This window comes from Anoplopoma fimbria, chromosome 12, assembly GCF_027596085.1.
Source record: "Anoplopoma fimbria isolate UVic2021 breed Golden Eagle Sablefish chromosome 12, Afim_UVic_2022, whole genome shotgun sequence".
Classification (NCBI taxonomy): domain Eukaryota; kingdom Metazoa; phylum Chordata; class Actinopteri; order Perciformes; family Anoplopomatidae; genus Anoplopoma; species Anoplopoma fimbria.
The window spans coordinates 20,671,517-20,959,874 of record NC_072460.1 but is presented as its reverse complement, the minus strand read 5'-3'; the positions used below and the strand labels follow the sequence as shown (position 1 = coordinate 20,959,874).

General features: G+C 39.5%; 5 protein-coding genes across 6 annotated transcripts in view; 4 read left to right on the top strand and 1 right to left on the bottom strand.

Moving 5' to 3' along the window:
* The first annotated feature begins 68,180 nt into the window (after positions 1-68,180).
* On the top strand, positions 68,181-188,514 carry LOC129099500 (metabotropic glutamate receptor 4-like). Its single transcript, XM_054608754.1, has 10 exons — positions 68,181-68,714; positions 131,934-132,150; positions 153,640-153,775; positions 157,053-157,207; positions 158,403-158,543; positions 172,263-172,463; positions 178,379-178,515; positions 180,150-181,085; positions 184,912-185,158; positions 188,465-188,514. The coding sequence occupies exons 1-10, from the start codon at positions 68,181-68,183 to the stop codon at positions 188,512-188,514; spliced, it is 2,754 nt and encodes a 917-aa protein (XP_054464729.1).
* Positions 188,515-232,312: 43,798 nt separating this feature from the next.
* LOC129099499 (immunoglobulin-like and fibronectin type III domain-containing protein 1) lies at positions 232,313-251,413 on the top strand. Its single transcript, XM_054608753.1, has 26 exons — positions 232,313-232,358; positions 234,206-234,265; positions 235,842-235,964; positions 236,057-236,196; positions 237,287-237,386; positions 237,588-237,630; positions 237,754-237,928; positions 238,923-239,121; positions 239,535-239,807; positions 239,953-240,393; positions 241,784-241,912; positions 242,205-242,333; positions 242,615-242,743; positions 243,162-243,257; positions 243,995-244,119; positions 244,748-244,889; positions 245,035-245,328; positions 245,970-246,266; positions 248,899-249,078; positions 249,187-249,315; positions 249,449-249,757; positions 250,094-250,179; positions 250,310-250,502; positions 250,596-250,892; positions 250,970-251,296; positions 251,380-251,413. Exons 1-26 carry the CDS (start codon positions 232,313-232,315, stop codon positions 251,382-251,384), a joined length of 4,467 nt encoding a protein of 1,488 aa, XP_054464728.1. The 3' UTR covers positions 251,385-251,413.
* A 1,065-nt stretch (positions 251,414-252,478) lies between these two features.
* On the top strand, positions 252,479-256,548 carry zgc:66479 (uncharacterized protein LOC327541 homolog; the record flags this gene model as incomplete). The annotated part of the gene is made up of 4 exons (XM_054608752.1): positions 252,479-253,030; positions 254,363-254,850; positions 255,290-255,356; positions 256,162-256,548. Coding segments are annotated over exons 1-4 (1,224 nt in total), but the record flags the coding sequence as incomplete, so codon positions are not given.
* An 8,061-nt stretch (positions 256,549-264,609) lies between these two features.
* On the top strand, positions 264,610-278,851 carry LOC129100042 (protein phosphatase 1 regulatory subunit 12B-like). 2 transcript variants are annotated; one of them, XM_054609544.1, is made up of 8 exons: positions 264,616-265,193; positions 269,960-269,976; positions 270,103-270,232; positions 272,118-272,222; positions 272,387-272,437; positions 272,583-272,633; positions 273,423-273,494; positions 276,569-276,639. In XM_054609544.1, the coding sequence occupies exons 1-7, from the start codon at positions 265,092-265,094 to the stop codon at positions 273,462-273,464; spliced, it is 498 nt and encodes a 165-aa protein (XP_054465519.1). In that variant the 5' UTR covers positions 264,616-265,091; the 3' UTR covers positions 273,465-273,494; positions 276,569-276,639. The 2 variants fall into 2 exon arrangements, with proteins under 2 accessions (XP_054465518.1, XP_054465519.1); XM_054609543.1 differs by lacking the exon at positions 273,423-273,494 and having other exon boundaries at positions 264,610-265,193; positions 276,569-278,851.
* Positions 278,852-284,883: 6,032 nt separating this feature from the next.
* Positions 284,884-288,358, bottom strand: part of LOC129099621 (synaptotagmin-2-like) — a 21,678-nt gene continuing 18,203 nt past the window's right edge. Inside the window, exons 7-9 of the mRNA XM_054608929.1 lie at positions 287,187-287,304; positions 286,677-286,810; positions 284,884-285,195 (exon numbers count right to left, since the gene is read on the bottom strand). Coding sequence (XP_054464904.1) covers positions 284,980-285,195; positions 286,677-286,810; positions 287,187-287,304 — 468 coding nt within the window. The 3' untranslated portion in view covers positions 284,884-284,979. The remainder of the gene's footprint in view (positions 285,196-286,676; positions 286,811-287,186; positions 287,305-288,358) is intronic.

The window sequence follows — 288,358 nt, the reverse complement described above, 5'->3', positions numbered from 1 at the left end:
GTATTGTCTCTGTTCATACCTCTTCACATGTCTCACCTCAGCTCTGGTTGTCAAGTAAACCTCCTGGCAGAGAAGCACAAGGTGATCACGTCCAGCAGAGGGCAGTCTTACTCTTTGAAAATCTGCTTCAGCACTGATTCCTCACCTGAGTCTGAGATGTTGCAGGTTTGCTGTCACTGAGAAATGAAGACAATGCGGTAAGCATGAGTCAATGACGCAGACATCTAGGAATCATTGTGGCAATGTGGTTCCAAAATCCTTTCACTCAAAACAATCACTTGACACACCTAAAAGGTTGAGGAAGAAGCCTTGTAAAGTGTGTTAAAATACAATTAAGGCTGTTCAAAGGAACACAATTTTGCAAGTAGCCCCCCCATTTCCTCATTAGTCGACATTCTGCAGTGTGATTTAAAGCCTGTCCTCCAGTAATGACAATCAGAGTAAGCTGAATTAAGTTCCCTAATCCAACTGACCCTCATAAAGTCCAAATCCAAGAAAAAGTAAAGAAAGAAAAGGAGCTCTGTCTCCCTGATAGATGAGTGTGTATCCAGAGCGGCTTGGAGGGGTAACATATGAGAGTCACCTTGGTGACGGCGCATCTGGAGTTTTAGAATTCACTCTCTCCCTTCTCTGTCTTAGCTGATTGATCAAAAGTGAAGGGGGTCCGCCTGCCCATTTCGGGGCCTGTCAAATCCCAGCGTGGCAGCTGCAGTCCCCGGAGAACTGGGCTCGCCCGGGCTGCATCTGTGCCTGTTACTTATAGAGGCGATCTGGGCTCAGTTTTATCACTGTTTTTTTATTTCCATTGGGAATGGAGAGCAGATTGTTGTGATGGCCACAACAAATAAGAGCCAGGCTTTACAGTTGGGGATAAAAGGTTTACAAACTTCTCTACCAAACAGGATCCTGGTTCAGCTGGAGAGTTGAGTCTCACCAACATTTGTTTTATCAATTTCAGTTTGACTGGCATCCACCGGTCAGGCAATTTGGATGGAGGGCAATCTTGCCACTGAACCGGTGCAAACAGAATTTGTATGAACAAAGAGGGTCTAGAGAGTGACATCACCAAAAACTTAGAGGAAAGGAATATGTTACCTTGTTTTTCTACACAACCTACGCATTATAATCATGCGTAACACCATCGATGCAGTGTTTCACTTCCATCACGTTTGGGGACTCACAGGAGACGGTTTTAAAAATGAATGATCAAAGTTGAAGCATCAGAAAAACCACCTGATTGACTTATCCAGACCCACAGAAGACACCATGCAACATTTTTTTTGACAGACTGAGCAGTGGGAGTAAAATCATTGTCATGATAAATCGGCTCTTTAACCATCTATCTAAAAAAAAGTTTGGATTTAGCATTCATTTTTAATTTAGCACCTACATCCCCCACAAAGCAACTTGAACGCCGACCTCAGTTAAAGTTTTGGGTGTTATGCTAGTAGCGGCTATCGCCTCGAGCCGTTAGCCTCAAGCAGAGAATGAGGAGCGGGCCCAGAGGTCCTGTTCACTCTTTCACTTCTTTCTAACTACACACTTCCAGATTATTTTCATTTTCAGACTTTTAATCCCCAATTGAAGTTGACTCAAGTGGTAATTTATAATACTTTCTGCAGCTCCCTCTGAGGCCACAAATACAAATATATACAACTTTTTTCACATAAAAGAGTCCCAAAGACCTGTTAACAGACTTTGATATGTAAAATCTATAGGTGCCGATTTAAATAATACGATGCATTCATCTGGTTAACAACACATCCTTTTCTTTGTTCTTTTTCAGAGTCTAGACAGGTTAGAAAAGAAAAGGGGAATGTTTTAGATAAGCAGAATGTTCTTGGAGCCTGCAATCCAGCTGTTGTACCTGTGAGGTCGCATAGTGGTGTCTGGAGTGATATCGGTTGACAGGTCTCGTCTCTGACACCAGGATGTCCGTCTCTGGCCTTGACCACGTCGCAGTGTTCGGTATCCTGTGGAAGCGGGTGTCAGATTGCTGCCTATTGATGAATGATTAGAGTTGCTGAAGATGGACTGTGGCACTGCCACCCACGGGGGTCTAGCTGAGACGGATGGGCCCATTTGTAATGCAGAGGGGGCCCCACAGCCGCATTAACTATTTAAGTGTGGTTATCTCAGGGTAATGGTACGCCAGCAGCCCTGAAACAAGCTACAGCAAGAGAAGGTGTAATCCTGATGTTGATATATGGGCCCTGATTAGAGGGTCTATGCTCCAATCTGTCCGATTATCTGTGAAATGTCACGCATGATTGAACAGGGACGTATACTCAAGCAATACAATGTAATCTGGTATTAAACTATTGTATGGTACATACAGTACAGTAGTTCTCATCTGTTTCATTTATGATAGATTCCTCGAACTATATATCAATAATTATATATATATATTTTTTTATATAAAAGGGAAATCTACACCTTTAAGAGGAAAAAAAATTTTTAAATTTTGAGATTTTAGGCTATTTTGCTTCCATAATGTGTCTTCTTTCAGAGAAGTTGGTGTAAACATGTATCAGCATTCTTTGGGGCAGCTCAGTCTGTGTGGACTTGGCGTGGGAACTGGAGGGTTGCTGGTTAAAGTACCCACAATGAGCAAGACACTGGACCCTCAAACTCCTGCCCAGGCAGCTGTATAGTAGCTGCCCACTGCTCTTAGTACTAGGATGGGGTAAATGCAGGCTACATTTCATTGTGTGCCGTGCTGTGTACACATGTGACAAATCCCCTTTAAATCAAATCAGCCTTGATTTGATTTAAAGGCTGTTTTTCTCAAAATGTCTCATTTTCTCAGACCCTGAGACAGAAATCTCCACCCAGCAGCCCTTGCACCAAGCTCTCCTCTCTATATTCAGAACGTTTTTACAGAGGGGTTTCATTCATAGCCTGATTCATAACCTGATTTATAGAACATTTTTATTCCTTAAAACATGGCGAAAATGTTTTGTGCAATGTCTTTTTTATGTCGGTTGACTGAATTCTCTGATTTATGCAGTGATACAAAATATCCAAAGTTCCCCATGTAAAACCTTTCACTCTAACAGGTCAACAAAATGAAACAATGATTGTGAACCTGTCTTAATCCAATGCACAGATTTCTGCAAATCAGCACATATTTAATAACCTTCATTGCATCGTTAAACATAATTTTCAAGTAAAATAAAGGTTTAAGTAATCAACAGGGGAGGTTTCATGGTGATTTCTATCAGTTAAATCTTTTACCATATTCAGCCACACTATCTCTCCCTAAACACTTCCAGGATTTAAAGTGAGTTTGAGCGTTTAAACCTTAATGTCATGTACGATTGGCTATTGCTTTCAGTTTACTTAACGATTCAATTAAGACTCTTCACAACTGGTTACTCCGACTGTGAACTACTTCTTTGTCTTCACACACACTTTTCTCTAAACTCCGTGGGACCAAATAATCCTGACCTCTGATAAAACAGAGTAATGAAGCTTGGAACTGAGGCTCGGCTTGCCAACAAGCCTGAAATGTTATAGTTACCGCCGGCCTGCCTCTCAGCATGCCCATTAAATGAAACAAAAGACCCATGAAGTGGGGAGGGCAGCCAGTGTCTGAGGGGTTTCACCTTTGGTTGGTGTTTGTTTTCACTTCCCAACAGACACTGTGAGGAAGTGCTCTTATTAAACTTTCTACAGATGGTCAATATCTTTGTCTGTTCTCCTTCTCTTAGCAGTATAAGTCTTGAATACGGAGAAACGGCTGGAAATTGATTCCACTGTACCTTACCTTCTCTAAATTTGTTACTCTGAAGCCCGTCTTGTAAATGTGCCCTAAGTGTCGATTGGGCCTGAGGAATGGAGGAGCACAGGGAGTAGCTGGGTGCAGGAGTGAGCCATCCATCCTTGGTACCTGGGAGGAGGAGGAGGAAGAGGAGGAGGAGGAGGAGGAGGAGGAGGGGGGGTGCATGGCAGTTTTCCACCTGCTGAATAAATCATCGCTTAGTCCATTCTACAGCTGCAGTCCAATTAACCAAAGGGGACCCTGTGAATACAGTTAGGTGGTATGATTAATTACACAGTACTGACAATACACACATGAAGCTCACAATATCCCAAAGGGCAAATATCAAGCATAGCTTTACTTTGCGGATTTTAGCTTCCTTTTGAAGTGTTGTTCGCTTTGAATGTACAATGTTATTATTGAAAGTTTCTGCCATTTTGCTGACACACGGCAACTTATTCAGTCTATATCTGTGAAAGCTGTAGGATCTCTAACACACCCACACACAAGCAAACACATACATGCACATATCTCAGACTAGTGTGCAAAAGATCACACTTTCACTTGATGCGAAGCTAAACACTAAGCAACTAAATACAATTATCAGCACAGAAGATTATATACCGCTCAGATGCATTAGAATGCAGTAGTGAGGGGGAGTGTGAAAGTAGCTACTGACTTTTTTTTGCCCACTAACTTTATTGTCCTGTTGATGATATATTTGAATGTGACTTTGATAAAACAAGTGGAGCAAACTAAGATAGCTAATTGCTTAGTGTTACATTAACATAGGTCATTTGTACCAATTAGATCTTAACAAAGCTAGCTAGCTTCTACCATTGATGCTAATAATGTGGTAACAAAATATTTAGTGGAGCATTGAACCATGTAAAATGAATCTACTTTTTTAGCTACATTGCATGGAGACAAATATTGGTTATAGCTGCCCTTGTTGGCATCTATCACAATATCCAAATATCCGAGTTTGAACTATCGCCATGATCACCCATATGTCCAACAACAACTACTGATAATGTCATAACATATGAATAAAGCTCATTTTAGGTTTACTGTTGTTTGCTGTCATTTTTTGAGTTTCTTTACGGTGAAGTCTGTAGGGTAATAATTGCCAGAACCAGCGGTGCATTGCAGTGGGCGTTTCTGTATCTTAGCTGCCAATCAAATCAGGGGGCGTTCTTGTCGGCTGCAATCAGACCCGCCCCTGAAGTGAGCCTGATGCAGTTATTTAGGGTGCAATTATTTCCTTTTACACGGCCCGTGATGAAGCCCTTACTCGTACTACTCCAGCTCATTTAAATAGTGTGTTTAATTGAACATAAAAAGGCAGAGGAGAAGGTGGTAGGGAAAGGTTAATGGGACTGACACAAAGGGCAGACGGCAGAGGAAGTCTAGCTTTAAGTGTCACATCCTGCTTTCTTCAAAGCCCATACAAGGAGCCAATTAAGCCCGGTCAGTAATTAAGCCAACTCCGGCGACCGGGCTTTGGCCTTCTCTTTCTGGGGGATTAAAGCCCTCTACAAGAGCACTGCTGGTAATGACCTCTATCCTTCTATCAACGATACGCTCACACATTGACGTTTGACTGCTGCCACATCCAATAGAAAGGTCACAGGGGATGTACCAAATGAGAATAGAGGAAAGGAGAGACAAGGAAGTAATTGGAGGAGGGTTTGTTCAATGGCAGGAAGACTGCCCATGCAGCCATTGTGTACTCTCTACCGATCTCCATTCAAGATGTGGCAGCTCAGAATATAAACTAATCTATTTCTATTCCCAGCATGTGTGGCTTGTTTCACTACAGAATCGGAGAAATGGTAAACATGGAGATTGGTGATTTCCCAACAAGTTCAGTTCAATGGTTTCGTTCAGTTTCAAAGTAAAGACGTCTCTGTTTAAGGTATTTATCAGAGAAATGTTTGTGTGCCTTCCAGATGTTTTTTAATAAGTTGGACTTTGTAATGTCTTTCATTAGAACAACAGAACAAAAAAAGTCTGTTTTTCTTAGCAGCAGAACATACGGCAAGTAAGTTACCACAAACAATTAACATAGAAATTGTAACCAATGAGGTTGAAAATAGAGCATGTTTATTTTATTTAAACTGCAAATTCCTCTATTGTAACCTTTGACCTACAGGATTTACCATTAGATTACATTACTGGTGTTATTATTTTCATTTATGATGACATTCTGTACGTCAGTAGGAATAGATTGTGAGTTTGATGAGAATAATGATACCACTCTCCTTTTAGCAGCCACCTGGCTTAGCTTCAGTATAAAGACTGGAAACAACAAAGGTAAAGAAATCCACTTTCCAACAGAGACTCATAAATTATTACATTACATTTTTAAACCCTAAGTGTAAAAACAAGTTCTGTTCTTTTAGAGAGTGGTTTGTGCTAGACCTTTATGTAACTAAATGCTACCTTAATACAGGGCCAAGCTCGCTGTTTCCAGTCTTTATTTCGAACTATTCCTACACATGGACACCACGCTGCTGGAGGACCAGGCCATACTGCTATGCCCGATGGAGGGAAGGGAGCATCGGAGAACCAGAACCAGGACTATGCAGAGTACACTGTCTGACCCAACTGCAGTAAAATAAGAGGGGGAAAGAAATTAAGGGAATCTGGTGAAACAAAAACACTAAGTCCAGTCCACAGGGATCAACAAAGTCAACACAAAATAAAAGTTTCTTGTCGAAGCTGTAACGAATATCTAGAAGAATTTCTCTGGGTGATTTTAATTAATAGATATATGACATTTAATCTAAGAGTATATATTACAGATATATGTATTAGTCTTTAGATAGTTGCGCACAAAGAGGAGTGAGGATATTGGACTTGTCTTGTCTAAAGCTTAGCTGGATCACAGTGGTGAAAACGTTTCATGAATGCATGTTTAGAATATGTCCTGGATGCATAATAACTTGATGTTACACAATGAATAGTGCCTTTCAGCACATCCGTTAATGAAGCTGGTATCGAAGCTGGAAATCTTTTTTTTTTAACCATTAATGCTTATTGCCGAACACAAGCTGGTGTACATAGAAATGTATCCCAGCTTCTATTTATCACAGACAAAGAAACAGCTGGGCTAATCAGAGTCTGAAAAGACACACCCTAGCCTAAAAGAAAACACACACACATAATAAATGTATCAATATATCAAGGCATATGGTGATCTGAAAGAGTCTTAATAAGCAAATGACTGATATTTTATCAGAATTACATACAATTTGACTGATTCATATGTTAATGTGACAGTACAACTTGACAACTTTCACCTTTCCATCACAGTATGATTTAAACTTTTTTAGATTTATTATTTTCATGTTCACTTGAGATGGACATAGATATTACAATATCTCATGATAAATCACTTGACAAAATACTAGCAGATGCCAGGATGAAGTTTTTAAGGTTTCCATAATTTCATATATTTTTCAGTTGTGTCTTCTTACAACTTTCAAGGACACACATGTAATAGCCAGTTAAAACTCTCTGTAAGTCCTTTAGGGGATCAGCAAAAGCCACAGATGAGAGGGGTCTTTTTCAGTTGCTTTTGGCTTTTATGAATATAAGATTAATAAATATTTTCATGTGTAAATATCTGTGAGGTTTACCTCTTCTGTCTCACACAGTTTGCAGGTTTATCTGGTTTAAACCAAACATATTTGAGCTGTTTTAAATCCTCAAAGAAGCAAGAACACAAACTGAGTTATCCTCAACACTGCAACTGTAAATGCAGTTTAGTTTTGATGGACTGGTGAGGAATATTACAAGCAAAAGCAATTAAGATAAGCTGGAATGCTCAATGTACTTTTTATTTTTTTGCATATTCAGACCAAGCCTTAACTCTATTTAAATGTTTCTTTGTGACCATAAGGGGAAAATCCACAACAGGATCCTGCATGCAAATTCTACAGCGCATACATTTGCATTCTGACAGTAGCTAAATCTGTGTATTTGCTAATATAACCTCAATGCTTTTTTTGTAGCTGGCCATTGATAATCCTGTTGAATAAACACCATTTTCATGTGTAAATATATCATGGGTTCATCTTAGGCAGCCTTCTCTCGCACACGACACAGGTTCATCTGCTTTAAAAAAAAAAAATCATTGTAGTTGTGTTCCGACTGCAGCTGCTTCTGAAGATTAAAACCAAACACGACTTATCCTGCACGCTGTGTTTGTAAAGGCGGTTTGGTGGCTTTTTCCAGATAGGGTGTCTCAATGTATAACAATGACTCTTGGCTGCCGCCGCAAACATTTCTCTGAATTGGATTACAGTCACACAATGTACGGGTAGGCAAAATTCTGATCCAAGATAAACTGTGGCAATGGATAAAGGAGAGGAAGGAGAAAAGCACATCTCTGAGGGCAGAAGTGACAATTCATTTTAAAAATAAAACTGAAAGTCTGCAAGCTCACTGTTTTCAAGAGTTCAATGTGTACTGACTGAATTGGAGTTTATTTATTAAATATTTTGGGAAATGTGCTTTTTTATTTTTGCCTTCTTGCTACTGTCTTGCTACGGTTTAATGTTAAGCTAGAGCAAGAAGACGGCTATCTTAGCTTAGCATAGAGACCGGAAACAGGGATCCCTTATCCCAAATACCTCATACTTTCATATGGATTAAACAAATTAGATTAAAACGTTTTAATCATGAGCTTTAGATGTGCTGGTAGGTGGATTTGCTACCTTTAGACAGTGTAGTTTCCCCCTATTTCCAGTCTTTATGCTAAGCTAAGCTAAGTTAACTCTCTGTCGCTTCGCATTAAACAGACACATGAGTTTGGTATCAATCTTCTCATCGCACTCTCAGAGAGATAGCTATTCAGCTTATTTCCCAAAATGTTGAGTTATTCTTTAAGCAGAATTTTTTTTAAGATATACCAAAATAATCATTTTGATTCTAAATCAGCAGTTACCTCCTTAAATAAAACCTTTACACTGCGACTGTATTTGTATTTGGGTGCCAGGCTTCTTATCAATGTTTTACCAGGATCCTTGTTTAGTTTTTGGCTGACTCACAGGCCAGACCTCAATTTAGGAAGTTAATCATTTCAGCCAAGGTATTTTTTTTTCACTACTTATTTTCTTGAGGCAAAGTAGCTTTAATAATACATTAAAATTCATTAGAACAGTTGGAAACAGCCTCTCTGGATAAGTGAAGAGGTTGATGTGTGAGAAAGGAGCAAAGCAAATTTTGAAGCTCCACCACTCAGATCCCCAAGTGACCCAGTGTATAATTTAAAGGGAGACAGCTTCTCCCATGTTAATGCTTATTATGCTTTGCACTTTAACCCCACAGCTATTTGCTCAAAAAAAAAAGATAATCCATTTAGTTTGGCCGTTGCAGCTCATCCAAATGCATGAGGTCTACACAACATTAGAGTTAAGTATTCTGCTAATGCTGCTACGCTCCCAGACCACAAGGTGACAAATTCAGTTTGCTATCTTTGTCTGGGCAACAGTACAAAACTCAATGATAATAAAATCCCAATTATATAAAACAAACAGCATATAATTACATTTAAGAAGTTGGAACAAGCAAAATGTTTGGAATTTTTGCTTGAAAAATAGACTAAAAGACCAATCAATTATCAAAAAGGGTTGATTAATTTTCTGTCAATCGACTAATCAATTCACTCAGTAATGGTTTAAGGTCCAGTTTAACGTCATAAATGTCTCCTAAATGTCACACAGTGAAAACCCATCACATAAATCAGATGAACCCAAACAGCTCCCACAAGAATGCAGCAGTCCCTAATGGAAACTTACCCAACAAGAAGCCATTTTTTAACAAAACAAAGCCATGAATCACCAAAATACCAAATATACTGTGTTATATTTTGGCCATTTGTCCAAACTGAAATATGTTCCGCTGTCGAAAACTCTGCCAGCATGCAGTTCAACAGATTTAGCACGTAAATAGTTTGCATTTGTCTTACACTGTGCATTTTAAACCTTTAATACATTGAACATGGTCCACCTAAGGAAATATTCCTACTTTCATTTCTTGTCATGTCTTTTTCAAGCGTTTTGGGTTTGTGTGTGTCCTTGTGTGTGTGTGTGCATAGTGAACTTTGTACTAGTTGTGTTTCATTATGCTGCATTATTGTTTTCCACAATGCTGTTGTGTGATTAATTGGTGGGCTCGATCCCTGTGAAGTCCTTTGAGGCATACTGTACTCGTGATGAATGGCAACGCAGAGATTAACATTCTTTATTGCAAACTGGGTGAGAAATGTGAATTACAAATGAAACATCATATGCTTTGATAAATTAACCATGCGTAAACCTGTGTTGAATCACAAACACTGGGACTTGTATTGATGATGACATGACATTTTAAATAATACTGTTTCTAAAGGCAAAAAAAAAGCAGCAATGTGAAATTATGTTATATGTTTTAGCTAGGAACTCCATGAAGGGGGACACATTTGTAGCGCAAATTAAATAAAGGTGCCTATAGAGTGTTTTCATTGCATGTTAAACTACCTTAGGTGGGTCTAATGAAGTCTTTGAAGTCAAACTGTGATACCAATATTGAGGCATTTCAGTTGGTGTGATGAATGCAATGAATCTCTATTATATCATGTCATATTCTGACTGGTTAGTGTGTAAATGTGGGTAACTTGTAGCAACAATCCCACTGAGGGACTTCGGTCCATAATTTCTGACACTGTCAGGATTTGATGCAGCCTGTTTTTGTTCACTGAAGCTCTAAATTGGCCATTTGTAGTCTCAAAATTAGATCTGAGATTGATTTGGCAACCTGTGTTTTTAATTACCTCATACATTTATTTTAATTCAGGGTTACACATCTATTGCTCCCACCAGTAGGTTGCAGCAAAGCAGTGTGGTACATGACTAAAGACACATAAAGAAGAAGAGTAGTAATAAGTTCTGCTGAGTCTTGCTGGTGAAATACCAACAGTGAAAGCTCTTCTTCTTCTAATAACATTACAGTCTGAATGAAGTGACACTGACGACCAAAGATTTCACCACGTTCATGTCACGATTGTCAACTTTCATCTGCAACAGCCCAAAGTCGCACAGCGTAATCAGTGTGATCAATTGTGATGGTGAGACTATGCATTATTTGTAAAGGTTGAATGGCTTTTGCAATTTATTATTCTGTAGGATTTTTCAAAGAATAATAATGAAAGAAAATGTTGATTCTTCATGCTGAAACAATAAACATTTAAAAAGGTCTGTGGTAGAATAATCACTCACATCAACACTCTTAAAAGTCCACATCTATGAGACCGGAGAGGTTCCTATACTGTTAATCAATGCTTAATGCTGTGAAGGCCACCTGCAGTTACATTTACATCTTTAGAGAGCTGCAGTGTTGCCAGGCAGGACAGTAGGCCAGACAGATCCATGGCCCGACGCCCAGAACTCTGCTGATGGGTCCCGGGGCTCAACCTGCCTGTCCCAACCTGCTCCTGATGTAACCTCTACCAACACATCCCAGAGAACGGACCACTCTGTGCGTGTGTGTGTGTGTGTGTGTGTGTGTGTGTGTGTGTGTGTGTGTGTGTGTGTGTGTGTGTGGGTGTGTGTGTGTGAAGGCGTACAAAATGCATGCCACTTTTAAAGACTCAATTCTTCACATATAGACATGCAGAAGTAGATTTTAACACGTGGATGTGAATTCTAACAAACCTACTTTGTTAGGTTTTTAAGTAAAGATCATGGTTTTGGTTAAAATAAGGATGTCTGGTACTTAATATGGCAAAGGTTGACTTTTGGTTTCACACAGGACATGAACATAGGTCTCCTGGGTGAAAGTCATGTGTTTGTTTGACCCGTCCATCCACCCCGGCGGCCTTCTTATGCAGACTTTCTCGTTCTTAATGCTACATCTCCTGACTTCTCGAGCACTTGCTCTGAGCGTCTATGGCTTCGGTGTGAAAGGACACATGCCAAGCAAAGAAAATACTTAGCATCTTTAAAAAATGCTGTGTTATTTCCACGCCATTTGGTGAGACCAGGCTGCGCTGTGGCATCTCATTAATTTCTTGTTGATGTTTGGGTTATGTAACTTGTAGCACATTTCTGATCCATCTTTGATTACAGTAAAGTGCAATCGCAGATGGATACTTTGGTCTGCTGTTTGCACAGTGTTGCCTCACTGCCAGCTTTGTTTACAGAGTGATTTGAGGTGTTTTTTCTGTCCTAAATGTGTCTCTTTTAACCTCTCTATGCAAGGACGGTTTATATGTGTGAACACACGTCTAAAGATGGTATAGAGAAGATACATGTACAGCTATAAGTTAATGTAGGAAGTGTTAGAGAAAGATGCAAGACATTTCTCACCTTCTTCAGCGACACAAAATATGCTCTTATTTGAATTTAAACAACATTTTTATTTAGGACAACTAGATCAAAATCTGTCTATGATGATGTGGTTTGACTCACATTAGCATAAACATATGAGGAGCAGCTCCTGTTGATTTATTAAATCATTGTGTCCAGGTTTCCATCTTTTTGTAAACATCCAAATCTTTGACTCGTCCTTGGAACGGATGATTTAGTGAACAACCTTGCAAAATCTCTTGTTCTGAGCACCATGAAACGTCATCATAATTACTGAAAAGCTGGATATTGTTGAAAATCCTCTGGAAAAAAAGTGTTTGCTGGGTTATTCTGAGTCGCAGCCTTGTTAGCCTGCACTGCATCACCACCCAGCAGGAGACAGACGACCATAAATATGAGCAGAATATCCCAACAACAGCATCTCATCTGATCCGTAAAGAGTTTGAGCACGGTGAGCAACATCCCACCTCACAGAGTAAATTACCTGTTTTATTCCAAAGACGTATCAGAGCACAACTCACCTTGCTTTATTTTGTTATTTTGGCTTTTAAACAAGAGCGTGACTCCGCATTTACTGAGCCTGAATCACTCTCCGGATCCTGAGTCTGTCACTGCAGCACCAAATCCTGCTGCCCACCCTAATTTAGGTGGATCATGGTTTCTGGTAGAGCAGAATAATAATTGATGGACCCCCAAGCTCATGTGACTGTCCATGGTGAAAATACGTAAGCTTTTATTATTTATTAATTCTGAGTTGGCCCTCATTAATTAAATAATTATGTCTGTGGACCAGTAAGGTTACATTTTGTGCTTTGAAATTCATTAAAACTTTGTTCTAATAAACACTGTTAAACCTTCCAGTCTCAATAAGCCTTTATTTGTTCCAGTCAAGAGGTGAGGAAAAAGATTATACACTGAAACTAAGATATAACACATTATATACTTAGGAATCTAAGAGTTTATTCTCTCAGTATTTCGTATTTAAGCTGTGGCTTTGTAAGTTTAAATCACATCTGTAGTCCGGCCGAACAAAATTGAAATGAAATAATAATATTCTAGCATGAGATAATCATATCATAGTTGTGTTACTATGGGAGCAGCACGATACAAACTGTTTCAAGGATTTAGAAAAAATAACTGCTGAAAAACTTTTTTGTATTTGACAGTGTCTCATGAATTTTGCACTGATGAGCAAAGAAAAGAAAAACAAGAGTCTATCCAAAGTTTATCACATCAGCATTTTTCCTTCACATGAAGACGAGCAAACTGTCTTGTCTTTCATTATCTAAGGCTCTTTTTCAAAGTTGTACACAGGATATTTTATTCAGCATTGCTTGGAAAGGAAGTAAAAATGTAATTCTCCATTAGAACCAATCTTTATTCACCTCTTACATTAGGCACAAATAGTCCATAAAGACCTGCAGTTTGGGGACAGATTGGGACACAAATGAGAACAGGGTGTGTAAGCAGTGTTTTTTCAGAAGTAGTAGATTCTGAGTCCTGTATACATGCACTGCACGTAAGAATACTGCTGTCAGACTGATCTCTAATACCTGCTGATTGGTACAAATTGCTACGCTTCTGCACCACACAGATTCTGAGCACCCCTGAGAGTTGTTTAAAAGAATGTGAAGAGGAACATAATGCACCATAATAACGACTTTCTAATAAGGCGCCCCTGTAAGAAGTAATTTACTAATGCTTTAAATATCAGATATGAGCCATTAATAAAAAACAACATCTGTGATGCCAGGTTGGGGAAAATCCTCCATCTGCAGAGTTGATGGATTATGAAAAACTCTGAGCAAACATAGTTTCTGTTGGAAGGAAGAAAGGCATTGTGGGGCTCAGGAGTGGAGCACTTTCTAAACATGATGAGGGCAAACCTGCAGTCATGCCCAAATAATGGAATAATGAGCTCAATATAGACATTGATGAAGTAACCTGGTTACAAATATGGAAATCCGAAAATAACATTTCAGTCTGTAACAGGACGAAGAAAAACTCAATTTAGAGTACCACACCGCCGGTAGATTACAAACCAGCTTAGAAATAAAATGGATCACAATAAATCTGAACTGTGTATGAAATGTAATGCTGAGTCTGGGAGTTGTATTTATTGTGTTTGGACTTTAACATATAAAGATGAATGTTGGTAAATTGTAGCGAATAGGCTATTCCTAAATCTTGATATATATTCAACAAGGAGCCTTTGTGTCTATTGACCAAAAACAGTAAAAACATAAAAGACGGGTTTGTATTATTATTTATAACAGCATAATTATTAAATGAAAACACACTGCTGTGGTAATATTTGAGTAAAACAGGATAGACTGAAGCGAACTGAGCCTTCATTCAAACAACAGAAGGAGAACGTTCCACCTTGAAAATGCAATTAAACCGTCTCTTATAAACATTTCACCTTCACAGTACTGTTCACTCTGCAGTGTGGAACGCAGATCAACAGCTTGTCAGACTCTGTGCATTAGTCATGAAATGAGTGGAGACAATAAGCCACTGAGTCTGCAGTTAGTCACTAATACATGTTAATTGCTCTTAAATCATTAACTCTGCTTTTACAAATGATAATATCTCACTTTCATTAATTTTCAACTATTAATGAATAAGAATGATTAGGCTGTAGGGCTACGCATAGATAGGTATTACAATAAAACTGGTAGTTATAATAAATAATAATAACAATAAATAATAAAATAAATAAAAAAATAATAAAAAATAATAATAATAAATAATAATAAATAATAATAAATAATAATAAATAATAATAAATAATAAAATAAATAAATAATAATAATAATAATAATAAAGTCCATATTATTTGATCAAATCTGCAGATTTTGCTCCAGATGTCCTGCAATAGTCCATTGGAGGGGTCTTCCTGATGAATTTGTGCCATGATTTTCAACAACCTGGCAACCTGAAAGTTACTCTTAATGATATCATAATTGATACATAAAGCACTGGTATATTATACAAAGCCATTAAAGCAGATTATAAACATTCACTGGTGCAGATATGTTTGAAAAAGTACAACTTCATGTCAAAAATCCAGACAAAGTGCTTCGCCCCGAGACAGCCCCAGACTAAAGAGCAGCTGGCCCGGGTCAGCTCATTCATTACTGGAGAGACGACTGATTAGACTGATGAATCAACGGCCGCAATCAGCGCCGTAATGATAAACATATAAAGAAAAGCGGCTCCAATGAACAAAACGGAATTACCCGAGAGATGATCCGAGGTAATCACTGGACGGGAACAGTTCATAAAACACCGAGTGAGAGATGTGCGCCTGTGTGTGATTGACCTGTGTGTGTGTGTGTGTGTGTGTGTGTGTGTGTGTGTGTGTGTGTGTGTGTAGATGTGTGTGGTGTGTGTGCTCTGCAGAACCTTAAAGGTGTGTGTAGTGTGTGTGTGTGTGTGTGTGTGTGTAGCCCCGCAGCAGTGAGCCCACAGATGCGCTAGTCGGCGCCTTCAGAGTGGAGTTAGAAACGCGTGTGTTGCACAATGAGCGTGGACCACACCGCACTGTGGAGGACCGAGACCTGGAGAGAAGCCCCCCCCCTCCCCCCCTCCCCATGCACACTGTGTTTAACTCGGTGAATCCTTAAACCCTCACTCCTCCCCCCCCCCACAGTGACAACCATCTCCACTGGCTGACAGCTAAGAAAACAACAACAAAAAAAAACCCTCTTGGAATGACTTGTCAGCTGCTTCAAAAACCCGGCTTTCAAACCAATCCACGTTTTCCAAACCATAATGAAGGCTGTCTGTTACAATGGAAACCTCCATCTTTTTTTTTTATGTGGGTCTAATTCCAATTAATGCTGCATTAGCCTCCATTGATCTGTTTAAGGTTCAGATGATGATTTTCAAGCATCAATTTTATGCGCAGTCAGTTCCTGTCACCCCTCTTTTTGTTGTTGTTATTGTTGTTGTTGTTGTTGGTGTTATTGTTGTTGTTGTTGTTATTGTTATTGTTGTTGTTGTTATTGTTGTTGTGGAATGCGTTGCCAGCATTGTCAGTGCGAGACAAAGCTCTTTGCCTTTGGTCATTTGTAACGTTCACACACACACACACACACACACACACACACACACACACACACACACACACACACACACACACACACACACCTACACACACACACACACACACACACACACACACACACACACACACACACACACCTTTAGATACACACACACACACACACACACACACACACACACACACACACACACACACACACACACATTTGTAACACACACACACACACACACACACACACACACACACACACACACACACACACACACACACACACACACACACACACACACACACAAGAAAAGAGAGATAGTTTCCAATTTAACGAGGTGGGAGGGAAGATCTGTGCAGAAGCAGCGGAAGAGGAAGAGGAAGAGGAAGAAGAAAAAGAAAAAGAAGAGGAAGAAGAAGAAGAAGAAGAAGAAGAAGAAGGAGGAGGAGGAGGAGGAGGAGGAGGAGGAGGAGGAGGAAAAAGTAGGAAATCTCTGCAACCCCTGGAGTCTCATTCAGCACCACTCGCTCGTGGACAGCGTCTGAGCAGCACGAGCTGATGGAGGAACGGGAGATGTGTTCGAACCTCGAGTAACACCGCATCTGCAAAGGGCTCCTTTTTATTTTTGCCACCACAACTACCAACACCTCCGACCCACACACACACACACACACACACACACACACACCTGTCTTCTTCTTTTTCTTCTTCTCTCTTTTTTTTTTTACTGTTTATTCCATCCGTGCGTCGGGTTTGGCAAAGCGGCGTTGTAACAGGAGGCGAGTGCTGACTGGAGAAAAAAAAAAAAAAAAAAAAAAAAAAAAAGACCGAGGAAGAGCAAAATAAACTGGACGGCATTAGAGATTGCAGAAGTTCTTTTACTCTACTTTTGGGGCTGCAGTTATCTGAGGAGCACTTACAGGTAAGAGAGTCTGCCGTCCTTCTACAGTGTGTCTTCATGCAGTGGTGCTGGATGACAGAGAGTTACGCAGCTGTGTTGTGTCTTCCTCTGTGAGAGTATGCTGCACACATCTGACTGTCTATTCACATACTTGGAGGCTTGTTGGTGTGATTTAAAAGATGAGGAGGGGGGGGAGAAAAAGAAAAAGAAACCAATGGAGGTTATCTTTGTGATCTCGTGTGGTGGCATTTGTGATGGACTTTACAGAACCCGTCTCCTCTGCATCTGTGGTCCCTCTCTGATCACACACTCAACAGATGAATCGCCTTTTTTTTCTTTCTGAGAGCCATTTATAGGGAGCAGGAATGAGACTGGGGTTTGCTGTGGAGCTGATGGGTGGGTGTGAGAAGGGGTGGTGGTGGTGGTGGTGGTGGTGGGGGGGGACCTGGCAATACAATGACCCCCTTCATCAGCTGTGTCTCCCCCCTTCTGCAAAGCCCCCCTCGCTCCTTTCCGCTCCACTTGGCTCGGCTGTTGTTCCTCACAGTCAGACAGCCAATGCGAGGAGTCCGTAGATCTAATCACCAATGCACTGATGAAGACGGACGGCCGTTTTAAAACTCATGTGACTCAGTGGGGACGGTGGACATGCGGGCTGGGTTCTCAGGACGCACTGAAATCTGGGTGCTTTTTTTTTTTCACGGGGGCTTGTTTGTACGAAATCGGTGGCAATCCATCTTTGCATTTCATCTTTCTTAAGTGAGACATGACGCCCCGGCGGGTCATATGGTTCGGTGACGCCTCACTTGATTATGCATCACTGTCAGAGAGTAATTGCTGCTCATATTTCTGCAGCTTGTAGGCTGTTGAATACAGCTGTTTTGAATGCGTTTCTTGAGGAATGTTTCTATTGATGTGATGGGAATGCAGCAGTTTTCTTCCAGATTTAAAAAGATCTGTTTGCATAGACACCTTCGAGTGATTTGAAGCATCATATTTTAAGGTTCGTGCACCAAGTGGCCTCCATTTACACTGGTCATTGAATTTTGTTATGCCAGTCTGTGTTTTGCTGAAGGTTTGTTAAGCTCCACTCTATAACCCTCTGGATCCCCTCGGTATCCAACATCCACATCTTCTTCAAAATGCTCTTCCAATTAAAAAGATGTGCATTAATTGAAGTGATACTCTTCAAATTCAAAACATGACTGGATGTCAGAACACAAAATGTGAAATCAGAGTAGTAGCAAATGACAAAAACACACTATGGAAATATTTTTAAATCTATGAAGACCACTTAGATTCTCCCCAAAGAACACTTGTTAAAAACAGCTGCACTCACACAGAAATGTTTCACTGAGTGACTAAAAATTTAATTTAAACCATTTAATTTTGTTTTTTGGAAAACGAACAAGCAAATAGATCCTTCCAAGCTCTCAAACAAAGTGCTTTGGGACACCCATCAGAAGCCTTTCGCTGGGAAAACATTTCCTTTTCTTTGGCCAGTCGAACATTAATTCTCACAGTAAGAGAAGAGATTCAACAAATCTGTGCAGCCAAAATTCTCCACCCAGTCTGGATCCTTTGAGCAATATCACACAGTCTGGATAGTAATTCTCCATCAGCAGTCACAGTACGTGTGCATTAGTGATTATCAAGGAGGAAAAAGAAATGCTTGTCTCAACCTTCACAGTAGCTTTTAATGTGGCACTGAGACAAATCAATTCTAGTACGATGTCAGGTGAATATTTGAAGTTTTATCCTACAAGCAACGCTGAAAATCATCAGTTTATTGGAAGCACACATGTACAGGCTTGCAGGTGTTTCAGAGAAATTGAAGGGCGTATAAATCATATTCGTCAAACAGTCCTTTTTTTCAGCTGCTTATCCAAAATCCTGATGAGTTGCAGTTCACTCACTCTGGTTTTCATGTTTCGGCTCGCTGGCCTTTATCAGAGCCTATTTACACTTTATTGTCCTGCTTTTACTGCTTTTTTTCCTCCTTTATTTATGCACAGCTCGATCCTCCCTGCAGTCACTACTTGGCTGTGAATGCTTTTAAACAGTATTTCAAGGTGTTCAAAGTGCACTCTCTTAAAGAGGAGATAAAAAAACGTCCCAAAATATCCTGAAAGGCACAATGTGCAAAATTACCTTTTGCTTTTGCCCTGAACTTAGTCTGAAGCTGTGCAGCCCCCCCACCCAACAAGATCCATCAATTAAATGTCTGTGTTTGCTTTAGGCTATTGAGGTGAAGGTTTGGGCCATAGCTCCACTTTGGGTCTGCCAATCAGAGGTGGGATTTGTATGCAGCCTGGGAGGTGGTGCCGAGACGGAGGCCCAGTTCAGGGAAAGAAACAATTACTGCAAAACATATCGTTGAGCCCAAAAATAAGCTTGCATAATAAAAGAAAAAGAAAACTATCTTCTTTTTGAAGGGATTTCTTGAACACCTACAGTATTTTCTAAGTTTGTAATGGCACAAGACATTATTCCGTCTTTTTTCTCCTCATTAACAACTTTCTCCCAGAAAGAAAAGAAACCCATCTCATTAAGATGCAAAGCTTGGAGGAGCCCCAATAAACAGAGTAAGAGATGGACTGTCAGCACCGAGCCTGTTACTTTTAACCTTTACTTCCAAATGAGTTTCCTTGTACTATCATCGGTTCCAGACCTGATAATGTTCCCCCTTATACCCAGAAAATCATCCAGGATATGTTTACTGTCATTTCCCCCATCTTTGGTAATTCATTTTCCATGCCGCTGCGAGTTAGTGTGACATTATAGGAACAGGGGCGGGATAAATCATTCTCAATCTGTCGGCTTCTCTTCCTTTTTCCTTTCGGAGCGAGCTGAAAAGCGGAAAGCATACGTCAGCGTTGAAATTCACGGGTGTACAGTAGAGGAAAGAGACAGACAGACAGGCACGCAGGCAGACAGACAGACAGACAGACAGACAGACAGACAGACAGACAGACAGACAGATGGACAGACAGACAGACAGACAGGCGGAGAGTCTTTTCTCAGTGCGTTGGAGGAGTTTTAGATATCAATTCCTCTGTTGTTCCTTATCAGTGCCTCTTGATCATGGAGTGTCCACATTCTGGATCACCTCCTCCACTTTCTCCGGCTGGCTGTCCGTCTGTTCATCAGGGTGTGTGGTCTTGCTGTTCTGACCACAGTCTGATGATCTCCAAAACAACAGCAGATCCATTCCTCACACTCTCAACACAATCCTATTTTCCAAACTGCTGATTCGGCCTCTCAGTGATCCTTTAACAAGCTTTCCATTTCATAAGGGCTTAGTCATTTCTGCCATATGTGTCTTTCTGTAAAATAGTTTTATTGCTGGACTTTTGTTTTATGATAAAGTTTTAAAGTCCAGATGTTCTTGTAAGAAAACTCTCTTATCACCAGTGGTGGATTGTAACTACCTACATTTACTCAAGTACAAATATGAGGTACTTGTACTTTACTTATTAATATCCTCTCATGCCACTTTAAAGTTCCATTCTAGATAAATATCAAAGTTTGAGTCAACTTGTTAACAATTTCAACCAACCTGCGTAATTATCAAACAGTCAGAGAAACTGTATGGTATAAAGATTGTAGCAGTCCATACAGGGCAGGTGGGTAAAACGAACACAGGACTTTCATCCAGGAGACAGCTGTTCATGTCCTCAGCAAAACTGATAGCAAACATTGACATTTTATCACATGACTCGTTTGTCACTCGGTCAGTTTTAAGTCAGTCAAGTTAACGTCAATCACGTTTTGTTGCCTAAACCTAAATCTTCCCGGGAAGACGAAAGTTTATTTTAAAAAGATACTATGCATGTCACTTCATCCCAAGCCATCCAAGACTCTTCCAACACTGACTCTAGAGGGAAACCTAGAGCGTCATACTATTTGAGTTTGGAGTGAGAATGTGTGGATTTTTCCATTACAGTTATTTGATAGATTGAGTTGCTTGATTGAGTTTTCTTTGCACACAATATACAAGTGCAGCACGGCTTAAATGATTAGTCAATGAATTAATTGACAAGAAATCAAATAGCAAGTTTTTTTTAAAAACTGTTAAGTCCTTTTTCTTTGTGAGGAATTGCTGATTATCTTTTTAATTGTTTTAATAGTTTTAATTCATTTTAAACAATTTTTGATGTTGGCTTTTGTGGTTGGACAAAACAAGCACTATTTTGAGGAAAGAAAATCAGCATATTATTCCATAGTGAAAATAATCATTATCAACAGTAAAATCCTACTTTTACATTAATGTATGAGTAATACAAATCTAATGCTATTATATAAAGGCCATTTTGCTGAGAACCTTTAATAATTGAAGTCCATTTTCCTGAGTACACTTGCATACTTTTACTGAAGAAACATTTTCAATGCAGGACTATTTCTACCTAAATAAAGGATCAGAGTGCTTCCTCCACCGCTGCTCGTCACAGAGTGGGTGCAGAGCTTCAACACGCCTACAGGTTGAACGTCTTCATTAGAGGCCTGTTGACACTAATCAGAGATGACATCCACTAGCACTCTGGTTAATTTACAAGATTTACAACACAAACAACGAGGCAAATAATCTCTCCATAGCAGCCAGAGAGTTCCTCATAACGGAGACACATTTGACAATGTGTCGAATTAGTCTTTATTCTTGGCGGAGGTAATCATGGGACTTGCTGTCCTCAGCAAAACTGGCTATGACTCACATTTTGAATAATTGGTCCCTCTTGACAGGCGGAGTCCATTCAAATGAGTCAAGAGCATAATGGCTCCATATCACTAATACATCTGTTATAACTCAGGCCGTGTAATGTTTTGGTCCAACCTACAGAGTCATGTCAGTGAGTCATGAATATTAAAATGAAGCATTGAATAAGCACCTTAGTGACACTGACACATGGCGGTGATGTTAGCTAGTTCCTCTTTGTGTTTCCTTCAGTTGACAAGGCATTTTCTTTACTAAACAGGATGATTATATTCAATCACCCAATATGTTTTAATCCCCTTGGTGGGATAATATATGTTAATTCTGCTGGTGGTTTTTGTCATCAGCAGCTACGAATTACATCAACAAATGCTTCCCTTTACATTAATGTCTTCATCTTAATTTTCTGGTTAAGTGGCTCTATTTTTTGTCATTGATGAAAGTTTCTAAATATAATACTCCCTTGGGCGTGGGTTTAGTTGGGTAATTGACATATTTGTTGATTAGTGTTTGATTGGAGGACAATTTTACAAATAAATTCACTATAAAAAACCCAATTTATTCCAAATGACAACAATGCCGGACAATATAACTGTTTTTTGATCTGGTCTATTGGACTGTATATTTATAGGAAACTTGATATGTTTGTCAGTACTTCTATTTATTTAATAATAATGACAGAATAATACTAATAATAGTCAAATTAAACTATCATAACTATCAGATTAATGATCTGACTATGCTTTGGCTAAGGTTTGGTCTGGTTTAGTGAAGGATCATCATTTGGGTTAAAATTACTTTTTTCGCTGAGGTTAGGGGACATTTGTTGCCATGGTTACAGGATAGGGGAAGTTATAAGAAACCCCTGTTGACCTTCGGTAGGAAATGGGAAATTGACCGTGTTAAAGCCAGATGTTTGTTGTCCCATACATCCACCTTGACCTCTTCTCTGATTGGACTTTGTGGCTCTATGAAAACATCACACTACTTCCTCCTTTGCTGCTGACAGACGAGAGTCATAACAACTACGGCCTCTAGGGGGCTCTGTCACGTGAACGTAATGTCGTTTGAGAGGGTCTGCTGAAACGTAGGTTTTTCTTGGAGGGACAGTCTCAGTAATGGCTTGTTGTTAGGTGCAGGTAACATGCAGGTAACATCAGGTAACATCAGGTAACATCAGGTAACCTCTCTAAATCAAGTGCTTTTTCAGGTGTGGAAGAATTCCTTCCGGCGCAGACTGGCCCTCATATTAAATAATCGTGATCTCAATATTATTAATAATTACAAGTTTCCTATACATTTAAAGGCTTCTGTTGCTTCTGGTCATAAATCGTAGGGTCATATATATATAATAATACTCTAGCGTCATACATTCCTTGCATTTTTATGTTCTAAATATAAATACAAGGGTTTGACAACAGGGCAACCTCTGAGGCTTTTTCACGCTTTCTTTGTCAACGTAAAGGTCTTCCCTCTACACATGAATATGTATGAGCAAATCTTTAGACAAAAGAAATGGAGCAAAAGAACTCAAAGCCAAGCGCCTTAAAGACAGAAAAGTTGGCCCCTCATTCGACACCATAAGCAAATCCCATGACCACGAAATGAGAAGAAAAATTGAAAATACAGGCTGAGGAAAGGATCTTTGTGGATGCAGACACTTCTAGTGGGTCATTATGATTGAGAGGGATTATTAATGTATAAGTTTATATGTTGTTGTTTTTTTGTTTTTTTTAAGGAAAATCCTGCATAGTAGAGCTTTAGCTATAGAGTCCAAAAGAAACAACATAGCAATTCTAGTGGTGTTACGTGTATTTGGGAACTTATACACAAAATGAATTGTATTCACAAAATACACACAGTTTCACAACTTGCCTGTAATGATAATATGAGGTAATGGCTTTGCAATGAAGGAAATATTAGCTCATAAAATTTAGATCAAACGTGTTCCAATAGATTGAATAGTCTGTGTGGTATTCAACATTAAAGTTCTACATATAGGTCTACAACAGAAAATTAGCCTCACTTTCCCCATAATGCATGCAGTTCTGATTGGCTGTAACAGACCTCCACAGATTAGCTCTTGTTCTGCACACCAGTGCCTGGCAGAAATCTCTTGCCATCAGCAGTGGGAAGTCATAGCCGAGTTCCTACATCCTGGAGTCGACAGCCACCAAACTCTCTGTGCTCTACTCCTGGCCTTGATTACAATTTATGGGCCACAGTGGCTGGCTCCACAGGAAAAGGCCACACTGAGATGTTAAAATGTATGTGCAGTTGGATTGGATGACTGGATTTATTGCAGAGATTTAGAAAATTGTGATTAAACATAAAGCTTACACAGTTTAAAAATAATTGAACATTTGGTCAGACGTGACAGGTTGTAAAAGCAAAGCAAATCCAGTACAAACATGGTAAATCCAGACGGTAATCTTATATTGCTCCTGTTCTTCTCTGCAGTGAATGCTTATAGATCCGCCATTCAGATCTGATTTACTCATTAGCCTCCCAGTGTCTTGAAGAAAGATTGATGCAAAAAAGCTGTTCACCCTATAACCTACACTGGTTCAAAGACCAATATAGGAATCACTGTCTGCAGACACTGGACGTGATTAATCGCAATCCCATTCCCTCCTTGTTTCTCCCAAGTTCACAACCTCCACAATCGAATATGAACGTAGCATGAGAGGAAGCTGAGGACGTATGTGAGGAAGCACAATGTCATTGTTTCTCAGCAAAATGCATTAACATATTGACTTTGCAGGAGTGCCTCCAAGTTACGTCAGGTCAATGTTGATTGGCTGGCACAAATGAGCTGAGACATGCAATCAATTGAGAAATGCAAAAAAGAAAAGAAAGAAAAACATGCACGATGATGTTTTATTCAACATCTCCTGGACTCTTTGTTAATAGTTCAGCATAGCAATCATATTGGCCTCATCAACAACATCCAGGGAGTCGTGTTTAACAACATTAAATTATAAAGGGAGACTACCATTAGAGGCTTCAGTTGTTCACTGGGTTGTGTTTCAGCTTCATAATGGGCCTGTAGGACTTCTATGTGCACCGCAGGTCCACTTAATGGTCTGCTGATCTGTGAGAACCCATTACTCAGAGAATCCTTGTCATTGCCCTTGGCCTCCCGCTGTAGCACACTTCAGCTCACCATTAATGAGATGTCTGTATTTACACCAAGTCCTGATTACTAATGCAGAGGCAGCGATGGGGGATACCGTGTCTACCACTCCCAGCTTTCATGTCTGACACCTGTAAGCGGGGAATTGAAAACGGTTAATCATATTGCAAACATGCAGACACACAGGGCCAGATCTCGTGGGCAGACCAAGCAACAAAAATTGTACCTGAAGGTGGGAGTAAATAAAGCAAACATGAATATAAATATACAACCTGTAGTTAGAATTACTTCAAAAATATAATTTCAACGCTGTCTGCTAGAGATTATGTTTATGAATGGTATTCGGGAGGTGGTCGGGATCAATGATGGGTGGACCTCAGAGACCGTCCCACATGTGGTTAGTTTTGGTCACGAATTAATTGTTGGATTGAGGACGAGGAAAGATGGTAGCTTTGATTAAATGTTGGTAAAGTAAACACATTCTTTCTCATGTAGACTTGGAAAATATTTAACAAGACCTCAATTGTCCCCTGACTTTAAAGGAAAAGTTTTGGGAAATGTGCTTATTGGCTTGCTTACCAATAGATGCCTGATAGATGTCTGTATGCTACGTGTGAAGCTAGCAGCCAGCTAACTTAGTTTAGCTGGAAAAAAATACTATAAACAGCTGGTCTGGCTCTGTCCAAAGTTGACTAAATCAGCCCACCAGCACGGAAGCGAAGCATGCCAGCTGCTGGCAAACATAAGAGTGGTATCCATCTTCTCAATTAACTGTTGGTAAAAAAAGCAAATAAGATTATTTCCCAGAATGTCAACCTTTTCCTTTAACCAAGTATTTTAAAAACATTAATCATGCTTTAATTTGCACAGTGAACGTTTTGCAGACACATTCAGGCTCAGTGTGAACACTTTGCAACTCTTGGAGATCCTTTCATTAAAACTGTTTCCTATCATGTTGATAAAAATACATAATCCAAGTTGCAGTATGTTTCCTTGACAATGTTTGCTGATGCGAATGAACATATTTTCTAGGTGACAGGATGGATTATTTGCATGTATTACATCCTTTTATTACAAAGAACGTCCTTGAATACATTTAAATGAGTGTTGGCTCTTAGATATTCTTTTATAAAGTGCAATGGAAAGTAAAGTAGTAAAATAGTGCGATGGGTTGAGCAGTAGTCTCATTATATGACGACGGGCCGTGCAATACGTTGCTTGTTCTCATCCCGGATTGTGTGGTATGTGCATTATGTGTAAAGGAAAGAGGGAAGGGAATTGTCACGTGTCATATCATGTGTGCAGCATTTGAGTTGAAGATATATTTCCACATGGGGAGGATACAACGTATAATTTGTGTTAAATGTAAAGAAAAAATATTTGTACTCAGTTATATTAATAACTAAACTAACTAAATAATTAAAGCAGTACAACATTTGCCTTGTGATGCTATTATTGTCTTACTACTAATTCCAACACGTTTGCCAGGTGCTGACAGCATCTTCAATGAGCTGTTGTGAACCGTGTTTGTTTCAGGTTTCAAGGAACCTCGGACTCCCCGTCTGACTTACATACTGTGTTGTGTGTTTGTTTACAATGTGTCTGTAATGGGGACTTTCTTCAGTCAATACAAACGCTATTCTAGACCCCTGGCTTGGCAGTGGGAAGCACATGCACACACAAACACATTCACACACACACACACACACACACACACACACACACACACACACACACACACACACACACACTTGCATGCACAGCAGCACTGCTAGAACGCCTTGGGCTGTTCTTCTCTGGATGTCTTATCCATGTAGAGAAATATTAGTACATGGCATGGAGTGCATTTGATATATTGCGGCGTTCCACTAGATTTATCTCTACTTGTGCCACCAACATACTCTAGGCTGTAAAGACAAGAATATATGACCTCTTTATTTAAAACGCAAGATAAAAGGCAAATATCTGAATTTGTATCGCTTGGTAGCGTTCCATCCCTCAGCTGCTGCAGTCTTGTTTTAAGGGCAATATGTGTCTAGGGCTGCAGCTATGGATAATTTTAGGAATCAATTATTCTACTGATTGTTCTATCAATTAATCAAGTAATTGGATAAACAAATAATATTAGTTTTGCTTTATTATTAAGCAATTGTAAATATACAAAAGAGAAAATGTTTTTTTTTAAAGAAAATCTGCTTGAATGGCATACAATGATTTTATCTGTCAAAACAACACATTTTGTGCATTTAAGGGCCTTAATACATTCTGGGTTTCAAAGTCTTCCATTTTTTATTAAAGTTAGCTTTGATTAAAAACATCTGACCATTAGTTGTTTTAATTATGTAAAAAGCTGCTTCGAGACTGTGTTAGGAAGTTAAACAGATCATATCTCCCTCATGTCTCTAATATCTATTTTATATTGCTGGGAAAACATTTCCTTCAACTGTATTTTAAGTTTCTTGCCAAAAACTACAATTTACAAGATTACATTTGAACACAACATGATAACGTTATAATTAACCTTCGTCCAACACTCAATTATACTGAACAGAGCTTAAGCGCACCATAATGTAACTTAATGCAACCTCTGTACGTTAGCGGTCTGCTCCGTTACTTAGCTAAGCAGGACTATGCTGCCCAACAGCTGCGAGCAGCTAACAGCTAACGTTAACTAGCTCTCTTCCTGTTGATGTCTCTACATATTAATTTTAATATTCAATCTGTGCACCGTTGACTAGCGGCACTTTAAAACCACACCGTGCAGTGTGGGCTGGGGGATTAAACAAAGCCTCGATAAAAAATAATTTGGAGTTGGGCCCTAAACTTGACCGCGCTCCTCCCTGCACCACTGTCTTTACTATACAGGTTGCCAGTGTTGCTTCCTAGCCGCCATGGTGGTCCAGCTGTCATTGCCTGTTCCTCTTCCTCTTTCTGCCTGCGTAGTCTTGCTCTCTGGCTCTCTGTAAATCTGTGGCTCAATTTCCAATGTCCCCACTTACGCATTCACAATACTTTGGCATGCGCTCCCGCCAAGTCTGAGAGGACTCATGGCTGTCTGACTGTGAAATCAGCCAAGTGTTTGAGGGCTCTGCTATGGTGTCTTTTTGTCAGATCATCTACAAGTCTGCAACACCCAAACCCACAATGACCAAAACGATAAATAAATTAAATTAAAACATTACGATAGTCAGGAACGATATTTTACTTCTGCTATTCTTCTGCTGTAATCTACGATGAAACTCTGACACAAGAATTTCCTTTGCGATTAAAAAAGTTCTATCTTATCTTATCTTATCTTATCTCCCTGTTTTACTTAAACGACAAACATGTACCACACGTGATTTCGCTCTCCAACTTTACCATCCACACACAGTTTGGAGCCATCAACGCACTCAGACACGATGATGTCACAGGTAGCGTTATATAAAGCCTGTGAGGGTTATGCTTTGGTCTTAGGGGGACATCCAGAACTGGTCTAGTCTGTTTTACTGCTAACTGTGTTTTAAAACTGCAAGGTCTGTCTCTGTCTGTAAGATCTGTTTGCCTGCTCCTTTTATTGCCAACTATGAGCCCTTTGTGGTCCTTTTGAGGTCCTCTCCCAGGTGCCCATCCCTGAAACTGTGACAATAAGCTATGTGGTTGAATGGCCCCTTTAATGATGAATACATCTCACCATACTAATTAAATACAAGATTCAGATACAGATATCTCAGACTGGGAGCTTTCAAGTGCTGGAATTTTACCAAGCAAAAACTGGATCCAAAATAGCGGCGGCTCTCGGAACCTCTGATTAAGGGTATGGTGTGAACAAAAGGCCATCCTTCCAGGTGTACTGTGTGTGGGCACTCTAACAGCCGGTCTTTCATCACAGTGCAACAGCAGCCACCCGTACAGGCTTTCTAATGAAATGCTCCATCTCTGTCATCAGTCTGCCATTTTCACGATCTATTAAACCTCATACATTCATTGCACTGTTATGCATAATGTGCCATAGACTTCTGCTATGCTGCAGCATTGTTTCAATTATGAAGAGGACGGGTGCCTTCGCTGACGCTTCATCAAGAAGTCATATCATGATTTTCCACTTTATGGATTTTTTTTTTCTTTCCCAGAGGAGTTCAAGATTGCTTCCTGTGTGTGATTTTCGGCCTTGTGTGGTGGCCTTCCCTCTGAGGATGAGTGGCTGGCTTTAATGTATGCATTTTGCTTAGTTTACTTTGATGTTAATGTGTTTGCAGGGTTTAGCATCCACCAAGTCCAACACACACAACACACTTCCTCTAAAGTTGCACTCCACATAAATGACCACAGGGTTGAATTATGGAATAATCTCCACCAACAGAGTGGTGGGTCTGCATGTAATGGCAGAGCTTAGATGTTTATTGGGATTTAGACCACTGTATTTGCCCGCAGGGTACAAAATAAATGCCAGCTACATGCTTCATCGAGTGTGACAACTTGGGGAACCAAAAATAGGAGTTTGCAAGCCCCAACATTGGATTTAATAAACATGACGTTGTTTTAATGAGGCTGAATCTCCACATGTGAAAGCAAGGACAACAACCTCATCTGATGTAATCATTTTGAGGTACTAATACTTTACTTGAGGATTTCCACTTATATGCTACTTTATACTTTTACTACGCTACATTTAAGAGGGAAATATTGTACTTTTTATTCCACTACATTTATTTGACTGCTGCATTGTTGAAGTTCAATGCAGTGTTTTCCAACCTTTTCGGCGTGCAACCCAGAGGGGTTGGACGAAATGGCCATAATCTTCATTGTAATTTCATGTCACGGTAACAGTACATATCACTTTAAAGCAATTGTTCTGTAAATTCAGTTAATAAATGGTTTAAAATAACCATACAGTATTTCATCACATTAAGATATATTCTCGTTTTATGTTGAATTTTGATAGAAACAAAAACAACTGCCTCAAATGAGACAAAACAAAAGACGAAACACAGTAAATCTAACATTCTTTCAAAATGGAAGATTTAAGGTTCCTGAGAACAATTGTGTTACAGATTTTAAAGTTTTAAATTTCACAGCCTATAAGTACACCCAAATGTTGTTGTAATATTATCATAATCACCCTGAATTTCGACAGCAAGTAAACAGAATGTGTTAAGCTGCCAAAGCCGACAACGAAGCACAGGACCTGAACATGTGAGCAATCCAAGAGTGATGTGGTCTGGGAATTTTTATTTCTGACATCTTTTAATCTGTAGGTTTACATATTGAAGAAGTTGAAGAATGAGCTCTATTACCGATGGTTAAATACAGTCGTACATATCGCTGTGAGTTAAGATATGGGAAGTAGATTGTACTCATGAGACAATGAGACAGCAAATTGTTAACATCACAATACTTCAGTATTTAAGGATAATAAGGCCAACATACAGGTACCGTATGCTGAGTTAAATAAATTAAAAGATTATCTTCAGTAACGGCTGAATGAGGTCAAATACTTTCCATATCCCCGCTAATCATATATCATCAAACATTCATGTCAAAGAGCTGGAGGCTTTCCTTTTTAAAGAACAGTCCAATCTCCCACTGCACAAAGTTCAGCACTCTTTTTGACAGCGGTCCACAGAGGATTAAAGCACTCCTGAGAGCCGATAGTGGCCTTATGTTTTATTAAGTATTCAACATTAATTTACACTTTAGACGGTAAAACGGCTTGAAAAAATGTCACGCTCTCAAATTTGAGGAATTTCTACTTTTCACTGTATAATGTCATTATTCTTTTGAACATCTTTGAGGTTGGTCTTGCAAAACAAGCAACTTGAAGATATCCCTTGAAGCCCTGACAAATGTGATGATCATTTCAGTAATTGTTTGACAATTTCATAGCAATAAAATTAATAAATCATCAATTATTGGTAGAATTATTTATAATGAAAAGTAACTGTTATCTGCAGCCCTTATGAAAGCCATTTAAAATATATAAAACTATAATTTAAAATGTCCTCTAGTCACAATCACTTTAATCTTTTGGAGAAGAATAGCCACAAGCATCATTAACATCATGTGATCCAGTTTCTTGCATAAGAGCACACTACAGGTCTGCATGAGGCATTCACGAACATAATGGCATCACAGGAACAACAAATCAAAGACATGCTGCAATCATAATACCCAAATATTTACCTATTACAGAGTAGAGCTGCATTATTAATGATAGTATTAGTTAACAAACCCCATAAACCGGAGGCTCTGCCAGAGAGAGTCGTCTGTTCCCTCAAGCTTTATTGAGTGGGATGCTTGGGATCATTAGAGGCTAATGTTCGAGGTCAGACGCTGCAGTAATGAAAACATACAACCTCAAAGGACGACACGGCAAGGTTAGAGTCAACTCGTGTAGGATTATCTCTTTGAATTTTGTCGGATACATTGTTACATCAAACACCTACACTGTATGGTCCCGTTGAACTGCTATTAGATGTTTCATTTCCCATCATGCTTTTTTTTATCAGTTTATGCAGCACACCAGGTCTCAGAGGGAATTAAAAGCACAGAAAAAAGGTCATTTTAGCATTTAGTTGGATTGGGAATGATAGTTTATATCTGAATTTAAATAGCCTCCTACTCATACATTCACTAGAGCTGAAAATAGATACACAATATTCATTGACAGCTATTTAAATCATCGTTCATTTGAGTGATTTTTAAAGCAAAAACAACAAACAATTGCTGGCTCCCACACATAAACCTCATGTAAGAAGTGGAACTAGTCGTTGTGACATCATTCGCCGTTTTTAATCCTCAAGTTGGGCATTTGGGACCTCGCCATCTTCAGTTTTGTGTTTTTCTGCAACCAGTGAACGAAAGTGACCATATTTGGACTCAAATGAGTGACGTGTGGTAGAGTCGCTGTATAAGGCTATCGTAGCAATCTGTCAATCACAACGTAGCCTGACGTAAAGCATACCCATCTTCATTATCTATTTTACCCCAAATGGGACCATAATTTACAAAATCAACATCATGCCGTATTGGTGAAGACTTGACACTATAGATTGAGACCATGAACTCATTTTTTAAATGTTTACTTAGGTAATAAATCAAGTTACAAGTACGGTCAGTTTCTTATAGACTTTTATACAATCAGACTTCTTTTTGCTACCAGAGGAGTCGCCCCCTGATGGCCATTAAAAAGAATGCAGCTTTAAGGCACTTCTGCATTAGCTTCACTTTTCAGAACCTGAGTTGGCGCCAGCTCCAGCCTCTAAATCATTAGAATTAAGATAAATGAAGCACGAAACAGATTAATTGATCGTGAAAATACTCGTTAGTTGCAGCACTACCATCCACTAAACTATCCAGCAACCAGCTAGACAAAATCCTCAGTGAACATCTACAACAATCTGATCACATCTTCATCACTGACAGCTCGCTCATCTCTTCATTCTCTAGAGATCAAGCATACCTCCAGCTGTGCTATGACATGGCTTCAACAACAATAACGCTCTGTAAAATCCCTTTATAAATTATATTTATACATTTGTGTCGTCCCCCCCTCCTGCGTTTGCTTGTCGCACGGCACATGCTTAATCTACTTAAAACAAGTTGATAGACTGGTAATATAAATGAGACTGCCTGGCCATCAGAGGATCTGTCTTCATTAGGAAGCGGATCTAGAGAGAGTTTCTATTAGCTCACTATCAAGATGGGGAGACTGTGAGGAGGAAATTACGCATGTCACAAGACAAAGTGTTGTGCGGCCCACAGCAAAGCCCAATGGAGGATGAAAAGCCTTAATCAACGACAAGGACCACCGGTGACAGGGCACCATGATCGGCCAATGTGTCTCAATGTAGACAATTACACCCAACCTCTGACGGATCGACATTTCCTCCGTACGTTCCTGACTCGTGAGAGGAAAGAACGGCTTCTGCTCTCCTCGTTACCATCAAAGGTCTTTCCCACATTTGGGTCATTATATTTTTTTTGTCTCATCTGCGAGGATAATAACGCTTACTGTTCTCTGACAGATAACAGCAGCAGAGTGAGCCCCGGGAGGACCATAAACATAACTCGCCAACACTGTTAGACAGTAAATTAAACTCACAACGGAATGGACGGGTTCAAAATATCTGAGGATGTTTTTATGTAAGATGCTTAAACTCACTTTTAAGGTCATTATCTATCTGAATGAGAACCCTCACTGTTATGTTTGTTTCACATCCGCTTCCTGTCCTTGTCACATTGTTATTATGAATAAGCTACGTCAACAGTGTAGGTCAAAATTCTGTCTTCTGTTCATATCTGTGCTTTATTATTGCCTGACTTTCCTAGGGAGACTTTGTTTATTCAAGATATGGCTCCAAGCCAAAATGGAGCTTTCCACTGTGCAGATGGGAGGATGAGTTCAGGGCTATGTTACATGACTAAGAAGAAAACAAACAAACTAACAAACAACACCAACAACAAAACAATGTATGTGGGCCTTTGTCTACCACTCCATGGTGTTGTGGTTCTACCAAAACAGTTTACCTGTCTGTTGAGCCTCATGGGCTGTAGCTTCATCCATTGCCAAGGTTACTGGCCATGTGTCCTTCTCCTTTTGTCATTCTTCTCCTTCACGGGGCACTGGCTGATAATTAACTTGATATAATAGCCCTGGTCCTCCGAGGCAACTGTGCTAATTAACACACAAGCACAACCAATATATTTTCATCTTGCTCTCAAATGAAAGGGCTGCTAATTGTTCAAATCAATGCTCAGACTGTTGGTCTTTATGCTGCATCTGCAACAGTGGTGAAACCCATTCTTTGTAGACGATGTTACGTAAAAGAGCAATTCATCTTTCTAGCATTGAATTCCTATAAAAGGGGCAGTCGATGTGTAAAATTGATATACAATTGCAATGTATTTATAAAAGGACAGCACCCATGTTTTCACCCTGATATAGTTATCTCAGTTTCAGTGGAAGCATTGACAGAGGGGATTGGCACTTGGGTCATTTGAGTGACTTGATGCACAGACTCTGGGGTCAATTTTTTATTTTAAATTCAAAATATCTTACAGTGAAAACATCACTATTCCTATGTTGATTTTCTTGCAACAACATGTTGAAGAGATTTGGTTTTTGAAAATACTGCTTTTGAGGACTACGTTTTTAATTACCTGCAGCAGCATTATCTCTAGAGCCACTAATGACTATGATTATAATGAGGAAAAGGTTGGAGCACGTAAAGTGGATATACAGTATAGCTGTAGGTATAAAGGTGGTAGTTAGTGAATAAAAATGATAAGATTTGCTTTACTGGACAAACCTCTTTCATGTGTACATGCAAAACTAGATATTGTCATTGGACAAAATGCTCAGAAATGCTTCACTGCCAACAGGATATTGAATTAGCTTGCAGTGTTTCCACTATTCATGGCCACACAAACTGTTTGATTACAATGGTACTTATGTTTTAAAGTTCCTCAGTATAGTATCAGCATATTAAATATAATGTAAAGCTGTCTATTATTGTCTACTACTTGGATAGTTCTCTACTGTGTTGTTTTATTGGGAGTAATTGTCATTTGTTAGATGTTTGCTATTACTTTTACTTATTTACAGGCTGAAATAAATTTCAATTTCATCCACTTATTTATGAATCTTTATTGAAAATAATCATGATTTGGGATTATTTAGACTCTAATGATCTGTATAATAACACTGTCTAAACCTTTTTCTTTATTTACGTCATTGTGATGTAGCCAAGGGCTAATTTTCATTTGCATTTCAAAAAGCATGAAAAACATTATCAGCGCAAATAGGATTCATCATCTAAAGAAGGCAACATGTCAGTTAAATCACACAGTATCCAGCAGCTTTAAACCATATCTCACTGAATGTTGTAATTTCTAAATATCATACGTCATGCCTGGCATATCAAAGGCTATCTTTCATCCCGGCGGCATCTGCGTCTTTGCTATTGTAGATGTGTATGTAGATGCCGTATATTTCGGTTTCTGCCAGTGGTTATGTAACCAGGTCTGTCGCCAGGGGTTGAGCTAACACCAGGGACCCCCCTCTCCTCCCTGAGTCAGTGCCAAGAACGAGAACCCAGGGTTATAAGGAGAAGGGAAAGAGAGAGAGTAAACGCCGGCTCTCTAAATCCCAAAAGCTTTGCATGAGATTGAATGATCAAGAGTGAATACAGCATCCTAACAAGAGCGAGAGAGAGATGCTGTAGTTGGAGGACATTTATCTGGATAAAGAGCTACAGTTGGGGGCGTAAATATTGACAGTGCTGACAGTGAGGTTGCATTGGGGCCCCTGGGGTTCAATGCGTTGGGCAAAGAACAGGCTCTTGCAAGCAACTCAGATTGGCATATTGGAAATATGTCTTTGTTCAAATAACAACAGCTATAGAAACTATAAAGAAACTATAAAAACTATTAATTTAAATTATTGTCTTTGGTTTTTTTGTCATACAGATTTCTGGGTAATATGCATGCTGATATTGTCCAATGCCAAGTTTCTATGGAATCATGTGACGAGATGATACGATGGTTTGCCCGTTCTTCGCTAGGACTCGCCATAATAGCGTGCACTGGGGCCCCACATGACTCCCCTACACCATTGGCTACACCACACCACACCACAGGTGTAAGAAGTACTTCAGGGTTGATATGAAATACTTGTCTACTCTGTGTCTCTACTGACCTTTACAAAAAAAAGAGCCTGCAGATATGACAGAGGTCCAGTAAACTCCTGTAGGTGGTCAGGCTGTGGTTTTTTTTCTGCGAAACATATCAGCATGACACAGTGACACTTGTCATGGTGAGCGGTTGGCTGCGAGCGGTGACAGGGCAATGTGAGCCGGAGCTAGTCTGTCGCTTGTCTCCACCCGGCCGCCTACAGTGATTAAAAATGGCAGGGCAGTTAAACCCTCAACCGCAAGCGCTCTTCAGGGTATCATGTCATGTTTAGTTTTGGGCAGACTCCTGATGCTGCATTTAAAAAAAAAAAAAAAAGAAAACTTTCAAAAAACATGATGTTGCTTTCTCCTGATCTCACATTTTCTACACCAATCTGTGCTGGAGATGACACCCACAAAGTGATTTTGCCTGTCAAGGGGACTGACACTATCATGTAGTAGCAGAGTTTCTACGTAGAGCGGAGCTTTGTTAAGACTCCATTGTTTTACATTGTAATCTTGTTATCCCCTTCATTTCCTAATTGGGAGGTCTTGTGTTATTTGTGTTTGGGACATCCAGCATTACAAGCTTTCTCAAAGTCTTGTTGGATAAGCAGCAGCTCTTCACTTCAGAGGTCGAAATCAGACCCTGGAGGGAGTATCAGGATATATCTTTTGCTTTGAAGCTCTGGGGGCTGGACAGAATTCACCCGACTGCCAGTTTAATGGATTGAGTCTGGCTTTTCAGGGTTGCAGCTATTTGCCGTGTTGGTTAAAAGTCACAAGACAGAGGAAGCAGATCTGTAACGTGCCTGCCTCGCTCTCTCTCCTCTCACTTATTCCCCTCCGTTTATAGCCGGGCTGATACATTCATTTATTCACTGTGTAACTGTGAAGCAGGTAAGCAGAAGACAGTTTAAAAATACTGACGCAGGCACACATTTTAACATTTAGTCAGTCCCATGAGTGCAAAGTCAATACCGCATAGATTAGCACATCTTAACTTTCTGAGTTTTCATCAAACTTCAAAGTCAGAAATGTAGGTATGTCTTTTCAAATAAAGCTCCAAACTAATGCAATAATACTAACAGAGGGTTATGGCTCAGGATATCCACAACGTGTCCTTAGTAAATGTCATATAGTATATTTCACACTACAGGAACTGTAACTCATAGTCTCTGAAATTTCAGAGTCATCAATCATAACATTTCTAAACTGTATTCAAATTGTTTTGGGAATAAACCATTTTTAATTGCACTGTGCTTTCACTGTAATTGAAAGCGAGGATTTAAAAAATAAACTCCAGATGAAAAATGTCCTTATCTTAAGAAATAAAGAAAAAGAACTTCAAGGACAGCCTCATATATGAGTCAAATTAAGCTGAATATCAAACACTGCATGTGTCAGTTTAAAAAAAATAAAAAAAAGTCTGGCAGCCACTGCTTTAATACAAATGATGAAAGCAACAGGAAAAACAAACTTGCACATCCTGATAGCTAATGCTAAACAATGTTGTGGAAAGTTGCTTTGTTCATTTGCTCGTACCTCTGCTGCTTCACATGAGTGACAAGCTAACGATACTGAGAGGAACAGCTTTACCTTTTTTCCATAATCTTGCTTCCTCATATCACTTCTCAGACTGTTTGGTTTCTTTTTTATCAGTTGGCATTATGGAATATAACAAATATAGCCTTTACTGACAGAGCATAGGTCAGACCACTATGATTACTGATAAAATATTACATTTAATCCATGTTCAAATGAATTGAATTTCAAATAAAAGAGTGACCGATTACATTGAGCAATATGGAAAAACTGTACCATCACAGAGGAGCCTTCAGATAAACTTCACTGAGTCAACTGGAAAGTTTATGAAGCCTATAAATATGCGGTGTAAATAACACAGCATTTAAAAAGCACCTCTCTGGTACAGTAAAAAAATAAATTGTGTATATTATGAGTTACACAAATCTGACATTTACCGACTGTCAGCCATTTGGAAACTGCTTTTATCTACAACCAATGTGAGTGTGGGAGGATTAGATATATAAAGTACAAAATTGGGATAATTTAACAGTGGGTAAAAACACTATACACAATGGGAGTACATTTACAAAAAGCAAAACAATGATTTTACAGAATGGGATGGGATTTTTTAAAATGACTCTCATCCCTCATAATGTCCAATAATCTCAGATAATAATGTTACCATACCAACCACGATGCCAGATATAAAACAATTTAGATGGGCCTATGGAATATAATGTGTGCAAGAACCAAAGTGAGGGGGTTCCAGGGTAAAAGCCCAAAACTGGTGACCTGTAGCAAATGCTAATGCCACCATTCCATCATATACATTGATCTTAATGATTGCATTTTTTTTAATGAGTTTGTCCACCCGGTTTTAAACATGTAGTGAATTATTGTAACTCAAAATTAGGCTTCTTGTGTGTTTTAGCCCACACAGTTGGTAAAATTTGAATAAAAAAACAAAACAGGATTATTCCTGACTGGTCAGAACTTTTGTAATTAAGAGTTGTTAAACCTTATTTATTATATTTTATTTATGTATATCATTGAGGATGTTCCCTGTGAATTTCTTACTCCTAGACCTCAATAAATAGTCGGTGGTTTTGCCGGCAGTCCACACTTGTAAAAAGTTCTGCTACTCATAGGCAACATTTTTTTTCGATGATTATCCTGGATGTGCCAGCTTGACGGTACGGGCACATCTGGGCACATCTGGGCGCACCCGTGGCTATGTGGCTGAACCAAACACACTGCGAAACAAATTCAGCAGTTCCTCCACCAACACCAGGATGAAGTCAAACTGCTTCCATGAACTCCATCAACACATGAAACCTTTATGAGATGTTCTAGAGTGCAAAGCAGAAACCCTCCTTCACCCGCAAACAGCTGGAGGCTTACACAAAGTTCTGCAGCGGCATTGAAGCTTTCAGAGGACTAAAGCTGCTCCTAGCAGAATGTCCGTCCGACTCCTCGCTTTGTACCTGATATACTGTACATTTTTATTCCTGTTCTATTTTTTATTTTGTTGTATAGTATGTGTATGTATTGTCTGTGTCTGTGTAGTTGAGCTGCTGCAACACTTGAATTCCCCCCCATGGGGATCAATAAAGGAATATAATAATAATTCATATATATCTGAGATCAGAATACGATTTTAACTATGACGAAAACCTCTGTTTGACATGCATCTCTTATGTAAATGTATCTGAATAGGCCACTTCTACGTAAAACCCACAATGGCAATCCGTCTAGCAACACCATCGTCACACTTCCACCACTAAATCTGAACTGAATGCCGTCAGATTAATGTGAAAGCTGCAGCAGCGCAACGTTAAATACATTAAATGCATGTCTTGATCGCCTGATTAAGATCACTGTCATACATATCTCCCTTTAGTATCATCTAATATGATGGAAGAAAATAAAATCTGTTTAATCAACTGAAAAAACACTCAGAATAAGCTGCTTATACGCAGTTATGTGGATTCTTCTCATGTCAGATCCTTCTATAAGAATGATTTCCCCCCCTTGTTGTGTGACCGTGGCAAATGAGGTGACAAAAAACCCCTCATACAGCTTCAGTGCTACTCAGCCAGCAGCATATGTTCAATCTTCATTCATGCCAACTACATGGATGAATAAATTAACATTCAGCATAACGGTTAACATGCGGCATGTGAGTAAATCCAGACCGCGAGCAGGTTAGTGTAAAAGGGTTGAAAAGAAAATAGTTCCTACATGAAACTGCTCACAACAAGGTCTGCTGGACTGTTTCCATCAATGTTACAATCCTCTTCCTGTGTGCAGAGCTACTGCATATACTGTATATGCGTACTCTCATGCCATTAAGTGACATTTATATTTTTTGGCACTTCTTTTTTGTAGCACGTGTTGCAACAAGATGTATATTTGCTCTGAGCTATAATAGAGTAAAAAAAAACATAAAAACATAGTTCAAATTCTGTTAATGTGTGTTAAATGACCATATTTTAAAAAGGTAAAAGAAACTCAATAAATTGGACTCTTGAGTTAACGGTTCCGGGATGTAAAGCATGTCTGGTAAGTGTGTTTTTGCTTCAATAAGGAAGAACACCACACACAAGCCCTTTAAAGTGGCTCCAAAGAAAACGCAGCATGGCGCCTAAAGCCTCTTATACTGTAAAAGAACTCAAAAGTGATAAATAAAGCTAACAGCTTTAATTAGCTGACAGTATGGGGTCTGAGGTTGTGAATCCTCCTCCCACTCTATAACTCACTCTCTTCCCAACTTCCCTTTCCTTCCTCTTGCTCAATCCTTTTGTGCCCCCATCCATTTCAGCCTACTTTCTCTCATTGATACCCTCTATGTGTAAATTGAAGGAGGCATTTCAAGGTTGTCTCCATCTTTCATCGTCACACAGTGGACCCCATAGGAAATATCAAATATTAAAGCAACAGAGCTCCTCAGTGGTGCACACTTTGAGGCACGCTATGTCATGAGAATGCAATCGTGTGATGTTCAGAATGCAAAGCACTGGTGTAACAGGATTCCCACAGGATCTTCTTTCCACTACTTTGAACAGTTTGGTATTTAAGCACATCCCACTGCTAGAAAACAGGTTAACAGAGAGTCTAATCCCAGTCATGTCGAATCATGGGCCATGAAGGGCAGAGCGCTTTAAGATTATACCTGGTGAATTCAATGAGAGGGGGACGAGGTGAAGAGGGAGCATGTAAATCATTTGGGATTGTATTCACAAACCGACAGAGAGAGAGAGAGCATAACATTTTCCAGTTTAGAGGTGATTTAAAAGTCTCCAAATGACTGACTACTGAAATAATTTTATTTCAGCGACAAGGTTTCTTCATCTGACTCATAAAATACGATGATGGAACTCCAAAAAATATATTAAAATTACAATACTATGACCTCAGTTTACTATTTTACTTCCTCGGCTAAAAATGTGGTTCGCTGAAAATGCCTCTCTCCCAAATCACATCAACGGGTCATGTGAACCCGAGCAACAAGCAAACTTATTCATGTTGGTAGGCGGGTTTGAAATAGAAAAAGAAGAAGAAATATGTGAACGTTATTTTCAAAATCTGTAAAAGCCTAAGAGAAACAGCCAGAGTCTCCAAACAACGGCTGTGTATGTTTGATGAGATGCAGGTTCCAGCTGTTATTCTGATGTGTGACAGCTAGCAGAAGCCCAGAGTGTCTTTCTACTTTTATACAGAAGAAGTCATTCAAACGTTTGTGGGGAAGGGATTAACTCACAATGAACAGTGATATACAATAGACACTTATCATCAGAGACCCCATTTACACTTCACTTCATATGTTTTGGGTCGCTTCGATAGCTTTCCGCGTATCAACAAAATCTGTCCTCTGTGATAGTTGCAGCTGAAGTGACTCTGAAATTAAACTGAAATTAGCCATCGTTCCTCTCCGTCTCTTTAAAGCGACAGGCTCCGGTGATTTCAACACATTTGGTCGAACTGAAAGTGCACCAAGCTGTTCAACCGCTGAGTGGTCTGCTTGGGTGGCGGAGCGGCTCTAATGAGAGCAAAACTTTCGTCTTGCTTGTCGTCCGTAAATGAGATCCACCTGTGTGTTTCTGTTAGTTTATGGCTAGCTATTAGCAAGCTAACTGTTATTGTTGAAACCATTGATGTTCAGGGTGTAAATGCACAAGTTCATCTTCTGGCGGTTACCTAATAGCTTCAGGACCATCTGGACTGAAGTCGGTCTCATTTGCATGTCGCCCTGAAAGACCAAGACAATGATCCGTCTCGCAGAGACTCATCCACTGTGTGTGGCTTAGCGTGAACTAAAGTGAATTAAAAAGCCTCTGCATTTTATCTGGATACAAGACAAATGACATGTAAATTGAAATGAAGTGTAAATGGGGCCAAGTGGATGCAAACACACATCGCACCATGGCATCACATCCCAGTCTGAAATATCTTTTTACTATTTCCATTTGCGTTTATTTGTGTGGATACGATAAATGTGTCATTGCACTTCTATCAGTTTCATGTTAGGAGGTGATAAACATGTAGACAATAGAGAAGTCTCTTATACCGATCAATGCTGCTTGTTTGGCTCACATGGTGCGCACATCCTATGCTAATGAAATGAATTGAAGCCGTGGAACAGTGTAAACAGTGTAATAGCATTGATTTATTGAGTGACGAATAGAAACTCATCCCTAATGAGATGAAAATCCACCACAAATACCTCCTATTGACAATCTGATCAGTAGGACCTTTATAGCTGCCGGTTCCTCTGAGGGGTTTTGAGCCTATTTCAGTTGGTCCTGCAGCCAATTCTGATATCTTTAAGAAGATCAAACGATCAATAAAAAACCCATTTAAAGGCTTTATTATTACCTTTATAATACCTTAATATAAGTCTCATTTCTCCACTGGCACAACTAAAGCTTTGTGAGTGCAGCCTCTGGTGCAGTGACGGTTCAAATGAAACCAGAACACTCTGGAGCACATGATTTGACACCCCTTTTTGGAAACTGTGATGTCACCCAAAGACAGCGACGATGCTTTCACAGGGGTGTGGAGATTTCGTTTTCTGGGTCAACGCTTCCAGCCTCACAGTAACTTGTTAAAGTAAAAAAAAAAATGCTGTCTGTGTTTTCACTTCATTGACACAGAGTAGTTCTTGAAAAAGTAACTTGATCAAATGGTATTTTTTGTTGTTGGTGAGACAGTTGACGTGCATAGAAAGCTTTTCTGTGCCTCTTACATAAGTTTCAAGTCATTTGAAAGTTAAGCAAAACAACACTAAAGAGCCATCGGAACATATTGCAAAATAAACCCCCAAAAACATAGAGAACACTTTTCTTGTTTGCCAATTTCCATCCTTTTGTGTCTCTGTGACAGATAAGGAAGAAGTGATCCGACCCTTCGCTCCGGCGGTACTCTAGAGAGATGAGAAAAGCTAAAGGGGTTGTGAGAGTTCACCTGACAGGTCCACAGGGAAATGTCACTGTGGGCACATTAGCTCTCTGCTCCTCTCACATCTGCTGTCAAATGTCAGTATGCTAATAACCAGAAATCCGTGTCAATAATGTTATAGCACGCCATGCTAGGCTGACGGCGCTTCTGCAGCATTTTAAGCGATCCTTCTGCAGAAACCCCTTTGTGCGTGTGGTTTTTTTTCCAGTACATGCTATGGCAGATACGATCTGATGAAACATTAAAGTTTCAGTGAGCCTTTGTGGTCTCTCTGGAGGGGGAGCAGATCCTGCATGTATGTGCCAAGGTTCAAATCACATTTCCAAACCCTTTGGGCATAACCAAGAGTGGTATTTCTTATATTTATTTTAAAAGAAGAAGCATGGGCAGGATGCAGGTCCCATATGGATGGCTACAATACATGCTCCATAGTGTCGCTTTACCAATATGTATTCAGCACTTTTACTGGATGCACGTATAAATAAGATAGTTGATTATATACAAGCACTTGTCAACTAAAAACCCAAGGTTAATGAATTTTGATGAACTGACTGCATGTCAAGCAACTATTGCCAAAACTGCCAAGGTTGCTTTAGGCATATATTCAACACATTTCCACGCATAAATGAAGGATTTTACTGCTGTCGATGTGAGAACCCTGAAGGTGGAATAAAACATATGCCATTTGGGGCAAACCTTGATCCAAAATGCTCTATGGACCATGAAGGCAATACATTACAGTCAAGCCCCAAGCAAGATGTGTAAAGTCACATGGTCTACCCAATGAGATGTAAATTCACTAGGAAACTCATAGCACTACCCGATACAAGAGCCAGAGAGAAATTCGGCTCCATTATTCAATCTGAATTACACATTAAATTCAGTCGAAAAAAGTGTGCAAAATTGTTTTAACGCTTACTTGAGGTGGTTTTTGGCTTTGTTGAAAAAGAGTTGGTGCCTGGATATGTTATGGATATGTATAAAGTTTGTCGTAGTGTGCATTATACTCACCTGCCTGATCAATTGTTTCTTCTATTGTTGTATTATCGGATATTTCCGTAACGTACGAATGCTTTTCTTTGTCTCCAGACAGCATGAAACCTGGCCAACAATAGCTGACATGAAAGTACAATTAAAAGTTGCCCTATTGAAAGAAATTCCTCATGACTTCTCTCCATTTTCTATCGTACACGGCCATGTTAACTTTTTTGTTTCAATTTCCCAACCTTTACTTTTGTACTCTGTTTACTGCTATAGTACAGGCATGCGTAGGCTATATTGCCAACTCCCAACAAAACAATGTACCCTAGCTTATCCGCTCTAAACCTGTTGATGGAAACACTCTTAATTCACATTCTTTTTTTGTGACATTTCAAAAGTTAGCTTAAAACTTAGCTTCTTTTGGCCGACAATGGAAACTGTGCCATTACTGACAGGAAGTAACCATTTTCAGTTTATCTTTGACAAACTATTGTTTACGCCACAATTTCCCCCCCCTTGACTGTTGGTGCAGCCGCCAACAGCAGAACAACGCCCTGAACTCCGTTACATTTCATCAAATGCTAAGCTAACTTAGTTTGTTACAGCTATCCGAGAATGCTTTTTCCGGTTGTCCTGCTATCTCTGGAGAGCAGAGGGCAGATTTATGATCACATTGTCGAGTCTAAAGTGTGACAGCTTGCGTTTCCACATTATTTATTTTCCAAAAAGCTCTACGAAAAATGGGAAGTCACCCATTGCATACTTTTAGCTGATGGAATAACTGAATAATTCATGCAAGACATAAAGAGGCTTCGATTAATCGTTACAAATGTATCTGTATTGTGTTTGTATTAGATCGTGGACAGCGTGTCTGGATTAATATTGAATTGTCTAAGAGGGAGAGGAACACAGCCCTAACATATGCTCACACACACACACACGCATGCACGCACGCACACACACACACACACACACACACACACACAAACGCACACACACAAAGCTGCCTTTCTATCAGGTGTACTGGTTGACTGTGCAAGCATTTAGTGATGGTGTTTGTTTGTGTCTGCCACAGGATGGCTGATCCATCTGCTGGAGTCACTGAGACGGATGGTGAGATTTTCAGTGTCCAGTGGAAAGTGACAAAAGAGGAAAAAACAACTGCGGCCCATATGCTTAAGGACAAGAGAAACACATTAGGAGCCGAGAATCACTAAGCAACCTCGCTTCAAAGTGATGAACAACGCTGCTTGGAGCGCTTTCTCTTTTGTCATTGAGGCCGTCTTGACTCACTTCTTTCAGCACCATCAGTAGACCATTAATAAAGTGCCAGAGAACAGTGCAGCGAGTGACATTTCTACAATGAACCCACACGTACTGTGTTGTTTAACTACATTTTTAACACGTCTGATTCTGTACTCATCAAGCAGCTTTACTGTACGGTATCGGCCTCATCACCATGTCAATGACAAATAACTGTTTCTTCAACCTTGTTGGACACAAACTAAAGAGAGCTCTGATTATGATGGCAGTGTAAGAAAATTAAAGTGATTACTGTAATGTGGAAACCTTTGTAGCCCTCACAGCATGGACCTTTGATTGGAGCACCGCAGATAGATCAGGTTTATTCTCCGCAGTAATTAGAGCTGTTCAGCGATGAAGCCTTCTTCAAGGAGAACGTTTTCTTAATCGCTACCTTTGTCGCAACGTTGCTGCTGCTTGAAAGGATAATAACAGCTGGTCAACATAATTGTTGCTCTATGAATTCATTTGTTGAATTGTCCTGGAACGTTCGCCCAAGAAACTGCACTCAAAGCTGTTGCATTGTTGCACAGATGCTGCTTATTATGTTGCGTGACCATAAATATAGATATATGCTAATATGCTCCAGCAAGACGTTCAGATAATTTGAAGAAATAAGGGAATGATATTCACATCCAGGGGATTTGAAGGTCGGAAATTACAATTATAACCTGGAAAACAGTATTGGTTGTGGATTGAACACAGAATATGCATTATGTATCCAATAATGTAGGGATATTCATTATTTCATTATTAAACAACTCAAAGTTTCCTTGTGAAAGGCGAGTGCAGACCTACATACTGCCCTTGGAAATTGATATGCTGGCCAATGACAGTGATTAAAATGCCTGTGGTCCTCCCTCCTACACCTTTCCTGTCAGAGCAACGGAGATAATGAGTCAGCACACATTATTTGGCCTTGCAGTGATCATGTTTTTACCAACCAAACAGCTGCAGAGATAACCTAGTCGTTTCAATCGTCAGAGAAAACTGTGATAAACCAACCCACTCTGCTGTAGGCAAAGTGTACGACCACACATACATCATCATAGAAAGACACTGTGACAGCAGTTGACAAAAATCTATCTTGTTTTAATCAGTGGAAAATGGATTGCTGCAGATTTGGCACAGTGTGGGTAAAAGCTATAAAATGCAGGAACATGCACGTACAAATTCTGCACACAGGCATACTCTATTAGGCCTGTAACAAATCATGAAATTTCATATTTTACACACTTCCCTAGACAGTGATCTTCACTTCCCATCGGCCTTTTTACAAAGACTTTACTTTTCTCTAAATTATATTTTTGAAACCTGTTTCCGTATTTGCTGTTAAACTATTAAAAAAATGTATGCATAATATATATATTATGCATAATTTAACATAATAGTTTAACAGCAAATACTATATAAATATATAAAGTTCTTACGTGGCAGGTGAGAACTTAGCCAAGCCATTTTGGAGGAAAGCAAAAAAACTTTCCATCGTGAAAAAGCTTCAGTGCTGATCTTTGATGATCGTTCAGTGATGAAATATTCTCCAGTTCTTATATAACTGAAGCTATTGCAGCATGTACGCTAACATATTGAAGGCCATTGTTGTTTAGAACAAACAGTTGCCTCCCTCTTTTTAGTCTTGCACACACCTAAGCCACGCCCACACCTGCCAGTTGCTCCTAGCAGGACGCTGATTTGTCCGTGCTCTTGCCTACCGGACACAAACGCTTTACTGCAGCCTTATTGAAGACAAGATGGATTATCGTGTGATTTGTGATCCCGTGATTCTTGCGTGATCTTTCAACATTGCCTGAATCCAGCTGCTGTGCAAGGTAATTGGGTAACACCATTGCCCATAATTATCATTTTAATTTGACCTGTTTGCTCTCATTATATTACTTTCCCAGCAAGGAAGGAGTATAATGAATGTCAAAGAATAAATTGGATGTTACTTTAATGAGAGAGGAATTCTCACACCAGATCAAATGTAAGCACAAAACAGTTTTTCTAACAGCTGCATTTCGTGATAAAGCAGTAGTTTGATATTTTGGGAAATCTGCTTATAAGCTTTCTTAGCAGAGAAAAATTGCCAAAAAGAATAAAGCATTGACGTTTTTTTGGAGTCTGATTAACCTGCCAAACAGATGAATTGGTGGTTTAAAAATCAAAGTTAATGAGGCATGCTGCTAGTGGGTTGGACTGACCCTTGACCTTTATCACATGTCACCCCTTGTCTCTCTCCCGAGCTTTCCTGTGTCTCAAACTTTGGTTAACAAATGTGAAAAATATAAACATATCAGCCCCAAAAAAGGAAAAGAATAAAATCTCATCCCTTGAAATGTAGCTACATTCAGTGTTGAGCCTTTACACCCATTGCATGACTAATCAAGATCCACTGAGAGAGTTTTGGCTCATTAAACAGGCCCTTTGTGCCAGCATTAATAATGCAGAGGCAATGTGAGAGCCGTGATGTGCTCAAAGACCTGCCATCTCGTTAATGCACCATTAATCGTGCAGGTTAAGACAACAGCCTTGGGGGCAGCTGACCCCCGTCTCTTTAGGAGGGGAAGTCAGAAAAGTGGGCCACTGTTCTCCTTGTCTCAGACACTCGACGAATCCACCTGGAACGCCCCGGACAGGGTTTCAGGGCTGATACAACACGGAGAGAGATGTATTCACATAATAGAGGCATTAATGTATGACACTTTGTTCGTTGTACAGAATGTGCCCATTACACCCTCAGTCCTTTGTGTTTGTCAGACGCACATTTTCCCCCATTTGTTCCTTGCAGTGGTAAAGTAACGAGGTGAAAATGACCGAATATGGGTAGAAAACTAGCACCTTCAGGATAGAAAAGAACAAGATGTTAATGAAAGTGCAGCTCTGAATTGAACCCTTAATTCCCTCTGAATATGTTTGTGTACAATCCTTATCACGGCACCTGTGTTTGTTTCACTCAGAAACAGCCTGTCGCTCCCATAGGAAAATAAAGACACAAATCCTCTGTAAACATTTCTAAATACTGTACAGAAAGTGTTCTATGCATCTAAAAATGGTTTCACTTTCATTGTGGCTAGGAAATACATTCTACAGAAATACTGTAAATGTATGAAATTAAGGGAAGAAGTTATCACGGAGACCAGAATCATCCGGATTGACTTTCCCCTGCACCCACATGCGCATTGCCTTGCTTAATCTGACTACATTTCCCTCGACTGGGGATGAACTGCTAGTTTGAAGGCTTTTTCTGACTCGCTCCTATTCCCTTTTCCTCCCACCTGCTTCTTGAACTGAAATCAATGTTCTAGCCCTTTCATCCTCTCTGCAGATTGCCGCAACCAGGGCAGAGTCTATCAGGCACCACCAGACTGACATTTCCCTCTAGCTGCAGCACCTACGGGGGGACTCCATAACTGACTCAGCCCCCCCAAGGGACGGATAATCCCGGGCTAAAACCCCTGAGATTCTGTGATTAATGATATGTCTAGTGGTTGTGACCCTTGTTCTATTGCTGTGATGCCTCATGTCGAGCCCAGGGAGCTTTGGTGGGCTGACAAGGGAGACCTGTACAATTATGCACTGGCAAAGCAAAGCAGCCCCCTGGCAAACATAGACGGAGCTTGACAGGACCTTTATTAGCAACAAGACATGCGGCACATATGCAGTATGTTAAGAAACAAAGCGTAGAGTGTAGTTATTTATACACCGTGTGAGCGGGTTGCAGTGTTCACAACGAGTGTCAATTTATTCTCGTGTGGTTAAAGCTCTACTGTTCTACATACATGAAATCTGTTTTTAACCAGTGTTTGCCATCAAATGCTTCTTCGCATTGCATTCTTGAAGCCTAATGCATAAGTTAAATGCATTAACGTCTTCATAAAACATGGCAAAAGATGCAAAGATGCATTTGAATACTTTAAAGCCTGCATTGTTTGCGCCCATGTTAATATCAACTAGCAGTCTTCTTCAGCTCCGCTTTCTGCCACCAAGTATCAATCAGTGTATTAAACCTCATATAGCGTGTATGTTAGTCTGCAATAATATCCTTATGTACTTTAAGAGCACATTAAAAAAAAAAGAAAAAACTGGGACCAGCTCACCATCCCATGCTCCAAAGTTGATAAAACAGGATATATTTCATTAACCTCCCAGTAGACCAGTAGTGTTGGTGATTTCTACAACCTTTGTGTGTCCAGTTTTAAAGACATGCTGGTGGGGTGAACTGGAAACTCAAAGCTGCATGTAGGTTTCAATTTCAGTCCGATGCATTTGTCTATAGAGGACAGGGAGCAACATCTGGTTCTGAAAAGTGAAGTCGGAAATGTCTTTTACTTTTCTTTCTAATAGCCAGCAAGGGGCGACACCTCCGGTTGCAAAAAGACTTCTTCAAAAACAGCATGATGCTCATTCAGTAAATTATGGTCAGATTTAGAGTATAATAAAGGATATCGGGTATGCTTGTGGGGCGTGGCTCCCTTGTGATTGACAGGCCACTGACAGGCATTGACTTAGACCCATCATTTTTCTAAACGGTAGTCCACAAACCAATTGGTGACGTCACGGTTACTTCTTACATACAATCTATGATAGAGGACAGGCAATCGGTCTGCATGTTAGGAAACATTGGGCAATGACACATTTATGCATCAGAGGGCTTGTATATGTCGACATTTTTATATATATTCTAAATACAGATGTGCCACAGTAATAATTAGGAGTATCCAGGCATGTGCAAGCCTCAGTGTTAAGATGTTTTTCAAGGTTTTACTTTCAGACGTAGTAAGGGCAGTAAGTCACAGCCAACAGCTCCAGAGGGGCTGCTCAGTGACCACCAGGTAAAACTGTGAGTGTTCTTAGGAGCCTCCAGCTGTGACTGTGTGCAAATGTGAGAGAATGCAGCAGGGCGTAGCTAAAAAAGACACCTGGTGCCATAAAATATGGGTCTACATATTTGGACCCTCCATTAAAGGCACACAGTAAGTTCTGATGGTATCAGGGTCGGATGTGATCAGACTGAAGGTGAAGTCAGGCCTGTGCACCGGTTCAATTCCCAGAGGCAGTTCTTCTGGCTTTGTTCCACTAAACACAACTGTTTATTCTCCCAAGTGGGAAGTAAATGAGGGAGCATGTCCTGGAAGCTGGTTTAGTCAATAAAAGCCTTCTACCAACACCTTTCCAAAACCAACATTGTGATTTAGCAGTAACAACCACTTTATCCTACAAAGTGAGAACATTGAGAAAATGCAGAACGCTTAGTGTTTACACAATTGTTTTCAGGTACTGTTTTTACTCAGGGTACATAATGTAGTAAGTAAACAAATGACGTTGACCTCGTTGAAAAAAGGACAGCAACGTGTCTCCAACAGATCATATTATCCACAAGAAAACGTTAATTGTTGCTTTGCAAAGTGCTCAGACTAAAAAGTTTCAGACAGGCATACGATTTAGACAAAGAAGGAACAAAATATAAAATGTGTGAGAGAAAAGTCAGGGATTGTGCTTCTGAACTCCGGTATAAATTTGAATATTCATCTCTGCCAAAGAGAAAAAATGTAAGTACTTGTGTCAGGTGTCAACGTTTCACTCTGTAGCAGCTTATATCCTAAATAAGTTGACTTCGGTGCAAATCTAGACTAATGAACTTCAGATGATTGAATCTAATCCAAATGCACTTTAGATTACCATACAGACAGCACCTGATGGGCTTAGTCATCAGCTTTTTTTTTCTTTCTCATCCAGACCCAAAAGATCAGTGCAGCACTAGAAGATGGATTACGCTCCTGTGCTAATCTTCACCACAGCATCACCCAGTATCCCGCTGTAACATTTTTTACAAAGATACTTATACAAATCTTTTACATGATTCTGTTATGGATCAAAGTCTTTCTCGAAGCTTTCTTCTCAGAGAGTCCCAATTGTTCAATCAGACACCTATTTCCTCCGAGGAGCCTCAAGTTAATGACCCCGTTTCTCATCTGGGCTCCTCCTTGTTTTCCTCTGGCGTTGAGGGTGAATGCTTAATCTTCGGGGGGGAAGCTGTCAGAACATGATGAATGCTAGCAGTCGATCGGCTCTCAAAAGCTGCATTAATTTTTAAGCACAATTACTAGAACAAAATTTCTTTATTAAGCTATGGAAGATGACTGCAGAGGCACACGCAAGGCCTGGACACGTGCACAGAGGGTTTGCTGCAACAGTGTTTCAGCATATTTGAGTCAAAATCTGCGAAAGTTTTGTTGTGATGTCAAAAAGAGGGTCGTGAAACAGAGATGGAGTTTTTTCTTTTACTAAAATGTTTTTGCCTTGATCTCCAAGCACAGATGGCAGTGTTGTGGGGCTGTTAACCCGTCCGACGCTCAGCTGCGGTTTGCAATCAATGTTCCATTCATGCTCTGCCTCGTCTTCTTTGATCCAAGAATTAACCAGAGGAAAGATGAAAGGAACAATTTTCAGGTCCCACGCTTCACTTAATGGACTCTCTTACACAAAGTTAGCTTGGTTTACGCTAAGCTTTGCTACAAAGAGAGGTTTGCATTCTCCCACTATCTGCTGCGGAGAATTCAACCGAAGAGACTGAGGCGAGAGATAAAGAGGACTAAGGAGGCCGTGATAGAGCAGGGAGGGGTGAATAATTAATGGGTTGTATTCTATTGTGAAAACCCAAGATGCACGAAGCAAACCTGTAAATATGGATGCTGCAGAAGGGAGAGAGAGAGAGAGAGAGAGAGAGAGAGAGAGAGAGAGAGAGAGAGAATCCTAGCATTTCAGAAATTCAAGCATGTCAAAAGGACCCTGAATTGTAAGGTGTCCTCTTTTATCCCTGCAAAAGGATGTTTGTGAGACAAAGACCTTGATGCTTGACACAAGGATCTAACAGCGGCAGGACTAAACCCTGGAATTGAATGTGTTTCCTGCTGAAAGCCACAAAGGAGCCACAAGGGCGGCTGCACCCAGAGTGTCTACTGTTTCTGTGTATTGACATGGAAGACGTACTTTCTATTTTATCGCAATCGGCAAAGGAGAGCAAAGCAGTGCGTCATTTCAACCTCAAAGTTCTTTATTCTAACAGGTTTTTCTGTGTGGTCATTAATGACTAACGGTATTCAGTGGACAAATATGGGACATGGTATAACATTTAATAATTGTTTTTATTATTATTTATATTCTAATAATGCTTTGTAGTTTGTTCTGTCGTTGGTGCATTCCTATGATCTATGAGTTTAATTCCTGGCGGCGAAACCTAATTTTCTTTGGTATAAAGTTGAAGCAGAGTTGATCTGTCTCACTTAAACCTACTGAAATTAAGCCTTAACAAAATGTTAATACTGTATATCACTCCCTCCAGGAAATACACGACACCTTGGTTCTTCTGTTACTGATGGATTTATTCGTCTTATGTGAATCTCAGTCAACACCGCTGTCATCAATCCACCGTCGAACTGTTTAAATACATTTCAACATACAAAATAAGCCGGCGTTCACATAATACAAAAATAGTTTACGCGCAAATATGCAAAAAGAAAAATGAACATAAATAACATATCTCGCTGGCTGCACACAACCGAGAGGGAAATGAGTTCACTTGTAAACATTAAACTTCAAAAAACGAGCACTTCTTATAAACTTAAAACTTAATTCCTTGAGCGGAGTATAGCAACTTCTGCCGCTCCACATGTCTTCTTTAGGTGTAGCTTGCCACGACTAAATGTGTCCCAGCACAACATAAGACTTGAACAAAGTTCCTACCAGGTGTAAATACAAATACAATCAATACTTATGTAAACAAGTTGTACAAATAATAATAAGTAAACAAAACCTTTAAATAATGACATAAATAATATTTATGGCAGTTAAACTGTATATGTATGAATACAATTTCATTACCAATTAGTCTGCTGATCATATTATCAATCAACTGATCAATAGTCCCGAAAAATGTAAGAAAATACAACTCCTAAGAGGATCTCTTCAAATTTTTTGATTTGTCCAACCAAAAGTCCAAATCCAAATGACTAAAAATCAATTAACCAATTATCAAAATTGTTGCAGAATAAAGAAATCTGTCAGTCGACTTATTGATTAATTGACTAATTGTTTCAGCTCTTAATGTATGACATATGGGAGGAATAGTTGTCTAAAAACAGAATTTTCATAAAGGTTTTGTGTCATGTTAAAGCTCTGTTCTATATATCGTCACGACAAATACAGGACAAGAAGCAGTGTGAGGATGCATTCTAGCATTTAGTCATGTTAATTATAGGGTATACAGTTTATGGAGTCTGTTAATTTACTTGGATTTTCACACTTTCCTCCGGTGGGAAAGTGGGATTGGTGGACAGCTGGACAGGTCGCCATTATCACGTCTCATTTGGCCATTCACACCTTCAATCAACGCAGCTCACTGTCGCCGATTCAACGCTCCTTGGAAGGAGCTTCTATAAAACCTGAGGGCAGTTACTTCTCAGTCGTAAAACAGCCTCTGCAGAAGGTCAGAGGCTTCGGATGGCAGCAAGATCACAGCTGACAGGCCTCGTTGCCAAACTCTGGGCCATTGTCCATGTGCTGGACCCCCTCTGAGAGACGCATGCATGCCTGAATGTATCGTTACTGACCTGAAATCCTGCTGGAATGTCAGATTTTAGACTCTGTGTTCACAGAAGTAGAGTGAGGTGTTCTTTTGCATAGCCATTAATCACAGTTACAACCTTGAAATGCCTCATAATAGCAGGATCATAAAACAGTAAATGAAAAGGACAACCCCTCCACACCAACATGAAACCATCGACTGAGAATAACTCCTATGAAAACATCAATTAAGACAGAAATTGCAAGGAAAAGGCCACATAGAGAAGAATGCAGGCACAGAGAAAAGCATCTTCAACTGTTTTTTTTTACTGCTTCTATCTTATTGACCATTTTGGATGATCCAGTAGCTTTGACACAGTATTTGTGTTACATCATTTCACTGTAACAATCATCATGCACATTTTGCCTGCAGCGCTCTACTGTACCTCTCTAATGGTTTGCGAGGCACAGAAAAAGCTTGAAACATGAAAATAAAAATAAAAAAATAAAATAAAGTGGCAGATTTTAACAAGAGCGCACTGGCAGCCCAATTAACAACGCAATCATACCCCTTGATTCACTGTTTTTATTCCTGTATTTAACACTCAGTTCCACTCCTCTTGGCGTACTCATAACATGCTCTTTAAGCCACACTCCAGCTGCCCAGCATGCACAGTTGACAAGATGAAGAAGGGCAACAAAAAAAAAAAGAAATCACTTTTATAAAATCTTTAGTCTGGGGATTAACTCCATGTCATGAGACCAAATGCTGACTGGGAACCCTTTGAAGCTGGAAAGATCCCTCTAAGAAGAGATGAATGGCAAAATAGAGGAGAGATTTCAGGGTTGGCAGAGAGCTTTAAGCAAGCTGGGATCTGTACACTCTTTAGTAATCATACCAGAAAAAAAGATAAAGATGACAGCGGCGGGAAGGCTACTGGTTGTGATGTTGAGAGAGATCTTTGATGGGAGTGCCAACGAGTGTATGTAGTGATCCTCCAGCATCTCATTATGAGGCTGCTGTTGACCTGTAACACAGCGTAGCATGGGGTTACTGTACCACGACACAATGCTGTCTGTCTCGACCACAGAGCCTGAGCAAAGGCAATTATTTTGGATTTTTTTTTTAATGTTTGACATAGTGGACATAATCACAACTAGTTTACAGTACTTGTATAACCCAGTATCTCCTTAGAATGATATTTAAAGAGCACTTAATGGTTTTGCAGACCACCGTTTGGTTAAGTTTAGGTAACAAAATCACTTAATTAAGGTAAGGGAAAGATTGTGGCTTGTTTAAAGCCATCCGTAACGGAGGTGTGTCCCAGCGCGGATGATTTTGGCTAACATTCCAGTAAAAACGCACTTAAAATACTGATATAAATGATCGTGTAATAGTTTTCAGTTGATTTAATGGTGTTAAACTAAAGCTCAACTTCTTACCTTTCTAACTAAATATCGTTTTAATTATTAAATGTAGCTTACGCCGGTGAATTAGCCCTGCGCTGCCCTTGTCCTGGTCCGGATTTACTTTTCTCGTATTCATGATTTAAAGGCTACATTGTTAAAGCAAAAGACAAATGATTTGTGATAATGATTGAAAAGATTTATTTAAAACACAAACGAGACAAACACAAATTGAAAATTAAATTAAAAGTCAGGACACAAAAAACATTTAAAATCATCTTCTTCATCATCCAGCTCCTCGTCCCAGCCCACACACATGGTGTGATACCATGTGTGGCAGCTGTCACACTGGACCCACGACACCAATCCCTCCGACCACACTCCCAAACTGTCAGCATCATCTCTTCAGGAGTGTGACCTGTTTACAGAATGTTTTACCTTTTAAGTACAATTTCTTTATCAGGTCTTCATGTGTTGGCATACAAGGGGACAGGGGAAAGGGGCCGTTTGGGCGGTGGAAAGGGGATGTTGAGAGGGAAGGGCAACATCAGGCGCAGCCCAGGAAGATGCCAATGGGGTTGGCGGAGGTAGTGAGGAGGTCCCACACCGCGGCCCGGACGGCATGACCCGTGACCAGTCAATGGCCATCGGGTCCAGAGGGTAGAGGCCACACCTCCTGAACCCAGCCACCACCACTCTCCGATCCTTCAGCTTCTGGTAGGAGTCTGTTAGGACCCTTGAAAACTCACTGTAACCCCAGAGAAATCTGCCTTCAAGGGTCTGAAGAAACTCACATCCAGAGGCTGGAGGATGTGGGAAGTATGTGGTGGCAGGCACAAGAGAATGACCCCCTCCCTCTGTGCCACCTGGACCAGCTCTGGATCCAGGTGGGACTGATGTCCATCCATGATGAGCAGCAGCGGGCGCTCCTGCGTGGCGAACTTCAGGAAGTGCCCGACAAACCACTTCCTAAACAGCTCACTGTCAATGTACCCTGCTGGCGACTTCCCGTAAAGGGCATCGGGAACCCCTTCTTTGTTGTAGGGGCCCCCTGGATATCCCCCCTTGTAGATGATAAATGGGGGGACATCCTCCCCAGCCACGTTGAGGCAGGCCAAGACGGTGATGTGGTCCCTGGTTCCCTGGGCCTGCCTATAAGCGTTTGGCCCCCCGGGGCACGATGACCTTTCTTCTCGTAGAGCCCAGCTGAAACCCCGTCTCGTCGCAGTTATATATCTGACGAGGTTTCTCCCTCAACCCGTGCTCCTCCAGGGTGGTGGTGAGGAGCCTAAAGTACTCCTCAATTGGCCCCCTCTTGGCGCAGGATGCCCTCCCACGGTCGATTATGTCTGGGGTCCGGGCGGTAAGGCGATGGTGTTGCCGCTCCCTGAAATTGATCCACCATGTCTGGCCGAGCACGGTTTTTTGGTGCTCTGGATGGCGGTGGTTGTATATGGCCAGAGCGTGGGCCAGGACCTGAGGCTTCGTCAGTGGAAACCCATGACTGGAAGAATACAGAAGGTACTCCACCAGGGAATCTTCATCTGCAGGGGTGAGGAGAGTCCTCTGACCATAAACAAAGTCAGAGGCCACCTTTCCACTGACTCTGTCACTCAGGCTGGACGTCGGGACCCCAAACTGCTGGGCTGCCTGCCGTTGATTAAGCCTGCCTGCTTCCACCTCCTGTAGGGCCTGTGCCATGGCCTCCTGGGTCCACTTCCTCTCCCTCTTCCTAATTTGCCTGATGTTGGGCATCTGCAAATATCCATACATCTTTTGACAGTCATAAATTTAATTCTAAATTTGTTTTAAAGCCACATTTCATGTCTTAATAAGGTTGCTGAATTCTATAAATTGCCCGATGATGAGACACATGCATATTTACCACATACATAGACATAAATATAATTACCTTAAACAATTGCAGCTTTACAATTTATATATCTATATCTTCTTTTTTGATATCTTGATCCTCCTGTAAAGGAAAAAAACTCTCACACAGACACACGTTACCTACCTTTCTTACTTGAATAATTTCTTTCTTTCTGTCTTTCCTAGTTCTTATCTCTTGCTGACTCTCTGGTTCTCTCTCCCTCAGTCTGTTCTTTATCCTTTCAGGAACATAAACCCAACAATATTACATTACATTACATTACATTACAGTCATTTAGCAGACGCTTTTATCCAAAGCGACTTACAGGAAGTGTATTCAACATAGGTATTCAAGAGAACTACTAGTCACCAGAAGTCATAAGTGCATCTCCTTTCTTAAACAAGCATCTAAAAGCATAAACCAGAGCAAAAGTATAGTGCAGAGGCAAATTACTACGAAAACAATAATTGCAACAGACTAATACGAATATAATAAGTGCTACAAACTACTACAAATAGGATAAGTGCAGTATACGAATACAATAAGTGCTACAAACTAATACGAATAGGATAAGTGCAGTATACGAATACAATAAGCGCAGCGAACTGATACGAATACAATACGTGCAACAACTAATACGAATGCAATAAGTGCTACGAGGAAGGCTCAGGGTAGTAAGAGGTGAGTTTTCAGCCTGCGCCTAAAGATGGGCAGCGACTCTGCTTGGGGCGGCTGTGGCATAGTGGAGAGCAAGGTAGTTCTCCAATCAGACGGTCGGTGGTTCGATACCCGGCTTCGGCAGTTGATGTGTCCTTGGGCAAGACACTTAACCCCAAGTTGCTCCCGAAGGCTTGCCATCGGTGTGGACTGGATGTTGAATGAATGTTAGTTAGAGTCTGATGGTGGCACCTTGCATGGTAGCCTGTCATCAGTGTGTGAATGGGTGAATGATATGTAATATACTACTGATTGTAAGTCGCTTTGGATAAAAGCGTCTGCTAAATGACTGTAATGTAATGTAATGTAGTGCTGTCCTGACGTCAGTGGGGAGTTCATTCCACCACTGAGGGGCCAGGACGGAAAAAAGCTGTGATATATATATATATATATATATATAGCCTAGCACTGTATTTTATCTACACACAAAATATTTCTAATCATAAGAGACTTTCATCACTTGTACAGACTTCTTTCACTCTCAAACACACACAAACACACCAACATTATTGCATCATTTATTAAATCATTATGCATGTCTATACTTGATGGCTTATGAAAAACAAGAAAAACATTTTTTATTTTATTAATATCTGCCATCAGAGCTACAATCAAACAATCAAACAAACAAACAAACAAGCTGCTTTCTTTTACGCGCGCTACGATTCAACAACTTTTTCCTGACGTCCAACATTTCTGCCTACCTCCACTAGACAACAGATGACGTCACATCATTCTCCATTTTCATTGGCTAGACAAAGCAGTGTCAAGCTAGCTACAAAATGCACTCATAAGCTACCGGATATTAGCAGTACGGCGGAAATGGAGAGAAACCCTTCAGAGTAAAACATCAAGTCAATTCTTACAGCTTTCTCTCCTCAAACTCACTTTCCTATAGTAATTAGATATGTAAACGTCTGTATTTTTTCATGAAATTTGACACATAGATTCTTTGATATGTATACATTAATATTACTTACATTCCGTTGGCGATCACCGAAGAAAATGTTAGTTGAAAGACCGGAAAGTGCGTCACGATCGTTGCACAAAACAGGCCCGTCCACACGGGCCGTCGGAACGGTAAGAGGTGAAAGAACACTTAATGGGTTTAAAGACCACCGTTTGGTTAAGTTTAGATAAACACAATCACTTAATTAAGGTAAGGGAAAGATTGTGGCTTGTTTAAAGCCACAATTAGTTCCGCATCTCTGTGTGGTTATAATACAACAGCCGGCTAACTTAGCTTAGCTGAAAGACTGGATTCAGGGGGAAACAGCTAGCCTGGCTCTGTCTAAAAGTTAAAAGAATAAAATAAAATAATAAAAAGTGTAAAAACGGCAATTTAATGCCACACAGGGGTTATTCGTTGGGCTATTGCTTGGTTGGGGGCAGTTGAAGGGTTTAGGAAGTTACTGATGGAAGCAAAAGTGAAAAACCACATTTCATGACGTGTAACTTTTTTTCCCCTTTTTTTTAAGTTTACTGGTCTTTTGTCACTGTTTACTTTTTCAACATTTAACCAAAATGATGATGATTGATCCCTAACTTTAACCAAGTGGAAGTACCTTAAGAGTTGAAATGATCAGTCAATTAGTGCAGTGGTTCTCAACCTTTTTTCAGTGAAATATCTTTTCAGCCAAGTACCCCCTAACCAGCGCAAAGCATTTTTGGTTGAAAAAAAGGTGTGGTACACAGCTCTGCCATCAGTGTCTGATTTATTAAACTGTCAACACTGACGATTGCATTGTTGCATTAAATTCAGTTTATGAACTTACACTTGTATTTTATTGAATATTTATTAAATAACAATTTTTAAAGGATTTTTGAATGGATGCTAATTTTAAATATATTTTTTAAAAATCTCACGTACCCCCATTTGAGAACCACTGAATTAGTGGACCAACAGAAAATCTATTGCCAACTATAATGATAATTGATCGATCAGTTCTGTATTTTTTTTTTTACTGCAAAAATGCCAAATATCAATTGGTTTTAGCTTCTTAATTGTGAATATTTATTGTTTATAACTTTGATCAGACTTTAGCTACGATGTTATTTATAGTGTATGTAAAATGTGTAAAAAGAATAGCCTCGTCTCTCTGCTCTTTTTCAGCCACCATTTGCTCCAGTCCACCTGTCCAGTTAGACCTTATTTCATTGTTTGTCTCCGAGCAGCCCTTTGACGATTAGTTTTCGAGCAAAGGTTCCAACAAGCATCTGGGCTGTTGTTCAAGAAACAGTAAAAATAAGAGATGAACAGTACAGGAACATTAAAAATCAATACAATCACTAGAAGCCATGATCTTGGTGAAAAAGGAACCAGTAAAATTGATAAATTTGGCAATAAAGCAAAAACTATAACCAGGTATGACTGCTGTGTTAAAAATTCCTGAGAGTTCAGCTGAGCTCTTACACGGAGGACGAATGAAACGAACGTCAGTGTTTTTCTCTGTGTACTAGGAGAGAAACGTGTTATTAAGGCCCGACTGCTGTGACCTCCTGACACTCATATAAATCCCTCCTTAAAGTACAAGAGTAAAGAGAGCCTGGTAAGGATGTTTTGCACGCTTCCTTGTCTCGAAGTAAATTGCATTATAGACAATAGTTACTAATCTGTATGCAATAGTGAGAAATGCATGTGTTTACAACTCACCAGTGTTTGCCATTGTTCCAGAGGAGGCATGTGCCATATGTAAATGAGGTGGAAACCGTGCCCATTTGGCACAAACCAGCATTGTGCCATGGGGGTTTGGAGCTCACCCTACGTTTCCTGAAAGTACCATACATCAGAATGGGATGTATGATTATCTCAACCAATGACAGTGTCAGTGAAAACAAGGGCCAGGTGTTCAACAGTGAAATCATGGCAGAGAGCTGCGCCTTTTTTGAAATTGATGGAACTCAGCTTGCTTGTTTGTTTTTTTTACCAGAAAGTAACTCTTTAGTCCAGAGGAAGGAGTAGAAATAACAACCGAGTTCTAGCAGCTAAAAAGAGATACAGTCACTGCAAACCGTCTGCCCTCCTGCCCTGATTCCCCTGTTGAACACTTGGACCTAATTTAAAACTGGGACTTTGGCTGGTGGAGACAATCATGCATCACAGTTTTCAGGAAAGTTTTCTCTCTCTCTCTCTATCTCTCTCTCTCTCTCTCCCTCTCTCCTCTCTCTCTCTCTCTCTCTCTCTCTCTCTCTCTCTCTCTCTCTCTCTCTCTCTCTCCCGTTCCTTCGTCAAATATAATGTTGCCTTCAAGCCCCTTCAGTAACAGTCAGCTTCCCTTTGCATCGCACGTCTGTATGTAAAGGAGCACGGAAGTGAAGTGAAACGGTTGTGTTCTCATGCTTAAAAATCCACTTTATCCATTCAAGCATGCCTCGACATTGAAACCCTCTTTGACAGGGTGGCAGCAACCGGAGGGATGCAGTATTCATACAGTCACTTCTGTCTCCAGGAGCGCAGGTAAACCGGGGCTATACTTAGAAGCTCAATGTGAGATTTTGAAATATGTGATTCTTCACAAATAAGTCTTTGCCCCCCTATTGTTACCATCAAGGGAGGTGCACTCGGAGCATTCCCTTTCTCTGACAAAACTATCTCCCTTTGCACACTCTGAAATGTGCTCAACACTGTAAGCCAGCTATTACTTGACTATTTAGGGTGCTGCTCTCGGGGGGAGATTTATTGGATTCAGAGAGTGCTTTACATGGCAGCTGCCCCAGTCTTCCTTCATTTGATTTCTGTGCAGCACAGACAAAAAAAAAAGTCTTATTCTAGCCTGAAAGATATTTGCCTTATAGCTTTGTTGTTTCTTCAGACGTACAGAAATCTAGTTTCCACTTTGTGTAGTAAAGTTCAGACCTGAGATTGGTTGAATACCTCTAAAAAAACTGTCAAATATTCTTATACTCAGCCTTTACTGTAAAAAGATCAATTCTTATTTTAGTCCGTCCTCTTAATTTGACTTCATGCGTCATTCCCGTCTCTCTAATCCCACACTGACACCAGTTCATCGATCTGCAGCAAACAAGCGTCACAGCATCTTCTGGCTCGAGTATCGATCGGTTCGATCGGTTGTATTCACCGGCAAATAAAAAAAGCCACATGTGGAGCAACCGTGAGAACCATGTTCAACATCTCCATTATTGTGGTCCTAATCCTGTTTCGACCGGTAAAATCGACTAGGGTTTCTCTCTGAGTCATGCTTCACCATGAGGCAAACGAGCAGCCATTTATAAGCAACCGAAAATCAGCTGTATTGACGGAATCAAAGAGCGTGGGTTAGTTTCTATTTGAGGCTTGTCTGCAGCCTAGTTTGTAGAATAAAAAGCATTACACTGCAGATGATTCTTCATACTGTCCACTCAAAAGTTTGCCTCGCTTGGCACATTTAGGACAACGTGATTCAAGAGGTAACGGACTACCTGGCTCCTCAACTGCAAAGCTCAAAGGGTGCTTTTTGTGTGTCGATGTTATAAACTGTAGTTGGACATGAAAAATTAGTCCAAGCAAAGTGGGACACACATAAAGCCTCGGCTAGAGCCTCTTGTTCATCGCTTCACTGCCTCTCATACAAACGTTTCATATCTCTCTCAAAAAAAAATCTCAAGTCTTGATTTAAAAATGGAGGAAACACCAGGACAAAGTTCACCCCTACAGTCCTTCTACCATTAATTGTGCATATATGTTGGCAGAGCCTTAAAGGATTTAGCCATGAATAATTCACACCTCACATACATGCAGTAGTATGTGGTTCAAAACCACATATAGTGGAAATTGCGTCACGTAGCTCAGAATCTGTATAAAGAGCCATTTAACCAACAGTTCAATCATTTCTTTCATTTCTATTATCCTGATCTATAAACGCAACAAAAGGCGTCCAGCTGAGGGAAAGATATTTGTTCATAGACGACACTCTTGTACTCTTGCATTCAGTCTGTATCAATAGAATTTGTTAATTTAAACAACAACAACAAAAAAAAGGATCATTTTCACCATATGATTCAGGTATAAACACAAAAGAAACAGTCTTGTGAATCACTATAATCTCATCATTATGTCTCTGTGACCTCTTTAACGAGTTGTCTTGACTCACTCTGCATTTTCACCGTTGGACGTCGTTCTCCACTGAAGTCTTGAATCATCTTCCCTGTTAGCCCTGGGCAGTAACACAGACTGTTTGTTAATGGAGTCTGCATATTGCATGAAGAAAGTGTTAATGAGCGAATATGAATGGACCCTAATATCTCCAGCTCTGGTTGAGCGAGCTAATGGACAGTGTCCTGGAGACGGGGAGAAGAGGGTAATGGAGAAAAGGAGGGATTAGTTTTTAAGGTGGGTGTCTGATGTCTGTAACGGAGATGGGATGAATGCAGAGAGCGTAGTACTATAGAGTCACAATGCATGTAATGAAGCTCTGTGCACACTCCCCTCTGCTTTCCATTTCTTTCAGGCACTTTCTCTGCTCCTGCACCCTCGTATCCTTGTTTTTAGTCTGACTCATCATACAAGGGAAGTTTCACACAGATTAAATGTGACAATGACTCAGAACATAATGCATCCCCGGCCACTCTGTACTCCTAAAAAAAGAAAACTATGTTGCATCTGAGATTATCCCAGTGTCTAGCTAAGGGGTTTTCAAACTGATACACATATTTTGGAAAATTTAGATTGTCCATTCTGAATAAACGTTCATAAATTTGCTTAGTCCAGATCTTGCCTGAGAAAACATCACGTTTTTAAGTTTCCCTCAGTGTCAAAGCGATCCAATGATAGTTTCCTTTACATCCACAGGTAAACTGCTAACAGGAACTCCTCATAATTCGGCTTACTTCTAACGGTGCTTAATACAGGTTAACCAAAGCTCTCCCAATGCATTATTGGATCCGTAGTTCCAAAACATAGAGGATGATTTACCCTCAAAGTGAAACATAGAATAGTAATAGTTTTCATGTAGCTCTTTCAATATTTTTGGGTAATTAGAGTCGACGTTGTGTTGAAACTCCCTCAACATACGCATACACAGCAGCTCCTAATGTAATACAATTCCATCCATTTCATTTACTATTTGCGTGGACAATAAATGCAAAAAATGTAAATTGTCACATATAAACATGGTTACAGGACTGTGTCTAAGATGCTGCTGTAGACTGCATACAATTCTCTCCTCCTACAATAAACTGAAGAGTAAATAAAATGCATTCTTCTCTAACACCATAGCCAGTGAGTCACCGCTTTTACAGGATCTGTCACTACTCTCCTTAGCAATGAGGACAGGCTTTTTTTTTTCCCCAGCGCTGCCTTTATTGTCTTAAAAAACAATACTCACAGTCATCAGTTTGACGTCAATAATAATTAAGCTCCAGATTCTTTTGTATTCCAGCAGAAAATGACACAGAAAACAGTCCTTGTCACAGAAAAAATGATACAGAGGAAACTGAATGTTACAATTTTTTTCCTCTGATGGATTGCTTGGATAAAAAAAAAAAAAAAAAAAAAAAAAAAAAAAAGAGACAATAACGTTAAAATGACAATTACTTGAGAAAAGCTGTGGATTGAGTCACGAGGAGCTACTGCAACAATTTCTACTCTCTTCCACCCTCATTTTTTCATCTTGTCCTGTGCCGGTAGACTTAACTAGTACCTGATCATTTACAATAAGGAAAAAAAAAATCATCTATGTATCAGCGCAGACCAGCGGACAAGCAGGCAGTGTAAGACTCTCTTTACTGAGGACTTTATCTCCATTCTCCACCGTGATCATGTGGTCTTTTGGGCCTAAGTATCTCCTCTGCTGAAGCAGAACGGCCAAAACAGCAGTTCCCTGTCGGATTAGGACATCACTGTCAGACGGTCCCTGCTCCACTGTGACAGACCTATTAGCAGGACGCATGTCATTGTGGGGCTTTGCAGACACGACAGGATGTAAAGTCCAGGGGTGTGTCTGGCTGCATTTCTTTTGTGCTTTTCATAGTTTAGAGGGCATGAATAAAACATTCCAAACAAGACAACATGAAATACTCAGAAAAAAACTACTCCTTCTTAAAGGCCGTAGTAGTAGCAGTGCACTTGTGGCACAAGTATTTTCTGCGCAGATTATTAAGTGCTTCTGAAGATAAAATATTCACACTGGTTTGTTTGGTTGCATAGCGTTACACGGTTGTTAGAGCAGTGTGGATGCAGACACCAGCTCAAAGATGGATTTGATGCTATAGAATACAAACAATAGCTTATAAATGATATTCAGTTGCTAATTATCGGCCCGAGTTGCCTCAGTAGCAGTCTGGCTTTTGCTGAGGGGTTTGCTTGTCTTTCTGCCTTGGTGTTGGCTGGCGAGACGCCAAAGGCTGATTCAAAGTTTAGAATTCCTGTCGGCAATCTTTGATCATCCGGCAGAGAAAAGGTTTGAGCTGTTTCAGAGGCCGTTCTCATGTGTCCCTTCATTTATAGCACTTTATCTTTTTTGCCGCTCTCCGATACTTAGTGAAATCCCTAAGAGAACCTCCCTAGAGGGCATTCAACTTTCCTGTGCTTGTAACAAATTTGAGTAAATTGCACTCAATTAAAATGTCAGAGTGAGTGTGTGTGTGGTGCCGCTGAAAAAAGAGCCTTTATTCAAAAAATCTCCATGCAGCTAATTGCTCTGGAAACAATTACCAAGATAGATTTTAAAATATCAAAAAATGTATAAATTATGAAGTCTCCAAAACTGTCAGTTGATGGCAACCATGACATGACATGACCTGAAGTCACAGCTTATTCCGTGCACACACCCACACGTTTCCTTCAAGCTAATCTAAAGTGCAAATTATTTTACTGCTGAGATGGCTTTATCGACTATTCACTGTTGAAAATTTGCCAACAATGTCAACAAACAGACATTAATAGTGATTTATTAAAGTTGGACTTGAATGCTTCCCACTCAACCGTGTTGGAAGCACACAAAAAATGCCAGCCCTCCCACTCAAGTGAATACTTTATACAAAAGTGTGTTACATGGCAACGTGTCATTTCATTTCAGAGAAACCCTTAGTTGAGTAAACTCTGCAGCTCTGTCAGTCGTCAGGGAGGCAGTGAACACAGCAGCGGGGGACCGTGGTCGAGTGCAGAAGGAAGCCGGAGTTCCTCATCGTCACAGTGTGGGGAGACGGTTGCTGTGTGGATTCTGCAATTTCCCTTTCCTCCTGCTCACTGCAGACAGCTGATGTTTATCTCCTCTGCCCATCTGGGCCTTGTAACTAAACATCTGGTATCGCTGCCACTGTATTTGTCAGAGCGATGACAGCGTAGGGGCACTGCTGTCCACCCCTTCCAAGAAAAGGATCCCGAGAGGCAGGAAAGGTCCTCATCTGAGTTGTCGAAGCTTATTCTTAAAAAAAAAAAACGTGACTCAATTATTACAGTATTGTGCGGCACTTCATTTATCTGTTTTTTTTTTTTTTTTTTTTTTTTTTTTGTCCGGCGCTGCACTGTAATTATCCCGATTGTAGTTTGTAATCACAATGACGAAGGATGAGGTGATTTGAAATGTGAAGCAAATTCCTCGCCCGAGGCTCCTTAATTTGCGAGCTGAGATTACGATCTCCTTGAAAATGATCAAACAACGTAATTATCCAAAATGCCCTGAAAGAGAATTGCAATTGTCAAATTAAAAAGCTATTGTCGGGCCACACATGCACAAGTAAAGCATATTGCTCTGGAGAATCATCATGGTCCATACAGCACTGACCACCTTCATCATGGTGTTTTTATACCGGTGTTTAAAAAGCAGATGTTACTCCGTCATAATTGCCCATGCACAGCTTTGAGCAAGTACAGCAGTGTCGCTTCCTACCTGTCTGTTTTTTTTAACTCTTTTATAAAAGGCCTAGCCTGCGTGGCCGCCCTTGTCTTCGAGGCTTTCCCCTAGATTGAAATGTTTTTGCAGCGACTGGTAGGCCCTCATCCATTATGGATGCTCTGTTTAAGGGGGGGGCGATCTGTGCAGGATGATATAAATATCTCCTTTTGGTTCCCAGCAGGACGCGGAGGAGCGGCACAAGACAGGCAGCCTTGTAGTGTTAAAGCAGGCCCGTCTTTATTATTTGATTTGATGTCAAAAGTTAAAGAAAGCCAAGCTGCACACGTGACGGAGACGCTGTCTTTAATTCATGAGTCGTGGAGAATCTCTGGACTCAACGAGAAAGTTGAAGAGGAAACAATGCTGCCCACTACACCCCCCCGTCTCTAGAAATAATTGTGAAATACCGCTGCTCCACAGTGATGCGTGTGACAGCTGCTGCAAGGTAGCACACCTTTGTGGTCTAGAATGAGCTTTTACCCTCTGCATCCTCTGTTACGGGCCGCACCGCCGCGGGACGCTGTATGTTAGCACACAAAGGCAGCATGAAGTAAAGCCTGACAGATATTTGTGTGAGATGGTCAAATGAGAGGGAGAAAAGAGAGAGAGAGGAGGGAGGGAGGGAGGGAGGGAGGAAGGGAGGAAGGGTGGCAAGACTCTCCCACTGTGTCCAGATCCTCTGCTCTATTAGTCTGGCACTGTGGGGGAGGGCAGGCCTACTGTTGAGAGAACGCACACACACACACACACACACACACACACACACACACACACACACACACACACACACACACACACACACACACACACACACACACACACACACACACACACACACACACACACACGCATAGAGAGAGAACCCATTATCACTCTTGATACAAGGGGTAGAGAGAGAGAGTACGGGGGATCAGTGTGCAAAGAGCAGATGTGTTCACAACCCGAGGAATATCGTTTCTTACATTATCAGAATTCAATGCTCTTAATTTAGCACTATATTTCATAACCTTTTGGTTCAAACACTAGAGAGGCTCTACATGAGCAGAGCAGTGTGCGGTTATGAAGTCTGTGAAACGGTGCCAAGCAGCAGCAAATCAGTTATGCTCAAGGCACATAGAAATAATTCATTGCGGTGCTCTGAAAGCCGGCGAGGCATGGGCGCAACACAGAGCACATTTCCTGTGTGGGGAGCCGGGTTCCAGGTATTATTTCTGCTTGAATTTTAGGAATCTGGAAACTAGTTTGCATCTCTGACTGTCCAATGCAAATGTGCAGCTCTGAGTATGATATCAATTCAAATATGGAGAGCATGACATAACAGCTTTTCTCCCATTCACTTAACTTTTGCAGGACTGTGTTAAAGTCTAATACAAGGCAAACCCACTGCATTCATCTATTGATTCTCCGATCAATGCGATTGTGTTTAATCTATCAAGTCCCCGCTTTGCTGCTTCTGTTGCTTATTTAGTGTCTAAAACCTCTATTCTCTATTTTCAGGAGCTTGCTGTGGAACCCACTGGCTCGTCTCATGACTTTCTGCCTGCTTGAAGGACTAAGAGGAGCGCTAAATGCACCCGAGTGATCCCGGAGAAGCAGAGAAGAGAGGCCGACTTCCCACCTTTGTTCTCTCTGTGGACTCCCTCTCAGCTCACCCCTGTGCTGTTTAGTTACGGCCCGTAGCCCCCGCTCTCAGGTGCGAAACACAACGAAAGGGGAAAGAATAAAGAGATAAAGAGAGCGAGAGTGCATAATTAGAGTTTGTGTTGGAGCCATAAAACCATGAGAAGAGACTTCTGAAGACGACTGTGCTCTGAAAAAAAACACTGCGCCTAACCTTCAGGACATTTGTATGCGCGTGTGTGTGTGTGGGTATATGCGCGCACGCCGCTTTCTTTTTCAAAGGGCTTGAATTTGTGTTTGGATGCAGATTTAGCCTTTCATTATGACTCTGCGAGGAGGCTTCGAGAGAGCGTGGATTGGCTGCAACAGTGGCGTCTGCTGCCGGGTTTTGCTGCTCGCTTGTTATTTCTCCATCGCCTTGGCAGCCAAACCCAAAACGCCGGGCCACACGCACCTCAATTCAATACGCATCGATGGGGACATATCTCTGGGTGGGCTGTTCCCCGTGCACGCGAGGGGGAACGACGGCAAGGCCTGCGGGGAGCTGAAGAAGGAGAAAGGGATCCATAGGCTGGAGGCCATGTTATTCGCCCTGGATCGTATCAATAATGACAATGAGCTGCTGCCTAATATCACCCTGGGGGCGCGCATCCTGGACACCTGCTCCCGGGACACCCATGCTCTGGAGCAGTCGCTGACATTCGTTCAGGCGTTGATTGAGAAAGACTCAACCGATGTCAAGTGTCTCAGCGGAGGGCCGCCCATCATCACTAAGCCGGAGAGAGTGGTGGGAGTGATTGGTGCATCTGCCAGCTCCGTGTCAATCATGGTAGCCAACATCTTGCGTCTCTTCAAGGTCAGTTTCTCCTCCTTCTCACTTTACTTTTTCTTCCAATATCTTTCTCATCACGGTTGCCGTGCACAGAAATATTAAAGTATTCCCTAAAGGATATTCCCTCCAACTTATTTTTGGAGATTGGATTCTCAGTTGAAAACAATATAAACCAAAGGAAAACTTAATGAAACTAATTTGCCAGGGTTTCTATCTTCTAATTAATTCAGGGAACCTGCTCAGTGCTGTCAAACCAAACTGCAGGCCACAACCCAATTAATGGGCATAAGGACGGTGTCAAAACAAGTTGTCTCTTTCTCATAATATCCCAATATTCATGCCAGACTAGCTGTAGTAAGAAGACAGTGGTTATGTATTGTAACTCATGCTCTACAAACACAAGTGAGACATTCTTATGGGCTCTAGGGCTTGGTGTTTTTATGAATCTACTGACTAACATTGTGCATGTATGTGCCCAGTCATGAATCTAATAACCCTATGGGGCTGAGCATTAAGTACATAATTGTCCTACTTTTGCTCTTCCTCATCCATATAGCTTTTGGCGACTAGTGAAGTGGAAGAGAGCACGACATGAGCTTCCATTGGCGTTCAAATAACAAAATGTACAATATGAAGCTGTTGATCTATTTACAAAGGCGTCATCTTTTAAAAAGGCCCTATAGGAGATGAGGCCTGAATGCCCTGCTGTTGCATTGATTGAACAATGTCTCAAATGCAACTCTGGGGCTAACTGACGGCTCAGCCGAGGGCAAGAGGGTGAATAGTAAAATACCCCATGTCACAAGCCTGATTAACAAGTCACTAGTAAGGCAGAATAAATACCACATTTGCTGCTTCTTTATAAAGTGGTGGATGAACTACCTAACACAAGGCTGGCATCAGTTTCTAACCGTCACAAGTCCTGGTCCTGTACATCCATAAACGTCTTTTTTTCTAGTGCCATGTACAAAAACCTGGCCCACAACTTTCCGTATGAGGTGATTACACATTAGTTAATCTTCCAGCTGAGCAGAAAGGAGGTTGGTGACATATCTCACACAGGAATTTTCCCAAAGTTCAGCACAACACACTAGATTGGTGTGTGATTGGTGAGCACACTGCTCCAGCACTCTACGTCACATGCCAACATCTTTTCGGGCTGTACAGGACTGTTTAATAAATGCAAATAAGTCTCTAGGAGATGTTTCCAACAGAGATGCACTGATCCAACTATTTAGGTCCCAGTCCTGATACATGGGCTTTGGGTATCGGCCGATACAGAGTACTGATCCGATACCAGTGTTTAATTAATAACCATTATGCATCACTGTGTGCAAACTACTTGGATTAAATTTTAAAAAACAAAAAACAAAAACCCAAAGGCTTGCTGCCAGACTCCTTGTGGAGGCCTGTCCACTCGCAAGCTTGTGTGACGTCTTCATGCCACAAATTGGCAAGCCTCTGTTTGGGAAGGATTTTGCCAATGAGTTGTTGTGTGTTCCAAATAGTATGCCAAATCCTGCAGTGGAAGGGCATTGAGCCGTTCCATCCAAGACTTTGTGTTCTTGAATGAGTTTTGTGTGTGTATGTTGCTACTCAGATTCTGAAAAGGGTACACAAGGTATTCTCCCTCTGGACGGAGGTCAGAGTGAGCAGGAATCCTGTTTTTGATAGACAATGGCCTTAAAAGTCTGCCCAGTGGGCTTGAACAGCCTGCTTGAGAGGGGCCTTGAGCACGACGGACAAATCCCACTGAGGGACTGAGAGGAGAATGCTACAGGATGAGGCCACTTCACTCCAAGAAGGAAACACTATATTTCAAAAGACAGTTACTAAAAACTACCTCTCTCCAAACCCATCATGGGAAGAGATAGCGGAAACATACACTTTGACACACTGGGCAACTATAGGCATAACCATTAGTCTTCTGCATATCACAGAGCTTCAGCATAATAACCATGAGCTGCACCTGTCCACCTCTTTGCATCAATAGAGGGATCAGACGGGAGGACGGAAAAGCTTAAGAACAGGCTTTTAGGTAATAGATGTTCAAATGCATCCAACTCCAATGGTGGATTTGTCACTGGTTGAGGGGAAAAAAAAATTCCAGGGTGTTCGGTCTCTACACGAACAGTTGACATCATTCCAGCTTTAAAAAGTACGTGGACTTCTTGAGTCAGTGGATGACGAACCATTTCAGACACATTTCAGGTTTATTTTGGAACACCAACATGGGATGGCGGTACACTCAGAATGAAACATGGATGGTAAACAGGCAGGTTGGTAATATTGGTGCTATTTGTATAGCAAACCCTGGAAAACCCTCATTTGTACAGCATTATACAAGGGTTGTCTCCAGTATGAAAGTGTAACACTGTGGTAATGAATTGTTAGATGTGCAGCAGTGAGTTCCCCAATTCCTTTTTATTGGAACACCAACTCCAATCAGCTAAATAAATAGTGAATCTGTTTATTCTGCTAAAATCTGACAGAAAAATGCTTCATCATCCCTATCTGAAAAAAAAAAAGCTGCCTATCAATGTCTCTGGATTGCAAATATTGTATCTAACAGACAAAACAGGTCAGCGTCACTTCCCCTTGGCTTATCGTTTTCTTTATGTCTTTGAAATTCTTACTCTGTTCAGTGTTGGTTTTCATAATGTTACACCAAATGCCAAGTAGATAGCGTTAATTGCGAATAAAAAGCAGAGCCCGTCACAACACTGGTGGCGACCTTTCTTAAAACATCGCTCTAGATATTCATTCCTCTAGTATTTCAAATAAACATTGTGGAGAACTGGGAAGCTTTAAAAGCCTTTAATCGACTTATCTTGTGTTTTGCAGTCGACAGGCGGAACAGTTTTTCATGAATCACACTAATATGGAAACAAGAAGCCGTGGAAATGTGATTTGTATGGGGCCCGGAAGGGGCCCCAGGTGAAAAGGATAGTACAGGCTTTAATATTTTTAATAATGTTAATACTAAACAAGTCACAAGATGATAGTGAATATGCATGAGGTAGACCTGGTACCTGTTTTTCAATTTATTGCAGTGAGCCAGATGCACATCACCTCTTTGTTTTGGTTAATGTGTGCCCTTGTTTCTGTAATTTTCTCTTCAGGGTTTTAATCTTCATGCAAAAAATTTAATAATGCAAACAAGTTGATAAATTGTTCCCACTGTGCTTAATGTAGCTAATTATCAAATAATGAATTCACTTGATTGCAGTATTTCAGTTAATAATGGTATTTAGTTTAGGTGATGAGCCTTTTTTTTGCTGATAGCAAGGCAATCCATTATCGCAAAAACATAAACCCACAACATATTTAGACCTTCTTCCACAAATGGAAACTAGAGTGATGTTTTAGTGTATCGGCCATTAAGTTGGTCGAGTTCTCATTTTCTTTGGTGGAATTGTATAAAATTAGGGGTTGGGAGCAAAATTGTAATGATTCTCTGGCAATTGTCAAGATGCATGGTGGGAAAGGCAGGTAATCACCAACTGGTGCAGAGGAAGATTTGAGGTAGAGAGGGCAAATTCAAAATAAAATAATGGGTGGATTTTTCCTTTAAAATATTTTTTTCGGCCTTTTGGAACAAATGCTATTTGAATTTCAAAATGTAAAAATCCAGCAAGACCCATCAGAAACCACTCTGCTGCAATTACAGCACATGCATCCTCGGTGCTTGCCGTTACCCCTAAGGATATTAACTGATATGTGAAGCTAAGGTTGAACTCCTGCACGGCACGGCTCGGCAGGTTGCGGCTCTTCTCTCAATCATTAAAGTCACATAAAAACCATAAGTAAGACTCCCTTGAGTGGCAAAGTGAGTCTCACTGCTCACCACTTCCCTTTTAATGACTTCAAAAGTCGGGTTCGGCTTCTGTCAACCTTTTCCTCACCTGAACTGCTGAGTTGAAACTAAACCCAAGATGATGATGATGGGGAGTCTTTTTTTTGTGTGTGTGTGTGCATATAACTAGATTGTTTTATAGAAAAGCCAGGACAATAATTAAAAAACTATCAAGGTGTTATGAGGCGTTACAGAAGTGCCATCAGGTTTAAGGGCTGATTTGTTTGTTATCATGCTGTGTGTGTTTTTAGAGTTGCTTCAACAAATACGTAGACAAGTAGAAACGCATGAAAGCATACAATAAACATAATAATATACCACCGATATAATTTTGGAACGAATGCAGTTAACGCCGCTTGTCATCCTCATGAGGCAAATAATTTGTTTCCTGACTGTTGCTGGCTTCATGCTTTGCAGTTGTTTTTCAGCTCCTTCCCTTTGGGCTTTTCCTTATCCTCCTCACAGTGTTTGAGTGCCTGAAGGCGAAGTGTTTGCTCAGCACTTCAGAGCAGGCAGGATTCCATCCCAATGGTGTGTCATGAATATTTTACTATATTGTTACGTAATTTACGCCCAGGGATTGGGGTTGAAAGCTCCCTCTCCGCACGCCCTCATCACTGGGTCCAGCCTTTGGTCTGTTCTCATCATTTGGTTTTCATACTGCTCTATAACGGGAGCAAAGTGCACGAGCACTTGTGGTAATTAGTGGTTGGTTGCTTATGATACTCAAGACAGACTGAGAATAATTAAAGCCCCAGGCTTTTGATTGTGCCTCTCACACATCACTGAAAACTGCTACACTGGCTGGCTTGAGGAATATTGCTGCAGCAGTCAGAAACTGCAGGAGCGTGCACTGTGTTTCAGGTAGCGAGGTTGCCGTGCTGAGACAATCATAAGCTCTCAGACAAAGAGGGTGGTGGTTTGGGCAACTTCCACACAGCAGCTCTCTAAATTAGGTACAAGCAGGCACAGTCAGTCAGCAGGACTGAGTCTTTCCTCTGTGGAGGAGTGAGCCTGGAACTGTGGAGACAGATGGAGTGAGGAGAAGAGAGGTGCTGGCAAGGGAGGCTGAGCAGAAAGAAGAGGTTTAACTATTTGCCCGTGGTGCTGTCTGTGGAGAAGAGACCTTGCATCCTACTTTCTCTTCCCTCATTAGAGACAGAGGCAGAGGCCCTTAGGCACAGTGCCTTTCTCCCCCTCAGCATTTTACTGTTGGATTATCTCACCAGCCCAGAGTGAAGCAGCCTGATCTCACTCCGAGGGTGTGAAATACCAAAGTCTAGGCAGTGGCGTTTGGCGTCTTGGTACTGACGCACGAGGCCCCCTTTAGCGTCTGTATGAGACGCACCAGGCTTTTAACTTACTCCACTGTAAACCCATCCGTGTCATTATAAGACGCTCAGAACAATGGATGTAATATTTAAAACAAAACAGTCTGCAAAGGGCAGGAGGGAGGGTTGGTGGATGGGTCAAGCAACACAGGACTTATCCTCAGGAGACCTGCATTCGTGTCCCCTGTGCAACCAAAAGCTGAGTTATTTCTACGTTATGTCAAGAGATGCTACGTCACTGAGGCCATGAAGTTACGTCCGTAGCTTAAATTACATTTTTTCTCAACCTAACAGCCCATAACTAACCGCCATCATTTCACAACATTAACATCGTGTATCTATGTTAACCGCAACAGTTTCAAAACATCCAAACACAAACGTTCTGCGTCAAGATACTACGCAAAAGGGCTTCTGCCCCAGAACAACAATATGATGAGTGTGGATGAGATCACATTGGGTGAAGACATGCTGAAAAGCTTTTCACTTTCATTCGTTCATGGTCAATCCATTCATGGAGCCATAAAGGTAAATATCCGTCTCAGTTAATGTCAGACATGAGGAAAAATTGTGTCGATATACAAAAGTGTTCGACAGGGTGCAAGTTGAAAAAGCATATAGTGTAGTTAGCCATAAAACAAAAAGTTGTGATGGTTAATGTGTTGAAATAACCCCATTTACAGATCCCGCAGACACAGAACAACATTAACCTCATTTGGAGCCATGTTTACTTGTGAACTGACAAAAGCAAGTCCAATATTCACTCTCCTTGCTGAACACGAGGTTGATGCCAGCAATAAGGCCTAATCAAAACAGTAAAGTCACAGGCTGAGCTGAAAAATGCTAAACTGCTTCATTAAGCTGGGCGATGCTGCATATATTGGTGATATTTCTGTGCGTTTGGCTTGACACCCAACCCCTTGACCTCTGCAAAGTATCAATTTGGGCTGCTTAAAATTCTGTATGATGTCTTCTGACTTAAAGGAAATGTCAACTCCATCAAAAGTCTGATTGCTTTATGATAGCAAAGGTTCAACCTTGACCTTTCGATAAGTTACAGTGTGGCCACTGACTCACAATTATCAAAACATGGGTAGGGCTTATTTAAAGTAATTGTGTTCAATGGGACTTTTGTTCCTCGGAGTGTAGTACAGTTATACGCTACACTCTGGCTTGTTACTGCTCTATCATGCCTGGACGCTGCTCCCAAGGTGTTCCCTGTCACCTTCACAGAGCCTCAACAACCTGGAACTGGGTGGTAATTGAGGAGAAAGAGAAAAAGAGAGAGATAGAGGACTGGATTGGAGAATTGATTCTGACTTAGCTCACTTCCAAGTGTAATTTGGTGCACACTTCGCTACATTAGCTCATTCACTCAGCCCATTCCCTGAAACCCACCCACCCATGCCCCAGCAAAATCCCACGTATTCGCTGAAATTCCTACAGCCTGAGAGTCTAACCGAAACAAACAAACAAACAAACACACAAACAAACAAACAAACAGGGAAGTCAAAGCAATTGTTTTCAGTGTGCTCACAGACCAATGAGCTTCCACGGTTAATCCCCTCAACTTGACTTGATTTTTACAACTGAGCAGCCCAAATCCACAAAGCTGTCTCTCTCTCGACCCCAGATTGCGGACATCCTCCATCTACCATGCTCTGGCTACAAAAGAGGAAGCTCCTTTAGTTCAGGATTAGTTCCGACTCAACTCACTTTGCCCACCCAAGCCCAGGCGGTCAATTCTCAGGACAGTCATGAGTGAAGGCTGCCCAGAGCCTTGCCTTTTATTCTTGGCACTAGTTTATCCCCTTTCTCCTGCCGTCTGCAAATCCCTCTGCAGACAAGCCGCACCACTGCTGGTAATCACCAAGCACAGTGACAAAAAAGCTACTGTGTGGCTGTGTCCTTGTGTGCATTCTCTTTCTTGATATGTTAGGTTTCACTCAAATTAATTTACTGGCATTTAATTAGCGTGCACTAGCAGGCCCACTGAGGGGATGCTGGCAGGATGGTAAAAATGTATTTTCTTTTTTAAATGTCTGATTTAATTCTGTTGAGAATTGCTGTGAAATTCTCAAAGCCACGAGAGACAAGAAAGAGCACGACACAAACACCAACAGGGTTTGCTTATGTTCTCTGTACAGGAGCTGTCACTAAACCACAGTGCTTTAGATGTGCATCTGGTACCCTGCTCTGACTTTTTAAAAAGTTTAAAAGAAGAAAAAAAAAAACCAGCATCTTAAGAACAGAACAAACAGCGCACAGCCATCACCTAGTTTTCCTGAAAAGAGCGTGGGATTAAAAGCTTGGAGCTGTCTCACCTGCATAATCTCACCATCAACCCAACAATCCATCACTGTCCTGCTGTGTCGAGGCTGTGCTTGCTTAAAATTTACTCAGACTTAAACAAAGGGTTGTTTCCACAATGAAGAGAAAACAGAAAAACCTTCAGTAGCTCAAGCAAATTCAAACAAGAAAGCAATCAATGGTGCCGTGACAGCTTCCGTATTGATTGTGGGAAAAGGATTTTCATTTTTCTTTAACTTAAGCAAGCAGAGTGACAGTGTTCGCTGGCGAAAAAATAATTTGTGACGGAGAGCTGAGTTATGTCTTAATTTCAGCACAGCACTTTATGTGTTCTGGTCTTTACTAATAAACATAAAACCTATGAGCAAGAAAAGGTCAACGTAATAAAGATTTCATAGGGGCCACTGTAAAGTTCCTTCAAGGGATGATCTTAAAGGGATCATTCTGTCAGCCTAATGCCAGCCGTTATCTTGAGTTTACCCCGCAGCGGGGACGGAAAAAGAAAGTTGGGCCGCCTTCAGGCTAAGCAGCTTGGACATCATCCAGCCTCCCAGCACATGAGACAACACGGAGGCTCCCATGAGTCACTGCTGTGTCACACAAAGGGACTGGCTTTCTGGTCAGAGGCAGTTGGGAATTACCATGAACACAGAACATTCATGCTCTAATTTAGAAAATAACTGCGGCAAACTGATACTTACTCATTTTACATTTTCTTTTGTAGGGAGCACTGTGATATAAAGGGACAGTCATTGAGTAATAGATGACTATACAATGTATTTTGCAAAACAGGCCTGTAGTAAAAAACAAGATTAAGAGTCTCCAACCATGCTAACACGCTCAATGAAACTGCTGATATCTATAATGCTTGCCATATTCAGCTTCTTAGCTGACTATTTTAGCATGCTAACATATGCTTATTAGCACTGAACACAAAGTAAAGCTGAGGCTGATGGAAATGTCATTAGTTTTCCCAGTGTGTAGTCATAAACTAAAATATTGAACAGAATTAACTACTTGAGGAAAAGTTAAGGGATAGCCAAGGTTATTATAATTTGTCCTGTGGGAACCATGAATATCGGTTAAAAGTTTTGTGCCAATCCATCTAATAGATAATGAGATCATTCACTGGATTAGGGAAGACTTTCAACCTGCGGGTGGGGCTGGAGAAAACGTCAGAGGAGGACCAAAGTCATTAGGGTTCATCCTCTGGAGAACATCAATGTCTGCACACATATTCAAGTCAATCGATCCAATAGTTGTTTAGATGTTTCAGTCTGGTCCAAACACCCACCACAACAGGGTGTTGGTAATACTCATGCACTGAAACGGATACTAGGCTGATAGTCATTCTTGTTATTTGAAAAGATAGAAAATACCAAGCACTAACTACATTTTGCTTTTAAGTGATGTTTAATTAGAATGTCATACATCTTTTGATTAAACAAATATAACCTCTGCCAAAAGCAAGAGACATCAAAACCATAATTTCCCACAGTACCATCAATGCACTAGGAAAATCTAATAAAGATAGAACTGGTGACATGAAATTATAGTAATGAATTTCTACATTAATTCCACTGATTTTCTTGGCAGAAACCACTGGGATTGATTCATCTCACCTAATGCCTTGAAATACATTTAAGACTTGCTCCAGAGACATTATTTAACATTTTATTTAAAGCTGTGGATCCATGCCAGGAGTAGAGCTTTGATTAGCTTGAGAATCATTTCTTAACATTCACTTTAGAGAAATCTCGTTTTTTAGCGATGTACCAAGAAAAACAAGTATGGGGTTTGCTTTCCTATTTCAAATCAGATTGATGTAAAAAGAAGCTGACAAATAAATGAAATGGTTTCAGTGACTGGGATGGTTGATATTTTCTGTTTGTATGCCAACAGGCAAAGATGAGATGAGGTAAAACAACAGCATATGCTATTTGCACCCAGAAGTCAGAACCCAACAATACTATTTGCACCCGATCTGGGCCCAAATTCGACACTGTATTTGAATATATATTTTTTCCTAAATAAAGCAAACAAAAAAGTCTGGAAAAAAAAATAACTGACCAATTATAAAAAGTGTAAAAAGGCCCATCAAAGGACTCAAACCCCAGTCTCCTCATGTAAGCTGTCAGTTTGACCCATTCATCCACCACAACCTAGTCCCTACACATACTTTGGCGCTCTTTTCTCTTCTACTACATTACTATAACTATAACTATTTTTCTAAACTGACCCTCCAGATGGTTTTCACAAAATCAACTAAGGAGCTGTCATTGCAAAATTGTTTCAAAAAAGGGCAGGCACTTCACAAAAAATAATTGGCAGATGATTGAATGAACCATCTGTCAGTTAAACCCTTTGCCGAAGCCAGTCAGGAGATGAGTGAAAACATCTTATATCGAGAAAAAGGCTCCAGTGCCGTTCGTTGCTCTTCTTTCAATGAACAAACACTCTCCAGTTGTGATATAACTGATACTATTGCAGCAAAAATCCATTGTTGTTTAGCACGAACAGTCCCCTCTCCGTATCGTCGCACACATAACTAAGCCACCTCAAAAGCTGCCAGTAGCTCCTCACAGGACTTAGATTGGTCCGTGCTTTGGCTTACAGGGCACAAATGCATTACTTGAAGTCTGACAAGGTATGTTTTTAGCGTGACATGATCCCGTGATTCTCATGTAATCTTGTAGCATAGCGAGAATCCAACTGCTGTGCAAGGTGAAATCTTTCAGCCAGCTAACAATTGCTAAAATAAGAAGCATTTTCAACTTGGCCAGGTGTGAATAGCTGAATAGATTCCTTGTGACTCGTGGTGCAAAAGGACGCCGGCGGTTCATCTACTCAGATCTTTTATGCTGTTTGAAACACATTCAGACCCGTTGCTTCTTGATTGCTTAAGCTCCAGTATACATTTCTAATGATCTAACACCAGATGGTCCCACTTGTCCCATGCATTTGTTTACATTTTCACCAATCTGGATTCCCTTGAGCACTTCCAGTTTTCTGTTACTAGTGCAAAGGTGGAGCGCTGCCATCGAGGAAAGAGACAATTTGCATGGCTTTACAGCAGCTGCCATTTTTATGAAGTCAGTTGGTATTTAAAACCAGTGTCCAATGAGACTTACTGCAAATATGAAGGCATTATACAAAAGCCAATCATGCATACTCTCCAAATATTTGTACACATTCACTCAACCAGCTGGCAGAGGGGAATCAATTCTCATTTACGGGCTAATTATGGTCTCAAAAGCTTCCTCACGCGATGGATCCTTAAGGACTAGCTGTCTGGTTGTCATCAGCTCCATCACCTTGTTTCTTTAACCTGCAATCATTAAGCTCTCAAGATTTGAAGACCTTCCATTACAAACACACACCTGGTTATTGACCCGGCGTCTTCAAGCTGGTGAGACAACATGCCTCATTTCCTGACATGTTTACCTTGTCTGGAAATCAGTGTTTGGACATGTACAGAGCAAAATTGTGACATATTGCTATTGATTTCTCAAGAAGGTGACATGTTGTCATTAAACTTTAGATGGCTGTTTCATAATGGTGGCAAACTGTAAACGTCTCTGCCCTGTGCCCTCTGACTCTGAGGATCATTCCCTTAATTCTTGTCATTAAATGTTAAATGTATCAATAATGGTTAAACCATTGTGGGCAGTTTAAATGCTTTTAATTCAGTAAAAATATTTCTACACATGGCATCAACACAAGTGTAGCTGTGTTTAGCAGTCCGGATAACAGCAATAGAATAGTAATAAAACAGAATAGTAGTCATCTCTTATGAGGCCAGTGAGCCACAGATTCTTTGTGATATTGTCCTCAGGAACCAGCATTTTGTATTTCATGTTGAAGTACTGTTTTGTGTCCTGAGGTCCTTTGTGTTAGTCACCGCTGATCTGTCTCATATAATACCGTTTGTTGCACAGTTAAACATATCTTGTAGGTCATCTTATCTAATCTTAGTTGGGATACATTAAAGATGATTGTTTTGCACTTTAAGGCTAGTATTTAAGTATTAAGAGTTAAGAATTCAATATGGGCCTCAATAATAATAATGATAATAATATTGGATGAGTGTTTGTATAATTGGCGATTGTTCGTGGCTGTAATAATTTGGATGTAGTTTCTTATCCCAAGAAAAAAGTGGCAGCTTAGACACTCAGGTTTCCCCACTGTTAGCTCTGTCAGCACTTTTACCGTAGTTTGCACTGTTAGCGCTAATAGTACCGTTAGCTGCAAGCCGTTGAGAGGCCAAAGAAATGCTCCCAATCTCATATATAGCACCTTTCATTTAACCCACTTTATTGTTTTCCCCTCAAATTATCTTTTTGAAGACACACTGTTTCAGAATTCAGAATTTATATTGCAGAACTTGAGATGTTGGATAAATAGTTGTTGTTGAATAAATTAACCTACAGATATTTAACTCTTAGGTGAAACCACAGTGAAAGAACAATTACACCACACCTTCATTAAGTATATTATAGGCCAGATGTAAAAGGCGCAGAATGTACACCCAAAAAGTTGCGGATAGATTTCGTAGGGGTAGTTTCCAGATTTTAATTGAAGTCTTCAAATTAAAACAAGGTTACTCTCCACTCCTCATCTCACTTCTCCTCCCCGCTCCTCTCCTCTTCTTTTTTTGCCATAACTCCTTGTGACAAACGACTCCCCCTTCCACCACTCAGCACAGTGCACCTCTTCCTCTCTGTGTTTGGTGACGTTTGATTAGGTTTAGGCACATAAACGATTTGGTGAGGGAAAGATTATGATCGTAGTTAATAGAAATCAACATTGATTGTTGGTTGGAAACAGGAGTGTAAAAATCTAACCTCTGCATACTTACTGGCTTTGTAAAGGCATCAAAACATTTCCTCGTTTACTTCCGACGGACAAGCTGGAGGGCTTTGTCAATTATAAAACATATGCCATATTTAGGCAAATACTAGTGATGAAGCCGTTTCCTTGAGAGGAAAGTCTCTAAATATAAGTTAGATTTATAAGAATGTGTGGTGCAGTATACAGAATTATGTTTTTAGGACACATATTCATAGATTATAAATGATTCTACAGTTGAACACAGTTTCAGAGAGTTTTTACTCTCCCTGTTTGTCTGCACACAACTTTTGCAGGTAATACAGATTTGATTCCAGGAGCTCCTGGGTCATTGCCAAGGATGCTGCAGTTTCCCATCTCACGCTACTTGTAGTGCTTTCATGATAACATGATTTCATCTCGGGGCGGGGATCTCTACCCTGCAGGGCTCCTCGATAAGCTCGTGATGTGATCCACAGCCTCAAGAGTCTTACGAGTCCCTGCTGCTCATATGCAGCAAATGAAATGTCGAGCGTCAGTTTAATCACATTAACAATGCCGCATTCTTTATTTTGTAATGCATGACTTTCTAAGTCAGGGAGAGGATGTAATAGTCTTGATATCATAGGCTCTTGTATTTTGTTTGATCCCAGATTTACTGGCTTATTCGTCTCAATGACACTGCAAAGTCGACAGTACGGACGGTAAACCCACAAGATCCTATTGACCCCAGCATGAGTATGACCATTACTTAAAACCCGAGCAGTATCGACACAGGGATGAATACAGTGAGTGGATGGACCTGTTCCAAAGTCATTCAAAGGTGTTGTGCCATTAGATTTAGATGATAGTGTCGGCTGTGTGCGGGAGATCAATATCTGGGAATGAGCATAACAAATTCAACTTTCTATAAATTCTGTCATTGATATGTTCAGCAAACAAATGCAGTTGTTACAAATAGTTGGGTTTCCATCGTGTCAAACAATCTATTATGGGCCTCAGGGGGAAATATGAAATCACTTACAGTTTTTATTCTTTGTGTTTGACTGGAAAACATTGTTGCAGTAGGAGTTTATTCATATTATGTGAGTCATAAGAGCAAAATTCGCAAGGAAAATTATTTTCACAAATTCTGAATAAAAGATCAGATATAGTATATGAAATGCATGTAAGATATGACTATTAGTGCGTGCAAAAGGAGCAAAAACTTTTTAAATAACTTAAATATAGTTATATCTCTATCACGGAAAACATTCCTCTGTATAAGTAATTAGGCAGCCAAGGGGGAAATTCAATTAAGCAAAGCAGGTAATTATGCCCAACGTGAGTGTGAAACTTACTTTTACACAAACGTAAATTAGTTTCAATAGTGCTTGGAGAGTTGCAGATGAACCCTGAGGAAACTTTGGGTTTAATCAGCTTTTCTTTTTTCTTCGTTTCTTACAGTTGGACCAGCAACACAGGATAAAGGTTAGGGGAGGATAAGGAGGATAACACGCTTTACACCAATCAGTGTAGTGATGTATAAAGTTAGCCGCAATTTGAACCAAGGAACAAAATGTTTTGATTAAAAAGAGCCGTCCTTACAGCAGCGAATGCTTCCAGACAGCTGCTTTCCTCCTAATGGCACGTCTCCTCTAGAAACAGATTACCTGTGCAGACAGTGACACGTTTGTGTGAAAGCCATTGCCATCGACTCGGCGAATACATTACCTGCCTGTGTACGGTTCTCACAGTTAATCAGCTAGTCAGTGTTAATGGAGGCCTCACATCCTGACATAGACACCGTCAGCGAGTCAGCAGCTGGAGCAGAGTGCTTTTTTCTCCATCTTTTAACCACACTTTGGTTTCATGTTTTAAAAGCACAATAGACTGCTATGGTCAGCTGAAATAGCGGGAACGTAAAAGGCTCAGTGAAGTTAACCTCTTTTTTTTTTCTAAACAAGATGTGGCGGACTAATTGTTGAGGCAAATGCTTTGCACATTCATCACATGTGCTTCATACATGAATACATTGCCCAGTAGTTTAACGTTGCATAATAAAGAATATGGATCGCATGTGACATGGAGGTGCATTATAAAAATGTCCTATGTTCAACAATATGAGATATGTGGAATTTATTTTGTTGTGTGTACAGAAAAGAAAAATCCTCATTACTCAGGATGTTTGGAAACTATTAAAGGAAGAAAATGCTAAAGACTGTCCACAGTGAGCACTGTGCATTATCCAGATAATGTGAGCACCACAAACACAACATTTTATTTATTGCTATTCTGTAACATACTGTACATCGCTGTTGCTAAAGTGAATTATTTGTATATGGCTCAATATGGGCCGATTGTTGACAAATGATGTAAGGATGAATCAGAGAGTGAGTGCATGTGTCTGCAGCTTTCATGGATATCAGAGTAACATGAGGTACTCAACACCAATACGTTTTTAAATGCTGTGTCACGTCACCAGATACAACCTCAATGTATTTGACAGATTTCAGAAGTCAGCTAAAAAGAATATCTACCAGGTGTAAGAAAAAAAAAAAAAAGATTAATCAGTTTAAACTTTGAAGCAGTGCAACAAACAGTCGGTGGAGTTTTCAGATTTTTCAGCAAATTTACTTATTGTTCTAAATATTTCATGCTGCCGTCAGTCTTTGTAAAAGCCACAACGAGAATATTGCACCTATGTTTCATCTTATTTCTATTTGCAGGTCCTAAACATCAAAGATCTCCCTCAGGTGAAAAGCCTGGTTTGCTTGCACATGGAGAAGTTGGCTGTCTGTTGGCATCAATGTCAAAGCGCACACAGGAATGACTAGATTGAAACACTCAGGCAATCAGCCTGCGCTGCTCACAGACTTTAGCTAGGCGCAGCTTGATTTTGAGCAGGAGAGACTGCAGGCACACTCACTCAACCCACTCTGTTGTCTCATAACTGCTGCACGCTGCATGTGCTATCAATGCTTTTCACCGCCCCGCTTCTCTTTTCTGCAAGTTAAGCTGAAAAAAGAGTGATGAAATATTTAAAATCCAAGTATTGAGGTTTGCGGAGGAGGGCCTTCCTTTCTCTCCGCATCCCAGAGACGAAACACATGTAGGTGTAGTTTGACTTGATTTAATTCAAGTAAATGGAATGCAGCTTAGCAGGAGAAGAGTAAATGATGACCTTAAGATTTAGATGGTGTCTATTGGTTAATGTAAAATGAGGGAAGCCAATGAGAGTGGACCGTTTTCCACTAGTTTACAGTGCATGTTTCTATTTTTGGGACATCGCAGCCAAAATGCTATATTGAATTTGTCGCCGTGGGACGGATTCTAATTTGTTTAAACAATCTATGCAAATTAAATGTGATTTGCATTCACTTTTGTGAAGTTCAGCAGTTAGTTGTCTGCAATTAAAATGCTCTTCAACGGGGGAGAAAAGGCCACCCTAGACACATGGCATTCATAATGCTGTGTCAACCCTCAAAGCTTGTGAACAAGGATTTACTGATTTTTCTTTTTGTGGTAATTTGATAGTGAGAGAGTCTTCTTTTGTATAAACGTTCTTGCTGTGTATAAAATGTTCTTATTTGACCTCAAAGAGCTGATCCAGAAAGTAGGTTGAATTTAAAGAACTCTCTGCTTTAATGTTCTTTTTTATGGTCTGTCACAGAAAAGAAAGAAATAACCCCATTAAATCTTTTTTTATTTAGGAATGGGGTCTTATTAGCTTTGTAATAGATAATGAAGTGGTACTAATCAGTTGCCTTGAAGTACTTAAGGGATATTCAGAGGGGACTCAAATCCCATAATATTAAAAAGGACAGATAAAACCTACCCTAGATTCATTTAGAGTCACAGAATGACAACACATGATCTACATACGTTTGAGTTGAGAAACTTACTGATATATCTCCTATATCAGTTTAAAAGCTTAAAACGTTTTCCATTTTTATTTATTTTTTTACATTCTTGTCCGTTTGATTTTGGTCATTCAATACACATCCGATGGGGCACAGCCAAAGCACACAGATCAATAGTGAAGTCAGAGGCTTTAAAAGCTGGCAGGATGAATGGATGGCAGAGTGCTTTGAATTATTCAATGGCGCTGTCTCTTTTGCGCTGACCGGACTGTTTACGCGGCTACATCCAAAAGAGCTGTGACCAAGATGTTAAATATCAGAAAGGAAACCATTAACTCATTACTTAACAAACCCTTTCTATTCCAGAAATATGTTTTCTTCTGGGAGATGAGCTATTAATTCGTGTTTTGTTACAAGAAAAAGAAAATATATATTAAGAAATAACAAGCGTCAAATAAATTTAGATCGGATGAAATGGCTAGCTGTCCAGATGGAGGAAATGAGACTCCTGCTTCTTATGCAAAACATGCCTGTGGCTAAATTGCATTCAGCATTCAGTTGACAAAATTTGGCACCAGATGATAGCAAGAACTTAAAAAAGAAAAAAAGAAAAAGAAACAACAATCTGTATGCCTGATGCATTCTACTTTAACAAGATGAGGCAGCGAAATAATTGAAGTCACATTTACACATAACGGATGCAGCGGTTGGTCATTTCTCCGGCCATACAGTGTCTGATGTGCTTAACCTTATATAAATACACAGGAACACACATGGTAACTACGTAGAAAGTGGACCTACTCAAATGACTAAACTATTAACTTTAAGAGTGGATTTCTAACCGTTTAACGCGTCCATCAGTAAACCATTCTTCCCTTAATATCATGCAAACTTTGCTCCAGCTATAGAGAATTAGAGCTTAAGGCAAAATATACATTCTGGGAAATACAAGTTATCAATAACTGAAACAGGAGTAAACAGGAAAGTTCAGAGAAAATAAGTAGCCTACCAACAGGAAGCAACCTTTTGTTAGTCATCACAGCTCGCTACATGTTGGGGGGTCTGACTCTGCCAAGGGCTCAACATCGTCTGCATGCAAATCAACAGGATTCCTTCTCAACATGACAGACCTCTGAAAACAACAGGAGGAGCATGCAGGTGCAGATTAATGTTCTGTTATCAGCAGGTTCGGACGGTCAGGAGAACCGGGATAATAATAATAATAATAATAATACATTTTATTGGTATAACGCTTTTTAGAGGTACTCAAAGACTCATTACATGGTAAATACAGAAACATTAAAAATAAATAACAATGTAAACAATGCAGACAAATCGGCTGATTTTCCCAGAGGGTCTAGTCAGAGTTAAAAATGCTAAATGAAATGGGCAAATCAAATCGAAAAACATCTGAGGGCTGCTACTGTCGGTTAGAACTGTAAACCTGCCTGTTTTTAACTAAATGACATGATCTCTGTGTGTTATCACACCAGTGTTCTCTGAGATAACAGAGCTTCATGATGAACGGTGCAGCCAGGGCTCTGAGGAATTAACAGATGCAAAACAAACACTCCAAAAGAGCACAACATCTTTATGAATATTCATTCCTTTAGCCTTCATTGTGGAAGCACAATTGACTACCTCTTGAAACTAGAGACACTTGGCTGCAGAATGTGTTAACATGTTGCATGTGTCTTAATTGTAATCACACTTTAATTAAAAAGTTGTGTATACTACTATACAGCCAGTTTCCTTCCCTAAAGAATGCATTCTCTGCCTACACGTTGCCATTGAGTGGTATTGACAACATTTCTTTTTTGTATTTTCACAATGTGAGCAACTAGAAAAAAAAGGCACACGTTCTTTCATTACCTATTGAGCTGAACAACCAGGGCGACACTTGGAAACTCAAACAGGCTCATACATGGAGCAAACTTACTCCAGCTCAAAATGTTGGACTGATTAGCTGCAAACAGCCAATCACATTTCTGAGCACATTTTGTTCCCACAGCCAATATAGTTAGTGTCAGGAACAGCCATAAGTCTTTTTACACTTCTAAGAAATGGCAGAAATGAAAGTACTCTGTGGCTGAGGAGGGAATCTAAATTGGTTTTAAGTGTTAGAGCAGAAGATGGACTCCAAAAGAAACTGAACATAATAAAATAAATCAAGTTTTTTTGAATATTAGCTGAAAAAGAATGTGCAGGAGCTGAAAGACATTTGACTCCTTAACGTAAATCTGGACTAAATGTTGGATGTGATGACGGTGTTACTAATGGCTGAACTCTGTTAATGCTCTGCAGCAATATGGGTGATACTAATTGATACTCTGAATAGATAATAAATAGATTAATCTATTAATTCATTAGAATATAGTTGTCTCCTTTCACTTCACCGCAAACCATAGTGTAAACTGCCCATGTGTTAGATAGTAGTAGTTGAGTTATCCATATTGGATGTTTTTGTGCATAGTGCAAATAGGAAATAAAAATGCGTGTATCAAAAAGCTGGAGAAAACGGTGTGAGAAGCATCATTATGGAAACATTTTAGCACTGAGTACAATAACCCAGTAGTGGACACACTGATTTCATGTTGCATGTATTAATCAAACAGCAAGTGGTCTGCGGTCCTGTAGCATCCATGTAATTATCTCAACAATGAACTGAATATGTTTGATGAAAACTCGTTGAGCGATGATGGCAGGAGAGTAGACAACAAAGATGCACTCAGCTCTACTCAAGTCAACACCTGTTCCCATTTGTTCCAAAAGACTGACACACTGCGACCTGTCAGCCGGAGCTCGGGGGAAACAAGATCTAATTAGCTCTCCCTCCTTATCCGGGAACTCCAACCTCCTTCTCCCGACTCCAAACCACAATTATACCTCATTTCCTGACACTCCACGGGCAGGACAGTTGTTATCAACTTCCACTTTTATTAGCTATCTGTAGTGGCTCTTGACCAAATAAAAAGCGGTCGGCTAATGAGTTGCCTTGGAGAACTGGGGGGGAGAAAAAAAAAAAAGCTCTCCATCGTTTGTCGCTTGAGGCTATCTTTTAGGACTTATTTGTCAGAGAGGAGACAAGCAGCACAAAAGAGGGGGAACTAAAAGTGAATGGGTTTGAAGAGATGGAGAGTCTCCAGTGGTGCAGGGGAAAAGGTCACCACACTCACTGGCGTCAAGTCCTAAAACTCCTGAAGTGCTGTAGCAGCCTGTGAAATGGCTTCCTAGGGTCGTGTAACCCCAAATTGTTTCAAGGGGTTACATATAATGGCATGTGTTTCACCACCTCCTACTTAACCACCGAGCGATAAATGGCAGGGAAAGCGTACAGTAAATGTGGGCAGAGTCTTCAGGCTTTGTTTCTGTTTGTGTTTATCAGGCATCCACAGATCCCTTCCAGTGTAGGCGTCTAGGGTAATGGATTAGAGCTCTGGTGCCAGTGATATCATGGTCGGGGAAAGAACTGCATATTTTAAGAGTTTCTTTGTCTCCATGTGAGGCCTTGTGTATTGCACCCGGTGAGTTAGACTGCCGATATGCCCCCTGGCATGGCGGTCCAGTGTGAGTGTAATTTAGTGCAACAACACTGGCAAACCCGAGGGTGTGGAAGAAAGGTGGAGTAACAGGCTGGCCAGGGAGGATTAAACATTAGCCTCACTTAATGCCGGCAGAAATATGGATTTTATTTTGCATGCAAAATGAAGTCAGGTGCACCTGCAACACTTACTTACCAAAAGAAAAGAGTACTACTGGCAGATTGTTTTATACAGTATATGCTAACTGCCAATGTTTGGGTGGTGACTTTAGTTAGAAATGCTTAAAAGAAATGTTTTGGTGCTTTAAATAGTGGGTCTGTTTGTTGTGATTGTTGGCAAGTGGCATTTCCTAACATTACTAGCACACATTTCTCAGCCTTTTACAGACTGATCCTATTTCAAGTGTAACACATTTTTTTTAGAAACATGGAAACGTGGAATTTTGCAACAAAAACAAAGAGACGTGTGGGTTTCCACTACAGTACAGTACATCATCCCACTGCTTCTCCGGGTTCTGTCACAAGCGTTCTTCGATGACTGACATCTGTCAGCCATCAATTTTAAAGTGGGAGCTTATGGAGGGAACAGATGCAAAGATGAAACAGTGATGAAACAATGATGAGACGCTTACTGACATCGTATGCTTATTGATGCTTCCTGAAATCCTGAGATGCATAAATTGTTTTTCCGTGTCTCCAGTGGAAAGTTGCCGCAGCTTCATTTAATATGTGATGTTGTCAGCTTGCATTCTGCGGCTTTGTTGAAGAAAGTCTCACATCTCATCAATCTAACTATCGCCATGTCGGGATCACTTAAATTGAAGGCTCAGAGCTGGTAGATTACGTTTGTTTTTACTGAAAATTCACATTTGTGCATTGTATTTGTACGTTGAAGAATAATCCAAACCATTGAAAAAGCAGCAGGGACCTCCTGATATGATAATGAAAGTGCTCAAATTAATCCTGTTTGTAGCCCACCGTGGTCTTATCAAAGCCCACATAAGTGGACACTTCAAGGAGCCCATGTTGAGCTTGTGGACTCACACGACTCCAGTCTGATTTTTATAGAGCCCAACCCGGAAATGAGTTAGAATGTTTGCACTTCCACTTCCCTCTTCTTGAAGTCAATGGGATTTCTGTATGGGTTTGTAGTTAGATGCCCGAAACTAGTTAAGATTAAGAGATTCTAATGTTGTGTCCTACCATATGAAATATGGCAGTAAATATTCCTCTCATGAATTCTCAAATTTTTACAAAAGTGGCTAAATGAGACTACTACAAACGCCATCATGCAAACTAGTCCGACTTCACAGCCTCATTGTGTATACTCGCGCTTATGCGACCATGGTGTAGTTTATCTATAGCCCAACGTTAGCTTTTTACTTCTTCAGATTGCATTCACGCTTCAGAAATCATAAAAGTGGTGATCATTTGTGAAGATTATTTTTCTGAACAAAACATGCTAGTATCATAAACCACAGAACTTATTATTTCAAATAATCCAAAATACAACAACATAGTTTTTTTTCCTCGAGGAAGCCAGTGGTATGCTAACTCCCGAGGACGCGTCATCCCTGCAGCACTCAGTTTTGGAGGCCTCAATGGAGTCAACTGCCAGATCATCACAAATCCATGTGAAGCCTACAAGGATGTTCAATAAGAAAGGCAGTTTGTCTTCAAAGCTTAATGGGTTCATGTGATAATGTAGCATATTGGTTGCATATCCACAATTCTTAAACCTAAATAACAGATATTAAGGCCACTTGGGAGCAGTGGAAGTAGCTGCAAACAACAATACCATGTTATAACTTTATATAGAAGATAGCGAACTAAGTTGGAGATCCAGCAGACATGGAGCAACATGAGCATCTATTCGATTTCGGTGTTTCTGGCTACATGATGAATGTAGGACCAGTTTTCACTCTCCCTTTAGTTCTGTTTTTGCTCTCCACCGACTCCTGAGGGAAATATCTGGCTCTTCAGCTGCTAAATGCACCACCACGTTCACCAGCTTGTCGCCCAACTGTGCTGTTTGTTGCTGTTCAGTAAGCGTGCAGAGGTTTTTTTTAAAGCTTTTTGGGTAAAAAACAGCTGCCCGCTGCCTTTAGAAACGATGCTGATTAGAGCTTTGAGAGAATGAAAACAATAAGGTGAAGGACGCTGGAAGCTCTGTAGAGCTGAAGGAAACTGAAGAGCCGGTGGATAATTCTCCATGGGTAATATAAAAATATCGATTGTAGCAGCTTTAAATTTGCTATGACAGGGTTTACAAACAGCTTTAGTCATACTGTATCAAGCTTTGCTTCGTCTTTTAAATTGTGAATCAGAGAATTCATAGTGGACAGGTGCTGCTCAGTGTATATTAAGTGTAATTGTCCTTTACATATAGTTTTTGCTTCTCTGGTAATTCGACCTCCGCACACATTCTCATAGACCACGGAAGGTTGTCTTCACTCTGGAGTTACAAGAAAAGACAAAACAATATGCCAAAGGCTTATCAAAAAAATGTTTGAAAACTATTGACTCTGGCAATACAAATATAGTTACATGCAACACAGAAAAATAATATTGAAAAAAGTTTTTTTTCTCCTATTCCTATTAAAAATACATCCTACACACACACACCTGCTTGTTCTGTCTCTACCACATGAAAAGAGCAGAACTTCAATATGTTGGTGCTTAGAGGCAGACTTGTAGAATGAATGTTCAAAATAAGACACTCCGTAGTGGATTAAAGGAATCAGACCTTGAAATGATAAATAAACCAGAGGCCTTGCTAAGCTTAACAGAATGGAAATACCGCTTTCCCTGGACCCCCTAGACCACGCATATGAGCTGGAGTTAAGCAAATGGAAAGCTCCCATTAATGCTGAACTAATTAAGGCGACACGACAGCAGCTCACTGCTCGGTAGTTGACCGGGATCATTATTGAAGGAAGTGAGGTAGGAAATCACTACCGGCATTTACTCTGACTTTAAACGGCTGCTTTGCTGCCGGATGCTCAAAAGGCCGAACACTGAAGTTATACGTCAACCGATCCAACCAATCGTCACATATCAACCAATTGGAATAAATCAATAAGGCGGCCTTAAATATCTAATGGCAAACACTCAGATACTAATAACTCAGCTGATGCTTCATGACGCTCCTTTCCTTTCTGGTTTTTCTCCCACGTTGCTACATGCCACTGGAACTAATTAAGCTGCTGCCAGTGTCTGTGCCGCGACACCCGCTAAGAAGCAGAAGGGTCCATACTTGGATTGCTTTAAGCCAATGGCCTTTCATTATATCAAGGCCTTAACTCAGCCATAAAGACTTGCTTCAGGCCTTGGAAACCGCTCATTAGCTTGCTCCTTTCACCGCCAGCCACCCATGCATCGGAGCTCCTAGAAGAGAGAACACTCTTCCTTGAACTCATTAGATGCCAGGGCCTTCACTTCCCAAGGAATTTTGGACACAAAGATGTCCCTTTAGCAGAAAAGACTGCTGGGACATGCAGTACTCTTACCCTCATTTAACCTACATCACAAGGTTTAACTCCTACTCCCGCACACCAACAAAAGTCTTCATTTATATTTTTCCTCCTTCTCTTCCTGTCGTAAGCTAAAAAAAATGTCAACAATGCTTTTGCTGATACTAAAGGAACAGTTTGACATTTTATTAATCACATTCTTGCAAACACTAAGATATGAAGATTGACACCACTGTCAGATATGAGTGGTGTCAATCCTTTCTTCCAACTCACAGCCAGAAAGCGAATAAATAAATGTCTAACCGTTCAATTTTGAAAACTATTACAACTATTTGCTTTGTAAAGATAAAGTGGAGTAATCTACCCGAGCATGAGAATGAGTCCTGTACTGCACTCATACGGCGCTCATATTACAGCTGATAATGCCCCCCCGTTATCGTGGAAGCATAGCACCGATCCTCCACCTAAACACTGTCACGGCTGCCAGTGCTTTTGCAGTAATTTACTGCGAGCCGCCATGTTGACAGCCGTTGAGAAGCGACAGAAGTGCTCCCAATCTTGTGTAACGCTACTTTAACCTTTACGTTTAAAAAGAAGCAGAGCATTCAAATTTGCCTTTAGAATATATTGGATCATAAATGACATTGCTAGATATAAAAACCTTATTGAGTGAAGACCGAAAACATCTGATAAAATTAAATGTTACGGTTAATATGAGAATCAAAACACGGGTATCAAGACATGTTAATAACACCCAAAACAAACACCACCATTACGTTCTTTATTTTTTGTTTAAAACTATAAATAATATAATTTGACCTCAAATCAGTATAAGCTAAGTGTGAGGAAGACATTGTGCTTGCACACAAATTTGCCATTTAGCATTCTAGGTCAGACACCTCAGCTGCAAACTTGCAACTTTATATTCAAGCTTAGAAGTTGTCCAGAACTTTTCCCTCGTACACATAAACTGCTGCAATCTTAATCATTTGAGGGCATCCAAGAAGCTTGCTGAACTCATTCCTCAAGTGAAAAGATTTATAAGCATCCACCAAGAATTACAACTTGCCCACTGCCTCCCACACATGAGCTACCAGGATGAAGACTGTGGTGCTGACTTTGTTGTTCGAGGATGTTTCCAAGGTGCACAGCCCTGTTTTGTTTTGTTATTGTGCTCACCACAAGTTTTCACACGACTGCTTGGATTAATTGGGGAAGCTACTTGGAGAGCGAAGCCCTATCTGCCAAATTCAACCGTTTCTGGGTGAAATGGAGCATTGCATTTATTCAGGCAGAACACTGCAATCATGCAGTCCATCAGGCGATCAGTATTAGCTCTTACAGTCACCAATCACATTGAAAGAAAACAATGAGGTGGTCTTCATAGACACAACACAGACTCGACGCTCCCTTTGCTGATCATTCAAGGCCAATACAACACCACTATCTAAGGTTTTAAAGAGGGGTGTCCAGTGGTCCTGTATCCTGATCAACTGGCAGGTGCCATTAATCAATAACTATTTGCACAGATATTCTGTTGTACTCCTATCCAGCCATCTTTACTACTCATTTGTGTAAAGCCTTCAGATAATCCAATCGTCTTTAATCTGTCAATCATTGCCACTTCACAGCCAGAGAAATGTAGGTATTTGCATTTTTTGAGCATTGCTCTGCTTTGGACACTGAAAAAATTAAATCACAGCACAAAGGTAAGTATCGGGGTGTAGTTGGCCATTTCCTCCAAATTAGTATTGACACACTTGTCAACAACAATACAGCATCACGTGGTTCCAACAGTAGACAGACTGTGTCATTGTTAATGGGAGGCACAGTTTTCCACTCATACAAGACGAACAACATCATTCTGGCAATGTTTGATTATTAATGGGATGCAATGTCTTGGCATGGTCTTTAGCCTTGTTCTAATTATGGATTTAATAAACTTGCAGTCTGTTTTGGCGCAGAAACCAAAATTACTGTCCTCTCATGAATAATAGATTCTGTCTTAAATACCGTATGCTTCTCTACTCATCAGCTGGCATCCAGTACACTAGAGGACATTCTGCCTCGGCTAATGTGTTTTTTTTTATTTTAGGACAAAGTGTGAGTTATAATTTCAGAGAGAGATTTTTTTTTGTTTTCATTTGTGAATTCCAGAGAACATTGCATGGTGATTCAGTGGAATGTCTGCAGAAGGGGAATGGGGATTAAACAACACTGAAGCTGAGTGTTGAATAGTCACTGTTGATGGAGTTTATGCAAGCAAAAGGAAGAGATACCCTTTAGATGAATCAGATGGGCTAATACACAGACGGGGTATAATACATTCAAATCATCATCATGCTTACCAAACAGAATATATGTTTTTAAATCCAGGAAGGATACATTTCGTTTCTTATTCAAATGCAAATTTTGATTCAAAGTCATTTAGTAGATATGCTTATTCATGAAATAAAGAAAAACACATAAAGTGGATGTCGGTCCTAGACTGCCTGCTATTAGGTGGGACAATGGAAATGTCTGCATGATATGGAAACATTCAGCAACACACACATGCAATTATTGTGTCAGTTTCAGAGTCATGTGAAGCTTGCAAGTTTACATTTGACTTTTGCTCGAAAGAAAGAGATGTTACTTTCACCTAGCTTGACTGGTGTCCAAAGGCTTGATGTAAAGCTTGTATAAGGTTGAAACAATAGATATGACATGGCACTTTGATTACATAGGATGGATGAACCAACTTTAGCAGACGTCAACAGCTGCCCAAAGAACTAAATGCTCTGACTGTACTTAGATAAAACACATCAACACTGGTGCTAATATTGATATTTAGAACCGTGTTTATTAAAAATCTGCATTTCATTGTTGGAAATGCCTCAAAACAGCATCTCAAAAAGCCGGGGAGCGTTCCTCACAGAAAAGAAAAAATGGTAATTATGTGTTTTTTAAGTTGGACTCTCTTCAAACCCCCAAGTTCTGTTCCAGGCTTGGAGAAGCCACTCGACCTCATATACTTTATATATGCACTATGTCAATACTGAAAATGTTTAAGACTTAATGAAACGGTATCCATTATGATAATCAAAATATTGTCTTGTATGAATAACAAACAAATTTCCTACATTGATTTCTTAAAACTATGGGGGGAATTATATTTCATAAAGTAGCATGTTGTCATTTAAATAGATGAAGACACTTGTATGACAATAGAACATGTTTGGATACTGGGTTGGCTATGTAAGGATGTCTTGAGGGGGATGGTCTAAAATACAAGTCACTTCTACTTCAAATGACATGCAACAGTTGTTTCAAAGTTAGGAATTTGCATTTTGTTTCATGGCTGTCTCTTTTGTCAATCCAAACTTCCCGTAATGCTCAGCCTGAAGATTGTGTGAATGAAAGGACCAAAGGTACAACACTCAAGCTGTTCATCCAGCTTGAGAAATTAAATGATACTCCTTATTGACTGGGAGTTGATATACTGTTATCTATCAAAGTTTGACCGCCTGCTTGTCATCCTCCTCATCTTTTATTACCATCACTCTAAAACATCTGCCCTCCGTTGTGGGCATCTGCTGGCATGGCGGCACACACACGCCATCTCTGTTACACTAGCACCGGCAGTGGAGCTCATTTTTGCCTCACTAGGGCTCATTAAGTCGAGACGCATGGTGAATATTGTTAGCAGCAAACACGAGCAGCAGTTGGATCTTTGATCTCTCTTTTTTGTTTGTCGTTGCCAGTTGGGTAGCTTTACTTTATTTGCTTTATGTTTTTCTTCTCTCGTGCAGCAGCAAGGGAAATTAGCTTAGAGTCAAGTGGCAGTATCATGATTCCTGTCAAGTTGAATAGTGCAGTAAAACTGAATTCTGTGTTTCTGTGTACACCAGGGTTTGGAGTTAGTAATTGTCCACCTACCACTGTGGCTGGTGGACTCCAGAATCTGCCAGATAGATCAATAGATAACCATTGTTTTTTGTCTTGTGAGTGAAGCAAATCTAGCAGCAACATAGGGCGGCTGTGGCGTAGTGGAGAGCAAGGTAGTTCTCCACTCAGAGGGTCGGTGGTTCGATACTCGGCATCGGCAGTCGATGTGTCCTTGGGCAAGACACTTAACCCCAAGTTGCTCCTGAAGGCTTGCCATCGGTGTGGACTGGATGTTGCATGAATGTTAGTTAGAGTCTGATGGTGGCACCTTGCATGGTAGCCTGTCATCAGTGTGTGAATGGGTGAATGATATGTAATATACTACTGACTGTAAGTCGCTTTGGATAAAAGCGTCTGCTAAATGACTGTAATGTAATGTAACTTGCATATTTTACTAATATTTGGCTAATGGCTGGTGCTTATGTCCAACCCTAGTGTACACTTAAGTGGGTAATACGCGCCAACACTCATAAAAGAACTAGGTTTTACATCCCAGGGGCACAACGTTCACATCCCATAATTCCAGTATGTATTTTTAAGGAATGAAACAAGTTACTATTTGTGTTATTCTTGTTACTTTATTAACTGATATAAACATATATCATATTGTTGCTTTTTTAAATAAGCTTACCTATACTACAGCATTTTTAGTCAACATGAAGCATAAGGGTCAACATCCAAGCTAGCAGCTCTGTGAGGAACGCTTTTAGGCTAACGCTAATGTCAGCATGGTAGCACACTCAAAATGACACCGTGCTGATGGTTGTTATGTATAATGTTTAACATAGTCATGGTCTTATTTTAGCATGTTAGCATGCTGAAATTCACAAAAGAGCACTAAACTAAAGATGCACCTGAAGTTGATGGGAATGTTATTAGTTTTGTTGGTATTTGGTCATAAACTAAAGTATTGGCCAAATTATAACCCTGAACTGGTAAAGATGCTGGAGGAAAAGTCAGGGGTAACTTAAGTTATGCCAATTTATCCTGAGGTGGGACGTGAATGTCTGAAACAATTTTGATAGCAATCCATCAAATAGTTGTTAAGGTATTTCAGTCTTTTGGAAGCTTAACAGTTAAAAATTGCATTTTGTTTTAGAAGCTTTGCAATGTTTGTAACATTAGACTACACTGCATTAAATGAATGCACAACATCCCAAAATATAGTACATGTAGATGGGAAAACTGCAGCCGCACTATAAAAGCTTTCGAGTTGGTATGTTTATACTGAGCATTCATTTTGTATCTCTTATGAAACTGCTCACAGTGTGGCGGTAATTGAGGGGTACAGTTTAATATCTGTCTCTTTTACTCAGCCAATCCCCAATTCTCAGGAATGAATATCTTGTGGTTCTGCAATTTGTATTGTCTTTCTTGTCCACTTCATATTTTATTGCAGACAGTAGATAACTACAGAGTGCATCTGCTGAAACATATCCTGAGTTAATGGTTTAGAATCTGTTCCATACAAATTAGATGTTTTTCATGTCCACTGTTTTCAGCTTTTAGCAGTGTTATGTTCTTTAACATTTGTAATACATAGGTGTGACGAGCAGAAAAGATCAATGCCATGATTTTGTGGCAGCACCCAGTTATGACCTCAAATCCCTACATTTCACCAGAATATTTTTTGGGGATGTGGGAGTAATAAATCAGGATATTTAACTTTAAAGTCCATCATTTATGAAAAAATAAATAAAAAGAATCACATTTTCTTCTAAGAAAAGCCTCTACACCTCCTATTGTTGTTCCCCATTATTCAAACAGCAGTAAACAAGTTTGTCACAGTCTGCAGAACTGAGTGTTCACCAACAAACTGCTAATGGAAAACAAAATGTCATTTCTTGTCTCTCATTAATATCTGCAGGTGTGAGGTGTCGACTCATCAGTGTCCCTCACTCCTGTAACGTTTCTGGGAATTGGTCCAAAACAAAAGAGAAATCATGACACTATGTCTCCTATGAGATCATGTTTTATGCAAAAAAAAAAAGGCCTGTATACAGTCTTCCACAGACAACTCAGCTGAAGTTCCACACTTCAGAAAACTTAAAACATAAGTGCCTGCTTGCATCTAAAGCAGGTTTAGTAATTCAGAGGGTGTAACACCAGCGGGCACATGGTACAGAACATATTTCACCAAATTAGACACGATTTCATCAGTGTTTACACACCTGGGGCAAAGACGAGTTTTAAAATTCAAAATTAGAAATCAACAGATATACAGTCACTAGTAGCCTAATGATTGAAATGCATAATATAAGAGGAGAAGAAAAGCTTTGTCAGACTCTGAGGTATGCAGAAAAGCAATTCTGAAGGCCGGATATTAGTCTTCAATACAAATATTGGTGTTTTGGAGACAAACGCACATTTTTGCAAATTGCAGCGTTTCCAACTTTACATCTGTGCTGATCACAGAGAGAGACACACATTACAGGATTCATTTTTTTATTTAGAAAAGTTACAATGACACTGATGAGTTGAAGATAAGACATCCCCCACAGCTGATGACAAAATTGTTTGCTGCTGTTCCAATAATACCACATAAAGAGAGGAAGCTTGGGAGCTATTGTGCAAAAGAAAAAAATCATATATTCTCCTTTTGGCACCTGAGACCTACCAAAGGCCCCCTATCCTCAACGCAATAACTGTCAATAGATCAACTTAAAACAATCTATCTGCAAAGTTTGAAGGAGGTTCAGTTAACAAAACATAATGACTTGCTCCTACACAGTTAATCAGCTCATTTCCTTAAACTAATGGTTCTCCCTTAGCATTATTGATGAGTGTACAGCAGGGTTCAACGAATGTAAACAGTGTTGACTTATGATTTGAAATAAATGTGCAGTGATGCATTCCAACGAGGGGATTTATGTTCTCTACCCTTCAGCAGAAATATCAGCAGAGCTATCGTTTGTTTTTCTCCCCTCCCCAGTGCACTATTTACCAGCTGGGAGGAAGTAAATCTTATCATCTAAATCAATTAATCAAACAGCAAAACACAGTTTACTGGAGAAAGCCCTCGTAATCATATGAGTGTACTTAAAGATGAATGTGATAGAAGAACTAAATGGCCTAGGGTAAAAATTGTAAACTTAAACATCGCAAACAAATATAATTTAATTCACTTGATTAGGATTGTTTTCCTTCCATGGGAGGAAGGAAGAAATACAAATAAATATAAAAAATTAAATAAAAAAGTCTATCTTTTTTTTATCAAAAAGATTTAAAGATCAAGAGAGAGCTTAAGTTTATATTTCTCAGTTTTCCTTTTGTATTTTGGATTTAACATTTTCACATACATGTCTATCTGCACATCCCGTATCCACTAGTGCAGTGGTTCTCAACCTTTTTTCAGTGAGGTACCCCCTGTGAAATATCTTTTCAGCCAAGTACCCCCTAACCAGCGCAAAGCATTTTTGGTTGAAAAAAAAGGTGTAATACACAGCGCTCTGCCATCAGTGTCTGATTTATTAAACTGTCAACACTGAAGATTGCATTGTTGCATTGAATTCAGTTTATGAATTTACACTTATATTTTATTGAATATTTATGAAATAACTATTTTTAAAGGATTTTTGAATGGATGCTAATTTGAAATATATATTTTTTAAATCTCACGTACCCCCTGGAGTGCCTTCACATACCCCCAGGGGTACACGTACCCCCATTTGAGAACCATCGCACTAGCGTATCTCAAGCCTGTAACCTATAGAAAACGGGTCTCACTGTTGCCTCGGTAACAGCCTGATACAGATTCAACAAGGTGCTGGATATGATCCACAGGGATCTTGGTCCGTGCTGACTCCAGCAGATTCCTCAGCAGCAAGTTCACACACATTCTGTTACACAGTAACATGAAAGTGTTGTGCTGAACTCTTGGGACTGCTCAGCCCACATTCATACATCTACAGTAGCTTGAGGTTATAGAGTATCTAAAACCATTAGAATCAAAATCTGAAAATATGTCGAAAGTTTATTTTCAGGTTGAAATGGACATTAATGGTGTTTCTAGAAATTACTCAGAGAGCATTATATACTTCACAGCATGACACACACTGTGGCTTCCTGAGGGTTTTTGGGGGTGGCTGAGTCAGCCATGATGACAGGCAGGAACACCTGCTGGCCTAGCGGTAACCAAGCAACTCATCTCCCTGAAGAGCAACGCAACATGTTGAGCACAGAGTTAAAGGGCAGTTCTGGTTAAGTCTGTACAACAGATTGGTTGAGGAGCATTAGCTCAGAGTTTATTTTACTGCTCTGTTCTTCAAAAGCTAGTTAACACTAGCTACTCTAACAATATCCACTGCTGCAGCTCATTAACTCAGAATACCTAAACCTAGGTTTCTTTAACGATCTAGAAGAGATGGACCAATGTTTCAGCAGCATCAAAATGGAAAAGTAGCTGATGGTATGCAAATTTTATTTAATTGGCACATGTCCATTCTGAATGGTTTTTCACTGTTCTACTGTCCTATGGCCTTTATAGACTGTATGTTACACTGTCACCGGTATATATTCTTAATAACACATGCTGAATACATTATACTGCTGCTGTATATGACCTGTTTTATTGGAAGATACATTGTCCCTGTCCACCGCCACTGGTGTCCACCACGGTGTCCACCACGGTGTGCAACTCATGTTTTACTATCATATGTTGCTTTTTAGTGGTGTTACATAGCGGCTTGCTGTTGTTCGACAGTATGTCACTGGTGTTTCATTGCCATATATCTCTGCTCATCAGTATGTCAGGATTATATACTCACATATGCTCCTGTGGAGAACAGAATACTAAATACACATTTAACATTCCACTGACTTATGTGGAGAAAAGTATAATTTTGACATAATTCTAGTTGGCACATAGCTAGTTGGTCAAACTTCTTCCAAGAGAAGCTATGGCTCTGCTAGCAGTGACAGCTGCCCATAATGAGAAGTATGTAAGTGGTACGTACCACTCAGTGTATGTAAGTGGTACGTACCACTCAGAATCCACACGTTGTTTAAACTATAGTGAAATAACATCAACCACTTTCAAAAGTTTTGGTACACGGTGTTTAACCATCACTCAGTTGGTGCTTGGTGGGCCATTTACTGCAGGAATTGATGAGTTGTGCAAAAAGAACTTAAACCTGTGTGTAAATTGCCTTTCTGTGCACCGACAGTATATTGTATTGCCATTCTCTCCTGACCTCTCCATACATGCACTGGACGGCGGAAAACTAGATTTGCTTTTGCTTTTTCATACTGTAAAAACCTGTCAACATGTGCACCAAACTACAAAATGAAAAACTTAAACTCAAACTCCCAAGAGGGTGATTGTATCGAGACCCAGATTATCACTAAGCCCTTTCATATTCTAAGGCATCTTGGACATTGTTAGCACTCAGACAAATGCCTGCTGTCGCTGTTTACTTTCTGCTTAATATTCATTGGGGAATGGTTGTGTACACTTGAAACTCTGCCCAATAAATAGGAGAGCCTCCCGAGGGAGAGGGGTGAGAGCATGAGGGAGATAACATGAAGTAGAATGTTTTTCTGCAGTGCATAATATTGTATGTTGTGAGTATCATCTCCTCCATCCGCAGTACTTACCCTCTTACATCAGAATCTGCCACTCTGATAGTGGCACAGATAACATATGAAAAAAGGAAATGAATGCGTGCACTTCCTTTTGTCTGCCCCAAGGAAATTCATATCTAAAAACTTGCCTTATGATACACACAGTGTGATGAAAAAATGCTGAAAAACAATAGAAGATACTTTATGAGTCACAGTCACAGGGGCATAACCAGATAACAGCAACTGCTACCCAGACAATTCTTTGACTCAGCACGCTGCTCTTGCTGGAATTTAAATCTCCGTTGGTGCAGAGATTCAAACCTTTCAGACGGCAGTGCAGAGGCCCTGCTACTCCCATCATTTAGAGGTTTTCAAACTAAAATGATTCTGTCTGGGAAGTCCTATTAGCTCAGTTATGCCTGGGATATGTGGCTGATGGGATGATGTCCTGGAGCCCTGTTTGACACAGTGATGCTCTGATCCAACAGTCAGTCTCTCTAGCCCTGGGTGCTGCTGTGTGCAGGATCAGACCCACATAGAGGAGCTGGAAGGCCCTGGCTGCAGGAGCGTCTCTCTCTATCTCTGTGCCCTGTGGCTCAATACTGCTCCACGCAAAGGCAGAAATCTTTAGGGGACATCCAGGATCTCTCCGCAGTACAATAAACCAATCTGTCCTCTGACTTTATTACAGCAATGTGTCTTATTCTGAGAGCAAACACACAGTGAGATGCGAGTTTCAGAGTTTTCAGTAAAAATACAGCATAACCCTAGAATCAAACGAACGTTTCGGGCTTCTTCTTGTCTTCATTCGGGAGGTATCCGTGTTCGTTTCCACTTCTTTTAGAGCCAGTCTCCAGGCTAGCCTCTGTTCCATTAGCTTCTGTAACATTTCTTATATTGATCTTCCTTAAAATGTGTTCCTAACGTTTACTTTCCGCGTCCTGAGACGAATCGACATTTACTGCAGCACTAAAGGTACAAATAGAAGTTGAAACCTTTTTGAACATAGCCAATCAATGATTACTCTGTTAGCATGTAAACAGATTACTTGCTTCATCATAACTTGGTTTTGTCCACATCCATAAAATGGATACGCTCTATGTGAAAATCATTATGTTTAGAATTGTAGCTGTAATCTCTGCTTCTACACCGTATCGTCCTCGCTGTCCTGCTGGTGTTACAGACATGTCTAAGCTCGCCTTGCTCTTTGACTCTCCAATGGACTCGCCTCTTCTGTCAAATGGAGACATTTAACAATATTCAGGGGCTTACAGGAAATGGTATTCGTTGAAGTGGCAATAGACACGTTTTCTTGCTTTAACATTATCATTCTGAAATAAATGCAGATTTCATAATGTTATAACTATTGAATAATGACCCTATAAGCCCTGCTTTCACTATGCAGTTCAGTCTGGTGACCAGGAAAATGAAGGTTCGATTTACGGCGTAAAGGAAGAGGATAGTGCTTGATTTGCGTCTATACTTAACTGTAAATGACGGTTAGAGATGCTTCATAGAAGTTAGAATTGTTGAGAAACACATTAAAAAGTCATTTATTAAGCTTTATACACTTCTTATAAAAGGTGAATAAGGGGTAAAAGTTACGTTTTACAGTTGAGAACTATGTGTTGATTGAAAAGTGTAAATATGGGGAAGATTACTCAATAATTCAGCAGTCCACCAACTTGTTGCTCTCGTAACGTTGAAATGCCCGAGGCATAGTTGAATTTTTTTAGAATATATTATATACTCTTAATAAATAACAATATGTTCTACAAAAAAATATAATTTCTTTAAATATAAGGTATACAACATTACTACCAACATAAATAATGCTTAATCTTAACCCATGAATGGTTAAACAGGTTAAATCTCTATCTAATTTTCAACATAAAAACGCCAATTTTCTCCTGTCGACCTCATTTTCACAACACAGGTTTCTCTTATATGTGTTGTACAACCTTGACTAGTCTTTAAGTCAAGCCACAGTCATCCTCAACAAATCCCTCTTCAAACTGAAATCCATTATTAAAATTCCACTGATTCTAAAACCCATACCTCCAGCTTGAGTCAACATTGATCAACTGTGAGGCCCGGTCTGCAGAAATGTCTCTCTGTGTGTTGAGTGAGTCACTAGTCCAGGCTAAGGACTTAATATTTACCCATTCCTTCTCTTGATTTTATTGAAACACTTACATTCTCGCATCTAAATCCTCAAAAATTAACATTTAATTTAAATGATCTCTCTCTCTTTCCGGGTTTTTCCTCTCTTAGGTAACTCAGATTTACTCACAAGGGCCATTCTGCTTTTGTTGTTTATGCCAACGGTTTGCTCATTAAATAAATAATCATATATCAAATTGGAATCTCTTGTATTGTAATTACAGCTCATGTCACTCTGGTTTGTTCTTTTAAATTGAATGTATGAGTGACTGCAGCCTGAGAGTGATGAAAACAACATTGCTAGAAACCCATGGAGAAGGAGACGGTGTGATGCTGGTGAGCACGCACCATTTTTGTTTAACTGTTAGCTCCACTTTTTCTCCTCCTCCACTAATGGCTCCAAAATAACCGGCTGAAAGAGCGGCAGTTAAATATGCTGAGCCAGAGAGGACCTGCTTAATCATTTAGGAAAAAAGAAGAGTACTTTCTTGTTGGTAAGAATGGTAATGAAGTGCAAAACCCTCTTGTGTTTTTTTTTTTTTTTTTTTATTTCCTGGGAGGGTCTAATGAGAAGAGGTGCCCTACTTTAACAAAGACTCTATCTTCTGCAGCGCACACAAAAATCCAGACAAGACAAATATAGATAACATAATTAAATCAAACAATGTGGTAAGAAAATAGGAGCTCGGTTAGACGAAGAGCTCAAAATGCTGAACTGGATACTGAACAGCAAAGCCCTGGAGACATTCGACACATACAGTCAGGATGATTTCTAGCTGATGGTAGATGGTTATTTTTGTGATGCCATGAGGGATTCAAATGTGGATTTGACATACAGAGGTTTTAATGAACGCTCACTCAATAAGGGAAAAAAAACCGCACACTGCAATCTCCTGTTTTATCTTTTACAGTGTGTGTTCACTCTTGTAATTAGATGAGTTCAAATAAAGTCAAATATTTCCTTCTATGTGAATCTCTAGTCAGGTGATCTAACACATTCTAGTGTGGAAGAGACTGGCGGTATTCAGCACTCACTCACAGGTTGTTTTTGCACTCTGAAAACGACAAAAAAAGGAGCAAAAACACTCTTAGTAAACTGCCTATTTAGCATTTTATATTTGATAAACACTTGAAGCTGGAGTGCAGGACTTTTACACATCTCTTTCATTCAAGTGCTCGCCAAACAAGTTCACACAAGGCTGATTAAGTTTATCGCCATCAGGGTAAGCGCTTTGTATTCTGCTCTGTACCGGAGCTGTGCTGTCTGGTGTCTGTGGTGACTTTTTGCTATAAGGCAGAAAATCCTAAGAGGCGTCCAAGGACATTTTCCTAGGGTGGATGAATTGGATAAAGAAAGAATCTCTGAGGTGAGAGGAAGGATTAGTCAAAGAAACCTGCAGGGATTTGTCATAAGCTTGCGTTAACAGTGTTTGTGTAATTACTCTCACTGACAGAGGGGGGAGACAGAAAGTTCAGCATTCCAGCTTTAATACATTGTTTATAACACTATAAGTTAGTTATATGAGCAGATATAAAGAGATTTGACAACAACTAATACTCCTACTGTGGAGGAACTGTCACCGGTGTATGAAGAGTTAATGACTGACGACACACCTCAACAATATATGAAGTATTTGCTCAATTTAGCTATTAATTAAGTATTTATTTATTCTTAAATACTTCCATAAAAACCAAGAAAACTCCATTAATGTGATGACGGCCATACATATTATTGATAAAACTGTTTATTATTCATATTTTTGAGATCAATAATAATTGAAAGAAGCTCAAATGTTTTAAACCTGCATGTGAACAGTTTGTAAACAGTTTATGTATGTTGACGTGTGTCTTCACATACAGTATCATTAGTTTTAATTCCAGCTAAATTATACCGTGTTATTGATAATTCATCCAGTTACAGATGATTTACAGAACAGCTTATATGAAAAATAAGGAGGGTAACAGTTAAGTTTTACTAATGTTTGTGAAAGTGTCAATATAGACACATCATTTATGTATATTTAAACCGAGAGTTAGACGTCAAAGTTAGCGTCAAACTTCAACAGTATGGTACACCCAATAACTCCATTGATAAAATGCTCTTTTAAAGAATTTTGAAAATCAAAGTCAGCATACATATGGACTTCTTTTAGTTTTGTCACTTCCCCAGTGATGGAATGAGAAATAACATTAAGCCTGGCTCTGAGAGACAGACTTAATAACAGATAACAATGAACACCTGTAAGCTCCGTGACCTTGATCACTGCCTCTTTGTGGCAGGTGCCATCATAGCTGTTATTAATAGAATCGCTGCTGACTGCACTCCGGCAGGTCGTCTATGTCGGAGGGATTCAAACCGCCGCAAACTAATAGCTTTCATTTGGATCTGACAGCTTGGTATTTGCAGGTCCCTCTTGAATTGATAGATTGCATAATTTGGAGTCATTTGTTTACCCAGCTTGTCTTGTGTGAGCCATTTCGCCTCCGTAGATCTGCAAAAAATAACAACAGGAAACGGATATGATTAATAGGACGAGGTTATAATGTTACAGACGATTTCCTGTAAAATTAGACTTTGTTTTCAGCCTGAGCTCACACAGGTTTTCCAGAATAAAAGTTTCTGTTATTTTTGTTTAAAAGAAGGTTAATTAAAAGTTGCGACATGAATGAGAAGATCAGACGGCAATATTTTGTTGTAGCATGTGAGATGTATCTGATTAATCGTCATTGGTATCAGGTGATGCTGGGTTGTTGCTGCGATGTGGCATAATCACACAGACTTGCATGGTAGTCTCCGCACAGATGATAAACTAATCAAATCCCCTGCTCAAGTCGTCCAGAGGGAGTTTGTGTGTGATGGTAATCTGAGAGCATCTCTAGCACAGAGCCAAGGAGCCTGAGCTCAGACGTGATCAAAGAGATCCAGACTGTGCTGCTGTAGGGAGGAAGAGGAGCTGCTCGAAACACTGCAGGAAACTTGGCAGTCAAGAGCTGTGAAAAGACGGATCTATAAGAGATAACCTTCCGCATTCACACAGTATTATGTATATACATTTGAAAAGAACTCAAAGAATCATAATCCATGACCTTGTTTTGAACCCAAGTCTGATACGTCATTTTTTTTTTTCCTTGAAACTGGCACTGTTATATTGATCAGTAAGTCATGCCATGGTTTACTGATTCCACTCCTCGTGAAGACAATCTCTGGAGTCGAAATGTCAAAATGACTTCCACACTGCCTGCAGTGGCACCCAGAAGAGAAGGCCATAACCCAGACTAATGTGTTTTTATGTATGTCCTTCATGTCAAGGTAACCAACAGCAATCTGGCTTTATGGGTGGAAATAGATGCATCGGGCCAGAGAGAACAGAATCAAGTAAGGGCTGGCAACAAGACTGAGAGAACATGCCAGTCCACAGATACAAGCCCAACACGAGCCTATCCCTAGAGAGACACTTTTTTTCCTTTTTTTTTTTCTTCTTCTCCACTTCTCCTTTGGTAATGCAGACTTCAAAAACGTCCTTTGGGCGTATGCTCACACACTACATGTGAAGAAAAAAAACATAGAGCATATGTCTGCTTTTGCAGTATGCACACAGATGCTGTGAGTCAAATTAAGGGAGCGACAATGTCAAAGGCAAAATTTGGTTACAAGGTTTTCCTCAGAGCTTTAATCTTTTCTCTCCATGTTCAATCAGCCTATTGGGTCGCAAAAAAATAAAAAGATAGTAACCATTAAAGGGAATGTGCTAAACATTTTTTGTCTGTAAGAGTAAATAACCTCAAGATGCATGGTTGCATAACAATAATGCACATATGAGACAGTAAATTGAACCTAGACTTAATCAATCAAATGAACACTATGGCTCCACATATGAAAGTGTTCTATGGTGGAGAGGAACAATACAATAGATCCTCTTGTGTTGCGAGAATGAGATAAAGCCAGAAATGACAGGAACATGCGTGTTGATACCTACTAAATGTGTGAGAGTCAACATGAGACATGTACACAACACAGTGATGAGACACAGTGAGATTTATTAAAACGGTAAAAAGAAAAATCAATGAGCACGTTTAAGCAGGGTATAATAAATGACAAAAAGAAGAGAGTTTTCTCACGCTGCACAGTTTTATACAAGAGTTCTCCAATCTGCAGCCATGCGTTGAGAGACAGATGGATGTCTACAATAAGGTTGACAGATTGAGAGCACAATACATACTGCGTGATGCAATCAAAGGCAATATATGTTTGTCTTTTGCCTTTGCTTTGCTCCTTCAAAACGCAAAAGTTAAAGTACAGATAAAGCAAAAGATAAACACCACATGCACTAAAAGATCTCAGTTTCCTTCCCTTTTTGTTGCAGTTTCTACCTCATCGTTATGATGGATAACGGCTAGTGTGAGTGGCATGTGGTATTTTGCGCCATTTGTTGGGAGCAGGCTGCCATATTCAGGCTGTGACACATTGTGACTGCACAGTGAAGAATGCAATTTACTACTGCAACACAGCAGCATGCATTTCTGCTGAGCTGTCAGTGCGTACAGACTCTCGTTACGACTGAAATTTATGTTGCCGTGTAAATAATTAAAGAGCCGTGTTTGTTCTGCAGCGTTAAAGAACATGTGGAGAGTTGCTTTCACAGGCTCGAGCTTTGCCTCAAGGATTTTAATTGACTTTCAAGCAATGTGATCATTGTTATGTCTTGGTGGCTTACTTTGGTCGGATCAGCGAGATGAGTGAGGGAGAAGGTAGGGCAGAGAGCGCCTGATGGGATCTGTGAAAATTGGCAAAGTGGTAAACTGTATAGGACCTTGATGGATGGTTTGGAAGAGAGATGCAGAGCAATATTTTGGGAGGGGAAATCTAATTTTCTCAAAGCTACCTTAAGGGAGCACTGAACTCAATCAAACATAAATGTAATCAAACATGCCATCGCTCTTTGTAGCTGCAGAGGGATCTCTCTGACCACAGACTTACAGTTCTCTCTCTCTCCATCCCTCCCTCGCTCTCCCCTCATCACTCCATAAACAGAGACACAACAGAGAGAGCGGTTAAGGTCACTCAGGGTTTAAATTGAACAAAGTGCATGAGGGAACCACTTTATTGCTTCTGTTTGATAAAATAATTCCGGTTTAATCTTACTGGCTGAAGGCTCACGTTAAATAAAAGGCCATGCAGATGTAGTTCTGAAAACAAAGTAAGGACGCTATACCTTTTAAGAGTAAACCAAATGATGTAGTGCGCCTGTTCTTAACGTGTTTAATGTACAGAACATTTTTTTTTTTTTGCAGCGCCTCAGATAACAGCATGGCTAGGGATTAGCTGCTGGCTGACGAGACCCAGACAGGCTGCTGCTGTCGATATCTGCTATATGTGCAACGCTTTAAGCGCCTCAGCACCAAGCATACATTACGTCTCAGGGGAAAACTGGACCATGGCAGTGTATTGATTAACGGGCCCTCCATTTGTAAGACACTACTAGGACTGAAGCTGTCTTCAACGCTCTCTGTAGGCTCGTTTGGAATATATGCTGACAACAAGGCGGTCCGTGGAGATTGCTCTCTCAGAACAATGGTTTTGTTCTGGAGTCCACGTGGTCGGGATGGCCGTAGAGGCTTGCGTTTGAGCCTCCGTGTCCCGTCACTTTAACAGTCAAAGCCGGCCCCGTCTCGGCAGCTTTGCATGTCTGAGAGCATGTGTGAAAACACAGGGGGACGAAGAGAGATGGGTAATGAAAGCCAATTGTCTGGACAAAGGGTAACTGTAGGTCGTCTGGTCTCAGTCCATCAAGAAGTGTCATGGGGGACGTCATGAGGGCTGGTCGGAAGGAGAAAAGTTTCTTCAGCCTACAAACACAACACTTCCTGAGATGGTGTGTCCTCTTTAATCAGTCATGTGCTGGAGGAAAACCAAGGCAAATATTGAAAACCAGAATAGTTTTGAGGATGATCGAGGAAAACTGGGTTGAATTGTATATTTTGTCTGCGTTGAAGTCTTTAATAGATGCAAAACAGCTAAGCACTATACATTACACATCTGGTAAAAACAGCTGCTTGGTGAAAAGAGAAGTCATTTTTTCTATTATACAAATGTTATATAGACGACTAAAAATCATAGCTCAGACATGTCTGGTGTAAATATCCTTTTAGCAAGTGAAAGTACTGCTGTGTGAATATAATAGGTGACCAGTCACTTCCTTCAGAGTTGGACTACTTGGCCCGCAATCAACAGGCATGAATCAGACATTATGCTGTGACACAAAGACTCGAATACTAGTTATGTAATCATAAAGCCAGATTTCTGTTAAGACAAAAATACACTTTTCCTTTCAAATTTCACTCGATTTGTTGTGACACTATCAGTTTGGAACTAGGTCATATATTTCCTATATGGAAACTTTCTCAATTCTGCTAGGTTTCATCATCTATGATTATACAAGAGAGTTATATAAGTATTCCTATAATGTGTCCATCTATATTCATTCTTACCAAATGAAAGAAGAAAATGAACATGCTTGTGAAGCTGCCACGAGAGCCTTTTTACCAGTCATGTAGCTCACGTTTTTTTTTCAACACAGGAACAAGCTGTAAGCGATATCAGCCAAAACAGACAGATAGAAGGGGGAACAGTGCCTTAAAAAGGTCATTTGTCTTATGTCTTAGGGACATAAGTAAAGACAGGAATCAGTCTTCGTTGTCCTCAGTCCTTATAGCTGCAGTGGGCCCTTTTAAACTGCGGTTTTAGCTCAGGGGCTGTTTCTCCACAAACGAGGCCGCACGATGAAAAGAGATTTTTAAGAGAAGGATTTGTTCAAATTGTAATTTCCCGAATGCAGCTGCATGATAAATAATGTTTACCAATGGCCAATTACCATATCAAGGGATATTACAATCTGAAGAGCAGTTGTGTGGAATGAATAGGAGAGGGAAATGTTCGGAGGTTCACACAAAGGTCTCTTCCATTAAGGATCAACAAGTTATGAAAGACTGGCAGGATTATAGGTTCTTGCTGATTTTCTGTTTTGCTGATGGAAACGTGTCAAAAGCAAAAGTAATCCAAATACAATGATTGCATTGGCCTTTCATGACAACATTCAGAGATAATTACCCTGCTTTTAAAAATAATAGATGACAGCCTACCTCTTCATATTTCATGGGAGATTAACAAATGTGGGTCCCACACCACATAATTATCTATATCTTTTACCAAAAAGGATATGCTTTGGGGGTTTTGTATTCTTAGGCTGCCCACATGTACCCTAGAAAATGCTTTGAACAACATATTATCATTGATAGAGATCCCACTATGGGATGACAATCTGTGCATCAAGTCTTTTGCGCTCACTGATCACAAGTGGACCAACTACAGCAGAACGATGAAAGACATGACTTATATAACTCTTTGGTAAAGAGCTAAGGATCCTTAGATTAGCAAAGCCTCCTATTGTTTGTGGCACATTTCATTTGGTTTAATGTTGTATTTCATTTCTGAGTTCCTAACGGGAAATTTAAACCGGAATGCCGCCTGAAGTCGGATTTCCGACTCAGAATGTCAGACGTACCCGACCAACTCCGACCTCAAAATCCAAGATGGCTGCTACACGCATTAACAATGAAAAAGTTGTAGTAATATGCAGTTAATTAGCACTTCTGTGTTACTTGTGTCTCATTAAATCAGTCATTTATACAGTCCTGTCCATCTCTTATCTGTGAACATGTTGCTGCAGTGTTTATACGTGCAAAATATTGCCGTAATGTGTTGCTATCAACTGGTATTGCTAATAATAAACACAGTCCACTCGGGTGTGACGTCATTCCCAGCTCCTAATTCCGATTTCTGAGGTAAATGGAACGCAGCATGAGTATTGATAACGCAAGGCTATGACTTTGAGGTGATTGATTTTGGTTTGAAGAAAAAGGTCATGTTTAATGACTTGCAAGTGCTTCATGCAAGCTTAGATCCATTCCAATACCAGGCAGGTAAATATCAGACAGAACACAGTTTAATCAAAGTGAAAAGGGATTTAATTAGAGATTTTTTCCCCTCCAGATATTCCACTTCAGGTAAAGACACTACGCTGTCCCCACACAATACGTGATTTGTGAGCCGTAGATCGATTGCAAGGAACTTTGCACAAATCTCTTTGGTATATTTGGATGATTTCCAAACTGTGTCAACCTGACTAATGCTACAAAAGGTGGAAGTTTGCAGGGTAACGAGCACCCCCAACTGCTGACAAAGCCTGTGACATGCTCCAGAGCTCAACGGTCCCCGGCTTGTTTCTGCTTGTTGGACTCAAAAAGTAACTCTTGCTAAGGCATGCTTGTTACGCAGCTAAAAATAGTCACTGAATAATAAAGAAAATACACCTGAAAGACAATCCCACCTCGCTATCTGACACCAATATATTACATCAACACCTGTTTCCTATCAATCCCAGACTCTTCCTCTAACTTGACTTGTTTCTATTGTGCCATTTATTTTAAATAACTAAATACAGCTGGGGGGAATAGCAAAAAGTTCAAATATTCTAAGTCTGGATGGAAATGCGTTCTACCTTTGTGGGTATTATCTGCCGGCCTAACCTCATTTTACCATCCTGCTTTCGTTCACTAAAATGATATCTGATGTGTCCATGTGAATGCAGCATAACCCTTTTTTTTGCAGCATAAGTCCCGCCAAAATGGATATTAGTGACACAAATTGCAATGCTAATGAAATGACCCAAGAGGTAAGAATTAACACTTTTATATAACAAAAAAGCAAAGCCTACACTCACTTTGTATCCATTGTTTCCACCCTCTGCAGGCAGAACTTTCAGTTTCTGAGACTTACAGATGTAATGAAGGCTGGAGGATATCAGTAAAAGTTCCCGAGCCGTAACCCGCCAAATAAAGAACAGAAAAGTTGATGTGATAACTTTTCTTCAGAGACCACTTTAGTACTCTTGTGCACACAGGGTACAGAGGTACTTAAGGAGACACTTTCCTATTAACTGCTAGTCCCCTTGTCTCTGTCCTCCACCCTCAAGTATATTGATTTGTCACAAGAGTAAGGGCCTCATTCTAGGCTAAGATTGCCTTGATTTGGGTTCTGTGAAATGGAGTGGGGACTATTCCTGTCTGTGATGTGAAGGATGTCATCAAAATATGCCTGATGTACTACAACAAAGATGAATTGCCTATCCAACACATTGCAGCTTTGTGTGAGTCTACACACGGTTATAAATGCAGTTTCTACTGACAACAGATCAGAGTTGAACAGCAAAATGATTCATCCAGTCTTTCCGGAACATTTGGTTCTGGAAGTTTAGAGACGTGGTGACTACTCGCAAGGCTAAATGGTAAACTATTGTAGCTGATGAGCTAACGACTAATCACACTAGCCAGTTGAGACATGCTAGCGCTCGTTAATCACAACAGCTCCCCGAGCTTCTTTCTGTCTGCTTTGTACTGTGACATTTACTCAGCTTTGGCATTTTGTTCTCAGGATTTTACATAATTTAAATTAATAAAGAATTTTATCAAAGAGGGCAAAATATTCTCTGAGCTAATGAGTTTGCCATACTTGGTTGCAAGCGGGCGATAAGTTCAAACATCCATTCATCCATTATCAGTAACCGCTGTTCAGGCCTGGTCAGGGTCGCGGGAGAGCTGGAGCCGATCCAAGCCCACGGCCATAATCCAAGATGGCGACGGGCTTCATAACGGCAGTCCACAAACCACTGGGTGACCTCACGATGACTACGTCCACTTCTTACATACAGTCTATGGTTGTGACTCACTCTAAGAAACAATACCGTATACCTTCTACATCCCAAAATGACTTTTTCCCCGGTCTTACTTAGTGGGTCGCCTACAATCAGTTGCAAGTCACACACAGATATCACAGAATTTCCATCATACCATCGCTCTATTTATAAGCCTCCCCATGCACCAGCCCTACTCTCCAGGGAGGTCATTAATTTGCCTCTCAGTCAGTGCTATGCCCCACAAAAAGTCCATCAAAACGTGCAGGCTGCTTATCTATAAGGCTACATTTGCTACACTAGAAAATTATAGCCACGTGTATTCTCATTAGGAAGAAGTCATTTAATTACTGCGTCATGACAAATGCTGTGAGAAGCCCATAAGACAGATGACCCTCTTTATTTTTGTTTCTTGTGTGTTGGTTTCAGGCAGAATTTAATTATCTCTAACAGTTTTCACATTTACGTAACGTTTTATATCTGACTGCTCTGGAAAAATAGGACAAAGCCAACTTATCTCAGTGGCATAGACCAATGGCATAGCCAAGTGCCACACATTTGGCTCAGATGGACAATCAACACCTCACAGTATCGTTTTTATTCTTTACTTTCCTAAAGGTTAAATGTACAGCGACAAGATGTGCGGGACAGAACGAGGTGGACGACCAGATGTTTGCCAGTGTCGATAAAATGTTCTCTAGATAAATGTAATGCGTTCTGCGACTTTGATAACCCTCGGGCTGCTTCTTGTGTGGCTCTTCACTCCCAGCTCCTGTCTCAGCATTTATCAGCGGACTTCGATAGTAGGCTGACCCTTTGACCTGCATGAGCTTATATCGTGCTTTTCATTCCAGGCATAGTGCCACGGTGGCTGTGAAAGGTGTTTAATGAACTGTCTTGTAAGGAGAAGGTTGTGCTTGCCCATCAGCACTCATCCCTCCTCCCTGTTTCTGCATCACTTTCTTATTTACAGCCATATCTCTGCTGCTTTTTGCTGAGCTAGGCAGTTTTCCCTGAATTGGAAAGCCCTGGAGGGGTGAGTAGTCCATCTGTGAGAAGATACATCATTTGTTGGGATTTGCATGTTACAGAAGAGAGTGTGAAGAAAAATGCATGGTGCTTGATACTTGCATCTGATACACCTGATTTAAGGCACTTTGTCAATGCACGGAATTAATCACATCAGAGTAGGAAAGGTTTTGTTAAAGTTTGAAAGCTACATTAAATAGATGGAACAACGTCTTAAAAATATTTTGGGTGAACATAATTGTATCTATTGGTCTATAACACCAGCCACTGGTCAATGGTTCTTTGTCTGAAGCCCTGGGAGTGTGTTAGATACAGTCTTTGTTGATTTATTAAATATGGGCCATTTTGCACATGAATAGGAGGCTTAAAATAGAGGATTTTTTTCATATGTATATTGTTGAATTATTGTAAATTATCAAATTATTTTTTTTACAATTTAGGAATTTTACTTCTTTGCAGAGCCATTCTTAACTTACATTATCAGAGTTTGCTTTATGCAGAGCACTACTCTAATGGCAATAATAACAAATGCACCAGATTTCTTTAGTGCAGCCAAAAAAGCAGATAGGGTTCGGGTTGGTTTTATTCTGAAAACATAATTTGTAGCAATCATAAAAGTTACTGTAATTCTTACATGTACTATTATGTATACTGAGTACATTGCAAGTCAAGAGAACACTGGGGACATACGAATATAGGCAAGTAAACATGATTTTTTTTAATGCTTTATCATTTAAAATAGCCTTGTTCCTGTTTTTCAGATGCTGAATATTTTATCTTTTGCTATAAAAAATTGCTTTTGATAAGACATTGTTTAATAATGAGTGTAATAATGAGTGTAATGAAAATGTCTCAAATGAACAGGATATATAACAATAAATAACTGTAATAAATATATATGAATTTACATACATATCAAATAGTCAGTTTCGAAAATAGCATCTAATCGTTTTTCCTAACACAAATCTGCACAAGACGTGGTATTGAAGACGTTAACATTTCATCGACATTTTTAAAGGATTCAGAGCTTCCCATTAAGATTATATATGTTTGAGGCCTGCTCAGTGCTGACTAATAGGATATCTAGGGAGTATCTAAAAGGTTAAAATAATTAAATCAGATTATGGGATTGGTTAGTGTAATGATTATATTATCAACAAGCAGCAGAGCTGGAAAAGAGATGGTCACCAAAGACCACCCTCTGTTTTGACATAAAAATAAATAAAAATGATGAAGGTTGTTGTATGATGTTCGGATAGCTCCAGACTGGAGCCATTGCAATTTGAAGTGTTGCAACCAACATCCCGCCATAACATGCTGACTAACAGAAAGAAATGTCCCAGTTGCATTCCAGTTGAGATGATGGTTTGCTTTGTTCTCTGCATCATAGGAATGGAATTGATAATCTGTCTTTATATGTTTTCAAAAGGGTTTCTACGAGACCAGTGATGTGCAATCATCATAATCCACAATAAATCTACAGAGATAAGAGACTATATGAAAACCCAAAGGCAGTGAGTGATCTTATGAACACAAGGTTAATGGTTTGTTCTCCAATAGAGCTGCAGAAGGCTGTGGCTGTAATAGGCAGCTCCAACGTCAGAGACACTAACGTTGAGGAATTGGCCATTTATAGGTAATGGTTGGACTGCTAGATGTGGCCAAGAAGCCTCTGCTCTTTGAGGGAGTGAGTAGCACCTGTCTGTATAATGCAATACAATCAGCACCACCAACTGCTTCTTCCAGAATGATCATGAAGTTGAATCAACACCTCTCTAAAACAGTTTGAACTAGAGAAGTGCTCTCAGGAGAGTGCAGCTCTCGGCCAGGTGTGTCTTCAACAACTAGTGCTGTATTGTGTGATTGAATGAATACAACCTACAAGTGGCTATGAGTCATCGAAATTTTAAATCTACGTGAAAAGAGAGGCTTTATAATGAAAAACACAGTCTTTTTTTTACATATATTTGGCAAATAACAGAAATCTTTAGATTTTACTGTAATCATCCGTTTGGCGTCTCTCTGAAGGAACTCTACTTCATACCTCACATGAGAGCTGTTATATATGTAGAAAGGGGAAGGGGGAAAAAGTGGAATAACATCATAAATATTTAATAGCCACTCACTATTGTTGAATGGCTTTGGGCTCTGAGTCTGGGCTCCTTCCTGGACATTTAGGTAAGGATCATGAAAAGGACATACAGTGCACAACACTATGCATTTTTTTTACGCGAGAAATATAGCTTCATGACTATGTTCAGAAGCTTTTTAGGTGGTGCATATACCTTTTATATGTTCCACGTTTCAACATGTCACAATTCCCATGGGGATAAATTCAAAACAGTCACATGACCAATATTGTCTAGATTGTACATTCAATCAGAGAAATGGCCTATCTTTAAAAAAAAAACCTCTCAAATAGCAAAAGCTTTTCAGTTACTGCAGCGCAAAGCAAACACAATTAATGAAATGGTTTAAAGAGCAGGAAGTTGCCTGGAGTGAAGTGTTCCCACATTTACAGAACTAAAATAGATCAAAACTATATCTGTACCCTTACAGATTTTAAAAGTTGCAGCATAAGGCATGTAGCCTACAGTAATCTTTGATAAGATCAACACCAAGAATATGGTGCAGTCATCCGTTACATCTGACCTCAGTACGGTCTAATCCTGCAGGTAGAATTATTTGGTGAGTGATTATAGTTTTAAATGAAGGCAGGAAACGATAGAAATATCTTACGTGCTGTTTCACTGCTGGCGCTCCACTGATGGCAATAATTAAGTGAAAGCCCAATCCTGTTTTCTTTTCTCAAGGCTTTCCGCTGGGGTTTACATTTCCCTGCTGATACGGTTTAATCAAGAATCACTTGAGCCTGGTTTGTTGGTTTATAGGACTGAGCTCCAATTTCTGCTCTTCACATCAACGACAACACTTGTTTACCTTGTTGGCTTGGGACAAATCTTCAAGTTACATCCTGGATTCAATTTCTTTGTGAACACACAGCTGGGCACCAGTGGTTTCTCTGACCTCCATTTGTTTTTAATGCTCCCTCTGAAATGAGCCTTCTATCCCCTCCTAGATCCATTTTCCTCCATGGGATCACTGACACATTTTACAAGTTTACCCTGGTATGAAGGTGAAAAACTGGCCTGAAAAACTGGCCTGTTGGGAAGCTTAATGAATAGAATATGATGCTTTAGACAAACACAAACATTTGAACCAATATATATACTTTCTATTCATACGGCAGGGATGGAGTTCACAGAAGTTTATTACTGAAATTTGTGCATGCCTAATAAGTTGGGGTGAGATGGAACATTTCAGAAATCAGATTTACTGTATCCGTACTGTAATTAAGATGCGGCTGAAAGACTTTAAAAAGGTTTGTTTTAATGCTCTACGTCTATGGAAGATTTTTATAGCAGTAATTGCACTGGAGTGTGTCTACTATAACTAACCCACATAGCCTCACCTAGCCTTGTACAGTATCCCACAGTATGTATGAAAAATGAGGAAAAGGAAATTACAAGATAATTTGGCTCACATGCTGATTAACACCCGCGCGTAGAGCCAGTTATTTTGAGCAACTGTTATAATGGTAGAGGAAAAACAACATGCTACCACGCTGACTTCTTTATATAGGTTCCATTTTATACCATGATATGAAACACTTCATAGAGGATCAATCAGCAAAGTCCAGGGCTGAACAGCTTCATTTGATGACAACAAACGTGTTCATTTTGGTTCAGTTTGTGCACAGAATACAATAGAAGAACCGGGTAAAAAATATCGCTAATTATTGTGTAGCACTTCATTATGAAAAAAAATAATATATATATATACACACACACACACACATAGAAGGAGATTTTCTGTATAAGTAGCACTAGTGTTATTTTGTGTTTTAAATGCTTCCATGTGGCTGAATATACGTTGAAGAGCCATGGGAGTTTCCAAATTTTAAAAGGTTCAATAGCAGTTTACCTAAATATAAACTGAATAAAATGTCTCCTTAGAGGCAGTCATCATTAATTGACATCTCATCTTTCATGCTAAAGCAGAAAAGTTAACACAATCTCTCGCTCCCTCTCATCTGCCTTTTACTCGTCTTGCCTGACTTGTTCCCTGAAGCAGAATAAATAATGGTGAAAGAAAGGAGGAAGGAGTGAAAGTGAGTTGTGTGACACACCCTCAAATAAAGCTGATATATATATATATATTTTGGAAGTGGCCCCTGTGGTCCACATGCATGGAAAACTTATCTAAATTCCCAGTCGCTTTAGATGCTGATGTCTTTATCAATTCTAGATTAGATGAATGGTGTCACTTCTCTACATACAAGGCGGAATTCTGAATTATTCATGGAGTCCATGCTTTCCTATTAACAGATGGTATCATCGTGTACTGTATTTGGCAGCTGTCTGCCACAGTGTATTTTCAAACCACTACTAGGGGACACCACAGTTAGAACATTTCAGGTTCTACAAATAGGCTGTTAAACATTAAAACCTTTTTAGATTTTTATTTTTTTGCATAAGGGATTTTTGAGTCATTCTGCAGCCATGCTCTGTGAGGCTATATTTAGCAATTAGCTCTTGCCAACAAGGTTTACACCATTTAAGGCTGGTATTTTAGCATGCTAATATTTGCTAATTAGCAATAAACACAAAGCACATCTCAAGCTGATGGAAAGTCATTGATTATACAGATATTCAGTCTGTTGCTGCACATTTACACGTTTGCGCATACGTAAAACGAGATGAATTATAACACTTTCATGATGTGTTCAACGTAATGCAGGTGATGTTTTCATAGCAATATAAAATTTATATTAGAGAGGAACTTTTAAATCAAAAAAACTATATTTTATTTCCTAACAACTTGTATTTGTCTAATGCAAAAAAGCACCACAGATTTAGAATATTTGACACTTTACACTGAATACGAATGGTTGAAATTATTTTTGTGGGACCGTGGTGAAATAAATCTGCACAAATAGGAATCCGCAGGTCAGACACAAGAAAGATTCAATTGGTGCATTTCTAGTATTAAATTAGAAACCACACTACTGGACACTATGAACTTTCAGCTGATGATGCCCAAGATGAAAAGTCAGAGGATCACCAAAGTTAGTTCTGCTGCTGGTGGCGCCAGAGAAAATGTCATGGGATCCACAAAGTCATTAGCATTTATGCCCTTGATAACATGGATACCTGTGCCAAATCTTACGAGAGTCCTTCCGATAGCTGTAGAGACGTTTCAGTAAATAGACTAAAGTGGTGGTCCAACCGACCAAGACGCAGATGGACGGACCAACAGACTGACGGTGTCATCCCTAGAACCAGCACGGCTGAAAGATGTTCTTCTTTATAAAGCGATCATCGGTTATTTTAGTAACCACACTCATAATCAGATTGCTCCACTGTTTTCCAGCCATTGTAGTCACTCTCCCATTCTAATTATACAATACACAATACATTGGCTTCTATAAAACTAACGACATCCTGTGCAGCTCCAGCAAAAAAAAATGTATTTGAAATTCAACTCTTGTTATTTGCTACCAATGGTTGCCTCTAACCAAAAAACTGAATCAACAAATATCCCTTTTTTCACTCTGTTAAAACTTTTTCTTCACCGGATGGATCCAGATATAATAAAACTGGCTATTAAGGCTGCTGTTATATTTCATTTTTTCATACAGTCCCACTGTGTTACAAAGTATATATCCTGCTACCTTTCAAACTCAGAAATGTTATAAGTTAGAATAACTTTCACAGTCATATGCAGGAGGAAATGAAACTGGTTAAATAAGCCGCATGGAAATACAATACCGTAAATGAGCCTATTTGAATGTGTAGGAGACACATTTTCTTTCTCTTTTCCAAACATGATATTTCCCATCAGGTTAGGGTGTATGTTCAGGAAAATGTGATTTGATGTGAACTCATTATTTTTAATTAGCTCCATCCCCTCGGCCCGTTATCACCAGTTCTACCGATAACACTGCTGTCTGTCAACACGTGTTTGTGCCTGCTGCTGAGGATTATATGCAACTGCCAGCAAACCGGAGCCCCAAATGCAAAAACTTTAATGAACTGGCTTGGGCTGGATTTCTTTTAGGTCATAAATCAGTGACACAGAAGAATGAATCAGGCATGTAATTATACAAAGAAGTTGTGAAAAGGCCTAGAGGGGGCGAAAATAAAAAAACAGCCATTGCTGCAGCGTCATTGGCTCAACCCATCGCTGCTTCTGGCATGGCTCTATCAAACAAAACTGGCAGTGCTCATTGGTGTGAAGCATTGCAATAAATTTAATGTAAAATTCCACAAGAATTTATGATGCTTATGTAGAAACAACGGGCAGCCCAATATACTGTAGATGGGGTTGGGACCACTGACCTTGTGATGTTTAAGACACTTTTAAGATTGGCCTAGATCGATGAATAAATTAATCTGACATAGCGTGCAAGACTATTCCGAATATTCCACCGGAAATATTAAATCCATTCATATCCCAAGGCACTGCAGAGAATTTCCCCTTTTTCCCTTCATTGATGTATTTTGAACCGATGCAGTAGAACATGGCTGTTGCCGGCGGAGAGGGCCAGTTCAGGACGTCGAATACAAAAGAGATTTTCATTGTGTTAACTGCAGACACATTCAGACATTCCATTATACTTCACTTTTATTAATCATCTTTTTTTAATGTCCCAGAATACTCATTCAAGAGTCTGGCTTTTCATAGCTGTGTACTTGATAAAACTATCATTTAAAACAAACAAAGGCTTCTTATGTCAACATTTGAGCAAATATTTAACCTTTTTGTGTGTTTTTTAATGCTGGAGTTCTAAAGCTAATGCTGGAGTTCTAAAGCTAATTAAACGTGACCATTAATTGCACCTTTTTTTTTTTTTTTTTTTTGCAACTTCCTTTCAAATTTTGTGGTAAACAAGTACATTATTGTTGATGCAGTGATTCATTTATCACAAGTGTCATTTAGTTCAAATCTCACAACATTCTCAACCTTTAGTTGAGATCATTTGCATGTTGAACGCAAGTGATAATTCAATTTGTAATGAGATAATTAATCACAGTTGCCACTGTCCAAATTAATGATTGCCACAGCTTAACAAATAGGAAAACAACCGTGTGTAGGAGCAGCAGAGAGTGGCTCTGGGAATAGGGGATGAACAATAAGTGCCAGGGCACATCTAATATTTAATTCAGGCGCAACATTTTGTTTTGTTTTGCTTTTGCTGAGGCAAAGTATGAAAAATGAGCTACCTATTTGTGACAAAAGGTTTAAAATGAAATGGAACAGCCCACCCCGGCAAAAATGGGGGAAAAAAACAACAACATTTAATCTAGTGTTGCCTGTCTGTTCTCTTTTTCCAGAGATACAAAGATTTATGCAAACTCGAACAATGCAGAAATGGCTGCTGGCTACTGTATTGCACTGTGTTTAGTGTGTGTGCGTGTGTGTATACAATTGAATATACAAACAATGACAGAAGCAGTTGTGTAGACTGGTTGTGTACATCATATCACATCCAGGGCTTTCACAGCTGCAGAAACTTGTAAATCAGGTCTTGGAACAGTGAGGAGGAAGCGGCCTGAGGATGTTTGGTGTCAGAATGCAAACTAATGAGTGAAACTGCTGATAATCACTGTGGACAATAAGGTGGAAGTTTACACATCACCCAATTAATCAATTAAGCTCCAACCCTCAAACGTGAAAATGTGTTGTTCTCCATAAAAATAAAGGGCCCATCAAAGGTTAATTCACTTATTTAGATTGGTTTTCCCTATCAACAAATACAATAATTAATCTGGAAATTTTAGCAACCTAGAGTTCTTCAGACTATTTGAATGGCTGGCAACTGTAATTGGCTGGGTTGCCAGACCCGTGGCTCCTCTTGTCCACACGTCCAAGTGCCCTTAAGCGAGTCACTGAACCCCAATTTGCTCCCGATGGGCAAATGTGTGGTGTGAATGAATGAATGAGAAGCAAATTGTAAAGCCCTTTGTCCATTAAGGTAGAAAAGTGCTGTATAAGTGCACTCCATTTACCATTTAATTTCATGTGAGAAAATTAAAAGGCACTTTTAAAATGTACCTCTGAGGCTCATTTGCTGCAGTTCGATATATGACTGCAGGAGCAACGGTGACACGGCAGACGTCACACACTGAGTCACGCACTCAAGAGGACATGTGAGCTGCCACTTTATTTTTGTTCGCAATAATTGAAATTGTGAGCCTAATATTCTTGGCCGTGGTTTACTGTAGCCGACAAATGAACCACAGGACAAATTTCCTTTAGAGTCCTTTTCCGGTGTAAAATAAAGCTTTAACTTGCTAACGTCATTAAGTAGAGTACCTACTCTACAGTCAGTGAGGACTAGGAAAACATGGAGTAGCCTAGTGATAAGAGCAATAAAAGCACAGAGAAAAAAACATTATTTTAAGCAGAAATTGAAAACAGGATGTGAAAAATTTGTTTTCTACCTAACTTTTATTTGTCTGTGCTTTTATGACATGGTCAGACTTCAGCTTGGCAGAAGAATTATGGAAGTCCCGTATTTAATATACAGAAACATAGAAACATCTGCCATTTCCAGTACCCTGTAAATATGAATGTCACACTTATGTATCTACACAACATGCCTGCCAAGGGCTGTGTGAGGAGCGGGAAGCCGGGAGTCGTTGATGTGTATCACATTATGTTGAGCGTTTCTTGGAACATTTATGAATACAGAATGCTGCTGCCACTAAGATTGGCTTGTTCGATTGATTTTAAAAAAAACAAAACTAAAAAACTTTTATTACTTTTAATAATTTTTGAACTTGGGGAGAAATTGCAGCGGGTAAATAGAGTGCACTAAGCAGCAAACACTGAGTGATTTTGGACGTAGCTTAACTCTCATAGACACATACTTCCATGCACACTAAACATCCACAGTCAAGATTTGGTAGAGTTGTCAGTGGGTTCTCACTGGGAGGGATGCCAAAGTGTTTCTACACAGCTCTTAATGTCTCTGCTTTGCCTCCATCCCATTGAGAACAATAAATGCATTTGTTGACAGTAATGTCTCACACTTTCTGTCTGTCTGGGGCTTTAGAGTTTCCCGAATCCATAAAGAATTGAATTTTATTAAGAACACTAAAGTCGAGGCATCAACGCTGTTAATGTCGTGCTGCTAGCCAACTAAACCTGCCAACAGAAGGGAACAATAGTGGAGGCTCGCTTCAGCTGTGTGATTTGTGCTCTCGAATCACTAATTTGAGAGCACAAATTAGTGATTTGCGCTCTCGATTTGATATTGTTATTGCTGTGAGACACCTGCTTTCACGCTCCGTCTCTTGCTCTCTTGCGTCCTATACATAAACCCAAAAGATAATCCTCAATGAAAAATATCCAGTAGCTGTAACTAGACTGCCTCCTCAAACATGACAATGTCTTTTTTTCCACGTACCCAAGACAAACGCCACTATTTGTGTGGCTTTTGTCGTTGGAAGCGTAAACTACGACCTTATGAATCGTTCTTGTACGTTGAGTTTATCCTCTTGCAGTCTGTAAAGTGTTAGTGATAAAATTATTATGTTCAATAAATCATTTATTAATGTTTTTTTTTAAGTGTCTCCAAATTAAGAAGGACCCCTTTTTCAAAAGTGGCACAGCAATTGGTAACTTTAATAATGATTTTATTGATTTCAAGCTTATCCAGTCAAATCTTTTGGAATAAAGCAGCCGTCCTCAGCCCTGAGCTCCATCAAATCTGCTTTGAATATACGTCTGACTGTCAACTGGACAAAGAAACACAAACAAATGCGCTTATATTACCTTATAAATTCAGTAACTGCTCTCTGCTTTACTTTGACTCTAACAAGCGATTCAGGCATCATGTTTGTGATGGACCACCTGATCTACTTCACATACATTTTTTTGAATGTGGTGTGAAACAACAGAACTTGAGCGCCGCTCTCGCTCATTCGGTTATAGAAGTGACAACTGTTCAAGTCGTCGTGTCTAAAAACCAACTGAGCTGTGCATAACAGAGCTTAGAGCGCTCAGTAGAGGAGAATCATGCTGCACACAGCTATCTCTGTCTTCTGCACGTCAGCGAGCATTGAACTTCAATTTACCAACAGTAGTACTGTGCGTTATGATATTTGGTGGTATACTCTGGGTCTGGATGAAATGTATCTAATCATGTTACTAAGCGTCGTGTAAGTTCATGCATAATAAGACCACAACATCATCTGATATATTATTTGTAATTGGAGACGCAGTGAAAAATGTTGTTCTGCTCAAGTCCTTCAGGACCGCGGTTGCCCTGAACCCTGTTAAAGTGCGGTTTACACAGGAAGTGTAATGGGCAGAGCAGAATGGATGAATTGTTAGAAAGAGGATAAACACATTAGTTAATAGAGTTAGTAAACATGAACATTGAAATGACTATCTAAAAGTAGTTTTACTCTTGGCCCTTTATATGTCCATGATAGAACTGGTCCGGGGCAGTGAGATACAATCTGTCACTGCTAGATGTAATCCTGCCAGAATCAGGGATTACAGCTTGTACTAAAGATGGTTATTGATCAATTATTATGTTACAGATTGCTGTCAGTGAGTGACATTAATACTTTATCAATATTACAGTGTGCACAGAAATGGAGGGAGGTTTACATGCTGTTAGTGGCTTCTACTGTATTGTTGGAAAAGCAGAGTTCAGTGAAAATGGGATGACGGTTTCTAAATCAACTTTTGTTGTCACACATGGTTACACATGGTTCCGGTGTCTTGCTCAAGTGCACCTCGGTAGTACCCAGAAGGCGAACTTGGTTATAGCTATCCAGCCACCAGTAATCGACCCAATGGTTCCAAGTCGAGTCCCGGCGATTCATATGCAAGTCAATAGATTTTTTCTAATTGTTGTTGGCACAGAACGCAAATATCAAGCGGTGAAAAAGAGACCTTATTTTCTTTCTGTGACCAGATTTACTTTCTGAGCTTTTGTAACTCAAATACAGGCATCATCCAATCACGTTGTGCGGAACAATATTCAATATACCAAACGTACACTAGTGTACAATAACACAGAAGCTCCGTAGTCTGAACCAAGATGGTAAGCTTTATCACTCCTTTCAACTTTAAAAGGCACCACATACAAGATCAACTTTTTCCCTCCTTACCTTTCACAATAAAAGCCCCAGACATATACACTGCCTTACTGTTTACCGGAGGGAACTCAAATACTCGGAGCATTTTGTCAAAAGGAAACTGAATAAATTAGCTTACATTAGTTTAGGTTATATGACAATTTACCTGGGTTAATAGGATCCTGGTCCTCTGCCTGCGTAATTCTATTCAAACCTTTAACTGTAGGAGTGCTGCAACTGGCTCAAATTTGCATGACTGCCAGTATGAATAGTTTTAATGCTAAATATTTGCAGTATCTCACATTTTCGTATCGTTTTCAGTCACGTCTGATGGTGGGTTGAGGCCTTTAGAGATGAGCTTCATACTACAAGAAGGACAGGTGGCAGGTCAAAGTCAAAACAGCCAACCAAAAACAATTCTCCAGTAATCTATAAAGATAATATAAGAGACTGGTGAGGAAGGAATGTTGGAAAATATGAAGAAAGCCTTGATGATACTTTGCAGAGAGGGGGGGTGTCAGAGCCTTGGCCCGAGCATCTGTGTGGAGCTTGCATTGTTCACTTTAGTCTCACCATATTGATCTCAGTAACAATGGGTTGAAAGACCTCAATGCACTTTATGACTCAGCAGATTGGTTCTGGAGTTAGTCACACAGTCAGGCCAGCACGTCGAGAAAAGCAACCTTTATTTATTTATTTTTTTACTTGAGAGAAACAAAGTGTCTTAATGACACAAACAATGAAACTGTTAAGGTGGCTGAAAGTAAGAAGGCACATAACAATTCTCTCCAACACAATGGTTTGATCAATCAGTATGCCAGGATGAGCATTGTTCCACTTATCACTGGGTGAGAATGGAAAATCTGCACCGTGGAGATTCAGTGACTGGAAGCTTCACCTTGGATAACATCCAGCGTAACATTCAGCTGCTTTTTAATTGAATGGGGAAGTCTACACCGAGTGTCAGACATTTGGCTCTGCGGACCAAATATAGTAACTACATTTGCCTCCACCTGAATGTGAAAACCAGGAGTAAAAGCATCCTGTAAATTAGAAGCTACAGCACCATTACTGGGGTGGCTTGTACCGGTTCCCCTCAAGGATCCAGACAGGCTGAAGGAGTCAGGTGGAACTGACCACTGGCTAAACCCTGCTCCTCTTAGTTTCTGTCGCTTTGCTGGCCAACCTTTCCAATCTAGCACTGCAAATATGCCGTTTACAGTGAACATTTAGGACTAGAATGTGTTTTATAATTTTTGAAACAGCAATACAATAAGAAACTGTTCTCTTTTCTGTTGTCAGTTGTCATTTAAGTACAAATGGACGTGACCTTCCTCCTCCCCGACCATCTCCAGTCTTCATCATATCAGTGCCCAAGGTTCCTTCTGCTGGGCTCATCAGAGGTCCAGCTCCTCACCTCATCATCCATATCTTCAGGCATCTGTCTTAACACTTTCATCATCACCACCAATCATTAGACTGGGGGAATATTTCTGTAGAAACCATTGCATCGCTACCGCCCTAAATATGAAATAAAAAATACTATACTAATCACTAAAATACTTTGTAACGTTGGGTTCTAATCGCCAAAGACTCTCCACAATTCTAACTTTGTTGTGTGTAATAAATGTATAGGTTCACTCTTAATGAAGTCTCTCCTGATCGAAATACAGTCTGTTCATGAAAAACGTTTTCTTTCAGTTTTTTTTTAAAATAGATTAAATATATATACTGCTGCTAACAAATTTGCAGGAAGTATTTACTGGAACATTTCCATAGCCTGACTAAAGCTTTAGATTTTTTCTTCCCCGGCAAACAGTACAGATGTACTATATTTCTGTACAGTTCTAATGAGCATCATTACTCCTGCATTGATGCAGCGCCAAATGAGCTCATTGAATTTTTAAAAAGGCACAGTTATTTAAAGCAAGCGATTTGAACGTCAAATCTGCTTCAAAAATCTGCTTGAGACTCACATCACAGCAATTAAGCATATTTCCAAAGCCCATTAGCAATTAAATGGATAGTGCAGATTTGAGAAGTTCTATAAACTTGAGTTGGGGGGGTGAACCAGTGAATTGGTATACTCTGTAGGAAGTGATGGGGTCACAAAGAGCTCACATCAGAGGACAGGCAGCTCAGCCTGAACAGATGGTGGGTGCATACAGATTCACTAAAATACAGCCACAAGAAACATTTTTTTAACAACCTACCAAGATCATTACCGCTGAGTCTGGCTGTGAGTATAGTCAGCCATCTTGCATTCCACTGCACAGTCCAGCTCTCATTCGTCAAACCTCTGCCAAGATATTCTATCCTCGCCTGGATGTGGCATATTCTCTTTTTAACAACACATCACGTGTTTATATTTTCCCTCCCAATCCCTGTTTCTTTTGATTCTCTCTATAGGGGGATCAGAGAGGGGAGGGGGGGGGGGCGCTAAGAAGTGACTGCGTTCTATTAAAGGAAGCACACTGTTCAGGACTATCGTTGTAGTCCAGTGAGCAGGAAATCTCTGCAACACAAACACATGATAAGCCCTGCCTGTCCCGCTTGTCGACAGTATGCTGAAATTGTGTGATTGTTGTAGGAGCGCGAAAAAAAATCCCTCAGGTGAAAAAAATACAACACAGGGCCGCTCCACTGCAGCTCCCACTTATTTGGCAGATATAGGACTCGACATGTCGCTGCATCACCGCAATACATGACAGCGGCAAAATTAAAAACACAAGAAAAGAGAGAGAGAGCGAGAGAGAGAGAGCGAGAGAGAGAGAGCTATATTTCAAATCAGGGGGAAAAAAACATTTACTTAGCTAGTTCTCATGTATTGGATGATTTTGCTGACGAAACATTTTTCTAAAACAAAATGTTCAATTACTAAGCTATTAAACTACTTAATACTTTATTATTCTTCGAGTTCTACAACTGGACTGACTTTACAGCACACGTTGAACCCTCAAACAAAGTGTTCTTTTGTCAGCTCTTTTGAAATGATTTTTGAACAACTACTGTGGTACAGAGCAATAACAGGCGCAGAACTAGCAGGTGCAGTCATGTCTATCAGCAGGGATTCCTCATGATACGTTATCTGTGTTTTAAAAAGGCCCTGTGGGAGGAAAGCTCCAGTCATGCCATGGGAAAAAGATGCCGGAGTCATTTCTATACATGCGCTATCACCTCATGCTTTGTATAACATACTTTAATTATTTAGCAAAAATGACTAAATATAAGCACATCCAGCCCTGACGAATTGAAGGTGTAAATTGATCATTTTCACTGTGCAGCTGTGTGCTTTAGAAAATTGAAATAGTCTAAAATGAGACATTATTAACACCTTCTCACAACACATTTTCAGATTGCTAGATCCCCGCCCTCTGACGTCAAAGCAGTGCGAGAAAAAATAAATAAAACAGGTTCACACTTTTACTGGTGAGAAGAGGGAGAGAAACGGTGAAGTAAAAGGGAGAAAAGTTCTGCTTACCGCTGTAGAGGCAGAATTAAAGTGAGGAAACTCTGGGGTCAGGTGTGCCTCAGTCTGCTGCCACCACCAGGTGTGACATCAACATGTTGTGTTGACTGCTGGCAGTCCGCAGGGTGCAGATGCAAAAACATGCCATGGACCCTGCTGAGGTCCGTGGCTCTAAAAGCGTCCCACAGGGACACGCGCATGACGCATGTCAGCCTCCAACATGGATGTCATTTGGTGCTCACAGTTCATGAGGCAGGGCAATTTGCACAACCAATCCTAGCTCTAAACAAGCCAACCGAAGCAAAAATGCTGGCACAGTGTGATGGCCTGGGACCACTGAGAGCCATCAGTGCCGGACGCTGACATGCGAATGGTCCATCGGCTCACACATACAAGATATTCCCTTTTTCTGCCTTTTATCCTCTCTTAAAGAGAATCAAACTAACAAGGGTGCTTTTCAATGGCATGTTTGCCGCATCACAAGTCACTTCATGTGAAGCTACGCCTGTGCGGAAGAGCAACTCTAACATTTTACTATAAAAAGACTCAAGGGGACGTGTTTTTACATTCATTTAATGCAAGTTGTGCATCGGGCTTTAACCAGAGGATCCTGTGTGTAGCTACACAAGCTGTTAGGAGCTGTGGGTCATGGGTACGGCTTGAACAGCTGTGCTCCTAACAAAGGGCGTCAGCGACAAGCTGGGAGCTCAGTAGTAGCAGGATCAGTACAGCTGACCGCTTCAAAGGCCTCCGCTGTGTGAAGTGAGGCAGAGAGGAAGGAACCGCATCACTTCCACAGCGGTCTGTCCGCTGTAGTGGAGTACATATCTGTATAGTAAAGTGTAGGTGGGTAAAGTTTACTTTGATGTGAGGTAACCCTTTTTTTTATTTTTGCCATAAGATTTTCAAATTCAGATTTATAAAAAGGACCTAAAAAAGGTGTTTTAATTAATTTTAAAGTGTTTTTCAGTGTCATAATCAGATTATCTATCCATCGACACCTCCCTCCATCTCAGTCGGGATCCTCCAAGGTGACGGCATTAGTCCAGATCCCCAGAGCATCGCTGAGGTACCATGACAAACAGTATTTGGAAAGGATGAGCAACATTTCATTCAAGTGTCAGTCATGAGATGAAAAGGCAAAGTCCTTATTTTTCTTTGAAGAAACCTGTTGCTGCAATTCAAGTTGTATTCAAAGAATTTGGACGAAAAAACATGGCATGGGAAGGAGTTAGATGTGGCTAACTTTACATTTTAGAGAAATGTCCAGATGATTCCAAAAACTAAACAATACTCCTAAATAACACTATGTTCATTTGTTTGTGTATACCGTCAGTGTTTTGTGTTTTTACTGTAGAAAGGACACTCTGCTATGATACTGAGCTGGACATGCACCTTAAAAGATGTCCACCCACTGACTCACACGCAGTCAAACTCTATTCCGGTTTAAAGCAGCTGCGACTCAGCCTTCTCCATCTACTGCCTGAATTCGTCAACCCTGGAGAATCAGGCCAAAAAAAAAAAAGCATCAGTTTGAAAAGTATGTCGATATTTGAAGTTAAACCATGAAACACATTATTGAAGGTCATAAGATCTGGGCAGTTTGCTTCCAAACTGTGCAGCACAGAAGCCATAGGAAAATCACAGAAGCTATGAAAGCCATAAATGTGAAATAACTTGAGCAAGCAAAAATTCAGATTTCATACATAGATAGCTAAAAGCACTTTCCCACTGAACAAAAAACCCACTAACACCCACTAACATCTGAATGTTTTGCCTTCAGTGGAAAAGGTTACATTCATTCTCTCTGACTGCGATAGTCACAACTTTTTATCGGCTCTAGCTCCGATCGGCAGTGATGGAAACATGACACCGGAGTGGAAATGCTTTTTTTCTCCCCTTTTTTCTGGTGCGATGCTATGTGAAGCGCTTAAAGTGAATGAATATTATAAATAAAATCAACAGGGATTTGGACAATTATTATAATAATAATTGATCATTTATGTACCAAAAATACAATTTATATGCTCTCCTCAAAGAACCACACTCCAGTCAGACAACAGTGATTTTACCTAGCTGATCATCAAACTTAATTCAAACTCTACAGACACAACATAAAACTCAAATCAAGAGTGTTTGAAAGAGAGACAGAATAAGTCAATACTAAAAAAGAAAGTCACAGTAACACTAACCCTGTCTATTTTTTGACACACCAGGAAAAGAAAGAGAAAGGCCAGTGAAACAGTTTCCTCTCAATGAAAAAAAGTTATAAAAACCTATGTACGTGCTTCTTTTGGTGTATAAAAGGGAAAAAGTCTCCAGTGCCTTTCAGAAGGCGCCTCCAAGCAGAACTCCAAAAATTGCCATCTACACCAAAGCGGTTTTCATATCTCATTTATGTATTTTTTTTAAAACAAATGTATCAAAATATGAGAATTTCTATCATAACTATATCAAGATTTTCCAAAGCACTTTAATAAGCTTGACTTCCTTATCTTCCATCTTATCAAGTAATTCCTCAACAGTTAACCTTACTGATTTCTAACTGTTGCAGGTAACACAATAATGTAATCATATTTATTTATGGTTTTCTAGCCTTTCACATTACACAATAAAACACCGGGTATTAATGAAGCTCCGAGGGCTGAGCATTTTGTGCTTTTATGTTCTTTAACACCGAAGAGACCTCACATTTTGTTAGAGACAAGTGTGAATTCCTTAACAGCTTAGTGTTGCTCAACTGGTGAGGACAGTATATTTGAGCTACAGCTAAGCCTGTGATCATCAGGACTATTTAAAGCAACAGCACACCAACTGTGGAGGGTGAATAACAACCAAGGTGCAAGTTCAGCAGATGTTAGGTGTCATATTATACTCATGCGTTTGTAGGTGAAGCTGCAAGGAACCGTTCCTGCTGATCGTGTAATGCATTCACACAAAGTATTTTATTTATACATTTCACAGAGTGTAAACACATCCCTCACACTCTCTTTCTTCCCCTCCCGTAGATCCCTCAGGTGAGCTACGCCTCCACAGCCCCGGAACTGAGTGATAACACCCGCTACGACTTCTTCTCACGGGTGGTGCCCCCAGACACCTACCAGGCCCAGGCCATGGTGGACATTGTCAAAGAAATGCGCTGGAACTACGTCTCCACGGTAGCCTCCGAGGGAAACTATGGAGAAAGTGGAGTTGATGCGTTTATCCAAAAGACCCGAGAGGATGGTGAGTCTTTCTTCAAACATTCTTTCGAGCGTCCTAGAGTTTGTTCAGACTGATGTGAGAGAGGTTCCCGCTGTGTGGCGGCTGTGGCGTAGTGGAGAGTAAGGTAGTTCTCCAATCAGAGGGTCGGTGGTTCGATACCCGGCCTCGGCAGTCGATGTGTCCTTGGGCAAGACACTTAACCCCAAGTTGCTCCTGAAGGCTTGCCATCGGTGTGGACTGAATGCATGCATGTTAGTTAGAGTCTGATGGTGGCACCTTGCATGGTAGCCTGTCATCAGTGTGTGAATGGGTGAATGATATGTAATATACTACTGATTGTAAGTCGCTTTGGATAAAAGCGTCTGCTAAATGACTGTAATGTAATGTAAATGTAATGTAATGTGTGAATTTCATTTTGGGAAACCATCCAGAGACGCCTTTAAACAACAGCCAGTAGGTAAACTCACCATGGAAACAAATCGATTAATTTAAGAAATCCAATTATTTAGGTTGGTGCTACGATGGATGACGGATATTATTTAACAGAAGCATGGTTTGTTTGTTTCTGAAAGAAACTTTGCTTATATGCCGGGATTTAAACCACTAATCAGATTTAATGAGCTGAATATGAAGAAATAGCTTATAGGGCTGAGACATGAATCGAATATTAACCAGATCACGTTTTTGTCTCCTCACAATTAAAGATCCAACACGATTGAGTAATGCACTGTAGGGCAGGCCTGGCAGGGTATTATTTTATTGATATTTTGCTTCTATGCACTGTGAATAAGGACCAGTCTTGTTTTGATGCAAAAGTTTTGTGCATTAGCAGGAATGTAGCACAACATGGAAATTATAGCAATGCACGGCTTATTTAAATGTGGAATACTTTGTCCCTAAAATCAATGATGATCGTGACAAGTAATCGTGATCTCAATATTGATACAAAACAATTGTGATAATCACGCCATAATCGTGCAGCCCTGGTAGCTAATCAAATTAGCTATTTTTTGTGTGCAATCCTATTAACCAATAAAGCTGCAACACGTGGTGGACAGTAGCCAAAAAACAGATAGAAAATGGCTGGAAACACAAGTCGGCTTGCGCTTCTTGCACACATCTCCTTCTGGGAGATGGGCCAGTTCGCTAAAAAGATCTCTGAGCCTTCTTTTTCAAGCAATATAGGAATAAAGAAACAACTCGGTTCTGCATTGGCTCACATGGGGGGTATTTATTTATGAAAAAGTTCCTCCAGTCCAAAAACACCTCATGGTGCAGTAGTTCTATCAAATAACTCTAGAAGTCAATAATGGCAATAATACTAGGTAACCAAATATATTAATAAAATAAGAACTTTTACAGGCTTAGAGCCTGATGACTCTGAATTCAAAATGGAGAGAGCTCTTGCTTAAGCTAATGCTAGTTCAAACAATAATCATAAAGAAGCTGAGGCCGATAGCTTCTGTTGGACTATAAAGATGGCTTACAATGTTCCAGAAATGTAAATATTTACTGGAACTTTTTTCATAAAACAGAGACCTGTTTGGGTAATGCAGAAGTCTCAATTCCTTCCATGAAATCTGACTTTGCACTAAGATCCCGACTCCTGTCTTCAGGAACGTATTCGTATGTGCTACACAGCAGCATTCAGTAGAGGCGATGCTAAGTATTGAGCCGTATTGAAAGTGTGAAAGTGCGGCTGCAGAGCCAGCCCAGAGCAACACAAGGAGAGGGCATTGTACAGTGTTGGGAATACAGTCAGTGTGGCGCAGGGGAGCTGCCGGCACACGCTCAGCCTGATCCCTGACCCTTTGTGAAGCAGAGTGTAATCACTACCGACATGTCCAGTACTCTCTGTGCCACTGCGGCCCTTTCTTTGCTGCCAGCTCTAAGCTGCAGCCCATCATCAGTCGTTGTGGAGAATCACCAGCAGCAGATTACTCGTGCAGAGAGAGAGAGAGAGAGAGAGAGCCCTCCAGTCTGTCCGGCTCAGCTGCCTATTTGCCTAACAGCCCATGGAAAAGGGACTCAAAACCCGACATGACAGTTTCAATATGATTTGAGCTTTTTCACTTTAAAAAAAGGGAAAAAACTATTTTTTTTCCTACATTTAAAAGATACTGGAGTGTAATTCTAATTAAGGCCCAACGTTGCATTTTTATTTAAGGATTTTGACATGTCAATCCCCATATTCTCATGAAAAGGACAGAGCTTTTTCAAACCTTTGGGTTTAATCATCAGCCTCAACAGTCATGGGTGGGTGGAAAATGATTCTCTAATGAGTACCCTTCAAACTGGTTTGCAACTATTTTTAAAGAGCCTAAATTTGAAGTCAGTTTGAGAATTTTTTTGTTAAATTAAGAGTGTGATTACATACATTTTGTGAGATTTTAAAATCTGTTGAAATCTTTGCTTTGTCTGAATACAATGCAGTTTTATACAGATATAGGTGTCTGTGAAAGGAAGAAATAGAATATCAAATGATTGAGTGGGTGCGCCTAGATGAAAAAGGTTGTAAGTATACAATGTGTTTTAGGGATAAACACTTCTTTTTGACAATGAAAACTTGTGGATAACCTGCTATGAATAGATCTCTCTAGATCTGTTGTTTTCTCATGCTCTTAATGACTCACTCGTATCCCAGGTGTAGAATCCCTGAAGGTGCCTTCAAGTCACTCAGCACACTCTTTCATTAAATCAAGCCCTAACTGAATCATGAATGCTTAAAGCCCTGCAAACTCCTTTTTCCACCGGTTCTGTATCCACCTACAGAGATCTGATACTTTCTAAGGGTCCACACCTTAATTGGAAACGTTTTGTGAGCATCCAAGGGAGGAACATGCTCGTTGTATCATGTTGGTTATGTATTTTTAACAGGGTGGTTTGTTTGATGTGTTGTGTTGGGATTAAATCAGTGTATTGGGGGCCTTATTATTCTGCAAATTGGTTTATTTTGAAAGTATCCACAAAAGCAGAGCAATTTTCACCAAATACAGTCACTGGATACAGCAATTGTTCATAAACTTAGATGTTTCATACTACATTTGGCATAGTTTTATCATTGTTTTAAGACTTGATGTGGCATTCACCTGTCTGAGTTAATAATCTAACTACTATTTAGGCTGTTAATGAAAAAAATGCTGCAAAAATAATTAAGTCGTACAACATCTGTGCATGTGCAACCATTAGAATCAATTTGATTAAAGTATGATTAAAAAGAGGTAACTGGCAGACTAAATAAATCAGTGATGGTAAGAGACAGTAATCTGTTGTCCACATGCCTAAATACACTGGTACGGCTCTGGGGCTTGTTTGACAGCCTCTGTTTGAGTTTGAACAAGACATAAGTCTTATCCTTGCCTGGTTTGATCAACATTCCCCGAATGTCACAAATACTAAAGCAATGCCAAGTCAAACATAAACCACAAGAACAGGAGGCTTTTAGTTTTTAATGTCTCAGCACAGAGGGGCAAACCGCTGTCTTTATAGACAATTGATGGGGCACCAGACTGTATTAAACCCTATTCAGACAGGACGAGTGTTGGAAGAGGACCTCATGTGATTTAGAAATGAACTCCAATGTCTGTGAATAAGTGTCTGGGGATAAGTGAACTCACTGACATTATCCCCTGGGCATTATGTCAAGGCTCTTCGTAACATCAGCTTATATTAAATATATTATCATATATGATATATATGATTAATATTATACATAATATTGTAATATTTAGGCCTATTCAAGTTCATGTAAAACTCACAAAAACCTTGCGAATAGGTTTCCATGTTGTGTACTGCACTTTTTTAACTGATTTAGGGGACGAAACCATTGTTTTCCTATGTTACGACGGTTTTCAGGCTTTTTTGAGTGCATAAAAGTTCAAATATTCTTAACTTTTCAGAGCCAGACGCGGAGCCGCACTGCTCTGCAATGTCACAATTGACCACAGCAGTTAATCAAATCAAGCAAGAGGCGGGATTTACTGCTTTACCACTGACTTCCTGTTTTTATGTGGTTGGAACGGACATTAGCAATAGTTAAATAACGATGAACTCTATAATTTCCCCCTCTTCCTCATTCAACAATTTATTTACCGGCTCATCAGCTGTTTTGCCCGAATCACTTTGCCAAGGTGCAATAGTCGGCCCCTTACAATGGGAAACAAGGATTTAGACAAATATCTGTCGAGTCTTCTTGCCTTCAGCTCCTTAAATCTGTCAACTGGAGTGATTGTTTCCAAACATCTACACACGTCTGTTTCCTACATGCTGAAGTACACTGTTTGATTCCCAGTTAGACTTTGATTGATTATACGACAGAGACACTGACGACGGGCAGGCAGCTCTGTCAAAACCAAAGCCGCAGGTATTTGGCTGCTAAATGGGTTCTGCAGTCGTCTGCTCACATAATAAAACAGCTGGATCAGAACTGGCCAAATGTTCTATCTCATTAACCAGCCAAAGGCCATACTGAGCAGCAGACTCGCCCACCCAATGTCACAGTGGTCCTGTTTTCACTGCGTGGAAAATTGATTTTAGCTTTAGATGGCAGATTTGGTATGTTGAAGTAGGATTAGAACTACTTGTTCTTTGGCTTTATTATTTATTTCATTGAAAGAACATTTGTTACAACGATTATCAAAATCTTGGAAACTGTATATAACTAGAATTTCTAAAAGAAGAATCAAAACAGTTTTATCCTCTTAAAAGACATTTAAAAAATAATAACTGCAGTATCATTATAGCAGATATTTCCTTGGACAGAATATGAGAAGAATTTCAGCAATACTTTAAGGACTATATCCTTCGAGATTAGTGCTTTATTTGTTTTCAAGGCCATTTCAGCCGAGATGCTTTATCCCTATAGAGAACCATGTTGACCCACAGACCATATGCTTGTGAGGTCCTAACAACATCACACTGCAGCTGGTGTTATGTGGTAAGATTCATTTGTCTTTTCCAGCTCAATCCAGAGCTAGTCTCAAACTCATAAATGAACATTATGGCTCTTTTTTAAATTTGGCCCTTTCTCCACAGCATCCTGCAGCTTAATGTTTCTGTTTAAGGCTTGCAGGAGTAAGACTGTAGAAATGCCTCCCGTAATGTATGAAAAAAAGACGGAATAATCTAAATATCCAAAGTATTCCAGCCATTCAATTATCCATTTAGTTTTACTGTCTGTCCATTTGCTTCCTCAGAGCCATACTTATAGGATGGATGTTTTTAATATAATATTTTTGGTCAACTAAGCCTTTTTCAAAAAGGATATTAGCCCATGTGCGGGGGGCGGGGGGGGTCCTGCTTGTTAGAGAATCTGATATCGTTTGATCCCAGCTCACTGGGCTTTCACGTGGAGACAGAATTAAACTGGAAACAGTGCTTGGTCGGACTGGCTGGACTCAAGGATCCGTGCCGCAGAGCAGAAACAGTTTGACACGCGGGCAGTCGATATCTTAGAGGAGGTTGCAAATAACCTTTAGAGTTCTGTGGAGGGAAGCATGAACTCCAGCTGAATAGAGAATAGCAATTAAGACAATGGAGGGGGACTGGCTTGTTACAGCTAAAGTGATCTTGTATTTTGTACATTTAGTCTATAAGAGTTTTGAGATGAGTTAAAACATTTGTTTTTTTATGTTCTGAAAATTATGAATGGCAGTTTTATTTCCATTAAATACAGCATGCTTGTAGCTTCCAAAGTGTAGAATGTGTAACCATGAATGTTTAAACTCAAAATTAAGACAATGTGTCTCGACAGTGTTCGGATAATCCAAAAGGCGTTTATTACAAAATGTGAGAGATATGAACGCCGCTCTTAAATTCAACTGTAACAGCTTTTTTCACAAACAGTTCTTAGGTGGTGACAAATCAGATTTAACAATGCAGTGATGCAGTAGCGTCAACATATGTCAATAACATTATGATGATTATCTTTTATTTCCTGGCCTCAACATTTGTCTTGGATAATAAATTATCATATTTTCTATGATTTAAAAAAAGGAAGTGTAGTGTTTGGTACTCTGGGAGATGTGCAATCTTCTAGGACGAGAAGAAGAAAGCTTCAATTTTACTTTTATGTTTTACAAGGTTAAATGTCTTCAAAAGGGGTGGGGATTTTGCCAAGCTGCTTCTCTTGCGTCTCTTGTTTTGTAGGATTTTTGTGAAAGTCAAAAGGATTTTGTTTGTTTGTGAAGTAATAAATCCGTTGATCTCCGATTGAGAATTCAGCCATAATATGATACAATACATGCAGCTTTTTGAAAGCACCTCTGCGGTCACCTCTTTGAGTGACAGTCCAGCAACTGCAGAATAAACTAGAAAGGTGCACTAGAGTGCAGATTGCCAGCAGGTGTGTCTTTAACTACTGATGTATTGTGTGATTGAATGAATTCAACCCACAAATGGCTAATACCCTGTCTAAACGCATCAGATGTGTATTTATCTTGCATGTTGCACACAACAGTAAACTCACCAAGCAGGCCAGGTACGGGCGGCTGTGGCTCAGTGGAGAGCAGGGTCGTCCTCCAATCAGAAGATCGGCGGTTCGATCCCTGGCTCCGGCAGTCCATGTCGATGTGTCCTTGGGCAAGACACTTAACCCTGAGTTGCTCCCGAAGGCTGTGCCATCGGTGTATGAATGGGTGTGAATGATTAGAGAGACCCTGATGGTCAGGTGGCACCTTGCATGGTAGCTCCTGTCATCAGTGTATGAATGGGTGTGAATGGGTGAATGATTAGTAATGTAAAAGCGCTTTGAGTGGTCGGAAGACTAGAAAAGCGCTATACAAGTACAGTCCATTTACCATTTACAGCAGTGTGTGTACTCATAGTTTTGTTAGCTGTTAGCAGTTAGCCAAACACACCATCCAAAACAATAAAGGTGTATAGACTATTTCAGCCCCATTGTTTCTTTGGGTGGGGGGTTGACGATGCATTCAGATGTCTTATCACTAGTGGCCCTATTGTGGGCCAGTTAAGAGTGGTGCGTGAGGAGTCAGCAGACAGTCAATTGCACTTTAAAACAGGATAAAAAAGTGTTTTTAACAAAGCATAAGTCATAACAACCATGCAAGGTCCTTGAGCATGCAACCGATATTGGCTCTCCAAAATATTGTGCAGTATTTGCTGCACTAAAATGCGAGATTAGCCGTGGACAAGCACAAAGGTGTTCACTCACTCACCCACTCACTCATGGAAGCACGGATTCACACTGTCACAGTCACTCTCAGTCACAGACGCACACACACACACACACACACACACACACACATGGGACCAATCGCATGAGAGATAATTAGGTCTGACATGTTGCCATTTGAAAAACTGTCCTGATGATGACACCATTCAGCAAGCAAAAAATTCAGGGGCTGACACACTTACGAGTCTAATGCAAACAGGTTCTGTATGTGAAGCTCGCATGATCCAACATTAAACATTTATGTCTCTCTTCCCTCTTCTACATATTCACTGATGAGACATCTTTCACTGGATATGCCGTTTCCTCTTCCAGTGAGAATAGGCTAGTTAGTGAGAAAAAGCTTTCCACCCCTGACTATGTCATTTGTAATTATCTCCACCAGAGGATCATGCGATCCGCCGCCTATGTGAATGCATCCGTGATTGAGTGTGCATATACGCGTCGTTCTAGAGATAATCTCGCATCCTGCTGCAGCAAACTGCACAATAGATTGGGTGGCCAGTTTTGGCTGCATATTTAATGACCTATCGTGGCTGCACACTTTCTCAAAACACCTTTTACTGCCTGTTTTATACTTCCACTGACTGCCTGCTGACTCCGCACTCAGAACTTTTTACACCCCGGCCGGTAGGGGTCCCTGGGAGCGTGGCTGACCCGCAGCTACTACTCTGCCGACCAGTTAGCCAATTGTGGGCTTTGTTCATTCAATCCCACAATACAGCAGTGGTTGTCATGGACACACCTGGCACAGATCTGCACTCTACACCTTTTCTAGTTTCATCTGCAGTTGATGGACTGCACACTGAAAAAGCTCCACCTTTGCGACGCAGAGCTGTTATCAAAAAGCTATATTTTCATTTAGGTCATTCCTATTGTATAACATCTATCACACCGCCCCTTGGGATTAAGGCTGGAGTGTCATTATGGAAGATGATTACAAGAAAAGAGGGATAACACACAATTTCAGTATGATGTTCCGCTGTTGTCACCCTTGAAATGCAAGCCTGTCCTTGATGCACAAGTCTTTTGCTCCCTCTGTAGATTTCTTTTTTGTTTGTGCTTCTTTCTGAAGAGCTGCTGTGCCTCCAGTGTCCTTATTAGAGAGAGTACGTGCCTCTGTGGAAATGGCAGCTGACGCTCTGTGTCATTTTCTTTCTCACCTTGTAAAAAGTAGTGATTTTTTTTTTTCCACTCCAGTGGATATTGCACAGACTTCCTATTACATTCCTGTATGTAATCAAATTTAGTGGATTTTACAGACCCATGTGGTGACACACTCTGTCACACTGAAATGAAAGTATTAGAGGAACGTCCCTCAGGTACGGCCAATAAAATTCAACCACAACAGTATTTTTTTTTATTTTCTTTCCTCAAATCTGACACATATTGGATGGGTAATTTCAAATCATAATTAATCAGACTTGTTCATTTGCTTAAATGACAGTTGAGGCAGAGGAGAAGAAGGATGGAAACGCTTGCACACAGCACAAGGGTGACAGGGAGATTATGCAAATGTTAGAAATGAGGGCTGCGTAGTGTACCCTTTGTCATGAGGGAAATGTCAAGAGGAACGACTGGAATATTCATTAACCTGAAACGCCTCTTGAAAAAATATTGTCTGAAAAAGAGGTTTAAGTAATATTTCTAAATGTTTTGTATGGGAAATAAAAAAAACTGGATATGACTTATTATGTAAATGCACCTGTGAGCTTATGATATTGTAGCCATTAAGATATTACAATGAAGACAAATAACTTGATCTAATGAATTGGTTTCATGGCTAAAGCCTTTATTCTGCAATTATAAAAGAAATCAGCAGAACAATTCAATAAATATGTGTAGCTCCAGTAGCATTTCCTGTCTGATGTACTGACTCGTTCTAATTATATTAGTATTATTATATATTATTATATGTGTGCAAGAAAGAAAAAGAAGGGAAGAAGAGAACGGAGGAGGTAGGTAGGAGTTCACGTCCCCTCGGCTCAACATGTCAAACACAGGAAATCCCTGTCAGGGCTCAGACAGCTGCTCGTCCCGCTTCAGGCCTCATTGAGTCCTGACGAATGCTGTGTTTGGATTCTGAGCGTTAACAGAAACATTGAGACGAGAGGTGAATTTTTGATGACGGTGCAACCACCTGTATATCTTTGGTGCTTCACCCAGTCAGCCCCACGCTGTTCACCTGCTGGCATTATTAACACGACTGCATATCCATCCAGTGGTGAAGACACCAGGTAGAGCGCTAACTATGTGGGAATGTTGCTGTGTAGGCAGCAGAGCAGTTCAACGGCTACGTATGATGATATGTTATGATGAAAAAAAAATTGGAAAAGTAGTTATTCAGACATCTGAACGAGCATTTTATCCACGACACTAACACATCACGTGTTTATCTTCTGTCGGGACTTAAACAAATATAGAAAAGAGGTCATTTACTTAACCTAAACAGTAACACTTTGACTGGATTGCCTCTTTTTCTCTCCCCACTACAGTTACATTGTTATGCCGCTCTGCCCATTAAGTCATTTTCCATTTGCCACTGTTCATTACCTTGTTTGATTAGTAGTTTGCAGCATTTCTCAAATGGTTTCGTGTCTTTAAAACTGTCACAGCGACACCACCGAGGACTGCTTTATGTTCCTTGCAACCACCTGGAACGTGATACCTCAGACAGTTTAAAACTCAATGAAGGGTTTTAGCTGCAGGTGTGCAGAGAGAGAGAGGGAACGATTGTCGACACTCTACCACAGATCTCCTATTTGCATAATGTGCTTTATCTCAATCATGTCACAAGTACTTGCTAACACTTCGCAAACTTTCCGCTCAGAACACAAAACTGACACCGGTGGGTTTGGTTGATCTAGCTTAACTTTTCACAGTTGTTCTCTCTAATCCTTTGTTCGCATTAAAGAGTTGGTTGACAGTCTAGCAGTTTACACAATCGTGTCTTTAACATGTGGTTAGGAGAAGGTGATCTATTCTGCAAAATGCAAATAAGATAAGATAAGTTGTGATTTACTGAAGGAATTCCAGCTGTTCCTAGAAATATTGAACCTTTGAGGCCAGAAGCCTTGAGACCACTATTTTTGCCACCATAACAATTTATAAAAACATAGCATGCATTTAAGTATAGTTCATTACAGTTTCTTGGAGAAGTGTTGTGCCCAGCAAAAACTGGCCTGGCCGCTGCAGGAGGCTGTCCTGGGGCCTGCCAGAGGCAATATTAAAAGGTGAAGACACTTTATCACAAATAGATGAAACTTCAAATAGTTGGATCCAGCTGCAGCTTAGGAGACACATGTGAAGCTTGGTGCAGTTTGATGGCGCAGCACATTTTATAGAATGTGCAGTATTTTCTTCATAAATATATTTGAAACACATTTCTGAGAGTAACATTTTGTCCAGAAGCCAACTAAGTAATGTACTGTGACTTTGCACTGGTGTTCTCAGTTAGAGGTCTCGAGTCCCCAGAGAGTTAAATATCCTTTTGGCTGTTTAGCCATTCATTTAAAAGTAATCTCCATACCAACATTACATCAGTGTCTTTGAGTAACATCATCAGGATAAGTGGGGAAAAAAGCAGAAATCCAAATGTAAAACACTGTTACTTTCACAAATGTAACTGTATGAATTCAATAGCAAATCTTACTAAGTATTGGATACAAAGCCAATTCAGTAAGTAGCTGTTGAATGGTATGCAACTATTGATTATTTGAATTTGTGATAAATCTGCTGATTCTTTTTTGGAGTAATCAATTAATAATTTTGTCTAAAAACAATGTAAGAAAATAGTAAAATATGCCCATTTTAATTTTCCATGTTTTCAAATTGCTTGTTTTATACAATCAACAATCCAAAACCCAAAGATATTCAGCTTACTATTAAACATAACAAAGAAAAGCATATCGTCCTTGCATTTGAGTAACCAAACTAGCAAATCTCTGAATTAATTGTATAATTGTTGCAGCTCTACTCTTGTAGTATTTTTTCTGTCATTTAATTGAGTAGTGTGATCAAAGTCATAGTCACAGACATAGTCTAGTAAACATAAGAAACTGACGTAGTAAGCATATACACAAAAACAAAAAACACAGCTGGCCATTTCCACTGCTACATCTCATCATCGCCTGTGACCACACAGAGCTTGCTGTTGGCTCTTATCAGCAGGTTACAATGACGAATGCCAGCAAAGTCATGAAGCTATTTATCACATCTCAAGCACTGATAAAGAAACTATTGCGATGTGCTGGAAAAAAATCTAAATTCAGAATGTCATCCATTATTCCACTCATCTGTTGTCAGGAATGTATGCTAGTTACTGAAGATAACATATCAACTGACAGAGCCTGACAGTCGAACATCAAATGTAGATGCAGGGAAGTTTTTCAGCAGCTCTTTGACAATGTGATAACGTGCACCTAAAGGCCTGCAGCAGCTAGCTCCTCATCTGTGCCCACGCCTGATTAGACAGCACTATTAATGTTTGCCTTGCCTCATGTGAGGAAGCAGTATGCACTCTTACACTTTACTTTACTCTGCAGCTATAAGGTTTAACAACATACTCATCCTGAGAGCTTTGCAGATTCTCCTTGGTAAGAGGAAAGCCCCCCCTGGTTGTCAGGTGAGATGTTTTACAGAGGAGCAGAAAAGCTCATTTCACAGTGCTCAGAGGCCTTTCTTTGACTTATAAATCATTTGCACTGAGAAGCAAAATGTCATTCAGTCATTTTGTAATCTAATTTATAGTTGCCCCAGAACCTGTTGTCACGCACCTCGAACTATAAAGCAAGGATTCGCTGTCTGTCAGTCAGTCTGTGTGTTCTTCGAATATCTTGAGAACCGCTCGTCCAATTCACTTCACACTTTGCAGGTGTATTGTTGGGGACCACGTGGAGTGCTTTGTCGAATTTGGTGCAATTTGGACATGCAACATGTTTAACATATTAATATACTTTGACAAACACACAGCGCTTTGTGCAGCCGCCGTCTCAGGGCTCTGCATATAACCTGGGGACGCTACATTAATGCTGGATAACATTACAGCCAAACTTTTCCTCATTTCCCTGGACTCAACATGCACTAGCAGATAGCCTAGACGTCCACATTATCATCCCGCCTTTGCAACTCAAATTGTGTACGGCATTGCCATACTAATTTATAACCAGCAAAATACCTCCACTCATTAAATCCATGCACTGCTTTATATTCGCAGTGGTTTCGCCAACGTAAGTGTATTTCACTGTTGTTTCTGACTGCAAATAATCCTCAACTGGGTGTGTTTTTCAGGGCCGGATTTAGGGTTTGGAGGGCCCAGGCAAACACTGTCTTGTTTTACTTTTTACCATTTCTCTAACTGGGAATGTTGGTATTGACAGTAGTAAAATGTTTCTAAAGTTAAACTATTAAGACTATTTATCGTAAAACTATTAATCCCACACAGAAAAAGTCCTGCATTCAAATGTTTTTCTTCAAATGCAGAGTGAAAGAGAGGCATTATCAGCCCAATGTTCCTAAATGTGCTTAAAGTCTGTTCAAGGTGGAGCGTTCACTTCGAATATGATGCTGAATAGTTTAATGAATATTAATTAATCAGATGTGAGTCAAATCTGAATCTGCAACTAAGCCAGTAACATTTCTCTGTCAAATAAATGTAGTATTACGATGTTTTCATCTCAAGTAGAAGTACACAGTTAGGAGTAGGGTATACAACTGAGATGCTTATTTTTTAAGTGCTTTGGGTGCCTTTTGTAACAAATTTGGGGATTTCAATGAGCTAGAATAGTAACGTGATTCAATACTTTTCATATCTAAACATAATATTAAATCTATAGCTTTTTGTGGCCCTTCCTGTGGGCCCCCAGGCAGTCTTCATTGCCTAACGTAGAGTCGGCCCCTGGTGTTTTTATCCCATGAATCCGCCTGGGGGCCTACTTCAGTGGTGTTTCTGACCATAAGTAGCCACAACTTGACTTTGACTGATGTATTGCTCAGGACCAACAGAAGGGCAGTGTTGAGTGTAAAGTAGCTTTGATGCGCAAAACTGGAAGCAAATAAAACTCAGGCCAAGCAGTCGGCCCGTTCTGAACAGGCAGGTTTTCAATGGGCACAGCACCAGCTTTTTAAATTCAGGATCTGGGAACTGAATAAACAAGATGCTCTCTCGCAAAACTATTCAATGGTCAACAATGACATGCAGTTACAATTCTCCGCTGAAGAATATAAAAAGCATTATTAAAATGTATTTATACCACTTGGCCTGGGGTGTTCCTCAAACTGATACATTGGTACAAAAATATTTGCTATGAACAAAGCTCTGAACTTTGCAGCTGCCGGAAAATAGGACATTGTTGGATTTCTAAAGATCCTGCCGACGCAGACAAATCCTTTGTGCTTACACTGCTGAGTTGAAATAATAGTTTCTAATGTAATGTCATGGTTGTCAATAAACAGTGCTCATCCTTCTGAGCAGCAGTAAGGTTTCAGAGTTTGTTTTTATGTGTATTTTGCCCTTGGAATGTCGGATTGAGTTTCATAGAGACAACATTTGGTGCTGATGTTAAGTGTTTAAACTGCATTCAAACTTCTTTGAAATCTTTAAGGTGCAAACCAAATATCTTCTCAAATTTGATTTTAGGTGATATAATAAACGCAGTAACTACATGAATACCAATATCATCTTTTCAGATTGATTTTTATGAAGTTTTTTCATTAAAAATCCTATACTATATATATATATATCTCCAGCATGCACCAGATTGGAGGAAGTGTGTGGGATGAATTGAATGTACGAAATAACATGTCCTGTCACTGCTGCCCTCTTGCCCTCCATGAGCTTCCCCTGCACTGTGGGGATAAATAGAGAGTGGGTCCATTTCCCTCCGGGACTTACAGCCTGCTGCTGATATCGGAGCAGAGTTGCTGACAGATGTAATACCAGCACTGGTTGCCATTTGGCTTAAGAAAATAACCATGCCAACAAATACTTTCAGTTGATCCATCAGCTTTGAGGCCAGAGTTTAACTACATCTCCACACTGCTGTGTTCTCACACATACTTTCGCAGATTGTTAGCGGAGTCATCAATACGAGCTTGAGTGGATAATTTTTTTCTGTCAGAGACCGAAGATTAGACCCATGCAGTTCATAACATTCAATTCAACAACCAAGTCCAGAGTGTGGCACAAGTTGGGGCACTAAAGTTGCTTCATTGCTCCCTTTTCCTTACCTTGAGCAATGGAAAGTCATCAGTCTCAAATTAATTGCCTCAGCTCTTGGTGCAAGTATTCTTTCAAAACAATACCAGTAGAGGTGCTACTGACAACCCATCTGTCAATCATAAACAAAGTAAATATATTGGTTTATCTTGTGTTGCTGAATAAACCAACAAACAGAAGTTCACATGGGAAGTACTGAGCTCACCAATGCTGTCAGGATAACATACAGATTCGTTATCGTCAAATTATATTGATGACCCCAAATATGTAAATCATTGTAATGCATACTTTTGTTTCAGATATTTACTTCAAAAAAATGGTGGCATACTTATTTTACAGAAAACCTATGGGAAGATGCATCTCGGCAATCTCGTCTTTTTTTTTTTTTTTTTTTGGGCAATTTTCGTCTTCTTCAGCCTAATCGGATCTAATTTCACACACCACCATGCAGATGTCTTTCTTATTAGCATCAGATCATCTTCCCATGAGTACATTTGAAACCCATTAGAAATGAATACTGTATACAGCAAGCTAGAAAATTGCTCCCTTTCATTTTTGTTTCATCTGTGCTTCTTTGACACGCAAATATTCAGCAGCACCACTTTTCTTTCAATAACACAGCGAAGCCAGGTCACAGAGGAAGTGTACAGCTAGTATGTTCGAAAAAAAACATTCAACGGTTGTATGTTTTCGACACTGATTACTATTCAAATTATAGGACACTTAACATGGATGTCCATACCCAGTTTACTATTCTAAAACCATATTGTAGGGGAACATTTTGTAGATTGATTAATTTGTGTTGCAACGTTGCCATGGCGATTATATTCAGAATCTTTATTCTGTATTATTTAGATAATGAGAAGTGATGAAATGATTATACTTATGAAAGTGTACTTTTGAGTTAACAATCAGCAAACAGCACAACAGCATTATACTTCTTATATCTTACGTTTTACTGTCCTCAAATGTTATAAATACAGAATCTGAGCTGAGCACGAAGAGGAAAATGCTGCCTCTGCATTGTGAATTGATTTTCTTTTGAACTATATGATACTTGAGGTGCTGCTACATGTTTCAAAAAGCCTCCCACTTTTTTTTGCTGACTTTGGATCCGTAACACATTTTGGTAATTATATTGCCTTATATCGTAGGAGTCCTTTAATATTTTTCATTATGACTGAAGAGGCCAAACATATTTTTCAATACAAGACCAACCACAATGTGCAGAATCAAAATGCACCAGGGAATAGATTCAGAACACTCTGAACATTTTCAATACAGTTATTCGTATTGCAATGCTATTGCATTTCCTTATATAACACAGGTCTTTCTATTGTCCTGGTCTCTCAGTATATAAGCTATCTATTCTCCTGCAGATACGTATTAACATTACCAGAGCCAAGGCAGACAGAGAGCATGTGTTTGTGTGCTGCTCAGTGATATCCGAGAGGAGGAACTTGACTCCCACCCGCCTCACATTTAACCACAGTCCAGCCTCATTTTCCCAGCAGTACATCACGGGGAACCCAGGGCTCAGCACATGAACAAGCCCCAGAGCTGGTCTCTGATAATAACCTGTGGACTCAGCAAATCCATGATAACGTAGCCGGGCCGTGCAGAAAGTTCACTCAGACAAATCCATGTGTTCGCAATTAATTTAAAATGAAAAATATATACTGTAAACACACAATATACTGTAAAATGACGGAAAGACGGAAAGACCTCCTTTGGTCAAATGCTGAGGGTTGTAGTTGTGGAAAATGACACACATGCTCTGCATAATACAGACAAATTACAGGGATCCATAGGTGGAATTGGGGTCATTCATCTTCTCCCCTCTAATATGAAAGCCATTCATGTGGTTCAAAACAATTGTAATCTCTTCCAAATTTTTGGAGCAAGTAGTTTGCACTTCTTGCATGCATCATGTCGATTTTTTTTAATTTGTGTTGATTTCTTCCCATGTTGCAGGAGCAGGTCGGTTATTGTCTTTAAATTCATCTCATTCATCCTCATGTAATATTGCAGAGAAGGATGACATGTGGTAGTTCGGGGCTATCTTTGTGTCTCAGTAGTCTATAATAATTATAATGGGATATTATACTGTAATTGATCCCCTGAGGAAAAAATCATTATTCTTTTTTATCCCCTCAGAACTGCACAGTGAAGTAGGAGCACAGAATCAGCGACAGAACAGCGCCTCAGGGATTGTAGGGAATTTAGTGTCCTGCTCCAGGGCACTAAAGCAAGGAGGGGGGGGTTGCTGGAACAGGAGACTGAACCTGGGACTTTTCTGTTCAGGGTTGGTCTCCCTAATGATTGGAGCCCACTCTTTCACACACCTGCAGCTGTATTTCTGATAAGTGTGGGGAGGAAAAAAAAACACAATCCGTAGCTAATGTACCAGTATTAAAACACAGCACATTCCCTGCGTTTAATCTATGGCAACATTTTGCTACCAGACATTTGGTCAGGTTTTCAACAATACTGTTGTTTTTCTTGCCAAAAAAAAAATCAAATCAATTTGTTTTCTCTCCCTCTCAGGGTCCTGAGCGTGTCCCAGCATGCACTGGAATGAAAGGCAGAGAAACCTTGGGCAGGTTGCTAGTTTATCGCAGGCTTCTCATCAACTGATTTGCATAAATCATTTGGTTTGCAGTTTACCAACTCAGAGGGGATATTATTTATCTCTCTGTTTAGTGCTATCGGTATCAAACTTGTTTTGGCTCACATTCTCACATTTTTCATCACTTTTGATCACATCTGAGAGTATTTGTATTCGGTGAACCGCTGTGATCACACCACTGAGGCTGAGCGTCACTGTTCTTTACATTAGACCACTGGTCAGCAGCCAGACAGTGAAATGATGGCACGACACTGCCGCTCAAAGCAGATGGGAATTCAAAGCAGGCTGTGTGATTATAACCTGTTTGTGTCTGTTGCCTAACCAATCATCTGCTACCAAAATAAGTAGCAGCTACGGTGCTGATGTTTTCAATCAGCGTTTAGGAAATTGACAATTATTCAAGCCTGCGGTGATGATTGACCATCAATCAGTACTGTAGAGGCAACTTTAGTTTAGATTAAGATCTATGCATTTTCATGCAAGTAATGTTCTCCAGCTGCAAATTAAGCCTGTTTGTGTAGTTATCTCCACTAAAGGCATCCCAAAATAACAGGCTATTTATATACCTGCACTTTCCCTGTAACACCCACCTGGGTGTGTTTTGCGTGCTTCTGCACAGGCGCTTTTGCTGCCAGTGAGTATTTAATGTTTATGGCAGTGCCGTCCCTCCCACGGGTGTCAAATGAGAAGGAATATTAGTGTTCTGAGCTATTAGGAGAGCACAGACTGAGGCTGACAATGGAAGACGAGAGAGAGAGAGGGAGAGAAGGCTCGCTGTCTCCTCAGCAACGGATATTTTTAGAGGTGTTTTAGACGCTGAGATTTTAAGAGTGGTAAAAGACGAGTGTTGTGAGGGAAATGCACTGCTTCGCTATACCAGTAGATTTGAGTTGGATCATTTATTGGGTTGTTTTTTTTTTGCACACTGCAACAGGTTATTGGGAAAAGGACCAAAGTAGCATGAAGATTTATTAATGTTTTAATTAGTTTGTCACTTTGTGAGACCTAAATCACAACCCAGTTGTTCAGTGTAGGTTTTACACATGCCACTGATTGTTAATCTGCATAATGTTCAGGTAATTTTGATATGTAATTGTAATTAATCAACAGACAGAAAACACACAACACATGAGGTAAATGGTTTTTTTTTTTTCCCAGGGCTGCTTTCAGGGCGGCTACACATTTGTAATTAATTGCTTTATAATTGTCTTTCTTCATGTTAAGTAACATTAAGTGGGAGACGGTGGTCTGGTTCAGTAAAGGGAAGCCTGATGAGAAGCGGTGTGCAGACCAGAGGAGGGGAGAATCTCCGTAATTACATCCTGTCTGATCGCAAAATGGAATCCAGCAAAGTGTTTTATTGAAAATCTGATACCTCTTAAGAGACTTGTTTCATTAGCTAGAATTAATATAAAATATGTAATGAGGAGACCTATAATTACCAAGCCCAATTAAAAGCCACTTAGGTTGTATGAAAATGTCCTTTTGGAGCAGCTTGGCGTAGCTGGATCAACCTGTGAAAGATATTTCAGTGGGCAAAAACATCGTAGTATTATTATGGTTTGCCTGTATGCACTGTATGTATATCTGTGTGTGTAATGAAGACGAAACCCTTGTTGTCGAAAAGTGCTAGCTGCAGATTGGTAAAAAAAAAAGAAAAATTCATACTCGGAGAAGGACGGGATTGAGTGTGTTGTTCGGAAGCTGCTTCCTGTCAGGGAGTTTGAATTGGGGTCCTCGAGTGAAGGGACCGTGTCTTTGACCACCCGGCACTTGGAGAGCAACGGACAGATGCATGGATGAATGGGTAGTGTTAGCAATAAAACAAATTGCGGCGTCTACCCGACAACTAACAGAGTGACAACCCGGGGGCCCATGGAGGGACTTGTTCAGTGTGCATCAACTCCCACGGGTCGCCTTCTCATCCCCCCCCCCCACCTCTCTCCAGAGGTTAAGCAATGCTGCAGCCTGCTTCTGGTTGTGTGAGAAGGGAAAGGAAAGGAAAGTAGATGAGTGCTCTGCTTCTACGCGGCAGATGTTGGGGGAACGGAGGTTGGAACTGGAGTACCAGCGAGGCAAAGACATAGAGTCTAATGATTGATAGAGCCTCGGAGAGCAGAGGGCTTCTGCTGCTGTTAAATTTCCCATGTGCCTGTATGTGTAATGACACAGAGCGGTAGACAGATAAACCTCTTCTTCAGCCTCAACGATGAAGATCGTAGCAAGGTACACAAATGTTGTGAACTTTGAAATAGCTTGCTTGCGTATTTTCATATATTTAGATTAAACACCCGTGGCCCTATACTATGTGCATAGGCGCCACGTTAACACACAGTTTGCACCTCAATAATTGCTCTAACACATTTAGTCTCAGCACACACCGAGTCAAGAACAGCAATGCCTCTACTCGTGACCACAATTATATGAACGGCTCTGGCTATTTATAGCACATATATCATAAACATTGGTACCTTTAACAGTGATATTTCAATCACCATCTTTTCCTTTTATCCAGTGTCGCACTGCATAGATGAAAGTGTGCAGATATATCTTCTATCAGTTTACTCTCATATCAAAACATACTTTACAAAGTGCTTCACAATCAGGATAAACTGAGAAGATCATGCACACCGGGGAATAAAATGATGCCTCCAATGTAAATGAAAAGCTCACAAAGGTTATTAATCAAAACTAAATGCAGTCTTGATTGCTGTGAGGACTGAAAAAGTAGCAACCTAAACAATGTTTTACTATGAATGGTGATATTATTAGATGTCGTATTACTGTCCCATCTCAACGTTATCATCATATCATCCTCAGGTCAGGCTTAAAAAAACATGGACAACTGGGCTCAAGCATATGTGAGGAGCTTTGTTCATATGTATCATTTATACATCTGGCCCCAGCTCCTTGAGTATAACATGTCTGTTGAAATCTTTAATTCCACAATTATCTAGAAATCTGTGTTAACTGTGTTATTCAAGTTAGGTTTAAGAAATGGAGTAATAAGTTAATCAGAGGTTTGATGCAGCTTTGATGAAAATAAAGTATTAGCTGAGAGCCGGAGAAAACATTCTACCAACAACAGACATGGGCCAGCACACACACACAGAGTAATCTCTTCCTCCAGTGAAGGAACTGCTAATCCATTAACCAGTCAAGTGGACGTATAAGCCAGAACTGTCGTGCTCTAGCTCCGACATGCTCCACCACAGGAAAGCTATACACGCAGCCATTCTGGGAAAAATAAATAAAACAGAAATAGCGAAAAGCACTGGTTTGGAGAGAAAGGAAACATCATTAAATTCATCCAGAGTTTACAATCAGAACAATGTTGCATGCCACTGACTGAAACCCCTCACTTAACAGGAAGTGACTTGTTTAGCCCGCGAGCAAAGCAGCACAACATCATTGGTAATTTAATGGCATCCCCTATTCTTTACTCATACTTCCAGTTTCCCCAACCTATTAGTGTCTGAGCTGGGTCCAGGCTTTGTTTCATGGTGTGGGTCTGGCTGCCATGAACTGAACTAGAGGGTATTATTCCTGCATCGATTGTCCATTGAGTTGGCTTTGTACTGGGTCACTGAAGGGAAATTCATTAGCATGCACATACTCTCTGTGGCATTTTGGCAGAGCTACAAAAGTGTTATCCTGAAATGTTGCATTGGGAATTAAAAAGCCTTTGTTGGTAACCAGGGGACGTCAACTGCTGCCTTTAGACCTGCGTTCAATACCAGAGCCTTTCTTAGAGGCTGAGGGGCTTTGTTTGAACTGATCTGTGGGGAATTGCTGTAGGTATTGTGCTGGCCAGTGGCTAACAAGCTAAACCCAACTAATCAATGTCGCTGGGCAATGCTGTGGGTTTACCAGCATGTGAGTTTAATGACATTTAAGTAAGATAGTTCATGTTCGTTTTCTGTCTCTTTCAAAAGTGCACCAATCTTCAGGCAAAAAGAAGAAGAAACTTTTTTTTTTTTTTTTTTTTTTTGCCTTGAACAAAATAAAACAATCTTTGTAATAAGAAAAATGACTCTGAACAAATGAAACAAGTTTTCAATTACACAATTTATAGACTTTGAAATGCTACCAAATTCCCCTGTCTCACTGGCAACACCCATAAACTGAATTGATGGGTCTCCATGTCGACAAAGTTGCCCCTTGTGGTCCGGGGAAAATATTTTTTTTAATACCTTGCATCCCTCATGCTGTGAAATATGGCACCTGTGCGAATATTATTAAAAAAAGTCCAGAGGATTGATAAAAAGATTTGTGTGAGTTAGAAGATGGAAGAAAATAGAAATTTAAAACTCCAATAAATATTTCTAGACACACCTGAAACAGCGGCATTAATATACATTTGACATAAAATGTCTGCTGATCAGATATTCAGATGTTTTGCAGAAGAAAAGGCAACCTTTTTTTTTTCTATAAGATGTCTAATTTAGAAACGTTTCTCCTTTGTCTTCGAATTAGGTGGTCTGTGCATTTCCCAGTCTGTGAAAATACCACGTGAACCGAGAACTGGAGAGTTTGACAAGATCATCCGCAGGCTGAGTGAGAACCCCAACGCCAGAGTGGTCATTATCTTTGCCAACGAGGACGACATCAGGTGAGAGCAGTAGAATAGTGAATTACTGTCAGTTAATAGGACTTTTTAGCTGACTTATCACAAACACTTTTAACCACCTATTGATACCATCTTTCCAACATTTACCTTCCATTTTTCCCTTTCATGAAAACACACTTATGATAAGTCGAAGTAAAGCTTTAAGAGTTTTCAAGATCTGCTAAACGTCTAAAGTGATAAATGTTTGTTTAGTAATGTCTCTGCTGCCAGCACTAAAATGTCACACATGTCTCCTGTGTGCAGAAAGAAAATTCTATTGCCTTTTGCTTGTGAAAAACAGTGTGCTACCCACATGTTAATATTTATGAGTTATACATGGCAAATATGATTATATTTGGGTTTATTGTCATTTTTTTAAGGTTTGGCATTGAAGATGTCAAACACTAAGACGAATCATCCAATACAATGGAAGGGGCCTTCAAATAACAAAGGCCAGTGGTGGAAATCACTACAAAAGTACTTTGCTCAAGTACGATTTTGATGTACTTGGTCTTCACTTGAGGATTAAATGTTTTAAATACTTTTGGAGTCAAATATTGCACTTTTGACGCCACTTCATTTCTTTGATAGCTTTAGTTACAAGTTGGTGCCAGGGTAAGAGGTACTTGTATTTAAGCCTGATTCTGAATGCAGGACTCTCACTTTTTACTTTTAGTATTAGTTTTGCTTGAGTAAAATGATTGGAGAAGTGGTAAAATCAAACTAATCACATTGTATGTTTTTCTGAGCTGATGATGGAGGCAGCTAAGGAGTAAACCATCTCACCTACTTCTAATCTCCGTTGAGAGTTGAACAAGTGCAGTATCGATTGTGCACTCCAAAGAAAATGGTGGCAGGTAAAGATAAAGTTTATGAGCTGAAGCATTAGGGCGCAGTTCAATTATCCTGGAAACAGGATTTAATTGGGTGGAGTAAAATCTCACCCTAGTAGGCATGACAATCGACTTAAGTCTTTGTTGTTATTTGATAACAACTAATAAATAAAACAGAATGTATAGGAGAATGTAAAAATGGGTGTTTGTAATATGTTAGGGCTACAACTATTGCTTATTTTACTAATCAAGTATTCTACTGATTATTCAATCAATAAGTCATATAATTACGAAATACAAAACACAAAATATATAGATGAACTTATTAGTGTCCTTTTTTTTATAACTTTTTTGCTGCTCAAGTTGCATAAAATAATATCACCCGTCATAACAAAATCTATTTTAGTGCATTTAAGTGCCATTTGACATTTGGGGTTACAGAACTTATTCACCACTGTCCTGAAATGCGATCTCAATCGTCCTGAAGTAAGTGTAAATTGTCAAAATAAAATTTGTAATGAGGAGATTCTAATCAAAAATTGTCAAAATAAATGTCTAAAATTCTAATCCTTTCACTTTATTATTGACATCAATAGTGGTTATTTTCATAAAAGACACAATACAAAATATTAAGAGACCAATAATTGATGATCAGAGGTTTCAGGTAACATTTTGTCTATTCTGACCATACTATACAAAAGCACAATCACCAGTCACCCAGCTTTCCTTGAGGGGACGCAAATGTATCAATTAAAATTCATTATCTTTTATTAAGACTGATAGTCTGCATTGAGTACGGCATAATTGGTTCTAGGCTGAATCAACACACACAGCACTGTTGTGGCTTTGTAAGGGAGAATGTTTCCCAGCAACCAGTTAGGCCAGTGTATTCCTGGTGGAAGTGGGCAGTGATTTAGGGCGGTCTCTTGATGATGACCTGGGCAGAAGTCCCAGCACTCATTGACTTAATCCGGTCCTGATAACGGGTAATAGTCTGGATATAAAGTAATTACTGAAGGCCAGGAGGATTTCAGCACTGCATTCCGGCTCTATCCTTGAACCCAGTCAGAGTGAGCCGGCAGCGGCCTAATAAAAACCCCAAATTGTCGATAGGAGGAATAAGAGACTTTGATGGAGCGCTATAATTTGATACTTAAACGTTATTTAAATATATATCTGCCTAGTCTTAGCTCTATAATGAGTGAGAGAAAAAAAAATTGTGGGTTTGCTTTTCATGATTTAGCCAGGTAGGTAGGTTTGTCCTTTGCTGTGTTTGCTCTGTGGGAAAACAACATGGTTACATAACATTAACCTACATTTAATGAAATCCTCTTGTACTGTTAGTCTACTTTAGTTATGTGAACATTTTATTTCTCAACCTGAATATTTTATACATATCGCATTGTTACTTATAACCTGAAATATTTACTCAAATATGAAGTTTTAGGCGATTTTTTCTTGATACATAATTCAAGTTTTGAGTTGGGAGGTTAGCAGTCTGTTAAAGTTTAAGGGAAATGTACAATTAACGCCCAACCACGACCTCGTCACAGCACCTTTGCATTGTGTGAAACTCATCAGCCTGTCTAGTCATGTCACCGTTATGTAATCTCCTGACAGTGAGAAAATCTATTTCTATTTTTGCACATGGAGCCCATAATTGCATCTTGAGACATGCTTATTTCACTAACTTTTGGAGACCAGACTGAAAGAAAAATCATTATCAATCAAACACGAGTCCCAGAGGGTCATAAAACTAATGTAAAGAGAAATAAAGTTAGTTGGATGACTCACTGCTCGCCAGTTCCACATATTACAAAAAATGCAGTTACAACATTATGCCACCCTTCTTTATGCAACTACAGTCTTATGTGAGAAGTTAAGACAGCATATGTAAAAAAAAAAAGCTGATGTTGTATACAATGCAAGATGATGTTTAATATTTATCTCTTGTTCCAGCATCTTTGGGGAGATATGAGGGTCGGTAATGTTTCACATCACATGCCAGGTGGCTGTGTTTAAGTTTTATGTTGCTGTGCCCGAGCTTTCTTGATGTATCTCTGCTGCTACAGAAGAGCTTTTTTTTTTACAGCTCCCTAAACTAACCTCCATTGGCAAGAAGCCTGGACAAATGTGACAAGGGTGTCATTCTGCCACAGCCAAGAGGAACTACTCTGCACTGGGATTGGACAGTGCGGTGGCTGTTTCAATTCTATTGAAGTGCCTTGGTGCAACTTTGTCCTGACTCAGAATAGAATATTCTAGTTATGTAATCACCTGTATGACAGCTATACTTTCTCTTGAGGTTGCATATAAAATAGGAGCCTTCTGTCATAGGTAATATATCACTGACTATGCGGGTACAGTGTATACAGAAAGTAAATGACTACACTGACGACACAACATTATTCGGTGCAATTAAACCGCTCTCCTCCTCTGTCCCAAAGGCGGCTCCTGCAAGCAGCTAAGAAGGCCAATCAAACTGGACATTTCATCTGGGTGGGTTCAGACAGCTGGGGCTGCAAGATCTCCCCAATACTGAACCAGGAAGAAATGGCCGAAGGTGCCGTCACCATTCTACCCAAACGACAACCCATACATGGTATTCATAACACACTATTCAAAACTTTACCTTGCACAAGGCTCATAATGGTTTTTTTTTCTTACATATATGTGTATTTTTCTTTTATGCTTATTGTAGTGTATGTTTGCCCCCGGTAATTATATCTCCCCTCTACACTCAACATAAATGATTTTTAATGAGAGCGCTTCAGATGACCATTAATGTATTTTTCTGTCTACTGTTTTCCACCGCTTACAGCCACATTGGACATTATTGCTGTTTACTACCTTTAATATGGATTAAAGCAATATTGTGCCATATTTTCTTTACGCCTTTATTGTTTATGTTGTATGTACACATGTTGTTACAATGTTGGTAAATGTGAATATAGTTGTCTATGAATAACAGAATGTGCAGTGAAGGACTTTAGCATAATGTAGCCATGTGAAAACGACATAGATATAGTAGATCTTTACTGTATACTTCAATGCCATAGAATAGGATAGGATGGGATGGATAGCATGGACATTCATCAACGTCAGCACATTGAAATTACGTAATGTTGAATCTTTTCATGGGTGCCGGACCTAGGGGGTTGAAGGAAACATTAGTCCGAATCACGAAACACTGTAATGCCCCTTTATTGCTATACAGTGTTTTTTACTCACACAAATATGATTATAGTATGCTCTCATTTTAATCTGTGCAGCTAACTGTCTGCAGGGCTCCTTCTCAGCTGTGTCTCAGATAACCCAACCTAAACAGAGGCATAATCTCTTGCTTTAAGTCTATATTACAGCCCACATTTCCCATAATGCAATGCTGGAGTATTGTGTTTAGTTAGCTGCTGGTTTAAGTTGGTGATGTCATTTTTGTGCTGGTTTATATTTGAACCATTAGTGACATAACTGTTACATTTCTTGAGATGAGCTGCGTTTTACTACAGTATTGCAAAATGATGCCCCCTCATTACTCAATTAAATCCAGCACCCTAGTTATTTTAAAGTTAGGACTTCATTGAACTATTTTACTGTTCAGCTTGGAGCAAACACATTTGGAACGCCAAAAACTTGATCTCCGAGTTTCTTTTCTAGCTGGGCTTTGAGTAAACACTCAAAATCATCACCAAAGTTATCCAGTAAGACCGGGGCCCAAAGAAGTTTACATTAAGCTAAACATATTCAAATGGGAAATCGTGATCGATTAAATCCTCACATCATCTCATTTCTTTCAGGATTTGATCGCTACTTCATCAGCCGAACGCTGGAGAACAACAGAAGGAATATTTGGTTTGCCGAGTTCTGGGAGAATAACTTCCAATGCAAGCTCAGTCGGCACGCTGTGAAGAAAGGATCCGGCATCAAAAAATGCACAAGTGAGTCTACTCCTAGTAGCAGAGAAGCCTCTCGGTCAATGGAGAGCACTCAATCTATGACCAAGTATATTGATTGGGTCTTCTGTGAATACATTATGCCTGTTTGTGTGTACTTGGTATGCATTAGTAAATGTATTTGTCATCAGGGAGAAAACAATCACGCTCCTCTAATTCAGGTTAAATGTAATGGGCGTAGACAAGTGAATGGGAATCTCTAATTTCGTCCGAGAGAAATTAATGTTCACATTACTCGTCTGTTGGCTACTTCAATTTGCAGTGGGCGAGAATAGCAATCACCAGAACTCTGCCACCGCATGCGCTGCAAATATAATCAATAGTAAATTCAATCAGCCCATTAGAAACAAGTTTTCAGGTCGTTAAAATCAGTAGGCTCTCCAGGCCTGCCTCATCCCAGTGCAACGCTGCATCTCAAGTGGTCCAGACTGACTGATTTAGAGCTGGCCCCTGTAATGTTTCCAGGCAATACGTTCCCCATATGTATGTTGGAGTGGCGTTCAACACAAAAACCTACGCTGGGGAATATGCCCGTTATCTGCTTTGAGAGAACCCGATCGGCTCGTAGGGGTTGCTGCTGTCCTTCACTAGCCCAGCCCTGGTGGAAGATGCTCCTCATGTTAAGAGCAAAGTCAACATAAACTGTGTGCTGCCTACAGAAGCATAAGAAACATTATTGAGTTATACACATTGGTCTAAATAAATTTCAGGTGCAGGAAAATCCCAGTAAAGAAGTCGTTTTTTTTAAAGATTTTTCATGCTCTATTACTTATTTCCAAGACACTCGTGCACATCTCATGTGCGCTAGATTTAAAGTTGTGCTCTTGTGCGATTCCTTGCAAGGAAACTCAGTTTTACAGATCTGTAGATTAAATCAACTGATCCATTAGATTCATAATTGGTATGGGTTTTCGTCCACTAAGAATGTCTTTGGTCCAGAACAGCCCAAACCAGTGTGATAGTGTTAAGAAGAGGTTGGCATCAATCTCCACAAGAGAGTAGAAATTTGATGTTCCTTTAAATTTAAATACAAGCCAGAAAACTCAAACACACTGTCTCTACTGCTGGAATATTAATCAATGACGCTTCTGTCTTTTTGGACTTTCATCAGTTATCACAAACATAAATAAATAGAAGCTTCCTCCTCAAAAACTAGTAAAGGATCGTAAATAAATAATTCTGACAATGTTATACAACATAAAACACTGCAGCACATTCCTTTACGGAGCCTCAAACTATCCAAAGGTCAAAAAGAGAAAATGACAAGTAAATAAGGGCAAGATAATAAATCTTACAATACTAATAAGGGGGGGAAAGTTATCTAAGCTAGCAACTTCCAAAACTACAAATCTGAGCAAAACAAAAAACAAGTACTTTTGTTGTCTTGCCAACCGATAACTTCTCCCATGCACCGGCAATTATTTTGTTCAGCTAACTTTCAGTTGACAGTTTAAGTGAAAAATCACGCTGGATGTAAACAGCATATATTGTGTTGTGTAGCTCTGTAGACATTTTGTCCTGATATGACGGTTTCATTTTGTTCTATTGATTAGAAACATTAGATCCGGCTTTCTTATCTGACTTATACACTGCGACCTCAAAATGTCACCAAATACCATAGCAGACAAATGAAATTGGAACAACAGATGAATGGGCAAAGCTAAACAATTAAGCAGAGATTTAATTGCCGCCTCTAAAAAACAACAGCCTGTGCTGCGGCAAAAGAGAGATATGCTTTCAACAATCTACATTTGCAGGTTTAGGAGAATACATGATCTTAAATCAGTTCTTTATGTACCAGTTGTCATGGTTGCTCTTGGCCTTAATTGCTGCTGGCCCTTTGTCTTCCTCTGAGTAGCCTCCAGGGCACAGTCATTTCTTTTACAAGCAACAGGTACAATCATTTCACACAAGAGCTCCTTGTTCTCTTTGTAAGCACCATCATTTCCTGTCCCCACTTGTGCTTTTTTTTATGCATACTTTACCTTCTATAATATTGAATTGTACATCAAGTTTTTTAACAACATATTTAATAAGTAGGATAGAGTAAATTCCTCTCTTGAAAAAACTGTTGGGAGATGGGAACCTAATTATTATATTTGTGTGGTCATGAAGCTTTTAAGTTCACAATGCAGGCCACTGGCAACTGATTTATGAACCATAACAGCGTGGTAGTAACGGGTCATTTTCCAGGGCTGACATATTTAAGTGTTACTGACGTAGACAGCAAGGGAAACAGCACACTGCAGATGTATAATTCAGGTGCTATTGCTGCTCTTTTTCCCCAGTGTACTTGCTTCTGCTGCTCGAGAGGCCAAGATTTACTTTGTGGCTTCAGATGTACAATGTAACCCAAAACCCACAGATTATTTTACTGCTCTGTGCTGATATTGTACAAATACTATCTTGAGTACCTGAAAAGCCCAACACCTCCTTACTTAAATTTTTCCAGTGTCAAAATACACCCACTGTACGGAATTATACAGAGAAACAAATGTCAGTATAACACGATACAATTCATTAACCCCAAGAACTACAACCTCCAAAATGAACGAAATATTGAAGTGAACACGCATATACCTTTTTCAGTTTGGTTGTATTTAAATTCGGAAACAAATTAGAAATTCATATTTTAAATATTACTATGCATAATGTTGTTTCTTCAGCAGCAACAGTAATGTTCAGTATAGCAAAGGGTTACGTTGCGCCTGTACTTTATGAAGGTAACAAAATATTAACAGAGAGGCTCTGTAGCCTGCACTATAGCCTGTAAGAAGTGGACCCAGTCACTTGACATCACAAATTGCTGTTTTGAAGCCTCCAGTTTGACTTTTTCCTCTGTCGCCATCTTGGTTTTTGGCAACCAGAAATAAAAGGAGAGTACACTGGAAACCTGAGTTAAACATTTTTAGGTGACCAAAGAAGTTACATAGTGAAAGCACACTGTGAATGGGTTGAAGGTAGCCAAGCCCTAAAGCATACCCAATTTATTGACTATTTTACTCTAAATGGGACCGTCATTTGCTAAACAAACTTCATGCTGTACTCAAGAAGACTTTAAACTAGTGACTGAGACCATAATCTCATGTTTACTGAGGTTCTAAATCATGTGCGAAGTAGGGTCATTTTTTCATACACTTCTATGTATTTTTTATGTATGTACTAGACATTTTTGTCACCAGATGAGTCGACCTCATTTGGCCATTTGAAGGAATGCAAGTTTAAGGTACTTCTACCTCAATAGCTTCACTTTTCAGAACTGGAGGTTGCTACCTGAGCTGCAAGACGGTTATTACTCCAAACAAGTCAACAACAGCGTCCAAAAGAGCCTATTCAAAATACTCTCATCCATAATCTACCATTTGAACGTTGACATTATCCTGAACATAACTAGGCTCTTTCTGATGACAATGTTTTCCATTTTGGGGAGCTTTGATAGATAACCTAGTAGTTTATTCTCAGTTAAAGAAAAAAAATGTTAAAATAACTTTCTTGTTCATCCATTTGACAATTTCCATGACTGGAAAACTGTTTTCCAGGTTTTTCAGGACACTTTGGGACCGTGAATGTGTTTATTGTGCATGATAATTTCGCGATGATGATGAAAATGATGATTTATTGTTCTGCACTACTGTATGTGCTCAGAGCAAAACATCCGCATCCTAACCAGTTAATGATCTATGTAGAAGACATAAAAATAAAGAAAAAGCCATCTTCTGTCACTGAAGTGTTGAACTAATTAGTCCTAGTATTGATTGAGGAAAAATAAAATATCAGACTATTATTTATTTTTAACATAACCCCGGTTACAAACTTGTTGATATTTTCAAACGGTGTTTTCACGATTAATGTCACATGACAAAAGGCTCTTTTAGGATGAGAACAAACCTATGTTTGGCAAATGTAGTGCTATCTTGGAGAGGAGCTTAAGTGTGAGCTTCAAACCCACCAGAGTAAGACGCAAAGCTCGTTAAATGACAAACATCACTCTTACTAGAGCCCCACGTAAACTGATTCAGAACGTGGAGGAATAAAAAGCTTGACAGGCCTGCCTTGTCTGGTTATGATTGCTATGCTATGATTGGACAACCTTTCTATCAGTCTCATAAAAACAACATGGTTTTGGTTTCTACTGAAGAATGAGCAGAATCCCAGAAACTCCTGGTTAAATACACATGTGAGGTTCATAGAAAACACAAAGTTTTAATTTCTCACTGGTTCAAATTTGAATTGTTTGCTGTGTGGAATCCAATCATTCTCAAGTTTGCTTATCTGATCTGCTCAGACCACTCACTGTACATCACACTATTTCACGCTGGTGAACCATAAAACACGATGCACCATGAAGGAGAAATTGGCTGATACAACAGAGAACTAGAGAAGAGAGAGACAAATTGGTAATAAATGGTGCACAGGACCATGGCATGAGACTCTCCATCACAGTTGCATTTGTCAGAAATGAGCAGGGCTGAATCATCAATCATAATTATTTTGGGGTGAGCAGAAAAACTCAAATCAAAAAGTCCTCAAATCTACCTTGTTGAAAGTGAAAAGCATGAGAGGAAATTGTTAAGTGCTTTACCTTTTCTATTCTAAAATATCAAACATGCTGGGAAGTAGACACAGAAAGTAAAGCAGCTTTCCAACAGCCCTGCCATTTCATGCAGCATTTCCTATCATTAGATTGTTCTGTCTTACTGGGGTGTTGGCAGAAATGAAAGCCTGTGCAGGTGGACTGCCACTGGTTCACGTCATTCCAGCACACACCGGGGTTCAAAATTTGAATGGAGCAAACTGGCTTGAGTCACTCTGTTGCTCTGCATCCCTGCAGACATGAGTCATCCAGGCTACCAGACACGAGTATATGCCTGCATGCCTGCTCAATTGTCTGACGTCCATTGCTCACAGTAAACATCAAGGACACCAAGTGCATCGAAGCAATGTTCTCTCACCTATTTGATGATCGTGAGATGCAACACAAACTTCAAGGTTCAAGTAAAAGAGAAGTCAGACAACAATAAAGAGATGTTCTCTTCACTGTGGTTATTGTGATTGACCTGCAGTGGCTTAGAAACACCACTCTGTATGATAGCAATGGGGAAAAGCTCTCCCTTTTGTTTACTCTATGTTGAACCTTAGATGGTTCCTATTTTTTATTTTTTATTAAAGACAGTTTAAACTCATTTGCTATTCTTAGCTTGCAGCTGCAACCAGGAGTTCACTTCATCTGACCGTCCGTGTCTTTAGAGACTATGATGACAAGTCCTGTATCTATTTTTGTCCCTAGGGTGATGATCCCCTTAATTAAAATAAGTAAAATGGGAGGGGCTTGAAATGGCTGTCAATCAAAATTTGGCCCGATCCCAATGTCCACACTCAAGGACTCACAGACTTGGAGGCACGTTCCTGCAAAGTCTGTTAGGGGTTTGGAGCTGTCAAGTGCTTAAGGGCCCTCTCCCAGACCTGTTGAGCCCTTTATGCAGACTTCCTGTATGGCTGCATTTCTGTAGACGTGGCCTTTGGGAATTACCCACCACTCATAGCTTTGTAACGTTAAACACTGTGTTACTATGGGGAAAAAAGGTAAATGGAGAGGAGGGCACAGAAAAACTTCAAGGACTTACGATAATACATAAAAAAGGTCATGAAATCAAAGGCTATATTAAACACCTGGTTTATTCATCAACCTTTTCTTTTAATTTTGCTCAATTATGTTGTTTTTGACAAAAAAAGAGCTAATTGATTATTTGACAATTACCTCTTGTTTCATAAGCCAAGAGTCTGGAAGACATTCAAATCAGGGCGTCAAAAACATCAAATTAAAACCTGCATTGTACATTACATGTTTGGGCGTCATCAAGGTAATGTTATATGTTGCCAAAAAGTGCTTTCCCACTCATATTTGTAATATTATAAGCCCTTGCAGACTTTCACACCATTCAACAGGTGATGTTAAGTCCCTGAGGGCCCAGGGTTTAAGGCCTTGAGGGGGACATTGGGATTGGGCATTTGTTAAGACCCTTACTAAGGTCTCATTAAGAGTTAACTAGAATTCTAGAAACTTTCATGCAGGGGCTGAAATTACTATATCATTGTATGTTTTCTTATACATTTTGACGACAGTAATGTGGTACGATGAGTGAACACCAAGATGACAAGAGGTGAAAATGATTTATAAAATTGAGCTTTTGAGCTTACAGACGATTTTAAATCGGGCGATTATCGAATGTTTTCATAATTGACTAACCTGCTAATTATTTTCTAGATTAATCGATAAATTGTTTGATCAATTCAATTGGTAAAAACGCCCATCACAATTTTCCAGAGCCCAAGGTGAGGGCTTCAAATAGCTTCTTTTGTCCAAACAACTGGCCAAAACCCAAAAGACATTTACTTCAATGTAAAAAAAGCAAAAGGTAGAAAATACAAAATATTTGAAAAAAAGGTGGAAACATAAAATGTTTGCTTAAAAAAATATTTTGACCCATAATCATTTATTAAGATAGTTACTGCTTGCCAATTTCATTCATAGATTTTTTTTTCCAAGCCAAATTTAATTAAAAATAAAAAAATATATTGAATAGTGGAAACTACTATCACATACTATCATATTTTTTACTAAAATTATAAGCATTACAAAGATTGCAAAAAAAATGACATTTTTGTTTCCTGCTACTGCAGAAAAAAAGGACAGAAGAAAGAAACAATTTGCCTTCATTCAAAAGAATATATCGAGCAAGGGCATACAGTGTGACCTGGAGCTCTCTGGATCATTGTGTTCTTTCACAATCCCAAGGCTTGCCGTGATGAAAACTCATAGAGCACACACAAAACAGACAGTTGCAAGGTTTTATTTTCATTCATGTCACTGCTTGTTTTGCACTGCTGACTAACCTTCCCGCGGCACATCTCCACATCCAGTTACTGTTCTTTGTTTCGATCCATCAGCCAGTGGAGCCACCATTGAGAGGACTACAGTCTTAACATACGGCATGTGTCTAAATGTGGATGCGTTCTGGTATTTCTTCAGGTTTTATGGAAGGATGATATCTGCTAAAACTGAACATCAAAGGCACTACTTTATTAAAGATTTATTAAACCAAGGCAACTGTAAGATCAAAAAGATTTGCAGTCATATTTTATCACAGACGGTGCAAACAATTTAGACACCTGCAGGAATTATATAGTGAAGAGACTAAATTATAGGATTATATTTAGACAGCGAAGTAGGGCTGTCAACCAAGACATTCTTAGTCGACTAGGACTCATACGATGTTGTTGAGCAGTTGATTTAATCTAATTTAACTTTAAACCTTAGTTAGAACTAAGTTTCTACACAACAAGTCACAAAAAAACACCACTTTGTTAACCAGAGATTTGCAAATTATTATCCTGAAAGTAAGTCATTCAGCATGAAAAAGTCTAAAAATTACTCCTACACCAAATAAATCTTAGTGGACTGATTTGAAACGACTGATTAGTCACCTAATACCATATAATATAGTTTAAATAACATAGACTTCAGGTGCTCAACCTTATTAAATATAAAGCCCCACAAGCAGTTGTTGTGGTGTGTGTGACCAGACATATTTAAAATATATGAAATAAATAATCTGTTTTTAATAACAATTTTCCCTGATATGGGTTTTTCGGCCTTCTTTGACGATAAAATATAAATATTCATGCATTTTATTAGAAGCCGGTCCTTGGTACAGTAATTCCATCCTGAAAGGGTTTTTAATTATTGGCTGTGGCCCTGCTGTGATCAAGCTGAGGATACCGAGAATACGACTTGACAAAAACATGGCATTAACATTACAAGTTTATAAATCTAATCACAGTTGACATATGTTAGCCTCAAGCTAACGTTACGGTCAGTTCTCGACCGTTGGTTAATCTTCACTGTCAAAGCTGTACGTGCCGGTTACTGGGTGAATATTTTGCACTGGGCATGCAGTAAAATGTTACTATGAAGCCAAGGCAACATTAAAGTACAATGGGCCTCAGAGCCACGACTTTTTCAAGGCTTTTTCAAGGCCACCATCCACCAAGCACCATCACGACTCAACTATTGCCCTGTCAAACCTGCACAAACGTCATCCACGCTACAATAATGCATCAACAATCGCTAACTTTGTGCCAATATTCATCTCTCTCACACATAATGCATTCATAGACGCTTACACACCCACACCCACACCCACACAGGGGAAAAAGGGGCTATGTTACCAGTGTCAATGGAGAACTTCCTCCTCTAACTCTTCACTCAGAGAAACGGATCTCAGTCAGATATACAGCTGATAGAAAAAGATTTAATTTCTCTCCAGGCAGGTTATGTCGGGAGTAAAAAGAAAAAAAAACCTGCTGCCATTTAATTAATGCATGGAGCTTCCCGGTGGCTCTTCTCCCTGTGAATTTCATTTTTATGTTATTGTGCATGCTGTCCCACGATCACTCAGAACATTTGAACAGAGCGGAGCCATCGTTAGTGTTCTTTGTAACACCTGTGCTTCTCCTACCATTACAAGTCCAAATGTCTGTGAAAAGGGACTAAGAGGAAAACAATCCCTAACAGCTTTGAAATTTTCTCATTCATCCCTCCTTTTCCTCACTTTATTCCACCCCTCATCTCCACTGAAACACTGTTCTTCATAAAAGACCAGGTGGGAGAAAATGGGGGAGGATTCTGAAAAAAAAGCTTTGGGAAAAACACCCATATACGGACTTAACATACAAATTACAATCTTCAGTCTCATTTTGTGGCTCTCAAACTAAAATCTATGGGGTCGCACTGTGATTAAAAGGATTATAAAGGAAAAAAACAACATTTCTGTTGAACAAAAATATGTTTTAACTTTTCTTGTTCTTTTATTTTCTTTTTTTCGTTGAAATACTGGATACCTTCAACTGTTCATGCCCATAAAAATCCTTCAAATCCAATACTATATGAGGTCATAAACTAGGGATCACCAGCACATATTGCTACATTTAAACGGGCCGAAAGCCAAAAACAAGTTGGGAACCAATGTTCTTACTGACCTGCACGTCTTTGGACAGCGAAGGAAAACTGAAGGAACATAAAGTGTAAACTGTATAAAAGGAGCTTTTGGCTTTTATCTGGTAGTGCAAACCTCTGTGGCATCTTGCCATTAATGGGCCAAATGTGCAAATGTATCTCTCTTTCTCTCTCTTTGTGCAAAAGAGAGAGAAAGAGAGTGTTTCAAAGAGATGGAGTAACACATTAAAATGAGAGAGGCTGTGACAGCCACAAAAGGAGACACACCATCTATCCATGCTTCACTTTGCCTGTAGCACACATTTACAGAATAACTGGGGATATTCAAGCTGCTTAAACATTCAGAGCCTTGTCACTGATGTTAAATTGCCTCTTCTTAGCGAGCAAATACTGGGGGAGCATATAGATAATAACAACTAGACAAACAAAAACTATTCATCTGTTTAAAGATGGCACTTGTTTTGAATGAAGTGTCTGTTGAGATAAGAAATGGCTGCCACTGACATCTTACAAGGCGTGCAAACAAAACCTGATTTCACTTTATCAACTGCCTCATGTCGCTTTTTTTGTTATCTGATCATGATGCCCTGTTAGCAGCTTCTTGTGTTGTGCGTTGTGAATGAGAGAATGAAACGGCCAAGCTTTTGTTGAGTTAACCTTACAATATTAAAAAGTTTACATGTATTTTGAATCTATAATGTAACTTAAACACTGAAAACTTCACAGACCTTCTCAGTGGCCTGTAACAGCCTGTGGATTTCGATTTCTCCAAAGATTTGGTCGGCCAATTGGTTAGCTTGCCCTTTACAAATGACTTTATCAGCTAACATTAAGAAGCTACGGTTAGCACGCTAGCTATAACTTAGCTATGCAGCATGGATCTGGTGTTTGCTGTGTTGCAACGTTAGCTGATAAATTAACTTGCAAACGGCAAGCTAGTTAGTTTCATGGAGCAAATGATCCAAATAAAATATAGGACCATAACAGATAAAGTTATTCGAAATATGATATATGATTGTAATGTAATGTCACTTTGGACTGTAGATGCTAAATCGCGCGTGCAAAGTGCGAGCACACATGCTAGCAACAAGAAGTTCACCGCAGTTCACTTAATGGACACTGGTGTCATAACTAAGGATTTTCAGAAAGTTCCACAATGTACATGCTACTGTAAGCAATGGCACAAATGACTCAAGTTCTGCTCCTTTACATGCAGAACAATAACATTTCAGTAATAAGACCAGCCTGTAAAAGCATAGTGTGGCCAATTTTCACTCGAGCAGACTTATTAGATTTTTCATTAAATTGATTTCCACTTTTCCACATTATGTGTTATTGACATAAGCTATTATTTCAAATTACTCTTTCAAGTCATTCTTTGATTTACAGGTGAAATGAGTTGCTGTCATACAAATTACTCCATTACTTCCAAAAAATGTTTTCCCTCAAGCTAAGTAGAGTTCAAAATCAGGGGGATTTAATTATCCTTAAAAAAGCATCAACCTTCAAAGCACAAGGAAAATGACTCACATAGACCATCCACTGCACTGATACAAATGATGGTCAGTGGTTTGGGATTGACGGCAATAAGCTCTTAAGACATTTTCATAAAAGAATAAAAAAGTGTCAAATGTTATCTGTCACTCCTGCGATCACTTGTCTTCCCTGTTTCTGACTACAAAATATATCGTATTTCCAAGGGGGATTTGTTGGCAATGCTTTGTCAGAGAAGTGCTTTTAAAAAACGTATCAGTTACATTCATTTCAGATTGTGCACAAATATACTGTAGTCCTCATTGAGAACAATGGAAATAAGCAACGCAGACTGAAGAAAAAGCAGTGTTCAAATGGATTATAAATGAAACAATGAGAATATTTACTCAGCACCAAAATCTGTGATAGAACTGAGGTATGAGTAAGTAAGAGTGTTTGTTCTGTACCTGTTCTGCTAATTATCTATAATTTAGCTTTAAGGACTTTACAGACAGGGGGTCGTGACAAATAAATGACAAAAAAAACCCAGAAATAGTTGACTGCTAAAACTTTTTATACAGGCAGTCATGCCAATTTGCAATGGCTACAGCACTTTTTCAATAAATGATTTGAATGGATTCACACAGGTCTGTCTGAGGTAAATTGTTGTGTAGTCTGAGCTAGTGTAAGTTATTTTATTGAGTTTCCTTTAATCAAAATCTTCTGTGAGTTCTCTCCGGTAAACGGTTACGTAGTATATGTCTAAGGCTTTTATTGTGAAAGGTAAGAACGTAAGGAGTGGATCTGGTCTGCGCTGCCTTTGTCAATGTTGAAAGGAGTAATAAAGTGTGCCGTCTTGGTTCAGTCAACAGAGAATCCGTATTGTCCACCGCCACGTAATATTTGTCTTCCGTGTCTAAGTTCGTACAAATTAATCAATGGTACGAAAAAACACCCCCTGTATGTAAAGAATCAATTAATGGAAAAGAAAAAAATGACTTCATGTGTGGGTTTAAAATGATGACATGACTCAAGGAGTGATACAAAATCAGGTCATAACCTCTCGTGTGTTTAAAAAGCCATTTTGGAATAAGTTATCTTTCCATTAAAGTGAAGACTTTTTGTCATTCAGTAAAAGGTTTTCCTTTTATGTTATTTTTCCTTACGGTTTCTTATAGACATGACAGCACATTTTCTTAAAGAGCCACAGTGCTTGTGCCATATTTGTTACAAGTTGCAAGTTAGAGTGAGAGAACAGCTGAGAGTTAAAAAATATCATGATGTTAAAGAAGAGGACTGTTTTCTTTCTCTCACAGGCTGCGTCACTGATTTTGCCATTGAAGCTTTCGTTAATTAACGTCGTCTTGAGTGCGAGAGACACTCATGTCCGCTTCTCAAAGTGAATCCAAAGACAGATTTTGATAATGATAATAAATAAAAAAAATTGTGAAGTTAATGGAAAGTGAAGTTTGCTGCCTGACTGAGCTGAGAGTTTACAACTCTGGTTTTAATCCTGTGACCTTTTGATGCTTTGTTGGAAATTGATTTATTCATATATTGAGTTGGAATAAAAATTTGTCAGATTATTACTGAACAAGCACTGTGCCTTTTCAGACATGTGACCGACAAGTTAAACTGCCATCAGGTAAACTTAAATTATGCTCATGTCTGTCAGTTTTTGTGGTTTCTTGAAGCGGTCACGGCGTCGTGCTGCCACTCAACCCATCTGGCATTGGCTATCAAAAGCATTACGTTCCTAATTGAAAACTTGCTTGGCGGTTAACACATTTTCAAAGCATTACAGCGACCCCAGCTATGATTAATATACACCTGTCATAACTAATTACATTAATACTGAAGAATGATTAGGCCTGTCTTGCTGTGTCTTCCTCTCCCTCTCCACCACTCTATCACACTCTGCTCTCTTGATTAAATGGATGTGAGGTGACATGTGCCTTTGTGGAGATAAACACAAAGAGATCATATAAACAACACATGAGAGCGTCAAAGTACATTTCCTATTTATATTGCCAAACTTTTGCTTCCTTAAAGTTCATCTTCCATTTTTGGGATTATGATATCTGATATTAAAAGAGTCTTGTTGAATAATCTTGAGCAGGTATTTTTAGTGATGGACAGACTTTAAAGAGAGAGGTTGCACAATAGGGCTGTCAAAAATGCCCCAAAATCACGTGCGAATAACCGTTTTCAAAAAACACATAGGTGGGAACTATTCAAATATCTAATTTGCGCATTATGTTGATGACACCGTGTCCTAACTGTCCACGAGCAATGCGGCACTGTGCAGCAATGTTTTGAGCTGAACATTTTGTCACCTGTTTCTATGTATTTCTGTCACAATATTATACCCATTTCAAATCTTTTACATGGCATACCGTAACACTTTCTGTCATGACAAGGTGTCGCTCTCGGCATCCGAGTTCTCTGCCATCATTAAATTGTTGTTGAATTATTCTTCACGGAAATATTCCATTTGCATCGAAACACTTTTATTATAACAAATGTATCAATCTGTACTGGCTGTGTGTGAAGCGCACTTGACGAAGACCCCCCTGCCTTATTTTTCCCCCATGCTTTTAGTTTATGCGTTGCTAACATATCAGTTCCATTGGGGATTCGCAGTAAATGGTAACATTTCATTTTTGATTAATGAAAGTGATGTTTTACATTTGCATAATCCAATCTTTTTTTTTTTTTTTTTTTTTTACTATTTGAATACATATTGAATGAAGAATATTAGTTGGCAGCCCTACTACACATCAGACCCTTTGGAGATTCTGTGATTGATGTCAAAAAGAAGTAGCGTATAATCAAAAAGCAATTCAACTCCGATCTCTAAAATAATTAAATCTAGCGAAAAACTGATGGGTTCACAATTGAGTAATCAAGTGTCTTGAAAGGCTATCATTTGATGATTTTACACATCGCATTATCAATGTTCAGTTTTACATTTTTGACTGGTGATGGAGCAGCTTTTTGTTTCTAAATATTATGTCACTCATTTAAACAATCTTGTCTTGACTGTCACGATTGCATTGACTCAGCCAGTACAACACAGCATGGGAACATACTGTATACAAGTTTGACCTCATTTGTGATAAAAACTTCTTGCAGTTTTTATGAACTCATCAAGTAAGTCTCATGTATGGAATAATTTCAAGAGCGGCGATTTCTGTGTTGATGTTTCCTTGTAGACCATGAGCGGATCGGGAGGGACTCATCGTACGAGCAGGAGGGGAAGGTTCAGTTTGTGATCGACGCGATTTACTCCATGGCTCACGCTCTGCACAACATGCACAAAGATCTCTGCCCGGGAAAAGTTGGCCTCTGCCCCAAGATGGAAACCATTAACGGCACACTGCTGCTCAAGTACATCCGCAATGTCAAATTCACAGGTGTGTACTCCTGAATCCAACGAGGTAGGCTCAACAGGATGTAGTTAGTGGCAAATATTCCACAAAATGTATATTGTATGATAAGAAACTTGTTTATCTGTAGCAAAGCTATTTTACCTTGTATGTATTGCAACTTGTTTGTCCTATTTGTGTTTTTGGGTTCACCAACATGCTCATAAAACAATGGCCTCCAATTATCAGGCTACTGAATGCAAATTACTCCGAGCACGCATAAGAGGCAGAGATCCGTAGGAGGGTTGACAATCGGCAGCCGAGCAGCGGGTCTTTATCATAGCTGATGATGTGCAGGAACTGTGCTTAGTGAGATCTCCCCGCCTTATCTTGTCAGCGTTGAAGTGCCCACGCAAGAGATATCCTGCTCGCAGTGCAATGGCTGCCGAGGTAAAATTGTACATAAATGAGAGGGGAAGAGAGTTAACGCACAGCACCATCAAAAACAGGCATGAGGAGTTCTCCAGCGAATGTTCTATGTAGACTTGAATCCTGATAATATATAATATGTAAATATACTTATCAACACTTTGGTCACACACACTAGCATCAACTTGATACCCAAGTTTTGACATGAATCCCTGTCTAGCCTCTCCTCCACTAGCTTACTAAGTTACTGCAATTGCTCATGGAGTTTTTCTTCCCTCATAAAAAAAATAAACAAGGTCCCTGGATATTTACTTTACATATTGTAAGACAAATAGGCATCCACTTGTAGAGCTAGAACATTAAATCAGCCAGGCCGTTATATCAGCCAATAGCAGATGCGTATCAGCGAATTTGTTGGCCAATATGTAACAAGTAATAGCAGTACCGAAATGCCAAACTAGATTTGAGTCAATTTTGAAAAGTCTTTTTCATCAGATGTCGGTAACAACCCAAGTAATCCATACATACAAGAAAACCAAACAAATAAATTCAGAAATGAAGTTATGTGTAATAAAATGGAATGACACAGGGAAAAAGTATTGTATACGGTATAAAAGTATACGGTGTTTTGTCTTCTGCTATTAATCTTTGATGATTGCTTTTGGTAACCTTGAAGAGAATGACATTTTTTTTATATTTAGCTAAATAATGTAGAAAGTAACAGATGGAAGATGAAAAGTTAGATGTTAATTAACAGTCTTAACACATAACGCATAATTATACAAATGTACCATTATGACATAGCAACAAGTAAGATGCACTTTGAAACTTTGAAAATGAATTATAGGCTTACAGGTAGAAGAAAAGATGCATACTAAAGGAGGTCATGACCGCAGCAACTGCACGACTTTGACCTGCTGGCTTGGGAGGAAATAACATAAATGTTCGCTGAACGAGGTCCAACTTAGATCAGCGTCGGTGGTTATAACAACTGGAGCTAATTATACATCACATGAATAGAGGGTCAAAGTGGTTATGCAATCTAGCAGATTGCAATGCGAGCAAACCTGTGCCACCCTCACAGATGATTATACAGTAAAGGATACATTTATTTGTGTGATAATTACTGGCTGGTATCTTCGGGTGAGGGACAGTCACGCCTCTGAAGGTACAAGACAGGAATAATTTACAGTAAGTGAGGAAAAATAAATAGGAACTTCTGGCTGAAGCAAAACACTTGCCCACTGCTGCAGAATTCAGAGTAGAGTTTACAGCTTGGCGGAGAGTTCTAAAGAAACACAACTGGAGGTGATTGCAGATAGAAAGCAAGATATGATGTCCTGCACTAGTGATTCTTACTTGTTAGCCAGGGCTTAACCTTAACTTTAGGGGGAAAGGGAACATAACTTAAACTGTCTCAACTTGGGACTCCTTTTGAAAATTGCCATTGTCAAAGAACTAAAGCAGTATGTGGCTCCAAACTGTGTGACTAGGACATGTGAGACTACTGTTTGTTTTGTATTTCTACATAGAGCCAACATTGTTTTCTTTTAAACAGAATATTTTATTTTCCTTAAACTATTGCTTGTCTTAACCACGGTAAGGTAACTTAATCTTAACCAGTTAGTCTAAGTGCCTACACCTAATGAAACATTCCCCATAGTGGTGGCTAATTAAAAACAAATATATGTCTTTTTTAATAGCCACTATATGAACAGCATTGACAAACATAATTGCCCTGCTGACCCAAGCACTACATTAGAAAACTCACATATTATCATGGAGGTTTTGAAAATGGGTGACAAACAACATGTGTTGTTGCCTGGTTTGGACAACTAGTTGGATTCCATGTTTGGTTTTTTTTCAGATTTTGTACATCACATTTTTAGGGCAAGGCAAGTTTATGTGTTAGATATGGTAGAAAATGTGTATCTTTAAGTTGGGGTGGGAGGGAGGATGTAGAGTTCACTTTCTTTAACCTTCCAGTCCTCGTTGGTCCAAGTCCCCCATTCCATTTTTCAAGAATTTTAAATCAAAAAGGTAGTCATTTTAATGATAATATTGTTGTTTCATGGATGGACATGGTAGTCTACAGCCTTCAAAGGGCAACAGAGGGATGGATGGCAGCAACAGGGTTCAGTTTTGTTGGTTTCATTAGAGAAAATGTACAAACCGTTAAAGGAAAAGGCATATTTGGTGTTTACTTCCTCAGATGTGGTTTGGTTTAAAAGGTTTAAGTAAGAGAGTTTAAAGTAGACACAAAGTAGCCAAGGGACAAAGCGAACATGGATACAAATGAAGCATGGATTTAGATTTTCTATTAATATAGTCAACGTAACCTTTATTGTTGGGGATAATAAAGGTTAACTTGACACTTGTGTTTGCAGCAGTAACTTTTCCTCCCTAATGGATATTGAAAGGAAACCTTTCAGCGCTCAGCAGTGTTTTACTGTAGGCCCCATCTTCAAAGTCAAAACATTGTTTACCTGCACTGAGTGTGCTTATTATTATGTAAGCAGGTCAGTCTTCATTTGTGAAGAATAAAAAACAATACAGAGTTGTTTAGAGTTGTATCCTGAAGTCATATATGGAAGATAGATCTGTTCTCCCAGCATTAAATAAAGCTTTAATCTGAAGTACTGTACAGTGGGCCTTTGTTATGGAATTAAACTGCAATTCTTTATGCATGCCTTCATTCGTGGTGTATTACTGGATGGCTCGTCAGCACTGAAGCCGTTGGGGTTTCTATGGGGATGGCTAGAAAATCAATACAGCACATTACCGGAATGTTTCTTTGCTTTTAAGAGTCTTTTCGCCACAGAGGAACGGAGGATTTAAAGAGGTTTATAGGAAAACAGGAATGTCAACATGGTCCTAGTGTATTCTGGGAATTCTCTAGAGACATCAACACTGACTTAAGAAAAGAGGAAGACCAAGCACTGCAGATATTGTAGATGAAGTTGATACGAGTTGCATTAAGATTTTGATCCCAGTGAAGCTGGTTTTACAGAAATGTATTCAGTGGTACTCAATGCTAGTTATCCTGAGGACATTTTGTTTTACGGAAGACATAAACCTGATAGTGAAGCCGTGGTAAAAGTGTTGTGATTAAAGGTTGGCTGTTTACACACAGTCATTTAAATCTGCCCGTTTTCATGGGGTTTGATTGCTAATTTAATTTGGATGCAACTTGAGGAAGTACTCAGTCACATGATCACACATTATTCAGTGTGTATAGTGTGTATATGGTCCATTTATTGCTCTCCTCAGACCAATTCAAACAGCCTATAGGGTTTTGAATTAAACAGTGTGTATACAGCTTAATAATGTATACTGCCTGTCCAGGGAAGCAGGAATATTAAGTAGTGCAGCAACTAGTGAGGATACAGTTAGAGAGACTAAACTATTCCTGAGGTCAGTGTCATTAAAGAGAGAACACTGAAAAGATAATCAACCCCAACACTGGTCCTTAACTCTGCCCAATTAAACGCCTAATAACCATGTAAGACTCGGCTTCCATTTACAATAGAAATAAATTACTGTCTCCGACGGCTCTGAATGGTGGTATTTCTAAATCAAAGCTTTGAATTTATGAGAAAAGCGTGGTAATTATTTCTTTTCTTTCTCATTTGTATTGTGAGGGTTTGCAGCAAATCGCTTCATCACATTTATTGGAGCCACCTCTGTGCTTTTAAAGTTCAACGAAAGAATCTGCATCTTGTTTTGATTAGTTCTTATAAAACATTTGTAAACACATTAGATTTCTCAAGGCTTTGGCTAATGGCTTTTAATGGAGCGGAAGGATAATTCTTTCTAAAACTGCAAACATGACATGCGGGGAAATTACTGTTTTGTTTGAACACATTATCAATTCTTAAGAGAGGCAAAGTGAAGCTTTAAATGTGTCTCCTTCAATAAACCAGCTTTAAAATGGAGAGCAAACATAAGGAGGGTTGGATTTTCAACTAGCAGACTAGTCATGGCTGGGAATATTTAGACCAAGCTTTGATCACAAAGGATCACAAAAAAAGCTCACACACAACTGCAATGAGTAAATGTGAATCATATTTATAAATGTTAATTTGTTCTCATCTTATTTATAATTGCACGTTTGTAAAAATACATCCCACAGTACAGTTTTGGAAATTTACACACACAGTTTTAGGAACCCAATTTACCACGTTAGAGTTTAGTTAATTAAAAAAGGTAACTGTGGCTTTTATTTCTAATATTTTTGAGGAAACACTTTTTATGCAGCACTTCCTCATAAATCAGACCTGGTTAATACAACAAGCAGTTTTCCAATGTTTTCTGGCTGAGCATGAAACATTCAGAGCTTTTTTCTATTGGAAGAGGTGAAACTAATCGATTAAGGGAATCAAATTAGTAGTAACATACATCCCACTCAATTCCCCGTATTGCTGAGAGGGGCAGGATTTTTTTTCATAATTGCACATGACTGCCTGCTGTTGTCTTAGACATGCCCTCTAGATAATGCAGCAGGATTAAACTAATGCAATTAAATCCTACGGGTTTTGATTAAACACTCAAAAATCTGCAGAAGGGAGAAAATGAATCTGGTCTCAAAGCCTGACTCGCAAGTTTTTCAACTCTGATTCAGAGGTTCAAACAACAATCAATAGTGTGACCTACACTCAGGGGAACAAAACACTTAAATAAACAATTCCCTTCAATGTTAGAAGAGAGGAGAGTATAGTCAATACTTGTGGAACATGAACAGCTCACTCCAAATGTTGGAAAACACTGATTCTGGTTACTGGACATGATGAATATCTTTTTTCTGTTGCTAAAAAAATACACCCTTTGGTGTAGCTCTAGATGTTACTGTACACAACATCCAATATTGACTGTGAGCAATCCAAAACAAATTTCAGCTGCAAGTTTACTAAGGGTATTTATTCCCCTTTACAACCCCCACATGTTACAGAATGGCTGAGTATTAGAGGGTTCCATGGAAGGAGAGAAAGCAAATATGGTAGAAGCATATATAGAGCGAAGGGGAGGCTATTAATGGTGCTTTCCTAAGAGACGCTCTGTGGTGGGCTCTCGTGACTAAATCTGTGAATCTTTGCTCCCTTTCAACACGATTTTATCACACGTTGGGAAAGCTGGAGAGCGGTTTGTAAGGTTGGCTCGGCAACAGGAAGCGCGGGGATGACAAGAGACCTCAAAGTGCTAATCAAAACCAGTGCTGTCATTCGTTAGCACTCCGAGTGAGGACCTCGTGGATAACAAGCAAACGGGGCAATGAGCAGAATGACGGAGTGTGAGATGATGTGGGAACAGCAACAGACAGCGGCCCCGGCCCTCCTCAAAGCACCAGGACGACATGGCTGTCAACATCTATTTCGCTCCCATCATTAACACTAGAACAGCATTAGCCTGAAGTTCCCTTGCAGCCTCATTTCGTCTCACGGCATTGTGGGAACTGCTTGAGCGCACACTGTATTGTCCAACACTGGACTTCAGCTTAAAAACAACAATAACATTGTTTTTTTTCTTTTCATCTTCAGGAATTGCTGGCACCCCAGTGGTCTTCAACGTGAATGGAGATGCTCCTGGTCGCTACGAAATCTACCAATACCAGATCACAAATAACGTCACAGAGTACAAGACCATTGGCCGCTGGACGGATCGGCTCTACTTAAACGTATGAATATTTTAAACATTACTTAAAATATGTCTGAAAGATTGATTGTTAGAAAAGGCAAGCATACAAAGTGCCAGATGCTGGTGTTCATGCACAATATCTCTATAATCCACCAGACATCCAATATTTGGCCATTTAGCATTTTATTACTCACTCAACTCATTTAGTCTAGACAAAACACTTACTATAACATTTAGCTTCACTAACTGGGAGGATGAATGCTGTGAGCCTTGTTCCGGTGGAAAGGTATTGAATGGAGGAATTACCCTTCATCAATGAACAGAAAGAGCCGAAACTACCTCAAAATATTCCTTTTCATTTGAGTTTATTTTCTTCCAACAGTGCCAAAGCATCCTCTCAACCATTTTATGTGACATTTACAGCAACTCTAATGTTGCTACAGGTAGTAGAGCTTCATTTATTACTGTTATAACATAGCTTATCACTGTTCTCAAAGATAATGCTGAATGCATCCAGCTTATGTCGGGTTTTATAGGGCAACAGTCGACTGAATGATATTAATAATAAATCATCCTTTTCCTGGTTGGCATTAGAATTTATAAAAACATGCAGGAAAAAAAATGCTTTAGGTCAACACAGAGTGTGCTTCCACTCACAATTATGCCCCTAAAAGTAGGTCTCCAATTAAGTAAAAAGCCATCTTTTTGCATTTGCCACCATTACATGGTACAGTAATATACCAGTTCCTTGTTCACTATAGAAACGTATGCATTAGAATGCACAGAATCTGTAGTTCTGCATGTGCTCAACAACAAAATTGCTTTGTATTGCATGCCAAACTTTGTGAAGAACAATGTTTATGCATCCCTTGTTGTTATGCATCATTCAAACATGAGCCGCCAGGCATTTTGTTGATTCACAAACTGTAGGTATGGATTATTATTATTGTAGACACAGGGGTCCTGAGTTTCTGCTGCATACTGATCAACTTCACCTGCATGGCATAGATGTCCCAGGGAAAGCAAGAATGCTGTATGGAAATATATTTTTAGACACAAATCATCTAAATCTTCCAGATGTTTCTGTGAATAATTGAATATTCCCAATGCCTTTCCGCATACTATCTTATTTAAGAGAACTGCTTTATGATTAAACATAAATAACGTCAGTGAGAGAGCACAGGCAAATGATACCGCATTGTGACTGCAGTACCACGAAGACTCCATTTACTTTAGTGCTTTGCAACATTCCTTGTAAGTAATTAAACGGCTGTTTCCTGTCGAGTTATAACACAGGGAGTTCAAACGATGATGCCTTGATAAAAAGACTGCAGCTTTCATGTGGCGAATATCCCATTTAGAGTTTGCTTATTCGATCAAGCACTTTTTTGTGTTTGTGTGTAAACTAATCTACCAAGTGTTAATTGAATTGTGTCCTCATGCATTATGCATTATGTAACTAGTGTAACAATAAGTAGGAAATTGTGTTCATGTTTATGATATGCTGACCCTTACACAAGCTCTTTAATTCTGATTGGGAGATGGCCAAAATGAGATAATACTTTGTATTTATGCCCCTTTTTTGGGGTTTCAGAGATGTGAATATATGAGTAAAAGAGTGTTAGTATGGTGAGGTGGAATAAACAGGTCATTTCTCTATACTTTCCCCTCCAGAACAAAGAAATGCAGTGGCCTGGTGCAACACAAGAAGTCCCCTCCTCTATATGCAGCCAACCCTGCCGCCCCGGGCAGCGCAAGAAGACGGTGAAGGGAATTCCATGTTGTTGGCACTGTGAGAACTGTGATGGTTACCAGTATCAGGCAGACACTTACACCTGCAAGATGTGCCGCTTTGATTTGCGGCCCAACACGAACCACACTGGCTGCGACCCCATTCCCATTGTCAAGCTGGAGTGGAGCTCCCCGTGGGCGGTGTTCCCGGTCCTCATCGCTGTGCTGGGCATCATGGCTACTCTGTTTGTCGTCGTCACCTTTGTACGCTACAACGACACACCCATCGTGAAGGCGTCGGGGCGAGAGCTGAGCTACGTGCTGCTGACGGGGATCTTTCTGTGCTATGCCACAACGTTCCTCATGATCTCCACCCCTGATGTGGTTATATGCTCCCTGAGGAGGATTTTCCTGGGCCTGGGTATGAGTATAAGCTACGCAGCGCTGCTCACCAAGACAAATCGGATCTACAGGATTTTTGCGCAGGGCAAGATGTCGGTCAGTGCCCCTCGATTCATCTCCCCGGCCTCCCAGTTAGTCATCACGTTCAGCCTGATATCCTTGCAGCTCCTTGGAGTGTGCATCTGGTTCGGTGTTGACCCCTCGCAAGCCATCATCGACTACCAGGATCAGCGCACGGCCAATCCAACGATGGCCCGTGGCGTTCTGAAATGTGATATATCAGACCTCTCCCTCATCTGTCTGCTGGGTTATAGCATGCTGCTGATGGTCACCTGCACAGTTTACGCCATCAAGACCAGGGGGGTCCCCGAGACGTTCAACGAGGCCAAGCCCATCGGCTTCACCATGTACACCACCTGCATTGTATGGCTCGCCTTCATCCCCATCTTCTTTGGGACCTCACAATCAGCAGAAAAGGTAAATATGGTGGAAGTTTTACAAATTCACTCTTTTATTGGTGCACGGATGCCAATGTTGTCACTTTGACACTGATGACAGCTTTCATCGATTGTACTGTATCTAAAAAGAACACAATGGCAGCAGCTCAATTCGATTCAATCATGCATGTTGGATGTCAGTTTTCAATTTGGAGATCGTTTATATTTCCTTTGCGCCTCATTGTGACCAAAATGGCCACTCAAATTGTGATTGTTGTATAGCATCAGCCTCTTGTGTTTGTGGATACTGCCACTATTCATCATGAGATGATGGGCTCTGTGGGGATTACAAGGCTTTCAGAGCCGTCTTCTGAGGATAAATCATTCACCTCAAGTTTGCTCAACATGTTTTCTTTAATTGTGTTTCCGGGCATGTTTGATTCAGCGTCACTGAGTGGGAATACCGAGTAGTCAATCACTGCACATTCAGGCACACAGAAATAGGTGACACAGGATTGTGAAGTAGCAAAAATTTACTGTGGCTGTTGATGTTGCTTGTCACAAATAACCTCTTACAAGTGCTAATTTAGAGGTGGCTCAACACAGACGTACAGTGAAAAAGCAGAGAGAGGAAAAGTCAACTACTGATAGAAATAGAGGCAACGGTATGGGAATGCTACTGTATGGCACTGCATAATACACTAAATAGCATCCATAATACTGCCAACAACATGAACGAGTAGGTTAGAAGGCAACAAAAGAAAGAAGAGAAAAGGTGTACATGGACATTTTGTTCTAGTAAAGTAATAAAGAAGAAGTAGTGTTTCTTGGACAAACTTTAGGGAGGGACATATACTATCATTCTTCTAAATTACTTGTTTTGTTTTAAATAATTGGCAGCCCAACAATAACATTTGATAAATATAACTCAAATTATGATTGGAAAATTTCACTGGGAACAGTCATCTTCACTTTTTCTTGCTTTCAGTATCAGCCTGCCAAGTACCACAGGAAGAAAATGTAATCGTAGAGAGAATATCAGGCAGAAAACGAATTGGGAGAGTCATGTTTTTTCAGTTTCTTCTACTCTCTGTGTGTCGTGTTCAATATGGTAAAATAAACAGCACAGCGACCCAGAACTCAGCCTTAACTAAGAGACGAATACATTTAGAATAAGCTCGTGGCAAAATCCATTAGGTCCTCTGTGCCTGATGTGTTTTTTCTGTAGATCTGGTGGAAGCCCTTCAGCATCAACAGGCTTCCCCAGATTTTGGCCAAACAAATCAATTAATGAAAACAGGCAGCCAAATAGAAATAACCTCCATTCTTCACTTGTATCTCCACCATTGAAGAGCAGGTTAATAAACTGAGCAGAGAAATCATTCTCACTCTAACAAGTTTTCAATCCGATCCAATTGGCGCTTGCACAAATCGAAGACTTGTTATGTTGTTATCAACAGGTGACGGTCATATTAACTTACAGTACACCATGAGATAATGCAATCTATCTGTAACCAAATGAATGCTACACAACACAAACATTGGCCACTGCCATTGGTGAATGTCATCTTCTTTGCCGATATGCTGATGGCAGTCAACGAGGCTAAAAAAAGTCGTCAAATTACGATGTTCAACTGCTAATTCGGTGCATCCATTGTACTTAAAGCACAGTGTTGGTAATAACATGAATGATGGCTTTCTTTTAGCAATTTAGCACACATTCATGTTATCATTAACACCTTTGCTTTCCTGTTTTGCTGTTTCATTCATCTATATTCACAAAACCCAAAGCCAAAATATTTGGGTGCAAGGACTTGGCAGCGCTGTGGAAGTGTGTTCCTGTTTGCATGCTTTGCGTATCGGTAGGGACAGCTCTGGCAGCTGTCAGGACGCGGGATTTGATGCCTAATGACATAAAAGGAGCAATCCCGTTACGAAGAAACTTCATAATGGCTGAGCCTTCTGAGGTTCCTGTCCCCGGCCCTGTTCCCCTCGCTGTACCGATGGAGCAGATTGGCAATCATACCGGCGTGTCAGAGAAAATTTATGTCGCCAGGGCCGATGGAAGTGGACAAGGGTCTTGGCTCTCCTCACAGAGCGACTTCACTCTGTTCTCCAGAGGGGTAGCAATATTGGTCCGAACTCACCACAGGCCATGTGTAATCTTCTCAGGAGATTACAACGCCCCCCCACCCCTCTTCACCAAGGAATGCTAGCACTGCAGTATAAAGGAACACACTGCCCTATCACTTCCATTTTGCACTGACATCTTTTTTTCTCAACTGACATGGCTTTAGGGAACTTAATTTGTGCAAGGCGTCTCTGTGGTTTTTGTTTTTATTTAATCACCATATATCATTGTCCCTGTCAAGTCATGCTATTTATTTCATATTGTACATCTTTGTTTTCCCCTTGAACTGAGTACCCTATAAACTAAGGTCCTACCTATAGTATGCATACAAAAAAGGAAATCAGACAACTAAAAGAATGCTGTAATACTGTATACTGTAGCTCCTTTCTTAGTCAAATTAATATGTACATTTACCTACAACTTATGATGGTCATGGTGCTGCAAAGGTTTGTAAAAAAAACATTGTAAACATCTTGAAATGTGAGGATAAATGTTGTACAAGCTGATATACAAACAACATATGTCATGACCCCACGCTGGGAAACACAATTTGTAACTGTTGACATGCTGGTGGTTCGGGGCCCTGTGGGCTATTCCCATGCCAAAAATACTCAGTCATTTGTGATGTCTGCAAATGTAATGTCAGACAAAACCTCAGGCAAATGTCTTTGAAGGATGTCTGCCAGCTGTGTTTCCAGTGTACACTCTTCGCCTTGTGTTCATCAACTTCAGAGGACCCCTGCAATCTTGTTCCAAGAGGCAAAGTCAACTGTTCTCTAATTAATGGTTTTGACACCAGACTACTGTGAAAAGACGGAGCGGGTTAATGATGAAATCTGTTAACTTTTATGTTTTTTGTATCGTTTGTGATTGGTTACTTAAAATCTAAAGAAATTATGTTTCACATTTAATATGAATGTGTCAATATCTAATATGATCTACCTTAATGTGTTTTTTACAGCCTGTGTGCTGACTCACCACATTCTCTACGTCAACAAATCAGAGATGGACTGTGTCTGAGCTCTGGGATGATTATGATGAATGAAAAATCACTTTCAGGCACTTTTAATATACTGTAGGATGTTTCTCTCCGCTCCATAGCGGTTGCCTGCGGCCATATATCTGCTACCCAGCTGTGAGCTGCAGCTGCCACTGGCTTCAGAAAGCAAACAATTCTTATGCTGTTGCCTAAAACCTTGGGGTGAAAAATACATCTATACGCAGGCTACATAGATACCTAGCACTTCTAATAGTTGTGTATCATAAATAAGCAAACACATCGATGAAAGCAGAGCTCAGGGGTGATGAACCCAGTAGGTGAAATCGAAAAATATATGAATAAAGGGCACTGGGATACTGTGTGATATCCAAAGTTAAGTTCTTCTGCATGTGAAACTGAGATTTAAATGAAAATTTTCCCAAACTACTATTCATATATATCTTGAGTTAGACAGTGTCTGTCCCTCAGGCAATATTTTAAAATTCTCAGTCTATTCTTTCCCAGCCATCACATGGCCCAGAAACCATTCCTATTTCTGCAGCTTTATTAGACAATTGGCTCTCAGAATAAAATATATAAATTTGATTTTCCTTGATGGACTTATTTAAACTGTGCAGACTCTGCAGTAAGTGTGCTCAATTCGACCTGAGTTTCTATAACTAGAACATCACTGTCCATCAGTCAGTGTAGCCTCCACAAATGATTCTGTTTGCTTGTGTCTCTTCCATAATACAGCTGTATATCCAGACCACGACCTTGACCATCTCCGTAAGCCTCAGTGCGTCAGTCTCTCTGGGAATGCTCTACATGCCCAAGGTCTACGTGGTTCTCTTTCATCCAGAGCAGAACGTACCAAAACGGAAGCGCAGCCTGAAGGCTGTGGTCACTGCAGCCACTATGTCCAACAAGTTCAACCCCAAAGGCGGCCTGAGGCCCAATGGAGAGGCCAAGTCTGAACTCTGTGAAAGTCTTGAAACACAAGGTTGGTATGACGGCAATAAAGAGGAAAGAAAGAACAAAATGTGTTCCAGAGAAACTCAACCAGGAGTTGATTTTATGTTGATGCAATGAGCTGCTTCTCTGAAAAAAAAGAGGAGTAATAGAATACACGTCTACTTGAAAATAATGAACTTCTTTTGTATAAACATAACTGATGCAGGTGTTATTTTGCACTTGAGCAGTTCTATAAATTAGCAAGCCTTATGCGAGCATACAAGAAATTAGGGTACCAATTCAGTGGAAACTTAAGTGGTATTATATCATGGTTTGTGATACATTGCAGATATGAATAATAGGGCTGACCTCAACCAAGGAAAAGATTGGTCCACTAAAACTCCAAATATAATTTTGTCAAGTTATCGACTAATTAGTTATCGACAGATCTGTACAACTGAGTATCTCCGTTTACCAGATATTAGCTCATAAGTTTCTTGGAAATGGGTCATTCATCCTTAAAAAAACATTACAAATTGACTAATTGACTTAAGGAATCTTAGTAGACTAAGACCAAAATGACCAATTAGTTGACTTAACGACTAAGAGTAGGCAGCCCATGTGCTATATCCAAATACAAACAAAATGTGCTTGACAAAGACAGGAAGTAACTTTTCTGTTTCACCAGGATAATCCATTGATATGGATAACATAGAACAGAAAAAACTAGTTCCATTCTCACTTACTCAGACCACACTGGATTTGTGAATCAGAAGGTGTGACAGTGTGCCCACACTGTTCTGATTTTGGAAAGGGAACTAAGGGGACGGGTAGCTCAGTGTTGGACAAAAGGCCATTTCAATCACCGAGATAAAGTGTATGAGACCCTGTCCCTGTGTGGGGGCATGGTTACATCAAGCAACCCCACATGTTCTGATTACTGAGGGTCCTGATTCTATTCTGTGACAGGCTGAACACTGTAGAATGATGTGTATTAGACCAAAAAGGCCAGCGGCCACACTTGCCTTTTTTTTTTCGACCTCAGAATGGAGTCGTTATGTCTTATCCTATTATAGAGCCCATTGACAGGTGCTGATCTCACCCTCTCGTTTGAACTGTGAATCTAACAACTCCTCTTTGTGCCTATGTATCAGACTGTGTTGGGGGAGGGGAGCCATGTGAGGGACTTTAGACTCTCAGGTAACCTGATTAGACAATGACTTTGCCCTTTTGTTTTTTTGTTTTAATCTATGACCACTTTATTCCGTTAATTTCTGCCAATGTTCACCACAACATCCGTGCCTGCCTTTACTACGCATAAAGCATCCCGGCTGCCCCCCCGGCTAAAACACAGCACCCTGAATGACACGAGGCAGTAATCACACCCTCACAAATCCACCCTTGACCAACAGACATGGGTGGATTTGTGAGGGTGTGATTACTGCCTCGTGGGTAGACGATATTGGCGTGTGGTGCTGTAAAATGGCACCTCCGCATTGTAAAGTCTGTTAATGTGCGAAGATGACACCACTCTGTCTGAGCGCAGGAGACGAGCGATAGCCATGTGTCCCCTGCAATTTGTTTCCCCCCGTTGACAAAAGGAGGAATTTGCGGTAACGGGACAACAACAACAATAAGTGGGAACAGGAAAAGACAGATGGGTCTGCCAGCTCCAATTCTTTCTGGACCATCTATTCTTTATCTTGGCCTTGCAGCACATAAATATTCAAATAAGGTTCATTTATCAATGCTTCTCTTGGAAGAGATGCTTTGGATGAAATGGTGAGAATGCCCCCCTCCATTTGTACACCGACAAATATTCGGAAACATTTACCATTACACGTCTCCCCTCTGCAGCACTTTTGCCCCGACTCTGGCTTTCAGCTGTCGTCTGATTGGATTCATCCCCTCTGACATATTCAATCAGCCAAGGCTGCTGTGGGCAGATTGGCAGATTGGTAGTGTGATTACCACCACACCAAGCATGCTCGCTGAGGACAGTTTTATTTAAGAAAATGGCACACCCGCGTACATGTTGCACACATGACAAACGGCGTGTGCTTCGGAGCATGGCTGCACCCATGCACACAGGTACTGTGACTGTATGACGGTCGTGTTTCACCAGCAGGCCGGGCTTGTTATGGTCACTGTGGTCTGCCCTCCAGTCATCTGGCTTTATGTGTTTTATTCACAGCTGATTAAAAAAATCCATGGAACATGAAAAGAATGTTAAAGAATAATGAGAACTTTTAGCAAACATTGAGGAAAACACTTACAGTGCCAAGTCAGATCACATATTGTCTAATATGCTTTACAAGTCGAGATGTTACTGTTTTACACTGACTGCTGCATGTTTTGCTTGGTGCACAGAGAAACCTCAGGTCTTTGCATGCAGTAAAAGACTTCTACATATTGCATATTTTACCAATGCTGTGATCTGCTTGGTGGCCCTATAGGATGCATTTTTTGACCCAATGAAATGAGATAATCAGCTGTGAAGAAAACATTATGAAAGAGGATTCCCTGATTTCATTAATGGTACTGTAATAGCAGGTACTTCCAATGATGTGACCACTGGGACAGCCTATGAGTCTGACTCCATCTGCATCACTGTCTTGACAAATATTTCAAATATTTCTATGTTGTTAAAATGTTACAATGTTACAATGTGCAATAACAATCAATTATTCACTTTCAACACCCAACCAACAGTAGTTATTTTCTACCCCAATGCTATGAAGTTGTGTAAAATCTATCTTTAGAGATGAAACAATAAATTGATTTATTGATTAGTCGATTGGCAGAAAATTAATCAATGACTATTTTGATTATCGATCCATCCTTCCAGGCATTTTTTTCAAGCAAAAATCCCAAATATTCTCTGGTTCAGGCTGCTTACATATCTCTATTTCTCTAACTGTCATTGTACATGGAATAATACATTGGACAAAACAGTAAATCTAACAAAGTAATTTGAGCTCTGAGATATGAGATATTTTTTTTTGTTTCAGAAGCTAAACAATTAACGTTTGCATCATTTTAACAGTTTGTTCTAAATCAGTCAAATTTCTAATTTCTTCAGATTCCAAAATTCTGTTTCCCATTTCTGTTTACGATAGAGGTAGAGGAGGCATCATCGCTGTAAAGACAGCTTTCCCATTACACCATAACACCCTGCTATTATGATTGGTTCCACCTGCACTCATTTGATGAAGGTGTCCATAAATAGATCTTCCCATCAATCTGGACACCAACATGTGCTCTGATAGATTACCGTTGCACGCCTATTTAAATCTCACCCGTTGCATTTTCTAACACTTTCCTTCTTTCTCCTACCTCCTACCTTCACTTACAGTGTTGGCTTCCAAGCAGACATACATAAGCTACAGTAACCATGCCATCTAAGCCAGGGACGAACAGTGGAAGCGGAGCCAGGGCCTGCCTGCGGAGAAATCACCTGATTCTGGGGAATACTGGGGAAAATACTGGAGGACTTCCAAGCTGCAACAGCAGAGAAGGACTGGGGGTGGAAAGATGGGAATTTGTCACTCCATAAATAGAATGGATGTCATATTGCAAATTGCAAATTTCCCCGCTGCGGGACTAATAAAGGATTATCTTATCTTATCTTATCTTATCTTATCTTATATTTTTCTAGAACATCAGGTAAAGGCTTGAATGGCAACTTTATGAGAGATTAGTAGTTTTGCAGGAGGGAGATGGAATATATAAGGGAGATTGGACAGTTAATTTTCCTCTTCCCACCCTTACTGAGACACACGTGAGCGCTGAGCAGTGACGTTTTCCAGATGCAGGCTGATTGAACCACCTGGAGTCTTCAGTATGTTTTCCTTCTGAAGTGTAAAGCACAGTTTCAGTTCTGATCTGGGGCTGAATCCTTTGTCTCATTTCTATAAAAACAAACAAACAGGGGAGGGGGGGGGGGGGGGGTTACTTTTGATAAATATTGAAACCGGTTGAAAACTTTTTTGGCTACTGATATTTCAAACTGTACATGCCTTACTACAGCACATCCAGTATTCCTACATGAAATAACCATATCTGAAAACACATGGAAAATAAAGCAGTGGGTCATCCCAGTTTTTTTTTGATAAATGTTTCATGAAAAATAATGATGATGATGATGACATCATCTTGGCAAACCTAGTGTACAGTCCCAGAGCATGCTTGTGGGAGCATCACGTGTACTGTGCTGTGTTGTCAACGTCTTTGGAATGCAACATTTGTCATGGTCATTCACAGTGGAGATGTCATTTTGGACCATTATCCACTGGGTTACCCTCTGCTGAATAATAAGTCATTTCAAAACACACAAAAGGAGCAAACCTAAATACAAAATCGCCATGGAATACCTTCATAGTTTACACCACACTTCATTAATGTCAGCCAGGAGCTACAGACTTGTTGCTGCATACTTTATATATCCCGGATTTACTGGCCTTTATTTATCAAGTGCTTGTTGAATCCTTTGCCAATTCAAGCAGTTGAATAATTGTGAGAATTCATGTTTCCCTATCCGTTAAACATACAGCCCAGTTAACATTTAAAGGTACAATTCTTGACACAATAATAGCACATTTGCATTTGACATGCCCTCCAATAAATTACACCAACTGTTATTTCCATATTATCCTGTGTTTACTATATTTGTGTATTTCAATGTTTCAAGATATACAATAAAAAAAAAAAAAATCATAATTTTTATAGCAGTGGAGCTATTCTGTCACTTAAGACTTGATTTGTGAAGTAATAAAACTACACATCAGTCTACCGTCGTACCAGATATATATTAAAGCTTAAGTGTGATGGATTACATGGGGACCTCTTATGGTTAGTGATAGATGCACAGGTAATCTGTGTTCCCTACAAAGGAGCTTATTCCCTTTCTGGGTCATGAATTTTAAGGCCACATTGGAAATTGCTAATGAGAGTTTTAATTGTATTTTTGGGTCCAAAGTTAGGGTCATGCAGCTACTCAGCATGAAGACTCATTTGGAAAAAGTTCAAACCTTTGAAATGTTGAAAGATAATTAGGTGGATGACATGCAGAATATTTCCATTACTTTTCATAGAAGTGTTTTACCTTTCAACAGACCCAATACAACCATTTTAAGGCTAACACTAGCTCTGTTTAAATATTCGCCATGATCTTAAAGAATAATATTTTGGTAAATGTCAGATTTTCATAGATAAACACATGAATCACTTCATTTAGGCTGCATTAAGTGACAGGATTTCCAATAGCGGCTACGGCTCTACGCAGCTTTTAGCTTCAAACAGTTGATAATCACTGCTCATTCTGTCTAATATACATTACGTGATTTTCACAGTAATATTGACAACCTCTCATTTTTAGATGAAAAGGGGGAATGTACAGCTACTTGATAAATAAAGGCCGGTGCCTTCATTCTGTGCCTCATTTCCATTAAACTACTCCTGCCGTTCTCTCCGTGGATCCTTCATGGTGTCCTTTCTGTTGCATCCATTACCTTTCATGTGTATTCTGTTCAAACATGAGCAAGAGCGGACTCAATGTACAATTTATAATGAAGTGTGTAAACTCCATTTCTGTCCCAAGTCTCTAAAGTATTTGTCATAAAAAGTGACTCTGGAATTTCTCTCATTAAATGTTATCCTCAGCGATGCAAAAATATGTATGTTGCATGTCAAAATTCATAACAAGTCATGTGAACAATTTGAGAGAACTGTGTAATGTCCAGAAGGAAAACTACTGCAGAGGATTATAAATAACTAATACTTTGGTTTGAATCAATGATTCTCTCAGCTTCAACAAAAGTCTAAAGGTGTTTCCGCAAATGTTGTTTTCTCATCAGTTGATAAAGTATTGTTTGTGGGATTGTTTGTGTTAGTGAATATGATAATTTACTGCTTTTTCGCCACAACCCCCCTACCTCCCCTTTATTTTTCTAAAAACACTTTGTCTGTGTTACAAAAATAAGAATATGTAAGTGCTGACTGAAATTAAGTGGCAAGTTAATGTACGTTATTAAAATGGATTGATCCTGTCTGCTTTATGTACTGAATTATATAAAAAAAAAAAGATTAAAAAGAAATACAGTGCCTGGATATTTACGAATTATCTATAGAAAAAAAAAAAAAAAAAAAAAAATGTGTAGAGCATGTTCATTTTTATACAAGATATTTCTAATAAAAGACTGTTTTGCTAATAAAGTGTGGCCGCGTGTTCCTATTAAGCATGATTTATTAACAGTTCAATACAAAACCAAGTGCATTTCATTTTAAGGTACAAAGAAAAGTGTTTCCATTAGTACCAGAGAATGACCACAATCATCATTATGAGTAATTAAATCCTAATTACAGTATTCTCAAAGTTGACACTATGTGGAAGACTAAGTAAACGGCATGCTCTTGGATTTTAATTGCATGATGCACAGACATGATGTTTGTCCTTGGAGAGACATTTGAACGAGCAATTACCTGATCAGTACCCGAGAACAGGTGTTCAGATTTTTGTTCTTAATAGAGCTGAAACAATCAATCCATTGGTCTAACTCTAAAACATTTTCTTAATTACAGCTTCTTCAATGTTAGGATGCGCTGCAAATGATCGTTAAATGTATTATATACCTTCAACCTGTAAAGTGTTGAAGAATCAATTACCTTGTTGTCATAATGGCTTTTATTGAATGGCCATGTTGCAGAAAAAAAGTCAAAATTTTGAAGATCTTTCATGTTGCAGAAAAAAATCAGTAAATTTACATCTATGTGTTTATTTGTTACATTATGTTTTACAAAGTTAGGGATGCAATGTTTAACTCAGGCGTTATGTTGCCTTAGACATGAAATAATGATCCCAGTCACTTCCACACAGTGAGGCATACAGGTTTATTTGTTAAACACTGGTATAGGATCAGTACTCGGTATCGGCCGATATCCAAAACCTAGGTATCTGTTTCGGTATCAGGACAAGAATTTGATCGGTGCATCCATTATTCAACTTTTGTGAAGCACCTGTAGACTGATGCATAATGTACCTACATGATGTACAGACTGGGCGCCCACATTCAGATCACATACAATGTCTAACCAATGGAAAGGCCCAGAGCTGAGACTTGTACGTCCCACAAAATAATCAGGATTTCTCGTTTTGTCATTTTTACTACCGAGTCATATAGCCATGTGATTTGCCAGAGGAGAAGCTGTCAGGGAGCTGAGGAAAAATGGATTTGAACAGCAGTTAAATATACAAAATTGGAAATAAACATGGGGAAGATCTGAAGGCCACTATTGAGCTAAACCTTTCTTTTTGAACGTGCCCCCGTGTCATTCTATTGACAACAGAAAATGTCAAACATGAAAACAAGTCTTAGTCAACATTGAATGACAATGCTGCCTGTTTACTTTGAGTTTCACCAGTAATCAGGGGAAACACGACCTTAACCTCGGTTTAATGGTGGATCGATATGGTGAGCTACACCTGCAGCATAAGCCTTGAACAAATTAAGAAAATATCATACTATCTATAAAAGCTGACAGAATTATGAGCCACTCTAAATGAAAAGCAGAGCTGGTGAAACTGTCTTTATAGTGCATTTACCGCAGGGTAGAAATTGCCACCTGGATGATCACTGATACGACAATACCATTAGCCTTGTGTTTCCTAAGTGAATCCCCTGCCCGGCCAATTACCAACACAGCAGTATGTACAAAATTGTATAGTCTCTGTTTCGCTGTGATATATAGGAGACTTCTCAAGGAGGTAATGTACATTTTTCAAGTTCTAATAAAGTCTCTCCTCCCTGTTGCTAACCTCCCCAGACTACTACACAGCATTTCTGGGTTTTCATAGAAAAACAGGTCTCTCAAACTAAAAGGGTTGTTGCTGTTGTATTCTGTGAGAGCAAAATTATTTTTTCTTTGCAAGCCAGTGTGTTGTCCTAACCATAATGACCACACGATTAATGAAAAACACAACTCTGTAAGAAGTGGGCACTTAATCTGCAGTACACTTGGTTTCGGTTTCTGAATTTGCACCACCTCAGAGGGACATCACACACGTCTTTTCGATGTAAACAGCCGTGCTGTTGTCCTTTGGCATCACATTAGTAAGAGGTAAATAATTAGTGAAGCCTCCATACACTTCCAGTTATTAACTACAATGTTATTTTTATTTTTTTCAGTTGAAAATTACCCTATACCTTCTGAACCCCAAAACCCACCAGCAGGATGGACAAACATGTATTCCTTAATCAATTGCAAAATGACACTGTTTATCATAGCCAGAAGCTGTAAAAAACACCATTATTGTCAGATTTCCTTCTTTCAGATGTTCCTTGAATGCATCATGTGTGACGAATACTTCAGAAAAAGCAAAAGAAACTAAGCTTAAACTTGTGATATTTCATCAACAACATTTTACTCTACATGTCTCATTTAAAACTTTGCATCAATTAAACTGTTTGAAGTTACCAGATCCTTTAAAATAAATGAAATTCTCTGCTCCTCAACGCAACTAGGAAGCCATGATTGACTCTGCAGAGACCAACAATTTTGTGAAATTCTGTGAAACGTTGACAGAACTGCAGACTGCTAAGCACAGTGCATCGAGAAAAGAACAGGGGAGGCTGAAAGTAGAGGTTATAAAAATGTTTAATAGCTCAATATATATATATAGCACATGGAGCCTCCAAATTCCAACATTGTTAACATTTTGGACACTTACCCAAATGCTTGGTACATAGATTCCATTGTTCAACAATTTTGGTAAGATAAATTATCAAAGAAATTCAACTTTTTTATTTTTATGATTTATTGAATTGTTACTGGCATTTTGAAGATCTCTCTACTTCTAGCCATAGTCAAGGCCACAGAGAGAAAAATGGGACAGGTGCAACAAACACCCTGAAACTGGTTGGGGTTCAGAAGGTTAACAGACTAATAAATAAGAGCCTTGTCATTGTGTGGATGACTAAAGGTAACCTTTCTGTAGAACATTTGGAATGCATTGCTGTATTTAACTAGATGTAGACATATATGCCTGATTCTGCTTTTAGATCACACTGCAACTGGACAGGTTCAGGCTTTAAATCAAGAAACATCAAGCAGTAAGCAATTTGTCATCTAGTGAGCCTGCAATGAAATCTATTGACTTTATTAGACTAGATAAAATACAGATACTATAGAAACTTAATAAACCTTTCCAACTGTACACATTTTAACTTTTTTTTGGCAGGAAAAACACAAGTCTGTGATGTCAAATAACATTTAACCAACAATACTTATTTTGATTAATTGACGCTAGCAATTTACCAGTTTTATTTTTTTTAAAGTGGCTTGTCACTAAAAGTAGAAAAAAACGGTCCACTTTAAAGATTAGCCCACCTTAATTGAGCCTGAGTTGTTACTAACTTCCGGGCCTACAGCTACACTAAAATCAGCAGGTAGATAGCAATAGAAAGGAACTTGGTTTGGGTCTTCAGAAGTTGTATCATCGATTCACAGAAACACTAATATTTGGTGGATTTTGTTCCAAATTTAAAGAAATTCCCTTAAGGTGTTCCTGAGACATTGCATTCATGAGAATGGCACTGATGTGAGGTCACAGTAACCTTGACCTTTGACCACCAAAATCGAAACACCCCAACAGAGGGACGAACGAACAACTCGAAAAAAACTAATTAAACAACATCCTATCAAGATGTTTCCATCCAGCGGCACAAAGGCATAATAATATGTACGCACCCTGAGATTCCACGTTCATAGCTATAACGGTACTGGTACCTTCATACTTATCGTCGCTAACATTACGCCATGCTTGCATTACACTGGTGGGAACCCTGACAGAGCATGCCAAGCAGACACACAGCTGACAAGCTCTCAGCTAAACTTATTGATGCAGTGGAGACTAAAGTGGCTGCATGTGTCAAAGACAATGCATGCAACACCATGGTTGCTAACCCCCAGGACGAGTGAACTGGGGACAGTTGCCTGTTTTCCCCCATAAACTGCAGCTGGAGGTAAATGATGAATTTCGATCCGTTTGTCGGTTTTCCGTTGCAGCTGAGGGACTTGTAAGGAACAACAATAGCAGTCCTGCATGCAAGGCACTGATCTTGTTGGTTAAAGACAATGCATGCAACACCATGGTAATGGTCCGTAAACAAGGGTCAGCTGTTGATCAGATTTCTTTTGTTTTTAAATTAGCATCCCTAGCACAGCTGTAAGTGATAACATTTAAGATGACTTAACTCAATTTAAGTGTCTCAGAATGCAACAGTGAGCATCCATGCAAAATACCATACAAATATCAACACTAGATGCAGACTTATCCAGTTAAGGGTCGCGGGGGTGCTGGAGCCGATCTCAGCTGTCAATGGGCGAGGAGGTCTCGAGGGCTGACATATGAGACAGACAACCATTCACACTCCATCCACACCTACGGAACCCTCCTGCATGTCTTTTGGGATGAAGTCCAGACCATGTATTTGGCCCACGTTAGTCTAAACATCTACCCTTCCACACAGGTTTCCTGGTTGTTTTAATGTTATCACCTGGGATTTTGTCTTTCAAGACATGTCCAACTATCTGCAAGAAAACATCTGTTGCATAGACAAATTGTATTGAATTTGCCACAACATATCCAGCCACCTTAATACTCTGCATCACTGCCATAGTATACTATCGTCTTTGTCACGTCTGCAGGACTCTGATTAACTTGTCAGGCAGGTACAGAGTCACTGTGCCTGCAAAGACTCTGTACCTGCAAGACTGCTTTAGAAAGAGGTAGCCCATAATATAAACACAACTGTCTGCAAGCTGTCTGATAACCACTTGCCATTGGAGACATACATCTGTTAGGAACTGGTATGCGATCATTTGCCATCAGTCATAATAAATTAAACCAATTAGCAGATGGCTGCCTTCATCACCTGATGTGGTTTGAAGGTACAGTGGGGACTCTTCCAGACAACTTTGTCAACGAGCAGAAGATGAATATTAATTAGTTAATTACATCCAAAAATGTTTAGCAAATACTGACGTGTAGGGGATTCTGCTGAAACTCCACGTCTGATTTTTAATGCTTGTCATTTATATTTGCTAAATTATTACAGCCTCAAAATAACTTTTTTGTCATGACATCACAACTGACTTCATTCAACTCTCATTCTACAGTAATATAAGTATTTTGGAAAGACTTTGGGTAACTTTATTAGATAGAAGCTGATAGAGAGTGACAGAAAATGTTAGAGGAGAGAGTGAGGTAGATGATATTCAAAAAAGGTTTCCTCAACCGGACTTGAAACAATGACTATAAATAGTATCTGTCGAGGACCCCAATTACGATTTTGAGACAAAGTTGTATTAAGAAAAAGCATATGGACAGCAAATGCTCACATATGATGAATTTGTCAAAAATGTGTCTGCTTCCAAAGAAATTGAAACACAGGTCTGATGTCAGGTGGTGGTTAGACATCCTGACTTATACAAAAAACAGAGTAAAAATGGTAACCCTTAAAGGGTTCAAGTGGAACTCACATAGATCTTGCCCTTTTGTTTGACTGAGATGGTGAAATCAGTTCAAGAAGGAGCTGGCATATTCATATAGCAATATAGAAATTCTCCGAGAAAAGAATAGTACAGCACAGACGTGTGTGAGGGGAAAAGCAAAAAGCTCTTTTTTTTTTTTTAAAGAGATAGGTCTTAGTTAGATGTGATGTGTTTGGATGGCATGAAGAAGATTTTGAAGGTTTTGTTAGAATTAAATGCCAGCTACTGCTGAATTGGTTTTAAAGTGGTTAACCCTAGCTACCCATTGTCTATGCTGCTCACACAGTAAGCAATGAGATTCTGAATTGGATTTTTCTGTTCCATTTTTCATGCATGGTTTATCAGGCCAGGATGCACTATTCTCCATATCATTTCCAACACATTACCAAGAAAAAGGGCACTTTTGAACATTTCCCCATTAAATGTAATATTACCATGTCAACATTTCCATTGTGCAAATTAATAAGTACTGTTCATGAGATCATTTAGGGAATACATGCTGAAAATAAAAAGGTTTTCCTCATTTGAAATATCACTTTAATATTTCCACTCTGTTGCTCTAACCAGAAAGTGGGTACTTTATTTCGTCCCCGGGAGAAAAGCATTAAAAATGTGTCTGAGGTGTTTGTATCTTTCTGGATGTGGTGAAGATACAGCCATGACGCTACGGTTCTGGTGAGGGTGGATTTCATTTACCCCTCCTGGATTGTGGTGCATCCCATTGTGCTGAATGAATGAGGTCGAAACACTATATGGTTGCCCCTCTTTTCTTCAAACACTTAATGGTTGTCCACACTGCTGCGTGCGGTGTTTCATTTATCTTAACTCCATGCACATGTGTCTCACTCTGTGTGACTGATGCGGCGTCTGTCAACCAGTCAGGGGTTTACTGAGAGTGATGGAGCTCGAAGGCTGCAAAGCTCTAATGACAAAAGGAATGAAACTAGGCCAACTGGAACTACCTGTTTGCAATGTAAGGTTGTAGGTTCTCATGATATAAATACATAGTGTATGTATTATGAGTATAAATACTAACTTTCATTTCCCAAAATACATGTGAAGAAATGAACTAATCTTTTGTAATTTAGTTATTCACATTTTTTGCATTGTATTCATCATTCAGAAATGCCTCGATCAAATTGCACTTACTTTAATCAGTTTTTATTAACTTAAAAAGAAGGAAAAATAAAACACAAAAGACTGCAAGGGGGGAAATTCCTAGGTTGCACAATAAATCACAGGGACGACCTATATCCAATTTTGTGGCTCATTACAGCATTATCTAAAATAAATAATCCTGCTGTTGTTTCTTCTCAAAGGAAGTGAGTCCTTACTCCAGTAAGCATGACAATTATCTGACGGGAGTAGCTTCGATCTGTGTTATCCTTATTCCACTTAAAATGAATTACATATTACATTACATTACATTACAGTCATTTAGCAGACGCTTTTATCCAAAGCGACTTACAATCAGTAGTATATTACATATCATTCACCCATTCACACACTGATGACAGGCTACCATGCAAGGTGCCACCATCAGACTCTAACTAACATTCATGCAACATCCAGTCCACACCGATGGCAAGCCTTCAGGAGCAACTTATATATATGCAGGTTTGCATTGGCCTGTTTTATTTTATTGGTGTATCATGTTCGACGGACATGAAAACCTTCCCCGGAAGCAGTGTAAGTAAATAGTGAAAGTGTTACGGTGGCAACTTCTTTTTTTTACTTATTCCGTCTCCACCCATCCAGAGTTGGTGATTGTTGGAACATTGGAAAGACTAACAAAGAAAGAGTTTTGAAGAGTAGATTTTTGTTTCTGTCGGGTTTGAATAAGGGGGGTTTTGCTTATCAACAAAAATGACTTTTGATCTTTGGAGGAGAGCATATTAATTGTTTGTTTTGTTAGTTAATAAATTGCTGTAGTTGTTAAAATACCTGTTGATTTTACTAATTATATATTCACTTCAATGTCCGTCACATATAATTGCACCAGAAAAAGGGGCAACAATTAGCGGGTCCACCCAGGTGTCATTTTTCCATCACTAACAATCAGAGCTGGAGCCATTAAATAGCCGTGACTACTGCGGAGTCATTTGTCCCAGGAATGAATGCCGATTCTAACTTTTCCTACAGAAGACAAAAGCCAGATGTTGGTGGGTGATAGTGGGTTTTTGTTCGAGTTAGACAGGGGCTTAAGATACAACACAATGTCAACTGCCTAAGGCTCATCTTCTACACTGGCTGTGAGGGTACAGTAAACCTCATTATGAAGCCAGCACGTTAAATATCCTGCTGGTTGAACACTGTGCTGCCAATGTCTGTCATGAGATCAGTCTATTCATCCCCTCATGCACAGCTCAACTACACACAGATTTAAAAGGTTATCAATGGCCCAGAGTGAATTAAAAGTGTTAATGCTACAATGCATTATCCATCCAGGTTTTAAAGAATTAAAACCAGCCTTGTGTGAAATGTATTCTAGTTGTTAAACATAAGACCAATTAGTGTGTTTTTAAGGATAGCTGGTAATGTGTAAAAAGCTTTTTGTCACAAAGGATCATCAATTTAATTAGCATTGCTGTTTTTGCACTAGATGGGTTTTTTTTGTATTTTTAAGTTTTGGTTAAAATTTAGAACATTGCAAAGTGCACATCTAATCAAAACTTAATAGAATCATCATAAATTGAATTAAGTGAAAAACAAAATTACATTTCATAACAGCACCCTTGTGAGCACACACAGTCTGCATACTGAAACAGTGTAAGGAGATATTCCTCTATCATAACTCAAAATCAGCCTATAATATGTGATGAACATGATTTGGAAGGAGAGATGCAAACAGATGTGACATTAAGGTATTTTAGGTGACAATCTGTTTTTAGACGATGCTCACCCAATAAAGTCTGACAACCAGGTCCGTTCCTGGCCAACATGTCTTCTACAAATGACATTTTTGGTTCAATACAGGGGGGGGAAAAGTCTGCAGTGATTTGAAACACAAGACACATCGTGGTTATTAGCATTTAACCAAAACCAAGATCTTAACCAAAATGCTTTTGTTGCCTTTAACCTAGCTATACGTACTATCGCAACTTAATTGGCAAAACAAATTAGTAATATATAAACATAATTTCTAGAAGAGAGGGTTGTTCCAACACGTCACTCCATGATTCATCATTGTGTGATTCTGTCAACAAGCATAAACTGAATACTTGGAGAAAATAAGAATAATGCTAAATAGTTTAAATAAATAATTTAAACACCCTCTAACCCATGAGTGCATTTAGATCAGCGTCTAAGATTTAATATTTAATGTGATTATAACAGGAATGTCAGTAAGACACACTGTATGGAGTTAAACAATAATAGTATATCATGTCATCCGCATGCTTTTCTCTCTTTACAGCTCAAATTCACCACAGTCACCTGAAGGCAGCAGGACAGTGTGTGTGATAGATCAGCAGCCTGCAGTTTAAAAAGAGCTATGCTTCAGTGCAGTCATTACAGTCAGCCGTCCACAGTGTTTAAATGGAATGTGGAGACGATGCTATTGAAACAGCGACTGTAGCCTGACAGAAATATATTTAGTTAACAGCAGAAGTAGAGGAAACAAAACATCACCACCTTGATAATGTTCATAAAAATGAGCTACTAAAGCAGTTCGTCTTGAATGAAAGGCATTAACAGTTTATGTCTCCTCCACAGGAAGACGTGCTTGTTCAATTTGTTCAGGCAAGAGCATCAGTCCGCTACTTTATGAATGTTTAAAGGGCATGTGTATCTCGAGATGACATCTGATATTTGAACATACATTATATGTGTGCAGCAACTTTATTGTGATTAGTCCCAACAAGTTCAGGAGTTTATGGACATGCTCCATCAAACAGTCTGATAGAATAAGTCTCCACACTGGAATCTGATAATTGAAATTCAAATGAGCACATATCTACTACAAACATTTAAATCACCCGGGAAGAAACTCATTATGCATAATAGCAGGCTTTTCCTGGACCTCAAATAATCTTAAACTGCATGACAGCATAATGGAACCCTGTTGAGGGAAGATAAATATCCCATCAGCAAGACGCTCTCTTTAAATGTGCAGAGACAAACACAGTGTACTGTTCAAGTTTGTGCGACCAAAAAATAAAAATAACTCACCTGTTTTTTTTTAAACAGTACAGTACATGAATACAATTATCATTTATCGTTTAAAATCCTTAAAACTGAACCCCAATTTCCTATACATTTTCAAATACAAGTTGACTACAATGTAAAACAGACTTTAATAGACATTTTTTCAGGTGTTTTTATTTATTTCTATTTCATCTAACTGTATACCCCTACTGCAGTGAATCTCAGAGGGAAATATTGTTCCTACTCTATTTCAGTTACTTTGCAGATGAAGATTTTACAAACCAAAAATATGATCAGTTAAATAAAATATGAATGATTTGTTTTTCATGATGAATTGACCCCACAGTATTTGAAAAGTATTGTCACCTGAATCCACTACACAACACTAAAATGCTGCTTTTACATTAACGCATTAGTATGCATGATTATACAAAAATATAATATACCAATATCATTACACTGATAGGGTCCATTCTGCTGCATAATGAGTCATTTTTACTTTTTGATAGTTTCAGTGCATTTTGTCAAATAATACTTTTGTATTTTTACTTAAATAAGCTTTTACATTCAGGACTTTGACTTGTAAAGCATTAATATTTTTACTTAAGTGAAGGATCGTAATATTTCCGCCATCACTGTTGTGCCGTATACACACATAAACGTCATTCCAGAATGACTTGAACGTTACAAGAGACAGAATCATGTGTACATTACCATAACTCCATGCACAATAATAACAGCATGCTCACACTGACAGGATAACTTAATGGACCAGATCACAGGATGAGACCCCTCATTTATCACCAAGTATGTATGTACGCGCGTGTGTGTGTGTGTGTGTGTGTGTGTGTGTGTGTGTGTGTGTGTGTGTGTGTGTGTGTGTGTGTGTGTGTGTGTGTGTGTGTGTGTGTGTGTGTGTGTGTGTGTGTGTGTGTATAAGCTAGTCTTTGTGAATTTGTGTGCATGCCAGGTGGATGAAAAGACAGGCGATAGCGACACTTTCTGTGCTTGTAGATTTGCAGTAGTCTGTCTTCTGTGAAGAGATGTCAATCAAATGTGCACTTGCCCTGACAGGAATTTAGTAATACTCACTCTGCTATTTTTAAACCAGTCTGCACAGCTGTTTGTGCCGTCTTTTCCTTTCCTGCCTAGCTGTTTGCACATCATCATCATCATCATCATCATCATCATCATCTAACTGGAACATCCGCACAGACTAACAATATATATCAGATTCAAACAATTGAAATACTGTAGATTTAAAGGTGAGATATTATGCTCAGTTTCACCTTCATACATAGTTTAGGGTTTCTATTAGAACATGTTCACATGCTTTAATGTTAAAAAACACTTTTTCTAATACTGTCTGTCTGAATTTACCTGTATTCGCCCTCTGTCTGAAAAGCTCAGTCTTAACGTGCATCTCTTTTTTTCAAACGCTTCCAAACCAAAGCAGTACAATACTGCAAATGATGTCACTGTGACACAATGTTAGCTCAGAATTTAGCATAAACTTTATAAACTTTGAAGATATACTGTTTTACTTTTGTAGTTATATTTTTGAGAAATCAGGCTACAACCGTAGAATGTTGGATGGGAAAGAACAGAATATGTGAAACAGTAGTCAAGTAATTCATTCTCGTAAATAACTACCAGGAGACCGCTGTTTGCCCCCCATGTGAAACAAGGAAGACAACGTTGATCTATTTGTCACGTAATTTCCATAATTCGGTAGTTTAGTTATTTAAAACGATCTTTTCCTTAACCTATCTAAGTAGTTTTGTTGCTTAAACCTATCTAAGTAGTTTTGTTGCTTAAACACAACCCAGTATTTCCCGATCTTTTCCTAAACCTAACCAAGTCGTTTTGTTCCTTACTAAGTTGTTTCCTGTTTATTTAGAGAATACTGTATGCATTTAATTAAAGCCTGTTGCTGGACCTGGGGTGATTGTTGCAGAGTAAAATCAGCATATAGGTCTATATATATATTCATGCCATCCCCTGAAGTCTCCATGCCACTCCATGAATATTTACCTAGATCCACCACTGGGAGCAGGTTACAAAATGGTTAGCATGCATCACCTGTACACATACATGTCACACGCATGCTGCCGGCCTTTTTTAAATTACAAATGTGGCTATTGTGTGTTGTGTGTATGTGGATATGGTTGCTGCTGGCCCTGGTGACACTATAACAGCTCATGATTTAGGACTGTCAAGACCCTATGCCATTACTCTTCTAGACACCAGATTTCTTGCTCGTTCTCTGCTTCACCTGCCCCACAGTAGGTATTTACGTGTTCGGTTAGCTGCACTACTGAAAAGTGCCGGCCCATATGTCTCCCTGAACCCTTCTGAATAATTTAGCCCGACAGCCATTCCTATAAAAACCCCATCTATATTAATGAGCAGCCTCCAACCATTTGGATCGCTGCGTGGCGGTTGTGGTCCTTCCATCAGGCTTGAGGTGTCGTAGAAAGCCCGCCTTCACCCAGACAATCTCCACGTAGATACAGTGTGAAAAACTGGTCTGTTCAAATCTAAGATCACACCTTCTCCCATTCATCAACCGGCTTTTGCTTTCACTTGATACCACAGACACATAGAGCCTCTCCTACACAAGTCAGAACATTGTGAGGCAGCCACTTTATATCCTTTGTCAAAAAGTTTGGTTGGATCAGTATTTTTTAACAGCGCGAGCGAGGCCTAGTTCCAATACGGACAATGCTGAGTAGCTACTTCTGTGCTAAGTGACAAGAAACATAATAACGTGTGTTGCCCCAAAAGTAGAAAAAAAAATAGTTAATGGTTGATGCCTGGGCTGAATGAATACTAGGGTTCATAATTCAAATTTTTTATTTTGGGATTTTAATTGTTGTTGTTGTAATTCATTTGAGGGTCTTTGAATCTTTAAAGGATTGATTACTTATTGCAGAAAGACCTTATTTATTGTAAACTGCAGTGAACACGATTTTCTTGGATCAGGAAACACAAATTTTGTACTTTAGGGGACATAAAACCTGGATCGAAATCAGAGAAAACCAGTGTTCTGTTTTTATGGTCCAAAAACCATGGAGGCCTTAGGGATGAGTAATAGAAAAGTTATTTTATCAAGACTACACAACGTCCCTGAAACTGTTGGAGTATTTAGCATTTATTGGCATATTGGCTCTTGTTGATTCATGAATGAGCATGCAGCCTTCCCAACATGCTGTTTGACAGTCTACCCCAGTGTTCTTGGCTGTTCATTAAATAGAAAGTGTATTCGGCTGAGATTTCCCCCCCTGTGAAACATTTATATCTTGTCAAACATTTTAAGTCAAAAAAGCTTCTCCGCCCGATGGAATGTTTGGTCATGGTCCAGTGGCGGGAAGTTAACTGTACTCAGGGATCAATTTACTTTTCATCAGCACTGAGTTTGAATCATTAATGAGAGTTTGGATAACTCCTCTGTTTTGTCCACAGAGCAGAAATGAGCTGGATTTTATTTGAACAACTAATATGCATATCCAACACCATCAATCCTGCCGCAGAGAGGAATAGTACAAATTCTGAAATCTATAAACATAAGGGCTTTTTTGTTCAAGTAGATTCAGATCCAAGTAATTACTTTGGGAAAGTGGATGGGATTTTTCATGAAGTAAGTGGGGACTGCTGTGGAATTAACTCCCTCCCTCATTGGTCTAATGACATATCCGTTCTGCCTCAAATTCACACTTTCCTGCTTATAACTTTTGATCAGAAGCAAAAAAAAAAAAAAAAAAATGTAGTTTTATCGATAACAAGAAGTATATCAAAGCCTGTCTGTTTCATTTCTTATCATTCCTTATTTGCCCTAAGAAGTTTGGTCTTGACCTCACTATAGAGTTTACACACATAAACAAAAAAACAATATTTCAGAAATGTAAGTGAAGGCTCTTGACACTCCTGCACTATTAACTCAGTTTTATTATTGGCTGTGAAGTACTGCCTAAGGATCGGCAGCTTTTATAAAGTGTCAGGCTCGAACAATGCTCCGTTTTGAAGCCATTGTTGGGGGAAATCACCTATTGATCACCACCGGTTGGTGAATTGCCTTGAAATGAAGATTAGAGAGAAGTAATGTGCAGAAATACTCTAATTCCCCTACCCTTCCAATCTCTACCTCTCTCTCTCTTGTTCCAATAAACATCCAATAACACTATGCCATTCCTCAGCAGAGCATCTGCTGCCACGGCTGGCCATTTGTCTTTATGGTTAGTAATTCACTTACCAAGGGGAGCAGTGTATGGCCCAAACTTTCATCAGCAGAAGTGTGGCTTTTCATTTGTGAGCTAATGAAATGAACATGGGAAATGAATAAGCCGAGAAATAAAAATAGAACAAAAAGAAAAATGAAAAAACTCCTTATGGTCGACCACAAAATTCCTCCTGCAGTGCTGCTGTATGCCACAATAATGGTTTCCTGTATGGAGCAGTTATTCACTGTCAGCGTGCAACAGCTTGCATGTAAGTTGCGTGGCCTCCATCCAGTGAAACAGTTTGCTTTGCCGTGTACCACCTGTCCTGTCTGTGCTATGCTGACATATCTATTAGAAGTGAATATGAGCTTGCCCTGGAGATTATTCCTCAATGCATGTTGGCTTTGGGAGTCAGAGTAAAACTGCTGTTATCACCATGCTGTGTCAACACAGAACGCATGACGAGAATCTCGTCTTCAGAGAACGCAGCTTTAATCTACTGCCTGAACCCAGAGTGTGTCTGGAGGATCTTGTTGTAGCTTTACAACAATACAGATGGTCAAAAGGAGCGACACAACAGAGTGAGCAAAGTGTGAAATGCTCCTGAAGGAATCAAAAATATTTTTCAATATTTAGCTTACTATATATACAGTATATATACATACATACATATACACATCTATATACACATCTATACATATATACAAACATCTCTATATACATAAATCTATACCTCTATACATACAACTATACATACACACACATCTATACTTCTATACATACATCTACATATATTTAATGTATTTATAGAGGTATAAATGTATATATACAGCTTAAACAGCATTATTATACACATTAAACATTACACAGCTAAACATATGTATATAAAAGTTGTGTTTAGTTAAATATTGTTTCCTTAAATGTTGTTGCGTTATATATTTTTTGTCTGTTTTCTGAAATGTTGTTGCGTTTCCTGACATTTTGTTGTATTTTGACCCTCAGGGCCACCATACTGTAAAGTCTTCTTCAAATTGCTGTTTTTTACTGACAAAGAAACCTACAATATTTGATGAACCATTTATTTTTAGTTCTTTCATCAGGAGGTATTGAAAATAGTAACCTTCTCCACAGGCTTAACCAGCGGGAGTGAGGAAGTGACAATATTATGATGCAGCTCAGCATCAGAGTATTGTCAACCTGCCAATGAGTAATATGTTGCAACTGTGCATATTGAAATAGCACACAGCGACAAAAGCAAACCTTGAGAAATAGATATGATTCAATCTTTCAATTTCATACTGATGATCTGCCACCTAATCCTTTATTAAAAGAAGAGGAAATGATTGCTCAAGGGAATATAACCTTCTACACATATAGGAAATTAGACATTTTGAGGCCTTTGAAATGGATAAATGTTGATAGTATATTGAAGTTCTCAAAGAAGTCTTAGTTACAAAGTTCAACACAAGATTCCATCTTTAGAAGAATTTATCTGATGAATTATTAAAGCCTCTAAAGGAATAACCACAGGATGATCAGTTGAATATTGATAGTATACAAGTAGTATACATTTCCATTTCAATTCATTTCAACAGCATTCCTCCCAGACTTCCTTTGGTAAATCTATTAAACTGTATTTCTTGTGATAAAAAATATTTTTTTAATCTTTATATTCACTTAAGAACAAGGGATGCAACTTTTTGATTGTGAAATTGTTGGCCGATACCAATGTTTAAAATAACAATACGGCCGAAAAGCTGATACCAATGTTTTTGTTGTTACTTTGTATTATTTATACCTCTTTTGTGCAAAGAAAACAAAAACATCTTTATATAAAAATAATTATTGAGCTTTTTCAAAGTCATTCCGCATTTCATTTCACTGTCTTTGACTGAGCACAAATTCAATCATACAAATTCATTTAAACAGCCATTTATATAACCTCAATTAACATGAAAAAGCTTCTTAAATTTAAAAAAAAAAAAAAAAAAAAAAAGCTTCCAAAGCCCTTTTAGCTGCTGTATAACTACCAATACAATGAGAGAAATGTTTCGGTACACAGCCCGACAAAAGTATTTGTTTTGTGAAACATTTAAATATATTAAATGTAATTAAATATAAATTTAAAAGTTGGTTACTGTTGTTCGAAACCTAGAGCAAATAACCAACACAACATTTAGCCGGCACGAAATTGATGCAACACAACAGATAACCATCTGCCACTGCCATCGGCAAATAAGATGACATTCTCTGATTGCAGTCAGCAAGGCCAATATCGCCCAATATGTTCAACCGATAAATCAGTGCAACCCTACTTTAAACAATTTGGCCCATGAGAAAAGTGGGATGAAGCAACCAACTAATTACACAGAATTGAAATACCTTGTGTGAAAATAAATAAAAAGCAGCTCATTGTTATGGTCTACACTTAAAACATCATGTTGATTAACACAGACAGAAAAAGAAAGTGAGAAATAAAAAGGCTGGGCTTCATTCTTATCCAGAAGGCCTCTTCTGGTCTCAGAAGAAAAATTAATATTTATTGTTGTTCAAAGGATATAAGAGGGATCAGAAAGCTTTGGAGTCCATTGTGTAGCTGCTGGTGGATTAAAGTGTGTTTGCAAAGCCTGTCTTGGCCCTGAACTCCAGGAAAGATGAGAAGATGAAATGTCTCACCACATGTAGCAAAATCAAATACAACCCACAATGGCACACAAGAGGACTCCCACCTGGGGCTTAAGACAGCACAGCATGAATACATTCAAAAGCAAAGAGGCCTTCTATAGAATCAGCTGAACATATGCCGTCCTTAACAAAGCTAATTTGGGTGATCATAATCTGACACACTCATTTAATAAAAATAAATATACATTTCTCATCATCTATGGCTTCAATTCATACCTTTATAACATGCAATTTGGTTTATTTTTTACCTTTGACAAGGTATGGTTGGCCTCTGAATTTTAGAAACTAGACCATTTCATATGGCAAATAGCCCTAATGACAAAAAAGGATATTATTTGGCAACTTCCTTTTATTCATGACGAGAGGACAAGCCCTCCTTTTTTCATTATGCGGTATATAGGAAGTGCACAGTAAATTGAATTTCCAGTTTCTATTTTCATATATGTGGTTATGGTTTTTCCTTTTTGTCCTCACAGATGCAGTGCATTATGCTTGTTTGGAGCCAGGGCTTCTTTTATAGTGAGTAATGGTTTTCTGCACAGGGAAAGAATCCAAGTCCTACCAATAAAGTGGTGGAGGTATATCATAGCCCTCATTAAGCAGAGCTATTATGAACCTGCTGGTGCACAGTGCCACAAGACAGGATGAAAAACTGTCTCTCTGGACTTCCATTCCTCAGCCCCAATAAAAGGGTTTCACATTCATGCTGTGACATTTCTGCTTCGCAATAAACCATCTGCTCTAGGTCTAGATAGATCTACTCATTTAGGAAAACACATAACAGGACTTCCTGCGATTGACTTTTGAGCAGGCAGCAACCTTTGGTTCTTCCTAGTGAAGCCAATGCGGAAGTGTCATAAACTTGCATTCTCTCTACTGACCAGCAGGGCGCGACTCCTCTCGTTGCAATAAGAAGTCTGATTGTATAGAAGTCTATGAGAAAATGACCCTACTTACCACTTGATTAACTTCCTCAGCAAACATTGTAAACATGAGTTTATGGTCTCAATCGCTAGTTTCAAATCTTTTTCAACACAGCATAATGGTCATATATTAAATTATGGTCCCATTTAGAGTAAAAAAGAACATAAAGCGGGGGCTGCTTTATGGCGGGCTTACTGTGATTGACAGGTGGCTGCCGCTTCCAAAGCCGTATACATACAAGAAAGTCAAGATGGCGACGGCCTTATTCAAAGATTACGAAGGCAAAATCGCCGAACTCGAGGCTTTAAACGGCAGTCCACAAACCAATGGGTGACGTCAGGATGATATTGTCCACTTATTCTATACAGTCTATGTTTTCGACATGTGCTGTGCCAATTCATACATGCCTGTCCCTGACGGGCCGAAGGCTTAACCTGTGGTATTGCTGCTTGCAGCTTTTCCGAGAACCATTTTCTTGTGTACTAATCAATACACCTGCCAGGACATACAGTAGTTCCGTCACACAGCTAAGTCAGATATACTCAAAGTCAGGAACAGCAGTAATGTACACTCTGGTTCAGGAAGAGAACTGCCTGATAGCCCCAACTTAAAGGACAATTTATAGAGTTATTATGTTTAGATATGAAACATTTTCAATCATGTTACTATTCTAATTCATTTTACACCAACATAACTTTCAAAATGCACCTAAAGCACTGCAACTTTGCAAATCAAATGTATACTACTTACTCTGTACATCTACTTCAGAGGAAAATACTACATTTACTTTACAGGAAAATGTTACTGGCTACATTGCAGAGTCAGATTTGGCTCACAAAATATAGCAATTAAAATATGATACATTGTTATTCATTAAACTATCCAGCATCATATTAGAATAGAAAGGTCCGTGTTGAACAGACTTTAAAAACACTAACAATGTATTGTTTGCCATTTTTTTTAACTATTGATGACTTGTTATGTATAATACATTTTAATATTTGCAATATATGCCACACAGTTCAACTTGACTACGTTTTAAAAACAATCAACATGAGTAAAATTTGTCACTGCAAGTCCACTTTATTTTCATGGCACAAAGATTTCAGCCAAGTAGCCAGATGGAGTCATGTATCGAGATAAAGCTGCCTCAATGTGCCAATATATCACATTAATGACCTACTGTGTAATGATACACACAAGAGTCTGTGTTATTATGACCAACAGTTTACCCTTTGGTAAAGACAACAAGGGGAAATGGGTAATGAAGAGAGTAAAGACATCCCTGTCATTAGTCCCTCATTCTCTCATTATGATTTGCATACATACACCTGAATTCATTGTTTGAACATATTCCAGCCTGGCTACTATCCTGACGTGATTCTGCATCAATATCTGGGATAACCATCATTCCCTGAGACGCACAAAAACATTAACCTAATTTAAAAAGTTTTTTTTCTCTGCTTTAAGGCTTATAACTATTCATCCTAATTTATTTTTAGGAGAGTGAGGATTTTTATTGTGATCGAAGTAAACTTTCGATTTCTATCCTCACAGTGAAAGGCAGCATTGGTTCTCAAAATACTATCCCGAAAAATGCAGTAGTTATGTTTTCACAGCAATACAAAGCAGATATTAGAGATGAATTATGATTTGTTTAACTTCCTTTCACGAGCTTATACATAATTCAAACTACTAATGCAGAGCTTTTTTCAATCAAAGCAAGTATTTAAATAAAAATACAACCATTTAATTCCCAAGCACTTGAATTGTCTGTTTTTATGCCACTATTGATGACAGTAGCAAATTAAAAGGATAGCATTTCAAATTTATGACATTTGTAACTGACTTTAAGGTGGGAAAAAATATTTTTTTTAAAAGATGGTTAAAAAAAGATAGTCTGGAATCTTGCTGTCAATTATCGTTCTTTGTAAGAAAATCAGAAACAGCAAAAATCGGAATTTGCAGGTCAGACAGGTCAGACATTTTACTTCACTGTAGTGAAGTAAAAAGTACAACATCTCCTTTTGAAATATAGTGGAGTAGAAAGTAGCATCTGAATGCAAGTACAATAGTACTTGAGAAGTTACTTTCCACCTCTGATTAATACCATGCCCTCCAAAAAAAGGGTGCAGCCAAATCATGTATTGTGTGACCGACTGAGAAAGTAGTTAGACTGGGAGCCCTGTAACAGAGGTTAAATACTAATGTGGACTTGTTTGCCTCATTATAAAGAGATGTTACACTGTCTCAGCTGTAAGTGATTCATCCTTTTATTAAATATTTGAAGCGCAGCGTTCAAAAGATCTGTTAGTGAATATGAATTATTTGGCTCTCACGTCTGCTCCCAACGATCCTGATCCAGGCAATAAAGAAAGTGGCTGCATATTTTTGTACAGCGCTAAATAAATGCTGAGCACAAAATTCTCCTGTAATCAATATTTCAGGACATCAACATTGCTCTCTAGTTGTCACATTAATATAAATGATATTGTTGCACAATGTTGTTTTCAAGTGATGGAAAACACAAGACAACATGAGATATAGTATTACTGTATTCAGGAAGAAGGGCCACTGTATCAGAACAGGCTGACGTCCTGTAAGGTCACAGCAGTTAAACTGAGAGGAAACTGTTGCCTGTTGCTTTGGCATCTCTTGGTCCCTCATGAAATTGTCTTGTACAGGGGCTGTCTTTCATGTTAGCCTTGTTACTCTACTTACTTCAGGGTTTGAAAGTGTTATAGACAGACTGATGCTTCTCTCTCAGGTGTGTTTGCTTTGTAAGGCCCTCCGAGGTTTCACAGTCCAGCAGCATTTAATCACAGAATGTGTGACTGACTGAACTCTCCACACTCCTCAGCATTTTATTCTTTACATTACTGTGCTCTGACAGGCAGCTCTGTCCTGTCCACCCCTGAGGAGGGCATTTTGCTTTAATACTGAGAAATTGAGAAAGGAAACCTGATTCTGTCACAGTTAAACTTACAGGTGGGTTATCCCAACACTTGGAATCAGATCATTTCTTGCAGATGCAAGCAAGTCTAACAAAACAAAACTATCAAAAAGAGTTAAGTTTAAGTGATAAAATGCCTCAAAACATAAAAATATCAAAAAATAAGATAGCTTGATGAATTTGCCCACATGTCGTAAAGCCGGTGCTTTATCACATTAATTGAATAGAGCTGTTTAATCCTTGTGTTTGTTGCTACGGTAGCAGGCTTACAGAGCAGACATAACAATGTACTGCCCCGGATCATCCAAGATCTGATGCTAAAGACCATTTTTTTGTTTATCCAGTTATAGACTGGATTATTTCATGAAGCTACAACTGTTAAAATACGATGTAATGTTTAGTTATGTAGAGGAAGGTGACAGTGTATCTGCTGTTGCAATAAGCAGTCTACAGTATGCTTTTCCTTTTCCCCAAATTAACTACATTGGAGGTCACAGTCTCCCATAGCAACTGTACTTTCAGGGTAGTTCTAGCTCATGAAAGTTTATTGCAAAGAAAGTAGTAAGGGGCTGCTTAAAATGTTGCCTCAAATCACCAGAACACTGGTGAACACTTTCTTCAATGTACCAATAACATAATTATACAAAATTCACTTGTAAAGATTTTTTGTCATTGGTTTTGGGCTTGAAACCACTCGGTCTACACCATGGAATGATGAATAAAAATGAATTAATTCTTAGCCTTAGAAAAATCACTCCTCATTATTCATTGCATCTTCTCCACATATGGTTGTTGAACACTGGTACACTGTTCAGAAATGTCCTTTGTCTTTAGTTTTGCCATTTAAGATATCATATTTCTTAATCCTTTTGAAGTAAGTTCCGCTGCTTGAGAAAATTCATCATGATATCAGTCATCAACAAGAACAAATGAGAATCAGAAAAACAGTCATGACAACAAAATTAACCGATCAACCCTAAATCCTTTAGCAAACAACTCTTTTCTCTCAATGTCAAGGAGGATTTGTTTTCTAAGAACAAACACAAATGTGCTTAAAGTCTAGTTCATATGTTTATGCACAGGATCAGACACGCTGGGTAAGATAAAAAAAAAAAAAAAGAGCTAAGCCAACTAATGAATTAATTTGCTCTTGAACAACAGGATTAGCATTGTTGATGTTGACATCTCTAGTCAGAATTATCCTGTCAAAGTCTGTAAATTGCATTGTCAAAGCAGAATGGTAAACTCTTCCAAAGCATACAGATCTGGCGCCATGTGTTCAGTAAATATTTGAAAGAAATACACAAAAAAAAAAAAAGTTTGAAATTAAAAATACACAGTATTCGGGGAAAAAAATAAACTACAGATCCACCTTGGCCTTAATGGACCTTTGAGCAAGGTAAATGAACATGCATTTATTTTGAAATCTAGGCGAAATGTTTTCACACTGCAATTGCAGAACGCTGCTGCAACGATACAATGCACAAACCTTGAGTTGGTTTATGCTTATATAACTTTTACACAATCATTTCTTTATTTAGGGCTCATGGAGTTTCGTCTTCAAAGTTCAAAATTGAATTCCTTTTTGTGATATGTATAACCAAAAGCCTGGTTCCAGACCTCTGAATCACCGCCCACATTAATTCAACCAGGCTTGGTGTTTGTGATGATTGACAGCTATGTTCCCCAGTAGGAGGATACATTTATGACAGCTTTGTAGGTGGAATAAAGACAAGGTATTTCTATCCCCCATCCCCAAAAGAGGTTGGCTAAAATTAACATTATTTCAGACTGAATGAATAAAGAGCAACATATTGGCAATTTTGTGAGGTTATATAGCTATATTTCAAAACCAATTACAAACACAGGAGGCAACATTATTACAGTTCACAGGTTAATTTTCTTTCGGGCTGTGAAACTCTGCTGGTATTCCTACATGTCAATAAGACACTGAACAAACCTTTTGAAATGCTGCTATTAGCTTTTCCAACAAGACATTTTTTTTAAAGTGTTGGCAAGAAACAAGAAAAAAGTAAGCCCCATTCCCAAGCTTGGCAAACCAGAGGCATGGTGGAACTGCTCAACTAACAGCCAGAACGGTCTATCAGAAAGACCGGCAATATCGCCCTGGCTAAATACTGGAAGGGTTAGCATTTGTTTTGTTGCCAGAGATACCGGTGAGAAGATGAAAGATGAAGCAAGAAATCCAGTAGGGATGCAAATCTTGCAGAAAGAAACCACACTGCGTTTTGTTTTCCCTTAAGGCATGATTGCACAGCTGATTTAAGTGATAGATGGGCATTTGTATTTTCTATAAACTCTAGCAAACCAAGGTGAATAGAAGAAAATATGTCACTTTTAAAGTATGTTTGCTTGTTTCTCCTGTTATTTCCTTCTGCTTAAACAGTGGTGAAGAACACCAGGAACAAATGCCAGGAGGGGAGTTTTAAATAAAATTATGAGTGGTGTTTGCAATTGCAGGCCAAATGACTTAGAGCACACAAGGCCGGACTGCCTCCTAAGTTACCATATGACTGGTTGCTAACAATCAATGTCGCATTTAAAAGGCCATCTTTTAAACGGAGTCCGGCGCAGTGCATAAAATGCACCGGGGCTCATCACTTAAGTCAAAGTTCACACAGAACAATGAGGGCAGACCAGCATCGCTGATCTGTTTATACCAAATATTCTCTGGTCTAGTTCAGCTAAAAATACACAAACACAGAAAACCTTCATGGCCGCTAGTGTGCCGTTCATTGCTGAGCAGGTTTTTAATCCATGTTCAACTGATTTCTTTCAGTTTAGATAACTAACTATTGATTGTCCTGCTGTTGTTACAGCCATGTTAGCTAGGCAAAGGAACTCGCCCTGTTCATTGAATAACGGCGCTGCTCTACTGCAGTTAACAGCAGTGTGCCACTGCAACATTCTTATAGGGGAAACACTGGTTATTTTTTGGCCTTTCCGGAGCTTCCTGTTGGGCTCTTCGGGCCAATTAAAGAGGAAACACTGGTATTGGAGTTGTAAAGCATTTCCCGTATTTATGCATTTGTAGCTGTTTAATCTGAAACAAAAGATATCATGGAAAGAAGATTAGGAGAAATCTCAAATGATCATCTTTATTGATCTTTCACTCAATATTTGTCAGCAGTGATTTACTGGAAGATTGACCCAAAGCGGTTTCACTAATTGTTGAGGAAACCACAGGGGACTAATCAGGTCAGTAAAGTAAATTAAAAAACGGCCCTGAGACAATAATGGCTAAAAACATAATAAAGTGTCTCTGAAGAAAATGAAGAAAATCCCTGATGCCCATTGATTTAAAATCAGTTTTCTTAATAAACTCTTTATTGGTTTGGATGACTAATATGTTGCCCATACCAATATTTACAAACTACATTAAATTTGACAGCACAAATATGAGTCAGCACCGAGTTTCAGCACGAGTAACTGAAGCGTCCTATTCTGCTGAAACTAGGTCTGCGTTCAAACCCATCACACCAAGATGAGAGGTAAATGGGCTGTAGAGGAGACGTCCACTCTAAGTGACAGGGAGGGCACAAAACACACTCCCCTGCTGCCTTCTGAAGTGCTCTCGCTGACTGGCAGCAGCATATAATTTCTGTCGATTTATTCTGAAGGATGAATTCGCCTGACCCACGGATTGAGGGCAGTTGTCTACCGGTCAGTGGAGTGCAATTTGAATTAATTTAACCTCCACTCAAACCATCCAACGTGCCATCTACAGCATTAAACGTGGAGAGAACCTGGTTCTGAACTTCACAATGAATTGCTGAGTCATAATTACCGTTTAACTTAGCCATGCAATTTTGGAGCAATTGCTCCGTTAGGAAAAATCGACAGCATCTTTACCTGACATTTAAGATAGCAGGGTTGAAAGCTGACAATAACAGGGTTACCTGATTATACAGCTGGTAAAATAAGTATTGAACACGTCACCATTTTTCTCAGTAAATATATTTCTAAAGCAGATGTCGGTAACAACCCAAATAATCCATACATACAAAGAAAACCAAACAAATAAGTTCAGAAATTAAGTTATGTGTAATAAAATGGAATGACACAGGGAAAAAGTATTGAACACGCTTACTGAAATTTATTTAATACTTCGTACAAAAGCCTTTGTTGGTAATGACAGCTTCAAGACGCCTCCTGTATGGAGAAACTAGTCGCATGCATTGCTCAGGTGTGATTTTGGCCCATTCTTCCACACAAACAGTCTTCAAATCTTGAAGGTTCCGTGGGCCTCTTCTATGAACTCTGATCTTTAGTTCTTTCCATAGATTTTCTATTGGATTCAAGCAGGTGATTGGCTGGGCCATTCTAGCAGCTTTATTTTCTTTCTCTGAAACCTATTGAGAGTTTCCTCGGCTGTGTGTTTGGGATCATTGTCTTGCTGAAATGTCCACCCTCGTTTCATCTTTATCATCCTGGTAGATGGCAGCAGATTTTTATCCTTCCTTCAATTATATGAAGTTTTGCCAGTGCCGTATGCTGAAAAACAGCCCCACACCATGATGTTCCCACCTCCAAACTTCACTGTTGATATGGTGTTTTTGGGGTGATGTGCAGTGCCATTTGACCTCCAAACATGGTGTGTATTATGGCATCCAAAGAGTTCAATTTTGGTCTCATCTGACCAGACTATATTCTCCCAGTATTTCACAGGCTTGTCTAAATGTTGTGCAGCAAACTTTAAACAAGCTTCAACATGCTATTTCTTCAGCAATGGAGTCTTGCGTGGTGAGCGTGCATACAGGCCACGGCAGTTGAGTGCATTACTTATTGTTTTCGTTAAAACAATTGTACCTGCTAATACCAGGTCTTTCTGAAGCTCTCCACAAGTGGTCCTTGGCTCTTGGACAACTCTTCTGATAATTATTTTCACTCCTCTGTCAGAAATCTTGCGAGGAGCACCTGGTCATGGCCGATTTATGGTGAGATTATGTTCTTTCCACTTCCAGATTATGGCCCCAACAGTGCTCACTGGAACATTCAGAGGTTTAGAAATCCTTCTGTAACCAATGCCATCAGTATGTTCTGCAACAATAAGGTTGCGATGGTCTTGAGGGAGCTCTTTGCTTTTACCCATCATGAGAGGTTACTTGTGTGACACCTTGGTAATGAGACACCTTTTTATAGGCCATCAGTTGGGACTGAACCAGCTGATATTAATTTGCACTGACAAGGGGCAGGATTGCTTTCTAATTACTGATAGATTTCAGCTGGTGTCTTGGCTTTCCATGCCATTTTGCACCTCCCTTTCTTCACGTGTTCAATACTTTTTCCCTGTGTCATTCCATTTTATTACACATTACTTAATTTCTGAACTTATTTGTTTGGTTTTCTTTGTATGTATGGATCACTTGGATTGTTACCGACATCTGGTGAAAATTTCATGTCAATAGCACCTTTAGAAATATATTTACTGAGAAAAATGGTGATGTGTCCAATACTTATTTTACCCGCTGTATGTAAATATACTGTTTGGAAGCCGCTATGTCCTCAAATCACCCAGTGTTTGTAATCGCATCCAGGGAGGGTACTGTGCATAGATCTGTGCTGTTTGATTTACAGTAGAAAGACTTGTATCTTTGTAAACTGTTGTATAAAGGAACAGATGAATGATAATGTTCACCAACATGTAGAACATAGAAAGATACACATCGGCCCACAGATCAAATATGGTGTTCTGTAGCAATGCATATATTGTATATGTGATACATAACACAGTATACAAAATAGATATGTTGTCTGCAATAACTGTATTCCTGGGGATTATGCAGAAGCAGCGTGGGCTAGGTGTTGGGCACAATCAGACACAATTTCTGCAGACTCGCAGGCTATGAGAGGGAAAAGTAAGTGTGGGATTGTTAAAGGCCCGGGGGTGGTTGTGAATCAAGTGACATTTTCTTCCATGTCCCTTCCTTTTTTTCCCCTGCCTTTTATAGTTGCATGCTCAAATATCTTGTACTAAAGGCAGAAAAATGGGAAGAAAATCCATCTAGGACCATGCTATATGATATCATGCAAACTAATGTACTGTATAAAGTACATAACATTCAGAAAGTACACAGACACCTTCATTTGTTTTCCACGTTTTATGTTGCAGCTTTATGTTAGTGAAATCATTTGATTTATTTTAACCTGATCAATCCACAATATCCATAATAAGAAAGTGAAAACTGGATTTTAGAATTTTTAAACAATTTTATTCAAAGAAAAAAAAGAAATATCACATTGACATAAGTATTCACACCCTTTGCTAATACACTTAAAATTGAGCTCAAGTGCCTTCCATTTTTGTCTATTATTGTCAATCAATTGATTGGACATGTTTTGGACAGGCACACACCTCATCTTGCAGTTCATCTTCAAACTACAATTACCGCCTCGCAGTTGTATTCCTCCTGCAACCAGTCGAGTTGCAACTAACATTCATGTCTGTCCAAAGTGTCATCAATTCTTTATCCATGAAGATGTTGGAACATTTTCATAGTCTTAGACTCCCCTTTGCAGTCACTTTTTGAAAGCTTCGCAAATTAGATACCAATCTTGTACAACAACTCCCTGGTCATTTTCTAGATATGCTCCCACACTGCTGATTTGAGGGTCTATTTAGTGAATATAAGGCTTGAATGTAATTTCCCTCAATTGCACCTTTAACGTTAAATGGGCACTGTTATGACAAAGTCACACATAGTATTTTAGTTACTTGAACTATTTTTATTATGGAGAATGGACTGCATTCACACACCAATTCTATCCAAAGCACTTAACAATTTAACTAACATTCAACACACACTCACTGTGATGGCAGTGAGCTACCATGCAAGGCCCGGGAGTAACCACCGGAAGCAATTTGAGGTTCACTGTCCTGCTCAAGGACATTTACGCAGCACTTTTACCCAAAATGTTTACTCCATTAAACACGGATGCAAGGCACTGGTGTAACCACTGGAACATGGGATGTGAACTGCTTCCCCTGGCTTGTAGTGTTGCAGCAGAGAGGCTGTTCTCCACTACTGGAGACATAACATCAACAGTTGTATATATATTGGCTTATAATCAAATTATTTTTACATTCATGCTTATTTAAGAATGGCATTTCATTAAAACAATATATGTATATAACCATTATGGAAAAATATTCCATGAGGAAAATATACTGTATATATAGGCTACTGTATATTTATATAGTACTGCATGTTGTCATGATTATTACAATTTGTACAGAATACAAATGGGCACTGTCGTACTTGGTTAAGTACTGCATAGCATTTACGTAATTTGAACCATTACTTACAATGGAAAATGGACTGCGTTTATGCACCACTTAAATACATTCAACACATACTCGCCATTGGTGTGATGGCAGTGGCTACCATGGAAGGCACAGGTGTTAACCACAGCGAGCAGTTTGGGATTCAGCTCAACAACACTTGGACACATGGGCCAACATATAGTGACAAACACTGCGTTTCATTAATTGAACTTAACATGTCCATAGATCAAGTTTAAATGACCCAATTGCTATTAATTCAGGCATATTATTATGTCCATTATAGTTGAGAAACTAAATCTAAAGTCATCTCGTACTCAAAAGCTGCTGGATGTTTGAAGTTGTGATGCAAATGTTGGTTTGTGTGATAATTATTTACCTACCTTGGTTTGAAACCTTGAAACCAGAAAAATAATGAGAATAAAAATGTGTTCTCCGAAGAAGTTTCCCCAGTGGCGATACATTAAATGTAATTACATATTTTTTTCCTGGCAGGCTCCAAATTTCCCACAGCGGCCCACCACAATATAAATTCTGTGATGCTAATAAAGGCTCTGTTGTTTAATAAAATGAAAGCTTAAAAAGGTATTTTTATGAGGGCGTTTCTTTCATCATCATTGAGGAGCAAAGGCCCATTATTATCACAGGATTATTTGTTGCCATCATTCCCCGGCATCGCCTACTTAAGGCAGGAGCTGTAAAGAAGAGGAATGTTCTCTAAAGGGGGAGATATACAGCAAGCATGGCCTCACATGACAAATGAGGAGCTTGGCCCACGCTTATTTATGGCTACTTAAATCTGTCAGTTGGAGATGATAAAGGGTGACCGCTTGATTAGAAAGTGTTAGATTGGTCCGGTCCTTGTGACCCACGACGGGAACAGATGAGCAGGGGAAAGCCGATATTGTCGGTGAAACCTTTTTTTTTTTTTCTTCTTGACAGGTTCACCGGTTTTGGGGTTTTTGCAGACGAGAAAAAGATGACTGAAGAGGATATGGATGTCAGGTAGTCTTGAGAGGGGTGCCTGTGTCAGCTTTATTATCTTTTTTATTTTTTTATTTTTTTTTTTTTTTTAAATCTAACCTACATTTGTTATGACGCCAAGAGAGGTGCAGAATTGGGTGTCATCCTTCTAAAGTCATTGTCAAGTTAAATGATTCTGGAGGGAAAGAAAAGAAATTTGGAGATGAAAGGGAAGAGAGACGATTTAATGTCAGGTTGCCCGTAGCTCTTCTGGGTGATGGGTGAAGAAATTGATTTGAACAAAAAAGAAATCAATTTGCAATCACCTTCATTACTGTATTATGACCTTTGCTTTGACATTACAAATGTAGTCTCTGAAGCATGTGAATGGTAGGGGTGGGGTAGTGCAGTTTCTACATTCCCTTTTCTATTAATTTAAGTCTATCTAAAATATAAAAAAAACAGCAATTTGACAATGGATAAAAAGAGCTAAATTCAATTCAAGTGTGATTTTATATTTCATAACTTTGTCTTATTGTATTGTACTTCTACAGAAGATTCAACTTGACAGACCAATCAAAAAAATGTAATAATACTGATGTAAAAAAAAGCTATAACTATAGATACTCATACATACTAATATCAGATATTTTAGATGTTCAATGTATGGCCTCAGAATTTAAAATGGCTTATCTGCCATCTTCTGTATTAAGTGTCTTCTGCTGCAATGCAGTTAAAGCAGTATAGTTCAAAGACTGAGCACTCTCAGCCCCTTTCTTTTTTCTAAATTGCTGCTGCTGTGCCATCTTGTTAAGTGGATGGTTAAGTATCATGGTCTCGCTGAAGCGTGTTCTGTTGGCTGATGGACCAGGATTTTCTGAGAAATAGGGAGCTACGGACACCAGATATTACCAGCAACAATCTCTCCAGTTTGATCACAACTGAAACTGTCACACGAGTCCTCACTCGAGCCATAAAAAAAAAAAAAAAAGATTAATCTCTGCTGTTGTTTCTTCTTTTGTTGTGGGGAAGACAGCCCAGTCTTTGAGTTCAAGAAAAGGATATTTCCAGAGTGTTTAAAAAATAATCCTATATGTTGCCCTCCTTTGATTAAGAGGCCAAAATAAATACATGCCCTTGCTTTGGTTTAGGAAAAAATACATAATCACTAAAGGCAAATTAATGACTTTTCTGTTGCTTATGTATTAATCAGCTATTTAAATGGTTGCATTTTATCATCATTTAAAGTTTAAAGCCTCTCTCCTTGATGAGTTTGTGATAAATATATAATGCACCTTAATGGCCTTCATTAACTTAAAAAACACCCTTTAGTCTAAAGAACAAGTCTCACAGCAATATAGCAGATGCAGAGAAAATAGTCTGCTACATTTGTCTTCTTAAAATACTTGTCTTTCACTAGCTTGACTTCCTCTCAAGAGGATCGACAAGAGGGACACAACAAGAAACGGGTTAGTGGCGCAGATTGTGGTTCAGCCATAAATACAGAATGCCTTTGAACAACACACTGAGGATAGCCGTGACTATTCATCTGAGTGGATTACCAGTAATAACCTGCCCCTCTGGCTAGTATCAGCAGGATCATCATCCGCAGACTTCATGGTGTGTTCACATGAAGTCTGCGGATGATGATCCTGCTGATCATCAGCTGATCATGTTATCTGTCTTTGTTGTTTACTGTCTGAAACGCATAAAACATTGGACTGTAGTCAATGCAATATCTGCGCAGGCGTTCTTTATTACTCTGCATAAGCATTCAGAATGAGTCTGAAAAAAAAGGTGTGTGTATTGACATTGAGCCTCTAAGAGATGTTTTGATGATGTCTCCAATGGTTGCAGGTTGCAAAACATTTTTTATCCACCGGTCAAATTGTTAGTGAATGTATACATTTTACCAGCGCTACCATTGTTTGTTTGGACACCGAGTGAAGCACATTAAAAGGCTACTTGCATATTTTACCTGCATTAAGCTAGTCGATTGTGCCAATGTTGTACCCTGGCTGCAACTAATTTAATTTTGGGGTAAATCAATTAGTGGATTGGTCAATAAAATGCTGAGGGAGAAACTAAAAACAAAAGCATCCATTCCAATTTCCCAGAGCCCAAGTCGGCATCGTAAAATGTCTTTATTTGCCTGACCAACAGTCCAAAAACCTAAAAATATTAAGTCTACTGTTCTAGAAAGTCTACTGCTCAAGAAACAACTATGAGAAGCTGGAACCAGAGATTTTTTGGCTTGAAAGAATCATAATGTATTTTAATGTCCTTAATTGTTAAAATTTGTTTCCCAAATGGTTTAAGATTATTTGTCATTAAGTCCATAAATCTTTCATATTGGTCACACATTTTTGATTATAATATATAGGTCTTTTATGGTAAAAGAAAAGGAAAAATTTGATTTGTTTTTGGTTTGAACTGCAACTTCACAAGCTGTATACACAGAAAAGAAAATGAACATCAGTTTAGATTTGCATAATGCTAATTATGTTGACCACTCCGGGTCAATGTTCCTGGTCATAAACGCAGTGCAGATGTCCCATACAACACTGGGGACAGAAGGCAGACGGAGCTTTAAAACTAGCGAGTGGCAAGCACCTCTCCGTGGCTGCAGTTGCCGACTGCTGGGAATAAGAGAGAAAGTCGATTAGATTTTAGATGCCATGTTTCGAGCCTGCTCCTTCAGAAAGACACTGAAAATAAGACCGTGGCAGGCACTGTTCCTCAGGAGCACTGCTGTGCCTGGTTTTTGTTTTACACAACAGTGACCATTAAGATTTGGAAGAGCCAAACGGGGCCAATTGTCTTGGAGCCTAGTTACACTTTAAAATGTGGCACAGACACATCTGATTTCATTGCAGGTCTTGGTGGTTCATGTGTACCATTTGAAGTAATATTTTCACATATTTCACAATGCAATGTTTATCTTTTCTTTTTCACAATGATTTGGTTAGTTGTAGACATTATAATTTAACTGTTGTTTTGACTATCTCTAAAAAAAAAAAAAAAATCAGCTATTGCATCATATTCTACATTATTGTTGAAACTGGTTTAGCATGTACAGACGGAATTAGTTGAGGAATTTTATTTAATTAAATGGGCCGCAACAAAAACTATAAACCACATAATAGTGTTGTTTAAAAAAAAAAAAAATCTATCATTTGATCAATTTAGGACAATAGAATTGTAACCGAAGTGAGCGCTGTTAAAACTCAACAATTAATAGTATGGAGTGGTTGATAAAGATTACTTTATGTGGTAATCCTTAAGTCAGAGTTGGGTTTCGGGTTTCTGGCCGGCTACGAACCGTTGCTGGGTCACAATCAAACAATGACAGCTCACATTTCTGATTTCTCCCCAGAGCCCTTTTCATTTATCTCCCTGAGATAGCCTTGTCATCATATAGTGCCTTTCTCATAACCAGCATAATGAAAAAAAAAGCCATTCAATGGATGGAAAATAGCCTGAAATTCAATGAGGGAAAATTATTGAATTAAATCTTGGATTGAATATAATGTAATTATATGTGTTCTCCCTTTTAACAGCCTTCTCTTTTTTTTGCAGTGGTCCACCTGAATTTATGTTCTGTTTCATCTGGTGAAGTCAAATGCACTGAACCTACTCGAGAAAGAAAATAGATTTTACCACAACGCATTGATCAAAAAGCCCTATGTCACGAAAATATGGAACTGCACTTCGATGCTTGACAACTACACAATAAAACATTCATGAAAGAGCAGGTTCTTCGTGTTCTCAAAGGTAACAGAGAGGGTCCATTTACATGTAGTCCTTACAGGACATTGGTTTCAATTTTACAATGATTGGAAATGAAGGAAATCTACTGCCATCTCCTGGATATCTAAAGGGAAAAAAGACCAACCTGGTTTTCTGTATAAATCAAATGGGTAACACTTTAGGGCAAAAGATTTGGTAGGAGTTTAATTCAGGAATTTGAGTTACAGAAATATTTTACTTTGCTCTGTATGACAACAAACATATCCTTAAATGGTCAAATAAAGTACCTCTGATCTTAATACTATACATGCCCATGCTCCTGTCTCAAAGAGAATTCAAATGAATCAGTATAGTGACATATTCAGTTTGAGCTGTGTAACACTTAAGGGACTCATAACACACATTGTGCATTGTGAACCAAAAGTTCTACTTGCAGAATAAAGTTTGTGTAGAGACAGCTGCAGACATTAATGAAAACAAATGCCTAGTGCTATTATGGCAATCCAAACTGAAGTCTGTGGTGATACTAGAAGCTCAATATTGGATCTGATGTTAGCGACACGGCATTGTTTAAGTCAGTCCTGGGCTCTTTGCTATCACTATGGCATTGTGTTGATCCTAGAGAGATGAGGAGGAAGGCTACCTCTAAGACAGAGTCCTAGAGTCCATAGAGTCCTAATATTTTTTTGCAAAGGGGAATAGCATTGAATGCCATTTTGCTTAAGTATAAGCTCTCAGGTATGTACAGCTTTGTTGTGATTGGTCAGCTCAGCTCTAAAGAACATGATTCAAATGTAGCTGTACCGAGGGAGCCCACAAGCAACAATCAGTGTGCCCGAGTGTTTAAAGCACACAGATTATTTGTCAGTGAGGAGAATTAATCAAGCTTGGAGCCTTTGGAGCTGTGAGTAATGAGGATGGAGATGGGCCACCAGGAAGATGTGATGAGGATTTAGAATTCCATTCACGGCACGGAGGTACCCTTTCTAAATGAGACGGAGGCCTTTCTTTATTCCTCCTCTTTCTTTCCACTAGACAGTCATATCCCTTTCCTGTCTGAGTTATCGTATACAGAAGATCTGGCATTCATCGAGTTCTCTTACAATCACTCTGAATGAGATGAATACATTACATGACAGGACTAGAATTTCTGTTCTGTGTTTCATATTCATCTCTTTAGCATTTGTCTATAGTTATATATAACATTACGTAAGAACCAATACATACGATCTCAACTAATAATTACAAGCTTATAAATAGAAGCAGATGTAAGCAAAGGGCTGATTGACGTTCTGTTAACCATTTGACTGAAATTAGGTAAACACAAACCAACCAAAAGCTAGCAAAAGTGTAGCGCTGTCTAGACTGAAAGATGCTCCAAAAACAGAGGATTTTGGCTGAAATAGTGTGCAGTACTCAAGCAGCAATTTACCAGAGCCAAGCTGGAAAGAAACACTATTCTAGCATGTTACAAACTCGGACTAGAATCAAATGTGTGAGTCTCATAACGGCTGCATTATTCCTCAAGTCTTTGCTGCATATCCCATTTTAAACTCCATAAGCCCTTCAAATCAAAGCTGCATTTGTTTGGTTCTGTTGTGGACACCAGATCAACTCTGGTCTCATCTCATCAAATCAAATCTCATCAAAAATAGCTTTTCATTACAGACCAAAGATGTCTGGGCTGTTCTGGTCTGAAGCCCAGAATTCAAGAACCCAGAATAAATGGTACACGTATTTCCTTTCCTTTCTTGGCTCAGGCCTTTAAAAAAAAGGCAATATACACCTTCCATATGGCAATTCCTCTCATAGGGAGATGGCAATATAATAAATGTGAGTGTCAAATACACAGCACCTTCATTGCTTTCTTCTACACATTCTGCCGAGAGATCACCATGATTTATAGCCATCAGTGGTCCATCAGCATTGCAGTGGGCATGTGAGAGGCACCTGATGTATACGTAATCATAGCTCTTTGAGTTGACATGCTCTATAGCAATGATGAACGGGTGACAGCATATAGAGTATAAAATAAGATGAAGCGGCAGGTAGCTGTATTAAACAGTCTGGTTTAACAGCTCTGGAGACTACGTAAAAGCAATTACACCATTTAGAAATCATAAAAATTATTAATTTCAAGAGCACAAAGATATGTCAGATCCCACTGATTCTGTTGAAGGACTTTAATTGTTATTTGAATAGCACCGGCCCAGCGTGCCCTAAAGATTATCATCAAACAATCGGTAAGCAAATACCGAAAACTCAAAGCCCTCTTATCAGAACCTCAAACAGTCTGCCCACATTGGGGATAATAAAGGTTAAGCCAAAATGGCATTAAAGATAAAATACTTGCCTTAAAGTAATTCTACAAAAAAAAAAAAAAAAAAATGTATTATTGAAGAGCATTGCCTGCATAGATCTTATATATTTTTGGGATAAACAAAAAAGCGATTTCAGAGCTTATTCAACAGCAAAAATGAAATCTTACGAAAGCCTATGAAAGCCTACGGATCACAGTAAACTTGCAATCGAGATAGAAGACGATAAAATTAAGAAACAACACTGTTCCTGTAATGCAGGGTAGGTCTTTATTCACTGTTACGATAATTATAAGCAGCATATGTTTACATTCAGTAGCTTGCTTAATTATATCTCTTCTCAACCAACCGGGTAAAGAGTATCACTGTAACAGTTTCCCCAGATGTTTAACCATGACGAGCTAGAAATCCGCAAAACCAGCCTGAAAATGAAGAAAGTCTAAAACAATTGCATGAGAAAGGGTCAATTCCAAAATGAAATCAATTTAATTACATGTTAAAGAAAAAAAGCACCTGTCAAATATTCCAGCAACAGAAAAGTACAGCTGAAGTCTATTGAATAGCAGCATAAAGGTAATGGACAATGTTCTGGCAGCTTGCCTGGATCTTCTTAAATCACTCCTTATCCATATTGAACATACTGGCTTTATCTTATCTTTGCTCCTCATGATGCTCAGCAGTGGTTAAAACGTCACACTCTGTCCTGATAAGAAACAGAGGCACTTGTAAAGGTTGTCCACTTTCTCCTTTATGTCTTACTTTGTGTATCGCTCCATATGTCACTAAATCCGTCCCATGTGTACAATAAAGTTTTTATTACATGCAGCATGTTCCCAGGGTATTAACGCAAATGGAGTAAGTCAGCATTAATGCCTCAGGGTTTTATAGAAAGTCACTATATTTTCTTAGATTGTTTTAAGTTTTAAGGGCTTAAGAGTTCAAATATTAGTTTTATGACTTTGGTCAAATTTGAGAATTTCTGAGCTATCGATCTTGGTTTTTAATATGTGGCTGATGTTGCTGTGTGCATTAAGGACAAATCCTAATGTGGTCATGTGAAGAGTAATCATATTAAAGATAATTTTTGTTTTTCCATCTAGTGTGTTCAAATGTTTGGCACACGCAAAAGGACGAGGGAGATACAAACACCTGATATACCGTCTATGTTTACACACAGGCTTCCGTTTCGTAGCGGAACGTGCTTTTTATTTCGGCGCCCCAAGTTAACATATTAAAACAGCCACACAAGCAGTGTGAGCAGCTGAACCGCTGTGGCTTGTACACATGTGGTGTCCACACAGACAGCTTTGACAGCTCTGAACAGATAAATTCTACTGTCTATTTTTGATGAGAAAAAATTGGCAACACATACTGAACCAGTAGATGAGCCACCTGTAAACCGGCTCAAACTTATTTCTTTCATGTGATAAGATTTTGCTTTCTTCAAAGATGTAAATTCTTTAGAGTGTAATGTTATTACCATTTTTGGCTTTGGTGAAATAAAATTATAAAACACCAGTTAATATGTGAAAAAACGTTTTATCAAAATATTATTTATTGATTCCCTAACAACTCAAAACAACAGCAGGACTGTTACTGCCAGCTCTGACTATATCACATTACATTGACATTAAGGGGAAGGCTACTCCTCCCAGAACACACTTATTTTCATCCATATATGGAGCATATACATACATTTGTATTTTCTTTTTTCCTTCTTTAAGATTTTGTTTTTCAAAAGTCAACCCATAACTTATAAAAGCATGAAAGAGAATTCAAAAGTATAGAGTGGTCCTCTCAGCCCTCTGACTGTAACAATTCAAGCTTTTGTGGCAGGCTATCCCAAACTTCTGAACGTATGGTAGCTCTGACAGGATGACGTCGTAGCAGAAAGGGGTGCGGCTTAGCGAAGGGTCAATTTCTTACTATGTTTCCTGCAAAACATGGTCTTCTCTAATAACTCTAAATACCACTGCTCAAAAAGCCTGATAGCTTGTTAGGATAAGCTTATTCTCAATTTATTTAGAGGCGAGGATTTAGTGTGAGTGCCCCCAGTGAGGCCCAATTAAGAATGCCTTCACTCCTTGTTGAAGAATGAGTGACAAGGCCTCAGCTGATGTACTATTGAGGTTTCCCTCAGAAGATCAATCTACACTACAGAGAGGCAGGCCAAGCTGTCAAGTTAGCACCTTGGTGGCGGCTTTCTGTGGTTCCTCATGACTGGAATGAAAGCAATGCAGCATGACATTTCATCAATATAGGGAGGGTAGGCTGAGGGGGTTTAATTTCTAATCCAGCCGGTTTATGTGGGCTCAGGCCTACTCAAGAGCCTATTCAGATGCATTAGAGGTACAGCACGTGGAAGGACAAGCATGACACGACACTGGCACCATTTGGACTTTGTGCTGGTAGATTCTATGTCCTGTTTAGAAAGACTTGTCTGAAGAGTCACAAGCCTGTATTTCCATTTTGTTATTCAACCCACAAGCAGGTTCCATGGTGTTCCATATCACTGGAAGGAACTGAACGGACCTGTTGCATAAGTTCGGTTCAAAATCAGAATGCTGTTGAGACACAGGATGTAGTTTTGTTAGTGGTGAAGTATGTTTATCCAATAGAATCCCATGCGATTTAAAATGCCAGAAAACTAAATTGTTGGAAGGATGACATCAGAGGTTAGGGTTAGCCTGTGTTGTTAGCGAAATCAAGAGGGTTTATCCTCTGTTCAATAGCAATTTTAGGAAATCTCAGACTCAACTTGCCAGACATTGTCAGACATCACTTCATCAGCCTCAGCTGTTGGGCTTTGCTTTGAGCTGAATGCTAATATTAGTATGCTAGCATGTTTGTGCTAGGTGTCACGTTAACATGGCGACATGCTTACATTGAGCATCGTGTTATTATACGACTTACGTTTCACACGTTAGCATGCTAACACTAGTAGGCTATATGACCATTAATCGTATAGAACAGATAAAGAAGTGGAAACGTTTTATTGGTAGTGCTAAATGAAAAGTCAGGGATTGCAAAAGTCACAAAGAGTCAGCGTCTGTGTGTCCGTGAGTAAGACAATTTGTGGCAATCCGTAGTTCGTTCAGTAGTTGTCCCTCTGGAACAAAGTGATCGAATACCTATGTTGAATACACTTCCTGTAAGTCGCTTTGGATAAAAGCGTCTGCTAAATGACTGTAATGTAAATGTAATGTAATGATCGACCAACGCACCAACACCCTGACAGACTCAACAGCATTGCCATTTCTAGAGCCATGCTGCTAATGGGACGGAAAAAACAAACAGGTTTCCATGGAGAGAACATAACAGGAATTAAATATAGTTACCTCGCATAAGGAAATTAGATCAGCAACTGCAAAAACAAATTGTGCAAAAGTCAACTGTTGATGTTTATCACATGCTGTAGTGACCTCTGATTTATGTCAATATTTTGTCATGTATTAAAAGTGGTGTACATTACACATTGTACATACGGAATGTATATACACGGTGAGAATTGTTATGTGATGACTGTAAGAGACACTCTGGTAATCGACCTTGAGAATATTAATGCCTTGTTCTTCATTTGACCTTCCGTTCCCGAAGTCCCAACTGCCTCAAAGCCATGACAAGAAGAGCTTATACCAGATAAATGCCATGACCTTGATTATGTAATATAAGAAGTACCCAGCAGACAAGGGGATAAGTACCTTGTTCACAATGAGTGATCTCCGATAGAAAGAGCGGAGTGCAACTCAGGATCAAACTGTGAATTTGTTTCAGCATCATACTCTCTTTAAGTTCAATGGAGAGTATGACTTGAAAGAGTATGCAAAATTATTTTATTAGCTTCACATTCCAGACTAACAGCAGAGCCTGTCTTGTGCCACGTTACCTGCTAGCCACCAGCCACTACACTAGCATAGTTTATGCAGCTCTAAATGCTGCATGTTTCCATCACAGCCGGGGGGGTAACAGCTCAAACTCTAATGTGTCGTTTAAATTCATTTGCCTTTACTTTCACTGATAAACATTCTACTTAATAGGGACTTAAAGCCCCACTAACCCCATGATGGTTAAACATGTATGGTATCTGTAATGCATCTGTAAGAATCAGATACCAGACAAACCGAATGAACTCGGCAATCGTTTTCTTGTCAGCAACTGCTCTGTGAAAGATGAGCACGCTGTCATCACTAATTAGTGCAGTAAGACATAAACTTCACCACTAACTTGTCATTGGTAGCCCTTCCCTCTCCCCCAGGCTATTCATCCCTGCTTACCTCATGCAGTGCCCACACCACCACCACCACCACCACCCACCCCGTTCCCCCTTAATAATAACCCACCAGCTTTGAGCATCCATCTGCCTAAACAGAAGAAGCATCTCTTTGACAGTCCCTGTCTAGGCACAAGCTTGCAGGCAGCTAAATCAAACGTGTCTTCCCAAAGGATTTAATATCCAGTAAAACCCAGGGTGGCAGCAAGTATATTCCATCTATAAACCAGTCTCAGTGGGAGTGAGGACAAAGCTGTAGACAGGTAAACCAGTCTTCCTCTCTGTGTGTTTGTGTTCATGTGTGACCAAGGGGTGCATCCTGACCACGGGTCAGCCCTTATTTCTTCATGATATCCAGGTGGATTACAGTTTATGAAGCTATAGTAGACGTAGAACAACTGGGGGGTTTACAGGATGCTCTTGAGAGGAATCAGAGGTTTCTATTTAAAGGCAGTCTGGATCAAAGAGTTGATTTTCACTCTTTTATTTGTTCAGTTGGCATGGTGGTGTATGAAAAACTCTATGATTTAATTACCTTTTATTTTCCATCTGTGATAAAACACAAAATGGTTTGACACTGGATGCAATTGCTATTGTAACTTTGAATATGAACAGTTGAAGGAAATATTACAATAAGATAAAATAACTCGCTGGATCTCAGCCTCCTCTTCTCTCCCCATTTGTCAGGTTATGATTTGATTTATCATTGGTGCACTTTACATGCATTGATGCATTGGGTTCATTTAATTCGAGTTATCAGAGCAGTCATGGTCTGCAATAAAGCCTGGTGTAACCGTATGAAGGTAACACAGGGTCACAGCTAACTATAGCGTGGAAGCTAAGCACCATCAGTGTTTGTTGTGCATTCAATATGACTTGGCCTCTCAATGACCACCGTCTTAATGTTTGTAAACCCTCAAATCGGTCCTAAAAATAACTATATGCATAATCTCTCGTCAAAAAAAAAAATCTTCACTTAATACTTTTTGTGTGTTAAGTACATAAGAGGTGATTGCTACCATCCCTTTATGCATTGATTCATAAAAAGGCACCCAATGCCAACTTCGGTAAACATAAAAAACGAATTCAAGAAAGCTTTTAATCAAGCTTTCGAGCTGCATTAACAGGTTGAATAAACACTTTTTTGTATATAATACACACATCGGGTACATGTATTTCTCTATGTAAATAATGCCTACAGGAACTAGCAAGCCTCGACTCATAACAAACATAATAGGCTGACCTTTCTTCACACAGTAGCCTCAAAGCTTGTGTAGATACAGTTGGCCTAGTAGTTTTATTTGAATGATGCAATCTCTGACCCGAGCGTCTCATTAGATCTGACTGCAGCAATATTTAGAATTTTAATTGAGGGTTTACAAGGTATTTGTGCAGTCATGCATGATAAACTAAAGGCAAAGCACAAATCTAAATACATAACAAGTGGTATCTGTAAAATGAGAAAGGGCAACTTGCTTTAGTATTGAGGTTCTGTTCCCTGAAGGTGCTGGAGAGAAAAACACCATTTGATATCTTGGCAAGTGGCTGAATAAGGCTTTGCAGTGATGAAAAACTATGAACTTATCGAAAATATAAAAAGATCTGTCTTTCTATTTCAATTGTTCTTTCTAGTGAAAAAGAATACTGCACTGTTATGTGTTTTTAATCATGTGGAAAATTATAACAATATTCTTTTTGCAAAATGATGGCACATCCAGAGAAACATGAATGCTTAACAATTATAATATTATAATGCAAAAAAAAAAAGACTGTGTATATGCATAAAATATTCAGGTTTCTGCCCATATTCAGAAAAAGACAATATTCCGACTAAGCTGTTTACATCCCTGATAAAAATATAGAATATTCCACAAATATTTCTGTTTACAAGCAGCAGTGCTTACTCCAATTAACGGTCACTTAGTTCAGCCTAGTTCGGAATACCAAAACCGAATATACTGTTTACATGAACTATATCAAGGTTGAAATATTTTCATAATCAGAATAATAGTGGAATGTGCATGTATATGTATTAGGAGATGTCTGGTCTATCATTTGTGCTAATGTTTATATTTGCATTCTATTTGCAGGTCACCCTATTGACAGTTGAAGCTTGCCAAAATGTGGAAAAGCGCGAAGAACACAGATGCCCCCACCAACAGACGATGTACAGTATTGCATATTCCTGTCCCATTTTACTAACTTAAGCAATAGTTAAGTTGTCTGGTGTCCATCTATTGTCCAAAACTATACAGCAGCCCTGCTAGATTGTTTTGTAACAGAAAAAAAACCTTCAATGACATATGAATGAATCCTATAACCTTAATATTTTTAAAGAAAAAGACAACATTGTATATAACAGTATTTGGCAGTAATTATCTGAAATTAAAGCCGACATTATTCTTTGGCGTGAGTAAACCAATTAAATTACTGTCTCATATAAACTAAACTGTTTGCAAGTTAATTTATCATCCAAAGTGGAGGAAAATGAGCTGCTACTTATCCTGCCAAAACACAGAATATTAGTGGAGTCAACAAACAACTTAGAGGGAACAAAGGCACTGCATGTATTATTCATTGGAGATTTACACATCAAGGCAGTGGCTTTAAACACTTTGAAACATGAAGGTGATGTATCATCCAACTGAGTAATGCTCAGTCTTCAACACTACTTTATAGAAATACTGTAGAAATATTACATTCTTCACAGTACAGATACTTTTTTTTACATCTGTTTTTAATACCATGAATGTCTACTACTACCACAATCTTTTGTATGTTTATATTCATATGAAGGTATGAAAAAGGTATTCTTAATTTACTGATGAAAGCAATGGTTACTGTATTGTTTAATCTTGTCAGTTTAAAGCTGTGTCCCTGCTACCAACATGGGAACATGACTCAACATTTGTTTAAAGCAGCGATAATCAATATTTTTCTAATCATGTATCAAATGACAAATGAAAATTGTGATAATGTGAAAGAGGTAGTACACTCCAAATCAATGATAGCGTTTCTTATTAACTGTTATATGCATATAGACAAAAAGCCGTTTACTAACAAGTTCACCATATCAACTTATAAAAGGTAATAAAATGTCAATGTTCTATTAAAAACATTGTTTTAAAAAATAATTTGTTATTCAAGGTTTAAAAAGATAATCAGAGGAACTACTACAACAGTTTACGTTGTATCTGTAAAAACACAACGACATGTAAAAACTTTCACTCCAACCACATGCTTTTAAATGCATAAGAATTATGCACGGTGGAGTTTGCCCAACTGACAGGCACTTCAAAAGCTAGTTAACTGAAGGTCTTCTCTGTCAGGCTTCAGTGATAAACTGAGGATGAGAAGAAAACATCCCTGGATTAAGGTTGCCTGCCTGCTGCCCTTTACTGTGACCCCTTCACTGCTTCAGTTTATTCAGGCCTCTACGAGCTTTCCTTTTCCACATTATGGGCTGACTGGGTCACTTCCAGCCTCTCCGCCCGTTGTTTATTTCTGTCTCTCACTCAATTACTTTTGTCTCTCGCTCACACACTTTCTCTCTATCCATCCATCCACCTATAGGTCAAATAGGTAAATAACTGCTTCACCTGGCTTGGATAATCAGCGACATTTCCGCAAATATACGGAAAATGCCTGCAGGATATAACCTAAAATTTCACAGAGGCAGCTAATAACGAATAGCTCCTGTTGGACACGTATTATGTGTATACATATATATAACAGGAGCTATATATAATACAACACACACACACACACATATATATATATATATATATACACACACACACATATATATATACACACACACACACATACACACACATAATACGTGTCCAACAGGAGCTATTCGTTACACACTTCATGTAATACAGCATATATATATATACACATACATATATATATATATATATACATACATACACACACTTCATGTAATACAGCCATAGCATAGCATTCACTTATGTTCCTTTAACTGACCTTGTGTAATTTCTTTTCACCCAGGTTTCTCACTCGTCCATCAATACATTCAGCGTTTTAATGAGGTGTCTGGCAGCAAGTCAGGTAAAATATAAGAGCGGTTTTATTTTCTGGTAAACAAACACAGATGTCTCCTTGAACTACTGTACTGTTTGAATACAATACTGAGCTATATCCATTATAATGAATAATGGAACTAATATTGAATAATACATTTCGGTATTATTGCATACTGTGTCTGTTTCTGGCATGTCCTGCCTTTGTGTTGATAACATGACATATCTATTTTCTGCCTTGCCAAAACAGTCGCCCTTGTTTGACAGCGTGGCGGTTCACCAATTTCAGTCCTTGTCATAATAACTTCTAATCTCTGGATTCATGTTGTTCTTCCTCGACTCCTGTGTGATCCTCTAACTTTGCACATCCGAAGCCTGTTAAGAAAAATGTTCATCTATAAGTCAGGAGGGCAGAGTATCACAATGTGGATTTCAGGCACTGCTGTTACATACATGTTAAATACTTGAGTGAATTATTCAGTTGTGTTAACATTTAAATGTAGTAGGCACAGTGTGTTGAATATGCATTAAAGAGCTGAAACAATAGATAGACAATAGATTGTCGATAGGCAACAACCTGCAACTACTTTAATAACTACTACTACTACTACTACTACTACTTTAATTGCCAGAAACATTCCATACTTGTAATCATTTGCTAATTGTCTTTGTTTTATATCATTGTAAGTGGAATACCTTTGGATTTTGGACTGTTTGGACATTTTATTGACTAAGCGATTAATAGAGAATATAATTGGGAGATTATTACATCATGAAAATAATAGTTACTTGCAGCCATTATGTGCACATCTATACATGAGTTACTTTGCTATATCACAATGCACATAATGCTCAAAATAATGTAATGAAGAGAGCGTGAAATGTCAAATTGCTCTTACACTACATCTCTGGCGTAAAAGGTTGTACAATTCAAAAAGGTCTACCCTAAATGTACATTTTCAGAAATGCAACATAAATTCTGTTCCAAGGCATATTTTTGTTGACATTTCTGCTGTACAGCATAAACCATGTATATATAAATAAGAAGTCGAGAGCAACTTCTGCCTCATTATCTTTATTTCATTATTATTTTATTTTATTTCCAATACACTTATGTGGGCATTGAATTTCACAGTTAACAAATAAAGCTACCAAGTTGATAAAAATCTAAAGCAAACTACATTATATTATATTTGAGATATACACTCCCTCAAGTCTTTATCATGACTTCCCTAACATATTCAGAGAGTAATGAGCTGGCACAATTGGTGTAGTTCAGAAACAATAGCTGAATTGGCTGAAGCGTCTTTTAAGTGAACTCAAACAACTATTATTTTTTCTTTTTGCAGAGTAACTGAGAAAAAAAAAGATAATGTTTCTGTCAACACACGCACACACACACATGGTATCACTGGGAATACATTTGACATTCCTGACATCTGCTGGTGGCAAATAATAAACCTGCTTAGGCCTATTTGTACCACCTGATCTGCATATATTTCAAATCCAATGTGCTTTTGTTTTGTTTTTAATTTCAGGTTGTAAAGTATTATGCTCATTATTAACTGTTTCTTTTCACTATTATTTTTGCTGGCTTTGTGTAGCCGTCATCCGGAAAAGATCTAAGACTCCAGGAGTGATGATCACACAGTATGTAGTCGACATACCAGAGGGAAAGAGCACCCCAGATTTTCAGACTAAACCGATACCAGTAACTATCAAGGAAGGTGGGTTTCATATTACCATTTTCTAATTATGAACCCAGACTGACAGTTATAGATGTGAAAATAAAGATGCAGTATTTCCATATATCCTTTAGGGAAAGTAGCCATTTTCAAGGTTGTGGTGATAGGGGATCCGAAACCAGAAGTGTCATGGAGAAGAGCTAAAGGGCCTATTTCAGACAAGAACAAATTTCAGAGTAAATATGATGAATCAACTGGAGAGCATATGTTAGAGGTGAGTGACTAAATGCTTTCACAAACAGTAAAAAATACATTGACTAGGGGTGGGCAATGTAGTAAAAACATTTCACAATTTGTTTCAGGCAGAATCATAATCCACGATCTTATCACAAGTCTCTTTCATGTCAGTTTTAGGTTCATAACAGTACAACCAAATTAATTTCCCCCATGCCCTACAAGATAACAACACAACAAACAAACCTCTGTTATCAACACTTTGTAGTTTTTTTAAACTATCAGTTAGTTTTTCAAAATCCACATAAACCGCTCTTCATGTGAGCATACATTTGATCCACCACGCAGCACTGATGTAAAAAGAAAATGTGTCATTTTTAATGGCTGGTTCGTTTGTTACTCTGGTTATTTCCTTCTTCTAAAACAGTGGCGTAAAACACAGAGGAACTGCCAGGAGTTGAAGTTTAATTGAAACAAAATGTTGCAACCAAGCCAAATTAATTCCTAAATTACCATATGACCGGTTGCTGACAAGCATTGTAGCATACGGCTATTTTTTAAAATCGAGTCAAGCACAGTGCTCACTCCACATAAAAATCGACCACGGCTACATTACATCACTTTCAAACTTCACAGTGAACAATGCACTCAAGGAATCCATTCAGAGCCCATTTGTAACCGGTGCCGACAACATTATCTTTAATTATCTCTTCTCTGCTCTGTGTGTGCGAGGAGAGCACACGTGGTGAAACAAAAGCTTTCAAACTACCAATGACAGACTGCTAAACGGTCTCAATGTCTGAGGGTGTTCAATCAATAATTCTCACTTGTTCCCCATTCTGTCTGCTAAATGTAGAGATAGCAAGTTGATTGCTTTTGGGCTGTATGCAGGGGAAAACATTGGAGCCATTAAACTGCAACAGGCAGTGCACATTTATAACGTCGTCTCTGAAAAGGCAGATTGTTGAGATGATTTAATCGTTCACAATATCGTCAAATTGCACATCCCTACCTCTGAACAGTTGCTGCTCATGCTGAGTTCTTAATATCACAGTAAAACTGTAATAAAATGCATGAATTTAATATGTACATCTGTAACTTGCCATATCTCATTTCATTTGTTTTTGTAGATTATCAAAGTGTCTGGTGCGGAAACAGACACATACAAATGCTATGCTGCCAACGAATATGGAAAAGCTGTCTGCTCAACAACATTAAACGTGATTGAGGGTAAGAGTTAAAGCAATACAGTTCTAAACGGATTGTAAATATTGGTTTGATGTCAGGGAGTCGTAAGTCTCTAACTGGCAATGTAATTCCCTTCAAGAGTTCTTCTCATTTAAATGAAAGTTCTTTGTTTGTTTTTAATCATTGAAAAAAACTGTAACTGTAAAAGACTAACAAACCCTAAGCCTAACTTGCTGCTTTCAGCTTTGAAAAATCCCTCAGACTTCAGAAAATTGCTGCGGAGAAGGTAAGAAAAACATATATCATGATATTAAAATATCTAACACGATATTTTGGCAAGTGTGAGAATTTTAATGTTATGCTTGTCTGGCCAAAAATATATATTTTAACATTTGCTTGATACCTTTAGTAAAGTAGAGGGAAAAGCAGAAGGGGAAAATGATGAAAGATTCTGGGAAGCAATGCTGAATGCTGACAAGAAAGACTACGAGCGCATCTGTACCGAGTTTGGTGTTGCAGACTTACATTTGATTCTCAAGAAACTGGAAGAGAAGAAGAAGGAGAGGGCGCAAAATAAGTGTAAGGTATGAAAACGATAAGCTCTCAAAGAAGATGCATTTATCTCCTGCTAAATCTTCAGTCATTTCATTTTTTACTGCTTATTCATTCTGACTCTCTCACTCCAAGATATCTCTGACTTTCATCTCAATCAGCTGTTTCTAGCTCTAATCAATATCAGAAAATATCAATTAAAAACAAAAAAAGGTATTTATGTAAAAAATGGCTGTGCTTCATTAGAGCTGGAAATTAAGGTTAATGCTGCACCATGAAATCAATTAAGATCTCTTTAGCTGTTGAGTTCTATTTTTAGGTATTACACTTAGAAGCATTTCACAAAGGGATTGAACGGCTTTTGTGAGCACTAAACCTGCACAAATGAGACAAAACTGTATAATTCTCAAAGCATCCGCAAAGGTTAAAATGCAACCCTAATTGAGCCTCAAAGCAAATGGCATCTCAGTGTTCCTGTGCTATTTGCATTCAAATGATGTAATTTGCCTGTATTTGGCACAGTATCTTCCCCTTTCTATGCAAATGAGCCTCATGCAAAAACAGTCCAATTGTATTTTGAAAATATATGACGAATTAATATATTATGACCTTATTTTTCAAACATATTAACACATTCTTTCTACCCTCTCTCTCCACAAAAGGTGCAAACTGCACGCTTTCACTGTAATATAATTTCTGCAATACCTTTATGAATCGGACCTTGAGCCGGGGAAGACAGCAGCTGTACATGACGGGTCCCATCTGTGACCAAAATGTGATAATTTTTTGGTCTCTTAGTGTGTCTGTGTGATATTAACCCTTTCAACAATTTAACTGTAGTGTCACACTCAGAATACTGGGGATGAAAAGTATGCATTGTATATTGCCCTCAAAAATTCCGTGCAACGGCACTGCGTACTGACAAAAATAACCCTTATGTAGTCTGCCGAATTTTATAAATGGACTTTACCTGGCAGTGATTATACAAAATTACGATAGTGTAAGTGTCCTCTGTGTACTTGGTAGGACGGTGCGATTCCACATGATGAAGTCAGAACAGAGAATAACAGCCTATCGAGTGCTGGGAGGACGAAAAATTCTAATATCAAGGGCCTGATGCAAAAGGGCACGGGGCTCGATCAGTTTGATGGAGAGGTCAACCTCCTCGACACCGGGCTGAATCTGACGGATAAAGAGGCCGCCCTTCTCTCTACAGAATTTAAACGTAGGTGCAAGAACGTTTTTGAGAATGAGACCTATATGTTTTTAATATACTGTCAAGTGCATTTTAGAGGTTCCTAAAGGTCAATTTCATGATGGCAAGATTACTGTTTTAAAGACAGTTTCTGAGACAGCAGTGTATTTTTTTTACAGTAGTGAACAAACAGTTTAAAGGAAGAAATCCTGCAATATAAATTATTTATATGCTTAATCTGTAATGATGTCACTCCATGCTTTAGCTTCAGCTGTGTGGAAAAGGTAACAGTTGATTTCAGTTTATGAATATGTGTAAATGTTTCGATTTCAGCTATGATACACAAAAACACACAAACTGAGTATGTCTACTATTAATGGTAGTAGCTTGGTGTTACAAAATTAACACATGGTTCACCGACTTCTTTGTGTTGCTTTTTACAGTTTCCGATGTGGACTTTGTTATCAAAATCCAGGAGCTTAAAGCTATAGAAAGAGAGGATGCCCTATTTGCGTGTGTCCTAACACACCCACTACCCAAGATCACATGGATGGGCAAGGGCAGCACCCTGGAGGATGGAGAGAAGTACAGCATAACCGTGTCAGACCACAAACTGATCCACCGGCTGCTGATCAAAGACTGCAGCCTGCTGGACAAAGGCATCTATTCAGCTGTGGCCGGCATTACGTCCTGCAGTGCCTGGCTGGTTGTTCAAGGTAACACCTAACAGTATAAGTCACCAATAACCAATTTTTCAGTGTGTGCTGAAGTGATCCTAATTGCTGCCATAATTATGAATTATGATTTCCACAAATAAACGCGAGTAATGTGTCACATGTGTTGTATTTCATATCCTCTAAGCTGAGAGTGACCCTGCATCGGCCGAGCTGAAGAGAGCTCGTAAAACTGCCTTGGCAAGTGGAGCACTGATCGACCTTGAGAAGGCGGCCAAAGAGCAACAAATAAAAAGCCGAGAGGAGATGGAGAAGATTTTAGCAGCAGTAAAAGCAAAACACATGGAAGGACAAGTGAAGGAAGGGAAGTCAATAACCGCAAGTGGAAGAGATGGTAAAATAAGTGCAGTCACTGGAACTGGGATAAACAGCGGAGCAGAAGCTGATGTCCTGTCTGAGCAAACAGGGAGCAATAAGAAAGCCAAGATCAAAAACTCTAGAGGAAATGGCACAGAAACTAGATTAGACGCTTCAGGGTGTGTCACACAAGCAGGAGGGCAACGTACAGGTGACCCTAAGAACAAGAAGCGCATCAGATCTGGTCAAGGGGATTTTGACAAGGTAACAGGTAAAGTCGATCTATGCCTAACAATGCAATTTCACTGTCAGCACGGTAGTGAGTAGTCAGTGGTGGTTAAATGTGTTTAGGATCAAAACATGCCGATTTACTGCTATTTTTCTTTTGTTATCAATTAGTCTTATTATCAGAGGATGAGAGTGATTTAATTTATAACATGATTGGATCTGAGCTCATGTATTGTCTTTGCCCGTTAGTGCTTGGGTTAAGTGTGAACGCCATCAAATTTTAGGAATCTTAAGAATCTTGATAATTGATCAGCAGTTTACCACCTAAATCTAATACAGTTGTAAATTGAAATGGCCGACCAGGTAATGTAAACATATTATTAATTTAAGTGGGGTAGTCTAGAGAGTCTCCACACAACAAACCTGATCAACATCCCTCTGACAGGTTAACGCTCAACTGTTCTACTATGACTAATGTTCCACAGAATCAATTGAAGAAGGACATTTAGAAGACGATGAGGACTTTACTGGATCTGCCAATAATTCAAGATACAGAAAACGTGGTCAAGAAACAGATCCTGAACTAACTGGTATGATAACATGGAGAACATGCGCTGCTCAATATTATCTAAATTATCCATTTAATGATCCAACACTTTTGAAATATGCTCAGTTAACATCCTTACTTATCTTCTTAACATTATTGATTCCTTTGACATGGTGATGTAGAGTTCAACCAGATTCAAGCATCAGCCTCAAGTCAAAACGACATGGCTGATTCTGATGGAAATAAAGACTCTACTGGGACTGTCAGATGCCCAAAGCACAACAAGAAGGCTCAACGGAAACAACATACATCTGGTAAGAAACAACGGGTAACATATTGACTGCATGGAGGAAGCTACCCCTTCATAATTAGTCACAATTGTATCACATATGGTTGTAAAGTACTGACAGAAGAAACAGTCTTAATCGAAGCAATTAGTCCATTTCTGTGTAATGTACTGTACAATAGAACATAACCTCTGATTTTCTTTGTTGTTGTTTTTTCAACATAATTCACTGGTTTGATTACACAGCTTTAATTATCTGTGATGCCTCTGTAGTGAATCTAAGGAGATATAAGTATTTGTACTTATGTCTTTTATTTGAGGCTGATGTTACAGACCAACACAAAGAAAATTAACCGAAAGTGCTTCAATCATTCAACGTGTACGAGACTGAGTGAGCATCTGGCACATTGCAAACACAACTATTTTCTCTTTAGTTGGGTGTAATGTAATTTTAAATGTTAGTGAATTCCACCCCACTGGTAGAGAAATGATGCTTTGTTTTAATAATGAACTTGTGAAGTAGCATGGTGAGACGAAAACAGCTGGAAAAGAGTTCTTTGGAGATAACTCCGTCTGTATTCCTTGGTGCTCTGCTTCTAGGGCAAGATCCAAATGAACTAGCAAGTGACGCTGAAGCAAGTGACGGTGATGAGAGTGTGGACTCCACTGGCCAGGTCAAGCATTCAAGTTGTTCAAAGCAAAGACGGCAACGACAGAAAGCTGTCAGTGGTAAGAAACCACAAATGTTGCATTACCACATGGAAGTGTGCTGGAAGTGAAGTATGGGTAAATGGCCAGCAAATAAATAATAAGGATAGGTAGCCATTCAGAACAACAGAACTATTTTCTCTTTAGTTGGGTGTAATGTCATTGTAAATGTTAGTTAAATTCCACCCCACTGGTGGAGAAACTATGCTTTGTTTTAATAATAAACTTGTAAGTAGCATGGTGAGACGAAAACAGCTGGAAAAGAGTTCTTTGGCGATAACTCCGTCTGTATTCCTTGGTGCTCTGCTTCTAGGGCAAGATCCAAATGAACTAGCAAGTGACGCTGAAGCAAGTGACGGTGATGAGAGTGTGGACTCCACTGGCCAGGTCAAGCATTCAAGTTGTTCAAAGCAAAGACGGCAACGACAGAAAGCTGGCAATGGTAAGAAACCACAAATGTTGCATTACCACATGGAAGTGAAGTATGGGTAAATGGCCAGCAAATAAATAATAATGATAGGTAGCCATTCAGAACAACAGAACTATTTTCTCTTTAGTTGGGTGTAATGTAGTTTTAAATGTTAGTGAAATCCACCCCACTGGTGGAGAAACTATGCTTTGTTTTAATAATAAACTTGTGAAGTAGCATGGTGAGACGAAAACAGCTGGAAAAGAGTTCTTTGGCGATAACTCCGTCTGTATTCCTTGGTGCTCTGCTTCTAGGGCAAGATCCAAATGAACTAGCAAGTGACGCTGAAGCAAGTGACGGTGATGAGAGTGTGGACTCCACTGGCCAGGTCAAGCATTCAAGTTGTTCAAAGCAAAGAAGGCAACGAGAGAAAGCTGTCAGTGGTAAGAAACCACAAATGTTGCATTACCACATGGAAGTGAAGTATGGGTAAATGGCCAGAAAATAAAATGTATTGATCTTTTGCTCCATGAAACAGTTAATATTGTTCAATAAAATGTTTTTTATGAGAATAAGGATAGGTAGCCATTCATAAACATTTATACCATTGTTTTTTTAAAAGGCAGCAATAGTTGTTCTAGCTTTATCACCATGGCTTTCTCTCCGTTTTCTAGTATGTATGTTTAGTGTGTTTTAATTAACCCTACATACCGTTTAACTTCTTATTCTTCACATCATTTGTGCACCTCGACACATTCTCACTTATAATTGTCTACATTTTAAACCAATGACTGTGTGTTTTGTAAAGTTAAAAGGTTGAATAATTTGATTTTAAAAAAGGTGAAAGTAAATATCCTGCAGACCACAGTGAGTATGACGAGACTGAAGACGCAGCTGGCACAGCCAAACATTCAAGGCGTAAAAGACAAGGCCCGCTGATAGAAGATGTGGTGATTGGTAAGTAACCTAAAAGGTGTCATGACTGAATCAGAGGAAGAGGCTCCAACTAGATGCATAGAGTCTGTTGATCCAGTATTCAAAAAACATTTAATGAATTAACCAAACTGTACTTATTTACACATCACTAAGTATACCTGCTGGTTACATTAATGCCGTCTCCTGGTAACACATTTACAGACAGTATGATTATTCATTGTATGCTTAACTTTATATGCATGAATCTGTATGTACTCATTACATATTTGTATTTTATTATACCTTAAGGGCTTTGAACTGCAGACAAACTAAAAGCTTCATAAAAGATAATCATTACTTTTACATTACCATAGCTGTATGTAAAACAGGATTTGCTACTTAGGCACAGCAGGGAGCCTCCCTAGGAGCAGATATAAACTGCAAGGCCAAATTGTTGAGGCATCTGTATTTGCGATATGACATGAGTGTTCCTGATATTTCTTTGCTACACAGAGTCGATTTTTGTTTTGAAAATATTGTAGCACATGTAAGAAATGTGAGAGATAATAAATCCCTGCAAATAGCTTTTGTTTAAACATTTTCTTTTTCCTATCGTTGTAAAACAGGTCTGCTTTTGGATGCAAGTCAAAATAATCACAGTGCCTAACTGTTCACCTTTCACTGATTTGTGTGTGTGTGTGTGTGTGTGTGTGTGTGTGTGTGTGTGTGTGTGTGTGTGTGTGTGTGTGTGTGTGTGTGTGTGTGTGTGTGTGTGTTAGATCCAGGGGTTCATTTCATCTGTGGTTTGTCTGATGTCAATGCCATCATCAATGAGACTGCTGAGTTAACATGTAAGCTCAGCAGTGAGGACTGCGAGGGAGCCTGGTTCAGAGACGGCAAAAAGGTTAGTCGTAAAGGGCAAACTCATCATTTTCTTGCGTACTGTACAGGTGTCTGTCAAGAAGGCGATTATATATGTAGTGATTATGATTGTTATCACTCAAGACTGTATTTTAATAAGAGAACAATAACTCCTTTTCACTTTTCTGATGCAGGGGAAATATCTGTATTGTATGTGTGTTTAGGGCGTCTGCGTTCGGTTGTTTGGTCCAGTTTGTTTGCACAACAGATCAATTTTTTTCACACAAGTCCAAACAAACTGCATTTCATGGATGAACACACCAGAGTTTGTTTGAATTGAACCAAACAGGTTGTGAAAGCACCATAAGATGTGTATCATGTAACTGCAACGAATCCAGCCAGGGACTTTCGCTGGATGTCAACCCCCTGTTTCTCTTCTTACATTTCCTATCCATCTCTTTACTGTACCTGAAATTACCACAAATTCAATAATTTATGAGTGACATACCTCAAACATTTGGCAGATGTTTCGACACTTTGAGCGTATTTGGGACACAACAGAGCCAGGAGAGAAAGCCCTTTTGGCCATGCAATGTTTCTTATTTCATTAACTAGTTAACAGATGTTGCTTGAATGGCTTGATATCATCGGTCTACCCCTTTTCCTACCAGATATCCCCAGATGACAATTTCATTGTGACTAAAGATGGTGCGATCCATAAATTAGTCATAATCAGGTGCGAGGAAGAGCACTCTGGGAAATACCGCTTTGAGGCAGATGGTCGTAAAACAGATGCGATGATCAACGTCAAAGGTTTGAGAATGTCATGATATCAATAATGATTTGATATTATCCAGTATAACTGGAAAACAGTAAAAATATATATATTAACAGCCACTGGACAGAATCAGATCCCAGCTAAATACCACTTAAATGACTATCTGGCCCGTTTTTGCAGATCCCCCAAGGTTTGACCCCGAAGAACTCCGTGCTTTCACTGAGCCTGTGACAGTTAAAGTGGGGCACAACGCCATCTTCAAACTGCATTTTGTTGGCCATGAACCAATAAAGATTAGGTGGTACAAAGAGGAAGAAGAGCTCCTTGATGACAACAACACAAAGACAGAGAAATCTGCAAGTCACAGCCGCTTGCTCCTGAGCAGGTGCCAGAGGAAGGACACGGGAGAGATCAAGATTAAGATCAAGAACGAACATGGCTTCATTGAGGCAATCTCACAGTTAATTGTGCTTGGTGAGTGAATGAAGGACAATGCAGAAATTCAATACGGTAAAATCTCTTATCACGAGCAGATTTCTTTCCGTTATGCGCTCTATAACTCAACAATAAAAAAAGTTAGTCACCTGTCAGTCAATTAAAAAGGAACATCCAACTCCTTCAATACAAATCTAATGTTTACAGATGCCAAAAGATTTGATTTGTGCAGCAAGTTGTGTAGTCAGAAGTACTTTGCTGTAAGATCTTAAGAACAACAAACAGCAGTGTCGTTAAATGCTTCATAGCTCATCCACATAGCCTAAATGTACAAATCAGGCCAGTCTTTTCTCTATCATGTGAAAAGAGGGATACATTTCACTGAGCCCATCTGTGCCTCAGACAGATTTAGGAACTTATTTCCCAACTGCAGCTTGTTTTTGTTCTATTTGAAGAGGAATCAGAGTTGGTGGTTAAATATGTGTTTTTGAATTATATTTCAGTGCTTGACAGAAGTTATTATGTTGAAACCTCTGCTACATCTGGCAACGCTGCCAGCATACCAACTGTCAGATTTTACCGTGATTATCTCTCAGTGAAAATTCTGTTTCCCCTCGTTTAAATGCAGCATTCACACTCTGACTTTCAACTTCTAACCAAAACTTTTTTGGATGTTTTAGACAAACCCACTTCACCCCTGGGTCCTGCAGAGGTAGCAGAGAGCTCAGCTATTTGTATTGAATTTAGGTGGAGGCCTCCGAAGGATGACGGCGGCTCACCGGTGATTAACTACATGATTGAGCGACAGCAGGTGGGCCGAAACACCTGGAAGAAATTAGGGGAAATCCCAGGTGTGCCCAGCTATCGCGATACAGACGTGGACCATGGCCGGAAATATTGTTACCGTATCCGGGCAGTTACCGCCGAGGGTACAAGTGAAGTGATGGAGACAGATGAAATGCAAGCTGGCACACTAGGTGAGACAAACTGCTGATTTTGTGTCTGTCTGTCAGATCAGTTCATTGTCAAATTAAAAAAAGTCCACCAATACCAATACTTCTCTTGACATTACCTGTACATACAAAATTCACCCACATTACCAAAACAAACACAATGAAACCTGCCAATGACAAGTCACACGGCAAAGCAATAAGAATATACTACAGTCACTTTCATTGTCCAAAATGGTCGCAACACTTGAGCTAAATCAAGTAAGAAAATGCCAATCGCCTAAGTACTGGTTAGGAAACCTTGCATTTCAAGACCTCGATCCAACTGACATTAAATTATACCCATAGAGTGACTTCTAATTTCCCTTACAAATCTAAAAACAAAGACCACTCAATGGTTTTTAAATCTATGAATATGTCACAGACAGAAAGTTTCACATATTTAATCCACTTGTTGGCATAACAGCCAACTAAAAGGCCAATAGAAAGGGCACAAGGTCACAACAAGCACAGGCCCTGTAAATCGCAGAGGCCAACACAACACAAACAAACATAGCATAGCATACAACAAGCATAATGCAAAAATACTGACTTGCACTTACTTATTGAGGTCTTCAAAAGGAGTACTCCATCCTCCAGTCCTTCCTTTGTGTGTTGTTAAAGTCCTCCATTTAGTCCATCAGTCTCACCGGTCTATAAGACTCCAGAGAACAGTTGAAAGTCGTCCTTGAAGAGTCTGAAGAAGTCCTCTCCACGGTCATGCTCCACTTTCTCTCCACAATCTGTTGCTGTTGCAAAACAGTTGACATTAAGTTTGGATTGCAGATCCCTGTATTGCTGCTGACTAAGCCACACACCTGTCTGTGATCTCATATTTTTTTCTCTTAAAAATCTGGTGTAAAACAAAACTAGCTATTTGTCACAAGTGAACTTAAGGGTTAAATCATGAACACTGAAAACAATACACATCAATTGGTGCAGTTTGTAGCATACATTTATTAAGTCTATAACTTAACTTAACATATCTTTCTAAATTAAGTTTCTTACAGTAAACACTGTAATTATGTGGCTAGCATAACTGGTTATAATAATTAGGGTTATGTAAACTTTCCCTATCAACCCAATGTGATAACATTTCCTAGCAGGTCTTAGTGTATATTTGAACTAAATACTAGCATACTAGTATTACCAAATATCAACATGCTGTCATCTTAAAATGTAAGCTTGCCAACTGTAGTAAGAAAATGCATTCTGACATTTGTTTTCACGTGTGTGTGTTGTTTGTAGTTATTACTACAGACCCTAACATGAAACCCATACTAATAAATTGGAAATGAACAAAGAGAGTAAAAACTTTGGTAACCAAACTGTTGTCTTACCACTGTTTCGAAGACGTTTCTGGAATCCTCAAAGAAAGTTATATTGACCTGTGACATTAACTATCCGTCTTCTGGTCAGTGAAGATTTTTTTCATTCATTTCCAAAGTTCTGGGTGGTTCTAAAGCCAGGCCAGCCCAGAGTGTGGGTGCGGTTCCACTTTGGTACCCAAAGGGCAGATGTGGCTAATGTCAATCAGGGGCATGTGCAACAGGCAAAAAAAAATAACTGTCAAGACAAATGTCAGCAGAGACTGGTGGAGATATAACTCTCTAACTTCACTAAATCCAACTGGAAAAGGTGGTGTCATGGCTGAAACTGCCGAGCTGCTCCTTGTTCCTTCACCCGTCATCAATCTAATTATTCACACCTGTGTCTTTCCCACTGTGACGTGTCACAATGTGTCTGTTGGAGCATCAGTTGATTTAGTGTTATTACTCTCCCCTGCTGGGCTCCATTACTTCTGAGGCTATACTGATTGCCACTGGTCTGTTCTCCGTTACACACCATGTCGGCTATCACAGAACTTAAGTCAGTCTGTCTTTCTAACTATGGCTGATGTAAAATGGTAAATAATTAAAATGATCATTATTTATATTCAAATCAAATTGCTTGTTTTTTTTTTCTTCTGATCAGCAGCCCCAAACACCAAAATATTAATTCGTATATCAATTTACAATGATATAAAACAAAAAGATAAGATAAGATAATCCTTTATTAGTCCCACAGCGGGAAAATGTGAAGGATTACAACAGCAGAGTGGATAGTGCAAACAAGAGACATATGAAAAAAACAATGAAACGATCAGAACAAGTATGATAAATAAGTAATCACACAGTAAAGAATAATAAATAAGCATTAAAATCAACAATAACTAAAACATTATATAAACAGACAAAATTATTGTTAGTATTGCACAATGGATTGCACTGATTATTAAAGCTCAAATTCTTACACTTGGACTTGTTTTCTTTCACTACACTGATCAATTGAGAGGCTGATTGTTTCAGCAAATATAACTAGAATAAGAATAGTAAAGTCTACATGTATACTGCATTTTTCTTAAAGCAGATGCATTACCTTTGGAGTGTAAATCAGCACAAAACACTGCACAGATGTCAGAACAGTTTTCTTAATTTGTAATATGGCCAAGTTACAAAGTATCTTGGTAGATTCTTGATGATTAATACTGCATTGCTACTGAAGTAGAGTCTCAAACTACAAAAGACAGTCAGTATTTCTGGCTACAACCTTTACAGTTTTGTTTTTTTCTGTGTTCCAGCTTTTCCTGGCCCTCCAGCACCTCCAACGGTTGTCAGCGCCTACGACGACTGTGTCAACATTTCCTGGGTTTCACCGAGTAACACAGGAAGTTCACGTGTCCTGGGCTATATCTTAGAGAAACGCAAGAAGGGGAGTAACCTCTGGTCCGTTGTCAATGCCATGGATGAACTGATAAAAGGTCTGCAATATTCATTTGACTCTCTTTCAACCTGATGGCATTGAAGACCTCAACACTGATGTTTTGTCGATGTTGTTGTTGTTGTTGTTTCTCTGAAATTACTTCCAGAGAAGAAATATGCAGTGAAAGATGTTGTGGCAGGAATCGAATATGAGTTCAGGATCACAGCCATAAACCTCTCAGGAGTTGGTGAATTTAGCAACGCCTCAGAGTTTGTTTTTGCACGGGATCCAAAGAGTAAGTGTTGCAACGGATTTCCATGCAATCAATTGTATTTATAAAATGAAACAATATATATATATATGAATTCCAATCATTTATCTTAATAAGATATTTGTAATTGCATGACTTTTAATGTTGTGTACCCCAGAGCCTCCTGGTAAAGTAACAAACCTGAAGGTGACAGAAACTTCTTACACCCACTTGGTCCTGACTTGGACCAAACCGGAGGATAAACCAGGGATACAGGATGAAGCCAAGGGGTATTTTGTTGAGATCCGACCTGCAGAGTGCCTTGAATGGTCCCGCTGCAATACCACTGTCATCATCACGACTTCTTTCAGCGTGAAGGGCCTCAGGTCCATGAACATGTACTGGGTGAGAGTGATTGCGACCAATGATGGAGGAGAAAGTCCTCCCGAGGAGCTGGCTAACTATGTCCTTGCAATGCCCTCACCTGGTACGTCAATATGTCAAAAGAAATGAAGAAAAACAAACTAATATACGGCTGGTTATTTGTGCTATGCATTAATACTTTGAAACTTTCCAAAGTCCATTCTGTTTCTTTACAGTATACCACATAGCTCCTAATTTTTTATCATTCCTAATGCTTCTTTTCATGATTAGTTTAGTGTTGTATGTTAACAGAAATATTGTTAAGGTACTGAATAACTGACTTTTCATTTCTCACTCTTTAAAATCAATTCCTGTATGCATTCTCAATGTATTAGATTACTTGTCAAGTTAAATATTTTTCCAAAGCACTTGCCTTCATTGCTTTTGCTCATTATTCTAGTGAGGCCAAAGTTCACAAACCACAAGATGAAGAGCTTCATGGTGGTGAGGGCAGGGAACTCTGTCAGGATCACAGTGAACTTTGAGGTGAGATTTACGCTTTAGGTTAATTATCGGCAACACACTGAAGCAAACCGCAGTTTGTAGGGAAATCCAAATGTTGCTACATTCTAGCCTGAAATATTCAAGACATTACTAATGTCCTTTTTTTTAACAGGCCTCCCCTCGGCCAAATATTATGTGGCTAAAGGACAACGTGCCAGTGACAAAACGAGTCACAATCAGTAACTCTGACGGCTCATCCCAGATGCTGATCCCCTCGTCTGAGCGCTCTGATTCTGGTATCTACTCCATTTTGGTGAAAAATCTTGCAGGACAGGAGACATTCAGTACAGAGGTCAGGGTCACAGGTAAAACTAAAATTAAGATGTACAATTATCTTTTGATACACAAATGTCCAAGTAGTGTTAATGGATGAGCCAGTAAAAGGATTGTGGTTACAGATGATCCAAAGCCTCCTGGACCGGTAGAACTGGATGAAAACGTGCCCGGCACAGTGACAGTGATCTGGGAGCCTTCTCCCGATGAGAAGCGCGATGACCGCCTCCACTACACAGTGTCCAAGCTGGACTCTACCAAAAGCACATGGACCACAGTGGCTGACAGACTCTTCAATAACAAGTTCACAATCTGCAACATCATGCCGGGGAGGGAATATCACTTCCGGGTGTATGCCAAAAACGACATGGGCGTATCCGCACCGTCAGAGTCGCCAACCTGTGGGACGGAGAAGAAGAAAGGTGCGTTTGTGGATCTCAAACTACTTCGAATTTTCACTTTAGGAAAATTTATTCTAACTGTTTCTCATCTCTCGTAGAAAAATTTGTGGTGAGCGTACCGACCAGAAAGGACTGTGATTTGCGATGTGCTCCAACCTTCATTGTACCTTTGAAGCTTCACATTGCACCCAAAGGCTATGAATGCTATATGAGCTGTGCGGTGAAGGGAAACCCCCCGCCTCGCATCACGTGGTATCGCAATCACGTCAGCCTCAACACTAATGCCAACTACTACATCTCCAACACCTGCGGAGTTTGCTCCATGTTGATTCTCCTCGTAGGCCCCAAAGACATGGGGGAGTACACCATCGCAGCAGAGAACGCCCTCGGACGGGCCGAGTGCTCCACCGTCCTCAGTGTCAGAGGTGAGAGAGAAACACTCCTGCAGGTGGAATAAAAAAGAAACACATTTAATTATGCTAAATAGTTTCATCCTTTTTCCATACAGAGTGAAGAAACTAAAGGCAACAACATATGAGCAGTATTTATTTTAAAGTTTAGATCTTATACTAAATGTTTGAGTTGAAGTGGTTTTGCTGCTTGGATGTAATGCACCATTTGCAACAAGAAAAATATGGACTATTGTATTCATTGGACTGCTAATAAAAATAAAAGTATTTCTCAAATAAAACAATGCATTTGGTGCTTTTGAAGATGATTTCACTTTGGAATGTTCTGTCTCATTGTTCAAATCAGATAATCAGATAATCAATGCATAGCCTTGCGGTTTGACATCGATTTTCCAGCTGATTGTTGATATAGCGGCACAGTTAACAGCAAATAACACTAATGATACTGTGGCTGTTTGTCTGGGCTGATTACCTTACTTGAGTTTATCATAGGGAAACACGGTGGTGCAATGGTTATGAAGGTTTTGATGGATCCGGTAAGACAGGAGAAGTCAAGAAACAATAACACGTACATTTACAAAATAAATACAAACAAGATAAAGGAAAATATGGGATCTGGTGCAGTACCAGCTGACAATAATCATAAAAATCTTTTTTTATGATTATTGTCAGCTGGTACTGCACTTTCCAGATCTCTTTCCAGGTCAGCTGGTATATTATTGTCTTTTTTTATAAGAATTAAAACCAGAGTGCACATTCAACTGAGCATTAAACCTCTAAACTGAATCAGATGAATTCAGATCAGATATAAGAAGCCTTCACAAGTGACCTTTATTAAAAAACATGCCCTTCCCACAATATGTGCATCAGTGTGATACATTTCTTTTAAAAGGCCGCTCTAGGCTACTATAGTAACAATGTGTATTGCTTAATGAGGTCACTATGTAGTCATTCTTGTCAGCAATAGAGTTGTAGCCCAATCATGTCACACCATTCTAACCCATAGTGGCCCAACCACCACGGAAGAGTGTAACTTCCGCAGACCACACATGCAGATCCGGGCTCAGCTGCAGCGAGGAGAGGAAACAAAATAGCATTGGATGACAGCAGCAGCAGCAGCACATGGTGGCGGAGGACTCAGTCACTCCCATCGGCACCCAACACCACCCTCACCCTCCCCTCCCTTCCCTCTTCCTCAATGGACGATCACGCTTGCCTGTGGTCCACGCCCCCCTTCCTCCTCCCTCCCCTGCCTCATCCTCATCCTCAGCTCTGCCTCTTCATCAAGAACCCTGCTGCAGCCTCTCGGTACTTTATTGGACGCCCGGCTCGGTCCTCGCAGCGCCGCCTTAAAGTAAAGCCCATCCGAAGTGGAGACCACCGCCTGTTTTTTGGCTCCTTCAGTATCACCTCTCTGCCCCGGGCTGGAACATTGTGTCCTTTTGGTTAAAAAGGTAAAAAAAAAAAATGACTGCAAAGCATCGAAGAGGCAAAGGCAACCACAAACATGAGGATGGCTTCTTCAAAAACGACGTGGTGGAGTCAGAAGTCCGAGCTGGAGTCGGTCACAGTTACGCGCTCCACTTGGTGCTGTTCCTGCTGATTGTGGTCGGCGGTGCCACCGGTGCGTGGTTCTGTATCCAGCAGCACCAAACTTTAACCTACTTGACAGACAATCTCATGGGCATGCAGATGAAAATAGTGAAACTACAGTCCTCCCATGAAGAAATGCGACAGTCAAGCAGTGAGGTAAGAGATAAAAACAAACATAAGTTACCTTTTTATCCCACCTGAGTCACCTGAGCCATTTGCAGCCATTATATCCTATAATAAAAACACTAGCACACTATTTTTTCTTTTTCCACAAGCTTCTTTTATACACTTTGGCTAAATAAGTCAAAAGGCCTCAGCACATGTTCACACTGAGAGTTGCCACTTACAAGTCAGGAAAGTTAAGACCTGCAGGCCTCTATCATATTTCAAAATGCCACCAGGCCGACTGCAGTGAGTACAAAACGCTGCTATTTCTAACGTCCACACAGCTGCTGACGTTTGTAATGAGGATTACTGTTGACCTACTACTGCAGGGCCTTTTATCACCCCACTCAAACCCAGTGAATCTGCTCAGTATCAAAGGGATCTGTGGGAAATGTCTGTATTTCTAACTGGAGTTGAGAGCACAATTCTAGAGCTGTGGAGAGGATGTTGGCAAAATGGTAAGAAGGAAGACAGTAGTGAGCCAGGGCTAAATTTAGTCTGGAAGTTTGACACTGAACACCAGTTCAGAGGCATCGGAAAGATTGTAGAACAGACAGTCATGTGTATTTCTGAAATAATATATGTTGAAATACTGTGTTGGAATATTTTTATGAATCTTCATGAATTAATTGACTCTGTTATGTCACTGCAAACAAAGGTTCACGGCTGCTTTGAGCTACGGTCATAGTATTCCAACTATGTTTAAGGGAGATGAGCAAGACATTTATCCAAATGAACTTAAGCATAACAAATCCAGTATGACCACTCCTTCACTCTCTAATGCAACCCCACCTTTTGGTTCAGGCAACTCAATGTGGCAACACTTTTCATGAGAACAGCTCTGCCAGCTCAGTCTTGTTGCAGACATGTTTCCTGTTCCAGCAGCAGTAAATTTGTTTTTTTGTGAGTTTAGTTGGAAAGTTTTACCAACCCAATGCTGGTTGGCTGATACTGTCCTGGGTTTGGCCCTCTAATGAGCATACCTAACTGTGAAACCCACTTCTATGCATCACTTCATTATGCAAACTCAGTTTGCAGTTTGTTTCACGTGACTTCTTGCAAGGAAGTAAAGTTTCACTAAGCTGTACATGCATGATTAGACCTGTTTTGATAATAGAAAACTAGAAGAATATGAGCAAATTTGAATTTAAATCATCTTTTGCTTCTCATAAGTTTGGTAACATAATGTTTACTTTATCATTTTCTTAGTTGGTCCACTTAAAGTGTAGTTGGGGAAACTATCAATGCACCAGCTCAGTCAGAATGAGAGTCACACCAAGTGGCCAGCTTGACCCAACATTTCTCCTGTACGTCTCTTTGCAGCAGCACGCTTCAGAGAGCCTGGAGACCCGCCTGAATGCCCTGGAGGATTCTTACGCACTGGCCCAGAAACAGGTGGGCATGGCCCTGGCTACAGCTGAGCAGCTCAAGACGTCCGAGCTCCCGTCGCAGGTGCTGTCGCTGCACACGGAGATGAGAACCCGCCTGGCAGAGATGCAGCAGACCACCGTGTCCCTGGAGCAGCTGAGCCAGCTACAGACCATGCTGCAGGGGAAGAGCGAGGAGTTCGAAGGTGTCAGGATCCAGGTGGACGGCCTGGCCACGCTGAGCGCCGAGCTTTCCCAGAAGGTGGAGGTGTTGACAGGGAGCGTGGATGAAGCGGAGTCCAAGCTGGAGGAGAGAGCCGGACAGGTCGCCACGCTGAGCGCCACCTTGGACGGACAGGCCGCCGAGGTGCTCGGACTGAAGGAGCAGCTGGACGCCTACCAGGCTCAGCTCGAGGCCAGCACACTGGAGATGGCTACCGTCAGGTGGGTTGTTGAAAAGAGCAGCGGGGTTTTGGAGCGGTGGAGGAAATAGCTCACCTCCTCTGACCCATAACGCTATGTTGACTTTGTCAAAGCCCCTTTCTCTGTCTCTGTCACTGTCTCTGTTACTCTAGGCCAGAGTCACACTGGTAGATTTCCCTGATCTGTATAAACATTTCTATTGCATTGATGACATTATGGAGCTGAATTGTTTGCATTAAATGTCCTTTGCATGTAAAATTAGCTCTTTGAAGCTTGTGTAAACATGATAATTTTCTATTGTTGCACGTTAGCCTAGAAGAAACAACCTAATGAAGCCATTGGTGCAAATAATTTAACAATAAAGGGCCAGGCTTCATGGGGCTAACGATTAATTCTATAATATTATTATTATTATTATTATTATTATGTGACATTATACTGTGACGTTACTGTCTTTCAGAGGGTTGCTTGAACGTGAAGAGTCCCAGCGGCTCCAGCAGGCCAGTGTGGAGGAGCAGCTCAGTACGGTACGTCAGCCCAAAGTCTGCACTCTGAACTCAGCTGGAGAAACGTACAGAAACAGGTTACCCAGGAAACCAACAACACACCAGCCTATCAAATATAGCCTGATGGTCGGACTGAATTGCCATTTTGTTTCACTTCACTCACTCAGCCCGACACTGTTCTCACAATTCGTACAACTGTGTCAACTGTCATCCACGCTTGTCACCAATTTACTCGCACTATTTTTTATTTTGTTTTGTACAGCTATTCTTAACCCCGCCCACTAAGCTCTGATTGGTCCCTTTTATTCTCCAGACATATGAAATATCAGTCAACATTAAGAATACTTGAATTGCTGAACAAATCATGATGCAGATTCTGTAACCAGACTGAATCGGATCATATAAAATAAATGAATATGTGCAGATGTAAAAGACTTAAAAATATTAAAATATTAAAAGAAGTTTGGAGCATTTTTAGAAGCAGTATCATTAAATGATGCTTTATCTATAATGGCAGAACATGCGTGACATGCCCTAGAACACATACTGTCACCACATATGGTCTCTTTGCTATTTCTGTCCACTTTGTGCCCAAAGGGAACCATAATGAGATTTTCATCTCGTTAATTTGAAGGAGCTAATTGCCAGGCCTGGAGTCTCTGATGGATTTGCATCTACACTTACATTCCTACATTGTCATTTTTCTCTTATCCCATTTGCCAAGGCAGCTAGATGTCCAGATAGCCGACCTGTAAATGATTTTATATCCAGAATCTGGTCTACTATAAACTTATATCAAGTATTTTATTGCTTCCTATTGCTGTAGCCGGTGGGACAGACGGAGGAAGAGACAGCTCCCGGGGCTGAAGAAGAGGAAGCTACAGCAACTGAAGAAGAGGCACTTCCTGCTGATGTAGAACAAGAGGCATCCCACCCAGAAGAAGAAGAAGAAGAGGCAGATGAAGGAGAGGCAGCTGCACAGGATGAAGCCCCTGTCGAGCAGGAGGACTCTGTGACGGATGAAACTGCTCCTGCAGAGGAGGTCGAGGCAGTAAAGGAGGATGAGGTGGAGGAAGACGAGCCAGTCGGCTTATCGGAAAAGACAGAAGAGGAGGTGAAGAGTGAAGAAGAGCCCGAAGAGGAGAACCAGGAAGCAGACGAAGAGGATCGACACAAAGCGGAGGAGAAGGAGGAGGAGGAGGAAGAGGAAGAGGAGATGTTTGAAGGGGAAAGTGTCAGCAGGAGAGGAAGAACAGCAGGATGTAGCAGCTGAAGAGGAGATGTTTGAAGGGGAGGAAGTGTCAGAAGGAGAGGAAGAACAGCAGGATGTAGCAGCTGAAGAGGAGATGTTTGAAGGGGAGGAAGTGTCAGAAGGAGAGGAAGAACAGCAGGATGTAGCAGCTGAAGAGGAGACGGAGGAGACAGATGAAGAAGAGGAGCCATTAGAAAATGACGCTTTGCCAGAGGATGAATGTAAGTAATAATGTATCATTAAAACAATTTGAGTTTCCACTTATCGATATACTGTATGTATTGACATCACTTCATGGCATAACACTAATATTTTCTTGTTTTGTTATGTTTTACAGAGAGCATGACACCAGAAAAGGAAATTTTTTTCCATGCCAGACATATCCACCAAGGGAAATGGGAACTTTCTCTGAATATAATATGACAATTACTGTAGGAAGGTGTTACTGATTGCTGTTGTTTAGGTGCAGTATTCATTACGTGGTTGCTCTTTGGGAGGCAGAGCTCAGTCACTGCGCTGGATTCAAAGCTGAAACCTGTACCTCAAAATCTGACACGGCTGTTGAGTAAGGAAATGAGTAATTCAGGGTTTACCTGCCAATAACAACCTCAGAAGCCTTAATCCATAAAATAATAACTCTTTCTACCGAGCATTTTTCACTGTTCACGACTCACACTTTGTTTATTGTCAAGGTTATGTTCTGTACTAAACTGGAAAACTAAAAGCCAATGACATAAACTGTTTATCACTGCACTTGAAGCCATAAGTAATGCGTGTCATGGTGACATTAAAATGTGTTTTCTTTCTCGCTGCCTGAAATATATCGTGAGACAATATTTTAGAAGGTAAAACGGTTGCTGTCACTGAATGTATCCCGTTTTTCACTCAGGCAACACAGCCAACTAAAAAGCATCTTTCAAAAGATAAACAAGAACTATTCCTGAATGTTTTTAGAGTAAACCGTAGTTAATAGTTTCTTTTTTTTTTTACTTTTTACTTTTTACAGTACTGCTTTGAATTAGCACTTTTTAACTGATTACAATCCCACTCAGACCTACACACCTGGAGTATTGTAAAATGCAGTGGTCAAAAAGTCCTCTACCAAGAACTGTTTCAGTATCATTCTACTGCTCTAATCCTTTTTAAAGTTCAGACTTTACATCGTTTAGTAATTTAACAAAAACAACAGCTGCATTATAGTCACTACTGATAATGTTTTAACGTTGGTGAAAATACGTTTTTCTAATTTAAGAGGAGCTTCAGGGAAAAATGACTCTCCACAGATAGTTAAAAAACTATTGCAGCAAAATCTTGGGTGACATTGAAGATGCACCCAGAGGGAGACTTTCCCAAACAAGTCATTTTCATACAAAACAACACAAATTGAACAGATATTGATTGATCAAAACTTTACTGACAAAATCAATCTGATCTCTATCTTAACAGTACCAACATTTCACTGTCACTGTTTCAAGTCTGAACTTAACAGTTGTATATGGAGAGTTTTCATCTGCAGACAGACACAAGTGAGGTTTGTCCAACAGCTCATAAAAAAAGAGTCAAACAGTAGCTGAAATACACAGAAAAGACTACTTTATGCTGCCGCGTCCTGTCAGACCTTTTAGCTTTAGGTTACGGAGCAGAGGAGATCTGGACCAGCAGGACACGGAGACTAAACATGGATCGAAGCTATGCCAGGACTCTTAAATCTGAAGGAGGAGCAAGTGTCTGTGTCTCTGAGACGCTCTGAAGACAAGTGGAATAATGTGAAATCTTAAAATGTGCAGGATGTGATTAGGGCAAATAATAAGCTCAGTTAATATCAAATATACTGTTATAAAATAAGCTCTTTTAAAACATGACAAATGAAGTCATGCTTGTAGTCATGCTGCACAAATGTGGAATGTTAAGTGATCCAACAGAGTTCTTGGTAGTATAGTTAAACCTGGACACCACTGGACTTTTTACTTTTGCAAAACTCACTGTATTTGCCAAGGCAGTGGTTACTGTCAGTATGACACTTTTCACATTGTAATGATTTTTTTAAATAAACCCTGGTTCTTTCACTTCTGTATCCCTGATTCTGTGCTGTTTCGTACACCATTCATACTGATCATATTGCATTAACAGTGTTTGGAGCGGGCTGCAAGTGTACTACATGAATAGCCAAAGCCTGACATAGCTGAACTCTCAGTTCAATAAAGCGCTGTTGTACTCCAAAAACAATTTAAAACACACCAATGTGTTTTAAATGCAGATGTTGAATTATAACCTCCACATGGAAGGAAACAATCCTTCAAGAATAAGCATTGTAATAATTTACATTTACATTTTGCCACAAATATCTTAATAATTATTACAATGAATGTCTTAAAATATCTCTTATTTTGTATTCTAATGTACTAAATTTGCACTGATTTGAAGTTGCAAACCTAAATTTCACCTAAAGAAAAGATGCCATCCTTAACTTTTTCTTTTTTTTTCACACACAATGGATGCATTCATACAACTTATCAAGAAATCAGTTTGCCGCACACAGGTTCAACTGAGGTGTGTGAGGACAAGCTTGCATTGGACCTTGGTAGACAGAAAGTCTGTATCGATCGTGTGTGCATCAGATGCTCTCTCTCTCTCTCTCTCTCTCTCTCTCTCTCTCTCTCTCTCTGTTTCTCTGCACTCTAGCCGGTTACAGTCCTTTTCTTCAGCCTCTCCCACACATCAGTGCTGCATTGCTCGGGGCCTCTGTCTCTGACCTTCCACGGGGACCATGCAAGCATTTGTTCCCAGGTAAGTTTTAGAGACACTGAGTCATGCTGTTCTATTCCTGGATTCTTATTTCACCTATTTTATCTTCAGCCTGACAAGCCACTGTGTTTTGACAGCTTTATGGATGTCATGGTAATGTGAAGTAACTATGCTCTGTACCGGCACTGAAGGCCTCTTTGAACTGATGTAATGTAAGCTTTCAGTTTGTTACTTTAGGGGCTGAAGATGAGTCCCTCTCTTTGATAAGCTTTTCTATGTACATTTGTAATTATTGGCCAAGGGATATTATTCTAAGCAACTATTTTAAGGTATTAATTATTCACTAAGAGGAGAATTTCGCTGTAAAGGCCCATGGGTTGCAGATCTGGGGGGACAGAATCGAATATCCTTTGCATTGCACATTATACAGCAGAGTGTTCAGCTGACCAGTCCGTTGCCTCTCAGTCAGGATTCAGGGTGACTCCACATCTGAGAGATCAATAGCAGTAAAAGCTTAGCATAGGAGGGGCATGCAGCTTTCCGGGTAAAACATGAGCCTCGCCACCGATGCTGGCTCAGCTCTTTCTGTGTCTGTTAAGCCTTTTGCAGAAATTGAGCTCAGGTCTTTAAATGACAATGAAAATGCATCGGTCAGAGCATCTTGCCTTCTTAAATCCATGTATTTGCGGTTTAAATGGAGTGTCGAGGTGGTGCATAATGCAGGGAGAAATAATTTAAAAGTGTAAATCAGTGGGACGTTACACCTGCTGATGCAGCATGAGGTTACGATTAAAGATACACAGCAGGAAGTTTGAGAAATGTGGCTTTTTCCAATTAAATTTGAGAAATTTAACATAACATTTAAATGACAATATACTTTATATCTTTGGAAATGTTTACAATTAGATTTATATATATATATATATATATATATATATATATATATATATATATATATATATATATATATATATATATGTGTGTGTGGCCTTGTCTTGTAGATGTGCTCCTATTTCAAAATGAAGATTTGAGCTTTATTCTTTTAGTATACGTTGAAAGGCGAGTCTGGCTGTTGGAGTTTAACAATGATAAAACATAAAGTAATACTGTAAAAAAAATTATGTTTACTGTATTATGTTTTGACTGTTAATTATATCATTTGTTACATGTTACATGTACATTTCCCCACTTTATTAGCGGGACTAATAAAGGATTATCTTATCTTATCTTATGTTATTGTTCCTCCATTTGATTTTCACAGTGCTTTTTTGAAGTTTTATAACTTTTTACTGTTCCTTTCTCCACTGATCCAGATCATATCTGACCCCAGTCAGGGATGATGAAGCTGAGTCTCAGAGGAAAGCGAAGTCTCGTCATGCCAGACAGACCCGCAGGTCAACGCAGGTAAAGATCAAATGGCTGACAGGAGTTCAGGTTTTATTAGAATTGTGTTTTGACTGTTGACAGATATGAAGCTGTATAAATGTCCTGCAGGGAGTGACTCTGACTGACCTGAAAGAGGCTCAGAAGACCAACAGCCTGTCTCCTCAAGACAGACAGACGGAGGAAGGAGGCACTCTGGCTGAAAGGAGCTGTCTGAAGAAAGGCCTGACGGATGACAGGAGAGTCAGAATCAGCTCGACGGAGACCACGGAAACAACGGAGATCAGTCCCAAATGGAGCAAAATGGACGAGGTTAGTGGGAAGAATTTATGCAGACTGGTGACCTTCTTCTGCAGCAGTGGTTGATTTGTATACGATTTGGAGGATGTTTGTGATTTATCTACAAGTTGTGTATTTTTCTCTCATGCTTGTACAGCAGGGGAACATTGAACCCAGGTTAGAAACCCTCGCTGAGTCTCCGATACCGGACCTTTCATATTCGTGTACTGCTGGATCCCGTGGCCTGCTTCACTGCAACAACTCCTTCATAGGTCAGGAAAGCATTTATTATTCATGTGTGTGTGTGTGTTTGTGAGAGACAGATATAGTGAAGTGGTAGCCCTTTACTTCTGCCACAAACTGGGCCTGTGCATTTGACAAAAGCATTGTTATTACACCAGATAAATAAATATTTCATGTAACAGTATGTTATCTAACATAGTGACGTTACTTATGTGTGAGGTTGATTAAACACCAGAGTCTCATCAGTTAATCAGGTTTATACAGAACATTCTGGTTAAGTCAGTATGTGTTATTGTTTGTTCTCAGCAGTGATTAAAAGATAAGTTTACAACAGAAGTACTTACTGTATTTGTGCAGCTGGTGAGAGATGGTGGAGAGATGAAAATCAGAACCCTGTTGAAGATGAAGCAACGCTGACCTTTGCAGCAACTCGACGACACTGCTGTGACGGAGAGGTATGTGGAGAAACTTTGTGCTCTTTAAACAATCGCAGAGAGAAAAGAGGTTTCGAGCTACTCTGCTTGGTGGCTTTGAAATATTTCCTATGGTTTCCCCCCTTAGTACCACTAGATGGAGCCAAAGGATTTCCTTATTCTCACTTTTCTACTGAGGAGAACCGAGTATTTACAGTTCACTTGATAATAACTACTGTCTAATGCATCGAGATCCCTTGAGATGTGTTTTAGTGCACCATTGACACACTTTGGTCATCAACAACTGTGTCATATTTATGAAAAAGGTATCTAGATATTAAATACCTTCACAGCTTTGGATCTCATGGACATTTTATTCTTTAATATTCATCAGCTACATTGTTTCATCCTGTTTCTCACCCGAAAGCTAAGTATGCTTACACAAGGCAGCCACACTCCGGTCTCTGATGCAATATTTTGAGAAGCACTGCAATTGATGACGTGAAGCGCGTGTTCAGGGATTCTTTTAACTAGAAGTGCTGGTTAATATCTCATAGAAAGACAGTCCAAGAGGACCAACCCTCCTCCTCCTCCTCCTCCTCCTCCTCCTCCTCCTCCTCCCTCTAAGTCGCTTTGCTTCCTCGCATCACATGGCTGGGGTGTCTCAGCATACCATACCTTATTGGGCCAATTGAGACGCACTCTGCCTGGTCTTAGCCTTGGATTCAGAGGGATTGACTTTGCTTTTCTCTTTCACCCTCTAAACTGATACTGTGTTCCCTCCACCTGAGTGCTGCATGTAAAAAAAAAAACCCAAAAAACCCTGAACCGCATCACTAATTCCTCCTACTGGGTGAAACCCTGGTGATCCATTTGAGATTCAGTGAGGATATTCTATTGATCTGTGCTTCTAAAAAGAAGATAGACACCATAGTGAATGTGAAAGAGAGGGGACTCATGGATGATAAGGATATAGATTCTAGATTCCCTTTGAGCTGACTCCAGGTCAGCGGTTCAGCTTTTCCCCCCATGGCAGAATCTGAAACAGAGATCAGTAAGTAACATGAGAGTCTCATAGCATTACGGAGAGGCCTATATCTGTCTGTGATAATAATACCGAGCGGCGAGGCTTCATCGGGAGCATGACAGGCTGCCCATCAGAAGAGCCGACCCCTGCATGACTCCATGATGATCTGAGCAGATTTTTCCACAGTGACTTTCAGCAACAGAGAGAGAGAGAGAGAGAGAGAGGGCAAGAGAGAGAGAGGGCGAGAGAGAGAGACAGGTGTAGAGAAAGTCAGCGAAGAGATTCTGCTACTTGTTGCCGATGGTGGTGATTATGATAGGGGGAATAAACAAGAGATAGAGATAGCAAGAGTGCCTTTGCAAATAGATTTCCTTCTACTTAACCACTTTTGGGATTCAGTGATTAGATCCTCTCTGGTAGCACATCCTGCTCTTCAACATTTACTCCAAAAATCCAGTAAACTCTGGTAGCAGCTTCTGTGGCTCCAAGTCTTTATTGATGAAATGCACAATGATAACAACCCACATGGAAAGTCCTGAAACCAGTGAGAATCAGACTGAACTCCACCCGGGATCAACTCTTTATGAAACTCTCCACCAAGTCATATTCTCCTCAGATGAAAGAACATGTATTACAAATACACTGTATATTCAAGATGGCTACTGTTGCCAATTGCAGTTTTTGGGTGGCATCTCAAACCATCTGGCACAAAAGCCCACACTGTGATACAATACTGAATAGTTTAGGAAACAAAGCTGTGAACATCAACCTCATTCATATTCCCTCAGTCACTCTTTTTTCTTCCCGCTGTGTTTTTTGTCATTACCTTTCCTTTTATCTATTCGCAACGAGCAAGTTTGAGCATGAGTAGGGAAGATAATAAGGGGTGGGGGGGGGCATTTTGGGAAATACGCTTATTGCTTTCTTGCTGAGAGTTAGATGAAAAGATTGATACCACTCTCTCATGTCTGTAAGGGAAATATGAAGTTAAAGCCAGCTGCCGGTTAACTTAGCTTAGCATAAAGACTGGAAACAGCTAGTCTGTCCAATGGTGACAAAATCTGTGTACCATCGCCTCTGACGCTCACTAATTAACATTTCATATTTTGTCTGTTGAATTTGTGCAAAATCTGAAAAGTACAGAAATGTTATCTTTTCAACTGACTTTTCAACTCTTTTCCTGTCTCCAGTTGTTACGCTAAGCTAAGCTGCTACAGCTTCACACAGTAGTTATTGTACAGACATGAGGGGTATTGATTTCCTCATCTAATTCTTTGCAGCAGTGCAAATGATCTCTTCCCCCCCCAAAGATTCCTTGATTTAGATATTGATATTTTTAGAGAGATGGAACAAGCTCTTGGTATTTTTACAAACCTAATAAGGTCACAGGATGAAAACTTAACCAAAGCCTCGTTAATATGACAGTGCTTTAATGAGAAATAGATTGAACACATTTCGGTGAGAGGAAAGGTGTTAACACTGTGTAGCACTCCCACTAACAGCATCTCTCCTCTCCATCACACTGTGGGGCGAACACAGTTACTCGACACTTCGCGGCTGTTGATGGCTCCTCAGGTAATATACTGTGTTGACCTTCCTGGACACAAACTGATGCATCCCCCCCACCCCCTCCCATGCTCCAACTCTGGCTTTGTGCTCCACCTCCCCCTTATCCCCGTCCACATCAGTGGACAATTTTAGCCCTCAGTGCCGAGTCCAGCCATAGCAGAGCCTCTGGCAGATTGCCAGCGCTGAAGAGAGCAGGGGGAAGCGGAGGGGGGTGGAGGGACTGGGAGGGCGACCAAGCAGTGAAAAGGAGAGAGAGAGAGAGAGAGAGAGAGAGAGAGAGAGTGAGTATAACTTTGTGAAACATTGGAAGAGGCTGCAGAGGGAGAAAACTTTTCTCTCCAGGCTGCTTCCTTTTGGAATTTTGTTTTTCTTCACATTCTATCAAAAAAGTCAGTGTTGACAGAGAGGAGATAATCATTTGTTTGCTTTACTAGATAAAGAGTAATTTCTTGGGGGTTTTTTTTTGGTTATCAGAGGATAATTTACTTTGTTGATCTTTGCCTTTTTTATCTGATTATTGCTTCACTGTCTGGGTCTTTGAAGAAGGCGTGACCACACATTTGAAAACCCCTCCAAACTTAGCTGCAGATTTCTCCAGCTCATGGGAGTGTGAAGCTGGACTGAGACCTACACACACACACACACACACACACACACACATATATATATATATACAGACACACACACACACGCACACCTGTTGTTGCTGAGGATTCCCCAGGAGCGCAGTCATGGGCATCTGCGTCACCGTTGCTTGAGGGACTCTGTGCAGCTGTTATCTGCTGGTGGCCTCGGTGAATGTTACAGTAGAGGCTGATCCGTCGGTCCAGAGAAGAGGGGGGGAGATGTCATCCTACTACCCGCGCACCAAGGACCTGACTCGCACCAGGAAGTCACTGACAGAGTCCCCACCAGCCTCTCCGTCCCCTACAGACAAAAACTACAGAGTAAGAGAAATACACATTTTGGATTTTTAACTTTATAATTTCAACAATGTAGCAGGATAGAAGAGTCTAATTTCATATCTCAATATCTCTTTGTGTAATTTATTTTCATGAAACTGTTAAAAGTATTGACTCTTAGTTTATTTACACACTATCAAGTGACTTTGAATGTTTAAGTTTCTTCAATTTCTGACTACTAAGCAGCTTATTTCCTGTGTGTGTTAAAGATTGATCTATAAACTAGTTCTTTTCTTTCCTGGATTCAGACTAAATATTTTAAGACGTCTAAACACATGACAGCACAAGCTCTGTCTAAAGTAGAGTTGATATAATTTGCTGATTAATCGCTTTAGTCGGTCTAGAAAAAAGGTTCAGCTATTTTCAATAATGTAATTGTTTTAGTCATGTTCCCAGCAGAAATAATACATATTCTGTGATTTCAGCCTCTGAAATGTGAGGAACAGTTTCTTTTTGACAGTTTGTCAGATGAAACAGAACCTTTAAGGTCATCATCTTGAACTTTATTCACCATTTTGGCATTTTTTTTGGCCAAGCAATAACTTGATACTAAACTGGCAGATTTAACTCAAAATTGAAATGATTGTTCCAGCCCTTGTAAAATATTCATCTGAACATGTGCAGCTGTGAGCGTGTTCAAACAAGCACATGATAAGAGTTATTCCCTCATTTGTACATGATTATGTGCATCTGCATGTACAATCCACCACTCCTGATTCACTAAATGAGTTTATTACAATGTTGAAACAACTTATGAACCGAACCACTCGTCAGCTCAGCTTATTTGATTAACCGTGAAAGAGTCTTAGGACATTTTCTGGAAAAGACTTTTGGACTGGAACATTTCTTCTGTAATTTCCTGTTATTTTATTTTTTCTATCTTAAGTGGCTTATTCTCATGGGCGTTGTTTGACTGTTGTGTTTATGTCAGTGCAGCAGACACAGGACATATTTAAAGGGGCAGAAGGAAATGCAGAAATATGAAGCAGCATTATTCTATCTATTTAGAGATCCTCACATTTGCTCATCTAACGTTATGCAACACTACAGACGCTCTCATTACAGCAAAGTTTCTAGCAGTCACTGCTCCCAGTGAATGGTCTCATTTTTCTGCTTTCTATATGCAACATATCCATGGTGAAACTCTGGCACCGTTTCCATGACGTCAGCCCAATCTGAATTGGTTTGACTTTTCATGGGAGAGAAAATGAAATTCAGAGGGGGTGGAATCAGGTTGACGCAGTATTTTTAGCACTTGTCACAATGTTTTGATGAGAAACTGGTCCTCTTTAGAAAAACACAGTGTGCAATACAGCTGTGAGCAAAAGGAGGTAGTATAAACAGGAACACATTTTATTGGATGATGCACACATTTGGCAGATCTTCAGTAAATTCCCTCAAGTAATGTACCAAATATACATGTCTACTTTACTTGTTTCCATTTGATACTACGTATGACTTCCACTACACCACCTTTCAGTGTTAAATATTCCACTTTTTAGTCTACATTTAACAACTATTTTCTCTAGCATCTTTTGACTAAAACATTTTACATTAAGGAAAACATTTTATATGTTTATGACTTAACCACATGAAGATTAAACCGTTGGTTCCCCACCTTAAGCGTGAGACTTTCTACAAGAAATAAAACATTCAGGTGTCAGTGAGTTCTTAGCAGTTGCACAAAATACCAGATGGCAGACTAAGAGCCAGGCTGACACAAAGACGATAATTAAATAAAGCAAAAGAAAAATAATGCAAAAAAAAAAAAAGCAGGCAGATTACAGATTTAGGTTTATGTAGTGAAGGGCTGATTGGTGAAGTGAGAACAGGTGAGCAGGAGTTCTGGTGAGTGCAGGGCTAACGAGGGACAAGTGAAACTAATCAGGGCGGGGCAGGTTTTCAAAAGGGGCGGAGAAAAACATGCAAAGGCAGGAAGTGAAGTTATCTGGAACGAAAGGAGAGGTGCTGACAAAATAAAACAGTTAACTATAAATACATCACAAGAAACAAAGAAAACATAGGCAGGACAGATTATGAAGGAATTATGTCCCCCTTAAACTTCCCATGGTTTGATTTGAAGAGAAGTGAAATAATGCAATGTTTTATAGAAAAGCAATTATAGTAGAACTAACTAGACTAAATTAACTAGTTAGGTTCCACATTGACCAACTACGGCAGTAAAATATGTCTTACGCATTGATGCATTAACAAGCTCACAATGCTCCTGTCCAGGATGTTTACTTGGAAATGAGTATTTTTTGCAATGTGGTATTAGTACTTTAACTGAAGTAAAGAATCTGAGTATTTCTTCCATCCCTGGATGTGATTAATTTTTAGTCAGTGCTCTTGAAAAAGTACAAACAGCAAGCTGCTCCCAGACGGGCTCAGATACTCTGTAAAGAGTTAACAAGAGGAGTGGCTGAAGTGAACGAAGCTGAGTGAATGTGGAAGAAACGTCTTTTATGGTTGTGTGTGCACCGTCAGTTCCAGCGAAGGGGTCGAAGAGAGAAAATGTGTGTGTGTGTGTGTGTGTGTGTGTGTGTGTGTGTGTGTGTGCGTAGCTCAGATTTTCCTACTGTAAAATCCAGTCAGCTCTGTAGGAGTGATGCTGTGACAGAGATGAGAGGGAGAGTGAACACTCTCCTAATGATGATTTCATTGGCTCTTGCAGACTGCTGTTAACATTATCGTTTATATAATGTAGCAGTGAGCTCGTGCAGGAAGCCTGCCTCCGACTACCCCCGGTGTGTATGATGTTGGTCCTGGCAAACCATAAAACTGGAGGCAGATGTGTTTACGGGGCGCCCGTGGTTCAAGCATGCAGTCGTTTGGAGGCTGTTTCCATCAGTCTGGCACCCTGTTGTTTCCCCCCCCAGTTGATTGTCTCTGTTGCATCTGCTCTGCCTCACATACTTTGCTGCAGAGCTACATGTGCCACTTCTGACTCCCTCTGTCTCTCCTAACAAGGGAAGCATATTGGTGCAGCTGCTATCAGAAGAACAATTTCTGCTATGATTCAGTTTATTGATTTGGTTACATTTGAACAAAAAGGACCGTGATGCAGACATACATGTAAAATCATGCATTAGTGTAAGGATCCCTTTGTATAACCCCACTGGGCTCTCTTTGGATGTCACTGGAATGAAGTTTTTAAAAATCTAATTTCACCAATTTTCTAATCCTGTAGCGTGAAATAGGTTTGCGTACAGTCAGGAACTCATAAGCTTTAAAAGAGTTTGCCGAAGCAGACATCATGGTGATTTATTCATAAAATCAGAGGGGCCAATTATGACAATTGATTAATGAATCAGCACCAAATATGATCGAGGAATATCCTCAGCATTGCATGAGGGGACTGGAGTGAGTGGGGGCTCTTCGTGGCTCCATCCTCGGCCCCTTTTTCATCTCAGGTCACGGAGGTCTTTTTTTTCCTGGGTAGCTCTGCCTAAGCACATGACCACATAAGGACAGGCAGCGCTGGCTCAGTTATGTAAACACTTGCTGAGGAACAGCTCCTTTAATGCTGCATGAAATATCCCCCCCCAAAGTCTACAAATACGAGTGCAGGAATAACTGTTCGCTCTGTTCCTTTTGACAAGAACTGTCCTCCTATAAAGCAGATTAGTACTTAAATACAGTCTACATCTGCTCCTTGTCTCAAGCAGCTTGCACCACCAGCACCACACAAGATGTTTATTGCCGTTTATTTCTAATCGGAGGTGTTTAATGCCCTCTCTTCCTGGCGAGACAGCAACTCTAAATCTTTGAATTTAGGAGTAAAGTTTACAAGACGGTATTCAAAGACATTATTGAACGATCTGGCATCATATTGTGGCCTCTTCTCTTTCCCTCTATGTCTCTCTTTTCCAGTCCCCAGACTAAAGTATCTCCAGTCATCATCCTCTCACGTTTATCAGCTGACGGCAGTGAGTTATCTATTTGTTCAGTTTGGTCCGGATCAGAAAGAGGTTTAGCTGAAGGTCTGGATAGATAAAGATTCTGATAGTGGAGACCCTTTGAGCACAGTGTATGGCATGTTTATTAGCACAGGGAGGCAGTAGACATATAATCTGCATCTACCAGCTAATAAATTATAGACATATCTTTGAGGTAATAGGATTTCTGAAAATAGACCTGAGTGAAATCCAGTAAGAGAAAAAACACACATACATAACGACTCTGAGTGGAGCACACTACCCAGACTCCTTGGTGAAGTGGAAACTAATTCAGTATTTAATCACAACAGGCAGAATAAGAACAACTTGGCCGCCGTGTAGACTTGAGCTGGTCAAAGCAAAAACACTGCCAGGACAGCCTGCTCTCAAGTCTGCTGTCTGAGGTCAGACATCGACCCCTCACACAGGAGATACTTAGCTTCTGATGTCATGATGTCATCTTTACGCTGCAGGCATTTGTGTGGCTGCCGCCTGTTCTGAAAGATTAACCGGGCTCACCAGGGAGGTCTGACCCTTGTGAACCCGGTCAGCGCAGTGTTTGGCTGAATTATATCTCACTTCTGCACGCATTTCTTCCCCTTGGGACTTCAGGTCTCTGAACACGATGTAATAATTCACTCTGAAGTTTTGTTTTTCTTCTGTGGTCTCAAAATGGAAATTATTTCACGACCAAGCCTCTGGTTTGTCTTATCGAACAAATATATCTGGATCTAATCACATTTTTACTACACTGTGTTGTTCCCATGCTGTAATACTGGTTGCTCAAACTAACATGGTTTGTTTGTTTTTCAGCATGAAAGATTGTCAAGGTGAGGATTTATCTTTTTTTTTTATTTTTTTAATCTTCTGTAATATAGAACTGTATTTCCTGAGAAAAATCAAAACATAAGTGACCTAAATAAAGTGGCAGCGTGTTCTGAATGTGTTACTTTTAGATATGACTCCAGTGGGGAGAGTGCGACAGACAAACCATTGGGGCGCACCGGCTCTTACACTCGGAGGGAGACGAGGCTGGCTGCTCTGAGCAGACAGGAGCAAGACACCACCGCCAAAGACTATAAGAAGGTAGTACGCTACTCTTACCCCAGTTCAAACAAGCAAAATCCCTTAAGAATGATACATGTGGTGCAAAAAGCTGTAGGATCAGCAGGCAGATTTATCTATTTTAATAACATTCCAACAAGAGCAAGCAGATTTAATAGGAATTCAATAAAATAAACAGCATTTTATCTATTAAATATATGAATTCTTTTTTATTTTGACAGATTTATATGGTAACATGAAGTGTTCATATTTTAAATGAATTTTATGGATAGAACATCTTGATATTTTTAATATAAATGATGCAGAATAGTAATATTAGTTTATTATAGGCTGTTAGATTCCCTTTGGGGGGGTCTAAAGGAAAAAGCGGAGACTGTAACACGACAACCAAAGAATTCAAAAGAGTCATAGTAGAAAAAAATGATTAATTCCAACTCATTATGTATTTTAAAACAAAGGTTCTCAAGATGTGGGGACGGATCAAAGTGGTCGTGTCAAAACATTTGATATCAATCTAACAAAACTATGCCTGGCTAACTCCTACCTCTGAGGCCAAAACACAAACAAAAAGGCTTAAGTTGCTTATCTAAAAACAGCCTCACCAAGACCAATACAAGGGGGGCATTGTCCGATAATCCCAGGGCCTCTGGACAAAAGTGAGCTACGTGTGTGTGAAATGTAAAGGGTATCTCAAGTCACCTTCTATTCTCAACCTTTCCACCACAAACCTGTTTTTTCAAAAACAGTGCAGCAGCTCAGGCAGGCAGTGAACAAAGAAATGACATGATCTCCTCAGGCTTTCTCCTTTTATTGTGGAACAGTTGCCTTATTGGCAGCTTCGAAGTCTGTGGAAACCAATCAGCAGCATGCCTGGCCTGCACAGGTGGAAACCAATCATCTTATTAGCACCTGGATAGAGAACAGGGGAGTGAGAGAGATAGAAAGGCGGGAGGGAAGAAAAACAGAAACACAGGCACTTTGCCCGGGCACGTAACAAGGCTAGATCGGATTTATACATTGGTCTGTTTGTATAAATGGACCGTAATACAAATAACAGAAAGCAGGTTTTGGATTATATTCAAGATAATATAATATTCTTATTACTTTATTTATTTGGCACCAGAAGTGTTTATTATTAAAGAAATGAATAAATGGCTCTGTAATTATGAATTCAATTTAGTAAGATTTAAAACAAACACATTCGGCTTAACAAAGTTGTGGTTAGCTGGCTAACGGATAGCAGGTTTTGATTCTGTAGAAGTTCATCAGAGGAAGACACACAACTCTGTGAGGAACATAAAAACATTGTTTCTCTTTGGAAGCTCAAGCCAACTTGAGCTAACTAACAATAGTTCTTCCTTTTTATGTCTGTGCTCTTCCATTGTTTGATTTTTAAGCAATATATAGATATAAATCTCTCCTTTGGCTGGCATGGTAGAAATCAAAACAGTGATTTAAAACTGACTTGGGCAAAATAATTAAACTAAATAAAACTTTCTTAACTTGTGCTCTAAGCTAGCTAACAGTAGCTAACTGAGGAATTCGAAGCCTAATGAAATAAAAACAATTCCCAATAAAACTATTTTTATTATAAAAACATGAATTTAAACTAAATTACACATGGGCTCACAATTTTTCTAGCATCGTATATATATATATATATATATATATATAAACTTACATAGGTCTACATATACTTTCAGTTTATATTTGTATTGAACACTCATACATTTCCTTGCTAACTTATTGTTTTTTAACATTTTGGTTTGTTACACATATTAATGTGCTATTTAATTTAATATATGTTTTTTGCGACTTGGTATTATCAAAAAAATGTATTGATCATAAAAAGACCATAATCTCTGGAATGAAGCTCTTCCTCAATCTTCCCAATGTTCACTTTCAGATGTATGCAGACGCTTTGCATGAGAATGAGAAGCTCAAGTCCAGGCTGCAGGACAGCAAACACGAACTGGTCAAGATCCGCTCCCAGCTGGAGAAAGTCACTCAGGTACAGAAAACTGTCAATTCAGTTCTGTTTTCACTGCCTCACCATCATCCTTTCCCTCTGTTTGTGCAGAAAGAAGGTCGTGGCTGATTACTTAATGAAATAATGTTTCTAAATAAATATTATCGTCCCAACACTTACAATAACACAATTATTCTAATTTCTAGAGACACGACAGAATATCAGAGAGATCTACAGTACTTGATTCGGAGAAAAGGGTAAGTGTCTTGGCAACATTTCGAAATCTTGGTAATTATTTGATCATCAAGATGGTTTAATGTGCATCACCTTTCTTGGTCTTTTCCTTCTATTTTTCCTGGTTCAGAAGTATATTAATTTCAGTTGTTTCTTTTTTATTTACAGGAAAAACAAGCTCTTGAGAAAAGAGTGTCAAACATGGAGGATGAGTTGAAGGTCAGTTCATGCAAAAATAAATTGTGCATACTCACCCTGGGTTTAAATAGCATATTTTCTCTCTTATACAAGTCGTGCGTCATTTATCTCACATGTTTTTTTCCCCCCTCACAATGCCATAACACTAACAGTACTTGAAGGTACACACTTCCAGCCAAGCCACTATTACCCATGCTAAATCAAGCACGCCTAAAGTGTTTTTACGGAGCAAAACACACACATATAGCCAACACATTCTCAATCCGGGGTCGTTGTTAGCCAGGTGGGTTTGAATTCAAGGAGAGGGAAGGTTAATGCTTCGGGCTCATTACCCACAGTGTTCTGCTGGGCCACTTCCTGCCAGGCTAAGGAGGAGCCTGTGCTGTTGCTCCCCTGCTCCACTTATCCCACTGTTGGGGTGAACATTGTGACCTAGTTCCAGCTGAATACCAAAACCCTGTCCAAGAGCAAAAAGACCCGCTTTTGTCAAACATTCCTGCACTGCATTGCGTGTATTCCGCTTCACAAAGCAAGACAGGGTAGAGAGCTGCAGAGAGATTTCAGGCCTGAGTAGACGAGGCCTACACTTTGTTTGTGTCTCTAGCTTGTGTGAGCAATCACAAAAGACACAATAAAGATAATAATTTGATTGTAATGGTAATGCTATCTTCCTCAAGAGATAAAAAAAATCCAGGTCAGAGAACTTATAATATGCAGACAGTGACAGCGTCGTTATAAATAGGACACATGCAGCAGTGTGGTATGTCGGCAGCAAAATGTTTGACCCCGTCGTTGTCGTGGTTCCCTCAGCAGGACGCCCCGATGCGCTTCCGCTGTGGGTACCAGCCCTGAGAGCGGGTTGTCTCAGGGGGAGGGGGGACGGTGAGTGGTCGCTATGACGCGGAGAAAGTGATTGACACCTGCCTGTCACCTCACACGATTCTGATCCGTCAGAGACTCAGGCATGTTTTTACACGAGTGGACGCACATCTACATCACGTGGTGTACTCAGGGGGCCACAAGCACACGATCGTTTTACTTTCTCTAGATGCAAAGCACGCCAGGGAGCTGGGACTGTCACTCACTCACAAAGTCACTTTTTCCCCATTTAGCAGACTAAACTGCTCAGTCTGTGCCAGATTAGTGCCAACGTGTGCCACCTACCGGAAAGGGAGAGATGGCAGCAACACTTTAGACCTCAAGAAGCAGAAATGGCGGTGTTGTCTTCCGGTAACAGCTGCTGTAATTCTGACGCACACACCACATTGTGTGAGTGTTACAACTGCTGCTGTTTAGGTATTAAAATGACTTCAGTTGTGACACTCTGCAGGTGACGGAGGCGTCAACATTGCCAAAGCTATTACACTCCTTCCCTATAGATGGTGCACGTAGGCATGGCTTCATCTACGGTAAAGCGGGGCGCAGGTCGGATCAGGACTACCTCTTCATGTCTGATCTTACTGGTCTGTAGCACACTGGGTCTGGTTTCAGGTGCTTCTCATCAAAAGCACTGTGTGTCCTTGTTTTCCCTTTTGAAATAGTATCTGCACTAGTTATCTGATTACTTTGTAGGGTCTCACATTTCATACAGAGCAGCTGAATTATTCCTCTGAAACTTAATTAATATTAACTGTGTTGAATTATCTGCAGGACTGGAAAGTTTGGTCGGATCTAATTAAATATCAAAGAGCTCAATGCTAAGAGAATGTAATAAATTCATTCAAACACTATGCACCCTCGCCTCACTCTGTCTTTCTCTTCTCTTTCTCGCCAAGGGCACCTCTCCAGAAACTCTACCTTTTTTTGTTCTGATACCAAGAGAACATTATATGCATGAACTGTTGCGTTCCAAACACAGGCTAGCTTCAAATTTCTTTCATAAATGTGTTTCGGTGTTGTAAGAAACAGCTGGAAGCCCTCCTTCAACCTCAACCGTGGCCATATATTAACGTTTACACACGTGTGTTTGGGTAGCCAGAAATTCTACAAGTGCCCTGTGTGTGTTTGTGTGTGTGCGTGCGTGTGTGTGTGTGTGTGTGTGTGGGTGTGTGTGTGTGCGTGTGTGTGTGTGTTATGTGGTTTGCCCTCAGGAATCGCGTCAAACCACAGATGTTTCTGTTGAACCACATTGAGGTTCACCTCAAAAAGTCAGGCCAAGAAGAGAAGGAGGGGAAATGAATCATTTATTTTCCTTTGACTTAAAAACTGACAAGGCTCTTGTGCTATGTTTGAAATAGTAGAATTTAAATGACCCTATCCTCTGCAAAGCTATGCATATAACACTTCAACAACTCACCATTCTCCACATTCAGCCCAGGTTTAATGAGCACACACCCAAAGTGAACTGGATTCCTTTGCTTGTTGCAGCTTTCGCTATTTCTTCTCAAATCACCCCGTTGAGTAAATATTCGTTTATATAAGTTTTTCTGATGAGTCCCTCCGATCTGTTGTTATTTCTCCCTGTCTGTGTGGGTGAGTGAACCTGTATACAGTCTCTGTACGGGTCCTCCTCTTTGCACATGCCCTTCCTCCCTGCATGCTTCTCTCTGTCTGCCCCTCTCTGGATCTCTCTCCTCCTCTGTGCAGGCTTTCCCCGCTCTGGCTCAGGCCCAGACCTTGCGGAGGGTGAACGAGTGTCTCCTGGCTGAGAACAGGGCCATGCTGCGCGTCCTCACCCGCCTCTCTGCGACGGCCTCCATGCCGGAGACAGAGGACCTCTGATCCTCTGACATCATCTGTCCTCCTTTCTCCCCATCCCCCCACTTCCTCTGCCCTTTCTCGGACACATAACTTCTACACTCCCCTCTCCTTCTGGCGCCTCGTCCTCTGCTGTGTTCCTCTCAGGCAGGTCCTGCACCCCCCGCCCGCCCGCCCCCCTCAGTCTGCAATGTACTTTCCTCTGCACTCTTTTAACCCAATCTCCTTTATGGCCATCAGAGGCCAGCCCTGCTGACCCCTCCCCCCCCCAAAAAAAACAAACATTTCACACAAGCCTCCTTTTGAAGTGTAGTTTTTAGTAACATCCATGTTGCATGGGGCTTCACATGACATGAACACTGCGATAGATTCATTTTTATTCTTTGGTTATCATCTAAATAAAACGTCTGCAGTAAAAGTCTGTACCATAAAGAATAAACACGTTTATAGTGCCTATTGATCTTGCAGCAGTCAAAAAGATGTGGATGCTGTTTAATGTGCTGTGTAATCAATGCAAAGTTGTTTGCCAAGGAAAATAGCAATTCTAGTCAATCTTCCAAAGAAAACGAAATGTGTGAGATCATTAGCATTCAAAATGAGTCCTGAGCCACTGGATGAGAAACTAGGTTCATTTCGGTTCGTGTTTCCCAAAAACATTAGGGCAGGGCATTACCATGACGATGGGATTTATATACAGGATCTTGGTTACCATTCAGTATGATGAAAAACAGCTAAACTGGAATAGAAAAGGGGCTCTAAATGTGTGTTTTGCAACAGGTTTTGAACATGTTGCCATGGGGCTTTGCTCATTTACAAGTTTTCGGTAATATGTCACAGCTAGAGAGCAGAGGGTTGTTGTTTGTCTCTAGTAGAGGGGAAATACTTTGGCAAAGAGGGTGGTTATTTTTAGTCATCGCTCCTCATGAGAGACATGACCTAGATTTAGAGAAAGTGACCCTCTCTCAGTCTCTCTCTCTCTCTCTTTGGTCTCTTTCACTTTTCACATGCGGAACATGTCGTCAAAGTCACTCCTAACTTGCATGATTAAGTATGGTAAAGCATGTCCTCATTGTTTGGCTTTAAACTTTACTTAAAGACAACTTTTAGTCCACATGTTGTTAGTGGTGACTGAAGATATTGTGTCATTACAGTCCTGGTGATTTGTGTCATTTTGCCATCTGAAGCTTGAAATGACAAACATCCCAATGATATAATGATATCATGTTCTAATATCATTCCTTCTCCTTCTGCTGCCCCAGGTCTTAACAGAGCTCAAGTCAGACAACCAGAGGCTTAAGGATGAGAACGGGGCTCTCATTCGGGTCATCAGCAAACTGTCCAAATGAAAAGAAGTCTGAAGCTCCTGCTCTGTGTCTGTGGACGCTCCAACCCTGATGGCAGTTCAATCAACCGCCATGTCCCAAGTTTTGACTTCTCCCTGAGATACGAACGATGGCTGCTTTTGCAGAAATAAATTCCTGTTGGGACTTGTGAAGATCAGAAAAGGAGTGTTAAAGAGTTTCAGTCAAATTTCACCCGAGTGTTATGATGGAGTTACAACAGTTATTTCTGCATAATTAGTTATTTTCGTTCATTAATCAAATAGGGACCAGTTATACTGTTTGAATAACCTGTCAAGGCACAGTTTAAAACAAAACCATGGCGTTAGCATGAAGGTACTGTTTCTAATATTATAACCACACCGTCACATTGAGACATCACGTTTGTTGCCACATCGTCCACTGCAAAAAAGTATTTTAATGTTGTCTTAATAGTGAAAGAGGAGAGATGACAAGGGCCCAAAGGCCACTTTGGCATGGAGATATGATCGTTATAATTTCAATTAGAATATATGAGCACAAAGGTAATATGAAACCCAGCCAAGCGACAAACAGGTGCTCCGGTTCCAGAAGCAAAAAACGACATATTAATATGAATCCACCAAGGCATCTGAGTAGCAACAGCAGCAACAGTATTTCTGTAAGATCTACTAATGGATGTTTGCACCAGACTAAAAATGTATTCCGTAAAACATTTTTATCTTAGATGTTATATAGGGTAAATCCTTTTGAAAATGTTTACGCTATGATAAAGATATTAGGGTTTTAATAATGTGCATATTTCGGTGTGTTTTTGCCTTGATTGACAACTTTCTCAGGTTTGTCACCCAGCTCACCTCACAACGCCTTTTTAATTAGCAATTCATAACTCCTAATTCTGTAAACAGACACAAACTTCACTTTAGCAAATCATTTTCAACTGGTTTGATACGTTTTTTGTGACATTTTAGTCAAAAAGAACTTTTATGATAATGTCTCCACTGTATCTGATACAGTCACTCGACCGTATGTTATGTCTTTCTTTTACTGGTTTTAGTTTCCAAGATAATGTCATTTTGCGTTTGTAGAATTCTGTTTATCGGTTCTTTGTGTGGTTTCAGTAGCCATTCTTCTTCTTTTTTTTGAGGATTTTGCATCCAGACACTGAGCTTAAAAACAGCAGAATGGCTAGTTTAGTGTTTGTAAAAGAAAGTGACCTTTCTTCTGTAATAGAGATATATTTATTTATTTATGCATTTCTTCGTTCTAATCTTTATACTTTGTTTACAAAATTTTCAAAAGAATACATAAATATTTTTGGTCGTCTACTTGGCCATCTTTCTGTGAGATGATGAACACACAAAATGCCATAATCTTCCACTAGTAGAGGCGCTGTAAACCACCGCTGACATTTCAGCCACCACAATATCGTGTGATAAATAATAAATAAATATCAAGCACAATCAAAGGTTCTGAGGAATAAACTGTTGCTAGCACTTTTCATTACATGTGGTGTAGATAACATAGATTCTAACTTAATTATATTGTGTTTTGATATTGTCACGATGGATTAAGTTTAATTAAAAGTAATTATTGGCCAAATGCAGTTGCCAGTTTATTACTGTAGGTATATCTGGCTACATCTAATACGATCCAATACTATAGCCCTTCAATAAATCCCATGTCTTTTGTTCTGATAAACTGGTCATTGAGGCCATAATAACTGGTGCTACTGCATTGTGTTGCATTATAGTAAAATGATTCATCCTCCAACAAATGTTTGAAACATTTAAAATGTTTACTGGTCAGTCGACTTAATGAGAAGTACAAATAAAACCATGAAAGAGTAAAAAAAAAAGAGGTTACGTCATCCTGGTTTAAAACAGTGTGTCATTTATCATATTTAATGTATAAACTTGCCAGGTATCCGTCTCCTCTTCCCTTTAATGGACGAGTTGACCAAAGTCCCCAGTGTTCGATGTATTCCTTTGACAATGTGATGGTTTTGGAGTCCAACCAGGGCCACATGCTGTAACACCACTGTTATCTCTGGTCACATCCAGTACTTTACTCAGAACTACAAATAAGGCACAGCTATTTCCACACATGCTGTAGATATATTGAACTATGCAGCATCTTGTCTTTGAAAATGTTTGTAATGTGTTGATGATAGCTTAATATTTGCACACAGGTTTACTCACATTGCTTAATAAACTGTTAAGGAGCGGAGATGTTTCTCAGTGTGACATTAATGTGTTATGCATCAGAGGCAGAGAGATCATTAGTGCACACTTTGCGTATTGAACACAAACAAATCATGGTAATTAAAAGGCCTTTATTTCCTATTTGTTTTTTTACAGAACTGGTAACACATATGATAAATTTGTAATAAGTTATTTGGTTCCCTTGATAACTTTATAAGGATCCCCAACGTTTGTCCACATAAGGGTCAAGAGGAGTTTGTGAGCAACGTTTGTGTCCAGTCAAGGGCTAAAGCATGCGATCCACAGTAGGCACAAGTACTGACATGAACACACGCACCACGACACTAGACACGAAGAAACACAGCTAGAGGACACACCCTGACCATCCTCCGACTCTTTAAAAGATGATGAAGAAGAGAAAGAGGGGAGAAAAAAAAAAAAGAAGGAAAAAGAGTCTTGAGAATACAGTTGCATCAGGGATGAGAGGTGGAGGACTAAGCGCTCAAGAGGGGAGTTTGGTTCGGTCCTGCATGTTTGGCAGTATACGGTATATCCATGTAAACATGAAGGCCGGCATTCTTTACGCTCAAAAGCAGATTCAGTTGAAATCGACGAGCCTGCTTCCTAGTCAGCATAATGATACTGATGGTACATAGCTGGTTACACGTAAACAGGACAAAGACGTAAACAAAAACAACAAACGTGATTCTGGCATTGATTCAAACACAGTCCTACATTCTACATTAGAAGTATACATCACGAAAACAAATAAAGACATAAGAAGAAGTGATTACACATATGCACAAGAATACAAAGAAGAAATACAGCGAGTAATAGAGGAGACAAGACAACATGTTTCAAAAGTGGTGTCTCAACACATTTTCGACAGGGTGGCGAATGATCTACTGAACTTTGGATGTTTTCCCTTTTTAAATCCCAGCGTTTGTTAAAAAGTCAAACCCGAAACAAAAAGAAAAGCTAGTTCTGTGAACGGTGTTCTAAAACTGTGTCTGCACAGCCGATGAAACAGCTCACAGATTCAGCTGAAGTTGTGCATAAGGTATTGTACGTCAACACAGCTAGGGAACAAAACAGAACAACCCCCATATTTAAAATAGAGCTAAGATTGTTTGAGTATTACGGTCATACACACAGAGATGTACATTTAGGAATGAGTAATGTGTCCCGCGCATGCAGACCTGTACTGTATCTTGTATTTATTTATTCTAGTGCTGTGTTTTTTTTTTGCACCACGTCTGCTAAAGGGCCTACACTTCATCTATTTATCCCACAAACATAAGCACACACAGCCAGCCCCCCCCCCAACCCCCCTCCCCCAGTCTGTGTCCCCCATAGAACTTGGATGTCATGTGACCGCAGTGACCCGAGCAGTAAAACCAAAACAAATCTCTTAAATGTGCTATAAATTGACCTGTAGTCACATTTGCCTCATCGTCTGATGTGTTCCGTTTGCTTCTGAGTGAATCGTTAGTTTGGCTTCGTAGATTCAAACAGCGTAGACGAACGCAGGCAACTTGTAAGCAGGTTCTGGCAGTATTTATGTGAAACACACTGAAATCTTGTTTTTGAGTTGTTCTCAGTGCATCATTTGGTCACAATCAGTTACAATAAAGGGACAGTGAATAAATATAATATTGCTTTAGACGACGTGCAACGTTGCACAACACATTTAAGATTGTTGCCAGGATTGATATATGGCAGGTGGACGTTTACTTCAGAGAAAATTCTTCAGCGACTGAGGTAAACTTAAAATGAACTAGTTCAACAATTTGGGGGAAAAGGCATATTCTCCTTGTCAAGAGTTAGATGAGAAGATTGATACCACTCTGTCCTTTAGGTATGAAGCTGGAGCTAGGTGACAATTAGCTTATCTTAACACAAACACAGACATAGCCAGGCTAGCTGTTTCCCCTCGTTTCCAGTCTTTATGCTAAGCTAAGCTAACCGTCTCCTGGCTCCAGCTTCATCTTTAGTGCACAGGTATGAGAGTGGTATCGATCTTCTCATCTCTCGGCAAGAAAGCGAATAAGTGTATTTCCCAAAACTTGGAACTACTCCTTTAATTGCATATAATGTACATGACATTATATGCGTTTCGATATTTTCATGTACTTTCTGCCATTTTCTTTGAGAAAATCATAAATCTATGCGTAGTTCTATGGGAGGGAGTTAGACCTAAAACTTGGGTGCCACTGTTTTAAGTTTCTCTCTTTTTTTTGCTTTAAGATTGTTGGATCTCTAACTACATTGTTTTGTTGATTGAGCAATATGCTAAACAAATCAACATAAATACGCCTCAGCAGCAGTGTGTTATTGATTGTACATGTGGTCACTTGTACGGCCTGCTGTTAAATCATAAGAAGAGAAACTTGAATAGGGACCCAGTTTGGTTCATAAATTGCACTCAGCCCAAGAAAAGAACACACTTTCTCGCTCTATATATATATATATATATATATATACTTTAACTTTAGTAGTATTATTTAGAACCTATCGTGATTTTATATGTATTATTTATACTATCAAAACAAGGCATATACGATACTAGTCACAATACTGTAAATTCAGCTACCTCTATGAAACAAGGACGTCAACAGCTTTGAAAGTAGAAAAAGACACACTCACTCTATTAAACTCACAACTGTTCTCAAAGCTCACATATACAGAAAAGTGGATTTTGCCCACTCGATGAACAAACACCTCCGAACGGAATGTAAAAGAGAAACACTGGCCAAGGAAAATGACATGTTAAGATTTTTTTTTTCTTCATAAATAAACTAGCTACTCAGCTGAGCTCTAAAGAGTTAGTGCTTGAGTTTTATGGCTTTAGTTTTATCTTATTCATTTGTCTTGTATACACGTACACGTATTGTATAATAAACACAGTAAAAGAGACACAGCCGTGAAGGGTTTTCAGGTCATTTAAATACTTTAGAAGGGAAAAATAAAAAAACTTCCAAGTAACGATAGAGAGAAGAAGGGATTCCAAGTCATTTGTGTCCACTGGAATTGGATTATTCGTCTTTTGGCCTCTGGAAATGCATTTCATACAATGATATGATCCAACAGACTTCACTACTGGCACAAATAACAACTCCTACAATCCACCTACAGATCGCAGAAATATTCAAGCTTCCTCTAACAAATTATTCCAGAATAACACAGTGCTAAATGTGTTAGAAAAAACTCATATTATAGACTTGGAGACCCCCCCGTCCAAAACATATATAATAAAATATTAAAACAAATTTCCTTTTTGAAAAAAAAAGAAAAGCAATAGCAATAAAATTCAGAAACAAGTTTGGCCTTCAGATAAGTGCTGAAACAACATGGCAGATAAATGGCATCAAATCAAAACTTTGATCACAAGGAAGTATATAGCAAGCATGCGGCTACATTTTCATCCTACATGAACTCACACACAGTACTGGACGACACACTTGCTTAAGATTTTTCAGGCGTGGAAAGGTTCTTATTAGTAATAGTACTCTAATATTTGTATGACATTCTCTCCAATGACCCTCATGGAAAATAAATACACATTTGTTTCATTTAGAAAATATACAGTGCATCTTTTTTTTCCCTTCGTTTGTGTTATTAAAATGACAAATGACACCCATTTACGTACACGAGATATTTTTGCTTCTTCTCTAAAACATGCTCCTATGTACAGTATTTTGTATAAACATGCAGTATCAACGTGTATGAACTATGTATATAGGCAAAACTACACACCAATGGGTTTGCTTGATTGCTTCCATGTTGCCTTTTCTTTAGTGCTGATTCATCAACAGAGGAAAAAAAGATAATGTGAGATGAAAAACTGAAAAATCTGAACATGATCTAGGTTGGTAATAAAAAAATAAAGATTCACAATTTCCAACAGAGAAAGATACAAGAGCCAACATTCGTTAAATTCCAAAAACATCGTAGTACTCTCTACTTTTGATTTACATTGACTTTGCATTTTCTTGCACACAGTCAATGGGTAGTTTTTGCTGTTAGAGCTCACGGAGAGCACTGATTTGAATGAATAACTATTGCTTTCTAGCAATAAAGAATTTACCATTTATTCAGGTTTATGAGTTTGGATCACAGTTTGGATTTTGTCAGAAGTAAAAATTCGACCTCATAATTCCTCTTCAACAGAATATTAATTTACAAATACACAGAACCAATGACATTCTGTGAAGGAGACAGTTAGCATTAGATGGTGACGTGTCTCTTTACTTTTCAGAGGAGTCCGTTTATATGAGGAGAGCTTTCTGGCATGCCACGTGTGCCACAGAAAAAATTCAATCTCACAACATTTTATAATTAATAAAAAGAAATCTACACGGATTGAAGAACAGTTTCAAATTACCACAGAACAGAATAATACCCAGTAGTGCAATTAAATTCAACAGTTTGGTAAGCTGTGTATAAAATACACACGGATCAGTGCCTTCTTCCAGACCATATCCTTGCAATCAAGTGAGAAACGTAATATTCAAACAATCAAAACGCATACACGGAAAGCTGAGCCGAAAAACAAAAGCAACATCAACAAAAAGAAAAGCTTACATAATGCACTACCCTGCTCTTTTTTTTTCTTCTTCTTAAAACCAGCAGTTATAAATATCATAAAGAATTAAAGCTCTGGTTTTCTGAGGGTACTTAAACATAACATTTTGGATTTAAAGTGCTCGAGGAATAAAAGTATTTGAAGTTAAATCAATAAAACTAGATAAATAAAAGGAGAGAGAGAGAGATAGAAAAAATAAAGAAATGAATAGAACAACACCGCTAACTGGAAGGCGTCCCTGGTAGTTGAAAATTGCTTATTTTGTTACTTTGAAGGCTTGTCTCCTTTATGACTGTAAGACGGTTATAGGGATTCCTTTGAAGTAAAACCCTTGTATCAAGTCCATGACTAATGGCAGTAGCACAACAAGTGAGATACAGAATCAGAGGCGTTGGGAGGGGAGGTGGTACACTGCAGGCAGTAATCGACACCTTGTAAATATCATGTCATTGGTGGTTGGAATCAGTCTCTGTTGTAGCCGCTCTGATATTTCCTTGCTTTTTGGTCGTTCGAATGACAGACACCGCCTTTTTGCACAGTCAAAAAAATACGCAAATACACCCTTTTTTTTTTTTTCTACCAACATTTCCACCACTCCTTGTTCCCTCCTTGTTTTCCTATTTCATGGACCAACCAACACCAGTCGCGAGCCTCATGGTAACGAAAATAACCAAAAACAAGCGCTCAAGCTTTTGAATCCAACGTTTCATTCTCATCATTGTGGAGTATTTGAATAATAAGAACCCGTTTAGAAAAAAAGGCATGGAGTTTTCAGTTTCCTCTCAGTTTTCCTGAGACGATGGGCGGAAGGTTAACTAATCAAAAAGGCAGTGTGTTTGTGGGTAACTGGACATGTGCCTATCCCTACTCGCTACCCGACTCTAGGAATGTACTTCAAACTAACAGAATCATCTAGTATGACAACTGGCAGGTGTGGAACATGGTGCACAAAAACACCTAAGGAATGGACCTGCTTGTGTTATTTCTCTATCATATGGCAGTATAAAGCATTTTTATTATTAAGCACTACTCTAAGCAAACTGTGTCACTAAAGGGAAGGGCTGAGAAGTACAATATGAGTGAATGTATGTTTTATCCCCTCTATCACCAGGTTCCCACGTAGCACTCTTACTGGTCTTCGTAGTCTACTCTGTATTCTTATTAATGGAACCACAACCCCAATACAAAAATAGATCTAAAGGAAATCAACGGAGTATCTGTCCATCCTGTAACTTGTCTTCTTTTTTCAATGACATGATTTCATATAACATGATGCTTTTTTTTTTTTTTTTTTTTTTTTTTTTTTTTTTTTTTTTTTTTAAACTATATCTCCCATCATGTTCAGTGATATCTATGGATCTTTTGAAAGGTGGCGGCAGGAGAAGAGGAGGAGGAGGTGGGTGGGGGAGGGGGAGGGGGGTTGGCGAGAGGGAGCAAATGTACAGTTGGGGGGGGGGGGGGTGTTCTTCTGGAATATACACTGATATGCGGGACCTGGGGACATGATTGGAAATGCATGGGTGGGTAAGGTGGAGGTGTGGACAATGTGTTCAGGAGAGGGTTTACTTCTTGGCATTCAGCGCTGCGAGGGCGGCATCCACCTCCTCCTCCGGCTGCAGTGGATGCCACTGGGCGATGGGGCGACGCGGGTTGGCCAGCATGTCGGACCAGTGTTTGAGCCCGGCCCCCGTGCTCTTGCTTCCCACCAAGATCTTCCCAATGGCATCGTTCTTGCCAATCTTGTCATAATCCAGCACTGTGATCACAGCTAGGATTTTCTGGGAGAGAAAGCATCACAACAAGGTTCAGACCGCCACAGTGATTACAGGGATGGAAGGGCTTATATAAGTATTTCTGGTGTTGGTGCGTCATGCCCAGTGTTTGGGCGTTTATTGATCCTGTTGTGGAGGCTGGTGTCAGCACAGGGGCTCTGGTTGGGTGGTGGGGAATGGGACTTGCTATTCTTTATGTGAAATCAAAAATGTTCAGTGTTGCTTTCTTACTTCAATATTGAAGATTAAATTGTTTCTGTGCTTATATTTGCATTTACTACCAATTTTTTCCTAAAATATGTTTGTTGCATGTTTGATGCTGATTTGTTTGCCACATTAACAGCGTACGGAATCAATAAGCCTAGCGTTCTCCAAAGAAATGACTGCGCTTCTTGTTTGGTAAATGGACAATATTCACCCATTCACACATATATTCATACACTGATTGCTGGGGCTGCTCGACAGGATCTAATCAGATCATGATGGGAAAGCCTTTAGAAGCTATTTGGGGTTCAATATCTTCAACATGTGGATCGAGCCAGGGATCGAACCACCAATATTCCGATTGATGGATGACCCGCTCTCTGTGGCTCAGGTCTTAGCAAGATAGCCACAGCATACATGTACTGTATGCATGAACGTGAAGTTCAATTATTAGATAATGTTACAGCAATAGTTTGTCGTACAAAATAGGCTTAGGTGCTTTCTTGCTGAGAGTTAGATGAAAAGATCGACGTTACATATTGTGTAAAAACAACAAGGATGTGTGTTAGGTTATTTCTTGGACGTTAGCAGAGACTTCCTGTAGTTTCTACTGGTTCAAGATTTTATGCTAAGATAAGCTGAACTGGCTTCTGGCTACAGCCTTATGTTTACCAGACTGAAAGTGGCACAGATCTTCGGATGATCAAACTCTCAGCAATAAAGCAAATAAGCGTAATTCCCAACGCGTCAAATTCCTTTAAAGAGTCAGATACGGTGAAAATAGCACAAGTAGAGATGAGTCATGAAGTCTGCAAACTGTCTCAGTGCTGTAAGTTACACAGCAATATCGTTCTTAAGTCTACTAATATACTCGCTACTGGTCATACCAGACCAAATGAGGCTGTAGCAGAAAAACTCTATAAACTGTATTTAACTGAGCATTTTATTGCTTATGAATTCCCACATCTGCCAATTAAAGAATCCCATCCCCAGCTTTATCTGAAGAGTCTGTGGTCATGTTCACATGAAATATATAAAAATTAAGAACTAGACAGCACTAGAAATGCCTGATGATAGATTGCTTGGTAGTCCTCAGTGGTACTGATCTGTGTACACATTTGCCTTTTTAAAGTAATAAGTAATAACTATTTTTACTTGTAAACGTTGCTTTTTAACACCAGTGTTTCCTTCAGAACAGTACTTTTATTCCCGTTGGATTCCGTGTTGGTCTTTCCACCCCTGATAGCTCCAAAATGATATTAACATGTAGTCCATGTCCTTACCTGCATTTGCTCAAGAGGAATCTCAAAGCTGAAGGACTCATTGTAGTACGGATTCAAAGTGTTCTTCTTCACTGTCGTCTTCTTCTTCTTCAGCCTCTTTCCATTCTGCAGAAGGTTAATTTTCACGTAGGGATCTGAAAAAAAAAAAAAAAAAAAAAAAGACAAGAATTTGTTATAAAGCTTGTTAAATAAAACAAATCCTAGCCCATGCATGTTTGGGCTGCAGTGCTGCTATGCACCAACAGATGGGGCCAATGCTGAAGCCAAAGGGGGGGGAGTGAGAGCTGGTGCATGGCGAGCACTGCAGCGTCAGCACGTGAGCAGAGCAGGGCCGACCTAATGGCTGCGCTCACAGCCACGTTCTTGTGTTCACTGCAGTCCCACAGCAAGCATCCAAATGTCACATCAAGCTGAACTATCATTGTCGAACTGTGCACGCTGTAACAGTGTCAAGTGCGATAGCGAGATAACGAAATGCAATATCTGCTGCTCGGCTCTGTGTGTGTATACCTGACAGTCCTCCCACGTCCATTTTCTTCAGGTTCTTGGCCTCCAGAATACAGATGGTAAGTTTGCCAGCAGTTGGGACGTAACGCAGAGAGATGCAAATGTCACCAAGCTTCTCCGGCTGTTAGGAGGAAGAGGAGGAAGAGGGATGGGGAGAGGAAGTTAAAAGGAGGTTTGACGCAGAATTTATATTTTTTCTCTGGTGAACAGAACAATACCGAAATACCCAAACTGTCCCTTTGGAATCACATTTTAAAGATACATCGTCAATACAAATAATTCCTGCTGCCATTACTTTCGCCATATCAGCAGAAATTATCGGCATTCTTAAGTACATCTCGTTGGCCTTTTCAAAGTTAATAAATGCATCTGGGACCGCAAGCGACTGAGTGATTATTTCATCTTAAGGTGGCTCCGGGGACATTTCATTGATTAAAACCTGTTTTTTTTATATTCTGTCGAGCATTATGGTGAAAACACATTATAGGCTGTATGGCTGCAGAGGAAGCAATGGAGTTGATTAGAAAAACAAAACGAAAAAAAAAAAAAACTGTGTCCTTCAGCCCTCTGAATCTCATTGGTAAACAGAAAAACTGGCCACCTTGTGCCTGAGGATATTTTTGTATTATGTCATCATCTGAGTTAGCTGTTCATGCTGCTCTATGTGAAAAAAAATTGTTTTTTCTGAGAGTCTGAAGAAATGTATTTCACTATGTTTAAAACGTCTTTTACAGTCTGCAAATATAATTAGAAGTCTTCTATTGGCTGCTATTAGATTGTCACTATTTACACATCTAGTAGTTGAAGAGCAACATTATCATTCAATTGGAGTCTAGTTTATGGCCATCTGGTGAATGTAAGTCATATTCATTCTCTTTTAGCTCTCTTTTGATCTCCATCAACTCCTGAGGGAAAATCTGGCTCCCAATTAGCTGTTAAATAATCAATTATGTTTACCAGCTAGTTGCTATCTGTCTGTCGTATCTTGCTGAGCTGGAAGTGTACAGTGTTTTTTTAAGAGCTTGTTTGTTTTGCTGAAAACAGCTGCCTGCTGTGGCTGAAATGAAAATCACTGAAAGAGCATTGACAGTTAACCAAAACAGCTAAATAATGGGCCTAAAGTCATTATAGAGCTACGTAAAGTGGAGGGGTCCTGCAGATTCAGGTTATCATCC

Coding starts and splice junctions, on each gene's coding strand:
- LOC129099499 (XM_054608753.1), top strand. CDS start 232,313: ATGTGGAAAAGCGCGAAGAACACAGATGCCCCCACCAACAGACGAT. Junction 235,965..236,056: donor ACCAGTAACTATCAAGGAAG/GTGGGTTTCATA, acceptor TATATCCTTTAG/GGAAAGTAGCCATTTTCAAG. Junction 239,122..239,534: donor TCTCTCTACAGAATTTAAAC/GTAGGTGCAAGA, acceptor TGCTTTTTACAG/TTTCCGATGTGGACTTTGTT.
- LOC129099500 (XM_054608754.1), top strand. CDS start 68,181: ATGACTCTGCGAGGAGGCTTCGAGAGAGCGTGGATTGGCTGCAACAGT. Junction 157,208..158,402: donor CAAACGACAACCCATACATG/GTATTCATAACA, acceptor CATTTCTTTCAG/GATTTGATCGCTACTTCATC. Junction 181,086..184,911: donor CCTCACAATCAGCAGAAAAG/GTAAATATGGTG, acceptor TCCATAATACAG/CTGTATATCCAGACCACGAC.
- LOC129100042 (XM_054609543.1), top strand. CDS start 265,092: ATGTCATCCTACTACCCGCGCACCAAGGACCTGACTCGCACCAGGAAG. Junction 272,223..272,386: donor AGCTGGAGAAAGTCACTCAG/GTACAGAAAACT, acceptor TCTAATTTCTAG/AGACACGACAGAATATCAGA. Junction 272,438..272,582: donor TACTTGATTCGGAGAAAAGG/GTAAGTGTCTTG, acceptor TTTTATTTACAG/GAAAAACAAGCTCTTGAGAA.